This window comes from Panthera pardus, unplaced genomic scaffold, assembly GCF_024362965.1.
Source record: "Panthera pardus isolate Hobbes unplaced genomic scaffold, ASM2436296v1 HiC_scaffold_24, whole genome shotgun sequence".
Lineage (NCBI taxonomy): Eukaryota > Metazoa > Chordata > Mammalia > Carnivora > Felidae > Panthera > Panthera pardus.
Window position 1 is genome coordinate 55,347,416 of NW_026526810.1, and position 209,852 is coordinate 55,557,267.

At 45.0% G+C, this 209,852-nt stretch overlaps 3 protein-coding genes, 2 long non-coding RNA genes and 2 other non-coding genes across 14 annotated transcripts; 3 read left to right on the forward strand and 4 right to left on the reverse strand.

Annotated features, from left to right (window-relative positions):
• Positions 1–24,959: 24,959 nt before the first annotated feature.
• On the forward strand, positions 24,960–45,661 carry BMF (Bcl2 modifying factor). Its single transcript, XM_019442593.2, is given in 7 exon segments — positions 24,960–25,024; positions 25,026–25,081; positions 25,467–25,505; positions 25,508–25,594; positions 27,769–28,065; positions 29,522–29,682; positions 41,634–45,661. Coding segments are annotated over 7 exon segments (807 nt in total). The 3' UTR covers positions 41,736–45,661.
• Positions 45,662–46,607: 946 nt separating this feature from the next.
• LOC109263172 (uncharacterized) lies at positions 46,608–55,805 on the reverse strand. The gene is made up of 3 exons (XR_002078097.2): positions 55,627–55,805; positions 46,955–47,009; positions 46,608–46,727 (listed from the first exon to the last, which is right to left on the reverse strand). It is a non-coding gene; the product is annotated as an uncharacterized LOC109263172 (long non-coding RNA).
• A 3,400-nt stretch (positions 55,806–59,205) lies between these two features.
• LOC109262626 (uncharacterized) lies at positions 59,206–64,426 on the forward strand. Its single transcript, XR_002077845.2, has 2 exons — positions 59,206–59,714; positions 64,159–64,426. It is a non-coding gene; the product is annotated as an uncharacterized LOC109262626 (long non-coding RNA).
• Positions 64,427–90,968: 26,542 nt separating this feature from the next.
• On the forward strand, positions 90,969–93,938 carry SRP14 (signal recognition particle 14). The gene is made up of 5 exons (XM_019442594.2): positions 90,969–91,095; positions 91,236–91,308; positions 91,826–91,938; positions 93,072–93,104; positions 93,551–93,938. The coding sequence occupies exons 1-5, from the start codon at positions 91,072–91,074 to the stop codon at positions 93,638–93,640; spliced, it is 333 nt and encodes a 110-aa protein (XP_019298139.1). The 5' UTR covers positions 90,969–91,071; the 3' UTR covers positions 93,641–93,938.
• Positions 93,939–99,616: 5,678 nt separating this feature from the next.
• EIF2AK4 (eukaryotic translation initiation factor 2 alpha kinase 4) lies at positions 99,617–197,669 on the reverse strand. 8 transcript variants are annotated; one of them, XM_019442597.2, is made up of 40 exons: positions 197,449–197,554; positions 188,826–188,981; positions 186,457–186,569; positions 182,332–182,434; positions 176,238–176,390; positions 173,660–173,737; positions 172,352–172,500; positions 169,388–169,503; positions 165,545–165,702; positions 163,264–163,799; positions 158,282–158,388; positions 157,543–157,700; positions 153,609–154,060; positions 152,785–152,848; positions 151,221–151,304; positions 149,206–149,328; positions 146,851–146,955; positions 144,394–144,448; positions 143,275–143,354; positions 139,776–139,877; positions 138,302–138,355; positions 135,305–135,541; positions 133,503–133,578; positions 132,887–133,008; positions 129,241–129,290; positions 128,125–128,293; positions 126,510–126,626; positions 125,042–125,107; positions 122,408–122,578; positions 121,928–122,062; positions 117,923–118,030; positions 117,178–117,306; positions 115,607–115,693; positions 108,718–108,830; positions 106,209–106,267; positions 105,196–105,293; positions 103,913–103,981; positions 103,326–103,370; positions 100,354–100,472; positions 99,617–99,852 (listed from the first exon to the last, which is right to left on the reverse strand). In XM_019442597.2, exons 2-40 carry the CDS (start codon positions 188,850–188,852, stop codon positions 99,795–99,797), a joined length of 4,845 nt encoding a protein of 1,614 aa, XP_019298142.2. In that variant the 5' UTR covers positions 188,853–188,981; positions 197,449–197,554; the 3' UTR covers positions 99,617–99,794. The 8 variants fall into 8 exon arrangements, 7 of the variants coding, with proteins under 7 accessions (XP_019298142.2, XP_019298140.2, XP_019298144.2 ...); XM_019442595.2 differs by lacking the exon at positions 188,826–188,981 and having other exon boundaries at positions 197,449–197,669; XM_019442599.2 differs by lacking the exon at positions 182,332–182,434.
• Positions 149,774–149,846, reverse strand: TRNAW-CCA (transfer RNA tryptophan (anticodon CCA)). The gene has a single exon. It is a non-coding gene; the product is annotated as a tRNA-Trp (tRNA).
• Positions 197,670–204,300: 6,631 nt separating the features above from the next.
• Positions 204,301–204,407, reverse strand: LOC128773130 (U6 spliceosomal RNA). Its single transcript, XR_008417412.1, has one exon. It is a non-coding gene; the product is annotated as a U6 spliceosomal RNA (small nuclear RNA).
• Positions 204,408–209,852: the final 5,445 nt, after the last annotated feature.

A 209,852-nucleotide genomic window follows, 5' to 3' on the forward strand; every position in this document is an offset into this window, starting at 1 on the left:
GCCCTGGTAGTAGTTGTGATACTTCATAAGCCTTGGCAATCAAATTTAAAAAAAATCAGTGGTTGGGGGGGGGGGTGGGTGGCAGGGAAACCGATATGATGAAGGAGGAGCTCATAGGTAGATGTGGGTATGTCCATGTTTTAGTTCTGGTCCTGGGCGTTCATGGGTGCTCCTTATGTTGTTTTGAAATAAAGAATTAACTAAACACAAATAACCACAAAGTGAGCCAGGCCTGGATCAAAGAAGACAAAGGGCTATAGACCAAGGGTCGTGACTAATCCAATGTACTTGGAGTTTAAAAAAAAAAAAAAAAGTGAATTACTTAAGGTGAGTGACTAATAATAAAGTAATACCATTATACTCAAGGCAAAAATATCTGTGAGGGGGAGAGAACATGACAGGTTATGCAAAAAGACAAAAGTAGGCACCCTGGGAAGAATGCCACTTGCCTCAGATCTGACTCTTCGCGCACACATAGCAGAGGGGAGATCTGGAAGTCAAGGAAGACAGTTTCTTACCTCTTCTGTTCAGCTTCAGCCCTGCAAGGACCCTGAGGACTGTCCCAGTGGACAGTCCCTGAGGGCGTCACAGTGGAAGGCCAATGGCTCCAGGCAGCATCCTGCCGTCCTGCTGCCCAATGGGGCCGCCCATCAGGCTGCTAGCCAGGGTACCCGCCTCATCCTTGCCCACTCTCCCTCTGTGATCCACAGCCTGGCTCCTCGTGTTCAGTTATGCTGCTAGACAGACAGGGGCAATTGATGTTTTCTCTGGCGACTTTCTGTGTCCCCACAATTCCCCATTGTTCTTATGTCCCATATGTTCCAGTCATCCAGGCTCCTTGTCCCCTCCGTATTTCTTGCAGCATTTCAACTAGTCCCAGAATACCTGGACAGTACAACTTGTTTCAGACTCTTTCTTTCCTATCCAGATCAACACTTACCTCTCCTATGCCCCCGCTCTCTCCAGACGCTTTTCTCTGAGAGTGGCCAATAGTAAACACCACAGAATTTTCCTCAGTAATGCCAGTGGTCTTTTTTATTATCCTAACCCTCCCCAACATGGTGAATGTGTATTTTAACAGGAGATATCTGGATACCTAATGTGTCAGTCTAAAGAAATCAGTACTGGGACGCCTGAGTGGCTCAGTGGGTTAAACAACCTAGTCTTGATTTCGGCTCAGGTTATGATCTCAATGTTTGAGCCCCATGACTGGCTCTGCGCTGCCAATGCAGAGCCTGCTTGGGATTCTCTCTCTCTCTGCCCCTTCTGCCCTACCCCCCACCCCACCCCCCCACACACTCTGGCACGCTCTCTCTGTAAATAAACATGAATACATTTTTTAAAAAACAACAACAAAGAAATAAGTCTGGAGGTGTTCCTTCATCTATGGTGGGAAGTAAAAATCCTCAAATGTCTGAAGGAGAAGAGGTCTTGGAGATCTTCCAGGGCCGCTCTCTCAGTTGATAGGCAAGGAACCAAGGTGCTGAGAGGCTATTTGCCCAAGGTCACACAGTGAACCGCAGGCAAGACTAAGAGAGCACAACCCAACTCCGGAGCCTCTACTTAGTCACTTAGTCACTCAGCCAGCAAATCTTTATTGAGTGTTTGCCGTTACATGACAGGCATTAACTGGGCAGCGGGGTCACAAATAAGATGAGATTCTTGTCGGGAGCCACCTGCCCCCCATCCCCCCCCACCCCGTTGCGTGGGTGAAGACAGCCTAGTGGGAAAGAAAACTGCAATACAGCGGGGGTCAGTGATTGGGCGGAAGTCCCCTGTGCAGCTTTACCCCACAGAGGAGGGAGGAGCTCTGAGGCGGCTGTGGAGGACTTTCCTGAGCAGTTGTCTGATTGGGTCCTCCAGGGTTTCTCTCCATGACCTTCACCAAAAGGGGAGACAGGGCATCAGACTGCTTTAGGGACAGGATTTTAACTACTTTCCACCCCCATCCTCACCTTTTCAATTTTTTTTAACGTTTTATTTATTTTTGAGAGACAGAGCATGAGTGGGGGAGGGGCAGAGAGAGAGGGAGACACAGAATCCAAAGCAGGCTCCAGGCTCTGAGCTGTCAGCACAGAGCGTGGACACAGGGCTTGAACTCACAAACCGTGAGATCATGACCCAAGCTGAAGTTGGATGCTTAACCCACAGCCATGCAGGTGCCCTGTCACATTTTTTTTTTTTTAATGTTTATTTGTTTTCTACAGAGAGGGAGAGAGAGCAGGGAGGGGCAGAAAGAGGGAGACAGAGGATCCGAAGCAGAGCTCGATCTGGGGCTCAAATTCACAAAACGTGAGATCATGACATGAACCAAAGTCGGACGCTTAACCAACTGAGCCACCCAGGCGCCGCCCAATCCTCACCTTTAACTGCAGACCAGCTTGTTTCAGTTACCTGTTCACCATCACCTTGGGCCCAGGAGCTCCCCACAGCCGAGTTAACTTCACTGCAGCCATCAGTAGTCATTGGCCAACCTAACACCAGTTCCCCCTGCTCTCCTTTGCTAGTAAGGTGATTTCCTGCGATGATGATGGGCTCTGCCCCAAGCAGCAGCTCATGATTTTCCCAACCCAGTCATGACAGTTCTTTTCCCCAGTCTCTCAGCTTCCCTCGCGTCCGAGAATGGCCATATGATCTAGTTGTGACCCATATAGAAGTATGGAGAGGACGGAGATAGTGGAGACACAGTTGGCATGGCCCTATTGCCCACCTTCCTAACTTGGAGTATGTGATGTCTGGATCTGGGCAGCCTCTTATAACCATGAAGTGAAATTAGGAAGATAAGAGCCAATATGCTAAAAAAAAAAAAGCAGAATAGAAAACCATGAAGAGCCTGGCTTTATGACAGCATCATACACAGTTTGTCCTGGGAGGGAGAACAGTTCCAAGGAAAAGCAGCCATCATGGGGAAGCTGATGAATATGCCATTCCAAAATTCCACGGTATTATCACATTTCACGATCACCAACCAGCTCCCAACAATTCTAACCTTACTATGGTTGCCAGGAAGCTGAAGGTGAGTGAAGAGCTGATCTTTGAGTTTCACCAGTTATTTGTTCTCAAGAATGGGAATCACAAATGGATTTGCTCTAATGATACTTTTAGAGTGGCTTCATATACTTTGATTGAATACTTTGTATATTGACTCTTCGCCCTGTTAACAGCTTGGTTTGACTTAAGAAAAATGTAAAGATGGGCATCTGGGTGGCTCAGTCAGTTGGGCATCCAACTCTTGGCTTTGGCTCAGGTCATGATCTCGGGGTTGTGTCGAGCCCCACATCCAACTCTTCACTGAACATGGAGCCTGCTTAGGATTCTCTCTCTCTCTCTCTCTCTCTCTCCCTCTGACCCTCTCCACTGCTTATACTCTCTCTCTCTCTCTCAAAATAAATAAAATTTAAAAAGAAAAATGTAAAGAGCACAGTGTTTTGTTTTATTTTTGTTTGGGAGAGTTTAAATAAAGGAAAATGCATGGTTTCATTAAAAAAAAAAAAAAAGCTATCTCACCAATCTGGAACTGCTACCCCCAGACTTTTCATTATGTGGGGAAAAATACCCTATATTATTTAAGTCACTGTTTGTCAGACTTTCTGTTACTTGAAGCAAAATTCGTTCTTAGTGGAGATATTATTTGTTAATCAGCTGAGCTCCTAGCAGGAAACCAGTGTCATACTGTAAGTGAGACTGAATAGAGGGATAATTTACAATGGCAGAGACAGGGTTAAAGGGACCAATAAAGAATGAAGTAATCAAGGACTAGCAGTAGTGGGAAGCTGTTACCCCTACTTCCGATGGGATAATGGTTGGACTGGTTCCTGGAACCCATCGAGAATTATAGCAATGAGAAAGCCTGACAGGAGATGTGGTTGAAGATAGAAGATCACAACCACCGACAGGCGTGACACCACTGAAGAACAAATATCCCAGCGTCTCTCTCTTCCCATCTTTTGATCCCCTGACTAGAGCCTCCCCAAAGCCAAACCACCTGAAAGCTGGAGGGCAAGAGCACTAGTTGATACAGTCCATCTAGGGCACTAATGGGAAAAGAGTAGAGAGTCAATTAAAAAATTAAAAAAAAGAAAGGAAGAAAGAAAGAAAGAAAGAAAGAAAGAAAGAAAGAAAGAGAAAGAAAGAAAGAAAGAAAGAAAGAAAGAAAGAAAGAAAGAAAGAAAGAGAAAGAAAGGGCGCCTGAGTGGCTCAGTCCGTTAAGCGTCTCACTTCCTCTCAGGTCATGATCTCTCGTTTTGAAAGTCCAAGCCCCACGTCGGGGTCTATGCTGAGGGCTCAGAGCCTGGAGCCTGCTTCAGATTCTGTGTCTCCCTCTCTGTGTCTCTCTCAAAAATAAATAAACATTAAAAACTTAAAACAAAAAAAAGAGAGAGAGAGAGTGAATGAGTTGGGGCAAGTGGGTAATACATAGCACGCCATCCAACGCAGATTTTGAGGGTTTGTTTTTTTTTTTTTAAGATTTTATTTTGAAGCAATCTCTACACCCAACGTGAGGCTCAAACTCACAACCCACAAATTCACAACTCGTGCTCTACTGATGGAGCCAGCCAGGCGCCCCTCCAATGCAGGTTTTTAATTCTCTTCCTCACTGTGGGATAAATCCATTGAAAACAAAGAGCTTGCTTTGTTACATGCCAGCCGTCGCCCTGGCAGAGCCTTATTCTCCCGACCACCCACACTGATAATGGGAGGTACATTAAGTCACCAGGTATCCCTTACTTGACTTGGCTGCCAGGAAGTTAGATGTGAAATGTTGCACGCAGTCACAGTAATTTCCTTCAATGCACCTTTTCTGGAAAAGCTGTCACCCCATTTTTATTACATGCCTCTTATTTCTTTATCCTTGCCTACATGCTTCTATCATTTATTTGTCATTTACTGTGAGTTGTCTCAAATTATTTTTGGAAATAAGTGGAGTGTGAACAAGAAGTCGTCACATACTTAGATCAGTCAGGATTAGGTTTGGTTGTGGGTGAGGGATATTTAAAATAAGCATGGCTTGAAGGAGATAGAGGCTATTGCTCTCTTAAGTGACTGCCTGGGGGTAGGCAAGCCTTAGCCGGCTTGGTGGCTCTGCTCCACAAGGCTTGTGGGAGCACAGGCCTCCGGGTCCTTGGCTGCCAGCTGCAACTCAGCCCCCTGGAGCCCTCCTGTTAATTATTTGCCAGGAGCTAAATGAAGGGCCCTTCAGCTGAGCGGAGGCACCAGGCCCAGGCCTCAGCTCCTTAGCTGACTCTAACCGCTTTAGCTCATGCTCCCTCACACCTGCCATAGGGAGGTCCCTCCCTGAGGCCCAGGAACCCTCTGGACACCTGGGCTCCAGGAACATTTGGGGCTTGGGTGGAGTTTGCCTCCTATCTTGGGGAGCAGCATGTCATAGCGGAGAAAGAGAGGAGAGAGTTGAGTCGGGGCCTCAATCAGTTGCTGTGGAAGGAGGCAAATATGGCTTCTTTAGAGGCAAAGGCCCAGACTGGGCCCCATAGGAAGACAAGTCTGGCATATAATTCCTTGGAATGTGACCTCCTCAGAGGCCTGTAGATGAATTGTGTTGGAGCCAGTCCCCACGTATAAGAAGTCAACCTGCAATGATACTAAGTAGTCAACGAATAGTGTGATTATAGTTTTAATTATCATTAATTAATTGCCTTGCCTTGGTGTAGTGTCCTGGCTTCCTGGTTTCTCCACCGTACAGCCCTTGCTGTCTCGCTGGCCTACCTAGGAGAGGAAAGTCTAATATCATGGTGTAGCTATGTAAGAAGTGTGTGCCCGGTCCCAAGTCCTCCTCCTCTAGGCAAAGGGCTTTGAGTCTGTTTTAGGACAGCCCTGGCTGTCCAGCACCAAGGATGAGCCTCCCAGGCACCCCACAGAGTCCTGAGCCCAAACCTCTCCTCCTTCCAGTGCTAGGTACTGAAGGTGTGTCCAGAAGGCTCAGGGTAGAGCAGGGACAGGGAAGGAAGGCCCCATGGGGCCAGGGTAGGGTCTTGGGATCCCCACCCCTCAGCCTTTGCCATCAGAGAAGGAGCTATACCAGGTGACCACAAAAATTACTGTCTAAAACAGCAGCAGTGATGGGTAGTGAAAAGGGGCACTTTTAGTAAGTTTGCTTGCATAGTAAATATATGTGATATGCTGGGATTGTCCTAGGCAAATCTGGATGCAGGCCTTTCTAACTGTGGGGGTGGTACCAATCGGACCTCCCCTCCCACTGGCCCTCCGTCCTGCTGTGTTAACAGTCAAGGTTAACCTCCACTGTTCTCAGCAGCCAAATGGTGGGCTTTCCTGCTTGTTCTGCCTCTTGGGGCTGAATCACTAAGCACATAGCTCTGCTACCTGGCCTCTGAGGATGGCCCAAAGCTGACAAACCAGCCCTACTCGCCCTGGACCCTCAACCTCAGGCAGAGGATGGGCCTCTCCTGTCTTTGTCCCTCATGCTTTGCTGAGGGGTCCAAGGAGAATTCTATGGGAACTGTAGAGCCTTCTTCATGGCGAGGGGGTGGGGAAGATTGGGGGGCTGGGGAGGGGTGGTGTCTCAGCTCCAGGGAAAGGGAAGCACCATGGGCTATTCCAGAGAGTACCTGGCCTAGTTGTAACTTTGGTGTTTCCTTACCTTAAAGGGACGGTATTGGACCTGAAGAAGGAAGTTCCAGCTCTAAAATCCCATGATTTTATGATGGTTCCTGCTCTGTACAGATACTGAGTGAGGAGCCTGAGAGCAGTCTTAGACTTGCATCATCATGGCAGGTGTTAGATTTAAGGTTGTACCAAAATCTGCACCCCTCAAAAGCAGGCACAATTTGAAAGAAGCAAGCAGGGCTCTGTGCTTTGAAATGACAAGAACTGAAGACTAACCCACAATGAGTTGTACTCTCACTGGCTGCCTGTCCTCCCTGCTGGCAGTTTTCCATTTACAAGAAGGGTCCACCCTGGGTCCTCCTATACCTCCCTCTCATGCACTTCTTGCTCATTTCCTGAAAGTTCTCCACAGCCAATCCTGGGCCTTCCTTACCTACGGGAAGACATCCACACTGGCCAGGCCACAATGGTGGTCTCTTCCCCTCCAGCAATCTCTATCAGAATGGAGAGAAGTGAGGATCCCAATAGCATATTCACCTGGGTCATACAGATGTGGGTTTCATCCATACCCCTCCAAGTTTTGGCATACCCACAGCTCTCTCTCTTGTCAGATGCCCTTAGACATTATACCTGTCTAGTGGCTTGAGGTTTGATACCTCCCAAAATCTTTGAATTTTTTGATTGAAACCAATGGAATCATCTCCCTGCTATCCTCTCTGTTGTAGCTCAATTATGGCACTTCTCACCCTCTCATGCTGTAGTGTCTGGATTTGAAGGAAAGTGAAGGCAGGAACTTTGTCGTTTCCATCTTGGAATATCCTCTACACATGTGCTAACCAGAGTGTGGTTTGCACTGTAATAAGAAGTACAGGTGATACGTGAAGATTTGAGCAGCACTGTCGTAGGTATCCAGCATGGCACTCTTTAAATATCGGCCTGAGCTGGGAAGCAGGCATGTAGATGGATGGATGGTTAGAGGCACTTTTGAAATGACATGTTCTGTGGGTCTGTTTTACTGTCCCAGTTAAACCATAAGCTCTTCAGGGTGGGGACTCTGGGTTTCACCCCTTTCTCCCAGTTCATATTCAGTCGCCATTGCCCAGGGAGGACAGGGTTTGGCAAGTAGCCCTGGGAACCTGTTTAGCTCCAGTTACCTTGTCTTCTGCCTCTAATGAGTAGATGCCAGCAGAGAAGGTGAGAGATACGGGTGACATGGAGAGCAGTCCTCAGAGGTGGGGGACCTCAGTATGGGAAGAGTGCTTATAATAATTTCTAGAGATAGTGGCTCCTTCTCCTCTCCTTTCTAGCCCCTGTCCATCATCCACCTTCTCCTCTTCTACTCTCCAGCTCTCCTGGCTGCATACTCAAGTCCTCAGTGACACCTGAACCCTTCATTACACATTCCACACTAGTTGTGGCTTTCTAGTAAATAAAAAGGACCATGAGAAGGCATCTGGCACCTGGTGTTGTTACTGCTCTTGACAAGCTGCAGTGTTTGGGCAACGCCTTTCCAGAGGTCTCAGGCCTCAGTCTCAAGCCAGGGAAGAGTGAGCACACCGCACATCTGGCATACAATGCTAGACAATTGTCTTGAGGCCACAAAAAAGAAAACTAGGAGTTGCTCTGGAGGGGAGGTACAAAATAAAATAAGATAATCAGGTGACATTTGAGTAAAGACATAAAGGTTGTGAGGAAATAAGCTATGTGGATAGCTGAAGGGAAAATTATTCCAGGGATAGGGGACAGCCAGCACAAAAGGTCCTGAGCATGCCCAGATATTAGAGGCCCTGCATACAGATTACCCTGATGAATGTTCCATGTGTACTTGAAAAGAATATACTTTCTAAAGCTCTTAGTATAGTGGTCACTATATGTCAATTAGATGAGGTGGGTTGACAGTATCGCTCAAATATTCTATATCCTTAGTGACTTTTTGTCTATTGGTTCTATTGAGTGTTATACTCTCCAACTGTAATTAACGATTCATTTATTTTTCCTTTTACTTCTGTCAACTTTTGCTTCATGTATTTTGAAGCTCTGTTATTAGGATGGTTATTTAGGATAGTTATTTCTTTTGATGAATTGATCCTTTCATCCTTATGTTCCTCTTTACCTTTGGCAATACTCCTTGTTCTGAAGTCTACTTTGTGTTGTCTTTTTTTTTAAGTTTATTTGTTTTGAGAGAGAGAGAGAGAGAGAGAGAGAGAGAGAGAGTATTCCAAGCAGGCTCCACACTCAGCACAGAGCCCGACATGGGGCTCTATCCCACAGGCCTAGGATCATGACTTGATTTTTGCCTGAGCCAAAATCAAGAGTCAGACCCTCAACTGACTGAGCCATCCAAACGCCCCTAAAGTACATCTCTTGTAAACAGACTTAGTTAGGTCCTACTTTTTAAACTAGTTTGACAATTTCTGCCTTTTCTTTGGCATGCTTAGTCCATTTTTATTTAATGCAATTATTGGTATGGTTGGGTTCATGTCTCCCATTTTGCTATTAATTTTTACTGGTCCCATATGTTCATTGTGTCTTTGTTCCTCTTTTATGCTTTCTCCTGGATTGATTACTTGGTAGTATCCCATTTTTTTGCCTCTTTTGCTTTTTAGCTATACATCTGTTTTTAATGATTGCTCTAGGAATGACAATGTGCATCTTTAACTTCTAACCATCTACTTTGAATCTACATTCTATCACTCCACACATGTGAGAAACTCAGAACATTATACTCTTCCCACCCTTTACTTCTACTTTAACTTCTGTGTATACGTCCCATAATACATGCTTATTACTTATGTTCAAAAAGCCAATTGTCTTCTTAAATTAAGAAAATAGTCTTTTCTATTTACCCATTCATTTACCATTTCCAATGCTCTTCATTCCTTCTGGTTGACCTAAGTTTCCAACTGATATCATTTCCCTTCAGCTCAAAAAACTTCCTCTAGTATTTCTTGAAGTACAGGCTAGAGCAGCAGCAAGGAGGTTGATTTGGCTGGAGCAGAGGGAATGAGGAGAGGGAGAGGAGATGGAATCTAGGGGGTAATCAGGAGTCAATTATGCTCAACCTTGTAGGCCACTGGAGACTTGGCTTTTACTTTGAGTGAGACGGGAAACAATTGGATGGGTCTGAGCAGGGGAATGATACCATCTGGTTTGGGTATAGGTGTTAATAGGATTGATCTGGCTGCCCGGATGAGAATGGACTATAAAGGCAGGAGAGGTAACAGGGAGGTCGGCTGTTGTTACAATCCAGACAACGGATCATGGGTGCTTGGGGTAGCTGTTTTAGTGAGAAGTGGCAAATTCTGGATACATTTTGAAGGCCGATTCAATGGGGTTTACTGACAGATTCAATGTGAAATATGAGAAAAAGAGGAGTTGGGGATGACGCCAAAGTTTTGGCCTGAAAGACCAGAAAGATAGAGCTGCTGGTTGTGATGGGGAAGATTGAGCAGGAGCAGGTTCGGAGGAAGTTCCCTTTAGGCATCCAAACAGAGATGTTGAGTAGGTCTTTGGTCTGCAGTTAAGGGAAGAGAAATTGGTTGGGCTTATCCTTCTTTGGCGGGGGAGGGCAGCAGTAATAAGTGAATGAGTGAATGTGATACATCTTTGTCTGTTTTAACATCATAATAGCTAACATTTATTGAGTGCTTATTTTGCCAGGCATTGGACTTTATTCTTATATTCTTACTCATTCAATCCTCACGACAACCCTTGGAGTTAGGTTGTATTATTACCATCCGCAAAAAGGTGTATTAGTCTGGTGGGGCTGCCATGGAAAATGCCACACGCTAAGTGGTTTAATTTTCCTTAATGTTTATTCATTTTTGAGAGAGGCAGGGTACGAGCGGGGGAGGGGCAGAGAAAGAGAGAGGGAGACACAGAAGTTGAAGCGGGCTCTAGGCTCTGAGCTGTCAGCCCAGAAGCCCATATGGGGCTCAAATTCATGAGCTGATGTCTGGTGTTCAATCCACTGAGCCACCCAGGCGCCCCATAGGCTAAGTGGTTTAGACAACAGAAACGTCTTTTCTCACACTTTTGGAGGCGGGAAGTCCAAGACCAAGGTGTCAGTCAGGTAACTGGGTGTCAGGCAGTTTGGTTCCTCCTGAGGCCTCTCTCCTTGGCTTGCAGATGGCTTTTTCTGCGTACACATGCATTCCCAGTGTCTTCTGTCTGTCTTAATCTCTTTTTCTTATGGGGACACCACTCAGATTGGATTAAAGACCACCCACATGACCTCACTTTAACTTAATTACCTCTTTCCATATACGGTCATATTCCTAGGTGCTGGGAGTCAGGGCCTCAACACAGGCGTTTGAGGGTGGAAACAATTCTATTCATAACAGGAGGGATAGAGAGATGGGGCAATGTTAACAAGGTCACACAGCTGGGAAATGGTGGAACTAGGATTTGAGTTAAGTAGGTCTGAGTCCTAACCTACTTTCTTAACACAGTCTAAATAGTCTCCTGAGCAGCACTATTCATACCTTGGTATAGTTTATTCTTCACCTGTAATAGCATAATATATATGTTCCCAATCCCTTATCTGAACCCTTGGAGCCACAAGATAGGGGTCACATGCCATGTGTTTTGCTACTGCCTCCAGCAGGGGCTGGGCCAGTGCTCCAGAAGTACTTGACTAACTTGACAGAAAATGTAGTAATAATCACCCTAAATGAGGTAGAAATCATGAATAGCTTCACATCATTTTAACAGGCTTTGTTGCGAAATAGATTATACATGTGGGGGATTTTTGGTTGTTGTCGTTGTTCTTGGGGGTTTTGTGTGTTTTGTGGGTTTTGGGTTTTTTTTTTTTAATAGACTGGGGCCAAATTCCTCCCCCCACTCCCCGCCCAAGTCTGTACCTCTGCCTCCCTCCCTGGAGATTTCCTCACAAGGCTCCATTCTGTTGGCAAGCTAGTGCATGTCTGCCCTGCTGTAGCCGCTACGTAGATTCTCTTGGGAGGTGGGCACTGGTGACAGGGTGCCCCCTTTTCACACATGCGGGAGCTCTCTGCAGCCTGAAGATCCTGTGGGGCTCAGGCCTGCCTTAACTCAGTGCTTTCAGGAGGGAGTCACTGAGCCATGGCCTCCCCTAGATCTGGAGGGAGAAGAAGGAAGGGCAATTGGATCTGGATCTGGATGGGGTGGGGGGGGAGGGGAAAGATGGGAAGGCACTACGTCTCTGTTGCCCTAGGATTCTGGTCCTCCCCAGAGCAGTAGCTGCTTCTGGCCACCAGCATGGTTTACCCTGTCATCCTGTCACCTGCTTCCCATAGGCCAGTTTTTAATACTGGGGTTGATTGCCATAGCCATTGGGCACCATAATTAATTGATGGTGCATATTTGCTTATAACTGTATGTAAATGTATGCAAATGAGCACAACATATATGGCTGTTCCAAGAGTCTTGGTGTTCTTTTTGTTGACATTTCCAGGCTGGGAATGTGGGGTGCATGTGGGCTGGGGGCATTTAAAAATTGGGACCATTCCTTTTTTAAAGAAAACAGCCCATTTTCCTTCTACTTCCTTTTCTTCTTTCTTTTAGAAATTCAGCCCTAGGTTCTATGAGAGAATGGAGAAATGTGAACCAAACCCAAAAATGAAAGTCCAGAAGAAAGCCCCAACCCCTCGTGGGAGCGGGTAGAACCTTCAAGGCACTGTCTCCCCTGTGAAGAAATAATTGTCCTATTATTTTTACATTAATAATTACAGAATTAAACTTTATGTTCTGTTATTTGAGTTTCTAAGTTATGTACTGGGAATGTAGATTATAATTGAAAGTGCGTTAAACCACAAATTTGCTGCAGCCCCAGCTGGGGAATTATCAGAGAAATATGTAGTACATAAATCTTAACCTGTTCTTAATTAGCAATAGCTCTGAAAGACAGACACTGAGTCGCAGGGACACTGGTGGTTCTGGGGGATCACAGAGGAGACTTGGACAGCTGACCGATCATAGCCCTGCCACTGCTTCCCTTTTCTGGGAAAGGGAAGGGAAACAAACATTTCCTGAGCATCTATGTGGTTGGCAACATGATAAAGGCTTGCTTGTTTGTCATCTTGTTGAATCCCCATTTTTTATAAACAGATGAAGAAACTGGGACTCAAAGAAGGAATTTACAAGGGAGGCAGCAGGATTTCTACGTCTGAGGATTCCAAGCCCCACCCTTCTCTCACTACTAGCTACTTCCCTAAAACAGCTTGTGGCGGAGGAAGCTTCTGCTTTACCAGCAAGCACAGCTGAGGAGTCTGGTGGCAATTCTCCCTACATGCAGGCTAGTTTAGGGGTGAAAATCTGCTTCCAGAGGCCTCAATTTGTACAACCACTTACGTAGGATGACACGTGGGCCCTAGGTTACCCTGGTTTCCCTTTTACTTCCATACTTTGCAAAATTCCGCACCAAGCTCTCTTTCTGCCTGAGAAATTGTCCTGGGCTTTGAAGGCACTCAAGATGTGCCGGTTCAGCCGGAGTGCAGCCAGCATGCATGTTGTAGGACGGCCTGCATCTTGGAGCTCCTGGGGTGCGTGATTATGGCTGATCAAGGATCTTCCTTGTGTCATGACACCCCCGGGTGTTCAAGGCAGTTGCCTCCTTGTCCTCCAGAGGGAATTTAGCACTGAGTGATTGAAAATGAACACGGGCACAAACTTTCAGTGTCTGTTCCTGGGATGACATTCCATCTAAGGGGAAGGGGCAGGGTATGTTTCTTCATGACCCCCAGTTCAAGTTCATTTTGGAAAGAGGCTCTGTTTTCACCTGTGACTCTTTTTGTAGGGCAGATTTGGGAGGAAGGGGCAGAAGATGAAAAGGAGTATTTTAGGGCCTCTTCCATAACCTGTATTGGTAAATGTATTAATTTTAAAGTTTGAATCTTCCCTTCTAATTGTTAATGCAAAGCCCTACCTAGAGGTATGTTACTAAACCCCAGAAATAGATTTGCACAACCTGGGGAGTGCTAAAAAATTTTAAGGCCTAGTTCCTGTCCCCAGAGATTCTAATTGGTCTTGGGAGGAGTGTGGGCATCGGGAATTTTTTTTAAGCTCCCCAGGTAATTCTAATGTGCAGCTAATATTTAGAACCCCTGCATCCAGATAGATCTGGCAGGGAGATCAAGAATTTGCATTTCAAACAAGTTCCAGGTGATGCTGATAGTGTTGGACCAGGGGCCACACTTTGAAAACCACTGTTCTAGAGAGACTCCTAAGGCAAAGGCAACCGTCAATAATAACCACTCTACCATTTATCAAGTGCTTACTATATGTCAGGCATTTTGGTATCAAGCATTCATATATTATAGTTTCATTTATGCCTGTACTAATCACATTCTGTGTAATACGATTTTTAGGTAAATGATATGTGATTTTTATAATGCTACAGTTATTTTGTATGTGCTAGGTCTAACTCCCCAGCTAGAACATGCACATTCTGAAAATAGGACCGCTGTTGTTTTCATTCTTCTTCTGAACTTTCTTTCCCAGTCCTAGGTTGTCACACAGTGCTGAATACATAGTGATAGCTATGATTTGTTGAGCATCTACGATATTCCAAAGCATTCTACTAGGAGCTTTGCATAGTTTATTACAACAACCAGGTGAAGAGAGTACTGTACTTATTTCCACCTGACAAGTGGTATAGCTAAATTCAGAGAAGTTAATTTACTATTCCCAAATCACCACCAGTAGGTGTCAATGCTGGGACTTGAATCCCCATTTGTCTGCCTCCAAAGCCCTGCTCTTATCCTGTTATTCTGGCTTCTTAACTGAGTTACAGCATTTATCTCTGGCCATCTAATTAAATCCCCAAGGAGTCCTCGCTCCTTTTTCAATGCCCCCTGGGTGTGGAGTGGGAAAGTAGCTGGGGGTGTCTTGATGACTTTGGGATGCTGGCTAGAATAAAGGGTAAGGCACTAACCAAGACCCATTGGCCTCCGCAGTTTTTATCTCCCCAAGCCACAATATGTGGCACAGAGTTGATGCACAATAAATGTTTATTTAATAGAATAGCCCTGATTGCCTGTATCTTACAGTACTTGGTTATATACTGTTTTACTTTGATATCCTCTATTCCTTCATCTGTGTTAATTGTACCTGCTGAAAAGTCTATAAGACAAAATATTAGCAAACTGATATCAGCAACACATAACAAGGGATTATACATAGAGTGGAAAATGTCCCAAGATTGCAAGTTTGGTTCAGCATATAGAATCAATCAATATAATACCCATTATCAGTAAAGTAAAGGAAAAAGTCACATATTGTCTCAAAAGACACAGAAAAATCATTGACAAAATCCAGTATGTTTTCATAATAAAAACACTCAATAAGCTAGGAATAGAAAGGAACTTCTTCAACCTAATAAAGGACATCTACAAAAACCCCACACTAATGTCATACTTAATAGTGAAAGACTGAAAGCTTTTTCCCTAGGATCAGGCATAAGACAAGGATGTTCGTGCTTGTTACTTCTATGAAACATTGTACTGGATGTTCCACCCAGGACAGTTAGGCAAGAAAAAGAAATGAAAGGCACACAAATTAGAAAGGAAGGCATAGGGGCACCTGGGTGGCTTAGTCGGTTGGGCTTCCGACTTCGGCTCAGGTCATGATCTTCCAGTCTGTGAGTTCGAGCCCCGCATTGGGCTCTGTGCTGACCGCTCAGAGCCTTGAGCCTGTTTTGGATTCTGAGTCTCCCTCTCTCTCTGACCCTCCCCTGTTCATCTCTGTCTCTCTCTGTCTCAAAAATAAATAAACGTTAAAAAAAATTTTTTTAAAAAGGAAGGAAGGCATAAAACTATGTCTATTTGCAGATGACCTGATTTTGTATGTAGAAAAGCCTAATGAATCCTCAAAAAAGGGTGGGGGGGGGGGGAGACCCTATTAGATTAATAAATGAATGCAGCAAGATTATAGAATACAAGATCAATGTAAAAAAATTATTTGTATTTCAGTATACAAGCAATGAACAATTTAAAAATAAAATTAAGAAAACAATTCTATTTGCAGTAGCACCCAAAATGAATAAAATACTTAGGAATAACTTTTTAAAGATGTGCAAGATGTGTACATGAAAACTATAAGATATTGTTGAAAGAGGTTAAAGAAGATAATACATGGAAAGACATCCCATGTTCATGAACTGGAAGACTTAATATCGTTAAGATGATAATACTCCCTAATCCATTTATAGACTCAATACAATCCCAATTAAAGTCAGATGGCTTTTTTTCCCAGAAATTGGCAAGCAGATCCTTAAATTTACATCGAAATTCAAGGAACCAAGTATATCCAATTATCTTGAAAAATAAGAATAATCTCGGAGGACTCACAATTCAAAAGTTACTGTACAGCTACAGTAATCAAGACAGTGTGGTACTGGCACAAAGGATAGACATAGATGAAAGAAATAGAATTGAGAGTCTAGAAATAAACCCTCACAATATGGTCAATTGATTTTCAACAAGACTGCCAAGACTATTCAGTGGGGGAAACAATGGTCTTTTCAACTAATGATGCTGGAATCACTAGATATTCACACACAAAAGAATGAATTTGAACCCTTTCTTTATAGTATACACAAAAATTAGCTAAAAAGGGAGCCTAAATGTAAGAACTAAAACTATAAATCTCTTAAACGAAAACATGTGAGTGAATCTTTGTGACCTTGGGTTAGGTCATGTTTTCTTAGATATGATACTAAAACCATATGTGACATAAAAAGAATAGACAAATTTAACTACACCAAAATTTAAAACTGTGCTGCAAATGACATCCTCAAGATGACAAGTACAAAGACAACCAATGGAACAGAAGAAAATATTTGCAAGTCACATATTTTGATAAAGGACTTGTATCCAAAATATATAAAGAATACTTACAACTCAGCAATAAAAAGACATATAGCCTAATTTCAAAGTGGGCAAAGGATTTGAATAGACATTTCTCCAAAGAAGACATACAAGTGGCCAATAAGCCCATGAAAATACACTAAGCAGTATTCATCCTTAGGTAAATGCAAACCGAACCCACAATAATTCTTTAAAAGATTAAACTTCATTACCATTCGACCCAGCATTTCTGCTCCTAGGTGTGTACTCAAAAGCATGGGAAACAGGTGTTTAAACAAAAACTTTAAAAAAATGTTTATTTATCTTGAAAGGAAGAGAACAAGGAGGGGAGGGACAGAGAGAGAGGGAGAGAAGAGAATCCCAAGTAGGCTCTACGCTCAGTGTGGAGCCCAACACGGGGCTCGATCTCACAACCATGAGATCATGATCTGAGCTGAAATCAAGACCTAGCTGCTTAACCGACAGAGGTACCCAGGTGCCCCTTAGGCAAAAACCTGTACACAAAGGCTTATAGCAGCACTATTCATAATAGCCCCCAAATGGAAACAACCCAAATATCTATCAATTAATGAATAAACAAAAGGGGATATATCCATGCACTGGAATATTATTCACCCATAAAAAAGAATGTAGTACTGATACATGCTACCACATGGATGAATCTTGAAAACATGAAGTGAGGGGTGCCTAGGTGGCTCAGTCTGTTGAGCATCTGACTTCAGCTCAGGTCATGATCTCACAGTTCACGGGTTTGTGACCCACGTCAGGCTCTGTGCTGACAGCTCAGAGCCTGGAGCCTGCTTCGGATTCTGTGTGTGTGTGTCTCTCTCCCCGCTAGTGCTCTATCTCACTCTGTCTCTCAAAAACAAATAAACATTAAAGAAAATTAAAAAAGAAAAACGCATGAAGTGAAAAAACTCAGTTACAAAAGGCAATATAGTATATGATTCCTAGCATGTGAACGAAATGTCCAGAATAGGAAGATCTACAGACAGAAGGTGGATTAGTGGTTACCTGGGCTGGGGATGGCTTGGGCATGGGGGGTGGCGGCCAGGAATGAAGAATGACTGCTAAAGGGTATTTCTTTTTGGGGTGATGAAAATGCTCTAAAATTGTGATGATGTTTACAAAACTTTGGAAATATTTTAAAAATCATTAGTTTGTCCCCTTTAAATGGGTACATTTTATGATATGCGAATTACATGGCAGGCAGTGGGGAAGGTAGGCAGGAGAGGTGTCTTATACCTCATGGCTTCCTTAGTGCTCCTGTTATGGTTTGGGGCACATAGTATGTGCTCAGTAAATACTTAATGTAAAGTAAATAGTTTCTTTTCAGAGAAGAAGTAATAATGATTTCAGTTAAACTTATTGGGACACATAGAAATAGGAAGAGACCCCCATTGCCAAAGAACCAAAAGGGATCAAATGAAACTGACCTCAAAACATAAGACTAAATTATTTTTTTAAAGCACATTTCAAAAAAAAAATGGCACACACTCTTTTTTCAGTGTCAAAGAAATGGAATACAGAAGGTCTCTTCCTTCAAGGAATATTTGACCAATAAACATTTAAGCACAAACTTCCTGCAGACAAGGAAACTGCTAAACTGAAGAATGCTTTTCAAAGAACTACATTCTAAACCCAAAGCCACATCAAGATTCTTTTTTCTCCTCCCCTCTCAGAGTTTACCCAGTCCAAAGGCACAGTGAAGGTCATAGTCTGTGACCCTGTCTCAGAGCTGATATAAGCTGGAGAAATAGTTTCCCCCTGAGGTTAATAAGAATTTATGCGAGGGGCTTATACAGAGGTCAGTTTTGTGAGAGGGGTTAGGATTGAAAAAAAATGATTCTACTTTGAAGCATCTGGGAATTTTTTGTATTTTTCTCCAGCTATGAAGTCCAGGATTGATCCCAATATTTAGTTTCTTCATCAAGAGTTTATATAGGGGCACCTGGGTGGCTCAGGCAGTTGAGTGTCCAACTTTGGCTCAGGTCATGATCTCGCGGTCCGTGAGATTGAGCCTCACTTCAGGCTCGCTGCTTTCAGTGCGGAGCCTGCTTTGGATTCTCTGTCCCCCTCTCTGTCTGCCCCTTACCCGCTTGTGCTTTCTCAAAAATCAATAAACTTAAAAAAAAAAGTTTATGTAGACTCAGATAATGCTTAGGAGTCTATGAACCCAGGAGTAGGCTCCATAACCTGGTCTGATTTTCGGGAAGAGCTCCCAGTTGAGGTCCCTCTCTTCATTTCCTAGAGGTTTATTACATCTAGAGCAGGTTTAGTGATCCTGAAGCCTTAGGAGAGAGCCTGAATGGCCCTATCATTATCCAGTTTCATGTTGCAGTTTGACATTTTTTTTAAAAAACAAAGTAAACCAGTATTGGTAATGTAAAGCTGGGCTGGTCCCAAAAGAACAACTTGGTATTTATGTACACCATTGTTTCAGGTGCCCTAACCCCTGCCAAGGAGCAAGTCGGGTTAGTGGTGCAAAGAGCATCTGAGAGCTGGAGAGACCCGTATAGCGGTCACTGGTTTAGCATAGTGCTCTCTCTCGCTGTGTGGGTGAAGAGCTAGGGATAACCCCATTCACAGAGCCATTTAAAATGTCACCCAGACTCAAACAGACCATTTTCAAATGGGGATGATAGCATTAAAGGAAGCAGCCTCTCTACACAGAATGACTTCTACTAAAACATTGTGCAGTTTAGAAGTCCATTTTATGAGCTGACAGTTGTTGTTGTGGACCAAAGAGGCCAGATGGAGGTGGCAAATGCAGGAGGAAAGCAGGGTAGGAAGAGAGATTAAGGAGATAAACAGTGCTGCACTGGAGAGAGGGAGAAGGAAGTTGGCAGAGAGAGAAAGAAAGTCCAGGATGGGCAGGAGCAGAACGACAGGGGTGAAGATCTATCCTCAGTTCCAGATGATTCCATGGTGACGTAGGGAGGGAAGCAAAGCCAAGTGCAAGGTGTCTGCCAATCTAATGGGCTTGAGGTACAACAACAGACATCCTGGCTATGTTGATAGGCTCTTCAGCACCTTGGCCCAGACATGCAGGGACCAATCTTTGAAAGGCAGGTGCAGGGTAGTGGTGGCTGCCTGGGACCTGTCTTCTGCATCCAAGAGACTTTTTCTTTGAGCCCATGGGATCTCTGATTGGTTGATCTCCTTGGCTGGGAAAGCTCCATCAGCCTGACCTCCCCTCCCCCATCTGGCAGCGTTCAGAAAAGGGATGAGGGGCTCCTATTGGTCCTGTACAAATCTCATCCAAGCAAGAGACGACAGTCCCTTGGCCAGGCATGCACGTTGGCCTAAAACCCACAGGGCCAGGGCAGGGGTAGAAGACAAGGCAGTAGGCTCAGTTTAAGCAAGGATAGAAGTAGGAACTGAAAATGTGCCCCAGAGCTGATGCCGGGCTGCTGGACCGCTTCCTGCGGGTGATGCAATCGCTTCTGCAGCAGGTGGTGGTGGTGGGAGTGGTAGCGACTGAGAGAGGCTGGAATTTACCTCGCTAGGCTGCCTCAGGCTCTGCCTTCCTGTTCTGGGGGCACAGGGGACAGTGTGTTATTGATGGGGGAAGGGGAGTGAATTCTGTCTGTGGGGGAGGGACTGGGTGTGCCTTTAAGGCAGTAGTAGATGCAGGGGATGTGAGCACTGGCTTTCACTTCACACAGATTGGCCTCAAATCATGGCACCGTTGCCAGTTTGCCTGTCTTTGGAGAAGTGACCTTAGTTTAGGTCACTAAACTAAATCAGTGCCAGTAAAATGGAACTGATGGTGATAGCTCCCTCTTGGGGTTGTTTAGGATTAAATGAGCTCCCTTTTGTCCAGCGTCTTGCATTCAGTAGGTGCTCAACAGGCGGGAGTTGTTTTGATTATCGCCCCAGGACCTCTGGCAGAATTGGGATCAGAGGCTGCAGTTGTCCCCAAAGTCCTAAGCCCTGCCAAGCCAACCTGTTTAGCCAAGGTTAAAGCTTTGAATCTGTAGGGTAAGGACATAAATGTGGTGGAAGGTCACCTGTTGATGGCAGAGGTGGGAACTGGACACAGATCTCCTGACATCTTTCCACTCGACCTGTTGATGGGTGAGCCTTGGGGACAGAGAAGAAGGGGGGCCTTGGACATTTCTACGATACTTCTGTGTGAGGAAAGGCAAGACTGCTTTGGGGGAGGCTCAGCCTCCCTGGGAAATCTGTTTACCTTCAATTGTAGCTCTCTGTGACAGACCTTCCTCCTGTCCCCAGTTTCTCTTTGAGGTGGGCATATGAGGGTTCATGTTTGGGAGAAAGGGTGTGGATATGGTCAAGGATCCCCCAGCGGTATCTGTACCTCCAGCCTTTACATGGCAGAGGCTCAGTAAATGTTTGATGAACTCACACCTGGGTGATTGAGCCCCTCCCTCATCGCCAAATAGTGACGCTTTCCTACACCTGTTCTCTGGCCTCAGCTGAACATTTCTGAGGCTTCCCTGCCAATCCCAAGTATATTTGACATACTGGTGTACCTTTGCCTAGGAAAATGGCTGCATCCTGGGGGAAGCAGAGTAAAAGGAGAGTATTTTGATAGGATTGCTTCATTTCTTGACAGGAAAAAGCTGACTTCTTTTTTGTGGACTGGGCCTGCTGAGCCCTGGGCTGGGGAGGAGGTTGGGGAGAGGGGAGATGAGGACTAGGGCCATGCTTTTAGTTTTTCTGTAAATGTGTCTCCACTGTCTTAGTTCCAGCAGGTGCCAAGCCGGGAGGGGGGTGTTCTGGGGGTACCAATATGAAACTATTCATGTTTTTAAAGTCTGGAAATGTACATTCATTCACTGAAAACTGAAACTGAACATGTGCTGAATGTCATTAAGTCATGGCATCCTGGATGTCACCTTATCTTTTAGGTTCCACTGGGCTTTAGCACGGCAGCCTCAGTCTCTGCATTTTCCTTTACATCAACGTCTGAGCTCCTAAATGTTTTCTCTTTGGCACCCGTTTTTTCTATTTGAATCCCACTGAACCAGTGACTGGCAAATAGTGAACTCACTGGGAAATCAAGTCTTTCCACTTGCTTACCCAATTAACAGAAGCCTCTCTCTCCCCCCCCCCATCTCTCTCTCTCTCTCTCTCTCTCTCTTACACACACACACTCTCTCTCTCTTTCTGCAACTCAGAAGACAATGACTGTTCCTTTGCAGACAGATGGAATGATGCTCCGAGAGATAAATTCATTCTGTTAGACCAATACCAGCAAGGGAAGGACATTCAAGTCTTCCAGGTTCCTGGTCTTACTTATGGACATGATCCCTCCTGAAGGGAGTTAAAAGGCAAGGGGGTCAAGCACTTTGGACTCCCCTACCAAGACCCCCATGTTACCTATAAATCAGTTTCCAATCTAACCCCTCCCTGGGGGTTGGGTTACAAACCTCAGCAACCCCAGGGCAGCCTGCCTGGTAATTCCTATTATTCAGCTGTCAGCTGGTTTTTTAAAAACCTCCCTTCCCAGTGATCCAGTTACCAGAGTTTTAGAGCCCATTCCTTGTCTCAGAGAGAAATCCTATAGCCAGGTGAAACAATGGAGAGGGCTGCTGCCTGCTTTGTATAGGGAGCTGGGTTTTCTCTTCTGTTGAAAGCAGCCTCCTTTTAACTCTTTGCATCCCTCCCAGATTGTTGGGAGGGTCTGACCCCATCTCCGGGCCTCCATACTGATGCCTTTCAGAGCAACTTTGCCTTTCTCAGGGGACCCCACAGCCAACATCAGTCAGCAGAGGAGAAAACAAATTGGTGCAAGGGGTGGAAAGAGAAAGAGAGAGAGAGGGAATTCTTCAAAATAAAGATGGCTGTGGCTTCAACTAGGGTGCTGCTGTTGGTCAGGGATTGAGAGCCCAGATCTCCAGACAGGCAGGTCCTGACACTGCCCTGTGCTGGAAGGGGAGGAAAGGCACAGAGGAAGGGGTCTGCTTTAACAGTGATGAGAGGTGGGGAGTGAGGCTCCTGACCTCCTTGACCCCTTTATCCCTGACAGTCTTTTCTGGTCTGGCAGCTCAGAAGGCTGGGCCCCTGCTGCTTGACCTTAGAGGCTGAGAGCACAGGAAGCCAAGCCACTGGGTGTCCTTCAGAACCAGCCTGAGAGAGCAGGCTGGGAAGGCCTGAGAGAGAGGTCTTAGAAGAAATGTCACTAGAGGGTATGACCCCCCTTCCATCTTGCAAACTACCCAGACCTACTAAGATGATCCCTTTTGTTCCCAGCCACACTCCCCCTACATTGGTGATTTTTAACCTTTTATGGGGTCACAGGCCCCTTTGGGAAACTATTGTAAGCTATGGAGCCAACCCCCCCCAAAAAAGTCTGTGTGAACCCACATACCCCATTTAGCCAGTTTCGGGTTCATAGACCCTAAAGCTGAGGAGACCCTGGTGAGTTTGGCAAGTACATGGATCCCAGATAAAAATTTTGCTCTACCAGCTTCCTTGCCTTGTGGAACTAATTCCACCATGCAGAGCTGTGATGAAGCAGACAGAGCAGTAGCAGCTTGGGGCAGGGGGTAAGGAGAATTAGTATGACCTCTGTCCCCCAGGGCCTGTGCTGCCCAAGAGGACAGATCCAGAGCTGGTTTGTCCTTCAGTTCCATTCTTGATCCTAAGTAATATCCATGGTCATCACTGGCCAGCTTGAGACAATGGCCCAGGAAGAAAACCATTAAGAAGAGAAGGATGGAAGAAAGGAGAAAAAGAGGTCTGTGCGTGGTGACTGTGGTAAGGGCTCCCCAGCGCCCTGCAGGGTGGCTGGGCTTGATTTCCTCATTTCCCCACATGTGTCGTGAATGAGAGGTCACCCTGACCAGCTGATACTCCCTCTTGGCCAGGGCTCCTGGTAAAATACTATACCTGCTTTTGGCTCTAGCACCTGTTTTTGGACATCTGTCAATTCGTGGTGGACTGGGCTGCAGGCCAACCTTGACGCTCCCCTCTTTCCCTTTTCCCTCTTCTCTGGACTTTGGGGATAGTGTTTTCCTGCCCTAACAACCCCAGCCCTCAATATGCCTGGCTGGCTCTCTTTCAGGTACCCTTTGAAGAAGCTAAGGAAGGAATGGGTAGGGAAAAGGTGCAAGGAGACTTCGGCCTCCTCTGGGCTAAGAGTCCTAGCTCCACTTAACTCAAATCTGTCTGAGTTTATAACCAGAGAGAGCAGCTTGGTGGTCAGAGCATTGTCAGTCCCTACTAACCCTGGGGTCAGGCCCGTCATCGACCACCTAGTCTGTTGCAGGGACTGGCTGTCTCACTGATTTCTGGCTTCTTCATTTATCTTTCCTAAAATGTAGGCTTGGTCAAGTTACTCATCTTCTATAAAATCTTTGCTGGCTCCCCTTTGTCTCCAGAATAAAGTAGATTCTCCAGCCTGGAATTGCAGGGACACCTGTGTACTCTGACCTGAATCTACCTGTTCATGCCCAGCCTTCCGAAACCTTGGGGTGCACCCCATAACCCCTCATTCAGCCTGCCGTGCTCCCAGGACAGATTCGCCAGTTCAGCACTTGATTCTGCTGTGCCAGGCCTGGGCTGCTTGGTCTGTTTTCTTTATTGAAAAACGTCCCCATCCTTCAAGGCCCACCTCAAAAGACGTCTCCCTGAAGCTTTCCCCAGTGTTTTGCATTCTGAAGTTTTCTGCCCCTTCCGGGTAGTCACTGTCCCTGAACATTAACACATTTCATGTCACATTCCATTATTTTCAGATCTTTTCCTCTGAGTAAACTGCAAGCTCCCTGGGGACAGGCACCAGGTGTTTGGCTCCTAACTCAGTATCTGGCACAATGTAGGTATTCAATACATGAGAAATGGCCTGGGGACTCTCGCACTGAGAGTATGAGATCTGCAGGACACATTACTCTCTTGGCAACAACCAGCACCACCTCTGGACGCTGCCATAAACAGGCTGCTCAAGCAGCCCTTGCATTCCTGGTCTCTCCTCTCCTCAGCCAGATGCTCAAGAAGAAGACACGAGGGTCCCTTTGGATGTGTTTGATCTGAATGTCACCCACTAACAGCGCCAGACACACGTGTTCTCATGCTTCCTACAGATTTGCACCTGGAGTTTTTTCTGACAGCCTAGGCAGGCGGGAGGGTGCTTTGCTACCAGGCCGGGATCCACAGGGACCCGCACCTTGCACCCAGGGGACACCGCCAGTCGCTTCTAAAAGCTTCCGGCTTTCCTCCCCTCCGGTTTGTACGCTCCGTAATTATTCCGGCCATTCCCGAGAAAAAGAAGATAAAAGTCACTTTGGCGCCCCCTCTCTCCCTTCTAATAGAGCGGACTCAGGGACTCTCCAGCCCTTCCCCAGCTTGCGTTAGGAACGGAATCTGCTAGGACTATGGCGCTGCAATTGCGTTTCTGATTGGAGCCGGAATTTCGCTCGGCCCCTTGCAATGTTTCCAAGGGAAGGTACGTACATTCGTGACCGTCCCTGGCAGCCGCCCAGCCCGGGACTTGGGGCTCCACTCGCCATTGGCCAGCCGTAGGCATGACGCGCTGGAGGCGGGGCCTCATCAGCTGTTTGCGGGATGCCCCGAGCGGGCGTATTTTGGAAACAATACCGCGCGGTGCACAGTGGCCTTCTCCCGCGCCAGCCCGCCAGCTGCCGCTGCCGCCCCTGCCAGCGCCTCCCGCCACCCGCCGCGGCCCGGTGAGCGCGCCAGCGGCCGGGGACCGGGCGGAGTTGGATCGCACCTCCTCGGGGAAGTGGGGAGTGGAGTCGTGCTGCGCTTAGGGGCCCGGGAAGGGTTGGGCTGCGGGCGTGTGGGGTGACCATGAAGGACTGGAGCGCTGGGGTACGGGAACGGGGTACAGAACCCTCATCTAGTGCTCTGCTCCACGAGGGAACTTGAGGGTAGTAGCATTTAAGACCGCAAGCAGTTGGGTCCAGGTGGGTAGGGGAACCTGCGGCTCACTGCTGAGCAGACCTGGGCTCCCGCGAACGGCCCTGCCTCTGGATCTGACTTTGGGGTAGGACAGGGAGTTGTGGGGCGTCCTGCCTCCCTGCGGAGTCTGAAGGCTCCTCTCCTTAACAGCTGGGCTCTTTCCCTCCTTCCCAATTGAGTCTGGGCGCCAAGCCCCCGAGTGCTCGTCACGCTGGACCCTGGCGCGGAGCCCTGGCATCACGACTCGGAGGCTGAGACTCTCTCCTGGAGTCACCCAGGTCTGCTGTGTGTTGTGTGGGTGCGTGAGTGCGTATGCTTGTATGTGTGCGTTCCCAAATTTTAGCTCTTGTCGAAGTTCAGAGCGTGGCTACTGCCTTCTCCTGGGAGGAGGAGTCTTAAATTCAGCATCCCTGTTAGAGCCCTTAGGGGCTGGGATGGCTCCAGAGCGCTTTGGTTCCCCTTGCTAGGAATAAAGCCTTCCCAGGCAGTCCTCTCAGGAAGTGTGCTCCTCCTACCAGTTTGGACATCACCTCCTCAGCAAGGGGAGAAGAGGGTCTCTTTACCTATCCCAGTTTACACTTGACCTTGCCCAGCTCCCCTCTGGAGGCTCCCACTTACATAAGAGCCACCTGCAGTTCCTGTGGAGAATGGGTAGGGTCCTCAGGGCTTGCAAAGACACACCCTATGGCTGCATTTCCCCCACAGTCCAGTCCAGGCAAGGCTTGAACTTTGGGGCTTTGCTGGGAGGAGGAGGGGGAGGGGGAGGTGGCTGGCTTCAAAGGAAGAACCAAGACAATGACTCCTGCTTGTGATTAGCTTTGGAGGGCCTCTTCTTAGGCTGGGATTGCCAGCTTGTAGAGAGAAGGTTGAGGGCCGGAGGGGAGCCCCTGCCAGGTGACTGGCAAGATAGCGCTTGGTCCTTTCAGCCGGAAACTTTGTTTCCTGGTGCTGATAAGCTGAAGATCTCCTACCCTTCTTTGGGAAACACTTCCCAAAGAACACCACATGCCTGTTTTGCCATCCGAGTGGGCGTCTCCTCACCAGGGAAGAGGACAAAGATAGGATCACACATTGCTCATGGACTGGTTGGGATGGAGGGAGTTGAAGCAAGCACCTCAGAGAGAGCTTGCATTTGGGAAAGCCAAGATTCTGAATTTAACTGAGAGTCCTTTAAGTACTTTACCAAGCCACAGACCATTTGGCTTGTTCTTCAAAGGCAAGAGATGGAGAGACAAAATTCCCAGGGGATCGCTCAGTGAGTCTGGCAGTGACAAACAGTGTCCCTCTGTATCCTTAACCATTCAGGTAGTTGCTGCTTCGGGCTGCCCCAGGGGTCCTAACAGGTTCCTCCTGTGTGTGTAGGGGGCTGAGTTGGGAGCTAAAGTTGCTGGGTGGCTCCAAACTCAGACTTCCAAGAGCCATCAGGTGGAGCAAGAGGAACTTCTTTATCACCAAGAAACTCATGCCAACAACCTGAGTAGTATACAGGCGGTGAGTGAGGTCACAGAAAGAGGGCTGAATTTCACTTCCTTCTGTGAGGAAGGTTATACCAATCTCACGTTCAGCGCTGACAGGAATGGTAGGCTGTGGGAAAAGAAGATTGAAGTCATGGAGACTCGTGAGTAGTCATGGAGGCTAGTGAGCTGGGGTGGGGGAGGCTGGCCACCTGCCGGATGTTGGACCTACCATCTAGGCCAAGCTGTGGTGGGCAGACAGCTCCCCTTTGCTGTGAGGGCAGTGTCTAACTTGGGTCTTTCTGCCCTTTCTTCCAGGACACACTCTTACCACAGCGTGGAGCCTGTTTGTTGTGTTGAGCAAGCAGGGGGTGGAGACTAGAAGAGATGGGCAGCTGGGCGGGGCCTAGCAGGTTTGGAGGGAACCTGGCTGCCCTCGGATTGCTGGCTTTTGTTTTTGCTGCTGAGCCTGGAGCTCAGCTCAGACTGGGATGAGAGCTTGGTGGTTACTTCTCAGGGCAGTGAGTGAGTGAGTGTGTGTGTGTGTGTGTGTGTGTGTGTGTGTAGTGACCACTGTGTGTACAGCCAGTCACAGCACCCTCTGCCCTCCCACAGCAACTCGCAGGGCCTAGTCTTGTTGACATTTCCCCGGGTGTCCTGAGTACTTGCCGTGGTTGATCATGCCTCTGCTATTGCTCAGAGTCAATTGCAGTCAGACTTCATGACCAGAACCAGCCCGGGTCAGAAGAAAAGGCCAAGGTGGGAGTGGCTCTGGGAAGGCCCAGGGAGGAGGTGTGGAGCCTCCTTGAGCAGTGAGGCAGGCCACATTTGGGGAGGGTGTCATCCTCAGTGGTACTTTATCACCAGGTCGTTTGTCATCAGTATCGGGCCCCACTTCCCCCAGGTAGAAGGGAAAGGAGAAAGGAAAGGGGGAGTCCTTCAGGTTCGGCCTTGGGGCAGGGGACAGCACCCCAGATGCCTGCATTGCACCCCAGCAGGGGAGATGGAGCCGCCTCAGTGTGTGGAGGAGCTGGAGGATGATGTGTTCCAGCCAGAGGATGGGGAGCCGGGGACCCAGCCTGGGAGCTTGCTGTCTGCTAACCTGTTTGCCCAGAGCCAGCTGGACTGCCCCCTCAGCCATCTGCAGCTCTTCCCTCTCACCCACTGCTGTGGTCCTGGGCTTCGACCCACCAGCCAGGAAGACAAGGCCACCCAGACCCTCAGTCCGGCCTCCCCGAGTCAGGGTGTCATGCTGCCTTGTGGGGTGACCGAAGAACCCCAGCGACTCTTTTATGGTGAGTGCTCTTAGCCTCAGGACTCCTCCCATAGAGACTGGGGGAAAAGAGGGGACTTCCCCTCCCCAAACCTGCGCTTTGTTATTTCCTTCCCCAATTGAGCCGCAGGGGCTATTGATTCCTCGACTCTTGTCACCGTGCTTCTCTGCTTGTTCATGCTCTTCACCTGTGCTCCATGGGCACCAACAAAGGCAAATTGCTGTGCCATTATTTCTGCCTTTTTGTCCCTTTCTGCAGGGATCCTTGGGTCCATGGTGTCTTCTTGGGTCGGAGAAGGGGTACCTGGGCCTCAGCTTTTACATCTTGTGGCCAGTTGCGTGGCCCAACCTTTTGTGTCCTGGTAGTGCTATGCCTTCTGCCAATTGGCCAACATTGCCCTGGAGAGGGTTACGGGATCTGTGACTCGCTGTTGACCCTGAAGGGAAAAACCCAGCCCTTTCTGGGAGGGAAGGTTTTTGAAGGCACAAGGTGTCACTTGGGACTTTCTGGGCTTTGGAAGGGGAACTGGAGAAAGAGGTTGGGCCTGCCAGGGCTCAGTGCCAGCAGAGGGGCTGTTTCCAAGGCTCGATCAGACAAGACCCCTTCATTTGTGGGCTTAAATGGTTTGTTTTATGAGTAACATGTCCCTCCTCTGGCAAAGGCACAGTGTTAGACACTCAGTCTTCTTTCTTCTTTTAGCACAAAGCTTATGGAGGGAGAAAAAGGGTTCAGAAGCTATCTTGCTATGTCTGATGGAGCATATTGAAGAGACGCTACAGTTATTCCTGGAGGGAGCTACCCCGTAGTTCTTTCGGGAGTCTGGGAAGATGGATAAGGCCGGCCGGCCGGCAGGGAAGAAGGAACAGAGGGAGGAGGCAGGCGGGCACCCCTAGCGGCAGCTCGATTGCCAGCATTTGGTTAGGGTGCAGCGCTGGTCTCGAGGTCTTGCGGTCTGGCCTGGGGCTCCTCCAGAGAGGAACTTGGCTATCCAATGGGTTTGAGGAGTTTTCTCTCCCTAGTTTTAGTTCCATTGCCCAGGGCTCCAGGACCTGAGCCCAGCCAGAGGCAAAAGCGAAGGCACATTTTGGTTTTCTCTTTCTCTCCCTTGCTTTGCTCAACCTAGGAACTCTAGAGAACTGCCTCCAGTGCTTTTCCAGAGTAGAGCTTCAACCTGCTACTGCATGAAAAATAAATTGTGGTCAAGCGTAGCTTGGTAAATAAGGACAGAGGGCTGGCAAGTTCACCCACGCATATTACTTCTGCCCTGGCACTGCCTGTGACTAGAGAACTACAGGGAAGGCTAGGACCATTCTCTCCTGTTCTCTGAGTATCAGCTTTTCAACGCTTGGGTAACAGGCAGGTTAGGCTACCCAAACTGGGTGGAGCACCCCGATAAAGTCTCAGCCAGGAGTGTTAGGCATGGGGTAGGTGGTACAGTCGTGGAGAATGCTGAGATATGGGCCCTCTGTCTTTGCAGGCAACGCTGGCTACCGGCTCCCTCTCCCTGCCAGTTTCCCTGCAGGCTTGCCCCTTGGTGAGCAGCCCCCTGAAGGGCATTGGCAGCATCGAGCAGAGGTACAGATTGCCCGAAAGCTTCAGTGCATTGCAGACCAGTTCCATCGGCTTCATATGCAGCAAGTAGGCATGGGGGCTTGGGGCGGGGGGAGAGTCTGCTGGGGCTGGGGGGCCAGGACCTGCCTCAGCAACTCTGTCTCTGCCAGGCCTCGAGGATATGGTCCCAGAGTTTTGGCCTCAGCTATTATGATCCCCATGAACTGGATGGGCCCAACTGGCCGAGCACTCTTGCCCTCATCTCTGAGCTCCACCTTGGTTACCTGCCCTCTGTCAGCTCGGGCTTCATAAAAGCGATTTGTCCCACGGTTTGTCAAGAGACACTACAATGTCTCCTAGGGCCTGGGGTGGCTTTCCTCAGCCTTGCTCAACACACTGTGTCTTCTTGAGGCCAGGTTGGAAGATTGTCCCTCACAGCCCCGAGGGGAAGATTTTCAGGGTGCTGCAGTGAAACTGGACGGTTGGGGGTGCCTGGCCGAGGTGCAGCGGGGAACTGGGTAACCAAGGCCGAGGGATGGGCCTGAGTGGGGGAAAGTGGTGGAACTGGTTGTAACCTGACACTTTCCAGCTGGGGAGGCTGCTCCTCATTGTCTCTGTCTGGGAACCGGGACCTGGGACTCTGGAGAGCGAACCTCGGAGAGGCTCTCCAGACTGGCGGCCGGGTGCTTGGCCGGCAGCCTGGCACCAGCCCCGCCAGGGCGGAGCATCGCGTGTCAGTCGAGCATGTGGCAGAGTCCATCAACAAAGGCGGCGGCTGGCAGGCTCGTGCTGGAGGAGCCCTCCGTGCCACAGGCTGGAGGCTGCCCTGCTCTGCAGCCGCTGTCTGGGCCGGCCCCCAGACACTTAACCCTTCCTCTCTGGGCTGGCTTTCTGGATGGCTGCCAAGGCAGGGAGAGGAGCCCAAGCTGAATCTGTGCTAGTACAACCACCACTGAAGCAAAGGCACACCACCTGGAAATGAACATGTTCCCCACCTCTGGGACTGTCCCAGCAGTGTGTGTGTGTGTGTGTGTGTGTGTGTGTGTGTGTGTGTGTGTCTGGAAATCAAGAGAATAAATATCTCATCACTCTTGGGCAGACCCTGAGGTTAAATGGGTAACTTCAGGGGATCAGAGTAGGTTTGACTTACGGGCCAAACCACTGCCAGCACCAGGAGAAAGAGAAGTTGTCTTTTGGTCTCCTGGTCTCCTGAGAACAGACCGCCGGGGGTTAGATATGGTTAGTGCCTTCTGCCAAAGAGTTCTGAGGGAAATCTAGGGCTAGACCTGGTCCTGGTCAGCTCTCCCAGTCCCTCAGTGATCTGGAAGAGAGAGTGGCCCTATGTTTAGATAATAAGGCAGCTTAGCCTCCTCCTTTGGCCCCACGCTCCAGTCCCCAGTCCCTCCGCTGATTGTTTTCTGGAAACTTGGCTTTGAGTCTCCCCTTCAGTCCACGTGTGGACTCACTCTGATTCTGGATTTCCGGCTCTTGGCCTTCTTCCTGCCCATTCACTCTAGCCTGGTTGTACAGGCCGATGGCTGAGACCAGCTCACAGCTTCCAGTCCCGGTGCTGGAGCTGCTAGAGGACACGGGAGCTGTGGGTCTCCTGGACTCATCTACAGGAGTGTCTGGAAGGTAGCTTTCTTCATTCCCAGTGGACCTCATCTCTCTCAACAGTTGTTTCCCAGAATATTCCTCCCTCCATTGGTGAGTCCCTGTAGGCTTGGTGGCAGGCTGGGAGGATAGGACTAGAACATTGCCCAGGGCCCTTTCTTGCTAACTCAGTCCCGAAAGAGAGGAGACGGTCCTCATCCCAAGGTCTGACCCTGCACTTTGCAGCTTGGCATCATTTCCCCCAGTCCAGGGCTGCCTCTCGGAGGGCAGCTTTCAGCTATCAGCCAGAGCCACCCCAGCCTGGGGGAGGGGCAGAGCAGCAGAGCTGAAGGAGAACCGTGTCTCCTGCTCTGCACCTCACCCCAAACTGGCTCCTGAGTTCCCTGTGCCCCTCCCCCTCCTGCCTGCTGTCTACTCCTACCTCACAGTGGCAGGAGGCTGGTCAGCTAAGCCTTTCCAGCCCAGAGCTGGTTTTCCCAAATTTTCCATTACAGAGAGAACCAATCTTTTTGTCTGTGGAATCCTCTTGCTTTTAACCCTGTCCTCCCCACTAACCCTGCTCACAGACCTTCTCCAGGAGCTCATCCTGCAGAAAGGGCTAGGATGCTAGCCACAGGCAGATGGAACACTGGCACGCAGAGGAACTTTTAGTAGCTAGTTTTGTTTTGTTTTTTTCTTTTTTTAAGATTATTTATTTGGGGGGGGAGGGCGCGCGAATGCGCGTACACAAGAGTGGGGGAGGGGCAGAGAGAGAGAATCCCAAGCAGGTACTGCACTGTCAGTGCAGAGCCCAACATGGGGTTCAGGGCTCTGGGCTCAAGATCATGACCTGAGCTGAAATCAAGAGTCAGACGCTTAACCCGCTGAGCCACCCAGGCAGGCTCCCCTTAGCAGCTAGTTTTAAGAAGTGAGTCATTTTCTGACCTTGATTATTACATAAACCAGTCTACTATTTCATATCTAGAAAGTGCTGTTGTGACTCTTAACATTCTTTTATTTTCTTTCTCTATTCCCTTCCCTAATCTTTGCAGGCAAGGAAACTGAGTTACTAGGATTTTTAAATTTAAGTCTCTAGGCTTTGAGTCCAAAGTCAGAAGGCCCAGATTTGAATACCAGCCCTGCCACCTGCTAGCCATCAGGAAGGCACTTGACCTTGCCAAGTGTAGCACCTCTTCTGTAAATTAGAGCTAATACCACAGAATTTTATTGTGAGGATTAAGTGAGAAAATACCAATGAAAGTTCCAGAGACACAGTGGGTACTCTTTAATGCTAGTTTCCTTTTGTCTGTCTATAAGCTTGATCATCTCTTACATTTGTTCTTGTCAGTTCACAGTGCTTTTCCCACTGCTCCCACCAGGCTGATCCCTTAGCTGCCTGCCCTGAGCTCCCCTCCACCTGCCCTGCACAGAGAAATTGGTGTCCATGCTGTTCAGTTGTAGGACTCAGCCTCACTTGTTTCTCCTCAAAGAATGGTCATTCCTCATCATTATAGGCTGAGTTTAGAAAGCCAAGAAACACAACTCAAGAGGCAGTAAGACGTTGAGTGGGCTTGGCCATTTCCTTTCTCCTTAGATCTGGAATGGTGTCCAAAGACCAGAACGTGGCCATTGGTCCCTGAGTCCTGTAGGGAGTGTGAGCTCCCACTTTTTGTCCCTGGTTACGGACCTCAGTTATTCTTTTTCTGTATCAGGGGAAGCCTTCTTCCTAGGAGATGTGGACCAGAGGGGGTGGGGGTGGGGTACAATGACCAGGTAGTGCGTTGTAGGATGGCATTATGGCAAATTGAGTGCCATGACCTCAGATTCAAATGGTTGCAAATTCCACTGGATGTCAGTTTTTGCTGGCCATAAGCCCTCCCAACATGCTTCCTAGGGAGCATACAGGATGGGCTTCTAGCCCCATTACCCAACTGATCAGTTCTGGGTGGCTCCAATAGATGGAAAGGCAAGGATTTGAAGGCAGAAGATCAGTGTCAGTGAGGTGCTTGCTGTCAGCTCTTTGGGTCTCCAAAGCAGCAAGAGAGGTGGAGGCCAAGTGATTGGAAGCAAAAGCCTTTCCAAACCGGGTCACATGCCCCATCTTCCTTTGACTGGGCCAGGAATAGAACTTTCCTCTCTTTGTTGCTCTGTAGCAGGTGACTTCTTGTGGTCTGCTGACCATGGTCTGCCTTGACTCAGGCTCTGTGAAGGTGCCCTGGTGTTTTTGTGTCTATCCAGCTTCAGCAGCAAAGAGGAGGAACAGGTTTGCTCCCTTACTGTGTTCACGGGCTACTCTGGCCAGAAGGTGTGGGTTCTGGTTTCTTTTCATTCCACCTGCCATGGTCTCCTCCAGCATGGGCCTAAGAATGGATAGTAGCTGCTGCTGTCCTCTCTTGTTCCAGCAGCGCTATCTTGAAATTTATGGAGGGTATTTCTGGGCAGTGTTAAGAACCCAAGAATCCTCAAAACAAGTAGCTACTGTAAACCATTAAGTGAGTAAATCTACAGGAGCATTGGAATTCTTTAAGTCGGAAATGGCTTTTTCACTTGGACCAAGAGTGGTTTCATTGAGAATAGTCAGATTTGGAAAGTCTTTGAATAGTAATTAGACTTTCTGGAAAATGCCATCTGAGGAAAATTTCAGCCACTCACTAAAAACTATCTTTAGTTGTAATATCACAGAAAGGATCCTAGACTTAGAGGCAGACCTCAGTTCAAATCCTACCTCTGTCACTTATGAGTTCTGTGTCCATGGGCAAATCACTTAACTTCTCTGAGCCTTCATTTCTGATACCCAGCAGAGCAGATGTGAAAGCCCATTGGAGATTATAATACATATAACTATTAAGGTGTGGGCAGTTTAACACTTTGGGAAATGTGTCAAAAGATGATGTTAGGATTTTGCTTGGACCTGTCTTTATAGTTCTCAGGGAGCTCATTTGGAAGTTGTACCCAGAGTGGTGTTTACATCTGCCAACAGCCTGGATCCTTTGTTCAGGGTGCCCTTGAGTGCTTCCTGACCCTTTGGGATGCCCTCCTTGTTGCTGAGTGGTTTTGGGGGCTCAGGCTGTGGCTAATGAGGTTGTTCAGGCCCTAGATGTGGCAGCCCGGGCAGGAGCCCCAGAGATTTGACCTTAAAGTGGGAAGGTCTCTGTGGAGCCAGCCTCTGTTCCAGCAGTGGGAGGTCTACCTAGGAGGGCGCCTGGGGAAGAGTGAGACTGGGGGAGGGGCCGTGGAGGGCCTCTGTGCGTGAGAGCCAGGCCGGGGCTTGGGGGCCCTGTGTTTGCTCTGTGGCTGGCTCTGTTTATATCGCTCACTATATTTAGCTTCTGAGTCATCAGCGTGGCTGACTAGAGGCCGAGTTCCCCACACAACTCTGCACCTGACTACTCTCTCTTCCAGGAGAAGGGCCTTGTAGTTCCGGATAGTTCACTCCCTCCCCACCAAAGCCAGGCCTTGGGAATGGGAGTTGTTTTTTTTTTTGTTTTTTTTTTTTTTCCTTAGGGGTGAGGGGGGGTGATGGGAGAGGAGGGGTTGGGAGAGGTACTAGAAAAGGAGAATAAAGAAAAATCTTTGGTTTGCCTTTGGATCATGTCTGGCAACCAAGAGGGCATGCTCCCTGACCAGAACGAGAACAGTCAGTGTATGTGGTGAGGAGGAGGGTCCAGCTTTCTTCCATGCTTAGCTTGCCTTGTCCTGGCCAGGGAACCGGCCGCAGGCAGGACAAGAACAGCCGGCTGCCAAGGCCCCAATTTGGGAGTCAGAGCCTTGGGGTTCCTCCTCCACAGCCTTGTAGATGTACAACGGATCTGCCACTCCTCAGTCCCCTCTCTCCCTCACTCTCGGCCAGAGCACACACCCCAGAGTTGCTTCGTGAGTTCTTTAGAAGTTGTTTAGTAGTTCCCATGGAGGAGTTCTCAGGCTGCGGGAAGCCAGGTGAGGGCCCCAATGGTTCCCGCCCCCAGAGGCTGTGGAGATGCAGCACAAGGCTCTGGGGATGTGGAGGGGCACATAGCCCATCCCTCCTCTCCCACCATTCCCCAGTGGCTGAAGCCAGTGGCCTTCAATTGCATTAGAGGAAGCCCTCCTGTCTTCCACTGAGAACGGGCTGGCCCCAGGCTGCCGTTTCTTCCTTGAAGAAGGGATTGGTGTTGCCACGGTGGCAGTCGGTGGCTTCAACGTCCCCATAGCACTGCTGGCTGCGCTGAGGAAGCTCTTGGCGAGGGGTATTTTTTTTCTTTTTCCGTTTTGCCACGTTGCTCGTTCCTCCCGCGTCTGGGTCAGAAGCTTTCCGGGGCAGTGGGCCCCTGGACCCAAGGGGCTGCCCTGTGGGTTTCAGAATCCTTTGCTCAGCTTGGCAGCCTGGAATTCTGGGCCCAGCTGCCTCTAGCTGCCTTGGCCCATCTCAGAGTGAAAAGTCAGGGATTTCCCCAGGACTTCCTAAGTCTGTTGAGAAGATAGCGCTCCCGGGGCGGGCGCTCTGAGCACAGGGTGTTGAGGGAAGTGCTCGGCAAGGTTAAGTGGGGCCCGCGTTTTCCCTGTCCTCACTGTGGAGAGGGAGCTGCTCGGTGCAGCCACCAGGCCAAGGCCGTACATATACTTTTCTCGTTTGATCGCCACAGCAACCTCATACTTCTAGAGCCCATTGTCCCCATTTTATAGGAAACTGAGGCTCCCAGAAGGGAGACAGCGTACCTGAGTCACACTGTAAGTGGCTGCACTGGGAGCCATACAGCTCTGACTCATCCTAAAACCACGGTCTTCCCGCTACCTACCTCTGCTCTCAGCGGGAACCTCCTAGAAAACAAGAGCCTGAGGGACGCCCACTTACTGCCCTGACCCGGCTCTGCCTCCTGTAAAACTTGGTTCTCTGCTCTTGTTTTCTTCCCTCAGATTGGAAAATAATTGAGGACAGTTTACATCTTGCTCATCTTTACGTCCTTCGAAAGTCTTAGCTCAGTTGGGTGCTCGATAGGAGCTTGCTGAATTGAACAAAAATATCTTCTCGACTTCTCTCAAGTGGAATTTTCCTGAAGTGTCTCTTATCTCTGTGTTCCTGTTCTCAGTGGCAAGGTTCTTTCCCTCAGCTCCTGCCAGGGTGAGTTTAGAGTGTGACGGTAAAGGGAAGAGGTAGGAAAGCGTCACTTTGGGGAGTGCGTGTCTCCCTTAAAACAGCGTATATGAAACTCTGCATTTTAAAGAAACTGAGCGTGGTTTCTGAACATGATCTGAAGTTATCATTTCGGAGCAGTTTTGGCTTTATTTCTGTTTGATCTTCAGTTAGCTCTGCCTCTGAAAGGTCTATTTTTTCTGGTCCACAGCATCCTTACTAAATAGTTAATGATCTGGAAACAATGTCTTTAAGCATACTAGGGGAGCAGTTCAGTGGCGATTCTCTTTGAAAAGTTAGTACTGTTTTCATGATGCGACTAAACATACTGTAATCTTTTAGTGGAAAAATGTAGCTCTGGAGTCAGAGGCCAGGGGTCCCAATAACCTCCCCTCCCAACGGACTATGCTTAGGGTAATGTTTCCGAGCCTTTGTTTCCCCATCTGTAAAGTGGGATTGATCACGCCTGTCCTTCCTGTGTCCCCAGATCTTTGTGAAGAGCAAATGGAAAGATAGGAAAGTACTCTAAGTATGAGATATTATAAACTGCTGTCAGCTCAGTAAATTGCCACTGTTTCTTTCAAGCGGGGCCACAGCATAGATTTGCTCTTTCCTCTGTTCTTTGGGGTGGAATTAGCTTTTTGCTAGAGCATCTGGAACACCGGTGACACACAAAGCCCCCAGAGGGTGTGAATTGGATCCAGAGGGAGAGAGGCAGAGGGAGATTGTTATCCGGGGAGGGGAGGGAACGCTCTTTGTGCTTAGGGCAGAGGCCACGTGGGATGAAACAGAGTTTGATTTGTGTAATCCAACCTTGTCAGACACCACAGCCAGCTCTTTTTAAAAAAAAAAAAGAAGAAGAAAAAAAGCCTTTTACCAGTTGGGCCTCTCTCCAGGCAAGAGGCTGATACTATCACATCAAGTACATCTTTAGACCTGGCCAGACATCAGTTGTTCCTGGCCTCAGACAAGTGGGTTATCTTGCGAGGTTGACTCTTCTGTAGTTGGTCCAGCGTGCACTTGTTGAGTACCTACTGTGTGTCCCTGCGAGTTCCCTGGTACACGGGATGCATGGCTGTGCAGTCACTTGCCGTACCTTGTGCACAGTGGGGGTAACTTGAACACTTGTCAGCTGATTGCCTTCCTCTGCCGGCCACAGCCAGAAAGCGGGCCGGGGTCAAAGAAGAACCCTAGGTCTCCACTGCCTGGCTGTGCTATCTTAACTAGAGAAGATATTTTTATCCACTATATTGAGACCCTTTCCCTTGGACCATTCACCTCCATTTTTTCCCTCCATGCCTTGGTCTTACCCTCTGAACTCTGAATTCGAGGGCTTCTGGTGTAAGCTTAAATTCCCAGCAGTATCCCATCCCCTGTACCTCAGCCCCTATCCCTGAGGGTACCCTGACTATGCATCCTTAGAACCCCCACTTTTTTGCAGGTTCCCTGACTTAGAGGGGTGCGCAAGCTGAGTTTGGGAGAGTTGGGCCTTGCTCTGGGGTGGGGATGGGGCGTTGCATTCATTGATCTCAGATTCTATGCTCTGTGCTATGCCAAGTGCCTGAGAGTCAGAGGCCAAGCATACTCCTTCTTGCTTCCCCCTTCCTTTTGCCCTTCTCCTTCACACCTTCTCCTGGAAGGATCCGTGTTCTCTGGTGTCTTGGTGTCTTTGTATTCCTCATCCTGTTCAGTGAATGTCGATTTCCTTCCTCCTTACTATTTCTCTCCCTGGCCTCCCTTCGTGCCTTTTTTTCTCCTTTTGTTTAATTTTTTTAAATATTGTATTTATTGTTGTTCCTCATAACCAGGGGATTCTCTGATAGTCTTGGTATGAAGCAGCTTGCTTCATTTCAGAAAAGGGCCTTTTGGGGGCTGCCCTGTGACAAGAGAAGACCAAGCGGAATTTATGTGGCATCTGCTAGTGCCCAGAGAAGGGACTTCTGAGGCTGTGCACCGGTTACTAGACCCTGCTCTTGCTGGTCTCCAAGCCCACCCAGACCCTCCAACAGGCAGGCTTGACTCAGCTGAAGGTAATCGTGGATGACAAACTTCCCGTCACAGACCTTAGGGTCGGAAAGCACCTCAGTGGTTTCCAAATGCCTGTCTGTGGCCTGGCTGCCTCAGAACCACCTGGGAAGGATTTACCTCTGGCTTGGCCAAGTCATTATTCTGATGGGAAGAGATTGAAGGAGACCGAAAAAAAATACTAAGTCATGAAGTGTTTTCTTCTAGTCCATAGGATCACGAGTGATTTTATTTTCTCCTCTCTCATGTCTTGTATGTTCCAGTTTTTCTCCAGTTAACATGTATTACTTTTATGACTGAAATATACAGTAAATGTTACTTCTGATTTTAAAAATGTCAACCCAGGGAATTTGTTCAAAGTACAAATTCCTGGACCCCTTCCATAAAGATTCTGACTAGCTGGTCTGGGTGGAACCCTGGGACTCTGTATGTATAATAGCTCCTCAGTGGATTCTGTGACAGTCAGGTTTGGGAACCACGGTCTAATAACCGTGCCTGCATTTCACTTATTAGGGAAGTGAGGACTCACAGACAGGCTGGTGGGAAATCCCAGCCTACAGCCAGGTCCTCTGATTCCTGGCCCAGGGACCATCCACCGCCCAGTGCCTTCCTTGCTGATTCATGTACCCTGAGGCCTGTCACAGGCAGAAGCACGGGACCTGGGTCTTCCCAAAGGTGGGCCTATGTGCCCTGCCTCCTGTATCTAGGCCTGCCTGTGTCACCCAGCAAGACCTCAGCCTTCTATTCTGACAGGGCTCTCTGGCCCACAGCTGTTTCTGGGTCTCCCAACACCCCCAAATGATGGGAGTGAGAATGCTGCATTGCCTCATCCCCAGAAGCCTCAGGCCCCAGGAAGTTACCCAGGCAGCAGGTGGCCTCCATTAGGGAAATACATAAATGGGATTGGCCTAGGCCCCAAATCATAGAATTGTAATCTCCCTTCCTTGGCCATTGAGCTCTTTTGATATGATTTAGAGAAGGGGAGGAGAGAGAGTCTGCTTTGGCATAAAGAAAGGTATATGCTGGCACTCAGAACCTAATGATAATGGGTAAGGACATAGCTCTAGGGCCAGGTAGTCTGGATTTAGTTCAGTCCCTGCCACCGACTAGCCACGTGGCCAAATTACCTAACTCTTTCAATGTTCTCATCTGTAAAATGGGGATGAGAGTATATAGCAACCTCATAAGGTTGTTGAGAAGGCCAAAGGAGTTTAATGTGTCTCCAAGTCCCCCGGGGATCTTGTCAAAAATGCACGTTCTGATTCAGTAGGTCTGCATTTCTAGTAAGCTCCCAGATGATGCTGAGGCTGCTGGTCCATGGACCACACTTTGAGAAGCAAGGACGTAAAACACTCAGAACACAGCCTGGTACATTCAGTGTTACTATTCTTGTCATGATCGTGGTTGTTATTGTTACTTGGCCTTTTCAAACAGGCACCTGAAGAGACTTGGAATTCCAGCAGACTGGCCTCTCTGGGGACCGGTGTTTTCCTGGATTTTCCTCCTGTTCCGCCAAATGACCTTTGCACCTGTCCTGGGCAGCAGCTGGGGGCGGGAAACAGGAGGAGGGGTGCTCTGCCCAGCTGCTGCAGGCAGGCCAGAGTCTTCAGGTTTTGCAGCTGAGTTCGTTTTCACGCTACTTTACTCTAACCAGATTTTGTTAAGCCGGGTGTGTTTCCTCTTTTTACTCATCTTTGTTTACAAAACACAAGGAAGCCATCATTCTCCTGCACAGTCTGCCAGGACTCCTCTGTGGCACACCCCAATTTCCCCTCCTGGCAGTAACTGCGACTCCAACTTTCTGGGTTGTTTTCCAGGCTTCCTTCCTTGGGGGAAAGGGGCATGCTGTTGCCCCAGACAGTGGGGGCGTCCTCTTCACCTACCTTAGCAGGGCCCTGAGGTCGGCCTCAGTTGACATCTCACCTCCCTTCCCTTTGTGGCCTAAGGTAGGGTGAACGGAACCCGTGCTGTTTGGAACCCACATGGGTCCCCGGGGGAAAGTCCCGGAGGCCAGGGCTGGCCGTGCCCATGAAGCTCTGTGGGGGCAGGAGACCTGGGCTCACTTTCCATTCTGCCACTGACTTACCCTATGCTCTTCATCTGAGAGGAGTTGCCTGGTAGGGGCCGGGGCAGTGATTAAAGACAGCCTAAGAAGCGCCCCGGCTCTGCTGACGCTTCACACGAACATGCTCACTGCCACGGCCACTGAAGTAATCCAGGTCCAGCCCGTGCTGGCTTCCTCCTGCACACTAGCTTTTTATTCCCTTATCCACTGAGGACCCTGTGGAGAGGGCCCCCATCCAGTCCTCCTGCCTGGCAGACAAAGACAGCCTCTTCCAGCACCCCAGTCCCTTTGGGGCCTCCCCTGGCCCCCGGGCACATGGTACCTGTGTGGGTGGGGCACCAGCCGCAATCCTGAGAGCCACTGAGAGCCACTGACCCCTGCCCTTTGCCCCCAGCTTCCCTGCCTGACAGTAGGACCTGGGATAACCCCCAGAGAGTAGTGTGCATTCTTTGTTTTTGTTTTGTTTTCAAGTATGTTCTTGCTTAACGTTTAATTGGCTCCAGTCAGTAGGAAAGCGCTCCAAGAGGGATTATTTATGGCTTACTGTCAAGAGCAGCTATAAAAAGGGCAGCACTGAGCTGGAGATGCTGGGAAGGGAGAGAGGGCAGGCACACAAGTGTGTGTGTGTGTGTGTGTGTGTATGTGTGTGTGTGTGTGTGTGTGTATGTGTCCATGTGTGCGTGTTTGCACTGGATGAAATCAGATTTTTGCTGCCTCAGCAGTGTGGTTTAAATTGAAGATTAACCCTTTGACCTTCACAGTGTCAAATCACTTGCAGATGGAGACTCCCCCCCTTTTCCCCCTTGTTCTCTGTGTTACTTTGGAGTTGGGGGAGGGAAGGGGCACTTCTCTTTCTTTCTGAAGAAAGTTTGTTGTTCGTGCAGCTGAGGTTTGAGGGGCTCAGGAGCCAATCTGATTAAAAGCAGCACTTGGCTAAACTGTGGAAAATCCTGCAAGCAGGGGAAAAAGTTTAATCCTCTTGTGCACAGTGCATAAAGAGCCTGGTCTTTTCTTTTTAATGTTAAAACTGCAATTGTTTTTGGAGCACTCAACTATCTCCCCCTCCTCATCAGCCACTCCTCCCATTCCCTCCCCCCTCCCCCAGGGTTTGCTGTACTGATAGGATTAAAGTGCTGCCCTCAGACTTGTCGATCTGCACTTTTATCAGGAATGATAAGGAGTCATCAAGGCTACAGGCTACATTTAGGAATTATGTTGATTTTTTTTCCCCCCACTGCCTTCCAGCACCAGCAAAACCGCCGTCGAGTGTGGTGGCAGATTCTCCTCTTCCTACACAACCTGGCTTTGAATGCAGAAGAGAACAGGAATGGGGCAGGTCCCAGGTGAGGCTGGGCTGCCCTCCTCGCATGGGGCACCACAGGAAGGACATCAGCGAGGACTGAGCCCGCGTCTTGTGAAGTTTATTCATTGCTGTTTTGTGTTTGCATTTTAAAAGTTTCTGTGTACATAAGACGTACCCAAGTGAGACCTCTTTCCCTGTTCAGGACCTCACCAGGAATGAGGGCCTTTGTCAAACACTGTTGAAGTAGAGGCTGATGTGTCTGTGATGTGGGACCTCCCAAGGGCTCTGACAAGTCAAGTCTTCAGTGAGCCATTGAAGATGACCAGGTAGTGATGTTCTCCAGCGAGTGGACTGTAGTTTTCCCATAGGAGCTTGGTTAAGAAATTAGGAGACTGGATTAGACTCCTGGTTGCACCAAAACTATCAGCCTTCTACTGTGGACATGGACGGGGCCAAGACCTGACAGTCACACTGCCTTCAATCCCCCAGGGCCTCAGCCAGGGGCTTTCCAGCTGAGCAACTTCACTAGGCCAGTCCACCAGCCCCCCCGTATCTGGGTTCTCCTTTGGCCCAGCCAGTGCCTGCCCCAAGGGCTCAGGGATTCTCGCCCAGCCCCTGTCATCTCCAGCAAGACCTCAGGGAGGGTTGGGTTTCTCCAAGGACCCCCTCACATATGCCGCAAAATGAACCAAACTTCTGGGTAGGCCTCAAGTCTTACTTGGTCTCGCCCAGAGGCCCCAGGATTGGTCCCGAGGTGCCAAACCTCTGCCACCTCTAGCTGCCTGGGACTGGCTGGGTGTCAACCACGGATGAGCCACATAGCCAATGAACATGCCACAGACAGCAGCTTGTGCCTTCGTCAGCTCTTCTTTCAAAAGAGCCAGCCAACACACTGCTTTCCTCCCCCAGGATCAGCACTCTAGAGCATGAAGGGGCAGGATTACGGTGGGGCTGGGAAATGCGGTGGCCATCCCATCTATAATAGGAGTCAGCCCTCGAGGAACCCAGACCCCCTGGTTTCCTTGGAAACAACATACCTCCTCCCGCTTATCCCCATTCCTTTTTCACACCTAGTGGGATACAGGCAGAAGCCAGCACAGTGGCTTTGTCAGCTGAAATGTGTCTTTTAGAGTAACCGACAATGATTAGAGTGTGGAAACGGCAGAGCTGGGTACACGTTTCCTGTCTTCCTTCAGCTTCCAGCTAGGCCAGGAGGGCGTGCTCTGGAGCTCCGTGGGATCACAGCTGCCTCTGAACTTCCCTCCTCTCCCTGCTGTGGCACTAATGGAGAGAATTTAAAGCAGCCAGTCTAGCAGCTCTGATAGTAGATGCGGGGAATCTGGAAAGACACGGGGAATCTGTTAACCAGACACCGCAGAAATTAAATTATAATTTTTGCATATGTACGACAAGATAACATTGGTGCTAATGTGAAGCAAGGCCCAAAGAAAAGGCAGAGAAGACCTCAGGGCTCCCCAGGGAAATTGGAAGAGCCCAAGTAGACTCTTAACTCTAAACAAGTCCAAGCTCCTCCAGTTCTACAGAGAGGAGGTCTTCAGTACTGTTGAAGGAAGCATTAATCTACTGGATGTACAGTTGGGCAGGTTGTTCACTGCACAAGGGCACCTGCAGAAGAAGAGAATAGATGCTAAAGTCCAGCTCATGCTCTGCCCGCCAGGCTACATGCCCTGGTGTCAGGCTATGTCTGCTCAGAGGAAGGGGTGCCTTTCCTAATTTGCACGAAGGTGCCATATGGGCTCACAGTGGCCCTGGGGTGAAGGACCTCAAACTGTGCATTAGCCTTTGTTTTGTTCTGCTTGGATGTTCTGAGGTATTACCTCTTCTTGGCTAGAATTCCATTCTCAGGGTGTGTACCATGGTTTGTCTGCTAAGAAGATGGGTTCCTGCTTACAAGAAGGAGCCCAGGGAACAGGTGAAGACCGGCTCTGGGACACGCTGACTATTGTGAAATGCAGCCTTTCTTGCGTGTCTCCACGCCATTTTATGATGTGCATCGGACATGTGTCGTTTCCCCCCCTCTCCTGGACCGAGACTATGACGGGCAGGGTGCTGATGTGTGCTCCAGTGGCACACATAAGAAAACCACGATTATTTCTGCCAGCCGCTTTGAACCCCTCCTAGTAGACTTCCCACCTAAGCTGAATGAGAGAGCAAAGAAATAGTCTAGGTGCCGAGAGGCAAAGCCATCAGCTTCAGAGATCTTGCTGGCCCAGGCAGGATGTCCTGTGGCCTGCCCTGAGAACTGAGCCCAGAGTTTGACAAGCCCACCTGAACATTGAGCCTGGGGCCAGGTGGAGGGTGGTCTGACTAGCTGTCTCCATTTTAGGTGACGCCAGGAACTAGCTCACTTTCCTAAGCAAGCTGGGGCAAAATTTTAAACCCCTCCTTCCTCTTCCCCAAAAAACACCCAGGAGGTAAATAGCCCCAGGAAGGAGAGAGGTTCCTCCTGACTGGCTGTTTTTAATTGGCCTAGTGATCTAGACTGGCCCCTTCCCCCTCGGCCTGCTGAGTTGGTCTGAACATTCCTCAAGACCAGCCTCAGGAGACACATCCCTCCCTCTGGGCCCCCTTTCCCCATCCCCCCACCCCGAGGAGCATGGCTGTGTGTAGTTAGGGGGTGGAGAATCAGATTTGGAGGGAGGGAGACTCTGACCTGCCTCCTGACCTGTAACCAGCTGAAGACTTATGGAGTTGTTGTGGTTTGCCGAGGGTGAGGGGTGGGAGAGGGGCTGGAAATGTTCCTTTCATTATAGAAAAGCCCTGGAGGGAGGAAGCCTGATATTCAGGGTCAAAATAGCCCTTCTAATTCAGAACCCTAGAGTAGGGGTTTCTGGAAGCTGGTAGACAGAACTGGGAGAAAACCCCACCCAGGCCAGACATCTGACCCCTTCAGTGGGTTGGAGGACCTGAACTGGCCTCTCTGCCTTTGCCTGCTTCAAAGTTTGGGCTGCTGGAGAGCTGTCCCCGTTGCCTTTTCTTACTTAGTCCAAGGGAGCGAAAGATCACCTCCCAGTGACCTCTCCAAGCCCTGAGGGGTGTAGGTCTGTGTCCAGAACTTACGTGTCAGGCGTGCTCAGAGGGACCCAGCTGACTTGTCTCACTGCCCCCAGTGGCCCAGCCTCATACAAGGATGGCTCCAGCCGGGGCTTGGCAGGGAGGGGCTTGTTTGGGATGGTCAGCCAGGGCCTCCACCGGAAGCTGGAGAGCCACTGTGCCTGTCCTGGTCAGCAAGGAGCACACTGAGAGCTGGCAAGCTTGTGTCGTCTGGTAGACTTGATGAAGAGGGGGTAAGGAGAGTGGAGAGCAGCAAAAACAGAAAGACTTCTGCCTTCACGGTTCAGCGGGGCTTCTGGGAATCAGTGTTCAGCCTGGGCTGCAAAAAGCTACAGGGCCCTCTGGGTGCTGAACCCTGGCTGGACTCGGTCCAGGAAGGGGTTAACATCAGCCTTCGAGGCTTGTGGGCACACGGTGGGCAGGGGGCACATCGGCTGGTGGGGACTTTGAGCTTTGAGGGAGTAACACAGAAAGCCGAGCTCTTCCATAGATGCACCAGCCTTGCAGGCACAGGTGCTGAGAACAGGCTCCGGGTCTCCCCGCCCCCCCACCTCCCCACACCCCCGCTGCCTGCACAAGTGGCCAGCGCCTCTCCCTCCTCTGTGAGCATTGCCCAGTGGGCTGCCCCATCCCTTGGTCCACAGGGGCTGCAGGGGGAGACCCAGTGAGAATGTAGCATTTTGCCCAGCCCAGGTTAGTTGTCCTGGGCTCTAGGCACTCTGCCTCTGAGAGAGAGACAGGGAAAGAGAGGGAGGGGAATGGGGATCCGTTGTTTTTTAACCTGTACAGAGTATTCGGCTTTACGTTCTTCACATGCGTATATGTGTGTGTGTGTGTGTGTGTATATTTTCCCCCATCAATTGGTACAATTTTTAATAAAACCATTTAAAGCAGAGCTGGTCTTTCTTTTTCATGGTGTGGTAAAAATGCAAGGGAATCTGTCAGGGAATTAGACTCTTGTCCTGAGTTACCCCCAGTCTCCCTGCTTTTGTCAGGACTTCCTTTCGACTCTGCGAGTGGACAAGAGCCATGCTGACCTCACCATAAGCAGCACAGGGAAGGCCTCATGAGGTGGAAAAACGAGGGAGGGGTGGGGGGGAGGGGCAGAGTGAGGAAGCTTTGGATCCAGACCTGGCTTTGGATCTGGGTCCAGCCTTCTGCAGGATGAGGGAGGGGGTAAGTGCGAAGGCACTCCGAGGTGGCAGGCAGCCTTGGTGACAGATAATGCCCTGGCAGACCCTCTTCTCAGCTCTCCCCTCTGGTGTCAAGCTGGGCTTTGGTTTCCTTTTATCAAGGTAGCATCTCAGCAGTTATGCTAGTTGTAGGGGGGACTTCTGGCTTGCCTTTCTTTGGGGCTTAACAATGTGTCTGACTCCAAAGGGTAATTTAAGGCCCTTGACAGAATTCTGAAAATCCCCGGGGGGGAGAACTACTTTTGGTCCTATCTGCAGAAAGCTGTGAGCCCAAGGTCACAGCCAAGGTCACGCCTTATCTGCACACAGGGTCCCCATGATTTAGGAGACCTTCAGCTCTCTGAGGGCCAGCTTTGGACTCCAGTTAGTACTCTCATAGAGCATGGGAGCTAGAAGTCCCATCAGTTGTTTTGCTTTACCTCTTCATTTTATGGATGAATAAACTGAGGCCCAGAAAGGGGATGTAAGTTTCATTGTGGGCTTTTTAAGTAGCTGAGTCAGTTGGAGGGGGGCCTCCCCTATCCATCTAGGTTTCCATTTGGAAATTGCAGTGCCCTTGCCCAGATTTGCAGGGAAGCTAAAGCTTGTCTATTTTTAATGCCAAATAACTGCCTCTTATCCTGTAAAACATGGCACTTCTGACCGCTCTATATTTGGATGGAGAGGTTTATTTTTGCTGGAGTGTGGTAGAAGCGGGGCCTGGTGCCACATCCGGATGTTATTGTACATTTCACGTGCTGGGTTATAGTCGAGCCTGTTAAGCAGCTCCTATGGGGAGCACAGGGAATTAGTAGGTGATTGGTGATGGTAATGTCTTTCAAGTCATCTGCTGCTACTTTGGGTAAGGCTGCCCTCAGTTGTCCAGGCCGGAAACCTGAGAGCTCACCCTTGTCCCCGCCTCTCCCTCCCTTTCTCCCACCGATCCCTCCAGAAGAAGTCCCAGGAGATGTTAAAGGCACAGGTGCCCAAGTTTGAACTCAGGCCCTGCTGCGTACCAGCTAAGTGGCATTGGGCAGGTCATAGAGTCTTTCTGTGCCTCAGTTTCCTCATCTGTAAAATGAGAATAGTACCGCATAAGGTTGTTGTGAGCATTAAACATGGGAATACATATAAGAGGCTTACGAAAGTGCTTGGTACATACTAAGTTTTCTATAAATGTTAGCTGTTAATATTATTGATAATATTATTCCTTTTATTATTATCTGTAGGCAGCTGATCAATAAGCTCTGAGCATTCTTGCTTAGCCTCTGGCACCAATTTTCTTACTATCTCTGCCACATCGTCTTAATATATGTCTGTCTAGACAACTGCAGAGTTCCCTAACTGGTCTCTTTTCTGGTTGCATCCCTCCATCCTTCCGTGCTGCCAAGGGATCTCCCTTCCTTCCTTCCTTCCTTCCTTCCTTCCTTCCTTCCTTCCTTCCTTTTAAATTCAAGTTAGTTAACATGCAGTGCAATATTGTTTTCAGGAGAATTCAGTGATTCATCACTTACATGCAACACCCAGTGCTCATCACAGCAAGTACCCTCCTTAATACCCTTCACCCATTCAGCCCTTCCCCCACCCCCACCCTCCATCAACTGTTAGTTTGTTCTGTCTTTAAGAGTCTCTTGTGTGGGGGGAGGGGGCCCTGGGTGGCTCAGTCGGTTAAGTCAAGTCATGATCTCACGGTCTGTGAGTTCGAGCCCCTCGTCAGGCTCTGTGCTGACAGCTCAGAGCCTGGAGCCTGTTTCAGATTCTGTGTCTCCCTCTCTCTGGCCTTCCCCCATTCATGCTCTGTCTCTCTCTGTCTCAAAAATAAATAAACGTTAAAAAAAAAATTAAAAAAAAAAAAAAGAGTCTCTTGTGGTTTGCCCAGGGGACCTTTCTGAAAGACAGACCCAGTTCCATTACCCCCTACTGGAAAACTTGCCCTACTGGATCAAGTCCACGTTCCCTGGCCTGCCTCTCCAGCTACTCCCTTGTAATAGCAGTCTGTATTTGTATTCAGCGCAACCAACTATCCTGAAATTTACCAGTGTTAACACCACAGGCATTTGTAATTTCACGGTTTCTGTGAAATTATTCCCTCCTGTCAGGGATTCAGGAGTGCAGCCTGAGGTGGGGTGGCAGTGTGTTGAGAAGCTATTATTAAGGTGGGGATTCCTGAATCCTGTGGCACCCATTTAAATTTTTTTTAATGTTTTTTTTTTTTTTTTTTTTGAGAGAGAGAGAGAGAGACAGAGTGCGAACAGGGGAAGGGCAGAGAGAGGGAGACACAGAATCTGAGGCAGGCTCCCGGCTCTGAGCTGTCAGCACAGAGCCCGACGTGGGGCTCGAACTCACAAGCCATGAGATCGTGACCCGAGATGAAGTCAGACGCTTAACCGACTGAGCCACCCAGGTGCCCCTTTGGGGCACCACTTAATTTACATGAAGTCAACTGTACAAGCCCTGGTGGAGGTGGGGAGAGCAAGAGAAATGGATGTAGTGATATAGGGCTCCAGATGGGTCTCCTGCCCTCTACTCAGTGAACATGTGCCTGGAGTGAGTGTGACATGGGCACGTGCATGACAGCCCTTTCCTGGCCTCCTATCACACCAGCATCTTATCATACTCGAAGGTAAAATTTTCTGGTCCAGGATAGCCCTAAATGTCAACGGTTTCCTCCATTGCTCAAACTGAGGCAACAGAACTCGCTTCCAACCTGAAGGAAAAGCAGGCTGTCTGGAATTTCCCGAGAAATGATGTGTCTGCTTGTTGTCCTTCATGGGTGTCTGAATGGGTTTCCAAGGGCATTTTCTACTTTGTGTGTTTTTTGCTTTTAGAACCAGTTCCTGTGGAAAATGAGACTCAGTCGGACCATTCAACCCAGCCACGCTGCCCTCATTTCCCTACTTCCTAACAGACATTTTTGCCCACCTAACTGGACAGGCTCAATGTGGAATTAGAATTGCAATGGGAATTACCCTAAAGAGTAAGTGATATATGTGGTGTCCTGTCTGTCTGCTGCTTTTGCTGCCGTTCAAAGGCCCCCGGTTCCATGCTACCTGCAGGTGGGTCTGTCACTAGCATATGAAGTAATGTCAAGTCCTACTCATGAGAGAAGACAAGGTCCGTTAAGTGACTCCACAGTACTGTCTGAGCCCCTCACCATGAGTGGGACCCCACTCCAAGCCCATGCACAGATTCAAAAGAAACAGGCCACGTGATCCCTGCCCTCAAAATTATATCTTAGGGGCACCTGGGTGGCTCAGTCATGATCTCATGGTTCATGAGTTCGAGCCCCGCATCGGGCTCTGTGCTGACAGCTCAAAGCCTGGAGCCTCTTCAGATTCTGTGTCTTTCTCTCTTTCTCTGCCCCTCCCCTGCTCACACTCTCTGTCTCTCAAAAATAAATGAACATTAAACAAAATTTTTTTAAGTAAAAAAAAATAATATCTTAAAAGAAACCCAGTTGCTATGAAGCAATGGAAACACTACCTGACTAGGTTTAAGTAGACTGGATTTGTAAGCTGTTTCTGTCCGTAACTGCCTGAATTACTTTGGGCAAGGACATGACTTGCCTGAATAACTTTGGGCAAGGACATTCACCCCTCTGGTCCTTGGTGTCCTCATCTATAACTCGGGGTAGGCCCAGACTGTGTATCTATGACCCCTCCAGCATGTTACTCAGCAGTTTCTTTGTTGGATCTTGAACTCTCTTGAGATTCTGCTGAAACTATATAGGAATCTTCTCCTTGGGCGATGGCACAGAATATACGGACCCAAGAATTTAAGATTTCGGGAGATTTACCGAGTCTCTTTAGCTGTCACTTGGTCCCCGGGTTTAAGGACTATCGTTGCACCGCAAAGGAAAATCAAAGGAACAAGTACTGCAGAAGCTTAGAAACCAAATGAGCCCTTTCCTCATTCTGTTCCTGACTTTGCTCATAACACAAGAAGTCACCTCTACCTCATGTACCTTTCACCCTCGGGAGCATTGTGAAGGAGGGCAGGGCAATTCCTGGAGGCACTCATATTTATTGTGCCGCATTCTTGGTTTCCGAGATGCACCCTTCTCCAACAGCACACTCGGAGACTAAAGCTGTGACAACGGGCTGGCCTTTTGCAGGCCACAACCCCAGCCCGGACAGGGTGTCCGTGGCCACCATTGTCTTTGCAACCCTTCTAGCTTATCCAGCTTGAAGGAGGGCAGTGGGCCTGCGTGCCTTTCCATAAACTCAGGGAGGAAAGGGGCTTCTGACTCAGATGTTCATGCTGAATGAGCTGGTAGGAAGCAATCAGACGTTGAAGGTGAAGGAGAACATGGCCTGTGGCTGTGGGGCACCCAGAAGCTGTCAAGGGCAAAGGCCTGAGAGCTCTCTATGCCCCAGATAAAAGGTTCTTGCTTTTCACCTGAGTGAGCCCAGGGTTCTGCTCAGTGATTCCATCTTTGAAGTGGTGAGGGTTCAGTGCCTGGTGGCAACCTCATTTCTAACACATCATTACATTTGCCAAGTGCCCTTGAGCATGGGGTATAAACTCCCTAGATACTGTACACACACACACACACACACACACACACACACACTCAAGTGGGCTGGGTACTGTTTTAAATTGCAACCACACAAAAACCCATTAGCCCCCAAATCTGATAGATGGCACCTTGGGCCAGCGAACCCCTTGCCTGAGCACTAGGGTTTGGTGCTACTTCAATATGCAGCTGCTTGTTGCCATTTCAGACACATAACTTCAGCGATTCTCTCCTTGAAACGTAGAGAAGAGCCGGTGGCATTTCATGGACTGGAGAAATGAAATCCACCTGGAAGACTGGATTTCATACCATTAGGACCACCTTGTGCCACTGGCAATCACCGTTAACCTGTTAACACCGTCACCATTTTCTTGACTCCCAGTGGGCATTGGTATGTGAATGGCTCTGTGCATGTCTAGATAGATTAAAGGCTCCTGGTGGCAGAAACTGGTCTGTCTCATTCACCGCAATATCCTCACTATCCAGCGAACACCTTGACATTTGCAAGGTGGTCAGAGATCTTTGTGGAAGGAAGGAGAGTGGAATAACAACCGGAGGAATGAGCTGAGTACCACTGTGGTGTTCAACAAGATAGGCCATCCACCGCCATATTTATTTCTGAACTCCCACAGGCCCAAGCTGTGGGTGGCAAAATCAGCTTTGTTTCCTTTTCCTCCCCCAGCCAAAGTCTGGAAGTCAGATTCTGCCGACTTTTTTTTTTTCAATTTTTTAATGTTTATTCATTTTTGAGAGAGAGAGACAAAGTGTGACTGGGGGAGGGGCACAGAGAGAAGGAGACACAGAATCGGAAGCAGGCTCCAGGCTCTGAGCTGTCAGCACAGAGCCCAACGCGGGGCTCAAACCCACGAACTGTAAGATCATGACCTGAGCCGAAGTCGGATGCTAAACTGAGCCACCCAGGTGCCCCAGATCCAGCCGACTTTCAAGAAAATTGCCTTGCTCACTTCAGTAAGATTTGAAGCAGCAATTTCTGGGCCGGGGCAGGATAGGGGAAAGTGCACCCTGACACTGTGCCAGGTGGGCCATGAGTAGTGTGGCACGGTGGACCAGGCAGGGGGCCACCTGCCTTGCTCAGTGTTCGCCGCGAGCAGAGCCCAAGCTCACTAAATGTCCATGGGTCCCCAGCACCTTGGTGCCAATGATGCTGCCAATGGCTGCTGGTGCCTGAGGGTGCAGCCGGGGTGGACTGAGTCAGCAGCCTGCCTGCGTTTCCCTCTGGCAGTGCTCTGCCAGCCACAACCCTCCCCTTCCTGAAAAGGAGCCATGAGGGGGAGATGTGGTCTAGGCTGCCCTGGTTCTCTTCTTCTGCTCACCCCAGCCATCCGGGATGGGAAGGGGAGGGGCTTCGAGGGGCATGGGCACAGGAACAGCCTGCCTTGTTTAGATGTGAGGACTCCGGGGAAGTTCTATTGGGTAATCTATCAAAAACGCCTCCTCGGACATTGCTCTTGCTTCCAGTGGCTTCGGCCTGTCTCATCCCAACAGGAGCATGGGTGTCCCTTTGCAAGCCACAGAAACTCCAGTTTCTGTTGAAGTTCTCTGTTCTACCATGAGGCAGGGAGAGAAGCTCCCCTAGGAAGCCTCAGAGCCTGACACAAAGAGGGAGCCTCCCTCCAGTGGTCTCCTCTCAGACCCTTGAAACCTGTGTCAGCGCTCTTTCCCGCTCCCCCCGTGTGTAGCCTCAGGACTGCCAATCGCTCCCTTCCCTCACACAAAGACTTCTCTGTTTCTGGCCAGGCTGGAGTCACATGCTTTCACTCTTAACCCCAGAGCTTTAAAACTAAACACCCACCCTCTTTGGCCCCAGATGACCCTGTTTACGTCTGCTGAGCCAATGGCAAACAGCAACAGTAGTGAAAACTTCTGTCGGGAGAGACTTCTTGACTATTGGTGTGAGAGGACAAATCTTCACTTTGTATAACGTGAGGACTTTGAGAAGTTTTGGGAAATGACTTAGAGGAAAAAAAAACACAAGGAAGCCAGCAGCCTGCCCCAGCTCCTCTGTTTTCTAAAGCGTCTCTTCCCAGAGACCTCGGGGGCTCAGGATACAGCTCGAAATAAACAGAAAATGTGAGCAGAGTTTTCACGGCTGAGGGGAAAGACAGTCTAGATTTTCTTTTTGAGATCCTACTTTGTTTAACCCTTAAGAAGGATATTTTTATGAAGGATATTCTCTTTGCTCCATATCACCAAAGATATGAAAGAAAGATTCCCTTCCTTGGTTTAGGGGAGTAACCTGTGAAACTATGGAGGCTTCTGGAGAGGAGGTCTGGATTGATCCATTTTAAAGTTGTGGGTCAGAAGCACTTGCATTTCTGTTTTCCCCTAGAGATTCCTTTCTTTCAGTCTATGCGGGAGCCCATGTTAGCTGTGAAGGAAGTCAAGTTTCCTTTGATTGTTCTTACTCTGATCAAAGTGGTAGAAGCTGAAGGGAAAATACCAGTGCCCAAGAGTGCTGGTAACATTGGAGACTCCAGATTAGGTCGTGGAGGGGGGTGGAGCCAAGCAAGCCCGGTCCACGTCCTTGGGGGTGGGGGAGGGGTGCCAGTGAAATTATCTCGGCAGGAATGGCAAATAAATTTCATTCATAGTGATGATACTGAGAAACTGGCAGCCAGCTGTGTTAAGAAGGATTCTCATGCTACGTCTAGGCTTAGCAGAAAAGAGAGCCATGACCAATGAGCCATGTCTGCCGGGCACAGGGAGGAGGAAATGACAGCACGTATTTGCTATCCCCAACCTTCCTGACGCGCTCTCAGAAAGTTACATTATTGTACATATGCAAAGTTAAGTAGCAAAACGGACAGGAGGAAATGGTGGACAGTTACAGAGAAGGGGTAACTACGGGCAGAGACAGGGGTGCTCAGGAAACACTGTATTGAGTCCTGCATGTTAGGTGGGCCCATGACAATGAAATATGAATGAGCAGTGAAATATAAGCAAAAATGATGTGTGTCACCTCCAAGCTGGGGCAGAAAATGCCCTCGTGCCATTCTTTATTCTCTCTTCCACGTCCAGCGATCTTGTTCCAGATAGTATAGCTATAACATGGTGCAACCTGTCACCCCGGGCCTCTGAGGACTATGTGGAGTGGAGCCCCTAGCCCACTTGGGGGCTTGGAATGAACACCCAGTATAAGACAGAAATAAACTTCTCTGTTGTCCATTGGAATTTCTGAGTTACTTAGTTACTGCAATATACCCTGCCCTATCCTGGCTAACGTAGTTACCAGTGAGAACAATTTTCTCTTTTCTTTTTCTTTTTTCATTGTCTTCCCATACTGGAGATCACTATTTACAAAAATGAATAAAATGAGGGGCGCCTGGGTGGCTCAGTAGGTTAAGCATCAGACTCTTGATTTCAGCTCAGGCCATGATCTCCAGTTGGGCACCGCGCAGGGCATGGAACCTGCTTAAGATTCTCTCTCCCTCGCCCTCTGCCCCTCCCCTCCTTGTGCTCATGCGGATACTCCCCTCACCTCTCTCTCTCTCTCTCTCTCTCTCTCTCTCTCAAAAACAAAAAAATTGAAATTAAATGAAAGAAACTTGATGGGGCGCCTGGGTGGCTCAGTCAGTTAAGCATCCAACTTCGGCTCAGGGCATGATCTAGCAGTTTACGAGTTCAAGCCCCACGTCGAATCTGTGCTGACAGCTCAGAGCCAGGAGCCTGCTTTGGATTCTGTGTCTCTCCTTCTTTCTGCCCCTCCCATGCTCATGCTCTGTGTCTCTCTGTCTCTCAATAATAAATAAACATTAAAAAAAATGTTTTTTAAGTGAAAGAACCTTGAAAGTCAACTCTGGTATATGTGAGAGTCGCCATTCCAAAAGTTACCATTTTTGAGGTAGAGAGTCTAATCTGCAAACTAGTGAAAGCGTATGAGAAAGTAATTTGAAAGTATAAGCAAAATACAAATATAGTATGTATGTATGTATGTATTTAAGAGAGTAAGAGGGGCAGAGGCAGAGAGAATCTTAAGCAGTATCTTAAGATCCCATGACCTGAGCCAAAATCAAGAGCCAGATATTTAACCGACTGAGCCACCCAGGCGCCCCCCAATATAACATATTTTTTTTTATTTATTTTTTTTATTAAAAAAAAATTTTTTTTTAAGTTTATTTATTTTTGAGACAGAGACAGAGCATGAACGGGGGAGGGTCAGAGAGAGCGGGAGACACAGAATCGGAAGCAGGCTCCAGGCTCTGAGCCATCAGCCCAGAGCCCGACGCGGGGCTCGAACTGACGGACCGCGAGATCATGACCTGAGCCGAAGTCGGACGCTTAACCGACTGAGCCACCCAGGCGCCCCAATATAACATATTTTAAACATAACTTCTAGTATTAGTACTTACTCTCCCAGTATTACCATCACTGCCTGGGGCCAGACAGGATGGTGAGAAGGATCACTTATGAAAAGGAAAAGAAAAGTCTTCAGATTTATGAAAATACTAACATTAGGGTACTCGGCTGGAGAAACCTAGACAGAAAAGGTGAAAGAGACTGTGGCAACTTAATCAAATGTCAAAGGATTTCTTAGGAAACAATGCTGATTATCCCTAATCACAATTAACAAAGTATTGCCATGCCAGGATCTATTCACCAACCTCTGCCAAAATGTTTGTACAGATGGTTCGGTTTATACACGTGTTAAACACAGGGCTTGTTGATCAGTTTTTTGATTGTCTTCTCTGCTGCTCTTCCTTATTCCCACCACAACAATTAATATTTGCACTACTGTGCAAGTGCCTGGTTTATTTTCACTCTGCTGCCGGCCACTTTCCATCCCCGTACTTCAGAGGCCTGTGCTGCATTCACTGTGATTCTAACCAACTATGGTTTTGGTTATTGTTCTTTGGCTGTATAAATCTTTGCATCTCTGATGATTTTTTTAGGAAACGTTCTTTTTTCTTTTCTTTCTTTAAGTAGGTTTCATGCCCAGCAGGGAGCCTAGTGTGGGGCTCAAACTCACAACCCTGAGATCAAGACCTGAGACGAGATCGAGAGTCAAATAAATGCTCAACCGACTGAGCCCTCCAGCAATGCCAGGAAACTTTCTTATAAGTGCAATTTCTGGGAGATGGAAGGAATGCTAACTGCTATATTAGATAAGCCCCCAAATCTCAAAGGTTTAACATAAAAAAGTTTCTTTCTCACTTGCACAGCCGTCTAGTGTGGATGTTTGGTGGGTGGCTTTCACCATGGTGATTCAGGGATCCAGGTTCCTTCCAGTTTGTCACTTGGTCCACTTCAGCACATACCTTCAAAGCCATTACAGATGGGGAAAAAGAGGGTGGGTCGAGAAGGAACATCTGCTTCTTAGCCATGTCTATTTGGAAGTGATACATGCCACCTCCATCATTTCCATTAGTGAGTACTAGTCACATGGTCCCACCCTTACTGCAAGGGGAACTGGGGAATATAGTCCCTGCCTGGGGGTGGGCACTTCCCAGCATCACCTGCACCCTAAGGAAGGGCGCGTAATTGGCGCACAGCTAACCAACCATCTGTGGCTACAAACAGTATTCCGAGTCCATCTGCCTTAATTCTGCAGGGAAAATCCCAGGTACTGTTGGGTCACATGATTGACTAAGGTGGTTAAAATTTCACCACTTACTTGATTCCCTTCCTTCTCTTATCACTAAGCTCGGAGTTAATCACTTTGATTCTGATGGTGTGATTTTCCTGCCCTGGGTATATCTTTCCCCTTTCACTTTTACCCAGCATCTTGACAATCTTTCTTAGTGGAAATTTCCACCCTCACTCCTCTTCCCTTTTAAGGGGCAAGACATAATTTTTGCTGACTGCCCTCATTTGCAGCTCTGGCCTTCTCTTGCCTCAGGGTGCCTTCCCCCTTTCTCCAGAGCCACAACATACATCCCTCTGCCATTTGAGCCTTCTCCAAGGTCCTCCCTGGAAACCAGCCCTCTCTAATCTTTTGGGGATTTCAATTTTCAGAGCGTGTTCCTGCTCGCTCTGGGCTTACTGTTCACCTTGTCTCCTGACCTGCTCACAGTCTTACCTACTTAGTCCTGTCCCCAGATTCAGGGACGGTGCCCAGTTTGTCTCTGGATGGCTTCAGTGCTGACCTTCAAAGGAAGACTTGAAGCTCTGGGCTTATCCTTGGGCCCGGCAGGCTGTTCTGCAGTGAGCGGTTGTATCTGGCATGGCACCTCTCCCTCCCAGGTCCTGTGGACTCATTGTAATCGGGAGGAAAGAGGGAGAACAGGGACACAGGAGTGACATGAACTGTGTACACTTTCCTGAGCACTGCACTAGGTTTTCTGGGGCAGTTAGAATTGACCAAGTACAGTGCTGAGCGACCCTAACACCTTGGGAGAACTGGAAAACTCCCGATCTGGGCCAGAAGTGACTGCCGCACATTCTCAGCTCAAAGGCCTCTTCCGAGAGCCCTGGGATCCAATAAGGAATAGCCTCAGCCACTAAGCTTCATCCACAGGAAGGTAGCAGGTGCAGCAAATTCTGCTTTGTCACCGGCCCCTAGGAAGTGTTGCCCAGAAGCAAGTTGTGAACAATCCATCACCTTCTTTCAGAATTGGTGACTGCAGGTGTTCTAATGAGAGGTACTAATGTTCCTCTAGTCCCTCTCTTTCTGAGCTTCTCCTTCCGAAAAGCCGCTGAGAGTCTAACTTCACCCAGGGTGTTGGCGAAGAGATCCCACAGCCAGGGTTGGCTGACTTCTGACCTGCCTTGTACTTCAGATGTTCCCCCCACCTGCTCTTAGGATAATCCTCACGAACAGACTTTTCTTGGTGGGGGGCGGGGGGAGGGAGGAGGAAAGACATCAATTTCCTCGAGAGAGGTGGAGCAGGGGAGCAGCCGAGAGAAAGCTTCTCTGTCTGGAAAGGAAGCCAGAAAGGAAGACAGAGTCTCTTTGAACTTCTCCCACCAAGCTGACAGGAAAATTGCAAAAACACCATCAGACTGGATCAGGATGCAAGGGAGCAACCAGGAAGGCATGGCTGCTTTGAAGGTTCCCCGCTCTGCGTGAGGTATAGCTTCTGGAGGGGAACACCAGCTGTAGTGAGGCACAAACCTGGCTGTATAGACAGACCCCACACTGGAAACGGGCTCCGTGTTGTTGTAGTGTTCCCGATGGGTCACCAGAGCCAGAGCAAAAGAGGGCGTAAGAAGTCGATGCTGACCAGCTCCCCTGGGGATGGGGGAGGATCAGGCAAGGACCAGATGAGGAACGCAGGGGCCTGCAGAGAGGAGAGGGAGTTAAGCAAGGACAAGGGCCATCCTGGATCCTGGAGAGACTGTGCCAGTGAGTCCCAGTAACGGCCTAGAGGGACCAGGACCGGGACGGTCAGCATTGGCCTCAAGTAGGGGGATTGGTGGGGTGTGGGTGGAACCCTCTAAGTCACTTGTGGGGCACAGCGCAAAATGAAAATGGTGTATCCTTGTTCAAAAATTATGATGAATTTATTGTTTTTAAAACTGTTTCAGGGGTGCCTGGGTGGCTCAGTCGGTTAAGCGGCCGACTTCGGCTCAGGTCACGATCTCACGGTGCGCGAGTTCAAGCCCCGTGTCGGGCTCTGTGCTGACAGCTCAGAGCCTGGAGCCTGTTTCAGATTCTGTGTCTCCCTCTTGCTCTCTGACCCTCCCCCGTTCATGCTCTGTCTCTCTCTGTCTCAAAAAGAAACGTTAAAAAAAAAAAATTAAAAAAAAATAAATAAAATAAAACTGTTTCATTTATTTTTGAGAGAGCACGAACAGGGGAGAGGCAGAGAGAGAGGGACAGAGGATCTGAAGCAGGCTCTGCACTGACAGCAGACAGCCCGATGTGGGGCTTGAACTCACGAATCGAGAGATCATGACCTGAGCCGAAGTCAGACACTCAGTCGACTGAGCCACCCAGACACCCAAAATTATGACAAATTTAAAAGATGGCAACAGCAGATATTAAGCTGAGTGCAGGGCCATGTGCAGCTGGCTCAGGTCACATGCCCACGAGGCCAGCCCGGGGTGTGAGGTACCCAGGGTGGAAGGGCTGTAAGCTCCTGTGTAAACAGACGTCACAAGGATGAGTCCAGGCTGTAGAAGTGAAGGCCAGTAGTGAGGGAGGGGGTGCGGGGCAGGGGGGGGTGGGGATCAAACTCCCAGAGGAGTCTTTTGGTTTTAAAAAATATGAGAAAAAATAAAGACTCTCCATTAACAACACGTTTTTAACTGTTTAACAGGCCTTCACATCTCTAAAACCATATAACAAAGGTGACAATTTTACGAGCCAAGTTATGCATAGCACATTTTATGTTCCTAAACGACCTAAGTGATTTTTGTAGGTCCTCAAAGGACACTAAAAAAGTGTAGCGGAGGAAAAGAGAATTGTACGTATTTCAATTTCTCCATCAAATAGCCATATTTCTTTAATAGAAAAGTCATTCCTCACCCCCCTTCCTCCTTTTGTCCAAAACATCCCAATGTTTCTCCTCTCTAGTCCGGACCTGTTTTGTCTGTGACCTGTCACTGTGTCGTCTGCCACAGTTCGGAGGCCACGACTCCCCAGTGTGGTTGGAGCTGGTGTCACTTGGTGGGCCACGTATTCTCCCCACCCTCAGGTGCTCAGTCCTTCCATATAGCAAACTCCCTCCGAGAACAGAGCTCACGGAAAAGGGAAAGATCTGGGCCTGGAACTTGAGGAGGGAGCCGGGGAAACAGGACTAGAGGTGGCGTGACAGAAAGCTGCTTGTCTTCCGCTCTCAGGGGTCTGTTTCACCTTCCCTCCCTGGGTAAGGAGGCCGGGTTGGGGGGTGGGGGTCGTACCTGCCTGCTCATCTGGGATGCCCCCCTCCACCTGCAGCTCTCCAGCCATGGCCTCAGGGAGCAGGGGCTGTCACCCTGGGCATGTGGCCACGTGTTTTCTCTTCTCACTGGGACTTCTCAGAGGAGTGACGTACTGACCATCCCCTAATATTTGGAGACTCTGCCCAGCTGAACGAGCTGTCTCCCCTGCTGTCAGGCCAAATCAGCAAAAACTTTGCTCAGCAAGACTGTGAGACCTTGGATCTTCTCAGAATAGGATGAGGGGTCAACTTGAGAGGACACATGCGCTGTTCTGTGAAGACACTATACTTCATCGCCCAGGGGGGAGTGTCCAAGGAGATTCTGGGAGCTTGAAGTAAACTTTAAAAAGCAAAGAACTTCCTTTCTCCCCAGCTAAGCCCTGCTTCGAACTGCAACATGAACAGCTTCATAGCAGAGGGACTTGGGAGAGCTCTCAGGTTGGTTCCCCTGACACTCCCTCCCACTCCCTCTTCAGGGTGGGGTTGCTGAAATGGAGCGGAGCCAGTGGCCCTGAGGAGTTCCTGAGGGACAGGAAAAGAAAGGCCCACTGGGGACTCAATCTGAAGGCCAGAAATGAGGCCTGCCTCACCTGCTCTTCCTGCTGACAGACACCAACAGAGCTTAGCTATGCCCCTCATTCCTTGCCACTCACCCCCCACCCCCACTGTCACCCTCCCCTCCCCCCCTCCCCCGCCCCCCCTTCCCAGTCTGTGAGGCCACATAGCAACCTGGAACAGGAAGAGGCCCTATCAGGGACAGTCCCCTGGGGAGGACCAAAGGTCAGGGCTGAGGGTCTGGGGGCCCAAGGGGCAGCCCTTCCCCACCAGCGGTGCCGGCAGCCAGCAGGAGTGGGGCCAGCGGGTGGCAGCGGCCCCAGGGGCAGGCCTCATGCCCTCATGGCCAGGGTGACTGAATCTGCCAGCTGTGGGGCCCGCCCGTGCCAAGTCTGCCCTGGCTCCGTCTAGTCGTAATCGATGCTGGCGCCAGGCCAGGCCCCCTGCCAGCTCCGGTCACACTCGGCTAACGCGAGAGGCCCAGCCCATTAACTCCTCGCCAAGGCCCATTGTCTGGGTCCCTGCCCGGTGGTTTATTTACGTGGTTTATTTACTCCCAGGGCTGGACGGCTGGGGTTGGGAGAAGGGGAGGGCAGGGGGGGAGTGGGGCTGGAGGCCGCTGGCAGGGAGGGGCCAGCCATGGAGCCCAGTGGGCCTGGTGGACAGGACGGCGGCATCCAGAGCCCCAGGGCAGGTCACACTGAGGAGGGTGGTTTTTTGGTGTTTTTTTGTTTTTTTTTTTTTTTTCAAGCCACATCAAAGATTCCCTGTAAAGGCAGAGAGGGACAGATGCCGTAGACAACTGGATGGATCCTTAACTCCCAGACAGTGGCCTTCCAATCCTCTCAAAGAAGTTTTAACATTATATACCCTCTTGTATTAAGTTGTCGTCTGAACTTTTTCATCACAAGTTTAAATTGTTCCAAAGGATATGATTTCTAGTATTTTATAAGCATTGGTTTCTTTCACTTTCTATGTGCCTTTATTTGACTGTATACCCTATGTGACAGTCATTATGAAAATTTAAAGACAAATGAATATTGATATTTTTATTTTATTTTATTTTATTTTATTTTTTAGAGAGGGAGAGAGAGAGCATGTGTGAGTGGGGAAGAGGGGCAGAGAATCTTAAGCAGGCTCCAGGCCAAGCAAGACTCAATCCCACGACTCTGGGATCGTGACCTGAGCCGAAGTGAGAGTCAGATGCTCAACTGATTGAGCCACCCAGGCACCTGAAACATAGAAATTAAATTTTTATTGGAAATACCTCTCTTAATGAGATGGCAGGGGTAGGTTTTCTTCCTAGTTAATGTGTGTATATGTGGACGACGATTCCTTATTGCTGGACTGAAGGTTCAGCATCTGTTTCATTCCAGTGATAGATTTAAACACTGAGAAACATTGTTCACATAAACAAATTCGTAATAGAAACCAATGAGTTTTGTTACAGGGTGTCATTTAATTCTTTGAACTTCCAAATTGTACGCCTCATCTTACTATCACATTTAATGATCACATTTTAATGATCTGTTGACAACTTGATTAGCATCTCCGTCCCTTTCCTTGAAAGCAAAGAATTGGAAGCCACTTGACTTGCAAAAAGACTTGTTACCCCATCCTTGGAGTCCTTCAAGTTCTCATACCTGCTCCACGATGCCATGTTCCCAGGGGGGTCACATGAGTGAGAGGTGCAGCTTCCTCTGGTAAAGCCCTGTTTCCTCTCGGTGTGAAAGAGGATGTCTGGTGTTAGGTGCCTTTTTAGGAAGATCACTTTTAGGAAAAAGCATAGAAAAATGGAGAATCAGAAAAGGGATTCTCTTCAAGCTGTCTTGAGTCACAACTCCTGGGATACAACACCCCAACTTTATGACTAAGACTGAATGACTTATTGAATGACTAAACCCAATAGGATTTAAATACACAGATCCCTGTGGTCACTGCTCCAGTTTTTCATGGCCCTCAGACTGTCCTTCGAAGAGCTAATTGCCCTTTAGTCCGACCTTTCTCAGGTTCATTCCTGCAACCTGCTATTTATCATTGCCATTTATGGAAAGTCCCCTGAACTAAAGGGAGGAAAGCAGCTGGAGGCTGGGAGAGACCTTGTTCATCTGAGTTAGAAACATTCATCTATCTCAGGATCCTAGAGAGGTAGTTTCCAACCAAATGGCAACATATTGAGAGGCATCACCCCCACAATATTTGTATATTTATAAATCATACACATGTACTACCGTCAACCCATATATTGTGTGGATTAAGCTTTATTTGAGATTTTTGCAAACATGAAGTTTATTTTATTCCCTACTCCCCATGGATTGTCTCAGGAACCTTCTGTGTAACCCGGTGCTTAAGAGCTTTCACTCAGGTTTGCTCTCAAAGCCCCAGGGGAACGTGTGGGGGAAGGGTAGGAGACAGCACTGGAACCTTTGCTCTGGCTCTCTCCAAAGCATGAAGCTCCAATATCCTCCGGCCAGTATTTACCAAGATTATGTGCCAGGCACTGTGCTCGGTTCTGAGAATACACAAGGATACAATCTCTTATTGCACCATAGCTCAGACATAGTGAATTCTCCTGAACTATACACTTAAGAATGGTAAAGATGGAAAATTTTACGTTATGTGGTTTTTTTCCACACACACAAAAGACACAGTCTCTGCCCTTAAAGAGATTATAGAGTAGTGAGGGAAATGGAATTCACTCACTTGTCTATCTGGCAACTTTTAATTAATGGAGTGCCTGCCAATCATGTTCTGGGCCCCGTGTAGGTGCTGGGGAGAAGTCTGTAAGCAAAATCAGACACAGTTAATGTCTTATGGAGCTGACAGTCCGTGGCCTGGCAGGAATGTGCACCCACACTGCCCCAAACAGTAACTACTAGCCACACATGGCTCTTTAAATGAATTAAAAGAAAATAAAAGATAAAATTCAAACCTCCATCTCACTAGTCAAATTTCAAGTTCTTGACAGCTGTAGCCAGCTAAGTGCTACAACATTGGCCAGCATAGAGAGCATTTCCAGCATTGCAGACAGCCTTAAAGCACTGAGCCTGGTCACTACAACGGACAGGGTGCACCAGCTCATCAGGTGGGGCCCCTGTCAGTCTCTCCAGTGCCTTCGTGGCCATTTGTAAAAGCTGCTCATTCTGGGCTGGTGCAGCGCCATGCCAGGAATGAGACCTGTGGAGCAAAATGTGGTCCTGGGCCTGAGAGAGGTCAGAGTCTCGAGAACAGGGAAATGGAAATTACCATGTGGTTACCAGGTCCCCAGAGGTAAAAGACTTGGGAACTCCGAGTTATGGTCTAATCTCCAATCCCACCAATATACCAGGCATCCTTGCTTATGCTGTTTTCTCAGCCTCTCCCCTATCTCTACACCAAGGAAATTCCCTTTAAGGTCCCAGGTAAAACACCACCTCCAGGCTCTCCAAAGCCCTTCTTGAGCCCTTTATGGTGACTAATTAGCATTTATTGAGCACATACCGCATTTGTGTGACAGGTGGGCACAGGGGGGCAGAGTCTGGTTGTGTGGCCACCAGATGAAGCCGGAGCCCCTAGACTTTCATTGTGGTGGTTTTAAGTCCCCGAACCACATGACTGGCCACGGTAGCCTCACCGTCGGCAGCACACATTTGTTAGGCAACAGAAGGCTCTGGCCCCAGTACATTGCCTCTCCTAACCTGCGACTTGTCCTAACTGTGCCTGACACATCTTTGTCCTCACCTCCTGCCTCACGTCACACATAAAAGACACGAGATTCATGGAAGGAGTCCACCCTTCCATGCCTCAGCTATCCAACCTGAGAAATGGTGAGGCTAAGCCTCACTAGAAGACTCCAGAGATTCTCTGAACAGGCTGGAATGTAAATAACCACTTACCCAGCTTAATTCTCACAGAAGACAGAGACACGGGCAGGTCTCACTCTTCCAGGCATCCGAAAATCCACCTCTTTGTCTTCTTCTTATTATTATTTTTTTAATTTTTAATGTTTATTTACTTTTGAGAGAGAGAGAGAGACAGAATGTGATCAGGGGAGGGGCAGAGAGAGACACAGAATCTGAAAGAGGCTGCAGGCTCTGAGCTGTCAGCACAGAGCCTGACGCGGAGCTGAAACTCACAAACCACAAGATCATGATCTGAACCACCCAGGTGCCCTGAAAATCCACCTCTTCTGGGTGAGTTTCAGGAGGGGGAATACTGCTGCCTGAGTTCTGGAGTGATGGAGATGTATCTCAGCAAAACGCTTCCTGCAAGCATCTGGCCAGCTGCCTCCCCAAACCTGCAAAACCTTCCTGGAGTTAGACTACAATTTCTTCTCTTGTTTTTACAGTTGGGGCCTCATGTAGGGCAGCCTCAAGACTTGTCCTGGCGATGAGGCTGGGGTTGATATGGTCCAGTGAGAAGAGAATCGGCTCTGGAGTTGGGCCTGGATTCCATTCCTGATTCTGCTGCCTGTCAGCCCAGTGACCCTGGGCAAAGAACTCAACCCCTCTGAGCCCATTTTTCCATATTTGCAAAATGGACAGTAGTCCCTACTTCACAGGTTGTGGAGGGACCTTAAAGGACAATAAATCTCTAGCGTATGGTTTGGAAGTTAAGATCCTGGCTCTGTCACTTACTGGCTGTGGGACTTGAGGCAAGTTACCTAGATGTTCTGTGCCTCTATTGCCTTTTCTCTAAAGGGGGACCATAGTAGGGACTAATTTAGAGGGTTATTGTGGGGATTACTTAATGTCTGACTCAAGGTGAGTGCTCAGTGAATGTTGGCATTTAGCACTTCATGTTTCCAACAAATGAGGTAAGCAAGGTGGTGATTATTACCCTTCCCAGTGGATAAGGGAGGATCACACACACATCTAGTTTGTGAAAACTAGATGAGAATCTGACTCCCCCACATCCTAGTCCAGGCTTCAAATCAAGCCCCTGGCGAGGACATTGTGCTGGCTGGTTCCCTGGGCTGGGCCTCAGGCTCACAGAGCTGCTAGATTGTGAACAGCTCATCCCTGAGCCATGGCTGCTGGCTTTGTTCCCTTTTAGAGGGCCTGGGGAGGCTCTCCATGTCAGTCTGTGGCTTTGTCACTTGTCCCTGCTAGAGTCTTCCCCACTGCCTGTGGGAAGTTTCCTCTCCTTACTCATGCCTGAGGTTCACTTCAATGCCCAAGGGAGGCCCATGCCTAACCCCCTTGGTTGCTTGGGATTAGAGTGGCATGGGACAGTGCAATGAGCATTTTGGAGCCAGGGAGGAGGAGAGGAGGAGGAGGAGGAGGAGGAGGAGGAGGAGGGCAGGCCTTGGCTCTGCATCTCAGCTATCCTGACAGCAGGAGTGTGGTGAATATAAAGTGAGGGGCCCAGGAAGAATTAAGCCTTGGCTAAGTGGGAGGCTGAGGCTCCTCCCAGGGGGAGGCTGAGACAGGAGGTCAGGGAGAGAAGGAGAGAAAGACCAAGATTTTCACAGGTGGGATGGACCTTCTTCCCTTTCCATCTCATAGATAAGGAAAATGATGTCCATTTTGCCCACAGTTACAATAATTTAGCCTCTCGAGTGCCCATTTAGCTTTCCTTCCAGTACCCAGTGCCCACTCACCTCCCATTCTGAACAGTTGGTATCTGGCAGGACTTCTTCCCTGAACCAACGTGGCTGCCTCACTACCACCCAAGGGCCCAGCCTGGAGGAGGAGACTAGGATGAGACCTGTTCTCCCCACCTTCCCTTGAAAGACCGTCAGGATAATCCCCTCATGCCTTGCAGTTCTTGTGTTCCTGGTCACCACCAGAAGCCTTAAAATCTTGGTGACCCTCATCCTCCAGACTTTCACTCCCATATAACTCTGTAATCCCCTGATCTGATCCTATCCCCCCCCATAACTGCTTCCTAGAACCCATAGCTTGCTATCAGCAAAATTTCCTCATAGGGGGGACTGAGTGGCTCAGTCAGTTAAGCATCCGACTTCAGCTCAGGTCATAATCTCAAGGTTCGTGGGTTCAAGCCCTGCATTGGGCTCTGTGCTGACAGTTCAGAGCCTGGAGCCTGCTTCCGATTCTGTGTCTCCCTCTCTCTCTGCCCCTCCCCCACTCATGCTCTGTCTCTCAAAAATAAATAAATGTTAACAAAACTTTTTTTAAATAAACATAAAAAAATCTCCCCATATACTCAACCTTCTTTCTGAAAATTCTTTCACCTTCTTGCTCTAATGGAAACCTCCCTGATCTGCAAAACAAAACTTCCTGGCAGCCACCTCTTTTTGTGTCTATTTCTTCTCCCACATCCCTCATACCAGTGTGCCTAGAGGTGGGGAGTTGTCCTTCTTGCTACTGATGGCTATTTTTAGGATTTTTCTCCTTCTTCCTCCCACTTTTAAAACTCCATCTTTGGGGCACCTGGGTGGCTCAGTCGGTTAAGTGTCCAACTCTTGATTCAGCTCAGGTCATGATCCCAAGGTCGTGGCATCGAGCCCTGTGTTGGGCTCTATGCTAAGCGTAGAATCTGCTTGGGATTCTCTCTCTCTTGCTCTCTCTCTCTCTCTCTCTCTCTCTCTCCCTCTGCCCCTCCCTACCTCACGTGTGCTTGCTCTCTCTCTTTCAAGTAAAAAAAATAATAAATGAATGAATAAATAAAACTCCATCTGCCGGAGCACCTGGGTGGCTCAGTCAGTTAAGCATCAGACTTCGGCTCAGGTCATGGTCTTGCGATTTGTGGGTTTGAGCCCCACGTCGGGCTCTGTGCTGACAGCTTGGAGCCTGGAGCCTGCTTCAGATTCTGTGTCTCCTCCTCTCTCTGCCCCTCCCCTGCTCATGCTCTATCTCTCACTGTCTCTCAATAATAAATAAACGTTGGGCGCCTGGGTGGCTCAGTCGGTTAAGCGGCCGACTTTGGCTCAGGTCATGATCTCACAGTCTGTGAGTTCGAGCCCCGCGTCGGGCTCTGTGCTGACAGCTCAGAGCCTGGAGCCTGCTTCAGATTCTGTGTCTCCCTCTCTCTCTGACCCTCCCTCGTTCATGGTCTGTCTCTCTCTGTCTCAAAAATAAACAAACATTAGAAAAAAATTAATAAAAAAATTAAAATAAAAAAATAATAAATAAACGTTTAAAAAATTTAAAAAACAAAATCAAACTCCATCTTCTTTGAAGGCCACACCATTAGATCAAACCAGCCACCATCCCTTCCAGTTGTACGCATTTATCATAATCTAGGCCATTCCCACTCCTTCACAGAATATTCTAGTGCCTGGCTCACGATCTACCTCTCCACCACCACTCCTTCATTATCTTTCAAGATCTTAACATCCATACCTTCATTCAACAAATATTGTTGAGCACATGTTGTACAACAGGCACTGTTCTTAGAATTGAAGGTACAGGAGTAAATCAGAGAGAAAATGTCACAGCCCTCAAGGTCCTCCATTACCACAAGAGCAAGGATAATTAACAAATAAGTCAGTAGTGCATAATATAATGTGAGGTAGAGACACTGCAAAAGGAGAAAAGGCAGGTGAAGGAGCTATCTTAGAGATAGTGGACAGGAAGTTCATCTACACAGATGACCCACCCAGTGCCCACCACTCCTGTGTGGTCTGTGACTACCTCTCTCCACCAGATTCCACTCCTGTGGCCATAGCCTAGAACTGGGCACCGCTGAATCCCACTCTCTGATCACCCCCTCGTGTGTTTCAGTTCATTTCCTCAATTGTCTCTACTCTACTCTTTGTCCCCGTTGGGACCTCCATTCCACTGAACTCACCCTCTTTCGCTGTCCCTCAGTCCCTTTATCTCCTCGTGAACTTCCTCTCCAGCTGATTCTGTGGCCCGTGACAATAATCACCCCCTTGCACAAGCCCTTCCCTCTTTGACCCTTTCCCTTCAGTTGGACTCTGCTGACACACCTCGACCTTGCTTAACCCCAAAGCCCTACCTACTCTGCACCTGCACCGAGTAGCTGAACATCACTGGGGAAAATTCTCAGCCGAGCTGACTAGCCGCACTTTACATTTCTGACCACAAACCTCAAGTGGGCACTCAGCTTGCCCAGTGATCCTATTGTGTTTCTCTACAAAATTCACTGCCCCACTTTCCAGATGAGTGTTTCACATCTTCTTCTCTCTTCTCCAACCCTCAACACCTCCTCTCTGTTCCCCGCTGTTACTAACCACCTCACTTCTTATTTCACTGAGGAAATAGATGCGATGGTATGAAAAGTACCTGTCTTGTCACCATCACTGCACCTGCCTTCCTTTCTTACAATGGGTGGCCTCCTCTCCATTTCTGCGCCAGCCCCTCCACTGTGCACCAGATTCTAATCCCTTCATTCCTCCAGGACTTCGCCCCAAATCACCCTTCTCCCACCTGTGCTCCCCAACTGCCCCTCTCTATCAGATCTTTCCCCTCAGGGTATCAGCGTGCTGTCATCTCACACCTAAAAAAACAAACTCTCCTCTGACCCTCTTTAGCTACTGCCCCATTTCCTTCCTCTGCACATCCTCACCCCCATGCCCACTTAGCCCACCCCAGCTAAGCTTTTGTCTCTGTCACTCCATTGAAAGTGCACTTGGCCAACTCACCAGTGGCCTCCTTGTCAGCACATCCGAGGATCAGATCATCTTATTCAGTCCCTCAGCAACATCTGCACCCTAGAGAAATCGCTCCTCCTATGAACCTTGGTGTCCAGCCCTCCACACTGGTCTGGCCTCCTCCTACCTCGATAACACCTCTTTCTCAAGCCCCTTCACTGGTTCTTCCTCTTCTCATTATCTAAATTAGCACGGTGTGAGGACTTCTTCCCTACTTAGTGTCTCTCCCTCGTTAGATGCCATCTAGGTCCACGTCTTTAAGTTTTTTTGTTTTTTTGAGAGAGAGAGAGTGTGAGCGGGGGAGGAGCAGAGAGAGAAGAGGACAGGGGATCTGAAGCGGGGTCGCTGACAGCAGTGGGCCCAATGTGGGCTTGAACTCACGAACCGTGAGATCATCACCTGAGCTGAAGGCAGACACTTAACCAACTAAGCCACCCAGGCGCCCCAAGGTCTGTGTCTTTAAATGCCATCAAGATGTTGGAATCTTTAAGAGGCAATGGGGAACAGAGTAGAGAATGAAACAGCAGCTCCAGTCCTGGAGCTCTTGCCTGGCTGCGAATCCCTGCCCTGCACTGATGTGCTGTGTGACAAAGTTGTTAAATTATCCCTGGTGCCTCAGTAAGATGGAGACTTACACAGGCTCTCCCAAAAGTGGAGCCTGACACAAAGGCTTAAGTGCGAGTAGTTAATTTGGGGGGACAGGCCCAGGGAATGGAAGTGAGGAAGAGGAAGAGTGAAACATGGATAGAAGGCTGCTGATCAAAGGTGTGGGGACAAGGTGGCCCTCTCTATTGGGTGACTGTTGCTCAAACCCGCAGGACCTTCTGAGAAGCTTTGTGAAATGTCTCAGAACCTGTGGGAAGAAGAAGGGGCACTTACCCATAGGCTCCTGTCAAGTTACTCCATGGACATTAACTTCTGGGTGGCTTATGTGTCAATGTCAAGTGGGTTCCATGGACGTCCCACGCACCATGGAGTCAGGAGGTAAGAGGCATGTGGAGGGACACTGTAAAGCTGCATTTGCACGACACTGGTCAAGGCCTGTGCAAAACTGGTAACGGCAGCAGTGACTGGAAACAGAAGTGAGGCAGTAGGGGATCTGAAGTTGTACCCAAGACATGTGGGAACAATGACAGAGCCCTCCTCATAGGGTTCCTGGCCCTTAGCATTTGGCCATCTCTGTGGTGGTGACTCTGACCCTCATGTTGCCCCTGCCTAGTAGACATCTCAGAGGCCTATCTTGTCCAAAAGAGAGCTCTGATTCTCTGTCCATTCCCCAATCCAAATTTTCTTCCAGTCATCTCCACTGAAGTTTGTTTGCTTGTTTATTATTTTTATTTATTTTTGAAAGAGAGAGCACAAATGGGGGAGGGGCAGAGAGAGAGAGAGAGAGAGAGAGAGAGAGAGAATCCCAAGCAGGCTCTGCATTGTCAGGGCAGAGCCCGATATGGGGCTCAGACTCATGAACCATGAGATCAGGACCTGAGCCGAAATCAAGAGTCAGACGCTTAACCAACTCAGGCGCCCCTTCAACTGAAGCTTAAATGGCCTGGTTTCGTCTCTCTCCCTCACCTCTCACATCCAATTTCTTATCAAACCATAGCTTTAAAATATACCCCAGTCTGACCTCCTCATTAACTTTGCTCACAAAGTCACCAGCCCAGGCCAAGTCACCATCCCCTTTGGCTGGCCTCCCAACCATCTCCCGCCTCTGTTCTTGCTCCCTTACAGTTTATTCTCCCACAGCAGACTGAATGATAATGCTACTCCCCTGATTAAAGCAGTCCTCCCATTATCGCTTTTAAATAACAGCTTTATTGAAATATAATTCACATACCATATAATTCACCCATTTGAAGTATACAATTCAGTGGATTTTTTTTTAGTATATTTACAGGATTTTGTGACCATTACCATAATCAATTTTAGAACATTTTCATCATCATCACCGCTCCCCCTCTCCAAAAAACCCTGTATCCATTAGTATTCACTGTTCGTTTCCTCTTGACCCTCCTGGCCCTGGGCTAATCTACTTTAGAGACTAATCCAGTTTCTTTCTTTCTTTCTTTTAAAAAAAATGTTTTAGTGTTTATTTATTTTGGAGAGAGAGACAGTGCAAGCAGGGGAGGGACAGAGAGAGAGAGGGAGACACAGAATCTGAAGCAGGCTCCAGGCTCTGAGCTGTCGGCACAGAGCCTGACACGGGACTTGAACTCAAGAGCTGTGAGATCATGACCTGAGCCGAAGTCAGATGCTTAACTGACTGAGCCACCCAGGCACCCCTAAGCTACTTTCTATCTCTACAGATTTGCCTATTTTGGACATTTCACATAAATAGAATCATGCAACATGTGCCTTTGTGACCAGTTTCTTTTCTGGTTATTCTTAGGTTAAGACCCAAACTCGTTGCTGTGGTCTGGTACCCACCTGAGGCTCCCCAGTTTGCTGTCTGCCTCTCCTGGTCCGCCTCCTCCATCCTTGCTGATTGTGCTGTGAATAGGCCCCACTCCTTCACCCTGGGGAACCTTGACCCTTGCCTTGCCTTTGCCCCGAAATATCTTTCTCAGATCCATGAACGGGCTGCTCACGATCCAGTTGCCTGCCCAAATGTCACTTCCCTTTTTTCCAGTAGCCTCCCCGCCCCCCGCCGGCTCCTCCATTTCTACCCTTTCTCCTTACTGTCTGAAATGTTTACTTATTTGTTTTCTTTACTTGTTTACCGGCTTTCTCCTCCTCTAGACCTCCATAGTGCAGGGATTTTGTCCTGTTCACGCTTGTATACTCAGCACCTAGAACAGCGCCGGGCACGCAGTTGGTATTTGGCTTTTTCTGCACAAATGATTGGATGATGCTTCTGGGAATCCCACCGAGAGATTCCCACAGTTCCTTACACTCACTAAAACTGCATGAGATACCTTCAAAGTTACAAGTTGTTCCCTAGGTCTCATGAAAACCCAGCATGCTGTAGTGCACATTTATTCTCTTTCCGCTGGATCTTATGGTCCTTACTCATGTATACCCCCCTCGTCATGCACATGCACCAACTAAACTCACTCTCCTCAGGCTCGCCTCATAGAATCTTTTCCTGGAGTCTCTCATTCCCCTAGGGAAGGGTACCCTTTTTATTGGCTGTGGGGGTTACTACTCGAACAAAAATAAGACACCATGGCCTAGGACACCCAGTCCTCAGCTATCTGTGCACCATCGTCGGCCAAGCTTAGTGCTCCAGGCTGCTGCTCTGGACCTGGCCTTCTGCTTGCCTCACTGCTTTGGTGTTGATATTGACTCCTTCCTTGACTTTAAAAAAATCTCAGCCTGGTGGTAAAATAGGCCTTTTCCCACATTGCCGGTGGGAATGAACATGGCACAACCTCTATGGAAGACAGTTGCAATATTTCTCTAAATTACAAATGTGTGAACCCTTGGACCCTGGTACCTGTGCACATTGGAAGGCACACATCTGGCACCGATTGACCACAAAAGATTAGAGACTGGTCACCTAGTACGTTAATAGAGGAGTGGTTTAGAACAGGAAACATTTGGGGCACCTGGGTGGCTCAGTCGGTCAAGTGTCCAACTTTTGATTTCAGCTCAAGTCCTGATCTCACGGCTATTGAGATCAAGCCCCACCCCACGTCAGGCTCCGTGCTGACGGTGCGGAACCTGCTTGGGATTCTCTCTCTCCTTCTCTCTCTGCCCCTTCCTTGCCCACACATTCGCTCTTTCTCTCTCCCTCACAATAAATAAATAAACGTTAAAAATAGAATAAAGAACACTTCGCAGCTATAAGAAAAAGATGGAAAACCCTCTATGCATGGATATAATGCAATCCCTAGAACATATTATCAAGAAAAACCATGATTACTTAGTAGTAAGCTACCTATTGAATAATAAAGAGACAGACTAAGAAAATATATTTACGTAAAGAAATACTGGAAGGATCTGCAAATTTTTATATGAGAAATGGGAACTGTTAGGAGAAAATTAGAAGGAAGACTTCTCACTGAGATTTTTTTATATCATTTTTATGTTGGAACCATAGGACCATATCACATATTTTAAATTTTAAAAATATTTATTTATTTCTGAGAGAGAGAGAAATAGCATGAACAGGTGAGGGGCAGAGATAGAAAGAGGAATGGAGGGTCCAAAGTGGGCTCCACACTGACAGCAGTGAGCCCGAAGCAGGGCTGGAACCCATGAACCTTGAGATCACCACCTGAGCCAAAGCCAGATGCTTAACCTACTGAGCCACCCAGGCGCCCCCGTATTACGTATTTTAAAATAAAATACATAAAAATATATTGAAAAAATCACAGTCCTATTTGCGGGGGGAAGTTCTCATTTTCTAAGGACTTTACGATCTTTTTTTCAAGAAATTGAAAGTGCTCAGTAGTCACGTTTGGGTGCCCATAATTGGGCCATGTTGGGTGCCCATAGTTGGGCCAGTCCACGTTGGCTGTGACGTGAGCTCACCAAGGAGGGGTCTCGTTTATTCATCAGTGTGTTCCCAACAGCAGCACAACGGCTGGCACACAGTAGGCACTCACTAAAGATTTGTTGAGAGAAATACAAAATAAATGCATGAAGAGAAAGATCCCTAACTCAGTAACGGAGCATTTTGGTCTTGGAGAAGGGTCCAAATGGATGAATTGGAGCAAAGTGAAAAGCAATGCTGTTAAGTCAGAAGTCAGCAGGTGGCACTCCGGATGTGTGCCGTAGCTCTCCCAATGATAGAATTCCTGGAACGTTCCTGACGCCTGGGGTCTGGATGCCAACATGAGTAAACACTGAACAGTGTAATAACAGCAATGAAAGCATCAATCACTAAATAGACGACCTAGCGTAGGTAGGATCACCTCCTCATGGGCCTTCTACACTGGCTGGCTCCCTCTTCTCGGCTCAGAGTTCTCTCACAGGGCCTTGCCTCTGTATGCCTGAGGGTAAAACATAGTGGGCATCTGACACCCGGCCAGAACTCCCCGCTCTTGGCCACGTGGCGCTGCAGCAAACCGGCCAAGCACAAGTCTGGAGTACACGATGGACTCCTGGCACTCGCATGGGTGGTTGGCATCAGTTATACCCTTAGGAGTGTCAGGTTACGAGAGAGCCAAGAGCAAAGCCTGCCCGGCACGTACCCTCACCTCCCACAGGCCTGGCTGCCACCTTGCAGCAGGCGTCTTCCTGAGGCAGGGGACTGAGGACCAAATTCGGGCTTCTGCTGGGCCCTCTCTCTCCCTCCTCCCCACGTCTGACTCAGGGGTTTCTGCAGATGGGTAGCTCTGTTTCCTTTCAAGCCTCCTTTGCCAAACAGCCCTCCCTCTTTCCATCCTGGGTGGAGGAGTTGTCTCCTAGGGGAAGCTGGGCTTTTTCTGCAGACTGGAGGCCACCGAAGCCCTGAACCAGAGGCCACAGGGCCTCACAGAAAAAGTGTTGAATTGAAGCAATTTGCCTGGAGCTGGACGTGAGATTAGCCAGAGCCCTGGGCCCGGTCCTGGCTTGTGCCTATCAGATTCCTACCTTCCCATTCTTCCATCTCCCCAGCCTTGGCTCTGTACCCAAGTGAACAACCCTCAGCTGTTACCCGGGGTGGAGCGCTCCTTATGGCATCAGCCAGATGTCCCCCTGAGATCTGGGTACATGCCCAGAGGCCAAGGGCGGGGCATTGGGCAGTTGGGCAGGCTGTTAGCTCTGGGCTGAGCCTCAGGACCTTCTTAACTTGTCCTGAGGGAAATGTCCTAGCAGGAAAGCTCCCACACTTATTGCTTTGTTGCCTTGAGAATAGAGTTCAGAGGCGTCCCTTGAACACATTTGTCTGGCCTAGAGGTCAACTGGGTATCTTCCCAGCCTCTGTGGCAACCTGCCCCTCTTTAGGCTACATAGAGAACAGAGACCGTCAGAATCCTAGTATGGTGGGTTCAAGGCTGTCTTGACCAGCAGAGGTCTGGCTCTGCCAAATCTCACTTCCTCCTCTTCCTTCCTGTCCTTCCCTCTCACCTCTCACACCCAACTCACCCAGTCCTGCCTTTAGAGGAGCTCTGCTCCTCCCCACCCCCAGGGAGAATGCCAAGCCCACACTAAAGAGATCATCAGCTTCTTCCAGAAGTCAGTGGCACTGAAGCAAGGGAGAGGCTGAAAGTCCCGGTGGAGAGGGTCTTGGCCACCTCCCCAACTGGAGTCCGTGCCTTTGGCTTTAGCAGGAAGCCCAGCAGACCCCTCCCAGCTTTGGTCACTCAACCGGAGCACTCCCTATGTTGGGTCCAGGTCAGAGGGCTACAAGACCCTCCCAGGCCACCCCCAGCAGCCTGACCCTGGGTGAGAAGCCCCTCCCAGGCGCCTTAGGCCAGGGGCCTCTCAGGTTCCCTCCAAGGGAGGGGGCTGCTGCAGAGCCAGCTGCAGCTGTGGGAAACCACACACCGCAGCCTGCAGGTGCAAGGGGCCTGGGGGAAGGGGAGAGGATTAACTATTTCTTGGGAGCAAGCCTTCTCCATTCCTCCCATTCCCAGACTGTGGCTTCCCCAAGATGCCAGGTACCATGCTCGGGAGCGTGAGGTGGGTACATGATCACAAAAAGCTCAAAGAACTTGTGATCCAGGGGTGTGAGAGAACCCCCCCTCCCCCCCGGCCAGAGAGTCCCTGAAGCCTGCAGAGAGAAGCCAATGTACCATCACTGACTCTGGCCCACTTTGGAGGCCACTGAGAAACCTTGGGTATCATGTCCCTTTTCATGTCAGGCTTCCTATGTCACGGGACCCTCCCGGGGGGAGAGAAAGGGGACCCTCATCCTCAGAGCGTGGCACACAACACCCTCCAGCCTCTGGGCCTGTCGCAGGGAGCATTAGGCTCGGCCTCAGAGGAGGGGCCGGTGGCTGAGCTGGCCTGCTCTCTCTCAGCCCGGGGCCTCCCAGTGGTAACCATTAGTGTTGAGTAAACCATGGTTTGGACACTGCTCTAGGGTTGTCAAAGGGGCTGGAAGCCATTCAAGGGGAAAGCTTTCACATGGTTCCCAGAAGGGTTCCTTACAGCTACGCCTGCCCCCCAGAGGTTACTGTGGTGCTCCATGGTGTCCATCTGCCTGCCTGCTTGCCCGAGGTCTTCTCATCCTGCCAGTTTCCCTGGCTGCTGACAGAGTACCCAGCAAGAGCAGGCTTCTGGCAAGAGGCCCGGGAGGTGCAGGATCCCGTGGGAAAGGCCAGCCTTACCTCTGTTTTAAGCACCCCCCACCCCTTTCTTCCTGGTATAACTCATCCCCCTACTGTCTTAATCTTTCCTAAATCTGAGAAAGGTGACATTTTCTAGGAGGAAGTGAATTCATTCTACACACATGTCTGAGCACCCACTACTTGTAAGGTGTGCTAAGGCCTAAAATGTAGAGATGTGTCCTTGCCCCGGAAGAGCTCACAGTCTGGTGGAACAGACATTCATACTCTGTCATACTCCATTCGGAGAGATAGACATTCACACTCTCTTCAGAGAGACCGGGCTCTTCAAGGGAAGGCACCGAGTTCTTCAGGGAAGAGGGGTCAGTGACGATAGCGAATGTCTATAGAGAGCTCACAAATGTTATACAGGACACACAGCGCTGGTTGAAGCAGAAAGGCGTAAGGCAAGGTGCTTAGAATCCAACTGGGGAGATTATAATTATGTCATGACATAGGGCAGTAGGGGACTGACTGACTCAGACGGCATTTGGAATTCAGAGCAGGGTAACTTCCCACTGGGGAATCAGGGAAGGCTTCAACAAGGAGGTGGTATATATATATATATTTTTTTTTAGTTTTTTTTTCTCAATGTTTATTTATTTTTGAGAGAGAGACAGTGGGAGCCAGGGAGAAGCAGAGAAAATGAGAGGGAGACCCAGAATCTGAAACAGGCTCCAGGCTCTGAGCTGTCAGCACACAGCCTGATACGGGGCTCTAACTCACGAACTGGTAGCCGCGAGGCCCCTATGGCCGTGAACACTCACAACGTGGCTAGTCTCAGTGCAGATGGGTTGTGAGTACAAAACGCATGTCAGATTGCAAAGTTTTGGTACAAAAGATATAAAATATCCCAAGAATTTTCATACTGATTACTGAGCGGAACTGGGAGATCGGGACCTGAGCCCAAGTTGGATGCTTAACCAACTGACTTTGGCTAAGGTGGTATTTGAACTGGGGGAATGACAATAGGTAGGGTTGAGAAAAGGCAGACCTACGTCCTTCGGGCCTTGGTGCCAGTGCAGAGACTGAGAGATGCCTCTTCCTTCTGGATGAAACACCTTGGAGTAAACTAAACATATTATTTACATAAGATGAAAGATTGTCAAGATACTAAATTCGGGGAGTTGTCTCTCCTTTTGCTCTGCCTCCACTTTCTTAGGCTGGAAGTCGGTGCTTCCTCCCTCTCTTACCATTCCGTTTCTGACCTTATAAAATTGCCCCTTCCTACCTTTCCAACCTCAGCTCCACCTTATTTGCCCCACAGGAATAGTCTATTATAACCGTGGTATAACAAAATATGTATATTTGGTCTTTGACCCCCTTTCCTGGCACAGAGCTTCAAAAACCCTTATTACATCCTGAGTAATAGGAGTGTCTTTTTTTCTCTTAAGGAGCCCTTTCCACCATCCCTGTTTGTTCTAATAAGATGACTTAGGGTGGGCTCTTCGATAGTTTTCAGGGAGGGGCTGGCCCTGCCGGAAATGACAGTGGGAAGACCAGAACGGTATGACTAGAGGGTTGGGGATTTCACCCTCGTCCCACTCCCGACCTCAGGGGAGAGGAAGGGGCTAGAGATGGAATGCACTTGTGTGGTTAATGATTTAATTCATCATCCCTATGGAATGAAGCCCCGTATAAAAACTCTGGACACTGAGGGGCAGCTGGGTGGCTCAGTCGGTTAAGCATCCAATGCTTATTGATTTCGACTCAGGTCACAATCTCATGATTGGTGGGATGGATCCCCGAGTAGTAGTGCAGAGCCTGCTTGGGATCCTCTCTCTTCTCTCTCTGCCCCTACCTTGCTTGCTTGCTCTCTCTCTCTCAAAATAAATTAATAAACTTCAAAAAAAAAAAAACCCAAAACTCTCTGGACACTGAAACTCAAAGAGCTTCCTGGTTGGTGAACACATTGATGTGCTGGTAGGTGACACACCTGATTCCATGAGGAGAGGGCATGGAGCCCTGCTCCCCCCACCCCCCACCCCCAGCTTCCCTAGATCTCTTTCCCTTGGCTGGCATGCTCAAGTTGTATTTTATAATAAAACTCTAAGTATAAGTATAGCACTGTTAGTGAGTTCTGTGAATCATTCTAGCAAATTATCGAACATGAAATGGGGTAGTGGGAACCCTGAACTTTTAGCTGAGTCCTACAAAAGTGTGGGTAGCCTGGGATCCCCATTTACCTCTGGCATCTGAGTTAAAAGCAGTCTTTGGGGACTCTGCCCTTTTTTTAAAATTGTTTTTATTTTTTTAACGTTTATTCGCTTTTGAGACAGAGAGAGACAGAGTGCAAGTGGGGGAGGGGCAGCGAGAGAGAAGGAGACCCAGAATCTGAAGCAGGCTCCAGGCTCTGAGCTGTCAGCACAGAGCCCGATGCGAGGCTTGAACTCACAAACTGCGAGATCATGACCTGAGCTGAAGTCGAAAGTCGGACGCTCCGCTGACTGAGTCACCCAGGCGCCCCAACTCTGCCCTTTAACCTGTGGGATATGACGCTAACTCTGGGCGGTCAGTGTCACAGCTGACACTGAATCGAAGGAATTCAGTTGGTGTCAAAGATGTGTCAGAACAACGACAGGGGCCTCCTTCTAACCTTCCCTATAAATCACGTGCACTCCCAATCCCTCCTCTCGCCTGAAATGTCGCTTTCACTTCCCACTGTACTAGTCCAGGACTCTTTGCCTTCCCAAACCCTTTCTTCCTTCCGAGTCCACCTCCTTCACAGCTTGGCACTGGAGAAGCTGCCCCGAGGCCCATCCGTGTTTGCCCAAAGCCTTCCCTTCCTGCTAGACAGCAAATATTTTGAGGTGGTACTTGGTGAGTGCCTCAGGCAAAGGAGTGGCTCAGTCAATGCTCCTTGGTGAGTAGGAGGGAGCTGTACTGCCGTGAGGAAGGCTGCTGGCCTGGCCAGTAGTCCTAGAAGAAGCCTCTGCTGCAGTCCTCTCCACCTCTCTTCCTCCTCTGTTTCTATGAGAAGCAGATGGGGGGGGGGGGGGGATGGGCAGGCGCCTGGCGGTGGGAGGCTCTGCTCTAGAGCTCCCGGCACCATTGGCCTTGATGGTAAATGCAGGGTTTCGGCATCTTCTTTTTTGTGATGACCAGTGCACGCCCACGTTAACAAATACCCCCCCTCTCGTGGTGCACGTATGCCTATGTGCCCACGTGGGTGCACATGTGTCCCGGGCACGCACAGGTGGGAGCATGCCAAGCCCTTGTCTACATTGCCCTGGGCTACGGTGGAGAAGCACGACACATTGTCTCAGTTTGGCCTTCCTCCTCTCTCCCTTTGCTTTTTGCCAGCATCAGTCTTGGCAGCGTGCAGCCCTGCAGACTAAAGGCCAGTAGAGAGTGACGTGTCCCCTCCTCCCACACCCTCGCCCCCTCCCTTCCACTCCACACACTCCACCCTGTGCTGAAGCTGCCTTCAAGAGCCTAGGGTTGTGGTTCCTTTTTAAACAGCTTCAGGCAGAGTCTGTTGCACCTAAGCCACACGGGTGATCTGATGGGGAGGCCAGAGAGGAGTGTTACCAGCCTCTCCCCCACCCCGCTCTGGAAGCCTAGCAGGTAGCAGATCTATGGGAGCTCAAGTGGGCTCTTCTTCTCAGGGGCTGCCGGGGCCCGGAAAGTACATTGTGGAGGGTCAGAAAGCAAACCAGACACATTTAGGAAGCCCAAGGTGTCTCCCACATCACTGCCCACAGGGAATTGGTCTGAGCCAGAGGGCCTAGATCTGGCTTCAGAAAAAAGCATGACTTCTGTGATATCTGGACCTCCCCTTTCTTCCTCTCCCACTCCTCACAGCCTGGTAAAACCTCTCCCGGCATACCCTGGGGCCGAGAAAAGTAGACTCTTGTCAATTGCACCATCATGAGAATTAAATGCTCCCTGGCAAGGTTTAGCTGTAACTGTGGCACGAAAGGATTGGTCCCCAGATGAAGGAATTGTAAGGAGCAAATTATGTGGGGAAGAGCATTGGGAGGGCTGGGATCTTTCCTTTCTGTTATCTCCACACCCCATCCTCTGCTCTCAAGCTGCCCCTTCTCCCAGTTCCTTCCTTCCAAATTGGGCATGAGGGGCTCTGACTGAGGATGACCTCAAACTCTCTGGAAGGATTCTAGCTCTTCACCAAGCATTGGGGAATCCTGTATAAAATTAGCTCTTCTTGAGGTTTTCTCAGTCCAGCAGACCCACATCTCTTTGTCAGGGGGATCTGGGGAACTGAAACCATCCATCTCAGGTCCTAAATTGAATCCGATTCCATTTTATGTAGGCCTCAACTGGATTCCCATCCTAGCATCTCTCCCAGCACCTGCCAGCCCCAGACAGTCACTATAGCAAGCCCACAGCTATCTCGGAGTACCAGATTCTCATATTTTAAAACTGGAAGGGGGGCGCCTGGGTGGCTCGGTCGGTTAAGCATCCGACTTCGACTCAGGTCATGATCTCACGGTCCGTGGGTTCGAGCCCCGCGTCGGGCTCTGTGCTGACAGCTCAGAGCCTGGAGCCTGTTTCAGATTCTGTGTCTCCCTCTCTCTCTGCCCCTCCCCTGTTCATGCTCTGTCTCTCTCTGTCTCAAAAATAAATAAACGTTAAAAAAAAAAATTAAAAAAAAAAAAAACTGGAAGTACCTCAGAGCTCACGAATTTCAACTTCCCACGTTACAGGGAGGAGACTGAAGTCCAGCCAAGGGCCCTGTCGTGTCTATGGTCACACAGCTGCTAAGCGGGAGGATTAAGATTAGAATTTAAGATTAAGATTAGAACAAGTTTTGACTTTCAGCTGCCATTCTTTCTGCACTCAATTTAGACTTGGGGACCTGGAGTTTAGCTCCTAATTATTATTATTATTTTATTTTTTTTAGGTCCTAATTTTAGAGACACCTCTGGAAGTTCCAGGATGAGGTCCTTATTAAGAGTCAGTCCTGTTTCCCCACAAAGGTCTTGTTTTGGGTTTTGTTGCCTCAGTGAACTGCAGCAGGGCTCCAGGGGAGGAGGCGGGAGTGAGGGGGGCTGCTGAGCCGTGTCACAGCTCTGCTGGGCTCCCAGCCTGGGCTGATGGGGGCTTGTCCAAACCGACCTGGGGAGCAGGTGTGGGCCCTCTGTCCCCAGAGCTTCTCAAAGAACAGTTTGTTCTGCAGGGGCTGAACCAGGGTGGAAAGAGAGTGACAGACACCGGCACAGCCCTGGAGCCTACCGCAGCTGCTTCCTGTTGTCAGAGGGCTTCTCTACGGAGGGGCTGAACTCCTGGGCACCCCCCACACCCTGGCCAAGCTCTCCACGTGGTCACCTGCCTTGGTAGGCCAGCCGCGTCCCATGGACACAGAGAAGGACTGTGTTCAAGGAATGAGAGCACAGAGGAAGAAAGCAGCTCATGGCCAGGCACGTTTCCAGTCTTGTTACTGTGCACATGTGGTCTTGCCTCTTGAATGTACATGTACATTCCTGCCTTGTCTCCCCTTCCCTGTCTTGGAGACCTCTCCCACCATCTTTGCAGAGCCATTCTCCCCCAACCTGTGGGCCCCCTCGGCCTTGTCCACAGGGACTACCCCTGCCTCCCCACTGGCCATACTGGACTGTCCAGCATGAGAATGGGGGCCCCAACCTCACACTACCTTGTTTTGTGGTTTGACATTTTACCTGGGTTTGTCTTGTCTCCTCTTTAAGACTTAAAGACAGGAGAATTTGGGTACCTAACCACTACCTCCTTCTTTAAACAAGATCCCTTATGGAGCTGAGCTCAGAGCTGATCCTGCTGTAAGGGCACAATAAATCCCCATGGAAGGTTCCTAATGTCTCTGTCTTGATTCCTGCCTGAATCACAGTCACCCCAGACTAAGGCATGTTGGGAAGAGAAGGAAGATGACTTGGGTTCCCCTCCCTGGAATTTTCTCCTGGTAGTCATGATGCCTCATTACAGGAAGCTGATCAAGGCCTTTCCTTCTCCCAGCTTGTTTACAGGTTCCCCTCTGACTACTAAAAAGAGTGTTATGAGCTGGTCTGAATGGAGCACCTCCTGCCCTACAAAGAATTTCCCCAGCACCACTGCTTGCTGGTGCATGGGAGAAGAAAGAAGGGTGGGCAGCTGCCACAGGTGGCCCCCACGCCCAACTCCAGGGCACTGCCCCTAGAACACTACCAATGGGGCTCTCCAGTCTCCGTCTCCCTTCCTCACCCCAAATCTCATGAGGGGCCTGGCTTATTCTCCCCAGGGGGTCTAAGAGGGGCTGAGGTAGGGGTGGAGTGAGCAGTCACCCGGGACTCTCAGCCCAGCGTTCTTCCCCCCATTGTGAAATGGCCTTGGATGAGGGCCAAGCAGGAAGCCGCCTCCTATAGCCTCTAATCCGAGGCCTGGCGCCGGGGGGGTGTGAGGATGGGCCCCAGGCTCTTCCCTCCCCAAGGGAGGGCTGAGGCTGACACTGAGCCCACCTGCCAGGAGACAACCTGAAGGGCCCTTTGGCTAATTATGAGGCCCATGCCTTCCATCCTACCCTCTGTTCCAGCCCCGTGGGGGCATTCACAGGGGTATAAAGGGCAGTGCAAAGTGCATGGGGCTGGGACTCAGGGCTTCCAGCCTCTTCTCTACCATTACCAAACTTTGTGACCATGGGCAAGCCACTTTCCCTCTCTGGGCCTCAGTCAGTTTTCTCACTTGTGAATAACTCGATGGTAATGGGTTGGACTAGAAAGATCTTGGAACCTCTTGCAGTTTGATATGGTGACTCACTAAAGTCAGTGATTCATTGATGTTATTACCAGGACTTGGCTCGGATCTGACAGGGAGTCTGTTCATTGTGTCTGTCTAGGTTTCCCTATATAAATCTGCGTCTGCTGGTCTCTTGGAGCGGTGGAATGGGCTCCCCCGGACAATCGAGGATGAATGATGACAGAGGCCAAGAGATGAACAGCATCTGTTACTTTTGGGAGTTAAGACACCTGGGTAATTTGTGCAGAAACTCTTGCCATGTAATTATCTGTCCTTGACTTCCAGGCAGGAAATTAAAAATGTTGGGACCCGTAATCATTGTGAATAAAGGGGCTCCTCCTCCCACTCACTAGACCCATGGGGGAGGAGGAAGCCTGGCTGGGACCGATTGAGCAATAGCCATGCACGCTTTTCTTGGTCCTAGTTTCCCCTGTACAGTATGGGGAGTGGTGGCCCTCTCCTTCCTGAGGTTCAGCAAGGAAGGAAATTATTGATGAGAAGGGGGGAACCTGTTAAAGGTCACTGTTTCATGAGTGCCACCACCCGATTCTGTACACAGCAGACCTTCCAGGCACGTGGCCCAGGGGCGCTGGGATTTCCTTTGCATGTCCCCACAGTCCCAGCACCTGAAATCCCACCATTAGAGCCTTTGTTTAATGTTGCCCAAGTTTCTTCCAAAGATGGAGTGTGACGTATGTAATCATTTGTCATGAACCTGTTAGCATGATTTAGCTGCCAGATGGGTTGCCTCTGTGTGGTTAGCTGAGGTCAGTGAGAGACTAGGGTTTTGGTGGGGGTGGAGGGGAGGGTGTTTGGAGGACAGAAATTTGTACTCGGGGCACTGCCTGAGTAGGAGGGGGAAGTAATGATGAAACACAGCTTTCCTACCAGGCTTTCTCACTTATCAAGTACTTTTATATACATTATCTCATTTAACTCCCGCATAGCAGTGGAGGAAGATATTCCCATTTTACTGTTGAGGAAATGGAGGCCATAGGGATCAGAGAAGTGACTTTCCTTTAGAGATAGCCAGAAAATGCTGAGTTGGGCCTCGAATCCGAGGATTAAGGACCAGAAGGCAGGATTCTGCCAGTGCATGTGGTGGTGGGGTAGGGCTTGGGATGGGGATACATACCAACGAGGAGGGAGGGGATGGTGATAGGTGGAGAGTGGAGTCCCGGGTTTTTCTACTCTGCCCAGAGTTGGCCAACTCTTCCCTCCCTTTTCACCGTCTCCTGCTCCCTTCCCAGAACCTCTTTGGGACATCTGAAAGTTTCGGGCTGTGCTCATTTGCCTCTCCTGCACGGAGACTGAGCATCAAGGTGGGTGGCCCTGAAGGCAATGCACCCAGATTCAAATCTTCATTCCACCTCTTACCGGTGTGTGACCAGGGCACTTCATTTCGCCTCAGCCGGAAGATGAGCATAAAACAACGTTCACCTCACAGGATCATTATGAGGGCTCAAGAGAGAATCTATTTAAGGCACCTAGAAGTGAACCTGGCACTTAGTAAATTCTCAATAAGTGTAAGTGAGCTGTTATCTGAGAAAAAAGCAATGCCTCCTCTAATGCAGAACGGGGTCGGCTTCCTGTGACCCCAGCACCTAGAGTAGTGCCTGGCATGAGAGAGTGCTGATTTAGTCCTTGCTTAATGATCGACAAACGTTCGTGTCCGTGACGCAGACACCTCTAGCCTCGGTAGAAGTGATTTTGAAAACTTTGGATGTCCTTACGTCCCTGGTGATGGGACAAGGACTGGGAAGTCTGGGACTCCCTGCAGCTGCACTTGTCTGGCGAGGTCAGGGCGTCCCCTGCTGGCCCCAAATTGCCGCTGCATGCAGTGGGGCTCTCTCGCCCCTGAGATGCCCGCCTGGAGGGAGGGCCCTTAGGAGAGAAGCAGTAGCTCTCATAATTTTGGAAGTGGGAGTGACCATAGCAATCAAGTCTAAGTCCTTAACCTAATGATGAAAAAAATTTTTTTGATGTGTCTTTTCAGTGCTTACTGAGTCAGTCTCTTGCAAGGATTATCTTACTGAAACCTGAAAACAATCCTTCAGGGTAGGTACTATGCAGAGCAAGCAGAAGATAAGTAACTGGAACAAGGTCCCCCACAAAGTAAGGGACCAGCGGCTGACCCAGGTCCCCTGACCCCCAGTCCAGGGCTCTCGTGCTCTTTCTCCAGGACACTAAATCCAGGACTTCACCGGAGTGGCACAGGAAGAGCAGACGTCCCCAGAGCCCAAAGTCTCTCAAGAAGATAACACTGTGAACACTTGTCGATGGACTGACTGAAGGAAAGAATAAAGAATGGTAGGTCCAAGTATCTGGTTGGATTCGGTCCAGGGAGTGTGGTTGCCATGGCTATAGAGAGGCTATTTGCTCACACTGGGCACTACATAGACTCCCAGGACATACCCTCACCTCCCTCTGGCCATCTCTAGGATGCCTCCACCAGAGCTAACCACCTCCAACAGACTCAGGGGGTCTCCAGACACACTCCTGTCACCCTGAACCCAAACCCACCCAATTCCATTCTCTGCTGCATTTTCCTGATTCCCTCTTTCCTTCCCTTGTCCTGAGCTGACCTCAAAGTCAGCACACTGTGCCTACATGAGACAGTTCAGAACCTGTGGCCCTCCCTCAGAGTGAAATTGGAAAGCACAACTAACACAACATCTGGCAAGGTGGGCACAAATCCATGCGTGCTGCATTGTGATCTACTCCCGTGGAATGAATCCACTTGACAAATAGGAAGGGAGAACAGCCCCAATTCCCATCTAAGTGACTGGGGTGTATTAATGCATACCTTAGCTCATTTTCTGCTTCCCATGGCACAGTGAGACAGGCACTTGAATTACATCCCTATTTTACTGGTGAGGAAATTGAGGCACAGAAGAATTTAAGTAAATTTGGAATAAGCAAAAAAAAAAAAAAATTAATGCGGTGTTTCCAATGGAAAACTACGTGCTGTTTAGAGGCACACCGTTCTGTGCCATTCAATTATAGACTTCCATTGCCTTTCAGCTAGTTTGCGACTCTGTAGGTTATAGAGAACTGATGGCAAAGATTCTTGTCTCTGGATATGCAAATGAATTCTGTTCAACCGTCCTGTCTTGTGGAAAATTCAAATTTTCTTCCATTACAAATTCATTTCAATATTTCTGTTCTATAAATATGTCTGTTCTTTGGATTCTCCTTTGAATGGGTTGCAATATCTGCTGGTTCTCTCAGTAATAATAATAAGAGACGTAGAACTTGAATATGAGAGTCATGACTTCACCTCTTTTTTTTTTTTTTTAAGTTATCTTCAGGGCGCCTGGGTGGCTCAGTTGTTAAGCATCTGACTTAAGCTCAGGTCATGATCTTGCGGTTCATGGGTTCGAGCCCCTTGTTGGGCTCTGTGCTGACAGCTCAAGAGCCTGGAGGCTGCTTCAGATTCTGCGTCCCCTCTCAGCTCCTGCTCACACTCTGTCTCTCTCTCAAAAATAAACAGTAAAAGTTAAAAAAAAAACTACTTATAAAATTATCTTTTCACAAGGGTCATGGTATCTGCCTCCAGTCATGTGGACAAGCAGAGGTAGAGCTGGGATTCAAACTCAGGCCACCAGAACGTGGTATCTGTGTTTATCATCATCACTCTATATTCCAGGCATCGCAAAGCTTAACTGCATTAAGTAACTGCACCTGTAAATTAATCAACCTTAACCTAAATAAGGCCTTTGACCATTAAGTCAAACCCAGTCCTAAATAACACCTAATAAACAAAAATGTAGTCTGTCTGAGGAAAGGACACGTGTGACCAGAGCATTTGGTAGGGATGATCTCAGGCGGCACAAGCAGGACACCCACTCCTCCTCACCCTTGGGCCCCTATACTGCTGAGAAGCATGGGGGATTTTTCTCTCCCAGGTTTTCCGTAGCAGCTAAGGCTGGTCAAGTAGATGCTGGTGTTCTAGTGCTGCTTGGACCTTTGCTGAAGGCTTCAGGATGTGGGAGGGGATTTGGGAGCCATTTTTATTTCCCAGTGCTCCTGGGGTGAAGGAGAAGGAGCAGGAAGGTGTCTGGCTGCGTGACTCGGAGACAGTGACCCAGCTTCCAAGGGCCAAAAGCCACCGACTTAATGGCAAGGTAGGATTTGGGGTGCTTGAAAACATTAAAATTTAACCATGTCTTGTTGACATAGTCTCTTAATTTCATTGTTCACTGGGCTGACTGCATTCCTGACTGACCATAAACAGTTCCATTTGTTTCTCTCATTGAGGAATTTGTTTTCAGATATATATTTTTACAAAGCAATTCACTTTATTATTGCTTTTATTATTTTTATTTTTATGTATTGTTATTTTGTTTTGTTTTTTTATATTTTAATAACAGATGTTATTTTGTTTCATAGGAGTTATTTTTGTGCTGCCTTTCATTATTTAATGATACTGGTTTCCCACCTATGAATATAGGTGTATTACATACACTTGCTCATAAAATGAGTCAACTTAAAGAAAAACATTAGCCAACAATACAGGTGATATTAGGATAATGGCGGAAATCAAGATGGTGGTATCCAAATGATGGAATGTGGCTGTAAAAACAGTAACACTGTTGTTTACTACCATTATTGAGCATTCATTACTGCTAGCATCAATGTTATTGACATATTCTGTAGTGCTATCCAATAGAATCTATCATAATAGAAATGCTCTATATCTGCACTCTCCAAGCCGCATGTGGCTATTGAATCCTTGAAATATGGTTAGTGAGATTAAAGAACTGAATTTTTCTTTTATTTAATTTTATTTAAGTTAAATTTAAGTATTCATATTTGCCCTATATGAGCAAGCCTAAGGCTCTTAAATTTAGTATTTTATAAAATCTTTATAACATCTATGAGTATTATTGTCATTTTGTTGATGAAGAGATTTGGAACCTTGAGAGGTTGCCTGAGGTCACGTATTTAATAGGTAGCAGAGGTAGGATCTGAACCCAGATCCAGTGGACTTCAGAACAGGTGCTCTTAGTCACTTCCCACAGAAAAATAGAGTCCAAAGGACACCCTTTCAGTAGCTGAATTGTACTGGGCCAAGTGTGATGCTAAAACTGGAAGACTTGGGTATTTCTCTTTCTGGAGTGGTTTGTTCTGTCATGAGACAGGCTTGAGATGTCATGCTGGATGGCTGGCAGGACTGTTGACTCTTTACTGGAACTGAGGTGTGACTGAGCCCATGGGAAGATGAGGCCCCAGATGAATAATGGCCTTCAGTGTTCCTTGAGGGCAGGGCCATTTCCTTCACCTAGGTGCCCCCAGGACCAACCTCATGGCTCGAAAGAACATTGCTCAATGTTCAATGAACGATAGAATTTCAGAGTACATTGGTCACCATTTAGGCCAACCCATAGATCAACACAGCACTGTACCTGGTTCCATGTAAACTGATGACACAAATATCAAGTGGGCCCTTACATTCCCTGGCAATCTGACAACACATCTCAAATATGTTCACTCTCTGATGATTTCACACTTTCTTTCAAACGTCCAGCACCCTTTGCCCACTTCTCACCCTAGGCTATTGATTCTGTGTAGCAGACCGAAGCTGGCTTTTGGTTCGCTAGGATCTGAATCTATTTGTAATCTCTCATTATGTGGGTCTTGGTGAAAAGCAAGTAAAATAAAAGGGTCACTCTCTCACCTGTCCCCAGGACTTAGGCTCAAGCTTAGACCTACGGTTGGCCAAACTGGGGATCCCAACTAGGACTCTGACTTCTGAACTAGTGATACCCAGACCCAGGGCTTTTTAAAGGCTATTCATAGTGGTGGTCATCACAGAGTGGTCCTGTGCTGGCAGCCCAATAGGAGGGATATTCACCAGACTATTCTCATCTGTTCTAGTCTCATGACATATGATGATGACTCCCTAATTTTTATGTATAACTTTTACCTCCCTGCTGGGCTCTAAATATGTATATTCAGCTGCTTATTTGATGGTTCCACTTGGACATGCATGATGTAATGATTTGTAAGAAATATATATTTGGTCATTCAGGTGACCAGAATATATTTCTCAGATATATTTGGTCTTCATCCACGGTTCCTGAAAACACCTCAGAGTCCTAAAGGTGAAACGGGTGTCTTGTTATTAACATTTATCATATCCTTTAATAAACTGAGAAATTTAAGTGTTTCCTTCAGTTTTGTGAGCTGCTCTAGCAAATTTATTGAATCTAAGGTGGAGGTTGTTGGAATCCTTTGGGCTAGCGACTAGCATTTGAAGTGGGAGGTCAGGGTACAGTCTTACAGGACTGAACCCTTAACCTGTGGATTCTGATCCTATCTTTGGGTAGATAGTGTCAGAATTGCTTGGTGTTGTGTGTGTGGGAACCCCCCACTGCCCCGCTGGCACTGGAATTGGGTCTGGGAACCCTAAAAGAACATGTAATCTCAGTTATTACATGACCAAGACAAAACTCTTAATCTTCTTACAAAACTTTTTACTTCCCTGGTCTTTCCTACCTTACTTAGTAAATGACACCACCATCCATCCAGTTGCTCCAGTCAAAAACCTTTGATTCATTCCTGATTTCTTTTTCCTTGCAATGTTCACATCTAATTGAGCCTGAATCCTGTTGACTCTACCTTCAAAGTATATCCTCATCTGATTGCAAACATACTAATACCTGCACTTCCGCAGTAACCTCTGTGGTAGCCACTTCTACTCAGCAAAGATGTCTATGACCCAATACTGGGAACCTGTGAATATGTCACCTTACATGTTTAAAGGACTTTATGGATGTGATTAAATTAAGGATCTTGAGATGGGGAGATTATTAGAAAGGCCCAATGTAATCACAAGGTCCCTATAAGAGGGAGAGGCAGTAGGATCAGAGTAAGTATCAGGAGATGTACTGGAAGTGAGAGGTTGTAATGAAGCAAGGAAGGGGCCACAAGCCAAGAAATGAAGGTGACTTCTGGTAGGACAATGAAACAGATTTTACCAGCTTCCAGATGCAACGCAACCTTGCAGACTCATTAATTTTAGATTCCTGACCTCTAGACCTATAAAAGAGCAAAATCGTGTTGTTTTAGGTGTTTAAGTTTGTGGTGATTTGTTACAGCAGCAATAGGAAGCTAATACAACCCTCTAATTGGTCTCCCCATTTCCTGCCTTGTCCTTCCACAGTGCATTCTCCACACCACAGATAGGGGGTGGGGTGGGAATCTTTTAAAATGTAAATTAAGTTGTCACTGTCCTCTTTAAAACTTCCTTAACAAGAAGCTTTTCTTGGGGCTCCTGGGTGGCTCAGTTAAGCATCTGACTCTTGATTTCATCTCAGATCATGATCTCACAGTTCATGAGTTCAAGCCCCATGTCGGGCTCTACGCTGCCAGTACAGAGTCTGCTTGGGATCCTCTCTCTCTCTCCCTCTCTCTGTTCCTCCCCTGCTCTCTCTCTCAAAATATATAAACTTAAAAAAAAAGTTTTTAAAGCAGTGCCTGGGGAGCCTGAAGCCTGCTTTGGGTTCTGTGTCTCCCTCTCTCTCTGCCTCTGTCCCACTTGTACTGTGTCTCTCTCTCAAAAATGAATAAACATTAACATTTTTTTTTTTTTAAACCAAGAAGCTTCTCTTTGTGCTTGCAACAAAATCCAAAATTACACGGCCATAGGCCCTATGTGAGCTGGTCACCTGCAATCTCTCCAACCTCTCCATATTCGTTCACTCCTCCTTGTGCATATAGAGCAATTTGCTCCCCTGTTGGGGCTTCTGTTCTAGCCATTCCCTGTATCTGAAACACTCTGTCCCCAGATCTTTGAATGGCTGCTCCCTTTAGCTTTTAGGTCAAAGTTCTCCTCTAAGAGATTTCCCTGACCCCAACCTCACTCTCATTTGTATCACCCTAGTGAGTTGTCTTTACAGCACTCAGCATCTGAAGCTATTCTTACTTATTTCCTGCCTATTCTTTGAACCCAAGTTCCAGGAAACCAGGAACTTAGTTTATCTTGCTGAATCCCCATCCCCTACAACAGTGTTTGACACAGGCAGGAGGCCCTCAGTAAAACCCCCTTGCATGATTAAATGCTTGACTTCACAGAGGGCCTAGGGTTCAAATTGGCTCCTGGCAGAACTGGGGCCTGATATGCAGGTCTTCTGACTGAATCCAGAGGTAAAACCAAGACTGGGCTCCAGTCCCTCATGCTAGAGTTGGGGTCAGCCTTTAGGGCCACCCAGCGGGGTCAGAGTAGAGGGAGAATTCAGAGGACCACCGTGGGAATTTATTATAATGATGACAATGATAATGGAAACAACAATAAAAAAACAGCTAATGCTTATCGGGCACTTTCTGGGTGTCAGGCACTATTTCAGGTAAATTCCAATAAAGTCATTTACTCTTCACAACCATGCTGTGAATTGGATACCATTATTACAGGCTGAGGGAACTGAAGCACTGAACTGTCATGTAATTTGCTCAACATACACTGAATATACAAAACTACGCGTTTCCATCAAATCCCTCTTCCACGCTCCCTCACATCCACACCACGACCGGACCGAGAACGCCCCGTCTCTGAAAACCCCGACTGCTCCAGGGCCCCGTGGGTGGTTCCTCTCCTGGGAAGGACGGGGCGTCCCAGAGCGCAGGCGCGGGCGGAGGGAGGGGCGAGGACAGAGGCAGGGATTGGTGGAAGAGAGTTGAAACCTAATAGCGGAAGTCCCGCCCAGCCTGGGTGAAACTTCCGGCTCCAGTTCTTTGGGTCTTATGCTGACGCAGGGGAGCTAGCGGCGCCGGGATGGTGCTGCTGGAGAGCGAGCAGGTAAAGCCACAGCTGTCTGGCCGAGGGATGGATGTAGTTTGGGGCTTCGCTCGGGGCCTCTGTCTCCTGCTGCGGGAGGGACTAGGACTTGACGGGGAGAGGATTTGGGACTGCTTAACGGGGCCTGGCTTATGTTCCAGTTCCTGACGGAGCTGACCAGACTCTTCCAGAAGTGCCGGTTGTCGGGCAGCGTGTTCATCACCTTGAAGAAGTGTAAGCAGCTGTCCACGCGGCAGGGCCAGAAAGAAGCTGGGAAGCCGAGTGATGCCCCGGCGGGGGTGCCAGGTGTTCCCAGTTTCCGGAGCCGAGGGCGGAGTCCGTCTGCCGCGCATCCCCTCCGTCCCCTACCTTCCTTTTCCTGTAGTGTGCACTTTCAGGGCTGGGGGACGGGAGCATTAGGGATTGTGGTGCGTGCGACCCCCGGCACTTAGCCACCCAAACTGGTTCTGGTTACAGTGTGCCCCAAATAGAGCTTTTTTTTTGGTCAAGGATTCCAATCCCCGCCGTTAGTGAGATTTAAGCTGCTTTTCTGTTACTATGTTCCCGTCGTGGGAGTAGCAAGTAGTTTCCCAAGGTTTGGCCAATCTGTTGGTGATAGCGGATGATGTAGTTATCAGAACTAGAGCAGTGGAGGTGAATTACATATCGTCTTCCTATGCCTTCCATACTCACTTTTTGTCTGCCTGTTAACGTCTGTGGCTGTGTTCATCAGGATGTATTTTTCATGCAGATGACGGTCGAACGAAACCCATTCCAAGGAAAGGTTCTGTGGAGGGCTTTGAGCCCTCCGACAACAAGTGTCTGTTAAGAGCTACTGATGGGAAAAAGAAGATCAGCACCGTGGTGAGTTGGATTCGTGATACTACAATTTTGGAGTTAGAAGACTTGAACCTCACTGAGGATGGGGCATAGCTGAAGCAGGTTTTTGTTTTTAAGGTTTGTAAGGGTTTAGCTCTCCCGCTGTTTTGGGATCGGGGCCTTCTTTTAATATCTTAGTAGTAGGAAATTCAAGAGCAAAATTAAATTGAAAAAGTCAAACGCTTATTCTACTGAAGTTTTTGTGGAAATAAAATTAGCAGATCGGTCCTTACTCATGGTGGCATTGTAAGGAGGAATTGGCATAAATATTTGATGCCTAATTCCCTTACCGTGTTGGGCCTTCAATGAACAGTTTCTTGGTACCAGATGATTTTACTTGTAAGCTGATTATTCCCTTGTGTTTGTGGTTGACATAGCAAATATGTAGCAACAAGACTTCCTGGATTCTGAATGAATTCTTTCCTTTGCTGGGGCAGAACCACAGTGCCCTTTAATTACATCAGTATAGGGTCCTTAGGAGAATGTAGACCATAACTGGTTGATAAATTTCCCTTTGTCAGTTATCTTGAGAGGACTTTTATAGTAATGCAAACTTGTGGATTTAAAAAATAAACTCGGGTATCATGAAACGCGAAAACTTTAGGAATCTTCAGAAGTAGAATTTCTCTTGTGTTGGCTTGCATTTTGTTTAAATAGGCCTGAATTAATGGAAGTAGGTTTAACATAAGGTGGGGAGGAAGTAGTTTAAATGTAATTTGCACAAAAGATTAAAACAAAGTTCTCTGACATCTCTAGAATCCAGGGAGAAAGTCGGTGCCACGTGTGTAAGAAACTTCAGAGGGAGGAGCATAGCTTCCTTAGGAGCCCCCTTCTACCTCTTTCTCATCTTGGTACAATTCTCAGGTGGAAAAAAGTACAGAGCTGCTTTGCTTCTTCCTCTGGCAGAGTAGAGTAGGAAAACAGCCATTGGTGTATTATGACCCCTAAAATTGGAAGGAGATTTTTTCGAGATTACGATGTTACGTTGTTTTCAAGAGGTTTTGTTTTAAGATGTTATGTTGTTTTCAAGAGTTGTTGCCTAGGGTGAGACAGAGGATTCTTATATGAGTAATAAGGGTGGACCTTTTTTTTTTTTTTTCCCCCCTTCCCCTTTCCAGGTGAGCTCCAAAGAAGTGAACAAGTTCCAGATGGTGAGTTTCTGGTGTACCCTATATGCCCTTTCTCAGGGCAAGGGTGAGCACAAATTGAACAGTGGGTTAAGAATGTTTTGTCAGTAGGTTGAGTGAAACAGCCAGGCTCTGAATTTTACTTTCAACACCGATGTTGTCTTCCATTTTAGTTTTTTAAGGTAGATGTTGCTTTCCGCTTCAGATTTGTTCTCTGTAGTATAGTTAAACAAGAAGTTGCCTGCAATTTTCCCTTTTGGCTTAAAAAATGTCAGAAGCTGCTGTCACGTGAGAGAGTGTTTTCCTCTCACACCATTTTTCCGTAGTATACACGTGTCCCGTGGTCGTCGGTGCTTTATCAAGTAGGTAGGCTTTCTGATACTGACTACCCTGAATTCATTATGGAAATGAGGCAGCTGCTCCACCAATTTGCAACTCTTCCCACTAAGTGGGCGCTGTGTGTCTTTTAGGCTTACTCCAACCTACTGAGAGCTAACATGGATGGGCTGAAGAAGAGGGACAAAAAGAGCAAGAGTAAGAAGAGCAAAGCAGCACAGTGAAGGGCACCAGGTTTCCTGCTTTCACCAACTAACCGCCGAACTACTAGTTTTCCTTTGGTTTTTACTTTGGGCCGCAGAGCTAGGTTTCTGGTTCCCCTGTAGTAACTTTTCCTGGGAGATTAGGGTCATTTTGGGTGGAAGAAGGGCTGCAGTGTTTACAGGGTAGTTGTAAGAAGCCAAGTGTATTTTAGCATTGGCTAATTGGTCCGTGTTGCATGCTTGTATGTCCCCGGGTCATAAAGTCCCTGTAGCTCTCTATGTGAAGAACAATGGATCATTAAACTTCTGTTTATCCGCACTGACCATATCTTATTTATTACTTTTCCCACCCCCTATTAATAGTCTGTGGCAATGATTACTCACCTGTGTTCTAGGTTATTGGAATTAAAACCTGACAGTTTTATAAAAAGTTGTGCTATCTCATGGGTAGTCTTCCCAACGGGCCGTGTAATTTAACATCATGGTTCCTTTGGCAAATTTGAATGGGTTCTCATAGCCAAATGAGACTTTGCTTAATTGCCTTAAAGATAAACATATTACAGAATAGCAGGAATAACGATTCCAAGTTAAAAATGGTATCGGATTTCTGGAAGCCCTTTGGTTTGGACATTTTCTGGGGAGGGGAAAAAGAATATTTAATTTTTTCAAGAGAGCAAGTTGCATGATGGGTTATTGGACAACCTCTCTTTATCAGATTTCTTAATGTTTACCTACATCCAAAGGAAAAATTGTGTAAAAATTCCAGAATAGTTAAGTGTTACAGTTGTTTCAGGTGTACAGTATAGTGATTCAGCAATTCTGTACATGACTTAGTGCTCATCAGGATAAGTGAAGTCTTAATCCCCTTCACCTGTTTCACCCCTCCCCTGACCCCAACTTGCCCCTATCAGTTTGTTCTCTGTAGTTAAGAGTCTGTTTTTTGGTTTGTCCCTTTTTTTTGCTTGTGGTGTTTCTTAAATTCTGCACCTGAAATCATATGGTATAGGTCTTTCTCTGATTTCAGTTAGCATTATACTCTCTAGATCCAACCATGTTGTTGCAAATGGCAAGATTTCACTCTTTTTTGTAACTAATACTCCATTGTGTATGTATCTACCTCTGCTTTATCCATTCATCTATCCATCGGACACTTGGGCTACTTCCATAATTTGGCTATTTTAAGTAATGCTTCAGTAAACCTAGGGGTGCATGTATCTTTTTGAATTGGTGTTTTGTGTTCTTTGGGTAAATAGTAGTGGAATTACTGAATCATATGGTAGTTCTATTTTTTAGTTTTTTGAGTAACCTCCATACTGGTTTCCACAGTGGCTGTACCAGTTTGCCTTCCCACCAACAGTGCAGGAGGGTTCCTTTTACTCCACATCCTTGCCAACACTTGTTTCTTGTGTTTTTGATTTTAGCCATTCTGACAGGTGGGAAGTGGTATATCTCATTGTGATTTTCATTTGCATTTCTTTGATGATGAGTGATGTTGAGCATTTTTTATGCGTCTGTTGACCATCTGTATGTCTTCTTTAGAGAAATGTCTGTTCATGTCTTATGCCCATTTTTAATTGGGCTCTTGTTTTGGTGTTGAGTTATATAAGTTCTTTATGTATTTTGGATACTAACCCTTTATTGGATATGTCATTTACAAATATCCTGTTCGGTAGATTGTCTTAGTTTTGTTAATTAAAAAAAAATTTTTTTTAATGTTTATTTATTTTGAGGGAGGGAGAGACAGAGTGCGAGTGGGGGGCCAGGGGGGTAGGGGAGAGGAAGAGAGAGACGGAGACACAGAATCCGAAGAAGTCTCCAGGCTCCGAGCTGTCAGCACAGAGCCCCATGCAAGGCTGGAACTCACAAACCACAAGATCATGACCTGAACCGAAGTTGGATGCTTAACTGACTGAACCACCCAGGTGCCTCTAGTTTTGTTATTTTTTTTACCTATGCAGAAGCTTTTTATTTTGATGTAGTCTCAATAGTTTATTTTTGCTTTTGTTTCCCTTGCCTCGGGGGACATATCTAGAAAAATGTTGCTACAGCCGATGCCAGAGAAATGACTAGTTGTGGTCTCATCTAGGACTTTTATGGTTTGAGGTGTCATAATTAAGGTCTTTAATACATTTTGAATTTATTTTTGTGTAGGATGTAAGAGAGTGGTCTACTTTTCTCAACACCATTTGTTGAAGACACTTTTTCCCATTGCATATTCTTGCTTCCTTTGTCAAAAATTGACTAAGCATTAAGCATGGTTTTATTTCTGGACTATTTTATTCCATTGATCTCTATTTTTGTATCTGCACTGTACTGTTATGATTACTACACCTTTGTAAGTGTATCTTGAGATCTGGGATTGTGATATGTCCACTTTTTTATTTTTCACAGTTGCTTTGGCTATTATGGGGTCTTTTGTGGTTCTATACAATTTTAGGATTGTTCCAGTTCTGTGGAAAATGCTGTTGGTATTTTGATAGAGATGGCATTGAATCTGTAGATTGCTTTGGGTAGTGTGGACATCTTTGTTCTTCCAATCCATAGGCATGGAATGTCTTTTCATTTGTGTCGTCTTCAATTGCTTTCATCAGTGTTTTATAGTTTTCAGAGTATAGTTCTTTCACCTCCTTGGTTAAGTTTATTCACAAGTATTTTGTTGTTGATGGAGTTGTAAATGGGATTGTTTTCTTAGCTTCTCTTTTCTGCTACTTCATTGTTAGTGTATAGAAATGCAGTGGATTTCTGTATATTGATTTTGTATCTTGTGACCTTACTGAACTCGTTAATCAGTTCTAGTAGTTTTTTGGTGGGGCCTTTAGGGTTTTCTATATGTAGTAGTTAATGACATCTGCAAGTAGTGAATAAAGTTGTACTTACTTCTTACCAGTTTGGATGCTTTTTATTTCTTTTTTTACCTGGTTGCTGTGACTAGGACTTCCAGTACAAAGTTGACTAAAAGTGGTGAGAGCTTTTCTTTTTCCTGATCTCAGAGGAGATCTCACTTTGTCACTATTGAGAATGATGTTTGCTGTGGGTTTTTCAGGTATGATTCTTATTATGTCGAGATATGTTCCCTCTAAGCCTAGTCTGTTGAGGATTTTTATCATGAGTGGATGTTGTACTTTGTCAAATACATTTTCTGCATCTTTTGAAATGATATGGTTTTTATCCATTCTCTTGATGTATCATTTGATCATTGATTAATTTGTGAATGCCGAGCCACTCCTGCATCCCAGGAACAAATCCCACTTAATTGTGGTGAATGTTGGTTTTAAATGTATTGTTAGATTCAGTTTGCTAGTATCTTGTTGAGGATTTTTACATCTTGTGTTTTCACAGATTTTACAGAGATACTGGCCTGTAGTTCTTTTTGTAATGTCTTTATTTGGTTTTGGTATCAGAGTAATGTTGGCCTCATAGAATGAATTTGAAAGCGTACCTCCCTCATTTATTTTTTGCAATAGTCTGAGAAGAATTGGTATTAACCCTTCTTTAAATGTTTGGTAGAATTTACCTGTGAAATCCTCTTGAGAGTTTTTTGATTACTGATTCAATTTCATTGGTGGTAATTGGTCTGTTCAAATTCTTTATTCCTGATTCAGTTTTGGGAGGTTATGTGTTTCTAGAAATGTACCCATTTCTTTTAGGTTGTCTTAATTTGTTGGTATGTAGTTTTCATATTATAATCCTTTTTTATTTCTGTGGTGTCAGCTGTTATTTCTCCTCTTTTTTTTGATTGGAGTCTTTCTTTGATGAGTCTGGCTAAATGCTATCAATTTTGTTATCTTTTCAGAGAACCAGCTCCTAGTTTCATTGATCTTTTCTATCGTGTTAGTTTCTATTTGGTTTATGTTTGCTCTAATCTTTATTATCTCCTTCCTTCTACTGGTTTTGGGTTTTCCTTTTTCCCCTAGTTTCTTTAGGTGTAAGGTTAGGTTGAGATTTTTCTTGATGTAGACCTGTATTGGTATAAACTTACCTCTTAGAACAGCTTTTGCCCACACCAAAGATTTTGGACCATTGTATTTTCACTTTGATTTGTCTCTGTGTATCTTTGATTTCTTGGTTGAGCCATTCATTGTTTAGTAGCATGTTATTTAACTTCCCTGTGTTTTATGCTCTTTCCAGACTTTTCCTTGTGGTTGATTGAGTTCTAGTTTCTTAGCACTGTGGTTGGAAAAAGATACATGGTATAATTTGTTTCTTGAGGCTTGTTTGTGGCCTAATATGTGATCTGTTCTGGAGAGTGTTCCATGTGTACTTGAACAGAATGTTTATTTTGCTGCTCTAGGATGGAATGTTATGAATATATGTTAGATCCATCTTACCCAGTGTATCATTCAAAACCAGTTTCCTTGCTGATTTTGTCTTATCTACCCGTTGATGTTAAGTGGGGTGTTAAAGTACCCTATTATTATTGTATTACTATCGATTACTTCCTTTGTTATTACCTGCTTTTTATGTATTTGGGTGCTATCATGTTGGGTGCATAAATATTTACAATGGTGACATCTTGTTGGATTGTCCCCTTTATTATTATGTGGTGTTTTTGTCTCATTACAGTCTTTGTTTTAAAGTCTGTTTTGTCCAACATGAGGATTCCGACCCCAGCTTTCTATTTCCATTTGCATAAGTGCTTTTCCATCCCTTCACTTTTATCTGGAGGTGCCTTTAAGACAGAACTGTCTTGTAGGCAGCATATAGATGGGCCTTGCCTTTTTATCCATTCTGTCACCCCATGTCTTTTTTAACTTAAATTTTTTTTTTTAATGTTTAGTTTTGAGAGAGAGAGCACATGCACAAGCAGGGGAGGGACAGAGGATCTGAAGCAGGCCCTGAACTGACAGCCTGATGTACTGCTCGAATTCAGGAACCATGAGATCATGACCTAAGCTGAAGTCAGACACTTAACTGACTAAGCCACCCAGGGGCCCCTTTTCTTTTTAAGTTTATTTGAGAGATAGTGTGTGCACACTTGAGGTGTAGGGGAGTTACAGAGAGAGGGGGAGAGAATCCCAAGCAGGCTCCTTGCTCGGTACAGAGCCCAGTGGAAGAGCTCCATCTCACAAACCATGAGATCGTAACCTGAGCCAAGATCAAGAGTTGGACACTTAATTGAATGAGCCACCCAGGTGCCCCAACACCCTGTGTCTTTTGATTGGAGCCTGTAGTCCATTTACAAAGTAATTATTGATAGGTATGTACTTACTGCCATTTTGTCACTTGTTTTATGGTTCATTTTGTACTTTCTTTCTTAATCTCCTCTCACGGTTTGCTGGCTTTCCTTAGACATATTCTTTTTTCTACTTTTTGCCTATTACTGGTTTTTGATTTGTGGTTACCATTAGGTTAGTAGTTAGTATCTCATTTCTTGTGCATATAGCAATCTATATTAAGTTGTTGTTCACTTAAGTTTGAACCCATTGTTTACTCCTCTCCCCACATTCTAGGTATTTGGGATATACTTTACATCCTTTTATTTTGTGAATCCCTTTACTAATTTTTATAGATAAACTTAATTTTATGTTTTGTGCTTTCTACTTTTCTTCTGTCTATATGGTCTTTCCTTTCCACTGAGTCCCCTTTAACACATCTTGTAGGGCTGGTTTAGTGGTCATGAATTCCTTTAGCTTTTGTTTGAGAAACTCTCTCTCTCCTTCTATTCTGAAGGATAGCCTTGCTGGATAGAGTATTTGTGGCTGCAGGTTTTCTTTCAGCACTTTGAATATATCATGTCCCTCCCTCTGGTCTGCAAAGCTTTTGGTGAAAAATTAGCCAGTAGCCTTACAGGGTTTCCCTTGTATGTAACTGTTTTCTCTTGTACATTACTTTTTGGCTGTTTTAATTACTACATTTCTTGGTGTGGACCTTTTTGGGGTGGTTTGGGCATAGTCATGTGCTTAGTCATTAGGATTAAGAAAAAAAGTGGCTGTTTTCTTGTGTTCTAGCTCCACAAAACCTTCAGTGTTAATGGATTTGCAATTTAAAAGCAGCAGATATATGAAAGCATTTATTATATTCAAAAAGATAAATTTATATATTACACATGAAAAACTTACAAAGCTCAACTTTGTGGGACACCTTCTTAGAATGTAAAGTTTAAATTACAGTGAATGTACAACATTTCATAGTATAAGCTCCTGTCTTTCAACAAGATAATGACCATTCTTTAGGATTAAAATAAAATTCTGTAGTAGTCATCTCTGTAGCTATACAGGAATAACACAGATACCCTGCAAAAGAGAAAAGGTAGGATCAATATAATGGGTGAAGAACAAAGTTAATAACAAATTTAGAATGCTTAGTGTAAGGCTAGTCATTGAAAAAACTAAGTTTTACAGAAGTGGTGATGGGCAAGGGTCTGTAGTATAGGATCCTACATAAGGGGGACACCATGCCTTTTAAGCAGCTGGTAACGAATGACTGGCATTCTGACGAGGACATCTACAGCACAGCAGTCACAGCATTTCCCTTTCATTTAGACATTCGTAGGAGTTACCTGGGTGATGAAGATTCGAAGTGGGATTGCTACCCCAGGGACTGCTGGGTTTTGTTATTGACAAATCATGACTGATTCATAGTCCTGAGCAAGCCTTACTGGTTATCAGGTGCCATTCCAACATAATCGCTTATCAGCCATCACAACTCGACAAGACAATAAAATATGCCATTTCGAAATCCCTCCTTGAGTTTTAACCCACACTGAAACCTGCAATACCTAAGTGGTAACTTACTTTTTTTCTACTTTGATGTTATAAATTTCATCACAGACTAATTTGAGGTATCTTTGCTTTGGCAGGCGGGACAGCAGCTGCTTCACAGTTGTATTAAATGCCTGTTCATCAGCATCCCACTAGGAAAAAATAGATAAGACTTAATGACAGGTCCTAGTGTTTATTCACTGGCTTTTTCTGGGTCACTAATGAAATGCCAATGCCATTTAAGTGTACTGCAAAAAATCACTTACAGATAAAACTGGTGGGAGATTGTTGGGGTTTTTCCTTTGAAGCACCGATTTTTCTGTACAAGACTCCTTTTTAGATCCTGCTGAGCAATGCCGTAGTGTGCTACATGACTTTAGACCAGTTATTACTGATTTATTTTGTGTAAAATGCAAATAACACCTCTGTGTGCATCCATTTGAGTGGAGCATAAAGCAGTAACTGCCAGCACAGTGGTATATGCTTATTTACAAGATGACAAGAGAAAAATGTATCAAATGTTACTTTGGGGGCAAAGTTCATTTTTTTCATCTAATTTAATCTGTGACTAAACACAGAGTTGACAAAAAAGTATTCTTTGATAGGATGTTAAAAAAAATCACCTGCAGCTATGATTGAAGTTTGTTACCTTAAGAATGCTTATTCAGGGGCACCTGGGTGGCTTAGTCAGTTAAGCCTCCAGCTTCACCTCAGGTCATGATCGCACTGTTCATGGGTTTGAGCCCGATGTCGGGGTCTGTGCTGACAGCTCAGCGCCTAAAGCCTGCTTCAGGTTCTGTGACTCCCTCTTTCTGCCCCTCCCCCACTCGTGCTCTCTCAAAATAATATACATTTGAAGAAATGCTTATTCAACTTTTTAGAAGTTTTAGGCTATTTGATATTAAAGGCTACTTATAAAAAAAACTTTTTTGGGGGTACCTGGGTGGCTCAGTCCATTGAGCATCTGACTCTTGATTTTGGCTCAGGTCATGATCTCACTGTGAAATCAAGCCCGCATCAGGCTTCGAGTTGGCAGTGAACAGTGTTTAGGATTCTCTCCCTGCCCTGTCCCTGATCGTGCTCTCTCTCTCAAAAATAAATAAAAGTGTTTTTTACTTTTTTAATTCCAGTATGGTTAACATACAGTATTAGTTTCAGGTGTATAATATAGTGATTTAACGTTTCTATACATATTCCATGCTCATCATGGTAAGTGTACTCTATCCCCTTCACCGATTGTACCTATCCACCCCTTGTCTGGTAACCATCAGTTCTCTTAACTAGAGAGTGTTCCTTAGTCTTTTTTTTTTTTTTTTTCCTTATTTGCTTTGTTTCTTAAATTCAACATATGAATGAAATCATGAAATTTGTCTTTCTCTGGTTTATTCCATTTAGCTATCTTATTGTAGTTTTGATTTGCATTTCCCTGATGATGGGTGATGTTGAGCATCTTTCCACGTGTCTGTTGGCCATCTGTATGTCTTTGGAAAAATGTCTATTTGGGTCCTATGTCCATTTTTAAATCAGATTGCTTGTTTTTAGTGCTACCTATAAAAACTTACACACACTTAATTCTTGACTTAATTTTTATAAAAATACATAGTTCTAGTTCTACAAATAAGCTTCCCTAGTTGTAATGAAGGTCTGAGACAGCATTGTATGGAGGTTAAGAGTATAGATTTTACTAGTCTGTCTAGGTTCAAATTCTGTCTCTGCTAATTACTAGTAGGTCGACCTCGAGTAAGGTATTTTATATTTCTGGGCACCTGGGTGGTTCAGTCGGTTGGGGGTCTGACTCTTGATTTTGGCTCAGGTCATGAGCCCAGAATCGTGGGATTGAGCCCCAGGTTGGGCTCCATGCTAAGCGTGGAAACCTGCTTAAGATTCTCTCTCCCTCTGCCCCTCTCCCCTGCTTGTGTGCTCTCTCTCAAAAAAAAAATTTTTTTTAAAGATACTTAGTATCTCTTCTTCCATTCACCATAAAATGTAAAATGCTGCTTTTTATTTATATAATGGGTTAACAGTACCTATCTCGAGTTTGTTATGATTAAAGGAGTTAATATTTGAAAAATGCTTGAGAATGCAAGCTGGTGTACCCACTCTGGAAAACAGTATGGAGGTTCCTCAAAAAACTAAAAATAGAACTATCCTATGACCCAGCAATTGCACTACTAGGCATTTATCCATGGGATACAGGTGTGCTGTTTCAAAGGGACACATGCACCCCCATGTTTATAGCAGCACTACTGACAGTAGCCCAAGTATGGAAAGAGCCCAAATGTCCATCGATGGATGAATGGATAAAGAAGACGTGGTATGTGCATACACACACACACACACACAATGGAGTATTACTCAGCAATAAAAAAGAATGAAATCTTGCCATTTGCAACTATGTGGATGGAACTGGAAGGTATTATGCTAAGTGAAATTAGTCAGAGAAAGACAAAAATCATATGACTTCACACATATGAGGACTTTAAGAGACAAAACCAATGAACATAAGGGAAGGGAAATAAGGAAGGGGACAAAACAGAAGAGACTCATAAATATGGAGAACAAACTGAGGGTTACTGGAGGGGTTGTGGGGCGGGGGGATGGGCTAAATGGGTAAGGGGCATTAAGGAATCTACTCCTGAAATCATTGTTTCACTATATGCTAATTTGGATGTAAATTTTTAAAAAATTTAAAAAAAATCATGCTTAGAGCAAGGCCTGCTAGAGCCTGATACACAGTAAAAATATGAGGTGTGCAGTAAAAATACAGGGTGTTGAAATATTCTCTGAAATTTAAAAGAAAGTCACTAGAAAAGTATGATTCTCTCAAAATCTGATTCAGTAATATATATGTCACATAAAAGAACAATGTTATTGAATTCCTGGAACTGTCAAAAAATACTCAGTATCACTAAGAAAATAATGCCATTTTAATTTTGTTTTGGCAAATTAACACCCAAACTTCGGAATTTTAAAGGCCATAATGCACAAGAGTTCATCTTGCTTACCTCTAATGATAAAAACTGTAGGATGGTTTCTTTGGGTAGATCCACCTGTCGATACACAAAAATGGAGGTTATCTGTCAAGGAACCCAAAGCAGCACATACTGCCTGACAATGGTGGTGTTTGGAGGGAGCAACATGAATAGGGTTGGCAGAGTCTGGGACACGACTGTGCTATAAAATAAAGCACACTTAGATGAACCATGCAACGGTAAGAGGTCAGCACTGGAAAACAAATATCTCTGGTCCTCACATGTTACACCCCAGAAGCTTGCTGCTACTTTCTGCACTCAGTATATTTTTAATGAGGCAAAGGTCTGAAACATTTTAGGAAAACGGTGATTTTGTTTTTATTCCCCCGGCCCCCCCCCCCCCCCCCCGCGCCATCTTTCAGAGGAAGAAAACAGGAGAAACAAACACAGAACCTTCAGTTTTCTCCCCAGTTTTTACAGATTTAGATTGCATGTGGTTCATATCAGTGATAAAAGGCCTGGAACCCAATACTGTGCACAATGAGCATAAATGGCCTGACCTCTGAGGAAACAACTTTAAAAACAGGACAATTCTCAAAATGTTAAACAAAGAGACTTACAGCCAGAATTTCAATTTCACTGCTTTTCTGATGTAAGTTGGCAAGGGAGGTCTGAAGTCGGGTTTGTACCTAAAACAAGAAAACCTGTCAGAATTCAGAAGCTGCCAACCCAAACCATCTTTCTTGCCATTTTATTTCTTATTGTAGGAAACCATCCATCACGAGTGACAAACTAAGGCCTAGAAGGGCTCCCAAAGATTTATCTAAGGACTTGTTCTCAACCCACCCCGGAAAGATGAGTGCTTAGTCTATCCTGATCTCAGGGGAAATGAGATTTTATAGTCTGTTTTGATAATTTAATGCTCCACCTACTTAGTTGTTTAGCATTAAGCTCAGGGCACTAAAACTGTGCGTGGGAGCAGGAGGATTTTATTATTAAGCTACATTTGGAAAAAGAAGAAGGTGACAGCAGTGAGGACACGGAACTCAAGGGGGCTGAAAGCAACAGAAAGATGTGAAAATGCGTCACCATCCAACATCCTGAGAAACAGCCAGGAGAGCATAGCAAAATGAGATCATCTTTTATATTTGTCTAAACGCATTTCTACATAATGACTGTTCTGTAACACTCACTCACTTCCCAAGTTAGGCCAGTGTCCTGACCGGGCTCATGAGTGTGAGGACTGCCCTTATTTCTTTCCCCTACCTATTTAAATCCATCAGGGATTCCCTCCAGGAGGCCTTGGTCTATCATCTGTGCAGACACTGCTCTCCACCCCGCCCCTGTGTCTGTATGTAGCACACTCCTAACACTCCTATTCAGTGTGCCTAATGCAGCATTCTGTTACTTTTCCTCTGTTGGTCTCCCAACTGTATCCTGCATATGCTTCTAAGGTTTTATAAACTCTGAGGATTGGGCCATGCCATATGTCTTTTAAATTTTACATGGTATTTCACACCAAATCCGGCATATAGCAGATAGCAAAAACATGTATGCAGACAGAAACCTGCCCCAAGTCTTGGAACAGATCTCATGTGCTTTGTTATTCAGAACAAAACCCAACCCTTTCTGCCATTAGACATAGACCAGAAAGTCTTTGTTTAGATCTAATAACTGACAGTAGGTGCTTCTAGGTGCCCACAACATACACGGATGCCTCTTTGGAGGGCAAATGGGGCAGAATCCTAACACCAGAGATAGCTCTGAGTTGATGAATTTTCAGAAGCCACCAAGTTACGGACGTGAGGAGGAAAATATTTCCAGGAAACTCTGTTTCTTAACTTCCTTTCCTATTTTCTTCCTCCTTTGTAGCTTACACGAGAAAGCTGAGGCAACTGTGTACCTGAGTTTCATACCGCCTCCTAGTGCTGGCTGACAGCTTCTCTGGGGCGATCACACTCACAATGGGAACAACAGCGGCTCCATGGATTTCAAACAAACCTGAAACAGAGAGTTTCAGAATGTATGGTCTTAACTGATCCCACCCACTTTCTGTAACACACCACGGAGATGGCAGGGATATTCGTAGAAGCCGCCCTGGTGTCATTCTATGGGCTAGGTTCTGTCTGCGCTTGGTTTTCCATCTCTAAAACTACCTGCACTTGACCTGGAGGAGCCCAGAACCCTGATGCTTTTGTCAAAATTACCAGGCTTCTCTCCTCAAGGGGGAGGTGGGGTGGAAGGTGACTAAGGCACAGGGAGGCTATATTTGTCACCAAAACCTGGTGACCTTAAGGAAAAAAAAAAATCACACTTAACTATCCCTCAAATTCTAAATTCCTGAAAGTATTTGAAAACCGACAGTGGCAGAAAGTCAATGCTAGCAGAAACAAACCAAAAAGACCCAGTTCTGTTAAAAGCCAAATAAGTCGTCTTGTGGACAATGCTCGGGACATTGCTTTTTCAGTAAGGTTGGTAGATGTGGTGAAACTAAAGATTTAACTATCACCACTGCTCCTCTTGGCTTTCAGGAAAACAAAATGGATGCACAGTGTCTTTCTCAAGGGATTTCAACATATTATTCTTCAATCTTCTGTGTGGGGAAGATTTCCAGGAAAATTACCCACATTTAATCTGTACAATAAACCGAGCCAAAAGAAGATTAAACCAGTTGTGAAAATAAGACAGTAAGACAGGGATGTATTAGGATCAGAGGAATCACCAGACTTCCCATCTTTTTCTAGGATGTGGGTTTCAAAGCACAGAGAAAAATTCCAGCTGGTACATTTAACAGTATATGTTACTTTCAAGATATATTTCTGATGCAGCAAGGAGGCAGCACAGTCATTAGTGCTTACCGCAAACGCGCACGCACACACACAGCATGATTATGTTCAGATCATAATTAGTAAATACCTGAAGCATTAGAAAATGACCCCTTCAGATTTTGCACTGCAAGATTATCGGAAGCTTCTCTAAAAACAAACAAAAACAATTACAAAACAGTCAATAAAGCAAAACACAGATAAAGTGAGCCATTTTTTCTATTAAGTGTAAAAACTAAATGGTGGTTATTAGTGGAAGAAAAATAACAAAACTTGAACTTAATTTTGCGTTTGGTCAACAGCAAGTAAAAATTATAAAGGATGTCATTTCAGATTAACAAATGCCTAAAGACAACCTTTTGATGTATTCAGCTATGTCTGAAATCCTGGCTCAACATAAGAAGCTAATTTCAATGAAATATAATGGGCGTTCTTTCCGCCCCCCTCACAATACAAGGAAACATTAGCAATGGCATGCCCCACCTTTATTATGGCAGCAACCTTGGTGATCTCCCACAGGAGAACATTTAGTAAACAAGGAGATTCTTTCAAAAGCTGTGAATGGACATTCTTTTAAAGACTGAATTAGTTTATAGCCTTTGAGAGACATAATAGTTCTCTCGGGGAAAACCTGGAAGTAATCACGCACATGGAAGAAAGATTTTAAACCTTTCCCTGCTAAAACTGAATCCCATCTGGCCTTTTAAGTGTCTTAATGTTCACCTGTACTATTAATTAGTTGAGTATTTTATGCTTTCTAAACCTCTATTTTTTAAAATCCATAATTCTAATATCTGGTGACTTCCAGAACATTATATGCCTTCAGAGAAAGCGTGATGGTGAACTTATTCAAGCTAGGTGCAGATGGGAATTTATTCAAGCAGGGTGAGGGAAGGAGAAGAGAGTAAGAATGTTTATCTTATAGAAGCCAGGATTTTTCACCGTTGGCACTATTGACATTCGGGGCCAGATAACTCTTGGTTGGCGGTCTGGGCGGTCAGTCCCATGTACTGTAGAAGCAGCAGCACCCCTGATCCCTCCTAGATACTAGCAGCACCCCCCAGTTCTAACAACCAGAAATGTCTGCAAACAGTGCCAAGTGTCCCCTACTTGAGAATCATTGATAGAAGCCAAAAAAGGTATTTCTGATTATGAGCATATATGTAAAAGTTACACATTTATTTAAAAAAAAAAAAAAAAAGCCTTAAGAAAATTAGGATCCCTTGTAATCCCACTAACCAGAAATAACTACAATTAAAAATTTGGTACGTCATTCCAGCCTAATGTGGACTGTGTATTTTGATTAAGAAAAATAGGATCGTATATGTTGTCTATGGACATCCTTCCATGTCAATAAATTCAGCTTTACTAGAATCAACATTTAAAAAAAAATTTTGTTTTTAAATAAACTCTGTGTCCAATATGGGGCTCAAACTCATAATCCTGAGATCAAGAGTCACATGTTCTTTTGACTGAGCCAGTCAGGCCTGGCCCCTAGAATCATCATTTTTGAAGGCTGCATAGCATTTCACTATATTACTATAATCCAGACAATCTTCTAGAATGGATTTTGTGATACTATAAGTGAGAGATTTCTCAGCGTGTGGTCCAGGGACCTCTGGAGGCCCCCGAACCCTTTCAGAGGTCTGTAAGGTCAAGATAATTTTCACCACAATCCTAAAATGTTACTTCTCTCTTTTTTTTATGCTCATCCTCTCACAAGTGTATCCTGGAATTTTCCAGAGACTGTATGATGGGTGATAGCACAACCGATTGAATGCAGAAGCAGATGACAATCTAGTTTTTTCTATCAAAGTGTTAATGCATTTTTTTTCCATTTTTGTCTCTTTATCTGTAAAAAGATGAAAGTGTTGCTCTTCTTAAATTTCTTTGGTTTTGGAAAATAGTTATTTTTCATTAAAATATGTCATTTAGATTAGCATGTAATGGGTTTATTTAAAAAAATATTTTTAAAATATTCATTTTAATTCTACCAAATTACTGATAGATGCAACCCACATAAACAACATTCTTTGATGCCCTCAAATAATTTTTAAGGATATAAAGGGCTTCTAAGGGCAAAAAGTTTGGAACTGCTGTTATAAACAATGCCATGATCGACATCTTTCACATACCCCCATGGGATAATTTTTGCTATAAATTCCTGAAAGTAATATTAATGGGTCTTTCTTTTTAATTTTTAAGGTTCTTAACTTTGTTAAATTCCTATCCAGAGAGTTGAGCCAGTGTACATTTAATATGAGATCTTTTCCCAGAATATATTAGATCTTTCAAATATATTGACAAAATACTACCAAAATTTGCTGCATAACAGACCAAGTAAGATAATTCTGGCTCCTGAGGACTTTCAAACTGATAAAGCATTCTCTGACACGTTATGAGAAAGGAACACTGAAAGTAGGATTAGTCTTATACAGGGGATCGTATACTTCAACTCTTGAGTTCTTCAGAAGCAACAGAATGGTCCATTAAAAGTTATCCTGATGAATCTTTATTTCCCAAAAGGATCAAATTGATTTTTCTAAAAAAGGCACGGAAGTTCTACAGGTATCACAGCTGGTTTTCTGGGCCTTTGTTACCTGATAGTCCTTTCATCACTGACTTTAGTCCTGAGTTTCTGCACAACATAGTCTATAAGATCAGACTCCAGCACGCATTTCTCTGTTTGCCTTTCCTTCTCAAAAGACTTAACCTTAAAAAGAATGAAATAGATCCATCAATTTCTGAACCCGAGTACAAAATGAAGTCAACAGTTCAGGTTGGTGGTTCTCGACCAGAGGCAATTTTGCTCACCACAGGACAGCTGGCGATGTTTGGAGACAAGTTTTGGTTGTGACATCTATAGAGGGTGCTACCAACATCTTGCAGAGAGAGGCCTGGGATGCTGTTCAACATCCTACAGTGCCCAGAACAGCAGCCCCCATAATTATCTGGCCCCAAACATCACTGTGGCTTTGAGAAACTCTGGTATAGACTAGAAAAGCTTATCACTGGTGATAGAGTTTAAAAAGGGGGTGGGGGTGGGGGGCAAGACTAACCAGCTCCTATTTCATTTCTTTCACATTTTCTTCCCCTTAAATATCCCCTGGTCAGTCACCAAGTTTCCACCCCCTCCCCAACCCCCACTCCAAACCTAAGTCCTGTCATCCCATTTTTTTATGATACCTTTCATCTTCACTGGCCATGAAGTGGCCTTGGCTTAGAATAGCTTTATATTGTTCGCACTGCTATCCCTGTCTTCAGTTTCCCCTCACTCCATTCCATGCTACACGTACCTGCAGATTAATGTTTTTCACATACAACTCTGATGTCCCCTTCTGTAGAAAATAGATGCTCTGGAGGCCCCTGAGACAGGTCTCGAGCTGCTACATAAAATCTAAATTCCTCGGTGGGCATTTTGCTCCCCATGATCTAGCTAAAACCAGTCTCTCCTGAAGTACCCCTTCTTTGCAATGTTTCTGCTTCATCCAAAGTAGACTTATTCAGGATAATACCACAATAGTTCTTTGCTGGCCTCCCTCTGACTTTGGAACAGGCGGGTCAAAGAATTACCATTACCTTTGCTATTCCTTATGCTTAAAAGGTCCTTTCAGCACGTACCTATATGCTACCCATCCATGAGGGTCCAGCATAAACCCCACCTCTACCCTGAAGACTTCTCTGCTACTTCTGAAGTCCTCTCCCAGGTGGTGATGAACCCTCATTGAACGTTCTCTGTAGGACTCTAATGGCATTTAGCATTTTCTAACTCATAATCGTGCACAAATGTGTTATGTTCCCTACCAGATTATAGGATACCTCACAGGAGGGCCTGAGGCTTAAATGTCACTGTATCCTTTAGGATCTTAAATTCCATCCCTTCTACACTGTTAATACTTAAAATGCATTTGTTGACTAGGTGAATGAAGTGATGTCTTGCCCTTCAAATATGAAGGTGATACAGGATTGGAAAGAGCTGGACAGGCTGAAACAATGTTCTAGAATGAACAATTTATCTCCATTAAATGTGAGATAATGGAGGTAAATATGGAGATAAATATGACATCCTGTAATTGAAGCCTTCATTGTAGGTGGCCAGCCAGACATGGTGATAACTGTTAAAAGGCCAATGAATTTTAGCTGATAAGTTCAGTATAAGCCCAAGAGCCACAGGGTTGCTAAGAGGTCACTAGTAAGCTCCATTAGGAGAAATATGGTATCTGGATTGAGGGAGGTCAGAGAGCATTCTCATTTAGTCAGAATATGCTTAGAGTGCTGTGTAGAATTCTAGGATCACATTTAAAGACAGACATTAAGCAAGCGTGTCTAGGGGAGCTTAACTAGGAGGGTCAAGGATCTGGGAAATCATGTTAAGAGAAATGGCTTAAGTAACCAGAATGTTTAAGCCAGAAAAGAGGGAGAGCCTGGGTGGCTCAGTTGGTTAAGCATCCGACCCTGGCTCAGTTCATGATCTCACAGTTTGTGGGTTCGAGCCCCACATCAGACTCTGTGCTGACAGCTCAGAGCCCGGAGCCTGCTTTGGATTCTGTGTTTTCCTCTCTCTGCCTCTCCCTGACTCGTACTCTGTCTCTCTCTGTCTTTCTCAAAGATAAATAAACGTTAAAAAAATTTTTTTTACACCAGCAATGAGGATAGAGTGGCATGGCAGTCTCTGGTCTCCTAGGATTTATTTGAAGGTAGTTGAGAGAAGGAGGAAGAATTAGACTGGCTATTGCGACTACTCAAGAAGACAGAACTAAGACATTGAGCGTTAGATTTTGGGAAGGAGACTAATTCAGGTTTTTAAAATTTGCTCAGCATTATAGCACTGTCTTATGACACGAGTTACCCAGCAAAGGCTTGATGGTCATCTCTCGGTACTACTGCAGGAGCAATCACTACTCTGGAAGAGGCCTGATGAGTAGTTATTAAGGGCATTTCTAATTTTGACGGGGCGCCTGGGTGGCTCAGTCAGTTAAGTGTCCGACTTCAGCTCAGGTCATGATCTCATAGTCCGTGAGTTCGAGCCCCGCGTCGGGCTCTGTGCTGACAGCTCAGAGCCTGGAGCCTGCTTCGGATTCTGTGTCTCCCCCTCTCTCTGACCCTCCCCCGTTCATGCTCTGTCTCTGTCTCAAAAATAAACATTAAAAAAAATAAAGATAAAAAAAATAATTTTGTGACTAACCAGCAGACTAGTAGTGGGGACTTGCAAATCTTCCCTAAAAGGATAAACTACTCCAGGAACTGCCTTCCTGCCTTCAACAGTTAGAAAACCCGACAAAACACATAAGATTTTTCAGACATTAGACAACAAGCAACAACTCTTTCTCAAAAATAAACCTAAAAAAAATTTTTTTTTAACTTTTAAACTTTTTTTTTATTGTTCATTTTTGAGAGATAGAGACAGAGCACAAGTGGGAGAGGGGCAGAGAGAGGGAGACACAGAATCCAAAGCAGGCTCCAGGCGCTAAGCTGTCAGCACAGAGTCTGATGTGAGGCTTGAACTCAGGAACGATGAGATCATGACCTGAGCCGAAGTCAGATGCTCAACCGACTGAGCCACCCAGGCGATACTGCCTTATTAGTAATGGGTCAACTCAGAGCTAAACGCGGCCCTGGTCTGCCCTAACAAAGCTTAACACCCAGCCTGGAAAGGATCAAACAATTCAAGTATTTTAACTATACCCCAGAACAAAGCCCAGCAGTATTTCCAAAAATGTAAAATTCATAATGTCCACAACCAAAATTACTAGGCATGCAAGGTGGCAAGAAAATAGGACTCACAGCAAGGAGAAACGACAGAAACAGAGAAATGTCTCAGAAATTATGGAATTAGTAGACAGATACCTTAGAATGACTGTTTTAAATCCTATAAAAAATATAAAGGCAACAAAAACCGTAAGAGAGAAATGGAAGACCTAAAGATCCAAATATAACTTATAAAGATGGAAAAATACAATATCCGAAATAAGAAATGCAGTGGGATTAATAGCATGTAAGATATTGCAGAAAGATCAGTGAATGATCCAGAATAAAGCAAGGGGGGGGGGGGGGGAACAAAACAAAGAGAGACTTAATGAGGTGTGGGGCAATATCAGATAATTAACATACTGTAATTGGAGTCCTAGAAGTAAAAGAGGAAAAGGGACAGAAAAATATTTGAGGAAATAATGTCTGAAAATTTTCTAAATTTCATGAGAACTACAAATCTACAGTTCAAAGAAGTCCTATCTATGAATACCAAGTATTAGAATATAGAGAATACCACACTGAGGTAAACCATATTCAAAATGCAGAAAACCAGTGACAAATGAAAATCTTATAAGCTGCCAGAAAATAAAAAAAATCATATTCAGAGGATCAAAGCAGACTTTAACAGAAACGGTGATCAGCTCAGAAGACAGTAAAACACCTCTTCAAAGTGCAAAATGAAAAAAATGTAAATGTTGAATTTTATATCTAGCAAAAACATCTTTCAAAAATGAGGGTGAAGACTTTCTCAGAATAACAACTGAAACAACTCATGACCAGCACAACATCTGCTTGGACCAGAAATATTAAAGGAAATTCTTCAGGCAGAAGGAAAATGAAATCAGAATGATGTCTTCCTCAACAAAGGAATCAGTAGTACAAGAGATGGTAACTATGTGGGTAAATATAAAAGACATTTCCCCCCTTATTTTAAAAACCTCTCTAAAAAAACCCAAAACAAAAACCTCTTTAAAAAATAACTAATTAAAGCCAAAATAGTAACAATGTATTGTGGACTTTACAATATATGTAAGAAAAATATTTGGCAACAACAGCACAAAGAATGAGAGAAGGGAAATGGAAGTATTCTTATAAGGTTCTTACACGATAAGAGAAAGGCATATAACATTTTTTGAAGGTAGAATGTGTTAAGTTAAAGGTGTATGTATATTGCAAACCCTAGAGAGGTCACAAAAACAGTCTCACCAAAAACGAGTAATGGTCAGTAAAATAGTAGATATCAACCTAAAAAGAAGGCATGAAAAGACAAAAATGGAAAAAAGAACAGATGGAATAATCAGAAAACAAATAGTAAAATGGCAGATTTAAACCCAACCATTTCGCTAACTGCATTACAAATTAATGTCTAACAATTCCAATTAAAAGGCAGGAATTGTCAGAGTGGATAAAAAGGCACAACTCAACTGCTGACTGTCTCTAAGAAACGCACTTCAAGACACAGGATGGAAACAGACATGTCATGCAAACACTAACCAAAAGACCTCAGAACAAGAAGTGTTATCAGGGATAAAGAAGAACATTTCATAATGATAAAGAGGTCAATTCATAAAACATATAAAATTCTAAATGTGCATTCACCAAATCCCAGAGCTTCAAAATGCAAAAACTGATAAAACTTTTGGAGAAATGGATAAATCTACAATGATAGCTGGAGATTTTAATACTCCTCTCTCAGTAACTGATTGAACATGTAGACAAAATGATTAGTAAAGATACAGAACACTTGGGCAACATCATCATCTAATGTGACCTGATATTTATCAAACACTCCTCCTAACAATGCAGAATACACATTCTTTTCAAGTGTACATGAAACATCACAGTAACAGACCATTGTTTTACTTTAAACCATGACTCAGTAAAATTAAAAGGACTGAAATCATATAGAATATGTATGTTCTTTGATCGCAAAGGAATTAAATCATTAGAAATCCTTAAAGAAAGATAGCTGGAAAATACCCAAATATCTGGAAGTAACCCATGGAACAAAGAAGAAATAACCAAAGAAATTAGAAAGTATTCTGAACTATTTTTTTTTTTATTTTTTATTTTTTTTTAACGTTTATTTTTGGGACAGAGAGAGACAGAGCATGAACGGGGGAGGGGCAGAGAGAGAGGGAGACACAGAATTGGAAGCAGGCTCCAGGCTCTGAGCCGTCAGCCCAGAGCCCGATGCGGGGCTCGAACCCACGGACCACGAGATCGTGACCTGAGCTGAAGTCGGACGCTTAACCGACTGAGCCACCCAGGCGCCCCAGAAAGTATCCTGAACTATTAAAAAAATAAAAATATCCGACTCTTGATCTCAGCTCAGATCTTGATCTCAGGATTGTGAGCTCAAGCCAGGCATTGGGCTCCATGCTGGATGTGAAGCCTACTTAAAAAAAAAAAAAAAAAAAAAAAAATTCTGAACTAAATGAAAATAAAAGCACTACATATAAAAATGTGTGGGATGCAACTAATGCAGTACTTAGAGTGAAATTTATAGCATTAAATAGTTCTACTTAGAAAAGTAAAATCTAAAATCAGTGGTCCAAGCCAGGTGCCTTTTTTGTTTTTTTAAATGCAAAGACTCAGATAGGATTTTAGGCTTTGCAGGCCAAACAATCTCTCTGTCACATACTATTTCTTTTTCTTTTTTTTAAACAAAGAGTGTAAAAAAAATTTGTAGCTCACAGGCCATACAAAATAGGCTGTGTGCCAGATGTGGCCTATGGGCTGTAGTTTACCCCTAACCTAAAGTTCTATCTGAAGAAACTAGAAATGGAATAAACTAAATCCAAAATGTGCAGAATGAAGAGTGGAAATCAATAGAATAGAAAACAACACAAAATAGGGAAAAATCAATAACATAAAAACACTGGTTTTCTGAAAATACAAATAAGATTGATAAACCTCTAGTCAGGCTAGGGTTTTTTTTTACCTCACCAGTGGTTAAAAAAAGAAAAAGTGTGGGCGGGTTGGGGGGTAAGACATAAATTAACAATATCAAGAATGAAAGGGGATTATTACTGCATATCTCACAGACAGCGACAGAAAATATAGGAAAATTTAGATGAAATGGAAACATTCTGGGAAAGATCTACACTACCAAAAGTCACTTATTCAGAAACAGGCAACCAGAATAGCTCTCTATCAAGGCCCACATGACTCTACTGGGGAATCGGACCAGATATTTGAGGATGAAATAATACCAATTCTACACAAAATCTTCCACAAAGTGGAAGAGGATGTCTAATTCATTTATGAAGCCAACATTACACAGATATCAAAACCTGACAAAGATTTAAAAGGGGAGAAATAGGTTGATTTTTTTCTTCAAAAACAGAAATAACGGTTAGGAGGTGGTATATTTATGAGCTTTGTAAGTTAAACGCAACAGAGTAAAACTGATTAGGAAACAGCCATAGGCTATGCCAACCAGCATTTCGGTGTAGTGATGATTATTGTTTTCTTAGATGGAAAAGAGGAGCAAAGGGAGAAAAGTAGGAAAAAGCTACTGCCACTGTGTTTGCATTTTTTAAGCTTGAAGGGAAGGATTCAGATTCAGATTCTCTCTTACTCTATAGTCTTTCTCCAAGAATAGGTCCAGCCAATAAAATAATGGATTTCCACCCACACCCAAGGCCAGGGCCTTAGTGGGAAGTCAGGTGCTCCACAGTTAATACCCAGTTTGGAAAATCTGTTGAATTGTGAAAGATTTCCTTGGGTCTGTACCTTGACATAGCTTCGTCCTTTATCTGAGACAAGGGCCACGTAGGTGATTTCGTGATGTCTGCAGTATTCCTGGAGTTCTTCTTGGGACTGAAACAAACAAACCACAGTGTGTGAAATAAACACAGAACACCTACAGCGGCTTCAAGTGATTAAGGAGACTGCAAACACTGTGTTCAGCTAGATTTTCAAAGTGAATCACTAAACATGCTGACTTCAGGAGATATAAATATTAAGCCAGAAGAGTAAGAATTCAAAGGAGAATAAAACCTTGCTTTTCTTACATTCGCTATTGTCCTAAGGGGCCACGAACAATCAATGTGGTCAGGTTTTCAAAAGCTCCAAACCTTGATGGAAGTTGCCAAAAATTATACAATACACATACACACAATGAAAAGGCCTCTGAGGGAAGCAAAGGCAGCAAAAAGAGTGGAAGGTGAGAAGCAGGACTGAAGCATAAAGTGAGCATCCGAGCGGAGATGCCTGCAGCGTATGTCACTGTGCAGGATGGAAGTCCCTGTTTCTGTAAGAGCTCTTCTCTAACAGTTTATGAAACAAGGAAACAAATGCAAGAGGATGCTCCAACGATTCAAAATTATCGCTCAACATACTTCTAAACAAGAGGCTTTTTATAACGCTCACAAAAATGGACGGCAGCAGCCTTGGAAACCTCTTGGTAGGTGATGTGCAAGGAGCAGGAGGAATGGAGGCTGTTTCCCTGGGCATCTCTTCACGCTCCGGGGCACCTGAGTGTGGGTGATCGTGCGTGCAACTTGATTACCTGGGAGCTCAGGCCCTTCTGTGATCAGCTGGTGGCAGTGCAGATGTTCTCTGAAGGCCCCCCCCTTCCTGAGGGGCCAGCAGGTTCGGGGGTGCCACCTCCCTCACTTCCATCCCCAGGGCAGGCTGCTGTGGGAGGTCTGAGGATACGTACGCACGCTAAACACGAAGTGCCTTTCGGAAGTGTGGTGGGTTGGGATGGCCCCGCGAAGATGTCCCAGCCTAATCCCTGCCAACTGAATATGTTGCCTTATATGGTAAAAAGGAACTTTGAGTTATGGATCTTGAGATAGGGAGATTATTCTGGATGATCTGGGCGGAAACAGTGGGCCTTGTGAGAGGGAGATGGGAGGGTCAGAGTTAGAGATCTAAGGACAGAAACAGAGGTAGAGAGGAAAGAAAACTCGACACTGCTGAGCTTGAAAGTGGAGGAAGGGACTAACAGCTGAGGGGTGCAGGAGGCCTCTAGGAGCTGGAAAAGTCAAGGGAAAGGATTTTCCCCCTAAAGCCTTCAGAAGGATCCAGCCCTAGCGGAGAACCTTGATTTGAGCCCAGTGAAACTGGTATCAGACTTCTGAACGCCAGAAACGTGAGGTAATAAGCCTGTATTGTTTTAAACCACTAAGTCTGCGGTGATTTGCCACTGTAGCAATAAGAAGCTAACACGGGAAGTAACTCTAACCAGAGAGAAGTAGAGTCTGAGGGAACTCTAGTCTAAGGCTGGAGGGGACGATTTGCCATTGCAGCCGTGACTACATGCACTCAACCCACGGGCATTTTTTTTGTCTCATTACCTGCGACCAGTCATACATGATTTGTGCTGTGATTCCCACCGTCCAGAGTTTCTGGGTGAGGTTGATGGCCCTGGACATGGACATCTGGCCAACACTTACGACCAGGAGGTCACAAGAGCTGATTGTAACCTGGATGAGAAACAGAGTGCTTACATTTAGAGAAGCGAGACCAGCACTAGGAAGGAGGCACCGCTTGAGTGAAGAGAGCACCCTGAGATCTTATATAGTAAGAGATGTGCACATGGCTTGGCTTCAGAATGACTTAGCTTAAAAAAAAAAAAAATGACAGTCAAAAAACTTTTATATTAGTTTTTTTTAGAAAGAAATTATTTCAACTATCCTAAGCTGTTGAGAAGATCTTCTTTTCCTCTGGGAAAACTAATCTTGTCTGAAACACAAAGGAAAAAAACCCCAAAAAACGTTTATAGCTCTGTAGAGTAGAGCAGGGTTTCTGAACAAGGGGCTTTGACAGGAGTCTGCTAACAGCTAGAACATGTCACATTTACATAGCGTGTCACAGTCGAGAGTGAGGCCGGCCAGGAGAAGACAGAGGAGCGTCTGAGGTCCCTCAGCTACAGCTAAGGACACATACACAAGGATGGATGCCAAGTCTTAGGCTGGTCTATCATGGCAAAGATAGCTTCCCAAGGCCTCGGGCTATTGCTGCCACACCCAGGGCTGCATATAAGTGACTACGAGATGAAAAGACCACTCAAAGCCCACTGGAAAGCAAAACTGAACTTACAGGTTCTTCCATGTTGAGGATAGCAGCAGATATCTTGTCTATAGCTATGCTGACCCCAACAGCAGTGGGGATTGGCCCCAGAGCCTGTGGTCCTCTAAACTGGGGAATCTGTGAAGGAAGACACAGCTCTGGTTAGGAAATAGAGAAGAAACTGATCATGAGCAGTGACTGAAAGGCACACACTTGTCAGCAACTTAACATCAAAGGGTTCAACAACAGAAGAGTGTGTGTGTGTGTGTGTGTGTGTGTGTGTGTGAGAGAGAGAGAGAGAGAGAGAGAGAGAGAGAGAGAGAGAGAGAGAGAGACAGACAGACATGGAAGCAAGCACACATGCCATTTTAGGAAAATGTTAACCAATGTTGCATCTGGAGCTGCCCTGTTCAATATGGTAGCCACTTAGCCGCATGTGGCTTGGACATTTGAAATGTAGCTAATCTAAATTGACATGTGCTGTGTATGTAAAATACACGCAGGTTGCAAAGACTCCGAATGAATAAAAAAAGCATGTAGATTAGCTCAATAATATTTAGATGTCTGATTACATGTTGAAATAATATTTTGGGTATACTGGGTTAAACATACACTGAATGCAAAGGCTTAGAAAAAAAAAGTAAAATAGCTTAAAAATTTTGATTCTATGTTCGATAAGAGATAATATTAAAATAAATTCCACCTGTTTCCTTTTTTTTTTTTTTTCTTTTAAGCAGGCTCCATGCCCAATGTGGAGCCCAGTGCAGGGCTTGAGTTCACGACCCTAAGATCAAGACCTGAGCTGAGACCAAGAGTCAGACACTTAACCGACTGAGTCACCCAGGCATCCCCCATGTGTTTCTTTTTACTTACTTTATGTCATTACATTATTTAAAATTACATATGTAGGTTCTGATTCTGGGCCAAGATGGGTAGCAACACTTCTATTTTTCCTGCCAAGTACAGCTAAAATTCCTGGACCTTACTTCTAAAACAAACGTAAGAAGCCTGTGAAGTGGAGAGAGGGGAGCAGACTGGCTAGGGACCACAGGATCTGGGGAATAACACATGGGGAGTTCCCTGGATTCGGTCTTTGCTTCATGTTTCTTGGATTGGGTGCTGGAGAAGCTGACAACCCAGAAATGCCAAGGAGAACCGACAAAAAAAAGCCCCCAGGAAAACCTGCTTTGTCTAGACCAAGAAAGGGGCAACCTGGCAGGGCAGAAAATGTTTAGAAAACACCTGCCCTGCTCCAGCCAAACACCAAAGGAAAAAGCATAGGCCCGCTCCCACCAGCAAAGGCTGAGTAGGGGCCTACACATTCACCCAGATGTAAGGAGCCTCCTTCTCCTACCAAGTCTGAGCGGGGTGGCATCAGAGAAGACTCGGTGGGAGCCAGGACTCTCTTATCTGCCTGAGATAGTATCCTCCCCTCACCCCCCAGTGTCACTGGAAGCCAGGAACCAAAGGATTTCAGGACGCCCACCTCCATCCAAGCAGTAAGAAGTCCACACTCCTTGGGAGAGTAGAGGAGGCTGAGTTGTTGGAGACTGGAACTTTCTCTGCTATCCAGCAGCAACGAGGTTGCCCGCCACTTCCCCCACCCCTCACAACAGTACCTGTAGAGGCATGTGGGAAACAGGACCAAGGAACCCCTCCCACCCTAGGGATGCTGAAGAAAGCTGAGGAAGGAACCTGAATCTTTACCCTTAGCCAATAGTACCAAGAACCCCCTGCCCCTCCAGTGTGCTATCAGAGGAGACCTGCTAAACCAGAAGATCTGGCTAAGCTCCAGACTCTCATAACATAACACTTAAAATATCCAGGGTGCAAGTGAGAATCATGCATCAGGGCAAGAACCACGAAGATCTCAAAATGTGTAAGAAAAGACAACAGGGCGCCTGGGTGACTCAATTGGTTAAGCGTCCAACTTTGGCCCAGGTCAGGATCCCATGGTTCTTGAGTTCAAGCCCCACACGGGGCTCCGTGCTATCAGTGCAGAGCTCGCTTCGGATCCTCTGTACACTACCCCCTCCCTTGCTCTTGCGTGTACATGTTCTCTTCTTTCTCAAAAGTAAACATTTAAAAAAAAAAAAAAAAGACAATCCACAGGAGTGCCTGGGTGGCTCAATCAGTCAAGTGTCCGACTCTTGATTTTGGCCCAGGTCATGATCTCACAGTTCATGGGATCAAGCTGGACGTCTGGCTCTGCGCTGACAGCAAGGAGCCTGCTTGGGATTCTCTCTCTTCCTCTCTCTCTCCCCCTTCCCCACTCATGCTCACTGGCTTGCTCTCTCTGAAAATAAACATTAAAAAAAAAAAAAAAAAAGACAACAGACACCAACACCAAGATGACAAAGATGTCAGAATTATCTGACAAGGATTTTAAAGCAACCATCATAAGAATGCTTCAACAAGCATTGTGAACAGGCTTGAAACAAACAAACAAAAGAGGGTCTCAGCAAATAAGAAGGTAAAAAAAAACAACAAAAACAAAACTCTGGATGGGCTCAACAGCAGAATGGGGATAAGACAGGATATAGCCAATGAAATTGAAGATGACACAAGAGAAATAACTCAGTATGAAGACAGAACAGACTATAAAGCACAATGCCCCAGAACCTCAGGGATAGAACAAAAACTCAAACATTTGTCATCAGAGACCTAGAAGGAGAGGAAAAAGAGAGTGCAACTGAAGAGATCTTAGAATAATATGCTTGAAACATTCTCCCCCGGTGCTGTGGTGAGGGGTGGGCAGGAGACCCTGTTACTGCTGGATTGCAGGGCAAGTTCAGCCTCCCACTCAGCTTTCTCCAGCACCACCACCCCCACAGGGAAGGTGGCCATGTTACTGCTTGGCTGGAGGCAGGGGTCCGAAATCCTTTAGTTCCTGGCCTCCGATGACCCTGTTCAGGGAGCACTGCCCAGGCAGATATGAAAGTCCTGGCTCCCACTTAGTGTTCTCTGATGCCACCCTGCTGGGGCTTGGGGGCGGCGGGGGGGCACACTGGAAAAGAACATAAATCTCTAGATTCAAGAAACTGAGATAATCCCAAAGAGTATGAATCCAACGAAAGTCACACCAAGACCTGTTATGATCACATTGCAAACTAAAGACAAAGAAAAAAAAAAATCTTAAAAAGCATGGAGTGAAACCCAACTTTCTTCTAGGGGAAAATTCAAATAACAGCACACTTCTCGTCAGAAACCAGCAATTCTTCTCCTCTTGGGTGTCTCAGAGTTTGGCAGCTGAAGTAAAAAGCGTAACACTGTCTGATGTGGATCTCAATGTATGGAGAGGAAGTATTTAAGACAATTATAAGTGGGGGGAGGGGTATAAGGACTTAAAGGGGAGATAATGGTTCTATACTTCGTTTGAACTAGTAAATGTCAGCACCAAAGGATCTATATGTGACAGAACAGCTTTGTATCTCAATTGTGGCGGTGGTTACGGGACTCTACACACGTGGTACAATGGTACAGAATTACACACATACTGTGTACCAATGTCCGTGTCCTGGTTTTGATATTTTATTATAGTTATGCCAGATTTAACCATTCAAGGAAACGGAGTTCTCTTTGTGCTATCTTTGCAATTTTCTGTAAACTTGTAATTGTTTTAAAATAAAAGTTAGAGGTGCCTGGGGGGCTTAGCTGGTTAAATGTTCAGCTCTTGATATTGGCTCAGGTCATGACCTCACAGTTTGTGGGATCGAGCCCCACCATTGGGCTCTGTGATTGCTTGGGATTCTCTCTCCTCTCTCTCTCTCTCTCACCCAAACCCTGCTTGCGTGTGCTCATGTGCACTCATACACTCCCTCTCTCAAAATAAACATTTAAAGAAAATAATAAAAGTTAAAAACGCTACAAATGCGGTTCACAATACATTTCTATTCCTCGATAAAAGGCATGTGGGTGGCTCAATGATACCACTGGTTCAGTGTTTCTGAAGGTGTGAAATATTTCAAAATATCAAGTTATGAAAGAAATGAAACAATGCCAGAGTAAGTCAATTAATCCAGGGCAGGCTCTCACCAGCAGGTCGTATCGGCCACCAGCCGCAAGGATTTCAGATATAGCCCTTTGCCTCCGTCTGATGACCGCCACAAACTGGAAGATGACTCCGTTGTGCTGCTGCACCTTGTAAACCAAGCCCAAGTTGATCAAGACCTGTGAAGTGCAATCCCATGCAAACGTGTCAAGGGCACTGTTGTCCATGAATCACATCACAGCACCAGTAGGATGTGGTACACAGTATAGCCTGCCAAGTAAGAGAAACTCTGCTCTCTTCAAGAATCCCCGCTTTGCGGAAGCAGAATTGCTGTTCAATAGGAATCATGATGCTTGCAAGGAAATTCTGATTTAAGCCAAAATTATTACTAGATACCAACAGTTCCAAAATATAGAAAGTAGAATTCTGGAAAAATAAAACGCTTACTCGCATTAACTTAAAAAACCCATTTCCCCCTTGTGCTAATGCTACAAATCCATAATAGAATCCAACAGTTGCCAAACCTGTAACTTTATGCCAAATTTCTTCAGAAGTCCAACAATCTCCTCTAGATCTTTTAAGCCGTACTTCACCAACTGGGCAACACCTGTTTTCTGTTTTATTAACGAATTTATTGCTGGCGTGAGATCTTGCAAATCTCCCTTCTGCTCAATAAATTTGTAGAGTCGATACAGCTGGAAAGCAAAGAGGCACATTTAGCTTCCCATCCACGGTCGGGAAGATGCACTTTACGTGGTGTTCTGGACACACGGGGGTCATGGCAAAGCTTGTGCACCTCCACGAGGAGGGATTTTGTGGTCGGAGGCAATTTTAGCCTTTACTGGGATCCTGACTAAGATTACCCTTTTCCCACAACTTGGAAGCACCTCACATAAGTGCTTCTGGCACCTGCTCCCAGTCAATGCTGACCCCTGCAGAGCAGAGCCTAGTCCCCAGTAGAGCCATCATTACAGATTTCCAAGCCAGTACTGTTCCTCCTTACCTTCCTCATTCTCATCTACTCCTGTTACTTCAAGCACAGAAATCGGGGGTGGAAAGGTCAAGTCTGACTGGTTCTCATTCTATTCTGAAGTAGCCAGAAATTCCCTCTCCTCCCTTTGCTGGAGTAATTCCTGTTTGGAGCCTTGGGGCACAGCTCGGGTGTTACCTCCTGCAGGCAGCCTCTAGATCCTTCCTTCCCTCTGACTTATACCTCCACCCCAGCTCTCAGCTGCTGCACCCACTGTCTTCCACAGGAGGGCAGTGGCTAGAGATTTTCCGCCGGCCCGGCCCAGTCCCTGGCACACAGCAGGTGAAGGAGGAAGGAACTATGGTCATACACCAGAAAGAAAATTCGCACTTTAGCTTCTGGGAGTTAAACAAAATTCTAGCTATTTTAAGACTATGTAAGTATAACCTGGCTCAACAATAAACTGGCACATGGAAACCAAGAACTGAATGAAGACTCAGCTTAATACAGTTTAATAACCATAAATTACTTGTATTTCTTCTCAAGTTTTAACATTAAATTACCCCCATGAATGAGGTGCAAAAACAGTAGAGTCAATATCCCCAGATCTGGGTCCTTCACCCCGTCATCAACAAACTCCACGTGACTTTGAACAAGTCACAAAATCTCTCTGCGCCGAAGATCCTTCGTCGTTAAACAGAAGACTGGGCCAGACACTGGCTTACAACACTTCTACCTTCTAAGATCCTTAGAGTTCCATCTGTACATAATGAGAGCATTCAATGTCTTTTATCAAGTGCTAATTCTTCCGTTTTTAAGCCAATCAAACTTCCCAGAGATGTAGCAAAAAAGAGGCTGACATTTTGACAACGGATGCAGCTATCTATCATGTGCAAATGTGAAATATTTTTGCAAAGTGGCATTGGTTCCAAGAACCTTTTGGGTAAGGAATCGCTGGATTGGGCAGTTTCCTGAGTAGATTCCTTGTGCTATTTATGTCTGGGATTCTATCTGCTCATCGCTATGTGCTGTGTAATGCCTACAGTATTATGTAGGTACTGTGCTTCATGTTAAAATATTACGGCTCTGGTCACTTTGTGTTTCATTAATATCTCTTACAATATTTAATATCTAAAATTTAAGCTGGCTTAATTTCTTGAACTCCTAGTACTATGCAATCTGGTTTACTCTCCCTACGCCTACAAACTCTGTGCTGATTGCTTCGAGCTGAGGTCTGGGTGTGCCGTGTGTGTGCAAGTTGTGTTAGAGAGCCGCGGGTAGACCTGTGCTGCACGGATCCCCCCATGGCTTTTTACAGGCCAATATGAATGGAGTTGAAAGCAGTCTATGGACTCTTCAACTGACCCCTTTAATATCCCTAGCGCTGTGCCTACAGCCCACACTGTAGGGGTCCTCAAGAATGAACACCTCTGCCCAGTCTGTGCACGATCATATTTTCATCTATCTCATACATGAATTTGCTGATCATCACAAACTCATGTAACTGAGTGCCCGCCCGACCAGGGCCAGAGGGATTCGGGGCAAGTTTAAAGAAGTATCCCTTCTTGTATAAATACTCAGGAAAATGTCAGAAATCCCTGTTGTCTTCTGCGATTCGTGACTCCATGAAGTGTGGGTTACTGTGTCAAAGATCAGAGACCAATCTGAAGCCTGTCGAGAGAACATGACAAACCTGTTTACCCCACGAGATATATTGCCACTGCGATCAAATATAAGATTTCAGGAAGAAATGTACCAAGAAGGCAGGAGCTTTTTCTCAACTCTGAGGTGTTAGGAGATCGGGAGGAGGGGATACAGTGGTGGGGGAAACCCAGATGATCTGCGGAGCTCTGTGCTTCAACCCAGTCCCAGAGGATCTATTTCAGAAGAGGACAGCTTGTGCTAGGCCCACTCGGCAGGAGGCCATGGCAAGCACAGCCCTTACACGGTTTAAGAGCAAAGCATCTGGTGATCAAGAAAGAAGGGGATGATGACTGCACATTAAGCAGCAGCATGGAGACGCATGCTTGGATCACAGCGCTGGGCTCTCTTCCCCTGATCCCGGAGGTTGCCATGGTACCGATTAACACTAGAGGGAAACCGGTCTGTGAGGCGACAGGGGACATTCTCTGGTATCACAAAGTTACAGAGACATGTAGACGTAGTAGCGCCGTGACAAGGTACTTACACTATTAGACGACAAAGACAGATTACAAAACTTGGCTTCCACTTCTGTCCTCGTCAGCTTTTCTGTCTAACGTGGAGAGAAAGGTAACAGCGAGAGTCACCAAATTTGGCCCCGGACAAGATATAATATCCAGGCTAATTCTGACAAGCATATTCTCTACTACAGACAAACTGCTTTCTAATCATGGAGGGTGGATTAATTCTGTGATTAGAAAAAAAAAATTTTTTTTTTCAATTCACATAAAAGAATTAAAAGGGGGAAGGTGCACTTGCTGAATGGTGAGGCAACCCCGAGCTGGACCGGCCGAACCAGAGTGCTTCCGTTTGGATGGCACGGGAGTAACTGATCCGTGTTCCCCAAACAAAAGCCACGTGCGGACAGGCTCTGAGCATCGCGTCCCATGCCGGCAAAGAGGCTGTGGCTGTGGGATAGGAACAAGAAGGACGTGGAGCCCCCTGCACAATCCCTGGTGTTCCTGCCAGTGTCCTACTGACGTAGTAGGTCTGTTACAGCCCAACAGCAACAATATTTGGGGCTAAAGCACCACTGAGAAACACACAGTGAAATTAGGGCCCTGGATGCATACCAGTCAGATAAGAGAAAAGCTAGTTAGGTTTTGGGGGGCGTGCGGCGGGGACCTGGGTGGCTTAGTCAGTTAAGCATCCAACTCTTGATCTCGGCTCAGGTCATGATCTCCTGGGTCGTGAGTTCAAGCCCCACGTCAGGCTCTGCCCTGACAGCACGGAGCTTCCTTGGGATTCTCTCTCTCCCTCTCTCAGCCCCTCCCCTGCTCATGCTCCCTTTCTCAAAATAAATAAAGGAACTTAAAAAAATGAAAATAGCCTTTTTTGATGTACAGAAAACCAGTACAGTAAGCCAGCAGAGGCTTCCACTATCTGTTCTGACTCAATCACACAGCTTTGGCCACTTTAGATTACTGAATCTCCTGGATGCCTTATTTGTTATAAAAACCGTATTTAACATGAAATGAAATCAGAAAAGCATTCACCTTCAATTTAGCACTGTAACACTATTTAAGATTTTCGGTGGTTCCCCTCCAGGCTCTGCACGCATACCGTAGAGTATCTACACACATACTAGAGAGTAATGAACACTACGATGCAGCTAAATTAGCAAGAGTAACTAGACAGCGCTGCCCCAGCCCCACAGGAAGGAGGTGCTAAACGAGGCCCCACCGAAGTTGAGACCACTCTCCCCCCGTCCAGCTGGTCCAAATCTATACATTAGTTTACTGATAAGTACAGGTGTTGTTGGAAGAACTAAGGGCAGGGCATAGCCTTTTATTCTCAATATAGATACTCCCTCCAATTGTTTTTTTTTTTTTTACCTTAGAGCAATGAAGGAAGGAGACAAAACTCCCAACTCAGTCTTATGGTTACATCACAAAGAAAATATTTATCAACTATCAGTATCTTTCAATCTCAAGTCCAAGTAATTAAATGCTCACCACGGCATCATACAGAATAACATAGACTTGACTGAGTTTATCTTCTGGGATCCCACAGTGTAAGAGGATTGCTTTCAATAACATGGTATGGTTCAGGTAAATACTGTAATTTCTTTCCTAGGATACAAGAGAAAAAAACGTTGGTTTCATTATAAAAGTAGTATAAGTACGTGACCAAATCCAGAATCTTCCCACCAACTTGCCATCCCTGCAGGGCATTGTGGGAGGACTGAATCTTAGCATATTGCCTTCTAATTTCTTTTTTTTCATTAACATTGCTTTTACATTGTTAAAACCAGAGTATAATATAATCAAACGCCTTTTTTTAAAAAAAAAATGTTTATTTATTTCTGAGAGACAGAGCGCAAAGAGGGGAGGAGCAGAGAGAAAGGGAGACACAGAATCCGAAGCAAGTTCCAGGCTCTGAGCTGTCAGCACAGGGCCCGACGTGGGGCTGGAACTTACGAACCGTGAGATCATGACCTGAGCCCAAGTCGGACGCCCCATAATCAAACACTTTAATATAGAAATCCAAAATACTTTGGTTTTCAGCTATGGTGAAAAGCCTGAGTGAGTTTACACAGATTTCAAAGAGGGAGAGGATCTGGTTCAACAGTAACTGACGTTTAAGGACGGGCTGGTGGAACAGCTGTCATGACTTCTGTCCACCTGAGGTGATTAGCCAGCATTCACAGAGCAGTGAGCTACACGCGGCAGGGTATACAGCAAAGTGGACACAACAGCTCTGCCCTCAACCAGCAGGTGGCGCCTCACCTCAGGGGCTGTTGGGTTGAGAAGGAAAGGTGGCTGGCCAGCTGATGAGGGAGCAAGCAGGCTTTTGGGACAGAAGGGGTGCAAATGGCAGCTGGGAAAAGAGGTCTTTTTAGACAAGGAACAACGTGACCGGCACGGTGTGGGGGGGGTGAGTGGGCTCTTATGTGGGATGTGGAGGGAAGGCTTGAGGAAAGCAGTTATGCCAGAGCAGTATCTACTGGTGAGGCAGGATGCAAGCTCAATGGAAAGTAAAGTTGGGGAGCTGAGAGACAGCGTGGGGTATGGGGGGGGCGGTCACAAAGGGTTCTGAACAGGGTGAAGGTACTAAAAGCATCCTGGTGGGGGGGGGGCACCTGGGTGGCTCAGTTAAGAGTCCAACTTTGGCTCAGGTCATGATCTCACGGTTCGTTAGTTCGAGCCCTGCATCGGGCTCCGTGCTGATGGCTCGGGGCCTGGAGCCTGCTTCAGATTCTGTGTCTCCCTTTTTCTCTGCCCCTCCCCTGCTCATGCCCTCTCTTTCTCTCCCAAAAATAAAAATAAAATAAACAGATAAATAAATTTTTTAAAAGCATCCTAGGAATCTTAGCTGATTTCTTGCATGTTGGAAGAACGGGCAGAGAAACAATGCCCTTCCCTCGAACCAGATAAAAACAAAACCCATTCTTTTCAAGGCAGAGGGAAGAGCCTGAGATAAACCCAGAAGTAACTTCATCAAACTCTTAGTCATTTTAGTAAAATGTGACCCCCTACTGGTAAAGCCCGGGGTTTGGGGGGCGGGGTGGGGAACAGGGTCAAGGAATCTAGCGGGATGACCTTGGCATGTTAGACTCTGGAAAGTCACCTGAAGCGCTGGGAACTCCTGGATGATTTCACAGATCGTATAGATGATTTCCGCAGTGGGCAGAGAGCTGTTGGTGGTAGATGTGACAATATCAAATGCACACTCCAGAAGCTCTTTGGGATGAAATCGGTCTAACTTGCGAGGTCTGAACACACGTTCTATGCAGTATCTGGAGAGAGAAACCCAGATTTACGAGGTCATTGCTTCCTGGAATCAAATATGCTTAAGAGGTTATGGAACAAGAGAAAAGAAATCTGAGAAAATGAATCAGTGGTAGGATCAAGAGGCTTTAAAGAGACATTAAAGTGCCAATTCCTAGGGCTGCCACTAAGTACAGGGCTTGATTTGTTCTTTAATGTTTGAAACAGAGATGAAGTTGCATGCAAGAAATAATTTTACCTTTAGTGCTTGCTTTCTACCCAGTGACACACCTTAGGCCTCTGCCTGTTCATTGTTCACTTGCAGCTGAGAGTAAAACCATTTGTAAAGAGCTCTGACTTCCTTTGAAGAACGACGCTTTAAAGCAGGGTGCCTCGTTGGCAACAATACCGCTCCAATTTATGGAGATCACGCTGTTTGACCCCTGTGGCAGCTGAATGTACAGAAAAACCTTTTCCACTGCCAAGTGCCTGGAGGTCCTCAGCATCCAGCATTCCTGCTGGGTTTACTCCACTTCTCTACAAGCAGCTTTTGTTCAGTTACCTGCGTCGGCAGTTTTCACACAGAGACCACTGGCCGTTTGTCCCTCCAATTAAGGTTTACAAGGGGCCATCTGTGATCCAGAGCCGCCAGATGTTTTTGTCAAGCAACCATTTGTGAAAATAATTAGTTGTGTTGCTTGGGGACGTTAGAAGGCGCAGAATAGACTGCAGGGGCCTTGGGGTGCCTGCCCAACTGCTACGTTTGTTCTAAAGAGAAGGCCGACAGTCGGTGTCCCTTTTTTATTAAAAGGGGTACTGTGGTTGGTATTTTAATCATACTCCAAGCTCATGACTTTAAACCCCAAATTCAAACCCCAAATTATTTGCTGTGTCAGGAGCATAGATGACAAAACATCCTCCTTTGGCTTCTTTCCCACATCCAACAAATGAAACTGAAACCCCCATTGTTTCGTACCGTTTCAAATTCAGTATATTGTTTCTCGCAACGTATCTTGCAAAAGGAACCTGAAAAGCAAAGTTTCAAAGGTCGATGTTAAAATGTGCCAGAACCCACTCCTTTTGGTTTTTTAAGAACAGCTTTGTTGAGATATAAAGTCCACCCTTTTAAAGTGTACAATTCAGTCAGTCAGAGAAAGACAAATATCGTTATGACTTCACTTACATGAGGACTTTAAGATACAAAACAGGTGAACTTAAGGGAAGGGAAGCAAAAATCATATAAAAACAGGGAGGGGGACAAAACATAAGAGACTCTTAAATATAGAGAACAAACAGAGGGTTGCTGGAGGAGTTGTGGGAGGGGTATGGGCTAGATGGGTAATGGGCATTAAGGAATCTACTCCCGAAATCAGTGTTGCACTATATGCTAACTTGGATGTAAATTAAAAAGTAAATAAATTTAAAAAAATAACTCAGTGGTTTTTAGTCTATTCAGAGTTGGGCACTGCTCATCATTCACATTCCTTGAAATGTTCCTGACTCGGTCAGTCAGCAGTAGACCTACTGTGGGGCATGCTACCCACCTTATTCACTGTGGCACTTCTTAGGTTTTTCAATTTGAGAAAAACTTTTTTTTTTTTTTTTTTAATTTATTTATTTGAGGGGCTGGGCAGAGAGAGAGGGAGAGAATCCCAAGCAGGCTCCAGCAATTTCAGCACAGAGCCCGATGTTGGGCTCGATCCCACAAACCTTGAGATCATGACCTAAGTCAAAACCAAGAATCAGGGGCGCCTGGGTGGCTCAGTCGGTTAAGCGGCTGACTTCGGCTCAGGTCATGATCTCACGGTCCGTGAGTTCGAGCCCCGCGTCGGGCTCTGTGCTCACAGCTCAGAGCCCGGAGCCTGTTTCAGATTCTGTGTCTCCCTCTCTCTGGCCCTCCCCCGTTCATGCTCTGTCTGTCTCAAAAATAAATAAACGTTAAAAAAAATTTTTAATAAAAAAAAAAACACAAAAAACCAAGAATCAGAAGCTCAACTGACTGAGCCACCCAGATGCCCCGAGAAAAACTCACTTTTAATTAAACACACTCTGTCCAATTTTATTATGCCAAACTGCGATCAGCAAGATCAGCACAAGTTACAGTAAAACCTTGGTTTGTGAGCATAATTAGTTCTGGAAACATGTTTGTAATCCAAAGCACTTGTGTATCAAAGCGAATTTCAAGAACCACTGTCTCAGTTGTGATCATGTGACATTTGGCATCATGTACTCCTCATGATGCACGACATCGCTCATTTATCAGGTTAAAATTTATTAGAAATGTTTGCTCATGGGGTACCTGGGTGGCTCAGTCAGTTGAGCATCTAAATTCAGTTCAGGTCATGATCTCACGGTTCTCAGGTTTAAGCCCCGTGTCAGGCTCTGTGCTAACAGCTCAGAGCCTGGAGCCTGCTTTGGGTTCTGTGTCTCCCTCTCTCTCTGCCCCTCTCCCGCTCATGCTCTTGGTGTCTCTCTCTCTCTCTCTCTCAAAAATAAATAAAAATATTAAAAAAAAAAAAAAAAAAAAGAAGAAGAAATGTTTGCTTGTCTTGCGGAACACTCACTGAACAAGTTACTCACAATCCAAGGTTTTACTGTATTTGGTTACCCGTGAATTTTTTTTTTTTTATCTATTTTGCCCATTCCCCTCCCCCTGCCCTCACCCCCGACTTCCTGCCTTTGGCAGTCACCAGTTTGTTCTCTGAATTTAAGAGTCTGTTTTTTGTTTTGTTTTTAGATTCCACATATGAGTGAAATTATATGGTACTTGTCATTCTCTGATGTATTTTACTTGGCATAATACCCTCTGGTTCCATCCATGTTGCAAATGGCAAGATTTCATTCTTTTTATGGCTGAGCAATATTCCACTGTATGTATATACCATATCTTCTTTATCCATTAAACTATCAGTGGACACTTGGGCTGTTTCCATATCTTGGCTACTATAAATAATATTAATTATACAAATAACTGGATGTTTTTTTTAAATTAATTTATTTATTTGAGACAGAGAAAGCGAAAGGACAAGAGGGGCAGAGGAGCTGGGGGGGGAGACAGAGGGAGAGAGGGAGGGGGGGGAGGGAGGGAGGGGGAAAGACAGGGAGAGAGAGAATCTTAAGCAGGTTCTATGCTCCGTGGGGAGCCCCATACACGGCTGGATCCCATGACCCTGGGATCATGACTTGAGCTAAAATCAAGAGTTGGACTCTCAACTAATTAAGCCACCCAGGCGCCTCTGACTGAATTTTTTAAAGTATCATGTATGATAATGCAGTCAAAATGGGTCTAATCTCTTATGATAAATTCCCTGATTTTTCCATGATCTTCTAGAAGTTCTTAACCACCTGCTAATAATAACCACAACTTATAAAATCATTGTCTGACTGTCCCAAGAGATCTGACCCAGTACCATTAACTACGGATCAAATTCTCAAAGGTACTCACTTTTTATTTGGGAGGACTGAGTATTAGCTTACAGAAAGGGAGCTCAGGTTTAAAAATCTGCACTGTAGGGGTGCTGGGTGGCTCAGTGGGTGAAGCATCCAACTCTTGATTTTGCCTCAGGTCATGATCTCACTGTCCCTGAGTTCAAGCCCCACATAGGGTTCCATGCTAACAGCGCAGAACCTGCTTGGGGTTCTCTCTCTCCCTTTCTCTGCCCCTCCCCAGCTCTCTCAAAATAAATAAAATAAATTTTTAAAAAAAATTTTTAGTGTTCATTTTTGAGAGAGAGAGACAGAGCACAAGCTGGGGAGGGGGTGGGTGCACAGGGTACAGAGAGTGACAGAGACACAGAATCCAAAGCAGGCCCCAAGCTGTCAGCACAAAGCCCGACACAGGGCTCAAACTCACGAGCCATGAATGAGATCATGACCTGAGCTGAAGTCGGAGCTTAACCGACTGAGTCACCCAGGCACCCCAATAAAATAAACTTTAAAAGAGGCTGACCATCTTTTCCGAAGTTTATCAGCCCAGCGCAATTTCTCTTCTGAGAACTGACTGGTTACAGCTTTTGCTCATCTCCCTACTTGTCAGTGCTTTCTGTGCATGAGGGGAATCACACCCTTGTCTGCCTTAGGCATGTTCAGTGCTGCAGATGGCTTGTCAGCAACCAGCACGAGAGGAGTGCATAACCAGTCACTGCTGTCAAAGGGAACCCCGAGGGATCGGGAGAAAGCAAGCATGAGCGAAATTCGGCACACCTCATTATCAGACGCACTTGCAATTAGAAGAATTTCATTGTTCTCGACATTAACACGTTAGGAAGTTAGGGAAGATCTAGTTAGGAGGTAAAGAAAAAAAATGCATTGATTTGTCTGACTTGGCCAGGTCCACCTGCTATGGTCACTCAGCAGAGCTCAACACTGAAATGCAGATGTGGCAATCCTAGGATCAGAAGTACTTGCTCCATAAGCAAGGTGGATGTACACAAGGTCAAGCGTATACTAAATTCCAGTAATGCTCTCACTGCAATAACTCCCTCAAGAATGTGTTTCTTAAAGGGGACATTTAGAATGGAAGCCTAGGGGAAAACATGACGGGCAAGGGTCAACCTGTCACACAGATGCCACCCGCCACCAGACATGATAGCTGGCCTGTCCCAGGGCGTTCCCAGCCTCACCCGCAGGTCGAAAGGAAGCATCACCAGCATCCCGCTGTGGTCCATGAATAAGGCGGCTTCGTTGTGCTCATATATTTGCCTATTTTGGGGAAGCAGGAGTGGGGTACACAGCTGGACAGCTCCTACACCAAGTCAGAAAAAATAACTGATCATCATGTTCTCATTCTTCCTGGGGGGGCAACTAAAAACGAACACCAACCTGACAGGTAAGTATCTGCTATTGGCTGCTGAAACCATCACCAGGCTCTCTCTGGTTCTCTAACCCCACTAACGGACAGCTCGTCTATTAAGTTTAACGTAGTCTTCCTTCTTTCCCTTTTTTTTTTTTTTTACGTCATCTTATTTCTGACTCCACGAACCAACTGTATTTTAGTAGCAAGCCTAAATATTCAAATCATAAATATTCAGATCTTCTCCTCTCAATAAGTTGAGTGTTAAAAATAAGCCTAAATGTCACATGATGTCAAGTGCCTATAACCGAATTTAAAGGTAAAATATGGCTGCACCCAAATCTGTGAACAGTACTTTTTTTTTTTAAAAAATTAACAGTACTTTCTAATGATGCAACAGAACACCTTTTGAGAAGGCCTAGGATTTTTTTTAAAAAAGGACATACCATGTCTTTTAAAGATGCGGATGATGGTGTCACACACATGTTGCTGTATCTTGGCTGTATGGATTGAGAAGGTGCCCTAAAATATGACCAATTAACACATCATCAAAAGTCAAATTAAAAAGTTCTCTTAAAATGGTTATGTGTAGCTTGCAATAAATACCACATTGCTTATCCCTAGGACCACAAAAGGGATGTCAACAATGAGTCCCTTTTTGAGCATGCTCAGGGGGGCCACCTTGAAGAAGGCCACCAACAGCTCAAAGGCCAGATTCTTGTTTTTAAAAAAAAATTTTTTTTTTTTAACGTTTATTTATTTTTGAGACAGAAAGAGACAGAGCATGAACGGGGGAGGGTCAGAGAGAGGGAGACACAGAATCTGAAACAGGCTCCAGGCTCTGAGCTGTCAGCACAGAGCCTGATGCGGGGCTCGAACTCACGGACCGCGAGATCATGACCTGAGCCGAAGTCAGCCGCTTAACCGACTGAGCCACCCAGGCGCCCCGTCCAGATTCTTAACCATGTTGAAATATGCCTTTCAGATAGAGCTGATCACACAACACGTTCTCCTCAAGGATTCTTGGGGATGCAACTGTCACAGAGCAATCAGACATCTGATAGCATCAGACCCCCTCCCACATACCAAGGTAATCCATGGTGGCCCCCTTGAAAGCTACCCGGCGTTTATCTATTTTATAAAGAGCTTTTTCACTTGTTTCTTAGTACACAAGTAACACCATTTTGCTAGAGAAAATTTAGAAAGAACCAACAAGAAAAATGACAAAAATAAACAACTCACCTATAATCCTGTAAGTATCTTTCTCATATTGCCAGCCAGCAAAAACTGGTTTGGCCCTTGATAAGTACACTAATCTTCCACAAACCTTACCACTACTTTACTACTCTTCTAAAATTACATCATTCTTTCAAGCATACAGAAACATACAAAGAAAATAACAAATATGTTATTCATCCATGCAACTTTTTCAAATTTTAACATTTTGCTATATTGTTCCAGACTGTTTTTGTTTAAAATGGAATGGGCGGGGAGGGGAGGAGAGGGAAAAGTGAAAAAGTTGAAGGTTGCCAAACCTGGCAATGTTTCAGAAACCACCCGGGGTGATTTTAAGAGGAGACACTTGGAGTGCCTCACACCTAGAAATTCCAAGTCACTAGATCGGATATAGGGCCCAAGTGTCAGAAATGCCCAAGGGCCTCTCAGATATACCTTCAGGTGCAGCCAGCATTGGGAGCAACTGACCCCATATGGATGTGAACAGGTTAGATGCTTTCAGCTCTGGGCAGCTGCGCCCGGGCTCAGTCTCTAAAAGCACTGCTGCTTAATCTCTTAGGTGGATGGAGAAGGGCATGGGTCAGGAACTCCTTAGAGTTAAGCAATTAAAAGTATGGCTCTTCCCAGGGGCGCCTGGGTGGCTCAGGTGGTTAAGCGTCCCACTTTGGCTCAAGTCATGATCTCACGGTTCATGAGTTCGAGCCCTGCGTCGGGCTTGTGCTGACCGCTCAGAGCCTGGAGCCTGCTTCAGATTCTGTCTCTGTCTCTCTGCCCCTCCCCTGCTCATACTGTGTCTCTGTCTCTCTCAAAAAATAAACATTTAAAAAGAAAAAAAAAAAAAAAAAGCATGGCTCTTCCCAGAATGATACATATGTGCCTATTTTGCACATACGGACCTCAGAATAAGAACATACGCTGGAGGCATTAAAGGAATCCATGAAAACTAAGGAACTGACTTGCCCCGTCTGTGAACCAAGCTGAGGTCTCTTTTGGAAGCTGAGCTCAAGCCCACCTTCAGCATGTTGCTGTCGTAGGTGTAATCGATGGCGGGGGAGATGCGCTGGGAGAAGATCTGGGCCATCATGGTGCGGTAGGCCTTGCCATCCACGTTGGCCAGGGTGTGGTGCAGAACTTCGTGCAGCTCCGACTCCTCCATCTGGGGTGGGGGTAGCAGCTCACTCTTGAGCAGTTCTGTGGCCGTGGGCCGCTTGGCGGGATCATGGTTCAACAGCCAGGAGATGACAGATTTCTGTAACGAAAGTCAGGCACGCTGGTGACCGGATGCAACAGAAGATGCTCTGGAATTCTGACAAGCTGGTGGTTGATTCAGGTCAAAGAAAAGACACCACACTTCTTGCACTGAGTTGGTGCATTGTAATTGGTAGCTCTGAAATCACTCAAGCTGTCATTTCTCGCCCTGCGCTTCATTCTGGCCACAGAGTTGTGAGATAGTATAATAGAAGTGTTTCTTAAAAGGCAGAGCCCCTTTTTACATTTTATTGTTATGAACAACCAGAAGATCCTCAACTCAACAACACAGAAGCAGAACTGAGGCCTTATAAACACACAAAATACTTTATCAAAACAGGTGTAGGAAGAGAAAATAATTATCCCTAGATGCCTAATTTTTTTTTTTTAATTTTTTTTTAATGTTTTATTTATTTTTGAGACAGAGAGAGACAGAGCATGAACGGGGGAGGGGCAGAGAGAGAGGGAAACACAGAATCGGAAGCAGGCTCCAGGCTCTGAGCCATCAGCCCAGAGCCCGACGCGGGGCTCGAACTCACGGACCGCGAGATCGTGACCTGAGCTGAAGTCGGCCGCCCAACCGACTGAGCCACCCAGGCGCCCCCCTAGATGCCTAATTTTAGTAAAAATTATAATGCAGAGTAGCTGCTGGAATCCTTACATCTTGTTCTAATTTTTTCCTCTCCATTTATGTTATCTGTATTAAGGTCATTCCCTGGAATTCTCTTGATTTATGTTACTCATTTATTATGACCTCAAAGCCACTACGTCATTAAGCAGGGAACTATGTGAGAACACCCTGAACCTTGAAAGGTTCCTTCATGAGTCCTTAATTCTCCTGTTTACACTAAGGACTTATAAAGAGAGGAATATGTGAGATCAGAAAAATGTCAATTTTTAGATGAATCTTATTAAGCATTTTTTAGTTACAGATTCTTAATATATTCTCTCTCTGCGGCCCTCCTAACTCCTACTGCTGTCTTAGGCTGAAAGAAAAACACATGTAAAGAAAGGATGAATTAAAAAAAAAAAAAGAAAAGAAATGAAAAGAAAGGAATGAACAAGACACCACTTTTATGAAAAGTTAAATTAAACTGGTAAAGGGGTGCCTGGGGTGGCTCAGTTGGTTAAGCGTCTGACTTCGGCTCAGGTCATGTCTGACTTCGGCTCAGGTCATGATCTCACGGCTTGTGAGTTTGAGCCCCGTGTCGGGCTCTGTGCTGACAGCTCAGAGCCTGGAAGCTGCTTCAGAGTCTGTCTCCTTCTCTCTCTGTCCCTCACCAACTCGTGTGCACATACACACGCGTGCTCTCTCTCTCTCAAAAATAAACGTTAAAAAAGTTTTTTAATTTAAACTGGTAAAAGCAATTCCATATTTAGCAATACAGACCCTATTACAATGCTCGATTTCTGTTGTGTGGCAACAATTGTATCATATTCAGTACATATGCATTTTCTATGCTGTTTCTTTTCAGATAAAAAGCAACAGCTATGATGTGGGGGGCAGCACGGGCTGCGGTTCGGGGACCACGTTTATCTGGCCCAAACACAAATACTTTCGGGTACCCAGTACATACCTCTGGGAGGTGAGCAATCACCGTTGAGAGAAATGGTTGGTACAGTTGCTCTTGTGTTTGTAGTTTAATAAAACAGACCCCACAGCTGCCAACACGTGGAAATACTAAGAAGAACTTGTTATAGGGAAAGGCTATGAAATGAACATTTATTTATGACATCCAGAAACACAGGAAACGACTCCGTTCAAATCAATGATAATAGCTAACAAAAGCAGCAGAAACACAATGCAGTGTATTTTCTAATGGTCCTTCGCTAATGGAACAGACGAGGCAGAACGGGTTCCTCCAGCCATAAATAAATGTCCTGTTTAATACTACCGAATTACAGAACGTTAGTGTTAATATAAATAAAGGGCACTTAATCCTTTTATTTGACAGGTGAGGAAAATCAAAATCTAGATAAGTGACTCGTCCAATCAGATACATAGCCAATAAGCAAGAAATTGCAAACTAATGCCATGTTCTAGCGAAGCTTCTGTTCTCAACACTAATAATTTAAATAAGCGATTTTGCCTTGATAATAAAGAAAAGTCAGGATAAACTTCCATATGCCAGATTATCAACCAAGGAAGGCTTCGCCAAGATAAACCACCAAACACTAAGAAGAAATGCACACCAGAAGCACAATACACAGGTTCACCAATAATTACTCATTCACATTAGCTGGATGCCAAATAAGCCATGACATGCGTTACATATACACATACTCAGGTGTTTATAGTATGGAGGATAAATTATTTTACTTTAAAATACTATCATCATCAGACTGTCGAGTCTTCTCCTTTACAATCTGAGCTACTTTAACTACAAAACTGAATGAAATTATAGTTTTAAACTGTATTCTTTTCTTAAAAAGTTCCAAGCTTTCTCTAACATAATGAAATCTAAAAGCTTTCTCTTTTTTTCCAACAGCTAAGCCAAGGTTCCAAACAGCACTTCAAAAGCACAATGAACCACACAAAAGAACCCTGTAGCTGGTTAATTTTCTGTGCCAGTCCTTGGCATTTTTATGGTGTATTTCGAGTCTAATAACATTTAAAGCATTTCATCTTTTGATGTTTTTCCCCACGGTGTTCCCAGGGCACGAGAGAATGAGTGGCAGAACAGTACTAATTGAAAAAGAAGAAAAACAGTAATTAAAATCCTAGGGTGAAGACACAGTAATGGAAGTGTCAGAGAATTACCTGCTTTGTATGCTCTCCATCATCGAAGTCTTCTGGAAACTTAGGCGACGTGGGCTAAAAGAATATTATATTCAAACCAGTAAGTGCTTGGCAAACTGCCGCAGTGAAAAAGCATTTAATCACCAGACGTAAGAAAATCGAGTATAAAAATGAAAACAAGGAAAGACTGAAGTGATACCTTCTTGAAGCCCAAGGCCCACAGTTCCAAGCACATAAATATTATTTTAACACAAATTTTACCCAAATGACAGCCAGATGATAGAAAGCACCTCATCTGAGGACAAAGTATTTTAAAATCTAATGGTTTCAGAGGAAGACCAAGTAGCTTCATAAAACACACAGATGAAAAGAGGAAAAAAAAAAAAACCCAAAACAAAACAAAAACCCAAAACAAAAAAAAACACCAAAGCACCAACACACAATAACAACAACAACAACAACAACAACAACAACAACAAAAACCAAACATTAATACTTAAAACCCGTATCTCCTGAAAAGCTCCCACCTTTCTGGTAAATAAGATTTCAATCATAGCATCAACTTGACAGCTTAGATATTCTTCAAATGAGGGAACAAACATGAACTTTAGACTAAAGAAAGGCACTTCATCAAGGAAATAATCCTAGAAGAGCATTCCAAGTCAAGGCAAGGACATGGTAATCACTTTATTTACTTCCATACTTTGTGAACATCGTGGTCTAGGCTGTACTGGCAATAAAATAATTCTAGTTTTCAAAAATACCTAGAGGAATATTCTCAGTCATGGTGGATAGGATTTCAGCTCAGGAAAATAGGCGGCTCTTTGCTTTGCTCATAAACATGCAAATCTAAGCCACCCCCATTCACCCAAACCTTGATGCTCTCCACTTTGTCCTAAAGCTCTTTGTAATGGGCATCCTGGGCCTCACACACTGTTAACACTGGTCCCTTTTAGTTTGGGCAATAGGTGAGGCAAGGATTAATCCCAAAATCACTAAGGGAAATTTCCCTGGGGAAAAAAATTCAAGTGGCTGCTATCTTCCCCAGACCCTTTTAAATTTCTGGCCATAGGGGTATTCCTGAGGCATTACTACCATGTTCTTTTGGTTAGAACCTTTCATTTCTAGAACTAAATCTCCATTATCCTTATAACTCATTTCCCACCATTGCAACTACATCAATATCATGCAAAATTTTTTGATTCTTCTTTTGTTTTAAAACCAAGAGTAAATCTCTAAGAATAATTTTTTAAAAGTAACTATGACCTAGCAATCTCTCCAAGTAGGATTTCCAAAAACAAACAAAACTGGGAAAGTTTCTCATGACTGGAAGTATATAAGCAGAGGTAGATTTCCTTTTACTAGAAATATAGATTATAGTGAAACTGCCTCTTCCATGTTATAAATACCAGAAGGGTACCCTGCATTAAATTCTGATGTCCACGCTAAGATTTGGGTTACTGGAAGTTGAGGCATTAAAACATCTGATACATACATCTCTGAGTTGGTTGAGAACAAAGATCCTTTCTGAGGCCGTGACCATGGGGTGGTAGGACATCTCAAAGAAGATAATTCCCAGGCTGAAGAGATCCACTTTCTAAGGAGTAAAAAGAACTGTATTTAGACAGCCTTGATATGAACGTGTCATTTACCAGGAAATTATACGATGAGCACTGTTAGCTGGAAAAAAGGTTTACTAAGGGAAAAACAAGCCACACTAGAAAAAAGTTGGTTTTTTCTAAAAAAATTATAGGTATAAAGTGCAGACAAAATACTTGCTGTGGGGGCGCCTGGGTGGCTCAGTCGGCTAAGCGTCCGACTTCGGCTCAGGTCATGATCTCGTGGTCCGTGAGTTCGAGCCCCGCGTCGGGCTCTGTGCTGACAGCTCAGAGCCTGGAGCCTGTTTCAGATTCTGTGTCTCCCTCTCTCTCTGACCCTCCCCCATTCATGCTCTGTCTCTTTCTGTCTCAAAAGTAAATAAACGTTAAAAAAAAATTGAAAAAAAAAAAAAGAAAACATCTTTCCTTATAAAAATAAATAAATAAATAAATAAATATTAAAAAAAAAAACAAAATACTTGCTGTGATTTCTCAATGCTTTCCTTGAAAATTCACTGAAATTGGTTTAGCGATATACACAGACATAGAAAATCACTGGCTGACCACTGAGAGTGATCCCTAAAGAGCAAGGACAAATGAAATCTGTCCAAGGAATTTGCTTTGCTTTGCTTCCTTACCCATCATCTCAAAAGTGAAACACAGACCAAAATCTGCAGTTGATGGCAGAGGTCAACTACTGATTGCAAAGCCATACCAATGAGGGTAGAAAAATGGCGCAAGTAAAAAAGCAAAAGGGCAAGTCAGTGCACAGAGTCTCAGGTAGGGAGCTGGCAAGAGGAGGATGCAGTGTGGAAGGCAATGTGCCTGAGGCAGCCGGCAGGGGCACCCTGCCGAGAGGGAGGACTGTACGTGGCAAACTGCACACAGGCACAGAAGCCACTTTCAAGGGCAACTCTTGCATGAATTTGGACTCAAGGATTAGTAGGGGAGAATCCAATTATTACCAGTGATGTCCCAAGTCTTAGAAACAAACACTGGCTGTGGCATTTCCTACACACTGTCTGTAGAAAATGGTGAACATGCAGAAAAGCACCAAGAAAAACAGCAATCACCCCTAATGCCACTGCTCAAGGATATTTACTACTGGTCTAAGACAGGCCTGCTGGTTTTTAAATGCATCCACACACATACACACACCCCCTATAAAACTACAACCATACTATGGTTTGTAACTTTTATCCCCTTAAGATAGCGAGAATATTTTTCAACGTTATAGCATTTTTCTAGAACAGGCTTTTAAAACATGATATTAATGACGTACAGTATTCAATTACATGGAAGTCCCAGAATTTATTTAACCATTTCTTTTTATTTTTTTTAATGTTTTTATTTATTTTTGAGACAGAGAGAGACAGAGCATGAGCAGGAGAGGGGCAGAGAGAGAGGGAGACACAGAATCCGAAGCAGGCTCCAGGCTCTGAGCTGTCAGCACAGAGCCCGACGTGGAGCTTGAACTCACGGACCGTGAGACCATGACCTGAGCTGAAGTCAGACGCTTAACCGACTGAGCCACCCAGGCGCCCCTTTAACCATTTATTTTTAAACACCATTATTTTTCACTGTTCTAAATAATGCTGTGATGAACCCCTTTTACACCCATCTTTTTGGATGTCGTTGTTTCCTCTGGATAGCTTTCAAAAGGGGGAGGTGCTGGGCCAAAGGGTGGATAGAGCCCCTTTAAGGATTTCATTACACCTTGCAAACTGAACTCAGAGAGGTGACGTTAAAGGTGCCCTCACATGCCCATGTCGCATGCGCGCGCACTTCCCACACCCTGGCCCTGCTGGGTATTTGGAGGCCTAGCTCTATGTCACTACCCAGCGATCCCTGTCAGAATGGAAACCCAAACCTGGGTTTTACTGCAAGCCTGAAAATATGCTCTGATGTGAATGGCCTAGTCTATTTTTGAGATTTAGCTCTACACTCTTTCCCTAAGTCACCCCATCCAGTCCCATGGCTTTCAATCCCTCTTGGGCTGATGACTCTCATAGGTATACTTCTGAGTCTGACCTTTCTTCTGAATTCAAGTCCTGAGTCTTCAATAACCTACTGGAAATCTCTAACTGGATCTCTCATCAGGCATTTCCAACTCAACGCTGCCCCCCAAATGGAATTTTCCTTCTGTCTCCCCCTTTGTCTTTCCCCATCTCAGTCAGCTAGCTTTCCCCCAGCTGCTGCAGCAGAAACCTGAGCACCATCTCATACCCTCCTTTTCCTGACCCAACATCCACTCCGTCAGGAAGCCTGTCAACTCCCCTCCGCAGTGTCTTACAGGAAGCACGGTTCCCATCTTCACTGCTCCCGCTCTAGTTCCAGCTAGCAGCCACCCCGCCTGACTCCTGCAAAGCTTCCAGCAACAGGTGGAGTGAACTCTCTTGCTCCAGACCCTTCACTGGCTCCCGGTGCACACTCCTATTGTGGCTAAGCTGGCCCTGGATCATGTGACCCTCATCTTCCTTTCCAGCTTCACTTCATGCCTCTCTCCCCCATAGCTCACCAGGCTACAGCCGCACGGACGATCTTTGTGATTGTCCCAAACGTGCCAAGCAAGCTCTCACTCAGTTCTCTCCTTATGCATGCTATTTCTTCTGCTTACCCTTTCTCTCAGCTCCCAGCTTCTTGTGGGTTGTCCCTTATCCTAAAAGCCATCCCCTTGGGGAAGCCTTCTATGGTCAGTTTATCTAAAGATGATGCTCCCTATTATACTCTGGTCACTGGAGTTCATTTCTTTTCTTTACAATTTGTGATTCTTTCCTTTATTTTTTACTTGTTTATTGTCTATTTCATCCCCAAAGGATAAGCTCCCCAAGGGCTGGAATACGACACCCGTCTTATTAGTCAACTGTACTGTTCCCTGTGTTCCTGGAGCCTAGCCTAGGACCAGGTTAGTGCAAATCCTCTTTGGATAGATGGACTGTAAGGTCCTTGGCAGCAAAAGCCAGTTTCAGTTACTGTTCGGGGACACCACGTGCGCTATGTGGAATAGTCACCTCAATTGGCATGTGGACACATAGCAAGGAAATGAATGTTCCTGAACATCTCAGCTGGTAACTAAACCCCAAATACTGTGATCTTGATGTTCTTACTAATGGGGTGTCTGGGTGGCTCAGTGGTAGCGTCTGACCATGGCTCAGGTTATGATCTCACGGTTCATGAGTTCAAGCCCCACGTTTCCGTCTGTGCTGACAGCTCAGAGCCTGGAGCCTGCTTCGGATTCGGTGCCTTCCTCTCTCTCTCTGCTCCCCCTCACCCCTCTCACACTGTCTCTGTCTCTCAAAAAATGAATAAATGTTAAAAAAAAATTTTTTTTTTGATGCTCTTACTGTTATCTTACTCTTGAGAACTTTCTTTTTCCCCAGAAGGCTTCCCCTTTACCTGGTTATACGTGGGTCTGGTGCTTCCTTGGACCTCTGGGCTTACGTACAAAGCAGTGCCAACCATCCCCGTCAAATGACCTACGTGGAAGAAGGCAGAGGGAAGGCTTTCTAATGACAGGAGTAAGGCAAATTTTTATTTAAAAAAAAAAAAAGTTTTTTAAGAGTGAAGCATGATCTGTTAACTATTCACTGTACTCAGAGGAAGAAACAGCATGCAATTCACTAAGGCATTACGTCTAAGTCATGTATGGCCACACATTGTGTTTCACACAGGAGGTCTTTGCTGTTGCACACAGGCGGTGCCAGAATGAACACCCCAGATGCCCAGGTCATGAGGTAACCTCACATTGCCATGTGGGGTCAGACAAAGCGTAACTATCTACCTGTGGGAGCCAATTACTCTAACCAAAGCTCTAATTTCTCAGAGTTCCAAAGAACAAATAACATAGTAAAAAGGGGATAAAATTAAAGCATTTTCATGATTTTGTTAATTTAATGAGTAACTGTAATTTGCTTTAGAGTAAAATCTTTCCAGATGAAAAACAGGTTTCAGATTAAGAAATTTTATACTGTATAGTATACGTAAAATTCTCCAAAGAGTAGATCTTATGTTGAGTGTTCTTAGAAAATTAATAATCATAACCATTATTATTATGATTATTATTATAATAAATAGAAGGGCAGGAGGGGGAGCCTGGGTAGCTCGGTTAGTTAAGTAGCTGACTTCATCTCAGGTCATGATCTCGCGGTTTGTGGGTTCGAGCCCCGCATCGGGCTCTGTGCTGACAGCTCAAAGGCAGGAGCCTGCTTTGGATTCTGTGTCCCCCTCTCTCTCTGCCCCTCCCCTGCTCATGCTCTGTCTCAAGTAAATAAACATAAAAAAAAAAAAATTAAAATTAAAAAACATAATAGGGCAGGAGGAAACTTGGAGGCTATGAATATATTCATGACATAGACTGAGATGATGGTTTCATGGGTATAAATGTATAACCAAACTCCTCAGGTTATATACATTATATTTGCAGTGTTTTGTATTTAAAAAAGACAGAGAATAAGGGATAAAAAACCTTTGTGGTCTGCTTTTTAATACACTACATATACAGGTTTCTGGATTTACCTGAAGGGTCTGGCTTAATCAAGTGGTCTGCTGTATCATCTTGCTTGCCATCAGCCTAAAAAATATAAGCCAAATATCACTCTTAAAATGTTTTATTATTCTACAGGAATAGCTTCTCCATTTCTAAATAAAGACTGAAAAATTATCCACAGAACACAGACTAACTAGAACAATGCTTTTTCTGAGCTTTAAATATGTTTTGTTTAGTTACCCTACTAATGCAGGACTCAGTGGAAACCCAATGAGATTAAGGAGAAGGGCACTTTGTTGTAGAATTCTTTCTTCGTGGCAGGAAGCTCCAACAGCTTACAGAAACCAATGTATTTTCACATTGCAGATGGCAAAACAGAGTCTATTTACTAGGAAAATTAAGAGTATGATAACAACAACAACAAACTCACTTTCTAACTTTCCCACTGCTGTTTCCTTATCTGGGTGAATCTGTATTCTTCTTTCCAAGAGGTTGGTCACCAAATCTGTTCCACTCTCAGTGCTAGCAACAATCAGGTAGCCTCACCTTCCTCAACTGTGCCTGTGACAGCACCGTCTCACAAGTGACCCTAAATCACTGTCTTCTGGGGTCACTCCACAGGTTCCTGTCACAAGAACCACCATCCATAATAGCATCTCTGACATTAATGCCATTAAGCCTTCCCCAAGAGGGAAATGCCAGGCACTGTTCCAGGTGCTTTACCTGTATTCTCATTTTATCCCGCCAGCAACACTGAAGTCGGTATTAGCATTAGGTACATTTTATTTTTTAATTTTTTTTTTTTAACGTTTTATTTATTTTTGAGACAGGGAGAGACAGAGCATGAATGGGGGAGGGTCAGAGAGAGAGGGAGACACAGAATCCGAAACAGGCTCCACGCTCTGAGCTGTCAGCACAGAGCCCGACGCGGGGCTCGAACTCACGGACCGCGAGTTCATGACCTGAGCCGAAGTCGGACGCTCAACCGACTAGGCCACCCAGGCACCCCAATAGGTACATTTTATACAGGAGGTATTGAGAGGTTAACTAGCTAACCTGCCCAAGGTCATGCCACAAGGGACCAGCAGGGATAGGATTCTAGCCTAGGTCAGGGCCTCCAGAACCTGTGCCCTTATCTACTCACTATACTATAGCCTCCAGATATCAAGTTAAATTATTTCGTTTGGGGATCAAGATGCCATCATCTGGGCCTTCCTTGGTCTTAGCACTTCAAAATTCCCTGCTGTTGGGGCACCTGGGTGGCTCAGTGGGTTGAGTGTCTGACTTCGGTTCAGGTCAGTATCTTGCAGTCCATGAATTCGAGCCCCACGTCGGTCTCTGTGCTGACAGCTCAGAGCCTGGAGCCTGCTAAGGATTCTGTGTCTCCTTCTCTCTCTGCCCCTGCCCCACTCGTACTCTGTCTCTCTCTCTTTCAAAAGTAAATAAACATAAAAAAAATTTTAAAAATTTAAAAAGCCCCACTGTTCTACTCAGGCCCACACCCTCACTGTCCCCTTCTGTTTCCTCCCTCTCCTCTCCTAACCTCACCTTCTGGTTTTGCTCCTATAGTTGGAAATTTTGCTCCTATGGCACCATTGATCCTGTTTTCTTTCTCTGACCACCCTGAAAATTAACTGCATGTGCTAGAGATTTTATGCCTAGCAAATTTGTCTTACTATAAGTAAAGACTCTTCCTCTGGCACTTCAGGCCTGCCAACTAGAAGAATCCCAGCTGTCCACCATCATCACTGCTCCCGTTTGACTCATAGCTTTAACCAACCAGACAGCCTGCTGGCCTCCAATCATGTCTGTTCACCCCAGGGCCTTTGCTTACGCTGTTCTCTCTCTCTGGGATCCCCTACCCGGTCTGCCCTCAATCTCAGCCTGCTGGACTCCCACCCATCCTTTAAGGCCCATCTGAAATGTTCGTTTCTTTATACCGCCCTTCTGGGTCTTTATAACTATATCAAAATTTTCTCGTGCCTTTGGTCTTATATCTCGATTTCTCTTACTACACATTATTTTAGCTTTGCATGTTAAAGAATTACTCTGTAATGTTGTAAAGAATAAAATAAATACCTTCTGAGTTACATGTTGTCTAGGACTGGCTCTTCTCATATTTGTTGTTTGTTTTTAGCTTTGTTTCCCTAAATTAACTAAAAGCTCCTCAAGTGTAAAGCATCTAGCCTAGTGCCTGGCATGGTAGACCAAACTAGCAAACTATTTCATCAAGTATTATATGTCTTTGACCTAACTCTCATCCACAAACCGGTAATTTTATACCTCTCAAGTGGAACGTCCTCACCAAGATGTATTCACCCTTGCAAAGCCTAAAAGATCAGTGGTAGTTCACCCCTTCAGACTTGCAAAATTTCCTGAAGATTACATGGCACAGTTCAGTCAACCTCGTAACTGTGAAAGTTATGAGGATAATGAAGGCATACAGGGCCATTTTTCAGGCATAGTCTAATCTGAAAAATACTCACCGTGAAGGCTAGATGGTCTGTCGCCAAACCAAAATCACCTATTTTTACATGGTCATCGGAATCCAAAAAAATGTTGACAGGCTTCAAATCCCGGTGAATCATTCCCTGATGGAAGAGAGCAAAGAACGGTTTCCCAAATACAGTTTATAGTTATACCTGTTTCCTAATTTCAAAGGCTAACCAAGCAAGTAATGAGAAGCAGATGAGGTGTTCCCCTGCAGACCACACTGGTCCAGGCCATATGGCCTCTGCACGGTCTCTCGACTGTCCTGCCAATGACCTTGCCACCCTCTCCCAGTTTACCTCCTAATGGTCCTGGATCAGATCAAATCCAAATGGTTCCACGGGGCAGTCAAGGGCCCCTTCCACTAGGTTCCCAGTCTTTCTCCTTTTGGCACCCTAAAACCCTTGCTCTGGTTGGGGAGACAGACACCATTTTCAACCCGTCTCTTATTTTCTTCACTATTTTTCCTAAGAAATTCTTGTTTTCTCCACTCATTTGAATTGTGCCAGCAGTTCCAAGCGCCCGCTCACCCATGAAGGCTTCCACAGTGATTCTAATTCAACTTGCATCCCTAGTACACATGTAAGTGCCCAATGATTATCTGTTACGTGAACTCGGCTTTCTCCCCTTCCTAACGGCATCCTCATGATGCTTATTGTTTTAGGTATGCTAATACAGGAAATAATTAGAATGTAATGAAAACATCTTATTGTATGATCGCTTCACTGTCATGTGAAGGTAAAGTGTGGCTCCTTCAGACCACAGCAAGTCCCTTTCAAGCATAGGGTTTGTCATATCCTCGTGCCTGTCTGCATTTCGAGGTGTGGCACAGTATTAGACACCCAGCAGATGATTAAAAGATGCTGAACGGACTAGATGGAGAGGAGGAGAGGGCTCGGGGCACACTTCTAGGAACCCAGGTGATCTCATAGCCACAGAGTTCTAACGGCTGCCGTTAGAACTCCTTTTTATTTCCAACCTTGCAAATCGTGCCCCACCAAATCATTTATAAACTAGATGAACTACGGGCCTAGCTTTTTAGTATCAATACACTATAGTATGAACATTTTAAGTTAAAGAAAATTGAAGCAAAGGGGGGAAAAAGTACCTATACTGACTGATGCATTAGATAATCCCATTTTTAAAATGTAAGCAGTGTTTCATCCTGAAGCTAGATCCGTTACCATGTGCATTGATGTGACATTCTCTAACTCTCTAAAATGACATCTTATACCATGTGGCGAGCTGTGTTTCTCAGTCTCATTTCTACTCTTGCTAGGTGGCTTTCTGGTCTCTCCATGTTCCTAGGAAGGACAGCACTAAGCCATTAGAATCAAATAACTGGGCCTGTGTTAATCACACTCTTCCTTTATTTAAAAAAAAAAAATTTTTTTTTAACGTTTATTTATTTTTGAGACAGGGAGAGACAGAGCATGAACAGGGGAGGGTCAGAGAGAGGGAGACACAGAATCTGAAACAGGCTCCAGGCTCTGAGCTGTCAGTAGAGAGCCCGACGCGGGGCTCGAATTCACGGACCGCGAGATCATGACCTGAGCCGAAGTCGGCCGCTTAACCGACTGAGCCACCCAAGCGCCCCACACTCTTCCTTTATTTTAAACAACTCAAGGAATCATCTTTGCTTTTGGTATGTGTTCAAATATTTCCACTTAACCCAGAAGCTGCAGAAATCTTTGTAAATCAGATAAATATTTTAGGCTTTAGGGCCATGCAGTCTCTGTCACAGCTACTCAATCCCACCCACAGTTTTATAGCACAAAGATAGCTATAGGCAATGTGTAAACAAACAAGCATGGCCGTGTCCCAATAAAACTTTATTTGTAGACACCGACATCTGAATTTCACAGAATTTTCTTGTCATGAAATACTCTTCCTCTTTTGATTTAAAAAACAATTAAAAAAAAAATTTAGACAGAGAGAGCGAGCAAGCAGGGGAGAGGGGCAGAAGAAAAAGAGAAAGAATCCCTAGGAGGCTCCACTCTCAGTGCAGAGCCTGACATGGGTTTGATCCCACAACCCGGGAATCATCACCTAACCCGAAATCAAGAGCCAGAGGCTCGACCAACTGAGCTACCCAGACACCCCTCTCTTTTGTTTTTTTTACAACCCTTTAAAAATGTAAAAGCCATTCTTAGCTCACAGGCTGTATAAATGCAGGTAGAAGTGGAATTTGAGCCCACAGCCACAGTTTGCTGGCCCCTGTCCTAACCTTCAGTGTTTTCTTTGAACTTTCACACTTTATACCCTCTGTTTCTGTGTTTCTCCAATCTCACAGTATTTTTTGTCATAAGTTTTACATAAAGTTTTCAGGTATGAAATGTTATAAAGTTTACTTTCTCATGGATATAAGCCAATCCATCCAGAATCTCTCGAAAAAGCCTCCAGAGTCTGATGGTATCCTGATATAGTCCCTGGTCAATGGTGTCTCGCAAAGTGCTCTTCTCACAGTACTCCATCTGGGGGCAAGAACAGACCAGGCCGCATTTGATTGTACAGGGTTTCAATTAAGGAGAACAATGGCGATTAACGTAATCTTCCATTTTAAAACTTGTGCTGTGGATTTTAAGTAGTTAAAGGAAAGGCTTGTTTTTACACTGAAAACAGAGACCAACAGTATTAAAAAATTGGGGGGAAAGAGGCATAATCATAGCACCCCAGCATAACCATTTTAGTTTTCCTATTATCGTTCACTTAAAACACATAAGACTTGTTTAAAACCTTGTGATAAATAATTTCATTATTTTTCAAATAATGAAAAAACTGAGAACTACACAAAATTTTGTTTTACAAGACTGTTTCCAAACCCCAATTTCCAAGAAAGGCTAATTAAAAATCTAATGATGTCGTTAGTCTTTCTCATTTGTACTTTTTTTTTAAAGATTTTATTTTTAAGTAATCTCTAACCCAGCGTGGGGCTCGAACTCACAACCCCAAGATCTGGAGTCACATGCTCTTCCAATTGAGCCAGCTGGGTGCCCCTATCATTTTTACTTTGAATTCATGACAATGACCTGCAAGTCTAGAGCAAAACATTACAAATATCAAAACATTCAGGATAGGGCTCTTTCTCACCCTTCTTTATATATTAATGTATCAGAAAACAAGGAAGTATCATTTAAATATCTTAGATCAACACGTAGCATTTGATTTATGAAACCAGTAAAACGAGGCTATCGGTTTCCAACCAGTGCCAGAGTTGAGATTTCTCATGAAGAAAGATTTTACTGTTTTTAAAAAGAGGAACATGCCATTTTAGAGGACAGGAATACACTCTCGTGCTCAGGTTAACCATCTACAGATTCTGATTCCTCCTCTAGTCCTCACGAGGGCCTGAGACTCCCAGACCATGATCCTACTGCACCTTGGACGCACCTCCCTTATATACTCTGACTCCTGTCTAGAGCCTAATGGCACATAGTACATACTTCAGTTAGTGGTTCGGGGGACAGATGCTTTATTATGTGTGTTGTATGGTACCTGAAAGACGTTTATGTTAGGGAATACTTAAAACCAGCTCCAACTGTAGGAAAGCAACCACCTCATTAGTCTCTTTGGAAATACTACTTCTGGCACACGGTACCGCGTCTCACACTTAAAGATCTCCCTCCTTATAGATATGACTGAAAATACTAATAATGACACATGGCCCTATTCACTTGGGGAGAGACAAGTTTTCCTCGTTCATACGTGGCTGTCCCTCTGCTGCCAGAGCTCACCACTGGCCAGGACTCTGTCCCTCAGACACGTGAGCAGGCTTTCCTTTTAGTAAAGCCTCACTGGAACTGGTTTGCCTACGGCGCCTGTCTGCCAGAGGTTCCAGGATACTCTGCCTAAAGCTACGTTGGTGTTTCTTCCGCACATGCAAGGATGTGTATGCATCACGCCTTACCTGTCCAGATTCAACTTGTTAGAGTGAAACTTCTGTCCATGCACAGTCTGGCATTTACGGAATTCAAATGGTTCTAATTACCCTAGAGACATTACTTCTTCTATTTTTCACAAGTCTTTACCTCTTCTATCTCTCACAAGTCTTTGAGACAGCGAGACGGGGAACCAGAGGCACAGAAGGCGGAAGCAACTCGCCTGAGCTCACACAGCTGTGACTGGGGGATGCAGGAGGAGAACTTACGCAGCCTGAGTCCAGAGCCCTGTGCTGTGTGCTGCTATGGTACAGAAAGCATGAGTTCAAGGAGGGGCGCCATGTTACAATCCTCTCCGGCCAATTAATCTTTGGCAGTGCGGGTGAGCCCTCTTCTGCCCACTGTCTTGCTCCAGCCTCCTGAAACACACCCGCCAGCAACCACTGGGAGTTGCCGTGTCACCAAGACGCACACATGCCAGGCCCTACCTGGATATACAGGTAGTGCACAGCCTCAGTGGTCGCCGATGGCTCACTTTCATGGTAACTGTCCTTCCCATTGCAGTCTTCATCCTAATCCAAGACGAACACATGAGAAGTCAAGAACGGGAGCTGAAATGGAACACGAGCATCACTGCCATCAAGTCGGTGGCACTGATTTATAGTTTGTTTGTGGGAGCATTTTTCAACATTTTTCCTTTTTATCGAAGAAAAAAAACCCCGACCTCTCTGTTGTGCAAACCATCAGGTTCTACTCTTGAATCATTTAAATACCCTGAGGATTATCTGCAGAAGACTGTTAATCTCTTGGAGGCTTTTTTACTCATCAAGTAGAATGTCCCCTGGCATGTTGCCCTCAACCAAGTAAAACCAGGATTATAAACTTGGTGCTCCCACAATACTTCAATGCATGACTAATGCTGAAACCAAAGCAGTAGGTTAGGTTACTTATACTATTATTCCCAGTTAAATTTACAATTTGTAACTTTAATCCAAGAGGAGTCTAAGGTGATTTTAATTAAAAAAAAGGAAGTACCTAAGAAATGTTGGCTCATGCAGTCGACCCTCCTTCACCTCAATGTAACTGCTTATCTAACAGGGCCTACATGTAGACTTCTTTACCTATACTGAATGCACCCTTATAATTCTGTTTCTATTCGTAGAGAATAAAGCCATGACACTCGACCCTTTTTTCAAACTGGTTTTTCAGACCACGATCCACACGAAGAAACAGATGTATCACACCCAGTTCGCACACTCACGAGAGCCACGGTATACAGCTTATCTTTACTAGTGCGACGCACTTCGGTGTTCTCTACTCTTCTCGACGGCATTAAAAATTAAGTAAAGCTGGTTGTGGCCCCTCAAAATTGTTTTCATAACCCGTTACAGGATCATGACTCTGTTAAAACGCTGTTCTTGGGGACAGTGTAGGGAGAATAAAATGATCAAGATTAACTGGTCATAGAGACCAACATAACTTCACAATTATGCTATTTAATTACTTAATTCAACTGGCATCCCCAACCACATAAAGTTTCCCCAAATCTTCTAGGAAACGGTTTGCACTTAAAAAACAAAACAAAACAAGGGGCACCTGGGTGGCTCAGTCGGCTAAAAGTGTCTGACCTTTGATTTTTGTTTCAGGTTCTGATCTCCTGGTTTGTGAGACTGAGCCCCTTATCAGGATCTGCACTGAGAGCACGAAGCCTGCTTGGGATTCTCTCTCTCACCCTCTCCCTCTGCCCCTCCCTTGTGTGCAGGCACGGTCTTTGTCTCTCAAAAACAAGACAAAATGAAATAAAACCAGCATGTCCATTTACTCCTCTCTTCTACAAGCGAGCATGTTTGATTATGTAGATAAATTAAGGCCTGTAAATAAACATAGGAGTGGCAAATAAATGAAATAACCACATTTTTAACATTGAAAGTTTCTATATTTGCATATCGGAGCAAGGCTTTATTATTCTACCAGAGGTTTATAATGTCAAATGTTAGTTTTCTTACAAGCCCACCCATGATAAAATGGTGTGATTTCTATTTACATATTTACCTGATTCTGACTCTTACTGTTCTCATCTTCAAAGATGATATCACTGTCAGAATCTGAAGCAGGTCTTAAAAAGAGAAATAGAGAAATACTGAAGAAATCAAATTCCCTGTTATAAATTCAACAGCTAAGAGTTATGATCAACTGTATCCAACTGGATAGAATGAAATCCAACCAGGAAAGTAAAAGATGACCAGGGTGGCTTCTGAGAAGCATAAACTTCAGGATCATAATTATTGGTTTGGTAAACCCCTTTTTAGAACTGCAGTTGGCCCCATGTCAAGACTCCAGGTTAGTTTTTCAACGTCCCAGAGTTGGAAACCCTTATCCAAAAGAATGCTCTCTAGGGGCGCCTGGGTGGCTCAGTCGGTTAAGCGTCCAACTTCGGCTCGGGTCGTGATCTCGCGGTTCGTGAGTTCAAGCTCTGCGTCAGGCTCTGTGCTGACGGCTCAGAGCCTGGAGCCTGTTTCAGATTCTGTCTCCCTCTCTCTATGACCCTCCCCCGTTCATGCTCTGTCTCTCTCTGTCTCAAAAATAAATAAACGTTAAAAAAAAAAAATTAAAAAAAAAAAAAAAGAATGCTCTCCATAAACTTTCTATCAAATGTACTAAAGTGAGGTATTGGAAGGAATTCCTATTTTTCCTTCCTTCAGGGCTTGGATTTTGGAGATCTTGTGACAACAGTGGGGGAAAAACACCTTTGGATTGAATCTGGTTACTTTTTCAACATGCACACGTTTGTGTATGGAAACACGGTGACAGCCCTGGTCTCTCATTGAATCCCCTTCCCCCAGGGGTGGGCCTGGCGCCCCCGCGGATGATCTTACAGGAAGGGCTGCGAGAAGACACCGTCGTTCTCCTCCTCATCGTCCTCTTCCTCGTCGCTGCTGGAGCCCGGGCCAGCGGCGGGGAAGCGGGCACTGGCCGAGCGCTCCCCCGAGGTGCTCCACTCCACTGAGCTGAGGATTGGCGGTGGCGCTGTGGCCTCCACGCTGCCAGGGCCGTCCCGCCCGCTGTCCTGTGCGGTAGGCCGAGACAAACCTTGCCCGTCCCGGGCCTGGGGCATCCCTGGGCTGGACTCCGAGTCCGAGGGCAAGATCCCCAGGCCCACCGGCCGCTCGTATCTCTCGATCCAGGCGTTGTAGTAGCGCACGATGTTCTCATGGTGCAGGCGTGACAGCAGGGTCACCTCGCCCTTGATCCTGCGGAAATGCCTGCTGGCCGGGTTGATGGGGATGCGTTTCACTGCGTAGCAGCAGCCATCCAGCTTGTTCTGCACCTGCCGAGAGAAGAGGGGGAGGAAGCCAGTGCAGGTCAGCGGCTCAGAGCCATGCAGAGGTGACATCTGTATGGCCTCACCAATCCCCTCCCAAGGCGAGCCCTTGGTTCTGAATGAGGACCAAAAGCTACAGTGGAGAGCCACACATTTCAACCTCTTGAGCTGAACAAAGTCTGGACTGCAAAAAAACAGAAAACATCTCACCTCAAGTGACAGGTGTATTTAGCTTAATAATAAGAGACCTGGAGAAAATATGATCTCCATTTGAATCATTAATTTTACCGACAATCACATTCCTGCTTTCCCAGTATCACATATGCTATCTCAATTTCTAAGAAATTGTTGAATTACGAACTATGTTCCAGATGCCTGGGTGGCTCAGTCGATTAAGCATCTGACTCTTGATTTTGGCTCAGGTCATAATCTCACAGTTTGGGAGTACGAGCCGGGGTCTGGCTCTACGCTGACAGCATGGAGCCTGCTTGGGATTCTCTCTCTCCCTCTCTCTGCTTGCACTCATGATCTTTCTCAAAATAAATAAACTTAAAAATATATATATATGAATTATTTTCTGAAATCAGTATAAGGTTTCAGAATTTTAGCTTCTCTCCAAGTTTTGTGTTTTATTTTTTTTAACAAAGTCACTAAACACCAACTCAACTCCAAAAATGTTAAGTTGAATGCAGATTCTAATTCTCGACTTACAAAGCTGTGTAAAATTGGGCAAAGGACTTAATTTCCTCAAAATTCAATTTTCTCATCTATAAAACGGTACATATACCACTTCCCTTCCTCAAAGGTCACTATCTGCAAGGATTAAGTGAATGAGGCGAGCAAAGCACTTACAATCAAGGCCTCACTGAGAAAGATGCTCAGTAAAAAAAAAAAAAAAAAATTGGTATTAACACAATTATTGCCCACTGAATTTGTTACGAAGACTTATGATGGAGGGGCACCTGGGTGGCTCAGTTGGTTAAGCGCCGTGACTCTTGGTTTCAGTTCAGGTCTTATTTTTCAGTTCGTGGCCCCATGTTGGGCTCTGCACAGACAGCTTGGAGCCTGCTAAGGATCCTCTCTCTTCCTCTCTTTCTGCCCCTTCCCTGCTTGCTCTCTCTCTCTCTCAAAATAAATAAACATTAAAAAAAAAAAAAAGATTTACAACTGATGACATGTATTAAGACTAAAAAAATGTGATTAAGAACACAATCAAATAAAAACAAGAAAAATACAAAAGAAAGTTTCAAAGGCAGGTCTCTACATCCTGCACAGAGGCATCTTCTCTTTGGCAGTTGCACCATGCCATTGGGTTGACTGAAGTAGCTTTGAAAAATTTTTGTTCACCAGAACATTCCAGACCCAATGTGCAGGACAAATGAGGTGATAAAAAGCAACAACCTGGCCATGGGCGGAGGGAGGAACTAGTTAATGACAAAATACAAAATAAAGCATCATTCTCATAGGTTTAGATTAGTATAGTAAATAACTACCAGGATAGAGAAAGGAGTACTATAAAATTGTTTCAGATTACGTTTGTGTGGAAACAGTGGCAAGAAACATGCTTTTGAGTAAAACAGATCTAGGTCTGAAGGCTGGTTTTCATCTGTTAGTGCATGTATGTAACCTCACGCTAATTACATAACTTCTCTGAAAGTCAGTTCCCTTGTCTGAAAAAGGGGGTTAATATTTATTTCATAACATGTCACCAAATTGAAAGATAAGGTTTGCGAGCCACCTGCCACGTGACCTGAAATATGGAATGTGCTCCAAAATGCTCTATGTAGCCCTGTGTTGTTTACTGCCATGTTAATAGAGTAGAAGACCATGCAAAGTCTTGGCATGGTCTTCAACCTTGAGTCTCAGAACACATCATGAACACTTGGAGTCACTGATCGGGATGTGGAGCTTGCTACACTGCAGACTTCTAGGAACTCACTTATTAAAATGGAAAGGTGCTGGGGCGCCTGGGTGGCTCGGTTGAGCATCCAACTTCGGCTGAAGTCATGATCTCACAGCTCATTAGTTCCAGGCCTGCACCAGGCTCTGTGCTGAGAGCTCAGAGCCTGGAGCCTGCTTTGCATTCTGTGTCTCCCTCTCTCTCTGCACCTCCCCAGCTGACACTTTGTCTCTCCGTCTCTCTCAAAAATAAATATTTTTTTAAAAAAGTAAAAATAAATAAATAAAAATGGAAAGGTTCATGAATCATACTCAGGCCAACTGCTATTGAAATGCCAGATCACTGAACAGAATAGAAGGCCCTACCCTAACCCAGAAACAGAGACGGAGTGTGAGGGCTATGGCCTCTCGGAACGAAAAACCACAAGAAAACTTAGGGGCTTAAATTACTAGACGTTTTTATTATATGAGCCTACCCATCATTTTTATTATATGAGCCTACCCAAAATGGAGTTTGGTAACGTTTGTGTTCAAAAATCTAAAATACAAACACATTAAAGGGCTTGATCAAAATTATAGTGGGAGTTAAATGAATAACATACCCAACAATCATCCACTCCCCTGAAGATCACTGTGATTATCCAATCAAGGTATCTGCCCATAGTAGGTCTATTTAACCGTCTAACTAGAGTGTCTATACTTTCACGAAGAAAGTTGAACATTTTCCATGATACTATAACCTCCTTTCAGAAAACTCAAGATTGTCTTTCTGTCCCTGATTACCACAGAAACACCTATTTATTTATTTATTTATTTATTTATTTAGGGGACTGTAAAAGGCCTTCCACAGTAATCCTAGTAACCTTTCCTAATAACATTCTCAGAATCCTAAATGGGCATATGCCTTCTTGATGGAGGACCATTTTATTCTGTGAAAGATGACAGGTCTTATAGGGATTTAATAGCACAGTATCAGCCTGGGTCTCCTAGGAGGCAAACGGCCAAAAATTACTTAAGAGCAGCTGAAATCGCTTTCTCAAGGGGCAAGTAATCATGAGTCACCCAAATAGACAAGAACGCGGAAGGCAAGACCTAACAACGGCGGCCCTCGTAACGCACCACTAGTTTTCTCTCTCCGGAGCAGCTGGAAAATACAAGGCATGGAGACCGTCTGGGGCCATTTCCCAGTGAACCCCACTTCAGCGCTAACCTCGCAGCCCTTTTATCCACAGCACCTCTGAAAAGCAAATGGGACAAAAAGGACACTTTTCTTTCTGAACCAAAGCTCAGAAAAATGGTCTTCATGGAGAGGTCCTGGCTCCGCATGTAATCATGCGGTTTTCACATTAAGGGACTGCATCAGGCAACGGAGGAGGCATGATACGTTCTTAACGTATCCAGGGGAACTTTCAAGGCTTTGACTTTGCAAAGGCCATGACGGTCAGAGTTTCAAATGGCCGTGCTCACTTCTCTCCCCGCTCTCAAAAAAGAACTCTCTTTAAAAAATAAAAATAAAAAAAGAACTCCCTGTGTGCAGAAATGAACAGAGGAGGAGCTCTGAAAGCGCCGGGCACAACGTTGTACCACACCTTGATGACAGCCCCAAAAGCTCCTTTGCCGAGAAGCTGTAATTCTTCAAACTCGATGAAGTACCGGGAAAACTGTCTCTGTGTCTCACTGAAGAATGCCGCGCTGGGTAGCTGCTTCCTAGGAATAACGGTCTCAACATAATCTTGTCCTCCCGAGTCTGAGATAAAACAAAACGTGAGAGGCAAACGAGGCATTAGAAAAAGAGCAAGAGATGCAAAACCCAGTAAGGAACCAAGTGCTGGAAGAAGGGGTCCCAACCGGTAGTTTGAAAAAGTACCTCTTCCCTGGCACAGACCCGTGAACACTTCTCCTCTCACCTTGTAGGGTGAGGTGGAATACACATGAGCCCAGGTCAGAGGTGGGGCTGAGACTGCTAACAAGGAAATGACGATGCGATAGGGTCAGAACCCATACCCAGGTCTCCTGCCTCATCCCCAGCTCTGCTGATGATCCCTCATCTGCTACTTGAGTAGTGACAAGGAAATCCGGTTGCACAGCAGTAAAGTGATGTGACCAGAAGAGTTAGCCAATGGACACTTTAATCAGTCGAGGCTGGAAAAAACCAGGAGGGCACAACAGTTCCATGTGCATGGTACACATTCAATGAAAGGATTTACGTACAGCTCGGCATAAACCAGATAAAAATCTATGATCCAAGCAGTCCGTTCCAGTTTAAGGTTTACTTTCAAAATAATTAATGTCAGGCAGGTTTTCAAAAAAGAGTGGTAACAGACTCACCTTCAGGACTTTGTTCCAGTAAAGACATTTTCGGCTGAGGATTGATAAAGCTGTGTTTCAACAACTGCTGGGGACTCCATCTTTCCTTATCATCCAAGCAAACACACCTCAGTGAGAGGGAAGAAAGGGTCTCAGTGACACAGAAAACAAGCACTAAACTTGTTAATGCAAGTTTTTTTTTTTTTTTATTGACTGATTTTAAAATAAATACACATTAGAGAATTCATATTGCTTATGGACCAAAATGCACTCATAAGTGAATACATATTGAACACCAGGCTGGGCGTGAGTGGGGAGTCAAAAAATGTATAGTCTTTAGAGGCAGGAAGATCTATCTCATGGAACACTACACTATTTTTTTTTTTAACAAGTTTAAGATAGCACAAGTTATGAATTTCCACTCCCATTAATAGTTCAATGACTTGACATACTAAACCAAGACTCTCCAGGACCAGTGGAAAACAAAGCTTTCCAAAGGACAAGCAAATCTGAAAGCTGATGCAAGATCAGGGCCCAATATGACAAATTTTGGACAAAGCCTGTTCGTCATAGTATGATGTAAACTGGTAACAATTATGGACTACTTTTTTTAAAATCCCACATTTTGTCACATACTTTCTTTTCATTCTCATTCCTTGAACCTGGTTTGGTGTTCTAATAAATAATTTTTGTTTTTTAATGAAGGAAGAGAAGCCATGCCTTTAACCCAGTGGTTCTCGAGGTGGGGTCTCTGACCAGTAGCATTCACTATCAGTATTGTTGGGGATTTGTTACAAATTCTATTCCAACGCTGTCCTGATAAATCAGCAACTCTGGTGGTCTGGGCAGTAATCTGTGCTTCACCAAGCTGTCCGGGTGGTTTCAATTCAACATAAAACCTGAGAACCACTGTTTTAAAAGATCTCAGCTGTCTGGCTGTATTGACAATGACCCAAGCCAGCACCACTGGGTAGCTCCTGACCCTAATTATCAACAATGTTTCTAACAGAACCAACCATCACTCTGAATTCTATACTTAAAATCTGTAGCTATCGAGTGGTGGCAGCAACTACCTTAAAGGGGAACATTTCATTTTTTTATGTCAGCACTAAAATGCCAAGTACTCCTAATTTCACACCTTGAAAAGGACAGGAAAAAAAAAATCACAATAAAAGCATTTGTGTAAGATATGGTTTTTTCCCCTAAATTTAAGGTTAATTTTAACTACCTTGAAGTAAACCAAGAATGCCTTCTCCTTGCAAAAGTTAAAACCTTATTGATCATGATAAAGTCTTCGACCAAACCGCCAACTCTCTCCAATTCCTCCCTTCCCCTTTAGTGTCTGTCATTCTAGACTTTATTTTTCTATGCATTTAAGACAATCATACAAAAGAGACACTTTTTTTTTTTCTTCTAACGACTTCACCCTGTACAATCCTCAACTTGCTTTTTTCATTTGATCGTGTAAAAGGTTCTGTACTCAATTCCACTGTTGGGGGACTAGCAGGGAGGGGGACCAAGCAATTCTCTAACACCAGCTTGGTGTCCTACAATTCAACTCAATTCTGACACCACCTACCTGGGGACCACATCAGATCCCACAGGTCGAGGGCTCGATCCCATAAGACTGCCCCCCAGTCCCTTGCAGATGCCAGTCACAACCCATGCTTTCAATCAACCAGCTACAGATCAGAGGTTCCAACAACCCCCTCCCTGAGTTCCGTTAGTCTGCTAGAGTGCTTCCAGAACTCAGAGAAACATTTACTAGATTACCAGTTTCTTATGGAAGGATATAACTCAGGAACAGTTAGAAGAAATGCATAGAGCAAGGGGTGCCTGGGTGGCTCATTTATTTAAGTGTCTGACTTTAGGTCATGATCTTGAAGTTCACGAGTTTGAGCCCTGAGTTGGGCTCTGTGCCGACAGCTCCGAGCCTGAAGGCTGCTTCGGATTCTCTGTCTCCCTCTCTCTCTGCCCCTCCCCTGCTCATACTCTGTCTCTCTCACTCAAAAATAAATAAAACATTAAAAATTTTTGTAAAAATTAAGAAATGCATAGGGTGAGGTGTGTGGAGACATCACAGGGCTTCCATGCCCCCCCCTCCAGGCTCACCTGCCTCCCAAAATCTCCATGTGCTCACCAAGCTGGAAGTTCTCCAAACCCCAACCTTTTGGGTTTTTATGGAGGCTGCATTATATAGGCATGATTAATTAAATCATTGGCCACTGGTGATTGGTGAGAGGGGTGGGTTCTCAGGTCAGTTCTCTGGGCAACCAGCCCCATCCTCCGGTGTGGTCCAAAATTTACCTCATCAACACAACATGGAACACCCTTACCACTCTCATCACTTCAGAAATTCCAAAGTTTTCGAGAGCTTTGTGCTTCAAACAGGGATGAAGGCCAAATAAATATTTCTTATTATATATTACAAGGCTACACCACGTGTCTTAGAGATCTTTCCAAGATCTTTCTGAACTTACCAGAATTTATTTATATTACATACACCTTCTTCTCCTACTGTTGGACATTTAGACAATTTCTAATTTTTCACGTGCATAAAAAAAATGCTGCAATGAACATCCCTATACACATCCTGTCAGGTTTCTGAAGCACACTGTCAACTCTAACTCAACTGTGACAGTAATCAAGAAAAACCGTGAAGCCTTCCTAGAACAAATCGTATCTTTAAGAGATCTTATAGCCGGGATGGGGGGGGGATGGGTTAAATGGGTAAGGGGCATTAAGGAATCTACTCCTGAAATCATTGTTGCACTATATGCTAACTAATTTGGATGTAAATTCAAAAAAATAAAGAGATTTTATAGCCTCCAGGAGCTCAGTTAAAAAGATGAAATTTTCTGGGGTGACTGGTTGGCTCAGTTAAGTGTCCGACCTTGGCCTCAGGTCATGATCTCGTGGTCCGTGGGTTTGAGCCTCGTGTGGGGCTCTGGGCTGACAGCTCGGAGCCAGGAGCCTGCTTTGGATTCTGTGTCTCCCTCTCTCTCTCCGTCCCATCCCTGCTCACGTTCTGTCTCTGTCTCTCAAAAATAAACAGACATTTAAAAAAAAAAAAAAAAAAAAAAGATGAAATTTTCTGAGCCACTAATTTTGGCACCATGGCAGCCATAAGTAGTGGAGGCAAATGTTAGGTCCAGCTCTGAAAAGGGATGAAAAGCCTGGAAGCTTACTGTACTCTCTCCAGAGGACGGTGCTAACTAACCCTAACCACAGCACAGCACAGGCCACTGGATAGGTGTTGAGCTCACTCAATCCTTCCAACCACCTCCTGAGGGAGGCAGTGCTATTATTATTAAAGGACTAAATTAAAAGTAAATTAGTAAATTAAAATGATACATTTTACAAGGATACAACTCTGGGTGGAGAACTTAAGAACTCAGCGAATTCTAAGGGGGAAAGATGGGATCTGAATCCAGCGGTCGGGCTCCAGTCTGGGCTCTTTCCTATCACGCAGACTGAGCTGAACAGAATCTTTGTCCAGGGGATTCACCAGTAAGTAAAACAAACAACTCCAAACGAAATGTAGCCATGCTGGTGCCGTTTGTGAACGATTTCTTTCTTTTTTTTTAACTGTGGCTGGACAGCAAAGGAAGTACAACACTGTGCGGCAACTTCTTCACCGAGCGGTCCATCAAACCAGTCTAGGATGGGGGAGGAATATACAAAAAGTCTCAAGGACAACCATGTTAAAGAGTAAGAAAGAGGGGCGCTGGGGTGGCTCAGTCGGTTAAGGGTCTGACTCCTGATTTTGGCTCAGGTCATGAGCTTACTGTTCTGTGAGATTGAGTCCCACATTGGGCTCTCCACTGTTGGTGTGGCGCCCACCTGGGATTGTCCCTCTCTCTCTCTCTCTCCCTCACGCGCCTCTCCCCCTGCTCGTGCTCTCTCTCAAAATAAATCAATAAACATTAAAAAAAAAAATCAATTAAATTGGGGCGCCTGGGTGGCTCAGTTGATTAAGCATCCAACTTTGCTCAGGTCACGATGTCGTGGTCCGTGAGTTGGAGCCCCACGTCGGGCTCCGTGCTGACAGCCAGAGCCTGGAGCCTGCTGTGTCTCCATCTCTCTGCCCCTCCCCACTCACACTCTGTCTCTCTCTCAAAAATAAACAGCAAAAAATAATAATAAATAGATAGATTAAAAGATTAAAAAAGAAATGGAGGGAGTGGATAAAAGTGAATGGTTGGAAAAAAGAAATAGTGAGAAACAAGACAGAGTGCAGGAAAGGGAAGAAACCAGTCCGGGTCAACTTCTGCAGGAGGGCAGGACCAGGGGAGTATCTAGAAAAGCCCAGACTGAAGAGATCTTAGTTCCCTTTTCACAGAGAAACCCAGAGCACCTAGGTCTGGCTTGGACACAGCACAGAGGCAGGGCTAAGCTGCAAAGTCCTAAAGGGAAGGACCCAGACAAAAACCGTAGGCCTTAGGTGAGCCCCTCAGTAAGGATTCTCTCGATGCAGTTAGACTTCGCCCTACAATGAAATGTGCACCTGGAATTTACAAGTATTGAAAAATCCTATGGCTGGTGTGAGACAGTCACTGCCGTCTATGACTTGGCTGAATGACACAGTGAAGAATGGTTACGAAGAACAAGGGGCAGAATCACACTCCTAGACAGCGGAGGCCTTGTCTTTGATCCTTGAGGAACCAGCAGCAAAGGGAGACAAGGAGGGTCTTCCATTTGGAATACTTGGGGCATTTCTCCCAGTTAACTTCCTAGATATACCAGGCTCTCCCCCAAAGCAGCTTGGAAATCTATTACTAAGCCCAAGTGAATTTAGGAGAATGGGCGAACTAAGGGAATGAAAACGTAAGCAAGAAAACAGAACCTATGTGGCTGGGAAAAGACTGGGAAGACAAAGAATAAACTCCAATCCTGCTCCTCACTTTTCAGCTTCAACACATCCCTTAGATGGTGAGCACATTCAAGTGCAGTCCAAAGCTCAGGAGTAAAGAGCAATTAGAGAGAATCTCAGGGATACTCACTTCTTTAGAAAATCTTGGAAGTCAGCTGGTAAGTCGCTAGGGATGGTCACAGGGTACTCTCCACATTCTTGTCCTTGGCTGAGGGAGATCAGCAGAAGGCCAAGACACCAAACGTCTCCTTTCTTTCCAGTTTTATAAGGCAGGGCGCTGTCACTGAAACTAACTCGGCTTTGCTCAAATACGTCCTCCTTGCAAATGTCTGCTAGGCGCTTAGAAATGCTGTAGTCTGTAATCTTGACATTGCCCTCTGCGTCCACCAAGACACTGGATGCGCTCAGAACCTTGTGCACCACGTCGTTGCTGTGCAAATAACTGAGGCCCGACAAGAGCTGAGCTGCGTACTTGCGGAGCTGATGAACGGGGATGGGGCCTGAGTGGCTCAGGTGTGCGGCGAGAGAGACCCCATTAATATGCTCCAATAAAATGTCCACCACGATGGAGTCATCTTGCTCTTTGAGATTCATCGCAAAGTAGTGTACTACATTTGGATGGCTCAATTTTACCAGCGAGTTGAATTCCGTTTCTGCCCCTTGAATCTGATAAGGAAAAACACCACTAAGATAATATTGTATTGGCCAGCATTAAAATGGTATTTCACTTCAAAGGTAAACTATTTAACAGAAAACGTACTTTCAAAGGAGAACAAATATGTTCTGCACTGTATCCTCCCCTAAATTATATGGCCAACCTAATGGTTCATGAAGATGAAAGCAATTTAATTATCAACTTGTGTGATCTCAAAATCTAATGCGCAAATTACTATAAAACTGGTGAACAGCTTTTTTTTCCTATTTATTTTTTTTTAACGTATATTTATTTTTGAGACAGATGCACACAGAGTGCCAGCAGGAGAAGGGCAGAGAGAGAGGGAGGCACGGAATCCGAAGCAGGCTCCAGGCTCAGAGATGTCAGCACAGAGCCTGATGCAGGGCTCAAATCACAAACCTTGAGATCATGACCTGAGTCGGACGCTTAACCAACTCAGCCACCCAGGCACCCCTAACATTGGTGAACAGCTCTTAAAAGCAATTTATTTTGCCATAAGGCCAGCAGAAAAAAAAAGAAACACTAATTATTTTAAAAAACCTTTCCTGGGGCACCTGGGTGGCTCAGTCGGTTAAGGGGCCGACTTCGGCTCAGGTCATGATCTCGCGGTCCGTGAGTTTGAGCCCCGCGTTGGGCTCTGTGCTGACAGCTCAGAGCCTGGAGCCTGTTTCAGATTCTGTGTCTCCCTCTCCCTGACCCTCCCCCGTTCATGCTCTGTCTCTTTCTGTCTCAAAAATAAGTAAACGTTGAAAAAAAAAAAAAATTAAAAGAAAAAAAAACCTTTCCTGATTGTGGTGCCTGGCAACCTCGGTCAATGGAGTTCCATGTTGGGTATAAAGATTGCTTAAAAAGATTTTTAAAAATCTTAAAAAAAAATAATAATAATGGGGGCAGGGACGCCTGTGTGGCTCAGTCGGATGAATGTCTGACTCTTGATTTCGGCACCTGTCATGATCTCATGGTTGTGAGTGAGCCCCACGACAGGCTCCACGCTAAGCATGGAGCCTGCTTGGGGTTCTCTCTCTCCCTCTCTCAAAACCAATAAACATTAAAAAAAAAAAACATAAAAAACAAAAACTAAAAAAAAACGGGGTGCCTGGGTAGCTTCATCAGTTAAGCATCCAACTCCTGATTTCAGCTCAGATCACGATTTCATGGTTCGTGAGATTAAACCATGCATGGGGCTCTGCGCTGACAGGGTGGAGCCTGCTTGGGATTCTCTCTGTCTCTCCCTCTCTCTCAAAATAAATAAACGCTAAAAAAAGAGACAAAAAAAAAAAAAAAACAAACCACCCACCTTTCTTGATTATAAGGATTCAGTGTCAACACTTTAATAAGTACTAACACAAAAAAGAGAGACACCCACAAATTATCTAGATGGTCACCACCCAAAGACAACCATTATGATTTCAGTGTATTTCCTTCCAGTTTTTCTATCATAAATATGCGTTTCTTTTTCTTGGAGATGGCTATTAATACCATAAAAGAGGCTGACAACGGAGGTGCAGAAAACAGCCTCAAAATCGTGACCACTCTGTGAGAGTTGTGCCAGAGTCAGCAAGGGGCTGAGGAAACTCTGGAAGGGGGGGGCGGGTCCCCCACCATCCCCTCTGGTTAAACAGATCTCATGCCATTCTGTCATCTTTGCTAGCCAATCAAACACACCGCTCTTTTGTTCTGTCATCTCCTCATTTCAGGGTGAGGCCTCTGTTCAACGGCCACCTCAGATGCCCACCTGCTTTTTGCACTTATCAATCTTCTCCTTCTCTTGACTGGTAAGGAACGGACCCATTTTTTTCTGCCACTGAAGGACCCATTCATACAACAAGACAAAGTTGCCAGTGGCTGTTTCCAAAGCATTGTAAACTAATTTTCCAAGCTGCTCATCACTGCCTGCACATTGAAAGAAAATATAATGAAATCTCACGGGTATAATTTCTGTGGGGGTAAAGAAAGAGGGGATATATCTTCATTTATTCATTCAACAGTGGATATACCATGTGCTAACTATAAAAAATAGGATTTCATGGAATACACGCTCTTTTGTAACCAAATTTATAATATTTAACAACATACTCTGAACCCTTAAATATTAATTTTTATAAAAGGAAAATAAACGAGATTTAGTAGCAGATCAGTGCTTTCCTCTACTAGCCATTACTCAGCATGTTACTTTCATAGCCGTTTCCCTTCTGATGACTATGCTACTAAGGCGATAGCTACTAATATGATGGAAGGAATCTGGAAATAGGAACACTCTATCAAGATAACTCCGTTGATGTAGATTAGTGTGCACAGTAAAAATAAGTTTTAATAATTTGGAAATTTTAAGACATCAATGATCTTCTTACTATAAAATTTGAATATGGTCAGCAAATACAAACTGGCCAATGGTTTTGAGGGAAGGAACAAGAAATGACGGTTTAAATTTGAAATCAGGAAGACAGACACACTTATTTAGTGACCTGCATATGGTTTCCACTTGTGCCTGGAAAATTACCAGAAAAAATTGGAAATGGAGAAAAGCATCACCTATAATATCACCATTTTATTTCTCTTCCTGTTCCCTCTATTCTTTTTCTAATTTACCAAATCATAGCATACGTTAACAGGGTTTCTCACCCTTGACACTATGGACATTTTGTACTAAGATCTTTTGTCACCAAAGGCTGACTTGTGCACTGTAAGATGTTAAGCAGTATCCCTGGCCTCTACCCACTAGATGCCAACAGCATCCCTACCCTAGTCTTAACCATCAAAAATATGTCCAGACAGCACCAAATGTCCCCCAGGGGACAAAACTGCCCTCAGTTGAGAACTAATGATATACACTATTTTGTCTTTTTCTCGTAGTATATAAATATCTTTCCATGATGCTACACTGTCTTCTAATGAAAAAAAGTGTTTCAAAGAAATAATGGTAATTATTTTTTCCACTTAAAAAATGAAAAGTCAAAATGGACAAATCAGGAGACTATAGATGCTAGAGAGGATGTGGAGAAATGGGAACCCTCTTGCACTGTTGGTGGAAATGCAAATTGGTGCAGCCGCTCTGGAAAGCAGTATGGAGGTTCCTCAGAAAATTAAAAATAGACCTACCCTATGACCCAGCAATAGCACTGCTAGGAATTTACCCAAGGGATACAGGAGTACTGATGCATAGGGGCACTTGTACCCCAATGTTTATAGCAGCACTCTCAACAATAGCCAAATTATGGAAAGAGCCTAAATGTCCATCAACTGATGAATGGATAAAGAAATTGTGGTTTATATACACAATGGAATACTACGTGGCAATGAGAAAGAATGAAATATGGCCTTTTGTAGCAACGTGGATGGAACTGGGGAGTGTGATGCTAAGTGAAATAAGCCATACAGAGAAAGACAGATACCGTATGGTTTCACTCTTATGTGGATCCTGAGAGACTTAACAGAAACCCATGGGGGAGGGGAAGGAAAAAAAAAAAAAAGAGGTTAGAGTGGGAGAGAGCCAAAGCATAAGAGACTGTTAAAAACTGAGAACAAACTGAGGGTTGATGGGGGGTGGGAAGGAGGGGAGGGTGGGTGATGGGTATTGAGGAGGGCACCTTTTGGGATGAGCACTGGGTGTTGTATGGAAACCAATTTGACAATAAATTTCATATATTGGAAAAAAAAAAAAATGAAAAGTAACCTGGATGTACAAGACAAAGTGGTCTTAGCAAAAGCGAACTAGCTCCCCTAGACTTTTTACCTGAGAGGCAGTTTTTATCTTGTAGAAATGCTGGCAATTTAAGAAATTTTAATTAAAATGATTGGTTATGCTAGTTATAAATAATTCCTGACATTCTTAGCCTGAGGGGAAAAAAAACCCTTGATGTTTGAGAATTTGTCAACCAAAGGAAGCAACCTGTGGAATGTGGGGCCTACGCAGCACACGTTGGAAAACGCATATTAAAATGTTTATGGGATGGAATGTGATGTTATTTACACAAAGCCTAATTAGATGTGTGTGCATTACACGGTACAATGTCTTGCAATATTTGTCTCCTAAACTGGAACCAGGTAGGTATCTCGTAATTGCTGCTTAGAGTTTGTGGTTTTTTGGATTATAATTTTGTCATCACCACCCTCCTCTTGTCACTTTTTTGTGATGGGGGTAATAAGAGACAAAAGAACACACTGCCATGAGGCTGAAGGTAAATAGGTTACCAGCAGAATTCCGACTGAGACTCTATTATGTGTTAATGGTCATTTCTACAGACGGTGTCTAAAGCGCTTTATCCGTCAGCTGACTCTAACAGCTTTAAGTTGAAAAACAAATGCCAGTGAGTTCATCTTTTATAAAAACATTTCGTAGAAAATCAGGACGTATTTTAAAAATTAGACCTGTTGTGGAAAGCAAAATAATTTATGCAACGGTTTTATAAAAAAATGTTCCGATTGCAAATGTGTCTCCTAATGAGGGTATTAACTAAGGTAAATTGATCTAATGAGTACCAGTGAGACTGAGCTAAGGTAATAATAAGCAACTGGGTTAATTTGCCTTCCTGATTTCCCCAGATTATTGAAAGTAGTGTTTTATGTTGCCAGTTTGGGAATCTGAAATGCCTCTGAGTCAAGGACGTCTCAGGTCCAAGGTCGTGAACCTCACCACATGGTTGCTTGGTGTGCATATGGCACACTGAGCGTCCACACAGTCCTGTGCGGTTCAGGCTGCATTCCGTCAGCCAAGGTTAAGTGTCCAGTTCATAGACTATTCGGATATCTGGTGTCTTCTCCCTCTACCTGCTGCCTGCTCCCTGGAAACTACCACGCTTATCTGTATCTCCTTAAAGGGAAAAAGACACCAAAAGAAAGTAAACTCCATTTAGAAAATTTGGCTGTTAGCTTTGGCAAAGAATATTTATGAGACTAAAAATTAAATTGTCAGATTCACTATATGCAAGTGATCCCTACACCAAGTAGTGGCTGTATCTGTATGGCTGATAAAAGATTTATATTTAGGGCAAAAAAGTAGATAATGAAAGTGTGATTTTAATATAAACAATTCAAATCATGAATTGCTGAACCAGCTTCACCCCAAATACCCATCAGTAGGCAAAACTGCTAAATAAAACATATAGAAAATGAAGTGCTTTTCCTGGTCAGATACAACATGCCAAGAGAAAAGTGCTATTTAGATGGATATCAACTAAAAAATCGGACTTGGGTTATGAAAGATTATAGGTATTAGAACTCATTTTGTTACACATATTTTATCAGCAATAGATGTACAAGATACAAAATTCTACTGATTCATATTTCACCCGTTTTGGTTTCAAAAAGCTTGACTGATTATAAAAATGACAAATTTTACATTATCTCTAATCTAACAATATTTCTAAGAGCTTAAGTTTTTTGTTTCCATGTTACAGAGGAGGAAACCTGAGTGCTTTCTCATTTTGGTCATTAGGTAATGGGAACGAGAATGACTTATGGTCTTAATAGATTTCCCTGGACCACACTGGTTTAGACCACAGACTCCAATCCACTCTGTTCTTTCATGGTTAACTTTTGTAGTTAGAATAACTGAAATGAAGTTAGCAAGTTTACTCACCAGTGCATTTCCCTTTGTAAACCATGAGCTGATCAGGACTACCCATAGAGAAATACAGGACTTCGCAAGAGCCAGGAGAATCTTCACTACTACATATAGAATACTGACGTTCTCGCCTTAAAAAATAAATGTGGACAATGATTTCTTTCAATTTAAGATTAACACAGGAAATCCTTGCGCTTCCATTTTCTCCTGTTTGCTAGCCCATTCAATGTCTAGCATCTATCTCTACTAGGAATTGAGGTGAAGTGCTAATGGGAATGTTGTTCAACTCCCACCCCCACTCCATTGAGGTCTTCTCCATATGAACTCTACAAACCCTTAACTCTGGATCTGTGCTGTCCCATATGGTAGCCACTAGCCACAAGTGGCTATTTAGATTTAATTAAAATGAAATTAAAAATTCAGTTCTTCAACTGCAATAGCCAAATTTGAGTACTCAATAGCCACAAGTGACTAGTGGCTACCATATTGGACAGCACTGACAGGGTACATTTCCATCATCACAGAAGTTCTACAGCAGTGATCTCACATCTCTGCATTCTCATGCACCTGCACAACTGGAAGAAGCTGCAAATGGGGGGTTTGGAGCATTACAAATTCCTAGTTCCAGTTGGGTCCCCAACCATGGCATGCTCTCATTCATTGTCTCACTTGTCTTTGATAGATACACTCAGCCAATCCCCTTTATGACTTCTCCAAAACGTTCAAAGCCCACCACCTCCTCCCTTCTTTCCCTTTCCCTGCTTTTTTTCTGAGCAAGGAGCAACAGCTGGGAAGCTAGATTATAATGCAAAAATAGTAATTGGGAAATATAAATAAAAATGAATAAACTGGTAGACGATGCAGTAAAGAGACCACGGAGAAACGGTCAGGATTGGACCCCTGTATGAAATGCTTTGATGGGGCACAAGGACAGATCTCTAGAAAGCAACCCTCTCGTTCAAAGCAATGAGCAGTGAAGCCCACTCTATCATTCCACCGATAATGTTTCCTGGCATCTGCACTGTTCTTTCTTTTTCCCAGACTTTAAGGACCCTGTTCCTCAGTTCCATTCCCTAGAGTCTCTCTGAGATCTTGGTCCAGCAGTTAGTCCCTCTCTCCTATATGTTCAATCTGCCCCTCCATCTAGGCTCCTTCCCCTCAGACTATAGCTCTCTCCAAGGTCCACATTCCCCTTCCTCAACCTTGCTCTCACCTCCTCTTATTCTTCCCTTTCAAACTTCTACACTTGGCTGTCTGTGTCTTCTCTTTACTCCTCAGGCTACTGCAATCTCAATAAAACCTCCATCACTCTCCTACCCACTCTCAATCTGGTTTTTCCCCTTTGCTCTTTTATTTTGGTTGGTGGCACAGTCATCCATTCTGTCTCTAGTCAGAAACATGTGAGCCTCCCTGAGCCCCTAGATCTTTCATGTGTAGTTGATCCCTGAGTACCACCCTCTCATCTCCAATTCTCCTGCCCTGTTCAGGTCACCACCAACGTTCTCCTGGATACATGATATACTCCTTTATTAACTAGTCTCTCCACCTCCAACCTACCTGTCTTCCCCTACCCCGAGCCCCTCCCACATTGTTGACAAGACCCATTAAGATTTGAGTCTCTCATATCACACATGTGTCTACATATTCCAAACGCTAGGGAACGGCTGATACACTGTAGTTCTGTTTAAATTTCTACTTCTAAAGTTCTTTGTGCAACCAAGGGCACACTGAAATTTATGGAGAAAAATGTAAAAGCAAAGGTTTAAAATGATATGGTAGGCTTATTAACATAAATTATCTAGAAGCACCTCTACATTTGCTCAGCTCCCTCCAACAGATGGTGCTAACAGACATTTTAGACCATGTCATCTTTTAAGTTGCTTACAGTGTGTAAATGGTTGGTTTAAAGGTGTTTTACATCATGACTGTTAAGTGCAAATACAATGAGAATGTTAAGAGTGTTAGTAAGACAAGATGTATCATGAGGATTGAAAGAAAAATAGAATTTTAAAAGTGAAAAGTATCAAGAAAACAATAAATGTGGTACAAACAGAATAGGCTGTTTAACAGCAGTACCAATTCTGAAAGATAAAAATCACACAAAGTTCGAAGGGATAAAAAAGGCAAAATCCAGCGTCATTGATGTTTCCTGTTTTCACCCAAAAGATGTATATATATTGAGTGCTCATATTGTCTATTTTGGTCTCGTCCAGAATTGAGTTTTAGAACAACCTTTAGGAACTGAATTCATTCATAAGTAAAGCAGCTTCTGAACTCCATCAGAAATAGCCATCCCAAAGCAAACAAATGGAATTTAGAAGCAGTAACACTGGTCTCATAGAGGAGGATCTATTCTAGATCATGGAATGTTCACAGGGGGTTGCAGTATCATTAGGAACTTCACCCATGTTACCAATTTTTCCAAGTAGCTGTGGCAGTACGTAAAAATAACAGGTATTTTAAACAAAACTGCCAAATGTTATTAACTACGTCTTATAAAAGAGTTAGAGATAAATCAATTTTAGAAGACTAAATTAGGTGTCTGGACCTTGACACCTGAAAAAAGAAGGAAAGAGGATTAAAAAAAAAAGCCAAGTAGCAAAGGGGCGCCTGGATGGCTCAGTCAGTTAAGCATCCGACTCTTGGTTTCAGCTCAGGTCTTGAGCTCACGTTCCCTGAGTTTGAGCCCCACATTGGGCTCTGCACCGATAGCACGGAGCCTGCTTGGGATTCTCTCTCTCTGTCCCTGTCCCACTTACTCTCTCTCTCTCAAAATAAATTGAAAAAAAAACTTAAAAAAAAAAAAAAAAAAAAATATATATATATATATATATATATATATATATATATATATATATATTTATAGGCTTTGAAAGAGGTACTGAAACTGTGATCTAAAAATTCCATCACATGGCACTCCAAGTTATCTTATTTCTTCTACAACTTTCTCCTTCCAGATCAGAAATCGTAAGGACTTACTTAGACCTTCCAGAGGAGTTGGTCCGATGTTTGCCATTTCCTACGAAGTCGGGAAGGCCTCCATGTAGACTGGCAGCTGTTCCATGTCCTCCTAGGTCTTTCCTAGAATTTTGATCTTGGTTTGATAAGTTAGCAATTTCTAAACGCTCCTAGAAAACAGAAAAGTAAAACCTACTTTAGATACAAGTCATAAATAAGAGACAATCACGGTACATAATCATTAATTCAGCAGAGAGTGAAAATTTTATTTAAGCTGAATGCTTTCCAGTGGAATAAAATTGAACTTTTAAAAATTTAACATCCAGATATATACTGGTTCAAGAACTGAAGGCCAGGGTTAACAGTTTCAAGAGAATGTGAATTTTATAAATGAAAATGCTTAACATCTCAGAAGATGCATGAAAATTTAAGGAGAAAAGCAAGAGGGGGTAAAGAGAAGAAGACAGTCAAAGAGAATGCTGGCGGGCAAGTGGATCAGAGCAAGAGAGAGCTGGAGGAAACAGTCCCATCATCTTACATTCGTGTACAGCTCTGTATTTTCACAGACGACACTTATCTGTGGGAATAACTACATGAGAAGGAAGGGAGGCATCATCAGCCCCATTTTAAGTGATGAGGAAAATGAGTCACATTTAGTGTCACCTGTCAAGGTCACAGGGCCGGCAGTAAAAATGCCAAAGCTTTAAGCCAGGTGCTCCTTACTTGTACATCAGTGCCTCCTCTCAACACCCCCCATAGTTGCCCTTAAGTTAAATGCCATAATTCTACAAAGCGGAACAAGTAAAACTTTCTCTGGATTTCTCCAAATGTGTGTAACTGTTTTTTTGACCAAGTTGCAGTCAGGAAAAATATAGGAAAAAAGGCTTTTTCCTCTTCCACCACTGCTTTTTAAACCTGCCCTGGGGGATCCTTCTTTTCCATCAATGAACGAAATCTCCAGCAGAACGATATGACTTCCATTCGTTGTATTTTCCAAGTACGTATTAACAATTTTAAAGAAAGAAACGGAATTCCAGTCTGGGTTAATATCAAAGCTTCAATCTCTGCTCTCCCTGGACTCATCTGATAAAGTACTGTGATTCCATCAGACTGTGTCATCTACAGATAACACACAACTCTAAGTTTTGCTTCCTCTTTAGGGGAATCTAAAATACGCAACGAATACCAGTTGGGGGATTTTTTTTTTAGTGCTTCATTTTCAGCTTTACTACTATTACTAACATTGGAGAGGAAAACATCATCAAGGGAAATAACATTTTATGTTTAGCAAAATGAAAGTATTTTAGTATGGTACAAATGATACAGTACCTGCTTAGCCATTTCTTTCCTTTTTCTCTCTTTTCTCTCTTCTTCCCTCCTCTGAATCTCATGAAGGATTTCACGTTGCTGAAATAAAACATACTGCCATCAAATGCCAATCTCTGAAACCCAAACAATATATAAATCCTACAACCACAAAAAAACCTTTTACATTTCTGTAATTCAAGCCCTCCTTTCCTAAAAGGCCTGAATATACAGAACCTGACAGCAAACTATAGTTAGGCCGGTTGTAGCAGGTCCTCTGCAGTGGTTGTTCCCATTTAGTAAGGTTTCAAGACTAGGGGGAGGGGCAGTGACTCCCCACTCTTCATGTTTCCATGTAGAAAGACTTTCACTACAGCATCACCCTTGGCCTCGCACTTCTCCCCACCTTGACCTATTCCCTCCTCTTTGAAGTCTGCCTGTCTATGAGAACACGCATTTGCGTCTGTCTGCCCTCGGCCACAGGGGTGTAGGGCCAACGTGGTGGAGGTGGGCTGAGCTGTCTTCAGGGCCTTGACCAGGAATGGCAATGACCCGGGCACCACCCCCACATGCTATAGACCTTGAGCGGCATTCTCTAGTTTGCTCAGTATTCAAAGCAGTATTTGGATCTCCATCCACTTAACTCCTGTATTTGTTGTTCAAGTGGATCTGAATTAAGGTTGAGAAAAATAGTGTGTTTTTGAGTCCCCTAAATTCCAGGTGTAGTGAGTTCAAGCCCCACGTGGGGCTTGCTGCTGTCAGCATAGAGCTCTCTTCAGATCCTCTGTCCTCCTCACTTTCTGCCCCTCCCCTGCTTGTGCTCTCTTCTCAGAAATAAACATTAAAAAGATTCTCTCTCTCCCTCTGCCTATCTCCCCTACTCATGCACTCCCTCTTTCTAAAATAAAAAAAAAAACAGAAGTAACAAACAAATAGGGCCCACAAAGAGACAGGTGTTAACTTATAAGCACAGGATGAACAAAATGAAGGGGGAAAAAAACCCCCAAAACCAGCAGTAAGAACCTAAGAAAAGCAGAATAACAAACCCTAGGGGTGCCTGGGTGGCTCAGTCGGTTAAGCATGTGACTTCAGCTCAGGTCACGATCTCGCAGTTCATGGGTTCGAGCCCCACGTTGGGCTCTGAGCTGTTAGCTCAGAGCCCGGAGCCTACTTTGGATTCTGGGTCTCCCTCTGTTTCTGCCCCTCCCCCACTCGTACTCCGCCTCTCTCTCTCCCCAAAATAAACAAACATTAAAAAAAAAAAAAAGAAATAGTTACATAGTAACATCTACAGGAAGAAAACTAGAAAGCCTCACCAAGAGATAAAAATAAATGAAGAAGAACATTCCTGGATAGGAAGTCTGAATATTGTCAAGACATCAATTCTTCCTAAATGAATATATAAGTCTAGTGCAGAGAGTTTGTTTTGATTTTGAGAGAACAATCCTGCAGTTCACCTGTAAGGATAAGTGGGTAAGAATGGCTTAGGAAGAAAGAAAAGCATAAATAATGGAAAATGAAGAGAGGGGGATGTGCCTTTTCAGATATTAAATTATTATAAAAGATACAGTAATTCAGAGTCTGGTAAGGAGTCCAGGAAAAAAAAACTGAACAAAATAGATAATTCACAAATAGAACTTAGTATACAGAAAGAGTTAAAGTACACTTTAAAGGAAATAATACAAATCAACTAAGAAAAAAAATGGAGGAAAAAAAACTTAGGACGCTCATTTTTATAACCCACACCAAAATGGGTTCTAGGTAAGTTGATTAAAAGACTAAATAGAAAAAAAAAAACAAAAAACACTAAGTTAAAAATCAAGGAGGAAACTTAGATACGTATTATTTTCTTTGGTGAAAGGATTTTAAAAATAACACAGGAGTGTACACACTTGTGCAAACAGATTAAAGAAAAAAATACAAATGGTTAGTGAACATAAAAAAAAATTCAATCTCTGGCTTTGGTACTCATTTGGGTAGGGGATACTTGTTCCACAGAAGGAAGAAGAAAATTCAGTAAAACTCAGTAAATTCCTAGGGCGCCTGGGTGGCTCAATCGGTTAAGCATCAACCTCAGCTCAGGTCATGATCTCCAGGTTTGTAAGTTCGAGCCCCTCCAATGGGCTCCACACTGGTGGTGCAACACCTGTTGGGATTCTCTCTCTCTCAAAATAAATAAATAACTAAAAAAAAAAACACAAAAAACCCTCAGTGAATTTGTGCACAGGTTAACAAGTTCAGAAAGACCATAAATAAAAGAAGTTTGGTTAAACAAACCTTCTTCTCTTCTCTTTAAAGATCTGGACTAGACTGAGGGTTCTAGGAGCAGCATTAACATATTGGGAGGAAATACATACATACATACATATATATATATATATATATATATATATATATATATATATATATATATATATGGAGAAAACCACTCATAATATTTCTCAGTTACTCTTTGGGCCTCTTCTCATTCGAATCTAAAGTTCTTGAATCAAATGCTGAGCAAAACTTAAATAAAGTTAAGTGTGTAGGCAGAGACAGAGAAAGAACCCACAGGAGCTCGAGGTGTTCTGGGCTCGGCCACCGGTAGGGACAAGGGTCTCACCTCCTGCTCCACTTTCTGCTTGGCCTCCAACAGCCTCCGCTGCTCCTCCTGAGCCCGTCTTTCCAGCATTTCTTCATGGAAAGACTTGGGAGGGGGCTTGTTATGTTCGCTGAGAAAGGACTGCACGTGGTCGGCCAGTTCAAAAATCATCACCTAAACATGCAGATGAAAATCAACCACAAATGGTAAAATGACCAGAAGACAGGGCCCAAAGGAGACTACAGAAAGTCAGGCAGGCTATCAGAGGCCCGCTTACAATGGTGACACTCACTTTGTCATGCCCCGTTCTGAATTAGGTATATATGATACAATCATGGCAGGAGAGAGTTTTGGGGCTCACCAGACCAAAAAAACTTCACTTTTCTTTTACAGTACTTTTTTACTTTATTGGCATTTTCTGTATAATAAATCTGACAAAAATATTTTTCTGTACAAACAGATCTGATAAAAGTATTTATTAACACTGCACAAAAATAAAGTACCTTCCCAACTAGAAAACCTGTCTAGATAACGATAGCTGAAAAATCATCGCCAGCTTAAAAGCCTTCATCTGTCCATACAGTGTACTGAAAACATTCTTTGGGGTACAGAGGCAAATATTTCGAGGCCTCACTCTCTCCCTGCTAGTAACAGGTCAGTAGGAGGCTGATCCATACTAAGAAAGAATTTCATTCCCACTTAGGGCAGCACTCATGGATAATACCAGAAGGAAAAATGCCCCCCTCAGACATTCTTTATGTGAGCATAGGAGCCACTTTCCCGCACCTCTAGGAGTCATAAATCACATCTAAGGTTGGTAAGCTCATGGGACAAGGGTCTCTGGGACCCCAAAGTGACCACTCCAACCCCCAGCCCAACGAGGTCAAGAATGCCAAGCTCCTTCTGCAGATGAGGACCGCCACTGAGAATTTTCTTCTTCCTCAATTACAATAAGGCAGTTTAAAAATTCTTATTTCTAAAGGGACTTGAGAGGGTCGTAATTAATAATAAAAGTTACTGTACACAAGAATACAGTCAGTTCATTTGGTGGTCACTTACCTTCCTCTTGAGGAGCAAATACAAAGACTCCACAGCTCTGGTTGGAGGAAGTTAATGCATTTTCTTTTTTTTTTTTTTTTTAATTCTTTTTAGTATTTATTTATTTTTGAGAGAAAGAGATAGAGTGCAAGTGGGGGAGGGGCAGTGAGAGAGGGAGACACAGAATCTGAAGCAGTCTCCATGCTCTCAGCTGTCAGCACAGAGCCTGATGAGGGGCTCGAACCCACAGACTGTGAGATCATGACCTGAGCTGAAGTCAGACACTTTACCAACTGAGCCACCCAGGCACCCCAATGTATTTTCTGATTATAGCAGAAGCTGTGGCATTCACTGGATATGCTGCACTTTATAGTTAAGTCTAGAGTCTAAGTAGGATGCAAATTCTTCAAAGACAAGCTCTTTTAAGAAAAGTTGGGGAAAGTAGGCAGTTTCTGTGATGTCAATGAGAAACCAATATTACACCAGAAAGGAGGGAAGAGTCAAGCGGTGTAGGGGTTTTCTTTTGCCAATCGATTTAATTTAGTAGCATTTTCTGTACAAACACATCAGATACGATATATAGGACTAGATGAAAATAACTACTTTCCACAGTGGCTCCTGTCCCTCTCTCCCTCTGTACCTATATGGCTGATTGTCTTGCTTCTCTCAGCACTCTGCTCAAATGTGATGTCATCAGAAGCCTCTCCTTATTTATACCAGCCACCCCATCACCTCACAACACCTATCTGTATTAGCCAGGGTGCTCCAGAGAAATAGAACCAATAGGATAAGGTAGGGGTGTGTGTGTGTGTGCATGTACAGAGAAAGGGACTGATTTTAAGGAATTGACTCATGCAATTACAGAGGCTGGAAAGTTGAAAATCTGTGGGGTAGACCAGCAGGCTGGAGACCCAGCAAAGAGCTGCTGTGGCAGTTGTGGTCTGACAGCCCTCTGGCAACTCCCTCCGCTTCCAGGGAGGCCAGTCTTTTTCTGTCAAAGCCCTCAAGGGACTGGATGAGGCCCACACATTATGAAGGGTGATCTGCTTAACTCAAACTCTACTAATTTAAATGTTAACCTCATCTAAAAACATACCTTCAAAGAAACACCTAGAACAACACTTGTCCAAATATCTGGGTACCATAGGCTAGCCAAGTTGACCAAATTAACCATCATAACATCTATTAGAATACAACTGAAATAAAATATATGACAACACTGGAGCACCTGAGTGGCTCAGTCAGTTAAGGATCCGACTCTTGATTTCAGCTCACTTCATGATCTCATGGCTCCTGAGAACGAGCCCTGTGTCGGGCTCTGTGCTCACAGTGCGGAGCCTGTTTGGAATTCTCTCTCCCTCTCCCTCTCCCCTGCTTGTGTGCATTAGAACATTCTCTCTCTTAAAATAAATACATAAACTTTTTTTTTTTTTTTTAAACGACAACATCAAATGCTGGCAAGGATGTGGAGAAACGGGATCACTCACACATTGGTGGTGGGATGTTAAGTGGTAGAGCCAATCTGGAAAAGTTTGGCAGGTGCTTACAAATTGAACATGCCACTAACATACACCCACAAATGCACTCCCGGGCATTTATTCTAGAGAAATGAAAATTTATATTTACATAAAAACAAATTTTTTAATGAGAGGCATCTGGGTACCTCAGTCGGGTAAGCATCCAACTTCGGCTCAGGTCATGATCTCATGGTTTGTGAGTTCAGGCCCCCCCCCTTCCCCCCCCACTGGGCTGTCTGCTGTCAACACAGAGCCCACTTCAGATCCTCTGTCCCCCTGTCTCTGTGCCTCTCCAGCTCATGTGTGCTATCTCCCAAAAATAAATAAACATAAGGGGCGCCTGGGTGGCTCAGTCGGTTGAGCGTCCGACTTCGGCTCAGGTCATGGTCTCACGGTTTGTGGGTTCAAGCCCTACGTGGGGCTCTGGGCTGACAGCTCGAAGCCTAGAGCCTGCTTTGGATGCTGTGTCTCCTTCTCTCTCTGCCCCTCCCCCACTCATGCTGTCTCTCTCTGCCTCTCAAAAATAAAGAAACGTAATAAAAAAAAATTTTTTTAATAAAAAAATAAAATAAATAAATAAACATTAAAAAAAACCCTATAGGGGCGTCTGGGTGGCTCAGTCGGTTAAGCATCTGACTTCGGCTCAGGTCATGATCTCACAGTTTGTGGGTTCAAGCTCCGTGCTGTGCTGATAGCTGGAAGTCTGGAGCCTGCTTTGGATTCTGTGGCTCCCTCTCTCCGCCCCTCCCCTGCTTGTGCACACGCTCTCTCTCTCAAAAATAAACGTTAAAAAAAAATCCTATATATGAATCACTCAACAGCTTCATTTTTTAATACCCAAAAACTAGAAACAACTCAAATGTCTTTCACCTGGTGGATGGCTAAATCAACAGTGGTATATCTATACCATGGAATACTACTTAGTAATAAGAAATAATAACTACTGATACATGCAACAATCTGGATATGCTAGAGAATTATGCTCAGGGAAAAGAAAGCCAAGGGGCACCTGCGTGGCTCAGTGGATTAAGCAACCACTCTTGGTTTCAGCTCAGGTCACAATCTTATGGTTCATGGGACTGAGGCCCGGTTCGGGCTCTGCGCTGACATCATGGGAGACTGCTTGGGATTGCCTCTCTCTCTGCTCCTCCCAACTCCCAGTCTCTCTCTCAAAAATAAATAAACTTTAAAAAAAAAAAAAGGAAAGAAAGTCAGTATCGAAGAATACATACTGTATGATTCCACTTACATAACATCCCTGAAACTGAGTAAAGGGTACATGAGATCTTAGTATCATTTCTTAAAACTCCATGTGAATCTATAATTATCTCAAAGTAAAAACTGTAATTTAAGAGAAAGCCCAAGAAAGGGCATCAGAAGCAAAAATAAACAAGTGGGACCATATCAAATTCTAAAACTTTTGCACAGCAAAGGAAACCATCAACAAAATGAAAAGGCAACCTATGGAATGAGAGGAAATATTTGTACATCACCTATCTGATAGAGCTAATAGTCAAAATATATAAGCAACTCATACAACAGCAACAAAATCCCAAATACTCCAGTTAGAAAATGGACAGAGGCTCTGAATAGACATTTTTCCAAAGAAGACATCCAGAAGGCCAACAGGTACATGAAAAGGTGCTCAACATCACTAATCATCAGGGAAATGCAAGTCAAAAGTACAATGAGCTATCGCTTCACACCTGTTAGAATGGCTGTCATCAAAAAGATCAGAGATAACAAGTGATGTGGAGCAAAGGGAATCCTTGTGCACTGTTGATGGGAATGAGACTGGTTCAGCCGCTGTGGAAAACAGTGAGATCGTTTTCTCAAAAAATAAAAACAGACTACCATATGATCCAACGACTACACTTCTGGGTATCAAAGGAAATGAAAATAGGATCTTGAAGAGATATCTGCACTCCCATGTTATTGCTGCATTATTCACAAAAGCCAAGTCATGAGAACAACCTCCGTGTCTGTCAACGGATGAATAAGGATGTGGTACACATATACACACACAGAAACACTTTGTGGCCACGAAAAAGGACATCCTGCTGTTGGCAACAAGGATGGACCTTGAGGGCATTATGCTAAGTAAAATAAGTCAGACTGAGAAAGACAAATACTGGATGATCTCACTTATATGTGGAATCCAAAAAAGCCCAACTCCTAAAAACAGAGACTGGGGGTAGGAAAAGGGAAGCGATGTTGGTCAAAGGGTACAGCTCAGTGAATACAATTAATAATACTATCTTGTAAAAAATAAAGCAAAGATATTTTCAAAAAAATATCACACATTACGGATCCAAGAAGCCAGAGGATTCTACAGTCGAATTTTCAATATAATTCCGCGTTATTTTTCAGTTAGACATCAGACTATTTAGAGAAAACTTTGGAATAATTCCTAGGGACTAGCTTTTTATCCAGGCTGTTCTACAATCACCTCTGTAGCTCAACAATCACTGAACATCTTGGAAACAGTACCAGGCGGGGGGAGAGGGGTGAGGGGGTCATGCTGTGACTTGCTGTGTTATAGAACACAACTGGAAAACAGTCCAGTCACTTTACCACAAGTCCAAAAGAGACACAGAGGCCTGGGGTAAGTCCTTCCTTAACTCGTCTCAGTTTTTACAGGATGGGATACTTAAGCATGAGCTGCCTAGGCTCATGTGAATATGAGTGATTTTACACAAAAGCGAGGAAAAGACAGATGATACTTGAAGGGAACTGGTCTGGGCTAAGAAACCCAGAGTAAGTCACCTAGTCTAGCCCTCCAGAGAGATCTACCACTCAAGGGGAAGCTCATGCATATCTTCATGTGCGGAGGATTAAAAGAGAATTAATAACTAAATGGAAATGCTAAGATACAAAAGGGACGTTGAAGGAGTAGAGTATGTCGCTAATCACCAAGAAGGAAAACAATAAGCTCTTCTGATATGAAACACGGGCAGGTGGCAAGGTTTGGTCAGAAATTACTTGTCTGGGGGAATCTGAGTGGCTCAATCGGTTGAGTGTCCGACTGCAGCTCAGGTCACAATCTCATGATTTGTGAGTCGGAGCCCCGCATCGGCTGGCTATTATCAGCCTGTCAGTGCAGAGCCTGCTCCGAATTCTCTCTCCCCCTCTCTCTGCCCCTGCCCTGCTTGCACTCTCCCCAAAATATATACAAAAGAAGAAAGAAAAAAAAGAAATTACTTGTCTGCAAACATTTTCCAATGTAAAGGTTCAAGTCAGTATCAAGTTATGATGCCAGGTCCAAAGCGTGCACACAGTAGGGCCAGGGTCACATGGACTCTTTTCAAAATTCTGAAGCATCAATATACCATTGATATACCTCTATGAATTATCATTAATCAAAACCATGAATTAAAAAAAATACACGTAACAATGTTCCTGTTTGTACCTATCAACAAGAAACAAAACATTCTTGTCAAAACTGGGTTTGAGGTGCAATGCAACGGCCTCTAAGCCAAAGAAAAGGCAGGAAGGTGAACACTAGTGAACAGGATGAGATTTCTACTGTCCTCTTACAACTCCAGTTAAACATATCTTACCTCTCCACAATGTTTTTTGGCCACTTTCTCTAGGTGGGATTTTAATAAATGAACACTCTCATTTGACAGACCTTTGGCATTCTTTAACTCTATTTCGGGGACTCTGGAAAAGAAAAAGACAAAAAGGAGTTACTCCAAAAAAGTATGGCCTCTTTGCGTTAATATTTGCTAAGTGCAACCTTGAGGCCCAGGGATTTCCTACAGGCTTCTATACCACCAGCAGCATTTCCCTTCATCTCAAAGGATTTCAACGGCATCCCAGCAACTCTGCTGACACAGTGCTTGACATGGGGTCACCTGTGGCCCCTGGGGGAGAAGCCCGCGGGGACCAGACTTACTGGGCTCCATTCTGACTTGCCCCCAACAATTACCCAGCTCTCACAGTTCACCCGCAAGAGTCCAAGTGCTCTGGGCTCATTAGTGCTCCAGCATAAAACAGGCCAAGCACAACCAGGCAAGATGAAGCCTCGGTTGGGGCACCTGGCTGGCTCAGTCAGTGGAGCACGTGACTCTTGACCTCGAGGTTGTGAGTTCGAGCCCCACGTTGAGTGTAGAGATTACGTAAAAATAAAATCTTTAAAAAAAAACCCAAAAAGCAGATGAGGACTCAGCGATCCATCCAGCATCCCCACTACATGCATGTTGTGTCACTCCTTGTGATTGCCAACAAGGTGGAAATGCTCACTCACCCACTCACATCTGAATCTACCTGTGTGTGCTCTGCAAGGATGCCCAGCACGCTCCTCTCCCTGCAGAGCACAAGCGAGACTCAACACTTTTCTGTGCGAGGTACGCAGCCGCCACTCCTCAGCTTCCCCTTGATTCCCCATCAATAGATATCCAATAACAGTTCACTGACATCAAACCGACTTTGATTTCGCTGAAGAGAAGCTGACTCTACTTCCGACCAATTATTTCTGAGTAACTGATGGGATTTTAGTTTAGCAAAGCCTTTATTATTTTACTACCTCTGCGTTCTCTCACTGCCCTGGTGTGGTAGGTTGCTACATCATTATCCCCTTGGATAGATGGAAACCTGAGAGAAAGGAGTTCATACATATGAGAACAAGAAAGGAAAGGCCATACATACAGTCCTGAGTATGGTCCATCTAACCCACAACTCTCTCACATCAAAGACTATCTGCATCCAAGACTATCTTGCAGAAAAACAAAGTTTTCCTGTACCATATCATCTCCAACAATAAGAATGCTCCCCCAAGTCAAGCCTTACATAACTTTTTTAATTCAGCAGTCATTATATAGCAATCAATGTTAACAGAATGATGAAAAAACCCATCTATAATAATTAAACTTTAAAAATCCGCCCCCCCCCCAATTTTTTTCAGCTTTCTATGTCCTTGGCACATAATTTATAATTTTATATAGCTGAGATTATAATGTCTAATTTATGGCTCTTTTATAATCATTTCCGTGGTTTTTTTTTTCTTTTTCAGAAATCATCACAGGGTTCCTGGGTGACTCCAATGGTTGTCTTTTTTTTTTTTTTTTTTTTTTCAATGTTTTGAGAGAGAGAGAGAGCACAAGCAGGGAAGGGGCAGAGACAGGGGTGGGGGTGGGGGGTAGAGCAGAGAGAAAGGGGGACAGAGGATCTAAAGCAGGCACTGCACTGACAGCAGTGAGCCCTACACGGGGCTCAAACTCACAAACCATGAGTTCATGACCTGAGCCAAAGTCAGACACTCAACTGACTGGAGCCACCCAGGCACCCTGAGTGTCTGACTATTGATTTTGGCTCAGGTCATCATCATCTCACAGTCATGAGATCAAGCCCCCCCCCCCCCCCCCCCCCCCCCCGCCGGACTCCATGCTGGGCATGGAACCTACTTGAGATTCTCTCCCTCTACCCTTCCCTTGCTGGCACACAGGAACACACACACTCTCTCTCTCAAAATAAAATCAATCAATAAATCATCCCAAAATATTTTTATCAATTAGACACATCAAGATTTGCCAGAATGGTCCCCTAGTGCAGTGGTTCTCAGTCAGGGGTGACTGTGTCCCCAGGGAATACCTGTCAATGTCCAAAGGCAGACAAACTCTGCATTCCTTGCCTACATACCTATTTCATTCGGCTCATCCTGTGTTATAGCCTTTATAGTAAGCTGGTAATTAGTTGAAAGCAAAGCCTTCCTGAGTTCTACAAGCTGTTCTAACAAATTTCCAAACCTAAGGACAGGGTTGAAGGCCATATTTACAGCTGGTTGACTGGAAATGCGGTACGTGCAACCGGGGTTTGAAGTTTTGTGGAACTGAGCCCTTAACTCGTGAGGTCTGCAATAACCACAGCTAGTCTGTGGGGCACCTGGGTGGCTCAGCTGGTTAAGCATGTGACTTCAGCTCAGGTCATGATCTCACGGACCACGAGCCCAGCTTTGGGTGACTTCGTGCCCCCCAGTTCAGGAGAGCGCGAGCTCCACTTCTGGTGAGCACAAGCCCCACATCGGGTGAGCCCTGCTTCTCTCTCTCGGCCCCTTGTGGGATTCTCTCTCTTTCTCTCCCTCTCTCTGCTCCCCTACCCCCCACTCACTTGCACCCTCTGTCTCTGTCTCAAACAACGACAACAACAAAACATGGCTAGTTCATATCAAAACTGAACCCAGCTGTCAGAAAAGACACCACCTATTTGGCGTCAGGCAAAATAAAACCTAGAGAGACACTGCCTTGTTTTTCTTTCATAAATGTAATTACCCTTTTACTAATTCATTAATTAACTTTCTAAATACCTACTATACCTACTCTAGGCACAGTGTTAGAGGCAAAAGAGGGTTACTAGATTCAAGCAGCTCATCTTGACCTCTCTGAATTTTCTGGATAACAAATTTCCATAAATTTACCACCCACTCTGTGAGGCACTGCATCCTTTTATTTGTCACTTTTCTCCACTGGTTCCTGCACAAGAAGCTCAAGCCACAAATATCATCCAAGCCAATCTGCCTCTCCGTGTGTAATGTCTCAGGAAAGATTACATGAAATATACATATACTTCAAAAAGACAATATGTGGGGTGCCTGGGTGGCTCAGCCAGTTGAGCGTCCGACTCTTGATTTCCGCTCAGGTCACAATCCGAGGGTCGTGGGATCGAGTCCTGCATTGGGCTCTGTGCTGATAGCATGGAGGCGGCTTGGGATTCTCTCTTCCTCCCTCAGCCCCTACCCCAGTTGCTCACACGCAATAGTTGACTACTAATGGCCAACGCTCTTGCTCTACCAGTGGTTCTCACCCAGAGGCAGTACCCTTTCAGGGGGAGTTTGAAAATGGTGGGGTCTTGTGGTTGTCTCACAGATTGAAGAGCACTTCTAGCATCACTGGGTAGGGCCAGGGATACAGCAAGCCCTGCATGGTGGAGACTCATCAGCAGTGCCCCTAGTAACAGAGGGACTCAAAATTCCTTTTTCCTCTAGGGAATAAAACTTCCATTAGGCCCAGAAAGCTATTGCTACTCTAAGTTTTAACACCAACCACATTTTAAAACTAAGTATACAAGGGTTCTACTGGTTCTCACACGTTTATCTTTTTCTTTTTTTAATTTATTTTTATTTTTGGGGAGAGAGAGAGTGTGTGCACGCACGCACACACACATGCAAGCAGGGGAGGGGCAGAGGGAGATGGAGAGAGAGAATCCCAAGCAGGCTCCGTGCTCAGCGCGGAGCCCAACACGGGGCTCGATCTCACAACTGTGAGATCACAACCTGAGCCAAAATCAAGAGTTGGACGCCTAACCAACTGAGCCACCCGGGTGCCCCATCCCTTTCTTCTAGATTGTTCCTCTTTCCAATTTAGGAAGAATTAAACAAAAATTAACACATCAGAAAAGAAGAAAAAAAGAAAGAAGAAAATTAACACATCAGAAAAAGCAAACAATTGGTCACGGAGCAAATATTAGTATCTGGAGTGACTATTCTACCACTGTAAGCAGACTTAACATGAGACAGGTTTCATAACAATGTTTACTGATGTAGCTTTGATGAAATACAGGTGACAGGGAATGAAATTTTAAGGCGAATGGAGGCAGGAAGAAGAAAATACCATTAATGTCAATCTGCTTCCATGATGTCAAAACAGAGAAGTGATGTCACATCAAAAGGTATTCATAAATGTACTCACACATCTGGATAGGTTGGTGGGCATTTGACCCTCAAATCCACTTTCACGTATACTTCTTCACCAGTTAGGCCCTGAGGGTACAGAACTAAGTTGATTTCAGGAGCCTCATTGACCTAAAAGAGAAAAAGAAAATCTTTTTTTTTTTTCCCTGCCCCAGAGAGCAAACCATGAGCAATTAAGATAATGACCATCTAGCTCTAATGTTCAACTTTTCAAATAGTACGAGTCGTTGTACTTTTATATAGGTGTTCGGTCATCTTTTCCTAAAGTGTGGTTTAAAAACAAAACCCGTGCCAGAGAGACTGCATTTCCCCTTTCAAAGTTATCTAAGGAGTGAGCCAAACATTCCACGTAAGCTTCCATTCATTCAATAGGTGTTACTGAGCGCTGATCACATGATTTTGCATGGGTACTGATCTACAGGCTAGGAGTACAGGGGTAAATTCAGACAGACATGAGCCTAACTGGCCAATACAGATAAGAAGGCAAATGAGTATTCTCAGTAGTGATGAGTGCTGTAAAGAAAACAAGGCAGGGGCACCTGGGTGGCTCAGCCCATCAAGCATCCAGCTTTGGCTCAGGTCAGGACCTCACCGTTCCTGAGTTCCAGCCTCGCATTGGGCTCTCTGCTGTCAACACAGAGCCTGCTTCAGATCCTCTGTCCCCCCTCCCCACTGCCCCACTCCCCGCACCCCCCGCTCACTCTGTCCCTCTCCTGCTCTCTCTCAAAAATAAATCAACATTAACAAAAAAAAAAAAAAAAAAAAAAGAGAGAGAGAAAGAAAGAAAAGAAGGCAAAATGATAGAGTCAGACAGGTGTGCCAAGGAAGGACCTCTAGAGCAGGAAGAGTTTCAATTGGAATCTGAGTAATGAGATAATAACAAGTGAAAACCTTATCATGGAAATCTGATGGCTCTTCTAACTTGGACATGCTTCCATCCAACTGCTTTTCGCCAAATAACTAAATATTCTATTTATTGTTCTTTAACTTATTAAATGTGTTTTTTCCAAAAAAGGTCTGAGGCAGCTGATATTATCTATAATATCTATATTATCTATAGTATCTATAATTATCTATAATTTCATCCCTGAGAGAAGGGACGCTGAGGGAAGAAACGTGTACTCTCCTGGTCCAGGCACTTCACCAACTGTGCCAGGTAGGCCCCATCTCCATTCTACAGAGCAAGCAGCTTGGGCTCAGGAAGTTTCCGTTTCTTGCCCACAGGTACACGGCGACAAGGCCAGATTTCAGATCCAACCTTGACTCCAAACCTGTGTCTTTCTCATTAGCTGCTCCCTTGCTAGTGCCGATCCGAGTTGCTGGGGCTGAGCCTTGACTTTGTCTTGAAACACACAAGTAGCCAGGGCAAAAAGGGAAATGTGACATTCTTTCGCACTTCCCAGAAAAGGAAAGGCATAAAAATCTTTCAGGGGCAAGAAAGCACTTAGCAACACTAAATTCTAACAGATATTTACAACACACGGCACCCCGAATTACATAATAAACAAAATTCTCATCAACCATGCGTATGAAATACATAAGGTCAGTTTTCATGAGGCTTTATCCTAATCCTTGCTGAAAGCTGCGGTAAGGCTCTGCGTGGTCCTGGAAGGGTTAAACACCCTGTGAGCCAGGAGGTCTTTTATCTATTCATTCAGCCATCGTGCCTCATCACCCACACTTATTGGGCATCGCTCTCTCAAGCACTGGTAGCACACCAAAGAGAGAAAACAGACGTGGTTCCAGCTGTCACGGAACTTGGGAACACAAATAATAAATACACAGGTTCGAGTTCGGAAAGTGCTGTTGAAGAGGTGTGATGCCCTTGAACGGTGATGGAACAGGGCACCCCAAAACACGCCACTTTGGCATAAGCATTATTTTGAGCTAAGGGTTCTTAAAAACAGAAGGTGCATGAAAGGCCCTCCAACCTTCTCTTTTCTTCCTGAAAGCAGGCGATAAAACTCTCATGTGAAACATGCCCTCCTATATTAAGAAGGAAATCTTCTCACTACCAGAGACAGAATATCGAGGCCAAGAGAATTCTGTACAAACAGAACTTGGTAAAAGGATTCTTGTCTTTCTTCAGCCTCCCCAGATTTGTTAGTTACTTTTCCACAATTCCCTCTCTTTGTTCAACCCGCCATCTAAACACTGAGGTCTGGCCACTTCTTTGGGTCTTCATTTTCCTATGGGGTTTCCTATCTACGTGTAAAAATCTGTATGCTATTCTCCTGTCGATCTGCCTCATCTCATATCAATTAAATTCTCATATCTAGCCAGAGACCCCTAAGAAGACAAAAGCAAAATCTTGTCTCCCTACACTCTAATTAGAGAACGACTGGCAGTGGATGTGAGGGAACATACTTGGACGTGGTCATCAGGAAGGCCCATCTGAGGATATCACACCTAAGGTGAGACAAGCCAGAGACGGAGCATTCCAGACAAGGGAAAGGCACGTGAAGAGGTTCAAAGTGAGCAAGAGGTTGGTGTATTCCAAAAACCAAAGGGAGGCCAGCACGCCTGGAACAGAGGAGGGATGCAGAAACCAGGTAAGCAGGTGTGATGAAGATCGGCCTGGGCACAAAGGGCCTTGTCAGCCAGGTGAAATATCGGGCAGGGTTTTTTTTTGTTTTGTTTTTTAACATTTATTTATTTTTGAGACAGAGAGAGACAGAGCATGAACGGGGGAGGGTCAGAGAGAGAGGGAGACACAGAATCTGAAACAGGCTCCAGGCTCTGAGCAGTCAGCACAGAGCCCGACGCGGGGCTCGAACTCACATACCGCGAGATCGTGACCTGAGCCGAAGTCGGACGCTTAACCGACTGAGCCACCCAGGCGCCCCTCAGGCAGGGTTTTAAGATGGGAATGATATGATCTAACATATATTTTGAAAGATCACTTTGGTGGCTGAGTAAAGAGTGAACAAGGTAGAGTAAGAGCAAGGGTCAAAAGCTACTGTAACAATTCAGCCTGTGTTGGTAGCAGAGGAGAAAGAAGGTGTATGTGAGATAAAGTGGACAAAAAGACTGGGTCTCCAGGGAGGGAAACGGAAGGAACAGGCCTTGTCCCAGATGCTCCTGAGGTGGAACAGGATGAGGACAGAGCCCATCCCCTGCTGGGGTAACACAGGCCTGTAGGTGACCTTGCCAAGAGCAGGCTCCACAGGCACCGAACGCAGGCCCTGGTGTGATGAGGGGTGAACGTGAGACTCAGTGAGTCTAGACAAGCCCTTCAGTGAGGTTTGGGTTTGGGCATTAAGTGCACAGAGAATGGGGCCACAGACAGAGGAGGATGTGAAAGCAAGGGAGGTATCTCTTGCTCCGTCTTTAAAGATGAGAGATACTAGAGCATGTGAGGATGTTGATGGGAAGGAATACTACAGAAGAACTGGAAAGAGACACAATTAGGACCTATCAGAGGGCTGACAGCCATGGATCCTGGGCACAAGAGAGACAGACAGGAGGAGGGGCCCTTCTTTAGAATGACAGAGGAACGTGAGAAGAACAAGCAGGGAGAGGCTGGTGGGTTTCCGCGGAGGAGCCTCAAAGGTTTGAGTGTGAGACTGAACTAACAAGGCTCCAGGCCTCCTAGTTCCCCTCTAACCACGGCAGACAGCCGTTCCCTGCTCTATATATTAGACAGAACTTTGCATAGGAAGCATTTAGCTGCTAAGAGCAGCTAAGATACTTAGTTGCTAGGAAGAAAAGGAAAGATTATTGCCATGACCAGCCAGTCTTCTTCAACAGACTCACTTTTGGAGAAACTTTTTCTTATGGAAAATTTCAAACAAGAGCTGGTAACGATACAATGAACTCCATGTGCCTACCATACAGTTTCAACAATTACCTACTGATGGCCAACCTTGTGTATCTATATGTTACCCCTACCCGCAAACACCACCTGAGATTATTTTGAAGTAAATCTTTCCAACCAGTCTTTGCTGTTACTGTTATTCATTTTCTAACAAGAATCCAGCATGGTAGGGATGTAAAAATTGAGAGAAAGGCTAGACTCAAGCAAAATTTTACCAGTGCTTTCTCCACCAGATCAAACCTTTTCAGCCTTTCTCATCTTACAGGCCACAAAGTTTGGAAAGACATTATGATCACCAACTTATCATTTTGCCAAGAGAATACTCTTTCGGGAGCGCCTGGCTGGCTCAGTCAGTGAAGCATGAGACTCTTGATGTCAGGATTAGGAGTTCAAGCCCCAAGTTGGGCATAGAGAGCTTACTCTAAAAAAAGAAAAGAAAAGAAAAGAAAAGAAAAGAAAAGAAAAGAAAAGAAAAGAAAAGAAAAGAAAAGAAAAGAAAAGAAAGAATGAAAGAAAGAAAGAAAAGAAAGAGTGAAAAAAAGAAAGAATGAAAGAAAGAAAGAAAGAAAGAAAGAAAGAAAGAAAGAACATTTTTGCTCCCTATTATATATTCATTTCAGAAAACAGAGAATGCTGTAGTATCAAAATTAGGAGGGGGGTCAATTTATCTTATACTAATAAATCTTCACTTAAAAAAAAGAATATGGGGCCCCTGGGTGGCTCAGTCGATTAAGCATCCAACTTTGGCTCAGGTCATGATCTCATGGTTCCTAAGTTTGAGCCCCATGTCAGGCTCTCTGCTGTCAGTGCAGAGGCTGGAACCTGCTTCAGATTCTGTGTCTCCCTCTCTGCCTCTCCCCTGATCGTGCTCTGTCTCTCTCTCTCTCTCAAAAATAAGCAAACATCAAAAAAAATTTTTTTTCAGAATAAAAATTTAAAAAAAAAAATCTTCACTTACACATTATTCTGCGTTTCATTTTCTAACTTGGCTGTTGACCAGTGAAAATTTTATTTCAGAACAAACCAGTGAGAATATTGCTCTAAGTCTGTATGACTAATAGCTTACAAGAGGCCAAAGAAATAGGTAAGAAAATGAGGGGAAATGCCACACAAATGATTTTCTTAAAGTAAAATACTCACCACCTGACAAGCCCAATGTACGATGGGCAAGTCAAGATGTTATAATGCAAGCACACCACCCAGGAGTTAACAGCAGATCTTCTGTTTTTGAAGCAACAAAATGAGAGTAGCCCTCTATAGCTTCAAGGAGCAAGAATTAGGTCAACGTAAGCAGAACTAAAATTATCAGCAAGCTGCGTACAAACAGCAAGCTGATTTACAAACGTAAACCAAAGGACAGGTCTTTCCTGGGCCCAGGGTGGAAATGAACTTCCAACACACAGACACGTACCCCATGAAGTGAGGTATCCCCGGACAGGTAAGATAGCAGATCTGGTTTAACATTCCCTTTTGTCTTCATCAAAGAAGTGAAAAGTGTATGTCAGTGTAACTAGGCCTTACAGGAAATGGTACAGAGAGCCCTTCACTGTGCACCCAGAGTCACGGGAACAGGAAGCAACCTTCAGAAAAATGAGGCCGATTGGGGGATTACACAGGTTGAAGATATTCCTTACTAAAGGGAATGCTTAATAAAGCACAGTGAATCCAGTTACAGATTGCTGGCAAGCCTCAGGGGAGGAGGCCTCTGGGGCAGTACCTGAAGCACAAGGGGGAACAGCATATACAGAACACTGGGGCCTAAAGAAGTTGTAAGCACCCTGCAGACCCTCCTGGGCTGAACCAGCCATATACCATGCAGGTCTAGTAGTGTTCCCGTTATTTCCACAACAGGACACCAAGCACAGCAGTGACAATGGCGGTGAGCCAGGTAATGCCAAAACAAACTCTGAGGAAGAGGAAGGAGTTTTGTAACAAAGTGAAGCGACTCCTGGGTGCGTAGAGGTTGCAGAGCTTTACCAGGCGCACGAGCCCAGTGACGGTGGCTTGGATGAAGGAACAGACCGAGGCCACTGAGGAATGACCTACTACTGGATGAAATCTACCAGCTTGTCTGGTTCTGAGTACCAAGTAAAACTAGCTCCAAGAGCAGGGCACTGAGCTATCAGGTGTCTGTTACCCATTTTTTTTTTTTTTTTCTTCAGAGAGACAGAGCACAAGTGGGGGAAGGGCAGATAGAGAGACAGAGGGAGAATCCCAAGTAGGTTCTGCACTGTCAGTGCAGAGCCTGACGTGGGGCTTGAACTCATGAACCGTGAGACAGGACTTGAGCCAAAATCAAGAGTCCGGTTCCCCAAGTGACTGAGCCACCCAGGCACCCCCAGGTGTCTGCTACTTTTGAGGCCTTTATCTTTGGCTCACAATTTAACTGGATCAGAATGACATTCTTCACCATAGGACATAAACTTCAGGGTATTTCCCAGCAGACTATTAATTGTTCCCCCAATATCCATTCTCTCCCTATTTCTTGGCAACAGAGCTCCTGATTTTTTAGTTGGATGCAATCCTTTGCAGCTAAGTGTGGCCATTGGGTTAATCACTGGCAAATAAGATGAAAGAACTAACACAGGCAACTTCTTCATCCCTATCTCCTTCCTGCTGACTGGAATGCAGATATGATGGTTGGAGCTCAGGCAGCTATTTTGGGCAATGAACAGAAATTTAGAAAAATCCCTAGACCCCAGACTTCTGCTTGCAGCAAACTGAATTTTGTTAAGTTTTCTTTAACATGTAGCCAAACTGAATCCTACCCAATACAGGCACATTGGGGGTGGCGGGGGGGGGGGGGGGGGGGGGAAGAACAGTCCAGGAAAAGTGACTTTAGACATAAGAACAAACTATTTGCCAGGCTTTCCTTGAGCAAACCGGGAGGCTTCTCAACATGAAAAGAGGCTTTTAGACAAGCTATGTTTAGGATAGCAAGCATTAGCTCACATAAAAGCATTCAAGGAGTCCTGGAGCTGAACAGGGCTCCATTAAAAATGATGTAACAATCAGGATGTGCTGGGGAGGGGGTAAGGAGGGGATCCTTTGTGCATTTGAAAGATAAATGGTTATTAGAATAGTGTTGGTAAAGTTCTCTGACTTAACCTACACAAGGAAATAACAAATTCCTGGAATATTTGCAGGCAAATAAAATAAGGGATAACCAAAAAATTTTGAGAACACTAAGGAAGAGGAAAACACAATGCTGAATGTATCAGATACAAAATATATTAACTATAAAATATACATGAGAAAAAAAACAATTTGTTTCAAAGATTAAAATGCAAGTGAAATGAAAGCAGCATAAAAAGTAGCAATGGAAGCAACTATAAAATAGAAGTTGTATGTGCTTCTCCTTGGGATCGTGAAGCCAGATGCTCTCCTCCACTGTTACAGAGGAGCCCACAGCCAATGCCCCCACACATCCCCTGCTGCTGAGTCTGATGTGCTTTTCTCTGGGCACTTCCTAACACTCAGGGCCAACAAAATAAACTGGTTTAAGAATGTGTCTCTTTTCTCCTCATTAAGATAAAAAAAAAAAAACTTCTGCACAGTGAAGAAAACAACAATCAACAAAACTAAAAGGCAACGGAGGGCATGGGAGAAGATGTTTGCAAATGACGTACCAGATAAAGGGCTGGTATCTAAAATAAACAAGGAACTTACCAAACTCAACACCCAAAGAACACATAATCCAGTGAAGAGATGAGCAAAACACATGAACAGACATTTTTCCAAGGAAGACATCCAGATGGCTAACAGACACATGAAAAGATGCTCAACATCAGACAGGGAAATACAAATCAAAACCACAATGAGATACCACCTCCCACCTGTCAGAATGCCTAACATTAACAGCTCAGGAAACCACAGATGTTGGCAAGGATTTGCAGAAAGGGGAACCCTCTTGCATTGCTGGTGGGAATGCAAACTGGTGCATCCGCTCTGGAAAACAGTGTGGAGGTTCCTCAAAAAATTAAAATAGAACTACCCTATGACCCAGCAATTGCACCACTAGGTATATATCCAAAGGATACAAATACGTTGATTTGAAGGGGCACATGCACCCAATGTTTATAGCAGCACTGCTGACAATAGCCAGATAATGGAAAAGAGCCCAAATGTCCATAGACTGATGAATGGATAAAGAAGCCTGATAAGGCAGCCTGCTTGAGATTCTCTCCCTCTCTGCCCTCCCTCCTCTCAAAAATAAATAAATAAAAACTAATAAATAAATAAATAAATAAAAACAAAGTCATGAAAGAATTAAAAGAAGGAGTCCCTGGATGGCTCAATTACTTAAGTGTCTGATTTCAGCTCAGGTCATGATCTAGCGGTGAGTTCAAGCCCCCCCTCAGGCTCTCTGCTGTCAGCTTGGAGCCCACTTCTTTTTTTTTTTTTTTTTTTTTAATGTTTATTTTTGAAAGAGAGAGTGAGACAGAGTGGGAGTGGGGGAGGGCCAGAGAGAGGGAGACACAGAATCGGAAGCATGGAGCCCACTTCTTATCCTGTTTCCCTCACTCTGCCTCCTCCCTCAAAAATGTTTTAAACATAAAATAGCTGACAAATGAATAAGAAAAAAAAAATACATGAGGTGCTTGGCTGGCTCAGTCAGGTGAGCGTGTGACTCTTGATCTCAGGGTTCTGAGTTCGAGCCTCACACCGGGCACAGAGACTACTAAAAAAATTAAAATAAAGTAAAATAAAATAAAATAGACAATACAGCAGGAAAAAAAAATGTTTCATCCACCTACTGGCAAAGATGAAAAAGCCTGACGTTCACAATATTGGCAAAAATGTAGGAAAACAAGGACTCTCATATACTATTGGGAGGTCCAAGGACAGAAGCAAGCTTTTGGGAGGAAACTTTGCAATGGACAGACATCAGATTATAAATAAACAGACCTTTGCTGACATGGAAAATAAGCCAAAATAATTAATAATAAACATGTAACTCTAGAGTAAATTAAATTTTAATCTAGTAGTATCTGATCTTTAGTATATAAAATAATTTTTAGCGTTCACTCCCAAAATGTTTATAAATGATATACATATGCTCGTAAACTGAAATCTACATAATAACACATCCCCCCAAAAAGTTCAAGAAACCCGAAACTTATTCAGGTCAATAAATTCTGATCTGAATTTATTGGCAGCAAAATCGGCAGCAAATTGGCAGCCTGACATGATGAGGCTATTAAAAGCCTTTATTGATCCCAGTCAGTGTGAATAGCTGAACATTCACATTTCGTGGTGTTTAATTCTGGATGCTGCCCCCCGCCAGCCCCCACACCAAGGTATGGAATGTGCACACAGGGACGTGAACACAAACACTTCTGAATTTTTAAAACTAACAACAGATCGCTAGCGATTTCGAGAAAGGATTGTGGACCTGCGTAACCACTCCCTGAAGACTGGCAAACAGCAGGTGATAATAAGTACTTGTTGAATGACTACACTTCTGCTTCTGGTTAATGGCCATCAGTTATTTGCCTGCAAGGCCTATGAAAGTATAGAGGCTATTCACCCTGGGCCAGGAGCCACAGACAGCTATCTGAATTCTTCTACCAGCCTTTCATTGCTTTTGTTAATCTTCTTTCTTGTTACAAAGACCACCAACTGTAAATTCTGGGATTACTGATATCCCCACGTACAGCAGCACCTTTTCCTTTCATTTTTCTGCAGCCTTAGAACTTGATAATTAAGCATGTATAAGTAAATAAAATAGCTTGGAAGGGAAGTCTTACAGGCTTTGCCTGGAGTACAGCGGGTACACCTTGTAACTCCCATTTCGGCTGTTTAACGGGCCTATGTCCTGATTCTCAGTGTTTAGAAAGAGAAGTTACCAGATCGCCAGAAAGTTATGTTTTTATTTTAGTATAAGGGGGATATTTACCTTTTTTACTACTTCAGGTTAAAAAAAAAAACTCTTGAAATTTAAGCACTAGAAAAGTAAGGTCCCTGGGGTGCCTGGGTGGCTCAGTTGGTTAAGCATCTGATTTCGGCTCAGGTCATGATCTCAGGGTTCGTTTGAGTCTGAGCCTACACCAGGCTTGCAGATGTCAGCAGAGCCTGCTTGGGATCCTCTGTCCCCCCTCTCTGCCCCTCTCCCATTCACACCTGTGCTCGAGGCACTCTCTCTTTCTCTCCCAAAAATAAACAAACATTTAAAAAAGAAAAAAAGAAAAGTACGCTCTCTGAGGACCGGAGGTTTGATCTGTTTTGCCCTGGGCTGTTTCCCTGATGGCTGGAATAATAAATATTTAATGAAGGAAGAAGCCCTTGGAAGAGAGAGGGAGGTTTGCCTCTGAAAGCTACAAAGAAGATCCTGTTTGTTGAGGAAATCCTGGAAGTGTCCATAAGACAGATGTGAAATGCAGGAATTACAGGCAGATGAAGGGAGGTCCTACTTGTTAAATGACAATACTCAGAGATAATTCTCCAAAATTGGGGGAAAAACCATCAGGGTCAACAGCGTATAATAAGCCTTTACTCCATGACAGAAAGGGAAATAATATTTTAAACCAAATGTCATTTAAAAGGTCTAACTCAGCGCACTCCTTTGCACTCTCCTTACCGCCAAGATGAATATATTCTATATACTCTCTGGTAAGTTCCTTCAAGGAAGTTCCTCCACCTCCGAAAACAGAGAGGACACCTGGGGAGTACAGTGGGGTATAACACGACTTACAGTTTTGAACACAAAGGAGGGTGAGACTTAAAGAGAATTCTGACTGGGGGGATCCGTAAGGTCTGTGAAAGTCGCCCAAAGCGTTCTCAGAACAAAGTTGCAATCATCTCTATGATACGCTGTTGTATCAAACTCAAGGGCTTTCCGGGGGGGGGACAAGGCTGGAAGGAGGCAGAGATGTTACGGGGTGTCAGTGGAAACGAGAAGCAGTGTCAGGTAAGGGAGAGGAGTCCACCTGGAGACAAGGCTGTGGAAGAATTCGGCCCAGGTGGGGGTTCCGGAGACCAGCCAAACGACTGCGGGTGCAAGGACCAAAAGTAAGCGTGGGTGGAATCGGGAGAGACTAAACGACTGAAGAATCCCAAAAAGGGCCTGTGGCTCGGCCTCGGCAAGGCCGGGCCTGGCCTAGCCAGGGGAAGTCACAGAGAAAAAGCTGGGCCGCAACACGCCAGCACCGCCCGGGCCAGCCACGTTCCTACCGATCTGCACGCGTCCGGCCGCAGGTCCTGGAAGTCGGCGCCGTAGATGGCCTCCAGAGCCTGCAGCTCGTGCTCCTGCCGCTGCGGGTAGCTCTCCGGCGGCTCGTCCGGGCCGCGCCCGGGGCCCCCACGGCCCCCAGCCATGGCGACGCGGAGGCCCAGGCCGGGCAGCCGTGCGGTGGCGGTGGTGGGCCCGGGGCGGGCTCCGGAGCTGGGCTGGGCTCTCCAGACTGGCCGTGGGAGGGGTTCGGCGCCGGGGGCGGGGCAGTGGGAGGGGTTCGGCGCCGGGGGCGGGGCCCCACCGGCGACAGGCCCTGGGGCGGAGCGAAGCTCCCCAAATTGCCTCCAGCGGCGGGAGGAGCCCCAGCGAGGGAGCCAGGGAACAATGGGCGGGATAGGGCTTTGCACCGGTATATTGCGGGAGAACTAGAGCAAAGAAATCTGCAGGAACGTGAGAAGTTAAATCAGTGAGAATGAAATGATAAGGGCAAATATTTTCACGAAATAAGTCTCTTTAACAGAAATGCCTTGGGCTTCTTTACGTTAGCAACGGTAGTGACAAGAAACTCAAAAGGGCAGACTTTGATGAATTTTCAAGGCCCTTAGGGTCTAACCTTGAACCTTCCCAGGAGACTACTAGGAGTAAAGATCGTGACCTCTACTTCCCGTTTCCCCAGCTTCGTGCCCCCAGCCAGAGTCAACCCCTTAACGATGGATTCAACATCCCGTGCATGTCCTGTCCCTGCATTCCCATCTTTAAGAATCTCCGGTACCACCTTGCAATTTCAATTGAAAAATTCCTTTCCCTCAGGCATCTTCATGAGCTACGGTCCCCTGAAGAGAATTCTGTCCTATGGCCAGTTTACTTAATGTGAACCTAGGAGGTCTTTCTGTTATATCCTGCCTCCAATCATATTTTTTCAAGTTTATAAAATAAACTACCTACCTAGACGTTGTCATGGCACTTCATTTTCAGTTACCTACTAATGCAGCGCGTCAATTAAGAATAATCATATTAGGGACACCTGAGTGGCTCAGTTGGTTGCGCTTCCAACTTCAACTCAGGTCATGGTCTCACGGTTCCTAGGTTCCAGAACCCCCTTTGGGCTCCTTGCCCCCCCCCCCCCCTTGGGAGGCCTGGAGCCTGCTTTGGATTCTGTGTCTCTTCCCCCACCCCCGCCCTTTCGGTTCCTCCCCCACTCGTGCTTTGTCTCTCTCAAAAATAAATACACATCTTTTAAAAAATTAAAACTAGGGGCGCCTGGGTGGCTCAGTCGGTTAAGCGTCTGACTTCAGCTCAGGTCACGATCTCCCGGTCCCTGAGTTCGAGCCCGGCGTAGGGCTCTGGGCTGATGGCTCAGAGCCTGGAGCCTGCTTCGGATTCTGTGTCTCCCTCTCTCTCTGCCTCTCCCCCGTTCATGCTCTGTCTCTCTCTGTCTCAAAAATAAATAAACATTAAAAAAAAATTTTTTTTTTAAAATAAAAAATTAAAACTAAAAAACAATAATCATATTACTGGGGCACCTGGGTGGCTCAGCTGGTTAAGCGCTGGACTTTGGCTAAGGTCAGGATCTCATGGTTCCTGGATTCAAGCCCTTATCAGGCTCTGGGCTGATAGCTTAGAGCCCAGAGCCTGCTTGGGATTCTGTATCTTCTTCTCTCTCTGTCCCTCTCTCTCTCTCTGTCTCTCTCTCTCTCTGTGTCTCTCTCTCTCTCTCTCTCTCTCAAAAATGAATAAACATTAAAAAAAATAATCATATTACCTCAAGTTAGATTTCAGGTCTCAGTGACACTTCTTTATCTACCTTTCCTACCCCTGAACTGTTTGCTAAATAATGATTGCTTAAATATCTTGCTGTCATTTATCACTCAATTCTGGCCCAGATAACACCCTTATCTGGCTCAGATAATGTGATAACACAAATGTAATCCTTTGACCCAAGGCTTCTTCCAACCATCTTTTCCTTCCTTTCCCTGGGATTCGTTTTTTTTTCCCCCCCAGTGTTGTCTAGGTAAATGGTGCCACCCTGCCCACCTTGGGCCAAGCCAACAAAGAGGGATTCTGCATTCCTTTTCTTTCATCTTTCACATCCAGGTAGTCCATTTCTTCAGTCTGTCCACTTCATTCCCTCCCATTACCACTAACTTAGTTCAAGCCACTATCACCTCTTCCTTGGATGACTTCAACAGCTCAAAAAACAGTCACCGTTTTTCATTCTTGCCCCACTTGACATTTTTTCCTATTGTATCCAGAGTAATGTTTCTAAATCACAAATATGATACCACTACAATCTTTACAATCCTTCAATTTCTCCATTGGTGTTTCATTTAAAAACTCTCAAATTATGGAAAATTTGAAACATATATCAAAGTAGAAGAAATATTATAATAAACCCTCCTGTACTCATCACCCAGCTTCAACAATGGTAGATATCTTGCCAGTCTTATTTCATTTTTCACCTTCCATTCCACCTCCCTGAGGATTGAATCTCAAAGAAAATCTCAAACATCATTTTTTTTTTAATAAATACTTAGGTATGTATCTCTAATATGCAAAGACTTTTTACAAACATAATGTCATCCTTACTGATTAAAAATGTAACAATTGTTTAACATCATTTAATACCCATCTATGTTCAAAATTCTCTATTTGTCTAAAATTGGAATCTGTACTGGATGATGGACCTATAAATGACATAATCAAAGCAATCAGCAAAATTTGAGGGGGGATGGTGTTTGTAGATTAGATGGCAGGAGTATGTTAGTGTTCATTTCCTGACATTAATGGTACTCTGGTCACTTAGAAAAACGTCCTTGTTACTAGGAAATTTCCACTGCAGCCTTAATAGGTAATAGGAATATGCAGTTAGCTCTCAAACGATTCAGAAAATAGAGGGAGAGATGATGATAAGTCACATGCAGAAAATGGGCTATTGGGGAATTTAGTAAAAGAATATATGAAAGTTCTTTGGACGACTCTTGTAACTTTTACGTAAGTTTGAAGATATTTCAAAGTTGAAATTTCACAATAAAAGAAACTGACAAACTGTTTGCCAAAGTGTTTGTACCATTTTAAATTCCCACCAGTTTAGGAGAGTTCTAGGTATTTTACATCCTTGCTAGTAATTGGTATTGTCAGTCTTTTATATTTTAAACATTGTAATAGGTGTGTAGTAATAATTCACTGGGTCTTAATTTACATTTTCCTAATGACTAATGATGTTGAGCATTTGTTCTTGTGCTCATTTAGCATGTATATTTTTGGCCTGTTCAAATCTTCTGCCCATTTTATTTATTTATCTATTTATTTGTTTGTTTGTCTGCTTAAATTTACTTATTTTAAGTAGACTCCATGCCCAGCAGGGAGCCCAATATGGGGCTTGAGCTCAGGACTTTGACATCAAGACCGGAGCTGAGATCAAGAGTTAGATGCTTAACTTGACTGAGTCAGCCAGGTGTTCCTCTTCTGCTCATTTCAAAACTTGAGTTACTTGTTTTCTTATCATTTTGTTTTGAGAATCCCTTATATATTCTCAAAGTAAGTCCTTTCACAGATGTATGATTTACAAAGCTTTTCTCCCAGTCTATGGTTTCTCTTTTCATTCTCTTAACAGTGTTTTACAAAAAATTTAGTTCTTTTATTTATTTTTTTGCCTTCCACCTCCCTCCCCCATGTAGTCCTTACTTTTGAGGAAGTGCAAATTTATCATTTATCAGTTTTTTTCTTCTATGAATCATGTTTTATTGTGATATCCAAGAAATTTTTGCCTAACTCAAGATCACAAAGATTTTTCCCTATATTTTCTTCCAAAAGTTCTATAGTGTTAGGTTTTACATTTAGGTCCCAGCATGCAGTTTTAGTTAAAAACTTAAATATATACCTACCATATGACACAGCTATTCCACTCAAAGGTTTTTAACCCAGAGAAGCGAAGGCACATGTATGTGAATATCCATGACACCTTCATCCCCAAACTGGAAACAATCCAAAATGCTTATCAAGATACAGGTGATGGAAAAATTGAGGTAAAAATAAATTGAGATCTATCAATATAATGGGATACTATCCAGCAATAAAAAGGAATACACTATCCATGTAGTAATAAAATAAAAGAATCGCAAAGTAATTGTGCTGAGTGAATAATGCCAGACGTACATACACTATGTTCCATTTATATAAAATTCTAAATACAAACTTAGTAATAGAAGATAAGTGACTGGCTGGGATAGGGAGGATAGGGATAAGCCAGAGGGAGGGATTCCAGAGGGACAAGAAGAAACTCTTGGGGCTCAAGAATATGGACATTATTTTGATCGTGGTGATGGTTATGCTCTCTTCAACAGCACATATACTAAAATTGGAATGGTGGTGATGTTTTCACAGATGTATGCATGTATCACTATCTATCAATCTGTACATTTGAGTATATGCAATTTATTGTATGTCAGTTATACTTTAATAAACTGTTAAAAGAAAAAGGTCATTGTTTTGCTTTGTTTTACAGTGTTGTGTTTTGTTTTGTTTCCCAAATCAAGATCCAGATAAAGTCCACACATTGCATTTGGTTGCTCTTTGTCATTTGGTTAGCTCACCAGGCTTGGGATGTACAAACTCTGTACCTTCCAAAGGAAAGACTGGCCCTTAAGTGGATCCTTGGAGATAACTTCTGAGTCCTTGCAGCATGATGCCTGAGAAGAGCATCATGAAGAGCATCATGGCATAAGTAGGGTTTACAAAGAACTTTTCAGAATACCCCAAGATTTTCTTGTTCTCCAGGCCTTCTCTAAACCCTTAGATCAATTCCTCAAGGAACAGTCTCTACTCTCCCATTTACTCCTTGCTTCCCCAAAGTACCTCTCCTGATCTTACCGTTTCCCCTTACCTTCCCAAAGAAAAGATGCCAGATTGGCTGTTGTACCCCAAATCTTAAAAACCACAATCCCTTTTCCCTTCATTTTTTAAGGTTATTTTAACTGGATGGGGAATTCTGGGTCAATAGTTTTTTTCTTTCAGCTCTTGAAAACTGTTTTGCAACTTCCTTCTGGCCCATATGGTTTCAATGAAAACTCTGCTGTCATTCACATTGCTTTTTTACCCTATAGGTAATGTGGTATTTCTCTTTGGCTACTTTCAAGATATTTTTTTTCTTCTTCTTCTTTTTTTTTTTTTTTTTTTTTTTTTTTTTGGTCTTAGGGTCCAGAGTTTGACCATGATGTGTCTTGGTGTGAATTTTTGCCACACCAAGCTTCTCAAATCTCTAGATTTTTGCCAAATATGGAAAATCTTCAGCCATTACTTCTTTGAATACTTTTCCTGTGCCCTGCCTTCTTTTTCCTCTCCGTCTCAGAGGTAAAGGCACTTATTTGTTCTTGAAGGTTGGTGGCCTGACAGCCAGAAGCAGGAGAGGTAATATAGCTTCTGCTGTTCAAGAAAGTATGAAATAAAAATTACTTAGTGACTTTTGTATTACTTTGTGGGTATTTGTGTACATTTATACATTATATGCCCTAATGAATCTTGTCCTTTAAATTCTGGAATAAGTTAATATAAGTTAATAATATACTTTTATTCCAAACCTGTGCTATTAATTCTAAGTCAGACTATGAGTCATAGGATTGTATAGTCATATCTCAACTTTTAGCAAAGAAGATATTACTATCTTGATCATTTAATTAATCATAATAGGTCTGAGGTAACTTTTGACTCCTTCCAAAAAAAATCAAATTTATTCTTAAAGGATATATTTGTTGTGATCAGGGATATAGGAAAGAATGTGCCGACTTCTGAAGTCACAAGATGATGTTGGAGTCACAAAAAGAGGTTGAGAAGTCCTGATATTCTTCAACAGCTAACCAGCTTCCCAGAGTGATTCCTTTAAAGGTGATAATACTCATGTGTATTTTAATTTTGGCATATTTGCTATTAAAAAAATAGTCAGGTTTGTTCATGTGCATGTATGTGTGAGACTACTGAGGCTACCTGGGGGAGGGGAGTATTAAAGCTTCCACCTCCCAGATATTTGTGATGAATTTAATAGCAATTTATAGGTGTAATGACTATTACAAAATTAGGAAACTGAATTGAGAGACATATTCATGATTTATATCATTAGAAAACCATTTCCCAGTCCACATATTGAGATAATTTACAGTACATGGGAAGACTGTATCTTTTAAGCAGATTACTGCTTTGATGCAACTTAGCATATTAAAAACTAAGAACCACAAAGTAAACATATTTATCCCAATAATGTAAAGGCAAATTTCTGGACTTCTAAATCTTCAAGTGAAATTTTCCAAAGCCACACTGTCCTTTGCTAAATGCAAATTAAGTAGTTCTCACATTTTTTGCAATACAAGGCTTGTTAGGCAGTGTTTGATTTAAATATACAAAGAGAATTATTTTTCTCCTTTGATATTTGTTAAGTGTAAATAAACAGAAATGGATCTTATAAAGTTACCTTTTATTGATTTCTTATAATGTGCCAGCTACCGTTAGAGGTTTTCATTACTTGAATATTTTATAGTCCACAAAATAACCTTACAAAATAGACATTTTAAAAAAGTAATCCCTACACCCAACAAGGGGCTCAAACTTACGACCCTGAGATCAACAGTCACATGCTGTACTGACTGAACCAGCCAGATGTCCCCCAAATAGGCATTTTTATCCTTATTTGGTAGATGAGGAAACTAAACTTAGAGAGGTCATGTTAACTGCCCAGTGTCACAAATGGAAACGGTAGAGCAGGCATTCAAACCCAGGTCTAACTGACTCCATTCCCCAGAAATAAATCAATACCTTCCATTCCCCAGAAATAAAATAAAGTCTGTGCTTTTTTTTTTTTTTTTTTTAATATGGAACACTTTATAAATTTGTGTGTCATCCTTGTGCAGGGGCCATGCTAATCTTCTCTGTATCATTCTAATTTTAGTATATGTGCTGCCAAAGAGAGCACAAGTTTGTGTTTTCTTAAATATGCAGGCCCCAGTTTTCATAATTATATCTGGCAGGATAGTCTGGGTTATGCTATGATATCGAGCAGCTCTGAAAATCTTGGTTGTTTAGTATAATCAAGATTTATTTCTCGCTCCTACAAAACTTGTTGTGGGTCTGGGTGGCTCATCAGGGCTACCCTCCCCTTATCCCAATCCACAGTGGTGGCTCAAAAATATAGGCTACCTCTGGGGTGCCTGGGTGGCTCAGTTGGTTAAGCATCTGACTTCGGCTCAGGTCATGATCTTGCAGTCCATGGGTTCGAGCCCCATGTCAGGCTCTGTGCTGACCGCTCAGAGCCTGGAGCTTGCTTCAGATTCTCTGTCTCCCCCACCTCTCTGACCCTTCCCAGCTCATGCTCTGTCTCTCTCTCAAAAATAAAAAAACATAAAAAGAATTTTTTTTGAAATATAGGCTACTTCTGAGCCCATGTTTTATCTCTTCCAGTTCCACCCAAGATCCCTTCCACTACTGCAATGACAAGGCAGCAGAGAGACTTGAGAATCACAAACAGCTTTACACTGCCACAGCCCAGAAATGATTTGTCACTTTTGCCCACATATTGTTAGTCATAATAGTCACATGACCCTGCTCACTTGCAAGGGCAGCTGAGAAAAGTAGTCTTCTGTGTATCTGGAAGAAGAGAATGAGATAGTGTTGAAACCTAATAATAGCTACATAATAACATGCATTAGCCATGTCTCATACAGGCATAGAAATAGCCATGTGGAAATAGAACCCCTTGTTCCAGATGGGTAGCCAGGGGCCATAAGGACCCCTCTTCTCTCTGCAGGCTGCTGCTTGGGCTTACCAACTCCAAACACTCCCATTTCTCCAGCTTTTCTCTTCTTTTCACTTTTAGTGAGAGGCCACACCCGGGCAGGCGAGGATGTGGTGTCAGGGACCAGAAGGAGGAGAAGACCCTCAGTGAAGAAAGGAGAGAAGGGAGGAAAAAATAAAACCCCAGGCTCCTCCTCACTTACCCCCACATCTTGGGCTTTGTAATTATCCTAAATCCTATTCCATCTCTTCTTCCTGCTACCTAACCCCCTCCCGCTGTTTAATAAATGCCCAAGAAAGTTGGAATCTGGGAATTCTCTTGAACATAGATGAATCCTATTTTTTTTTTTAATTTAAGTTCAAGTTAGTTAACATACAGTACAGTCTTAGCTTCAGGAATAGAATCCAGCGATGTATCTCCTACATATGACACCCAGGGCTCATCCCCAGAAGTGCCCTTCTTAATGCCCATCACCCATTTAACCCATCCCTCCACCTTCCACCCCTACAGCAACCCTCAGTTTGTTCTCTGTATCTAAGAGTCTCTATGGTTTGCCTCCCTCTTTGTTTTTATATTATTTTTCCTTCCCTTCCCCTCTATTCCTCTGTTGTGTTTCTCAAATTCCATGAGTGAAATCATATGATACATAGATGAATCCTATCATAGTTTATAATTAGGGAAAGACATGTTATTACCACCCACATGCAAATTTTGCCTACCACTACACCATAGTAATATAAGGAAAAAAGAAAAGAGAGACAGAGTGGGCTTTTTAAAATTATCTATTACCTTATTTGTTCTAGGCAGACTTTAATTCGATGAGACCCACTCACAGTAAGGACAGGAATCTTCTTTACTCAGTCTGCAGATTCAAATTTTTTTAAAAATTTTTTGGTAATGTTTGTTTATTTTTGAGAGAGTGGCAGAGAGAAGGAGACAGAATCCAAAGCAGGCTCCAGGCTCTGAGCTGTCAGCAGAGCCTGATGCAGGGCTTGAACCCACGAACTGTGAGATCATGACCTGAGCTGAAGTCTGACACTTAACTGCCTGAGCCACCCAGGCGTCCCTGAATAGTGTTTGGCCAAATACCTGAGCAAGTCAAGTGGTCTAGTCAAGTTGACACATAAAATTAACCCTCATATCTATCTCACATGGTTCCAAGAATGAAAATCCCTAAGCAAATTCCAGTAGGTATACGATTAAGAAAGGTGATTGGAGAAAGATATGAGAAACTGTTCTATTCCACACTACTGTATTCCTGCCTTCCCAGCAAAAAGGCATAAACTTTTGTTAAATGAGTGAATTACTGGCATAAGAAGAATTACTGGCTCTTTTAAATGCCATGGAGACTAAAGAAAGTACACCTAAAGACTAAGTAGGACCTCCCTGGGAGTCCTTAATCTCTAGAGCCTCTCACTCCTTTTTGTCCCCACTCTTCCCGAGAGCCCTATCATTATGTTTATTATTTCAGTAAGAAAATGGACCCTGAGTGCTAAAGAACTTATTTAAGAACTTTGGGAACACAGCTGTTTTAAGTTGGGAGAATGCCTTAGTAATATTATTCATTATGGGAAAGGAATGTTACTTGTAACAGTATTATCTAAGAGCCAGCGGTTTCTTATTTTCTCCTCCATTTCCCATTAAGACAGGGAAACTGAAAGACCCCATAAATGATGGTTTTTTTACTGTTGTTGTTACTATTCCTGCTAGGACCTGAACCCTGCCTTACACATGGCTTATTGTATGTCCTCTTTGTTTTTTAATTTTTTAAATATATTTAAATTTTTAAAATGTTTATTCATTTTTGAGAGAGACAGACCGAGAGAGACAGCATGATTGGGGGAGGGGCAGAGAGAGAGGGAGACACAGAATCCAATGCAGGTTCCAAGCTCCACGCTGACAGCACACAGCCCAATACGGGGCTCAAACTCACCAACCTTGAGATCATGACCTGAGCCGAAGACGCTTAACCAACCGAACCACCCAGGCACCCCACTGTATGTCCTCTTTGTAAAGGTGAAGGAGTTAATGAATGGTTACTTTGGAGGCTTCCAGCACAATAGGCAACAGATAGGAGTGACTGGTCAAGGTCATCATGAATGTTTTCCAAGACCACTGACTCCTCACGACTTGATGCCAACACCCCTAGCTCCAGGGCGTAAGTGACTTATGGAGGACACTTGAGCACAACTTGTTTTGACCAATGCCTGGATGCCTGAGAGGACACATATGGCAGACCACCATCACCAATTAAAACAAAAACAAAAACAAAAACAAACTCGCCTGGGTGGCTCAGTCGGTTAAGCGTCCGACTTCAACTCAGGTCACGATCTCACGGTCTGTGAGTTCGAGCCCCGCGTCGGGCTCTGGGCTGATGGCTCAGAGCCTGGAGCCTGCTTCCAATTCTGTGTCTCCCTCTCTCTCTGCCCCTCCCCCGTTCATGCTCTGTCTCAAGAATAAATAAACGTTAAAAAAATTAAAACCATGGGGCGCCTGGGTGGCTCAGTCGGTTAAGCGGCCGACTTCGGCTCAGGTCATGATCTCGCGGTCCATGAGATCGAGCCCCGCGTCGGGCTCTAGTGCGGGCTCTGTGCTGATAGCTCAGAGCCTGGAGCCTGTTTCGGATTCTGTGTCTCCCTTCCTCTGACCCTCCCCTGCTCATGCTCTGTCTCTCTCTGTCTCAAAAATAAATAAACGTTAAAAAAATTAAAAAAAAATTAAAAACAAAACAAAACAAAAACACAAAAAAACAGACCCCAAGCAATGAAAAGACTCTTTTCTTTCCTTGCTGAGTCTCTCAGACATTCTATCTGTATCTTCTCTCTCTGTACTTGTCTTTGATAAACATCACTCTCACTTCCTCTTGGCTAGTGTTTGATTTCCATCCTGTGCAAGGCCAAGGATCCTCCTGGCTGGTCCTGCAGAACCCCCTCTGCATCCTCAGACTCAGCTAGCCTGCATCACCATTATCTGACTTTACTGTAGTTCCAGAAATTTTACTGTAGTTTCAGAAATTTTTGGATAAAAATTAGGTAACACATAAATGTAGGCTTGTAGTCCTTCCACCTGCTTTTAGCCATGGCTGTGTACTTGACTGTTGTTTGGTATTAATATTGACCAGCTCATATCTACATAACACCTGGACATGGTAAGTAATTGGAGCAGACTCCAATTAGCTTGTTTTTTGTTTGTTTTTTTACCTCTTCAGGTTTAATTCTGAAAAAAATATATATCGAAAAAGAGACCTTTTGAATGATTTTTTTGGACAAAATTTTCCTTAAATGGCCACAATATTTCTCTTTCCACATGCTCTTCTTACAATATAACTGTTACTTCTCCCATTAAGAAGTATAGTCACGTTCTCTCCCCTTAAATGTGTTTGTTTTCCATTGCTTCAACAAATAGAATATAGTGAAAATGATGTTATTTGACTTCTGAGATTAGGCCATGGAATTCAATGCATCTTCTGCATTTGAAAGAGGACTTCCAGCTACCTCCAAACATTCTAATTAAGTTCTTTCTAGCTTATTTCTTTTTTTTTAAACAATTTTAATTTTTTTATTTATTTTTGAGACAGAGCATGAACAGGGGAGGGGCAGAGAGAGAGGGAGGCACAGAATACGAAGCAGGCTCCAGGCTCCGAGCTGTCAGCACAGAGCCTGACTCGGGGCTCAAACTCACAGATGGTAAGATCATGACCTGAGGTGAGGTAAGACGCTTAACCAACTGAGCCACCTAGGCGCCCCTCTAGCTTATTTCTTAACTCAGGCAAAAGACCCTATGGGCAAAGCATCCCCTGAGAGAAACTGAAGGTACTCCCTCAAGCAACAAGGACTGCCCTGACCCAGCAACACCCTGCCCATGATAGACGTCAAGACAATGATCGACCTGACCTTCACTGTCCACCTGCACATACCAACTGACCTTTGCCCTACAATTTCCTTATATAAACCTGGATGCATTTTCAGCCCTTTGGAGACAGTCTTTGAAATGCTAGTCGGCTGTCCTCCCAGCGTTGGTCTCACTGAAATAAATTCCTTTCTTGTCTCACCACTACTCATCTCTCTGCTTTTGATTTGGTGAGCGGTGAGTGGCCCAACCTGGTCTGTTGGGGACACCCAGAGCTACGTGCTCTTGTACCCCTGTGCCCCAGCTATACCTTGTCCTCTTGGGACTTTCTCTTGGAGTGCTCACTTTTGGAACATAGTTGCCAGGCAGGGAGGAAGTCAAGCAACCAGATGGAGGGGCCACGTATAGGCATTCCAGCTCACAGTTCTAGCTGAAGTCCCAACAGCTAGCATCAACTGCCAGATGTGTGAATGATCAAGCCTTCAGATTCCAGACCCTGGCCTTGATTTTGAGCTGCGCCAGCTGATGTCATGTGGTGCAGACGAGCTGTTCCACTGAGCCTTGCCCAAATTGTATATCTGTGAGCAAAATAAGGAATAGGTGCTGTTTAGGCTACTAAGTTTGCAATGACCAGACAAGTATAAGTAACACTACTATAGACACAACTTCTATTTAAATCATATCCAAACTCTTCTATCAATCTTGAATTTTCCTGTACTTAGTGAAAAGTTCACAAAGCACACAGCCATAAGAATCATGCTACTCTATTCCTGTCCG

Coding starts and splice junctions, on each gene's coding strand:
- SRP14 (XM_019442594.2), top strand. CDS start 91,072: ATGGTGCTGCTGGAGAGCGAGCAG. Junction 91,309..91,825: donor GTTCATCACCTTGAAGAAGT/GTAAGCAGCTGT, acceptor TTTTTCATGCAG/ATGACGGTCGAACGAAACCC. Junction 93,105..93,550: donor AAGTGAACAAGTTCCAGATG/GTGAGTTTCTGG, acceptor TGTGTCTTTTAG/GCTTACTCCAACCTACTGAG.
- EIF2AK4 (XM_019442595.2), bottom strand. CDS start 197,592: ATGGCTGGGGGCCGTGGGGGCCCCGGGCGCGGCCCGGACGAGCCGCCG. Junction 122,579..125,041: donor TGTCTTTGTCGTCTAATAGT/GTAAGTACCTTG, acceptor TTTGCTTTCCAG/CTGTATCGACTCTACAAATT. Junction 105,294..106,208: donor GTCATTTTCTAATGCTTCAG/GTATTTACTAAT, acceptor TCTCTGTTTCAG/GTTTGTTTGAAATCCATGGA.